This window comes from Protopterus annectens, chromosome 5.part1 (assembly GCF_019279795.1).
Source record: "Protopterus annectens isolate FY-2018-M chromosome 5.part1, PAN1.0, whole genome shotgun sequence".
Lineage (NCBI taxonomy): Eukaryota > Metazoa > Chordata > Ceratodontiformes > Protopteridae > Protopterus > Protopterus annectens.
This window is the reverse complement of record NC_056736.1, coordinates 258,646,869-258,935,226: the sequence shown is the minus strand read 5'-3', so window position 1 is coordinate 258,935,226 and position 288,358 is coordinate 258,646,869. Positions and strand designations below refer to the sequence as shown.

Genomic DNA, 288,358 nt, shown 5'->3' with positions numbered 1-288,358 from the left:
CTGGCCCCCATTGCTACACCCTTAACTTGTCTTCAAACACAAACCAGTTGTTTTTCAATCCAACTTCCATGACCAACATAATGAAGTTTAAAATTGACCCCCTTAAGGTAGTTTTCTCTAACAAAGCCTCTTGGAATAATTCCAGCCCTTCCTGATGGGGGATAGATGTAAAAAGATCCATAACATATATTGTGGAAAAACAAACCAAGTCAGAATAATAATCTGTTTTGATACTGGAAAGGAAATCCCACGAGTCTCTTAATATGTGGTCAACTTCCATCGTAGAATTTCTGACCAACCTGTCTACAAGGATCCCTAATGGATAGGTAACATTATTATGGGAAGTAACAATGAGTCTATAATTGGATGTTCAATACTCTTCAGAACCTTCGGGATTCTGAATATGGTTGGGATTGTAAGATGTTCAATACTTAAAAAATTAAAGATGTCCTCATTGACACTGCCTTGAAATAAAGAATCTTCTAATAGAAGTTGGATCTTCCTGTAAGCTATATTCAGCTCATTTTGTGACCCAACTTTGTATTTTTCCTCACAATAAGCCATATCACCCCCTTTATCCGGTTTCAGAAACGTTAATTTATTGTTAGCCCTCAGTTGGTTCTGTAACCTTGTTTCATCAGGGGTCAGGTTGTAGTACCTTCTCCTATGGGTGTGGAAACATTCAAAAATGTCCTGTGTGCAAACCTTCTCATAGATGTTAATAGTAGGATGCAGGGGAGGATTAAAGCAGCTTTTCTTTTTAAATAAAGCCACATTATTACTGGTTAATTTACATTGTACTTAAACATGACTTTAAAGTTTAACTTTCGTGTGTATAATTTTAACTCCGTTAAAGGTTTTGCTACATCCCCTCTTTTTGCAGGCACAAATTTTATGCCTTTACGCATGAGGGAAAATACATTTTTATCTACCTTTAAACTTGTCTAATTAAAAATATTAAAACCTTGGAGACTTAGTAGTTTACCACCAAAGGCATATTGCATTTTCAGTTATTGTATTTCGGTTTATCTGTTGTAACTGCCCTTCCTCCATCTGTGCCCTTGAGTTTTGTTCCTCCACTCCCTCTGTCGCCGGTGTTCTAAAAAAAACATTACCCCTATCTGCATTTTGGTTTGTATTCTGTAGTCTCTCAGACCTAAGAAGGGAAGGGTATTCATGCTCATAATCCACTTAATTGTCCTTATTTAATTCACAACTGTACTCTCTAATGTTCACATCCCTAGGGTTATTCATGTTTCTATCTCTCCCCCAGGTTTGATTGGTTGTGTTGTCTTTCTCATAAGATTTGGGGAAGGGGTATGCTACTTTATCCTTATACTCAGCTTCTTCACGAAGCAGTTTTCCTGTTTTTTAAAATTTAATTTAGCTACTTGTTCAACTTTGTCAAACATATCGCATTTTACAGAAAAAGTGGAAAAGTAAGCATCATTAATTACATTTTCATTTAGTTTATCCACTTCAGCCATCAGTTCATTAAAGTTTATTAATTTTCTTATTAATTCTGATTATAAAGTCCGTATGTTCCAAACCATGTTTGTCAAACATTTTTAAAAGTTCAGTACACTGTGATTCTCCTTTTCTTATAAAACTGTGTAAAGAATACTTTATAAGACTTACATTAATCCTGAAAACAGCATTGACATCTAGGAACAAAATCCTAGGTATAAACCAATTTGCTTTTCCTGTCTTAACTTACAGTTTTGGAATGATTGACTGGCCCCAAAACGTGTTGGATAGATTGGATAGGAAAAGAAGGATGCTTCATGCTCACCAAATGATCTATAAAAATCAGTGCATGCCAAGATTGTATATTCCCCATTCAGGAGAGGAGGGATGGGCCTCTTTGAAATTAATTACATGTAGAGATCTGCAATCATGTGACTCCACATATAACTGCTGAACTCACAAGACCCAAATGTAGTGAAAGTTTTCAAACATGAGGAGAATAAATCTGGGATGACTTCCCTACTTGAACTAGCAGAAGCATATCAGCGTCAAGCTGGAATGGAAATCAAACCACAAGTAGATAAAAATCAGGGAGCAACTGAATGTGCCAAAAAATAAAAGTGAGAATATAAGGTGAAAGACCAGATGAGAAAGCAAGAAATGTGGAAAATGCATAAATATAGTTACAAGTATAGAAAATTTCTGGAAGAACCTCATGTTTATCAGGAACGAATGTGGGAATGTTTAAGGAGAGGTGAATTCAAACCAAGAGATGAAAGGTTAATATTGATGGCACAAGATAGTGGGCTGCATACACGTTGGTTTACAAAGTCCATTGAACACGTGGGAGAAACAGACAAACGTAGGTGTTGTAAAACAGAATTGGAAACCGTTACATACCTCGTTGCATGTTGCGACGTATTAATGTCAGAAGGATTGTATACTGGAAGGCATAATAATGTGGCAAGACTGTGCTCTGGGGATTGTGCAAACATTATGGTACTGAAGTGGCTGAAAAAAACAAACTGAGCCACAAAGCATCCTAGAAAATGATGAATTCTACATCACATTGGTTTATCTATTACCAACAGTTCAAAAGATAGATGCTAGAAAACAGGATGTAGTGGTCCAAGAAAAGAAGACAAAAGTCGCATTGATCATTGAAATTGCCACACCCAGTGACTACAGTGTCTTGTATACAGGAACACACAAAGTCATAAAATATCAGGATTTTCAGGCAAAAATGAGAGCATTGTGGAAAAAAGATGTACAGATCGTTCCAATAGTAGTAGGAGCAATGGGTCTTTTAAAAAAGAATGTACAATCATATGTAGATATGCTACTAATACATGTAACTCTGGACAAATTGCATAAGTCATTACTGGGTACATTGCGGGTGTTGCGAAGAGCACTTTTGGCTGACATCAAAGATTGGAACAGTACTAATTTCACAAACTTTAATTGTGTTTGACTTAGGAATGGGGTCCATGCATGTCATGGTATTAGAAACCCAAAATTGCAATAGACACATGTTTGTCAAAAGTTAGGTCACTGTCCACATATGTTTCCAAATCCCAAACAACTGGGTCAACTCTTAGGGGCAAATTATCAGTTTAATAGTTCCCTGGGGTAGATGACTTCCCAGAGATGCAGTAATGCATTTTATGGCATTTAGTTTCAGTCCGTAATTTTGGCAGAAGTTATTTATTTGAGACGGACCTTCTTGCAGGATGGCTAAGTTATTTAAGCTAAGCACCTAGCTTGCTATCATCTACAAACTTAGTCAGCCAGAACTCTTTGGTATTATACTTTTACTTTTTAAAAGTAGATGCCAAACAGAAGAGGCCCCAGCATAAAACCCTGGGGGACTCCACTGGTGACTGGTCTTTTTATGGAAGCAACTTCCCCTATTTTGATAGTCTGCATCCTATCTGTCAACCAGTTGGCAATCCACTGGGTGACATATGGGTTTATTCCCAGTTTATTTAGCTTTTCTGCTATGCCTGAGTGGGGAATTGTCAAAAGCTTTTCCCAGGTTGAAGTATGTAGTGTGTACTGTTTTGCCTTCATCCATTGCTTTGGTGACCCTTTCAAAAAAAAAAAAAAAACTCCACCAGGTTGCGTAAGCATTGACCTAGCCTTAACAAATCCAAACTGAAACAGGTCCAGCGTTTAGAGGTTTCCTATGACCTGATTGATAAATTCCATGATAAGTCTTTCCTTGGCTTTGAATGGCTCAAAAAACTAAGCCAGTTGTTGAGTCAAGTTATTTTTTGCTCATATCCTGGCATCGTCCTTGAAGGTAGAATGCTACTCAATGCTATGCTCATACCTGCCTTTGGGACATAGTCTGAGAACTCCATCATTTCTCTCTTCCTGTAGTCCAGGGATTTTCACCTCAAGTCATTGACACCTACATGAAGTATGATAGTCATACTGGTAATTGTTGTTCAGGGACTTGAGTCCATGTGTAATCTGATGGATCCTGGTACCAAACAAGCAAGTAACTGTCACCCTTTCCTTGTACAGCTGGTAAGAGGTACATTTGTATGTCTTGCAGTGGAGTCACCTATAATAAGAATGTTTGGTTGAGTTGATGCCTGCCTTACAGGCTCAGCATCTGTGACTTTAGCCTGGAATCCTCCTCCTGCCACCAGCAACAACCAGTAAACTAATTGTATATATAAAAAAATCACCAATTTGATACTAAAATCAGTGCAAGCAGTACTAGTGCACTCAATATTGAGCAATTTTATCAAAGGTCTTCTAGCCTGGTGAGTAGTTTAAAGGGGGAGACTTTGCAACATAATACTTATGTGCTTATTGTCAGTAGCCAATAAACAGTGAGAGGGGGGGAATTATGTTGTGAAATTATCATAGGAGGCAGGCAACAACAGATACACAGGGTTTAAGAACACCACTACAACAGGTTTGATGGGAGAGGAAAACAATTAGACCCTTAGCTCTGGGATGACTGTTCTGGAACTGCCCCAATGCAAAGACAAGTCCTGAACTAGCCTGATGTACACTTGGTACACAAGAATGAAACCAGAGCATAACTACAACAGTTATACAACTTAAGCAGCAAAAATACACTAAAACTGTGTACTGGAATCGCTACTATAGGCTTAAAGACCTCAACTAAAGCAGATATAGACTGTTAGAATGAATTTAAAGTTCGATCAAGAAATATCACTCATCTGTCTTTCTCTTTCTAGTATAACTATTACAGTTCAAAAGTAATTAAAAAAAATCACAGCAAATGACAACTTTGGAATTCTCTCACCCATATCTCAGAGCTGAGAGAGTTCTGAGGTGACTGACCTGAAACCGCTCAATGTAAAGACAGGTCCTAAACTAGTTTGACACATATTTCTCAACCTCTTAATGTAAGAAATATGGACAAAACCTAAAATAATGGGAGGACAAAGGACATATTTTAAATATTATAAACTTAGAAAATTGCTAAAATTACCTGATTTGTGTGGGCATGTTTTTTTTCTAAAAGATATGAAGTTTGAAATTCAAATATATTCCATTATTTAGTGGCATCAGCCGTAAGTATTTTGCCAGAAAATGACAAATGAGGAACAGTCCACAAATATGAGGCAAAAATCTGGATAGTTGAGAGGTATGTCCTGACATACACTCAGTACACAAGAATGAAACCACGGATTAAGAACACAACAGGTCTGATGATGTCCATTTTCATCAGATTCAAGCTTTAAGTACCAGATCTGACCAGAGCTGACCTTTGCACCTTTTTGAAGCTTTTGATCCAGGGCTGTGACTGGTTCCCTACCCATAATTCCCTATGCTCCACCTTAATACTTCAGATCTGGTTTGCCACCTGAAACGTACAGAAGCATGTCCGAGAGCTTCAGATTGCGGTGAGTTTTTTTCTTATCTTTTTGGGAAAAAAAATTTGCAGTACTCCTCTTGTGTCCCAGTTTCTCTAGTCTTTTTATAGTACAGTATGATTTAAAGTTAAAAATAATCTGTTAGTGCTAAAGGTTAAAATACTTTTGGTTTCTTTGTTACTGTTAAAGGTTACAAACATTTTGGTTTCCCTTTCTATAGTTTTTTTTTTTACGTTTTTTTTCCTAACAACAACAAAAGTATAGCTGTCTGTGTATAATATATTGCCTTTGGGTAGTATTAAAATGTTTTCTTGTTCTTTTGCAGCTGTTGAGTATTTCTCCATAGCTTGTTTTCATCCTGTTGATGGTTTTATTGGATTACTGTTATGGCTGATAAGATGTGGGGATTTAAAGAGTGAATGGTCTGGGGGCACAAGATTCTCCCACAGGACCTGCAGTCCCAGTGCATATACTGCTTTTGCACTGACTAATTTGATATTGAATGCAAGGCCTGTGCCTCCTTCAGTTCCAGCGCAATCCAGACCAGGAAAAAAAGAGTTAATCCTCAAAGGTTTTCTGCCACCTCAGACAGGGTCTACCAAGACTTCTTCATCGATTGCTTTTTCTTCCACATGTAAGAAGCAAGACAAGTGCAAATCTAAAGAAAAAGAGAAGGAAAGGTTAAAAGGAAAAGATGAGAAGTAGAGTGACAAGCTAAGAAAAAGGTGCCCATATCCAACTGATTCTCTGACCAGATCCCAAAATTTTTCAGAAGGATCTGATGGTTACTCAGGCCTGATCTTCCTCAGCAGGGTCCCTTTTTACACAAGATCAGGTAAGTCCAAGACACATTCCACCACATCTTCAGTGGAGCTGTCAGCCCAGTCATCTTGGAGTCTTAACAGAAGTAGACATTGATAGAATGATGCAGGAATTTGCCGATTCAGCTTGGGGTTCTGCCAGTGCCATCCACCCTGAACGGATGGGGAACTGGCCTAACAACCCCTCCTTTATTATATCTGGTACCAGCCCATCCTTTGGGTCTGGTATCCATGTTCCAAGCTTCTTAGGTGCACTTTTGCTATAGCTGAAAGTCCATATGACTTCACTGGCAGAATCCTTGACCCTCCCTTGACTCCAATGCATTTGGATCAGGATGGGTCTCTCAGCTGAAGCATTGACACGTGGGGCTCTGAGAGGTGATTTGAATCTGACGTTTTTGGAGCAGTCTCTTCCTCTCAGGGCCTCTGCTCTCAAAAGCTTGGTTTTGAGGTTGGTCTCTCAGCTGATGCTCAACTGGGTTAAGGAAGCCTCCTCCATCTTTGGATTTTGGTTTGGCTCCTTCAGCACTGATAGAGGCTTTAGCTTTTTAGGCCTTCAAAAGGATTTTTGGGTGGACCAAAGAAAAAAGTGTGTCTTCTTGTTTGGTTCCATCCCAGCCTCCGCTAAGTACCGTTTCCCCTTCCACTCGGTCTAATCAACAGGAATAGTCAGTGCCAAGAGGCTCATAGGTCACTAACTGTGAGAGTTACCACTCTGATGTGGACCAGTCTGTTTCCCCAGGACAGGTTCATAGAAAACAGATGTGCAACTAGAAGCACTTTGTTTCCATGCCAGTCTGTCACTGAAGATACCGTCTTGGAGGATTGAAGGTTCCCCTAGATCCCCCTTAGATGACATCACCTTTAGCGATATCCTTGAATTGATGAAACAGTGAGGGAGTGGGAACACCGATGACCCTTTACCTGATGAATCTCTCTTTCTCCAAACCTTTGATGCTGACTCTTCTGCATTCTGAGTGGTGATCCCCTTATAGACGTTGTGGCTCAGTGGGCTTGGATGGATTTTGACCTGATGGAACAGATTCCAAAAAATCTAGTTTGGATTATATTTGCCCCCACCCCCCACCCCCAAGGACAACAAAGCATTGGAGCAAATGTTCATCTGTAGATGCCATGATCGTAGCATCAGCCACAAAAAAGGAACTTTCTGAAGAAAGTTCTTCTGTCCTTCCTCCTGATAGGGAATCTAGGGCTTTGAACAGTTTCAGGAAACAGGCATATGTGTCAGCACCATTTGCCCACAGACAGCTGAATTACTTGGCACATATGACATTCCCAGAGGGACCTGCCCAAAGAATTCACTAAGTCTCTCTTGGGTAGTTTACCAGTGGATGTTCAGAAAACTGTGGACTCCCAACTGTCTACCCTTCAGTCTGTGTGAAATGTTGACCATGCATCTGCTCTGTAATGCAACTGATGGAATGGCTAGGGTGGCAGGCCCGGGTATTACAATGTGCCACTATACCTGGATGTACCTTTGGGATTTTGTAGAAGACTTTGATGCATGATCCTCCTTTGATGGTTCTTTGTTTTTTGGACTTAAAGTGAAAGACGCTAACAAGAGTGAGCAGGATGATAAACCTCTCTGCCATGGGAATACATTTTTCTACCCACCAAAGAACCTTTTCTAAAAATCAGAGAGGTGACGAGAAAAAAATGAGGTTCAAGAAATCACAGGTTTATAACTGTAGATTAGAGTGTAAAGTGTGTGCACGCTATGTCTTTAAGAAGCATGCGAGGCTATTCCTGCACGTATAAATTCCAGACACTTGCAATCCCGAGTGCCATTTTGTAGAAGCAGCCAGTGAGTGAGCATGTATGGTCACAGTAGTTAGTTTGTATATAAGTTACTTAAGTCATAGTTAATAAGCCTTTACAAGTGATTTGTTTGTATAGAATAAAGCTGCTTAAACAAAACCCATGAAGACTCATTTATTAGTGTACTAACATGAAAGCGACAATAACCATGAAACTCCTGCAGACAGACTTCTCCAAGGCAGAGGAGGAGGTAATTCCAATAGATGTTGCCCCAGAGGCAGACTGCATAACCAGGGCTTCCACAGCCCCTTCCCTGAGAAGCTCTGTGGGCGCTCTTGAAAGGTTGACTGACTGCTGCACTCTGGACCCACAAGCCTAGCAAAATATCACAACAGATTCCTGAATTGTAAGGATACTAGCCAGAGGCTACTCCATTACCTTTTCTTGCCCAGAGAAGAAAAAGAGAAGTTCCTGACATGCCATCCAGTCAGTGGGAATTCACAGCAGCAGAGTTTACTAAGCCACTGGAAAAGAGTCATCCAAGAGGTCCTGTGGGACCGGTTAGAATCCAGTCTCTATTCCAGGTTCTTTTTAGTGCCCAAAAACATAGGGGGCCTCAGGACAATTTTGGACCAGAGTCCTCTCAGTTTGTAAAATGGAAATTTCCATATGGGCATGCATCAGCCCATACTGCATTTTCTGAGGAAGGATTATTGGATGTGTTCTATTGATCTCCAGGATGCCTGTTATCACACAGAGAAAGCGCTGCAATCCAGGAGGTTTCTCCATTTCTAGCTGGGAGACTGTCACTATCAATTCAGGTCACTGCCTTTCAGCCTCACCACGGTCCCCAGGGTGTTTACAAAGTTGATGTCAGTGGTAGCAGCACATCTCTGTCTGCTAGGGATCCAAGTTTTCCCATCCATAGACTATTGATTCCTCACTGTTACATCCAGGGACCTATTGCTATGACATCAGGACCTTTTGCTGCATCTGCATTATAACAGTGAATCACACCAAGAGCCATTTCATTTCAACACAGCAGGTAGAATTCATTGGATGTTATCTAAACACTTCTGTACAAATAGTCAAGTCACCAGGTTACAGGATGCTTTTTCTGCATCTAGTTGCCACTCAACATCCTTCTCCTCAAGCAAGATTACGACTTTGTCTAGTAGGTCTAATAGCCTTGACAGTCAATCTTGTACCCCTAACCAGATTCCACGTGAGAGTTCTTCAATGGACCCTTTCAGTTCAGTGGTCTGTGTGTTCACCCCTCTTTGTTCTAGGATTTGTATCAAGTAAGTATGCAAGAATCATATTAGTTGGTAGATCACTTTTCCATCAGTAACAGAAGTCCAACCATTTTGCCCGGCACAGCCACTAATCACAGCTACATCTCTTCTGTGGTGGTGGGGCATTTCAAGGAGAGTATGATCCAAGAGGATCACATCTAGAGGCCATACTTCACGTCAGTGTCTTGGAGATGAGAACAGTCCTCCTAGTAGTGCAGGCTTTTCAGGACATCCTCCCCAAGGGTGTGATTTCTGTACAGATACAACAGACTTCTGCCATGCTGTCTGTCAGCAAACAGAGGAATCTGATTTTTCCTGCCTTTGCAGAAAGGCCATGAGAGTGTGGCAATGGGCAATGTCTTCACATAATTTTCTTCTAGCAGTTCACATTCTGGGGGCATCCAGTGTTCTAACAGACAAACTGAGCAGGTTGATACTTATGCCTCATGAGTGGTACTTCAGCCACTAGGTCAAACTCTGCTGTGACCCTTTTTGTATTCCACCCAAATAAGTGCAGCAGTTACATTGCCTTAATCCCTCCACATGGAAAGTCCCTGATGGTTGCTCTGGTACACAATTGTCCCCTAGGACTTCTCTGTGCTTTCCCTCCAGTACCCTTTATAACAGTTTATTCAGAAAACCAGAAGCTGCAAGACCAGAGTAATCCTCATTGTCCCGTTTTGGCCCTGGCAGGTTTGGTTACCCTTCCTATGGCCTCATCTAGCACATCTTCCCTGGATGTTGGATCACTATCCAAATCTAAGTCACCCATCCAGAATGTCTCTTATAGGTTCATAGATGTTTACTAGGCTAAATGACCACAAGGGCCTTTTTAAGCCTAACCATGGATCCCAAATCTCTGACAAGTTCTGGTACCCTTGATAAGTGTAGGCATGGGCCTGTGAGATGAACCATTTACAGGTTACCTGTTTGCATTGGAGACATAGGTGCCAAACCAGGAATGAATTTCCGGTTTCACATCCAATTGTTCTAGTTGAACTTTAATTGGATTAGGGAGGAACTCTGCTTCACATGGATGGGGAGCCTGTTCCATAGACATATAGTAGTCTCTGGGATACATACCTCTTTCTCCAGCAGGTCCTATTTATATCACAGCAAGGATTAAATCTTTAAAGCGGGTAATTCTGGTGCGGTTTGTTTCGTGGATATGCAGGAGGTCCATCAGAGTGGGCTCTGACAATGCCCTGTATGCCAGGTATAGATCTCCTCTCAAAAGCCTGTAGGAGACGGAATAAAGGGATAAGGCCTTGAGGTGGTCTGCATAGGAAGTTTTACTTAGGACCTGCATTCTTTAAGTGAGAAACTTATGTGGACATTCCAATTGTTGGATATGTCTGGTTAGGTGCATACCAGAGGGGGCATTGTATTCAATGATGGGTCTGATGAATGCTGAATACAGTGGAACAATGTTTATATGTTGTGCAACATAGAATGAGTTCCTCACCACTGTAGACATGTGACGGTCAAAGGCTAGATTATTATGTGTGTCCCCAAGTCCATGACTACTGGGTCCACTCTAAGGGGAGTGCTGTCAGTATGACAGCTACCAGGGTTAGATGACTTCCCAAAGGATACTATTATTATTTCTTGGCATTTAGTTTAGTCCATGGCTCTAACACCAGTTTGTCTGTGTTAGCCCCTCCTGGAGAACATTTGGCTCAGTGTGAGATTCAATGACCGCTCCTAATTTGAAACCATCTGCTAATTTAGTCAGCCAGAGACCACTGACATTGGCCTTGACTTCTGATAAGTAAATGCCAAAGAGGAGCAGTCCAAGGACTCCACTTGTGACTGGCTTATTTGTAGAGGTATACTCCCCAGTTTTAACTTCCTGGGTCCTGTCTGTGAGCCAGATGGCTATCCACCAGGTGACATATGGGTTTGTACCTAACCCCTTGAGTTTGTCAACAATGCCCGAGTGGAGTATTATGTCAAATTCCTTGGCCAGGTCAGTGTACGCAGTGCAAATGATTTTGCCCTCATCCACTGCTTTGGTGACCTTCTTGAAGAAATTCACCAGGTTGAGTATAAGAATATAAGAATAAAACATATTAAGGAAAGATGGAATGCATGAAGTAAGGAAGCAGGCAGAGAAAATGAATAAATACTTTGTGTCAGTGTTTATGGAAGAGAAGGAAAAAAGCTTATTGTATGGGAGGGAATGCAAAGGGAAGAGAAGTGAATGAACAGGGTTAACAGCTGAGAAAAGGTGAAGATTAATGGATAACCAGGGTTAATAGCTGAAAAGATGGTTGAAGAAGGTGAATGAATGATCAAGGTTAGCCGCTGTGAAAAGGATGAGAAGAGCTACTGTCATTAAGGGAGGACAGTGCATAGTGACCAAATGAATTGTGCTGCAAAAATATATGTTGGGAGACTGATATAGCCTTGTGTATCTGTTCAACAGATCCTTGAAAGCAGGAGGGGCACCAAAAGGAAGGTGGAGCGCTACAGTGATAACCCACATAAGGGAAGAGCCACAACTTTTCCTTGGAGTTCCAGGCCAACTAGCATTACCTTGGTGGTGGGGGAATGCCATGAAGAAAATCCTGATGCAAATTGGCCTTACAGCTGGCAACTGATTAATACTGATAGATATAAGGTATTTCATTTGTGGGGGAAATAACCCTGAAATGATATACAAGGTGGGAGGAGCCAAACTACAAACAATGTCAGGAATAAACACTCTGGCAGATCACCAGGAGCAAAGTGAGAAGGAAGCAGCAGAATGTTGGACTGTATAACGAGGGGTAAACAATAAGGACAGTGAGGAGACGCTCAGTTTTCGCAAGGCACTTTTAAGACCATTTCTGAAATAGTATCCAGCTGTAGAAACTCTTCAGGGTGAGGGACTTTGCTGTTGGGAGAGGATACAAAAGAAAGATGTTATTATGGTCAGGTAATGGGTTTACCATGATACAGTAGACAACTTAAGACTAGACTTATTACAAGGTGGAATGAAAAGAGGTGACATGATGGGGTTGGGGTCAGAAAGAGAGGATATACATATGTGCAAACACATATATGGGTACACAGACCATTAATGGGACTTGAGAGTGAACAGAGTTGAAGCACACAAATTGAAGGGTACAGCCAACATACAGAAAACAAGTTTAATCCAGTCATGAAAAAGTACTTTTTCATTGACAGGGGGGCTGTGGAGAGATGGAGCAAAATGCTGTAATGGGTGATTTCATGTAATACCACTAACTCCTTTTCAAAGGACATTGAACAGATGGAGAAAAATGAGTAACAGATGGCATGGTACAGTTGTTTGCGTTTGCTGTGGCAGCCAGGCAGACTAAAAAGCAAACAGTCTCCTGCCAGCAGTGTTTACCATTTATATATATGAATCTGATTTGAACTCGGCATGGATAGTAGCCCTAAGTATTTAGTAAATATATTAATTCTGTGATCACACGGTATTAGTTGGAAAACTGGATGAATTGTTAAACAGATTTTGTTAAAGAATGCATGGTTATTTTTTTTTTTTTTACTGCCAAAGTTTGATGCCCCAAGGTTGAAAATACAGCTTAAATATAAAGACTGAGTTATGAGTCTGTTATTTGGAAGTGTAGTGATGACGGGTAGCATGGTAACAAGGCCATATTAATAATAAAGACATATAAAGTAATGGGTTTTGTTTACTGTTTATGCCCTTTGGCTGTTAGTGGTGAAACTTTACATACTTTCAATAGCTGGAAAAATATGGGGAGCACTAATGAGTAAACATGAGATTTAGGACATTGTGTGCTGCTGTAGCTGAATTTGCATGAAGAGTGGCCACACGATGGGTGGGAGTAATTTAGAGACGTACTTAGTTGGATCATGACTGTCAATTAAATGATATGTCCTGAATAATATGCAAATGATGGTATGACAACATGGAAACCCTAATTAAAATGAATGCAATGGATGTCTCGGGACCCTGCGGGCCAACAACAAATCTGTATCCATCACAGTTAAATAGCACAGCTAGGGGCTCATTATACTCTCATCAGGTTACAAATAATCTGGAACCAAATTCCTTTACAAATAAGACAAATAGCCAAGTTAAATAACTTTAAATTATCACTAAAGGAATACTTATCAAACAACTGGCTATGCTCATGTGCTACCCCAGGTTAAATTCTCAAATCATACATCATGATCCTGCTTGTTTACACTCATCAGTTTCACTCTAGCCACACAAAACCTCCTCTCGTTCTCTATCATATCACATCTATTTCTCTAAATCTCTCCACTCTTGCTTCACTAAACCTCCATACGTATCATCAAACACGCACAATACCATTAGAATCTATGACCTCTTCAGTCAACTAACAAACCCCTAAAAGCATAGTAGTTTCTACCTCGGCTTGTATTACTTTCTGTTCAGAACAGTCCACAATGTTACCAATTGTATAAAAATGTATTGCATAATTATGTTCCTTATTTATTGTAAATGTCAGTTTTGATGTCAGATATGAGGCAGTGGTGCTTTATTTGGGAGCTGAAAGGTTTGTGGTTTTGGGAAACGTTTGAAAGTCAAACACACTGCATTGATTCTTTGACATCCATAAGTGGAACAAATGGTCCAAACAGTGAAGGGAAGTTGTATCATTATGTACTCCAGTGCAATTTGTAGTTTTAATTCTAGTACGCATGTTGATGAGTAGATGTCTGAAGTCTAAACTATCTACCTAATACTTCATTATTAGTAGCTGGCAGTAAAAGTAGTGCAGTGGAATTTTTAAATGACTTTATTAAAAAAAAAAAAAAATTAAAAATGATATGGATACATTAATAAAAAATAAAATAAGCCATAGTAAAAATTGCCATTGTTCTTTTCATGCAATATGGATTATGTTTTACTTTTAACAATTATCATTCATTTCAACATTATATAAATTGCCCAGTGGTGGTGCTGCGGTAGCGTTATCTCACAGTAAGACGTTGCCCCATTCAATTCTCAGAGCGTTTTCTGTGTGGCGACATGTGTAAATGGGCGTTCCTTCGTTGAAGGATGTGCGTCAGGCCTGGCAAGACTGCATGTAAAAATCTACTGCCAATCATTAGCGGACCGGAGTTCCGCTGTGGCGACCCTTAACCGGGAAAAGCCCAAAGGCAACATAAATTGCCCAGTTTCTGCCTCCCTTAAACTTCACTTCTCTTTCTGTACATTATTCTGTATGAATTGGTGTTCATCATTTCCACTGTTGTAGAAGCCTTTTACTGTTTGGGTTGTTTCCTGCCTAGGAAGCAGCAGCAAGCCTGCTTCAAACATTCAGGCTGCTTCAGCATGTCCCTCTGGCTTCTGATTTGCTAGCACTAGTCAGATAACTAACAGCCAGAAGGAAGTGACTACAGAATTTTCTTGCCTCCTCACACGAAGCAACTAAGGAGCTTCTTAGGAGCAGTAGTCAGTCTACAGCTTCATTTCTGGCAGATAAATCCCTGCTGAGAAACACACAATTAATTTCCTTCTTAAGATTTGTGCATATTTTTTTTCTAATTTTTGACTAAATGTGGCATTTAATTTTTAGTTTTGAAATCCAATATTTGTTTAAATAGGTTCATAGAGTCTTACTAGGCTAATGACCTCTAGGGGCCCGTACAAACCCAGCCACTCACCCAAAGCCATTTGAGTCCAGAGTGTTATGGGGATCTAAATGAGGGAACATGTTAGCAGGGAGGTAACTCAGGATTTCTTGGGAGGGTGTTTGTTAGGATAATACTTTTCTTATTAATTGCCTCTGTCTGTATGGGACATGGAGGCCTGACCGGGGGTAAATTTCCCATGCAGTTGTCAAGGTTTCATTTGAACAGTCAGGGATGAATTCTGTTTTACATGCACGGGGAGCCTATTCCATAATGCTGATATCCTTTGGGACACATATCTGTCCAGCATGTTTTGTTTATCACAAGTGAAGTTCATATTCTTGGATGTAGTCGTTCTGGTGCTGTTTATTTTGCAGATGTTCAACAAATCCCTCAGGGTGGGTCTAACGAAGACCTGTAAGCCAGGCAAAGATCCCCTCTCAGTAGCCTGTAGGAGCCTGCATACAGAGACAGAATCGTTGGGTGATCAGTGTATGACAAATTATTCATGCCATGAGTTCTACTGGTGAAAAAACTGTGTGGGTGTTCCACCTGTTGCAAGTGTCTGGTTATATGCATACCAAAGAGGGTATTGTATTCAATGATAGGTTTGATAAGGGTTTACCAGAGTGGTACTATAATTTCCTTGGAGCTGGACATCATACTCTTACCTATAAGTTGGGTGACATAAATTATTTTCTTATCTTTATGTGGCCAGATTGCTGTCTACATATGTTCTCAGATCCCTTACAACTGCATTGAACCTTAGGGGCATTTTATTGATGGAGTAATTAGCTTGGGTTGACAGTTTCCCAAAGAGCATTATGATGCATTTTTTGGCATTGAGTTTTAGGGTATGACTTTGGCACCAGTCATTTGTCTTAAACCCACTTACAGGATGTTGGTGTCTCGGGGGGGGGGGGGAGCTATAATGTCTCCAAATTTACAGTCATCTGCAAAATTCATGAGCCGGAAGCCTTTAACATTAGCCTTGACTTCTGAGAAGTAAATGCCAAACAAGAACAGGCCCAGCACGGAGCCCTAGGGTACTCTTGCTGGTGACCGGTGCCTTGGTGGAGGTGGTCTCACTGATCCTGACTTCTTGGTTCCTGTCTGTGAGCCAGCCAACAAGTCAGTGAGTTAGTTTCCTGTCAGGAACTGCCTTAGTAACTTTAGAGGCTTATTTCTATTCTTGGGGCATTTTTTGTGTTAAAAGAATACTGGTTTAGCAACTTTTGAGTTTAGGTGTTTGTGTATTACTTATACAGTGTTAAAAGTGAGGACATTGTTTGTAGTGCTTGTATACTTTGTGGCAACTTACCTGAGCATGTTGTCACAGTGGAAGGAAAGGAACTACTGTTTAGTTAAGAATTTTATGTACTGCTTGTTTTGGTTTTGCACCTGTTTGGAGAAAGGTAAGTGTGTGTGTGTGTGTGTGTGCTGCATGTGATCACTTTGTGACAACATATCTTCTGACTGACTTTGTAACATTGCTTACTGGCAATTGGGTTTCATCCTCAGCAGAGCATGAAGACTCACGCAGTCCTCTAACACTCTGGGCTCAGTCAGTGCCACAGCTGCTGCTGGGAAATCCTGTAATGGCCATTTTTGTTCCTTGGCTCCTATACTGGTCTCTTAAGTTCCTCTGGTGGTGGTTCTGCCACCAAAAGCTAGGCGTTAAACATCTCTGGCTGTTCCAGTTTTTGATAAAGGCATGGGAGAACCATCTTCTTTGTGTGTCAGGAAGATGCTCTGGGAAATATTTCTAAGGGTAGCTAAGGAAAGAGCCCTCCTGCCCAGTCTTCTAGAGATACTTCACCTAGGAAAAAGGGACAAAATGTTAGACATCTTTCATCACTTGTAGTATATAAATGTAACATTCTTGCCTTAGCCAGGAGTTTACTTCGGGCATCTGGTCCTGGAATTCAAAACTCCTTATATGACCATTATTGTGATATAGAGAATCCTGAAGATAGTCAGAAAAATGACAGTGAGAGACATAATTCTTTATACTACAGATTCCTAAGTTCAGGACACTTAATTCATGGGGAAAGCACATATGCCCAACCTCCCTTAGAGGAGTTTTATTTTTCCTGAGTCTATTTTCAAGATGAGTGATGACTTTTGTGGGAACCAATTGGAGGTTCCCCCTGAAATGAGAAGATGCTTTGAGGTATTACAAGCAGACGTTCTAAATGTTACTACTATTCCTCCTATTTTGCTAGCCTCAGGGTAAGGCCTTAATGCTGCCTGCAATAATACTGATTCCCATCTCTTCAGTCCCTAAAAAGGCAGATAGACATTGTAGAGTTTTGCAGGCTAACGGATTTTTGTTTTCTCACATTTGGTCTGACCCTGTTGCCATTTCTGCATCAGCATAAGCTGTCAATAGACTTTTGGTGAATCCTAACCCCTGTTGAAAGGGATAAAGAAGATAAGCTGTTAGATTTGGGAAGAATTGGTATATTGCAAATAACCAGGACCCTAATAGGGATTATGTACCACTGGTTCTCAAATACTTGTTTGAGTTGCTATTCTGTGACCTGCCTTATTCCGTTATCAGGTTTCATCTTGTTCATATCTCCACCCTGTCCTCTGTTTTTAGATACAGTTCTTGAAAGGGCTTCTACATATCAAGCAACTGAGAAAGAGGGTCTCAGGGACCTTAATTTTGTGCTGGAAAAAAACTAATTACATCTCCATATGAACCTGCCCATGCGATAGATGTATGGTTCATTACTTGGAAAACTGTTACTGCTCTGACTTCTGCAAACAGAGTAGCTGAGTTGCAAGCTTTCATGATGGGTGAACCCTGTCTGTATTCCACAAGGATAAGTTTACTTTAAGAACAAATACCTCATTTATTCCTAAAGCAGTGTTCTAACCAGTACCCAAGAACCTGGGAGAAAAATTCTACATACTCTAGATTTGCATTTACAGCTAAGGTACTATCTTCACATAATTAAATCTTCCATAAAAGCTGATAAGCTGTTTATTTCTTATGATGAAACTATGAAAGGACAACCTTTCTCAAAACAAGCTATTCCTAGATGGCTGTCCTCCGCTATTGCCTTTTATTGTTTTCACAATGGCAAATCTGTTCCAGACAGTGTCAAGGCACACTTATCCTCTATGATGGCATACTGCTAAGGTGTAGCTACCTGGTCCTCTGTGTGTACATTTATAAAGCATTACAATCTGGGTTCCTTTTCCATGTCCAAAGCTAGCTTTGCAAGAACCATTCACCTAGGGCTCATGGTCCCTTATTCTTCCTCCTCCTAGGTTGGATTAGCTTTGGTAATCAACCCAAATAGCCAGTAGTTACTGCAGCAGTGGGAATGATGAACACAGTACAAATGTGTAGGAGCATAACAGTCTGTGTTCGAATTCCACACTACAGAAATAGCTGCACCCACCCACAACCCCTTTTTCTTTCCTGTACATAATTGATTTATAGAAATATAAAATGTTTTTGCATTTATATTTTATTAGAGGTTCATGACAAAATTGTTGCTTGTTTGTTCTATGGGCAAGAAAGTCCTAAAGTTCGTTGTTTCTGGCTGCTGTTTATCTGATTTGTGCTGGCCAGTCAGCAGCCAGGGGAAGATGCTGAAGGAGTCTGAGCTTTTAAAGCAGATCTGTTCTTCCTAGGCAGGAAATTCAAACAGCTAAAGACTACTGAAACAGTGTGGAATTCAAACCTCTACTGTTATGGCAAGTTCTTACACAACTCTACTTTCCCACAAATTCCATGTATTTCTGTAAATTGCTTTTTCCCTTTTCTAAAGATCCCACCTCTAGTCCTTTTATCTCATTTATAATATTCAACACTTCAATTACAACTGATTTAGATTTTGATTTCCATTTGCTCTTCATTACTGTTTTTGCAAAACAATAGCATTAAACTTAATAAGGCATTACTATGTCTAGGCAATTCAGATCCTATGTTCCAGCTCAAAACACTGATTTTCTTAGTTACAATGACTTGCTTCCCCAACATTTCTGACAGGTACTCTGAAGGGAATTTATAAAATCTTTCAACCCATTGTATTCCCTAGAAGCATGTTCCCATTTGTATCTCTTTCCCATCTCATCTCCAGCATTTGTTAATATGCCTGAGGAAGAATACTGCTTTGGAATTTTTGAAGAATGTCAACATAGATGTCTTGCTATGCAAGATCATCTGAAAAATCTTCCTAGCTCACAAGAAAGGGAAAGAGCAAGGGATGTATGTTAAAAAAATTTGCAGTGTTTTCGTTGTTCAGTGTTCCAGATTACAAAACAGCCAAAATGTCTCACAGAAGGTCTTCATAAACAAATTTACATAAGAAACAGGAAATGTCTAAGGAGTCATTTCAAAATGGTGCCAGAATGTGGTAATTCTGATGTGTTTGATAGGATGCCATCTGTTTGCTTGACCATTGCTTTGTCTAACAGCTGAAAGTGCAGGGTTGTTTGTTCAAGCATCCGTTTTATCAAAAGGATGTTTAATTCGATGTTTGCTTTGCCGAAAAAGGTAAGTTGGATTTATGGTGTGTGTGTCTGTGAGAGTTAGGGTTAGAGTAAGGGTTAGGTTGGGGGATGGATTATGTATGTGTGTAATTGTGTTTAGGGTTATGGATAGGGTAAAGCAAGGGGATAGATATGGTGTGTGTGTCCTGTAATATGTATACATGTGGTAAGTGACTGAGCTGTCTTGTGTAGTGGCAGTGTTATTGGAAAGGCTTTTTTAAGTTCAGATGCAAGTTAGGGTTAGAGGCAGGGTTTGGGGTAGCAGGCATTACTAATGTGGATTGTATAATAATGCGCAACAATGTTTTGAGTCATTCTTGCTTATCCTGCCCCCCTTTATCCTTTTATGAAACCCTCTTCCTTTCCATCTTAGTTTAATGTAACAGTCATTGAGCGGTACCTTTCCAGCTCTGCTTGGAGCACCACCATCCCTTTAGATCTAACATGTAGGATGTCCCTAACAAAAAACTGGTTTTATTCTAGGATTCTCCTCATCCTCAACCCAGTCTTTAGCCCTTCTCTTTATTGTTCACTGCCAGTGTCAGTCAATATACACAATAATCTTTTCTTCAAGGGGGCAGACTTGTATGTTGCCTGAGTGACAGCCATTTATTATGTAATCATTTGATGTGTCTCAGAGTTCACAGCTGCAGTGCTCATAACCACCTTTGCAGAAAATAAATTTATCTGCGAGTGTGAAGTCTGTTCAGCAAGGTAATTCTCCATCACAAGATGGTCAGAAGACTGCCCCAGAAATGGAGGTGCTTGATGCACACATCCTAAAGGGAAACTGTGCTAAAGCTTCTATGTGATCTCTTAAAATATTTATTCCAAATGAAAATGTTTAATTAAAAAACATATACGCTTATTTTACATAAGGTATAAGTGTAGAGCATGTCTGACTAACTCGACCATTTAAATGCTTCAGTATGTGTTGTACTACTCAGGGTACACAGTCTGGCATTGAGTATGTAAAAGTAAGTTTTCTTTTACAATGACTACACATTTTTTAAAGTAACATGGAGTTTACATATATAGAGTGAGAGAGAGTTATATGTGAGCTTATTTAGTGTTTTAGAGTGGGTGTTGCATTTAATGTGCGTCTTGTATTTGTATGTTCTTAACTGAGTAAAGGTTCTTGATGAATGTACGTCATGTTTTCAACCTCATGTCGTATACTTGTGTACATGTATAACAAATGGGACTCATATAAAGGAGCCATTGATTCCTTACTGCTGAATTGCATGCTGACTAATGTGCTTAATCTTTATGTATATAAATACTGTGGACCCTTCAAATTGATGTTCCATTATTTAACTTCTCAAAGAACCATATTAGATTACTTTTATACGTAGGAAACAAGCATACTGCCTATGATAACTGGATCAGTAGCCCCCTAACCCTGGAAAATGCTGAGATCTGTGCAGTCACAGAAACCTGGTTCAAAGCTGCGGAGAGCACCCCAGCCTTACTTGGTTACTTATCCATTCATACATTCAGACCCCAAACTGTGGGCAGTAAAGCCAAAGGAGGTGGAGTTTCAATATACATTAAAGACATACACACCTCCAGGCTTGTCAAACAGTATGATGCAGGAGACACTCCAGGTGCAGTTAACCATTGACAAGACCCCTATTCAAATCATAGCTAGCTATCTGCCCCCAAATTTGACTCAAGATGCCCAATCCACCCATTTGGACCCAAGATTCAACTTTGTACCCCTGACCCTGGGTGACATTAACTTCTCAAACATAGATTGGAAGAACTACTCATGCCAGAACACAAATGCACAGAGATTCCTTGATTTTTGTCAATGCAAATGCCTTGGAACCGCTAGTCAATACCACCGCAAGAGATTATAATACCTTGTACTTGGTATTAACCAACATGAGTAACCACTGCAGCATCCTCCCTGGTAAGATCCAACCATAAAGTGGTCACTTTCAAAGTCATCATCTCTCCTAACCCCACTCTAGCTAGGATCAGACATAAAAACTTCTCCAAAGCTGATTACGGCCTCCTGAGGGATGGTATAAACAGCTTCACAGCCCCCTCCCCCTCTGTAAGAACTAGCACTAATCATCAAAACTACACCAAAGCACTATACAAGCATTTATATAAATGCATGGAATCAGGAATACCCGACAGGACTAAATCATCCTCCATCTGCAGTAAATACTCTATAACAAAAGGAAAAAAATTGCTGTCCAAGACAAAGGAGGAGCAGGTGCCCAATTGGAAGCAATGTCTCAGCCTGAACAAGCAAATAAGAGCACTAGTGAGATCCTCCAAAGTAAACTTCATGTCTAAATTGTTCACATCTACTACAGACAATCATAAGGCCTTCTTCACATATGTCCACAACCTCAAAGGAAGCACCCAGATCTGTTCACAGCCAGTGGTCAAGGACACCACATATACAAATACTGTAGATGTAGCAAACTTGCTGGCTGACATATGTAATGAAAGTTTTACCCCTCTGTCCCACCATCAGTAAATCAGGACATCCCTTCCCCGTATATCTAGGGAACAGGTCATCACTGTGGACTCAAAGGCAGAAAATACAGCCTCCAAGGGACCAGATAACTTGGGCAGGAACTTGCAGCACCATTAGTCACCCTATTCAACCAAAGCCTGTGTACTGGCTTTGTCCCAGCTGAGTGGAGGACAGCCACTGTCATCCCTTCGATCTGGGAAGTTAGACTCATCAGCCTAACTAGCCTGATCTGCAAGACCATGGAATGGATTATCATGGATCTCATTAACAAGGACATTGGCAACCTCCAAACACTTGATCCTGCACAGTTTGTATTTATCAAGGGGAGGTCATGTCTGCTAAATTTTGTTGGCTTTTTTGAGACGGTCACCAAAGCCATGGATGAGGGGAAGACTGTGTGCACACCCCCTACCTTGACCAGGCCAAAGCCTTTGACACTGTTCCCCACTCGGGCATAATAGATAAACCCTCTGTGTTTGGAGGTTGTGATCTCTGCCTGACTTACAAAGCCATGTCTGACCCAGCTCTGTTAGAAATGCTATATCTAAAGAAATTCCAATCCCTCCACACCACACGTTGCAGAGACCTCAACCTCATTACCACAATCAACGGAACATGCTGGAGGGACAGGTTCATAACCCCAGAGACTGCCCATGCTCTGGAATAGACTTCCCAAGCGTGTCAAGCAGAGCACCTCACTGGCCCTCTTCAAGAGAAATCTTGATGAGTGGATGGGAAACAAAGTTCACCCCGGGGATCACTCCAGTGGCTCTACTTGATAGAGGCACTGGAAACTAAACTTGGGTGGCACAATGCCAGGGCATTTTTATGGGCTGTGCTTGTAAAGGCTCCAGTGCCATTAGCCTAGCACGCACCTATGAACTAGGCATCAATCCATATGTTACCAGATGGGTAGCAAACTGGCTCACTGATAGAACCCACCCGGTCAAAATAGGGGAAGTCACTCACTGATAGAACCCACCTAGTCAAAATAGGGGAATCCTCAAGCAATAGACCCGTAACAAGCAGTGTAGCCCAGGGTTTGATCTTGGGGCCTCCTATTTGGGATATATTTTTCAGAGGTGCAGGCCAAAACAAGTGGGTTATTTCTGACCAAGTTTGCAGATGACTGCAAGCTGGGTGCTGTCATCAGTTCCCCAAGTGATGTGGACATCCTCCAAGAGGGTCTCACTCAGACAAATAACTGGTGCCAGAAACATGGCCTCAAGCTGAATACCAAAAAATGCATCATCATCCCCTTTGGGGGAGAGTGACTTCCCCACAAATGATCTCACTAATAACAATGTCCTATGCACAAAATCAGTTGTGAGGGGATTTGGGCACCCAGGTTGATAGCAACCTGTCTTGACCGCCATGTTGCTTCCGTTATATGGAAACCCTTCTACATGGCCCACCTCATAAGTAAGGGTATCTCATCCAGGGACAAGGTCATATCCCTGTATTCTTCACTTATAAGGCCCATTATTGAGTACAATGCCCCTTTTGGCATGTAGCTTAGAAAACAGATGCAGCAGCTGGAGAGACCACAGAGGTTTCTAACCAGGAGAATACAGGGCCTCAGAAATCTACCATACACAGGCTAAAAGCCCTATCCCTCTACTCCATTTCATACAGACTCTGCAGAGGTGACCTCTGTCTGGCATACAAAGTGATTATGGACCCCACCTTGATGGGACTGCTGCAGATCTGCAAGTCAAGCTCCACTCGAGTAACTCGCATGCTCGGCCTCAACCTGGTCTGTGACATCAACAAGACTTATTGGCAGGACAGATTTGTGTCCCAGAGACTCCCCCCCCCCCCATCTATGGCATAGACTCCCTCTCCACATCAAGGAGAGTACCTCTTTACCCCTTTTTAAGCACAACCTGGATGGGAAACAGAAAATATACCCCTGGAATTCCATCTCTGTCCCTGCTAGACAGGGGCATTGGGTGCTGATTTCACTAAACATGGGCTAAACTTTTGGCTAGGCTTATAAGGTCCTCAGGGCCAATATCCCAGTAACCTCCTATGATAAGATGAAGGCATGTTTTCCCATTGTATTTGCATTTACAGGTAACATTGCTTACAGATGTCATTAAAATAATTTAATCTACCGTCTAATTCTATACGTAGTAAACACACCCCATAAAACTGTATAATTGCAGCAAAATTTGCAGCTTAAAAGCAAACACATACAGTACATGTCGTCTGAAATTTCTGTTTATAGGCAACATCATTGTGGGTTTTAACCAGTCTGATGTAATTGATATAAGCTATATTAAACAAATTAATACTTGTATATCAGTGGTCTTGCTTGACCTATCCAAAGTCTTCGACACAGTGTCACATGCCAGGTTATTACAATAACCATCAACAATAGGATGTTCCACCCATACCCTTACCTTGTTCAACAATTACCTAGACAATAGACAGCAATCTGTGAGTTGGCAAAATACTCTAGCTACATGACTAATAATACAGGGGTTCCCCAAGGTTCCATTCTTGGACCATTGCTGTTCAATGTATTTATAAATTCCATACAGCCTCCCTTCAGAGCTCACTCGTATAGTATGCAGATGATTCAACTATCACATCCTCTTCTAGCAAATTCCCAAATCTTCTTAAAATTACCCAAAAATCATTCACATAGAGAGACATGGCTCATTGAGGCACAGTTACTTTTGAATCCTAAAAAATCCAAATTACTAGTCTTCTCACCCAAGCCAGTACCTCAAGATTTTAAAATCTTTTCCCAAAACATGACTGAAATAGAAGTTGTGCCCTCTACAAATCTTCCAGGTGTCACCATAGATAATAAACTCTCATTTAAACAGCACTTACTAATGTAATAAAAAAAAAACTCACTTTAAATTAGGCAAACTTTACAAGCAAAAGACCTATATAGATTCTCCCACAAGAATAAAATTAGCAAACACTCTCCTAGTCCCCTCCCTCCTCTATGGCACCCCAATTTTCATAAACCTTCACACATCCCTAAGTAATAAATTGCAATCATGCTAGTACGAAATAACCTAGGTTACTAGTCACTTTCTTACTGTCATAAGTGCTGGAATTTGTACTAGTTTGTAACAAATTTGAATCAGAACCTAATAACTGTGTACATCAGTGGCCCCATTCCAATGGTACTTGTGATCATAATTGTTTGAGCAGTTTCTCGGGGTAAGCTTTATCCTTGAACATGTGAAGCAAAATTTCTACTTCGCAGTTCAAGATGCCCTTGTATTCCAAAGAGTTTGTGTGCAAAGTGCAACTATTTTGTGAAGTACGGTCAAAGTACAGCCATTTCAAAAAGTTTCTTGTGCTGGGTGTGTCTATTCGCAAAGTGACACCATTACAGAGTGTTTCTTGCACTGCAAAGAATTTAGTAAGGTACTGCCATTTTTGGGGAAGTTTCAATGTGCTGTGTACTGTTTATTTGCAAAGTGCAGTTACTTTGAAATGTTTCTTACTCTGAGCTGCTTCTGCCCAGTGTATTCACACAGTGCAGTTATTTTGAAATGTTTCTTAAGGTGATTTCTTGCAGTACAGTAATTTCAAGATTATCAGAGTGCCTGAGAGACTTATTTTGCAAATTTCAGTTATCCAGAAGCTTGTTCTGCTATTGGGCAAAGTTATAAATATATGCATAAATTTCTGACATTTGTATATATGTGGGGGGTGGGTTTGTGCGTATTTGCAAAACCCTTCACTGGTATGTGTGATTTTGAAAGCCATCACACCTTGCATTTAATCAAAATATTACAGGGAATTGGAGAATATTCGAGCAAGAGTATGATATTTTTATACAAGGAGCTTATTCTGACAAAGATCCATGCACCAGGCCATTCCTTTTGTTAGACCTAGCTGGGTCAGAGGCCATTGAAAGAGAGCCTTCATTTTTGTATGCACCAGCAGTATATGTGGGAGAAGGTGAAAGTCATCATATTGTTGTACATGCTTAATCAGGGGAAGACCCCAAGTGTTTGAATTGCAAATTCAGGGAACTGTGTAACCCCCAGACAAATATTACATTAGTAAGGCATGTGTTTTACACAAGAAACCGGGGAAAATATTGCATCTTATTTTACTGACCTGAGAAACAAAGCTAAAATGAGTCGGTTTGGTGACTTAAAAGATGAGTTGATAAAGGACAGGCTTGTGTGTGGTATTAGTGCTGCTGTGAGAAAGATTTTGCTTCTTGACAAGTGATTTAACGTTGAGTAAAGCTATTGAGATTTGTCAAAGCCATGAAGTTACAGAAAGGCACACAAATATGCTTGCAAGTGATAACAGCATTGTTTCAGTAGGCTCCAGAGCAAATGTAGTTAGCATGCAACATGTGGCAAGCAAAAGCGGGCCTAAGCACATGGCAGCTACACCCCCTGCTGGTTCTCATGGAAAACCCTTTGGTTTTCCATCAGGTTCTAAGAAAGCATGCTCAGTGCAGCTGAAGCTTGAATCAGCAAAGCCCCAAATCTAGCTTTATTGTTAACTGTCACAATTGTGGTGCTAGTCATGAGTCTAAGAGAGAAATGCTTAGCATTTGGTCAGCAATGCCACAAGTGTAAAAAAATGGAACCATTTTCAAAAGTTTTGCAAATCAAGTAAGCCTCGCACAGTATAAAGAAAGGTCACTCAAAAAAGCAAGTTGATCATATACAGAGAGCTGCAACTGTAAGAAGATGGTGTATCAGTAATTGGTGAAAATATTGATATAGCAAATTTGTTGGCAAAGAACAAAGTCTTTTGTACTGTCCATATCAATGGTAAAACCACTGAGCTGAAAGCAGATACTGTAATGTTATGTCAGCAGACACGTTTGCTAAGGTGAGAACTAATGAAAAACTCAGTGTGGCTAGTAGTGCAAAGCTTGTTGCTTATGGAGGTGAAGAAATTCAAACTGAAGGCTGAGTAGTGCTTTCATATTATTTGGAAACTGTTACAGCTTGTTATTCTATGTAGTTTGAAGACCTGTGCAATCATTATTTGGCTTCAGATTTGGTTTGAGAATGAATCTTCTTTCTTTTGCCAAATAAGTTCATCATATAAGCATATATCCTAGTTCCAATTTTCTGAAGCCATTTTCTCAAGTTGGGCAAACTTCCAGTTATGTGTTCTATGAAGTTAGACTCAGAGGTCAGTCTAGTAGTCAGACCAGCAAGAAAAGTTCCAGTAGCTATGCAGGATAAAGTTAAAGCTCAGTTGGATAAAATGATGTAGCAAGGTGTAATTTGTCCATTTACAGAACCAACTGAATGGGTGTCATCCATGGTAGCAGCCCACATGAAAGGCTCAGACGAAATCAGAATATGTATTGACCCAAGAGATTTGAACAAAGCATTAAAGGGACCCACATCATCCAATGCATACAGTCGAGGAAGTCTTAGCCCTAATGCCACTGTTTTTTCTGTCTTAGATGCAAAAAATTTATTTTGGCAAGTGATGTTTGATCACAAATCCTCACTACTGACTACTTTCAGTACCCAGTTTGGCAGATATAGATGCCTAAGGATGCTATTTGGAATAAATTCTGCAAGTGAAGTCTTCCAATGTGCAATGGAGCAAATATTTTGAAGTTATCCTTGTGCCACAATAGTAGATGATTTATTAGTTTGTGGCAATGGTGAAGCAGAGCATGACAGAAACCTTAAAGTTCTAGACAGAGCACGTGAAGTGAACTTAAAGCTTAATCTTCTGAAGTGTAAATTCAAGACTACCAGAAGTTACATATGCAGGTCATTTATTTACCAACACTGGCTTGTGACCAGATCCATCCAAGCAAGCAGCTATTCATGAGGTGTCCGCACCAGATAATGCTCAAGCTGTAAAATGTTTCCTTGGCATGGTCAACTATTTAGGCAAGTTTATATCAGACTTCAGTGAGTTGACAGCACTTTTAAGAGAGCTGACACACAAAAATGTTACATGGTCTTGGTTGGAACAGCACCACCTTAAGCAGAAAATTGTCACCCCACCTACACTAAGATACTATGATGTCAATAAACCAGTCACTCTTTCCTGTGATGCTTCAAAATTTGGTCTTGGTGCAGTTATTCTTCAAGAAGGCAGACCAGTAGCCTATGCATTTAGAACCCTTACCCAAACTGAAATGCAGTATGTTCAAATTGAGAAAGAACATTTGGCAATAGTATTTGCATGTTCAAAGCTTCATGATTATATCTGTGGTCAAGCTATTCAGATTGAAACTGATCACCAACCCCTAGTTACTATTCAAAAGAAATCTATGCATTCAACTCAAGCGAGATTACAAAGAATGATGCTCAAATTGCAAAAGTACAACGTCAAAATGGTCTATACAAAAGGCAAACTTCTTTAACTGGCTGATACCTTATCCAGATCAGCCAGGAATACAGCAGAACAGCTTGACAAAGAGAATTTTGTCTTAATGGAAGTGCGTAATTTTTCTACCACAAGACTTGATGAGCTGAGAGATCATACAAAGACTGATCCAATTTTGAAAAAGCTCAAAACACTACATTAATGTTGGATAGCTATCAAAGCAACATCATGTACCACCTGAAGTGCAAACTTATTTTCCTTACAGAGAGAGAGAGATGAGATGTTGATGGAAGATAGCATTATTTTCAAAGGTCCTAAAGTTGTTCCTGCTTCCTTACAACATGAATATGTCCAGATTTTGCATCATGGTCACCCAGGTTCCGAATCTACCAAAAGAAGAGCGAGAGAACTAGTATCTTGGCCTTCTTTAGTAAGACATTGATAAAGTACTGCCTTCTTGTTTAGTATGCAATAGTACTAAACCACATTTTCAAAGAGAACCACTTCAGCTAAGTCAAGTTCCTGAACTACCTTGGTCAACAGTAGTCACTGATATATTCAAGTGGAACAATCAGCATTACTTAGTATTGGTAGATGCTTATTCAAACTGGATTGAGATTGATTTACTACCTAATCTATCATCCACTACTAAAAACTCCTGTTGTCCACCACGGCAGTAAAACTTGATAATAAAATCAAAACTTTGATAATAAAATCAAAACTTTGATAAAAAGAATATAACATAAAACCAGCAGTCCTCAGTCTTCCGATAAGCGCTTTTGGCAAATATCCCTTCCTCAGATCTGAGGAAGGCATATTTGCCGAAAGCGCTTATCGGAAGACTGAGGACTGCTTGTTTTATGTTATATTCTTTTTATCAAAGTTTTGATTTTATCAATTTTTACTGCCGTGGTGGACAACAGGAGTTTTTAGTAGTGTTTGCCTTTTCCTTTCCTCGTTGTCCTTCACAGTGTAAAAAAGTTCCTTACCTAATCTATCATCCACTGCTGTTATTACTAAGTTGAAACATCATTTCTCAGTCCATGGTAGTCCTCACAAAGTTATTTCTGACAATGGTACTAAATTTACTAGTCAGTTGTTTCAGAAATTTGCAAGAGAATGGGGCTTTGTACATGTTACTACTAGTCCAGAATATCCACAGTCAAATGGACTAGCTGAACATACAGTACAGAGTGCAAAGCAATTACTTGAAAGTCAAAGCACAACAATACAATGTCTTTTTGAATTTACTTAATCTCAGAAACGTATACCCCTTGATGATATACTTGGCTTGCCTGCTCAGAGACTTCTATCCATGCAAACCAGAACAGCACTGCCTATTAGTTCCAGTTTATTGAGGCCTAAAGCTAAGAACAGCAGAACCATTAGAGCCCAGGTATTCAGGAAGCATTCTTTCCAGAAGTCCAGTTATGATAAATTGAGCAGATTTCTTCATCCATTGAAAGGAGGAGAGACAGTGAGGATACAAATGGCGAAAGGTTTTGACCAGATTGGTTAAGTAATGGGTATATGTACCGAGCTGAGATCCTACTTCATAGAATCTGAGTGGGTGGAGTACAGGAGGAATCACAGACATCTTCTTCCTGTACCAGAATTGATATTGCAGCATTGTTCCTGTGTTACAGACTGTATATCTGAGCAATGCAGACAATGTTCCTGTTGCAGAATGTGTCTTAACTTCTACTTCCATTCCTGATGATGATCCTGATATCGCTAAGGTTGAACATTCAGCAGAGACCGTCCCAGTTGCTAAATCTAATTCTGAATTTTATGTTGCACGATTTGGTCGTATTTCCAGTCCTAGTGTGAAATACACAATGACCTGGATATAATTATATATGTGTATCTAGTTCTGTAAAATTGCATGACAAAGAATTATTTGTATTGATTGCATGCCAACTGATGTCAATATTGCATGAAGTCTGTCTCAAGGAGGGAGGATGTAGAACAGAGTGTGTGTGCTGTAGCTTTAAGAAGCATTTCAAGGACTGAATGTGCATATAAATAGCAAGCACATGCTAGATTCAGTGCCATTTTGAGAGTGCAGCCAGAGAGTGAGCATGCATGAATGTAATAGCTAGTTTGCATATAAGTTTACCTAAGTTAGTTATTGAGCCTCAATCCTGATGTATTTTTACATAATAAAGCTGCTTGAAGAGAATCCACAAAGACTCATCTGTTATATCCTGACTAGACAAGCAACAATTTCCAAGGAAAAAAAGTAACATACTTGTGCAACCATTAAAATCAGCAGTAAAACAATTGTACAATTAATTAGATTTAATTATCTATGTAAAATTAAAAAAATAATAAAATAGTTATTCCATCATGCATTTCTTTTAGCACTGGTTTAATGCTAAAAGCTTCATTTCGCCCTAGTAGACATTGTGCCTTAAAACACAAAATCTATTTATTTTTTTCTCTTTTTCCATTAAATTCTTCATATCACCCCCTCTAATATATTCAGGTATCACATGTATAATCATAAATTCAGAAATGTGTGTACTATCTGTATTTGTCATATGTTTATACAAAGCATTATTTTCCATTTTTCTTTTAATTTCAGACGAATGACTACATTTTCTTTTCTTAAACTTTTGATTAGTTTTACCTGTATCATAGGCGATACATTTACATTTGGCCATATATACAAGTTTTTCATTTCACATGTGCCATAAGCTTGTAATGTAAAAGTAGTTCTTTTGAGAGGATGTGAAATAGATTTATCAGTGTAGATATATTTACAAAAAATGCATTTCTTGCATTTATACTGATATATCCCCATTCACTGAATCTATGATCTCTAGTTTTAATTTGTTCCTTGCAACATCACCTATTTTTTTAATGTAGATGATTTTTTTTATAACTAAATGTAGGATATTCCATAAAGATGTCATTTAATTCTGAGACTTGAGATAATGGTTTTTAATAATATTTCTAACTTCAGGTGTATTCCGATTATAAGTTAGAATGCACCTACAGCTGACTATAGCTTTATTTTTATTATTGTTTTTGCTATTATCATTCTAGCTCTTCTGTTTTTTAACATTAGTATTCTCATGTGTATAACTCTCAGAAAATATTGGTCTTAAATTAATCTGCATATCAGTTAAAATGTCTTCTTTAATATGTTCTACTGTATTGGAGTGGCATCCCCTTTCTTTAAAATCCAATGCTATTCATTCAGTTTGAACCTTCATTATATTGTTTTGTATATATAACTTGGCAATTTGTGTCATTTGATTTCTGATTATATTATCAAAAGTGAAAGGAGGGTGCATATTGTCTCTAGATAAGTACATCTTTTAATCTTTTTTCTTTACAATGTAGTCTCTTATCTGCCCCTTAACATTCTTAAAGTTATATCCAGAAAATCTGTCTGTAATATACTTTCTCCTTGAATCTTGGAAAACAAGTATTGGTCTGCAGATAAGAAATAAAATCATCAAGTTTATGCAATGGATCCTTGCATAGCAGGAACAGGTCGTCCACAAACCGTTTGTAAAAAAATGCATTTCGAAGATACCCATTTATTTCAGACAAAACATATTTACACTTCCATAAGTGTATTAGCCACTTCCATAAATACATCACATTTTGGTGTATTAGCCATGGGAGTACCCATTGCTACACCATTAATTTGTTTAAAAAATTGATGTTATGTGATCCTATCTCGCCTACATTCTGTACTGATGGGTTCGGAGCTGATCCTCGGCTCCGACTCGGCACGCTATACTATAGAGTGAAGTCTCTTATTGGCTGAGCTATTCTACATCCCAGGATGCACCACCACAGCTTCTCCAGATCTCGTTTGCCACTTGACCGCAATAGACGTGGTCTCGACTTGGCTGAGCTAAGTACTCTTTACTGACAGATTTTCTGTCAAAATTCTTCTAAATTTTCACCCAAAAAGCTGTTTTAACAGCTACTTATCGTTTTGTGTGGTTTGTGGAAAGTTTGTGTTAGTTTATTTTTAGCGTTAGGTTCCCGCTTAAGTAGGGGTTTCCTCGCGCTCTACTTCGGGCCGTGTTACAGCCTTTTTGTTGCTTAAAATTGTTTGTGTGGTATTTGTTCCTCTAACGTCAAGGTTCAGTTTTAGTTAGAGGGGCCTTGCCCTCGCACTCTTCTAGAGCTGTGTCATAGTTCAGTGTGTCTGATTTACTGGCCTGTTTAAATTAGAGGGATTTGGCATCTCTGTGTAGCTAGTTTTATTCCCTTAGTCTGGTTTGGTGTGTGCCTTTGTGGTGATGTCGAAGGAACATAGGCCTTCGGGTTTTAAAAATGTACCAAGTGTGGGTACAAGATGTCAATCACGGATGACCACTCTCTATGTGTTTATTGCCTAGGCCCTAAGCACCTTCAAGAGTCCTGCAGTGTATGCCACGCTTTTTCTTCTCGTGTCTTACAAGAGAGGAAAAACAAATTGATATTGAAGGGGCTTATCACCTCTTCTTTTGAGGAGGCTTTATCTTCTTCCCCTTCTCCTTCCAGGAAGAAGAAGTCTTCGGCTCCGACCAGTCCGTCGGAGCCGACAGCAAAAAAATCAAGGCAGGCTTCTCTGTCGGCTCCACGGACTTCGGAGCCGAGGTCGGAACGGTCTGCCTTGATGCCTCCAGCCTTGACTCCTCTGTCTTCGGAGCCGAGTGCTCGAGCATCGAGAGGCGAGTCACCTTCTCCGGGTCCATTGGTTTCAGAGCCGAGAAAGGTCGCTTGTTCAGACTCTTCTACCTCGGCGCCGAAGTCCCCGTCGGCTCCGAGGGAAATTGCTCTGCTGGTGGAATCTCCCTCGGTGCCGATACTACTTGAGACTATTCGGAGCCGGTCCCCCAGTCTTTCGGAACCGGCGGAGAAGTCAACTCGGGCCCGATCGGTCTCTTCTCGGTCTTCGAGGATGTCCGATTCGGATATAGACAGGGTGCTTCAAAGGCTGTTTCAGTCTCCAGTCTTCCAAAAGTAAGTCTCGACTCCAGCCCAGTCAGCTCTGGAGCCGATTGTCCACCCTGTTGTCTTGGTTCCTCCTCCAACAGCCTCGGCACCGTTGGAGTCGGTGCTGGTGGAGCCGGTGGAGGTTTTCGGTCGGCTCCGACCCTTACTCCAACCCCGACCTTTGGGTCGGAGTTCGGTACACGGACCTCCTTGGTCGGCCCCGGGGGTGACGCTTCGGGTCCGATGGTTTCGGTTCCGAGCCTCCCTCTCGGTGCGTCGGCTGCGGGAGTGCCGTCTACTGTTGTGGCCTCGGGGGTCGGACCTTCCCAGGACTCGGGGGGGTGGGGGGGTTTCCGGCCTTCAGGGCCATGAGGAGTGCTTTGGCCAAATCTTCCTTGGCTACCTCCACCATCTCTCCGGCACCTTCCCTTGGCATGGAGACTGGTTCCTTTGTTGTCCCCCTGTCTCAAGACAGCGGAGCCCTGGGGCCTGAGGTCACCCCCCATTGGGGGTTCCCCCCTTCCTGGAGGTCCTTTCGAAGCTTCTTTGGAGGAACCTCCCAGGAAGAGACGGTGCAAGAGGAAGCACGTCGACTCGCCTGATGAATCTCTCACCTCGGACACCGACCTCGATGATGCGGAGGGGCCCCCCAAGTCGTCCTCTGATGATGTCTCCTTTGTGGACATCTTGGAAATCCTGAAGCAATGAGGCAACTGGCAGTCCAAACCCCCTTCCGCTGAGGAGTTGGTGTTCCTCAAGGCCTTCGGGGCTCAGCCCTCCGCCCTTCTATGAGCTCCTGGATTTGATCTCTCAAAGGGCGTGGGAGCACCCGGATTCTGTGGAACCGGTGCCAGCTCGCCTGAATAAGTTTCTGTCAGCCCCCCCTGAAAAGGACTTCCTCTCTAAAGGTGTGGCCGTAGATGCCCTGGTGGTGGCATCTGCTACCCAGCAAGATGTGGCAGAGGCTTCGACATCCGTCCATCCTCCTAATAGAGTCCAGGAGCATGGATCGGTACGGGAAGCGCACCCTTACTTCAGCAGCCTTTACTTTAAGGTCTCTGAATTATCTGACGCACTTCACCAGACTTCAGAGGGATCTGGTCAAGGAACTTTCAGATACCCTCTCTGGTAACCTACCTGAGCAGTTGGCCCAGACGGTTAGCTCTCAGTTGGCTACTCTATCATCAATATCGAACTCGTCCATGAGGCTCATTTCATATGCGGCCGAGGGGCGAGTAGAGCGGCGGGTACAGGTGTTGCTCTACGGAGACAAGCCTGGCTCCACCTGTGTCATTTTGTGGAGGCCTTCAAGTCTTCCTTTGCCGACGCTCCCTTTGATGGGTCCTCCTTGTTTGGACCCAAGGTAAAGGACACCTTGACCCGCTGTGAACAAGAGGGTAAGACTTTGACTGCCATAGGGGCACGCTTTTCCACTCCTTTCCGGCCTTATCCCAAGGCTAGAAGAGGGGGGAAAATGTGGTTCCGTAAATCTCAAAAGACTTACCCCTCAGAGCAGGATGATTCCCCTTCTAGAGGCAGAGGAGGGGGAAATTTTTCAGGAAGACGCCGTCCCAGAGGTGGCAGAGGCCCCCGCAACACTGGAGACCATGAGTCCTTTCGTGGCTCCTCAACCTTCCAGCATCCCTGAAGGATTTCCCAACTGCGCCGCTCCGGAGCCAGTCGGGGTCGTTTTTCGAGGCACCTAAAGGCCTGGGAGAATATCACTCAGGACCGATGGGTGCTCCGAATCATTGCCGGAGGTTACACCATCCCTTTTTCTCAGCCCTCCCCACCATCCCGGAAAATCCCGGACCCACCACCCAGTCAATGGGATCTCGCAGCCATCAAAATCTCAAAGCTGCTTCAAAAAGGAGTCATCCAACCGGTCGCCAAAGACCAGACCGGATTAGGGACTCACTCAAGATTCTTTTTGGTGCCAAAAAAGACCGGGGACATGAGGCTCATTTTGGATCTCAGCAAACTCAACCGTTCTGTCAAGAAGTCCAAGTTCCCGATGGTCACCTTACAATCCATTCTCCCGCTGCTGGAGGAAGGTGTTTGGATGTGCTCCATAGATCTCAAGGACGCCTATGATCACATCCTGATAGATCAGGCGTCCAGGAGACACTTGCGCTTCAGCCTGGGAGACAGTCATTTCCAGTTCCGTGCACTGCCCTTTGGTCTCTCCACAGCCCCCAGGGTGTTCACCAAATGTTTGGCGGTGGTGACTGCTCACCTGAGAAGTCTAGGATTCCAGGTGTTTCCATACCTAGACAACTGGCTCCTAACTGCCACCTCCAGGCGTCTACTCTTACAAAACCTAGCAGCCACTATATCTCTAGGTAACTCCCTAGGAATCACCTTCAATTGGGAAAAGTCTGTGTTGCTGCCATCTCAGCGCATACGGTTTATCGGAGTAGAGATAGGTTCAAAGCAAATGCGGGTCTATCTTCCTACAGAGAGGATAGAAATATTACAGTCTCAAGTTCGAGCATTGCTCCTCAAACGCCAAGCCACAGCCAGGATGGTCCTACAACTGTTAGGTTCCATGTCGGCTACCGTTCTCCTAGTTCCCTTAGCAAGATTGCATATGAGGATTCTCCAGTGGCTCCTGTCAGTCCAGTGGTCTTATCAGGATCTCCCTCTGTCACCTCATTCTGATCACGGAGACGTGCAAACAGGACCTCCGTTGGTGGCTTCTTTCCTCCAACCTGGATCAGGGGCGACCCTTCGTTCCTCCACCTCCAGTGGCCACTTTGACTATGGACGCCTCCCAGATGGGGTGGGGGGGACATTACCTGGGCAGGTCAGTCCAAGGCAAGTGGCATCCCGACGAGAGTTTCCTCCACATCAACATACTGGAAATGAGGGCGGTGCTCCTATCGCTACAAGCACTACACAGTTACCTCCCCCAGGGCATGATTGCCATTCAGTCCGACAACATGTCAGTAGTCTGGTACCTGAACAAGCAGGGAGGGACCAGGTCCTACCCCCTTTGCAGAGAGGCCATGAAAGTATGGGATTGGGCGGTTGCGACCAAACGTTTTCTGGTAGCAACACACATTCCGGGGAGATCCAATGTGATAGCCGACAGACTGAGCAGAACTATTCTCTCCCCGCACGAGTGGTCTCTGAACGACAGAGTGGCAACTCAGATTTTCAGAAGATGGGGAACTCCTTGTTGCGACCTCTTTGCAACTCCTCTCAACACGAAATGTCAACAGTTCTTCTCTCTCACCCCAGTCCCAGGGGAGTTTCCCAAGGACGCCCTAGTCCAAGCTTGGCCCACCGGCCTACTGTACGCCTTTCCACCGGTTCCCCTCCTTCCCAGGGTGATCCAGAAGGTGATTCACTTGCAGAGCAAGATGATTTTAGTTGCCCCATACTGGCCTCGTCAAGTCTGGCTGCCCTTTCTCCGGAAATATGCACTGGACGGTCCATGGTTCTTGGACCAGGTTCCAGACCTCTTGATCCACTAGTCGGGACAGCTTCATCAGTCCCTTCACTCGTTGAGGTTAACAGCTTGGTTCCTCCACTTCCGACCATAGTCAGGAACCATGTTTTGGACTCGGAAGTCATACATATCTTGTCCTCTGCCCACAAGACTTCGACTAAAAAAATGTATAACAGCAAATGGAAGAGATTCACTATTTGGGCCCAACTCCGGGGATTAGATCCCATTACTGCCCCGGTGTCAGAAGTTTTGAAGTTTTTGGCTTCTTTATTCAATCAAGGTTCTTTGGTCTCTACCATCAAGCTTCAATTGGCAGCTATTTCTAATTTTCATGAAAGTATAGACCCATCTTTGATGAGCAATAAGTTGTGTAAAGCCTTCATGAAAGGTGCTGGGCTGCTACGACCTCCGATTTCTCATCCCGCTCCACCGTGGGATCTTAATTTCGTATTGGGTGCTTTGACCTCTTCCCCCTTTGAACCGGCAGCAACTTGTGACTTGAAATTTCTTTCTTGGAAGACTGCTTTTTTGGTGGCAATTACATCAGCCAGAAGAGTTTCGGAACTTCAAGCCCTATGTGTCAAACCACCGTACCTGTTTTTTCACAAGGATAGAGTATCCCTCAGGCCTAATCCATCCTTTGTTCCCAAAGTTTGTTCTAGTTTTTGTCTTCAACAGTCATTGGAACTTCCAGTTTTCTTCCCAAACTACTCAGACAGAGCGGAATACATCTTCCACTCATTGGATGTTCACAGGCAATTGCGTTTCTATTTAGATAGGATGCACCAAACACGGAAAACAGATCAGTTGTTTGTGTCCTTTTCGGACAATAAATTGGGCAAAGCCGTCACGAAGGTCACTATTGCCAAGTGGATCAGGGACTGTATCAGCCATATTTACTTCCTTTCTAATAAAGAACTTACAACCTCAGTGAAAGCTCATTCTACAAGGGCTATGGCTACTTCGACAGCCTTTCATTCTAAGCTTGCCATTAGTGACATTTGTGCTGCGGCTACCTGGTCCTCTCCTCACACATTTATTTCTCATTACAAATTGGACGTGGCATCTCTGGGGCGAGCTTCCTTCGGTTCCACAGATGTCCTTCAAGGATGCATCTGCAGTCATAACATATGGGTTGTCCTGCCTCAGGCAGCCCTTCGGTCGGCCGGATTCCAAAGTCTGGGTCTGGCCTCGGCTGATGTCGCACTTTCCCCGATGTCAGAGCTTCTGGGGTATAAAGGCATCAGCCGACGCCATTTTCCTCAGTCTTTCTTGCCGCGCGGTGCCCGAAGCAGAAGCTGTTCGCAAGTGCCGGTCGGTCAGATCCAGAGATTTCAGCTACCGAAGACTTCGAAAAAAGATAAGTACCCTGTTGGGGACTCTTTCTTGCCTCAGCCGATGTCAGACAAAGTAAATAATTGTTTAACTTGTGGGAAACAAATACCTCATAAGGATTTCCATTTTTACTGCCTTCCTTGCTTAGGCCCAGACCATGACGTATCAGCTTGTTTAGCCTGTGCCTCCTTCAACCGACGGACTCTTAGACGTCGGTCGGAGTTTGCAGAGGAATTTTTTGGAACTGCTTTTGCTTATAAAATGCCGTCGAAGACTCCGACTTCGCATATGGTCAAAAAACGCAAGGAAAAGGACCGACACTCACGGCCCGCGGTTTCGGCTGAAACCACGGCTAGGCCTACCGCGAGTGTCTCTGTTTCGGCTGAAACAGAGTCCACGGTTATTACTACTACCGAAACCATACCTCCGACCACCGAGGCCAGAGAGGCCCCGGCTGAGTTGGCTTCAGAACTCCCTACCGAAGCTAGTGCTCAAGAATTGTCCGACACCATACCTTTGGACATTTCTACCCTTGCACGTGGGGCAGCTAGGCCCCCAGCTTCTATGTCTATTATGGCCTTCTCCAGGGCTAAAGCTGCCAAACTTTCAAAAACTTTGCCTGCCAAATCTACTTCCCAGAGGCCTTCCTCTAGTTCTCAGATTCTCAGTCTTGCTGAGGACCTTATATCCTTAGAGGTTCCCAACCTCACCCAGACAGGGCCTCCCAACCTCCTCCAGACAAAAGGCCCAGGACTGATCCCTCTGAACCTCTCTCCTCAGATTACTCCATGGATGGATCTGATTTGTCAGACCATCAGGAAGGGGCCTACTCGCCTTATGAGGATTCAGATGCAGAAGATTCTATTCCTTCGGCCTCCCCACCTGAAGAATTTTCCTTTGGGGAGACTTTACACTCCATGAGGGAGCACTTTCAATGGCAGTGTCAGGATTTCTCTGATTCTAGAAAAAGATTAAGGACCTTTTTGCATTTGCCCCAGCATAGGCCCTTAGCCATACCACCTGTTCTAACTGTAATTGATGATGTGTACAATGATGTCAGTACTGCACCTGATTCTCTACCCCCGGCCCCTGCCAAACCTGACAGATATTACAGGGTCCCGGATTCTCGCTTCCACCTGTATAAAGCCCATGCTGCAGATCCAGAAACTATTTCTCAGGGCCCTAAAGGGGTTGCAGCTGCTGCTGCCAAAAATCCCCTACCCTCTGAAAGAGAGTCTAGAGCATTAGAGAGATGGGGAAAAAAGGTCTATACATCTGCTACTCTTTCTGCCAGGGCATTAAACTGTCAATTCCGTATGACACAGTACCAAGAATTTTTGTTAGATCAGCTGAATAAGAAGCTTTCTTCTCCTGAACCTTTAGACTGTAAATCCCTTTAGGATTTGGTACACAACTCTCAGCAGGTCAGTAATCATTTCTTAAAATGTGGCTATGATGCACTGGAGGCTTCATTTAGATCAGCTATGACTGGGGCAGTAATTCGTAGGCATGCCTGGCTGAAGGAGCAATCTTTGCCAGACCATGTCAAGGCTAAACTCCTCGATGCTCCAATGGAGAAACAAATTTTATTTGGCTCCCCTGCACAGGAGATTCTAAAGAAGGTGGAAGAAAAAGCAAAATCTGTACAAACAGTAAAGGAATTCCTGCAGGTCCAACCTCCGAGGTTCAGCAGAAACTGGCCTACAAAGAATTGGTCCTTTCCAGACACCTCCAGAGCACAGAGGGGCAGGAACAGACGCCCTAGAGGCAGAGGTCAATCAAAGGGTGCCTACAGGGGCTGTCAGTGGCAGTCTGCCAACCAGAGGAGTAGTGCCACAGCTACAACTACAGCCACTACCACAGGACAGACCCAATGACTTGACTCTGATTCCGCCTACCAGGGATCAACTGGAAGCTCCCTTGGGCGGAAAGCTGGCTTCATGCCAGAAAAACTGGCATTGCATTACAAAGGATACATGGACATTGCAAACAATAGACAAAGGGTACAGGTTTTAATTCCACACTTTGCCAAAAAGGGGCGGAATGCCAAACCTTCCACCAAACCAGAAGGCAGAGGCTTTAAGACAAATCAGCAATTTACTTCAGATGAAAGCTATAGAAAGGGTACCATCTATAGAACAAGGCCAAGGATTTTACTCCAGATTATTCCTGGTACCAAGAAAAGAAAACCAATGGAGGCCTATTCTCGACCTGTCCGCGCTCAACACTTATCTCATTGTGCCAAAATTCAAAATGCTGACCCTACAGCAACTTCTTCCCATGCTGGGCAAGGAGTCTTGACTAGTGATTCTAGATCTCAAGGAGGCATACCTGCACGTCCCTATTCGACCAGATTGCAGAAGACACCTCAGATTTCTTGTAGGATCAGAGCATTATCAATTCTCAGCATTGCCCTTTGGCTTATCTACTGCACCCAGAGTATTCACGAAATGCCTGGCATCAGAAATTGCACATTGCAGACTTCAGGGAATTCAAATTTATCCATACCTGGATGACTGCCTAATACAAGCAGACAACAAGAAAAAATTGTTAAAGGACTTGGCCTATGTCATACACCTGCTACAGACCTTGGGATACACAGTCAACATCCAAAAGTCAAGACTAGTGCCATCCCAAAGGATAACCTTTTTGGGTGCGGATCTGGACACAATCACTCAGATGGCTTTTCTCACAGAAGAAAAACAGAAACAACTTCCAGATTATTTCATGATTTTGACAAGACAAACTCAGCTTACTGCAAGGAAAGTCCTGCAGGCCCTGGGCTACATGACATCCTGCATAATCATGATTCCACATGCCAGGCTGCATATGAGAAAATTGCAATGGTACCTAAGGAATGTATGGTCTCAACACAGTCACAGTCTAGAAACCATGATACCAATCATTCCATGCCTTCAAAAGGAATTCCTGTGGTGGGCTCAGGCCTGCCAGTCCAAAAGAGGGTTGACTTTCAACAAACCAAAAACAAGGCAGACCATCACCACGGACGCCTCAGACCGAGGATGGGGAGCACACATGGAGGACAAATGCATCCAAGGCCTATGGCCTCAAGGGCAGCTAAGCATGCACATAAACCAAAAGGAAATGCTGGCAGTGAGGCATGCAATCGAGGCATTCAAACCATTCCTCCAGCAAGGACATCTGTTAATAAGGACAGACAACACCACCATCATGTGGTAAATAAACAAACAAGGAGGCACACATTCCTACCCTCTATGCCGGATGGCAATGAATCTGTGGAACTTATGCCTGAATCTCAATATCCAGCTGCAGGCCAAATTCGTACCAGGAAAAGAAAATTCACTAGCAGACAGCTTAAGCAGAACTACCACGGATGCACATGAATGGATGCTGCATCCAGACATCTTCAAACTCATAACAAAGAAATGGGGAATGCCAGAGATAGATCTGTTCACCTCCCCACTCAACCACCAACTGAAGAAATTCTGCTCAAGGACATTCCACCCACAAGCCTGGAGGGTGGACTCTCTCTCTTTCAGCTGGAATGCCCTAACAGTATATGCCTTTCCACCTCTCCCATTGATGTACAAGGTTCTACTGAAGATCAGGGAGGAACAGCCAAAGGTGATACTAATAGCTCCGGACTGGCCAAGACAACACTGGTATCCACTACTGAGAAGCATGTCTCAGGCGAACTCATGGCCTCTTCCCCTATGGCCTCTTCTTCTAATGCAGAACAATTTCAAGACCCTGCATCCAAACTTGAAAACATTGCAACTAACTGCCTGGAAAATTCCTTAAAACCAAACCAAACTGTTTTATCTCAGAGGGTGAAGGACATTATCCTGGAGGCTCGCAGACCTTCCACAAGGAAGACATACTCAGCTAAATGGAAGAGATTTCTCATTTGGAGCACATCAAAGGGCACAGATGTCACAGTGCCAAACCTAGCACACATCCTAGAGTACTTAGCAGAATTGTTCCACAATGGCCTGTCTTATTCTTCCATTAAGATTCATGCTTCAGCAATTTCAGCAGAATACAATATGGATCCACCTATCTTCTCTCACCCTCTGCTTAGGCAATTTTTGAGAGGGATCAAAAATGTTAAACCTCCAAGGAGACCCCCTCTACCTGCATGGGATCTCAATTTTGTGCTGGAAAAATTGACACTACCTCCTTTTGAACCAGCAGCATCAGCAGACCTACAGTTTTTATCTTGGAAAACTGCTTTTCTTCTGGCAATCACTTCAGCAAGAAGAGTATCCGAGTTACAGGCATTAATGGCAGTGCGGCCTTTTCTTATTTTCCACCAGGATAGAGTGTCACTGAGAACCAATCCTACTTTCATGCCAAAGGTGGTATCCAGGGTATCCTTGAACCAAGCTATTAATTTGCCTACTTTCTTCCCTAACCCACAGAACAAAGGAGAAAAACTTTTGCACACCTTGGATATACACAGACAACTACGCTACTATCTGGACAGAACTAAAACCAACAGAAAAACTGACCAACTTTTTGTAGCATATGCAACTGGGGTGCAAGGAAGAACAATTTCCAAACAGACAATTTCAAAATGGATAGGCAATTGCATTCGTTTTTGCTACTCCTTTCATGGGAAGACAGCTCCTGAAAATATCAGGCCTCATTCCACAAGGGCCACAGCCACCACTACAGCTTTCCTACGAGGGGTGGCTACCAAGGACATTTTAGAAGCTGCTACTTGGAGCTCCGTGCACACATTTGCCAAGCATTACAATCTACCTTTATACTCCAGATCCCAAGCAGGGTTTGCAACTGCAGTTCTGCAGGGGATCTTAACTACACCATCCTTCTCGTAGTACCTCCTCCCCCAGTTTGGCTATGGTATTCTACCCATATGTTATGACTGCAGATGCATCCTTGAAGGGCATAGTACAGTTTTGTACCTACCATAAATGTAGATGTCCGATAGGTATGCATCTGCAGTCAGGATTACCCACCCTCCTTCCCCTCTGTGGTATTCCTAGGGTGCTTACCCCTCTTTCAGCTAGCTGGGGGAATCTATTATGGTGTATTTGTTTGTTTGTATATATATATATATATATGTACATAATTTGCTACTGTTTGGAACTTTTCAGCATTTATCCAAATTTAGCCTGCCTAGAGGGCACCTGGCATCTGGGGCAAGAAACACTGAGGAAAATGGCGTCAGCTGATGCCTTTATACCCCAGAAGCTCTGACGTTGGGGAAAGTGCGACATCAGCCGAGGCCAGACCCAGACTTTGGAATCCGGCCAACCGAAGGGCTGCCTGAGGCAGGACAACCCATATGTTATGACTGCAGATGCATACCTATCGGACATCTACATTTATGGTAGGTACAAAACTGTACTTTCTCAGGAGTGTTTTCCAGTGAGCCACCCAGGAATCAGGTGCTAGGGACGCTGTCCCATCAGTACAGAATGTAGGCGAGATAGGATCACATAACATCTTTTAGTTATGTACTTACCATAACTTTAGATGTTTGGGATCCATCTCGCCTACATTCCTAATAACCCACCCTCCTTCCCCCTGCCTTGGAGATCAGAAGAGACCGGACGGTTCAAGTTTAGCCATTTAATCTTGAAACACCTGGCAATATTATATCAACAGTCTATGTGTGTGTGCATGTGTGCGGACAAACAAGATCTGGGAAAGCTGTGGTGGTGCATCCTGGGATGTAGAATAGCTCAGCCAATAAGAGACTTCGCTCTATAGTATAGCGTGCCGAGTCGGAGCCGAGGATTGGCTCCGAACCCATCAGTACAGAATGTAGGCGAGATGGATCCCAAACATGTAAAGTTATGGTAAGTACATAACTAAATGTTTTTGAACTAAACAGTCATTATTTGTTAACACAGTGTCCAATATTTAAATATCAATGTATTGTATGTTTTTGGAGCTTTTCTCCCTGGGCCTCCACTGAAAAGAGCTGTTATAAGCTCAGTTGGACTATTCCCGGTCAATAAATGTAAAATAAAATAAAAAAAAAATGTACACTAAGTTTACGTTTATATTACAAAATGATGGCTGCTATATACAAACCTTCTTTAACTTAACACCTTCATCATTTGGAATTAATGTAAAGCGAGAGTCGACATTTTGACCATGTATCAAGTAACAAAATTGTTATTTTTAGACCAGTCATAAAGCTGTTTCAAAAGGTCTGTTCTTTACAATGGTATTAGATGTATCCAATACCAATTTCAGCTGACCTTCCAAATATTTCGAGATAGATGGATTTTAAGTTTTATGGCGCAATATCCACCAGGAGTGAATGAAGCTTTTAGCATTAAACCAGTACTAAAAGAAATGAGTGGCAGAATAAAATGTTTTAAAAAAATGTTTACATTGATAATTAAATCTAATTGTATAATTGTTTTATTGCTGATTTTAATGTTTGTATAAAGATATGATTTTTTTTTCTCTTGGCAATAGTTTGCCTGAGGAAGCATTTTAATGCAAAAGCTTTTTATTTATTTTATTTTATTTACAGTTTGTTTACCGGGAAAGTTCATTGGGCTAAAAAGAGCCCATTTTCAGTAGAGGCCGAGGGAGAAAAGCTCCTTATACAGTTAAACAATTGTACAATTAGTAAATAAACAAGTTATAACATAGTTTCAAGGAAATAGCATGCAGAAAAGGTATAACATATAATAAACAGAATCTTAGGTAAAGAAAATACAATTATAGAGTAACATGGACCTATCAGAGCCTTTAAAGGCAGTATCAACAATTGCAAGTTTTTAAGTGTAATATCAAACATTTGAGGTCTATTGCAGCCTGAACTGTATTTAAGAATTATAGAGTAACAAGGTATACTGGGTTAGTAGTTTAAAGTATATAGTAAGCATGAAATATTAAGGAGTGAATAACATAAGAAAGAGACAGGTAGATAAGAATAGTTAAGATATAGTATTGGATTAAGCTGAGAGGAAGGAGAGTAGGAAAATAGCGGTAAGATAGAGGGAAGTCCGATGGGGTGAGAGCAAGAGCATTCCCAGTGAGGAGAGGTGGGAATGGAGCAAGGTCTTGAAGGCAGAGTGGTTGGTGGTGGTATAAATGTGTGGTGGAAAGGAATTCCAAAGGATTGCTAGGGAGAAGGATAATATAAATGTACCTGGAGTGCATGCAGGTTTGTGCACTTCTAGCAGATTCTAATTGTTAGACCTGAATAGTCTATCAGGCTGGTGCATTTTCAGAGTAGAGGCAAGGGAGAGGCAGTGAGCAGGTTTAAAGATGAGTTTGTGTGCATTTGATAGTTGGATATAGGAGAGCTAGACCGTTCCAGCCAGTTGAAGGTGTGGAAGGGCATCGCAGTGGTGAGAGGACGATTTGACCCATAGCAAACCTAGAGATTTTATTGTAGCAAGAGGTAAATTTTGTCTTTAGTGAGGATTGAAGATTAGTAAGGTGATGGGCACCATACAGGAGGGAGGGAATAAGGTAGGTGGTAGAGAGGATATGCTTGGTTGAGGGAGTAAGGTAACTGTGGAGATCAAGCATGCCTAGTTTTTGGTAGGTTTTCTTAATGTTAGTTTGTAGGTGAATATCAGATTTTAATTGCTCATCAGTAATGACTCCTAGAAGTTTTGCATGGGGGACAATTTTGATAGTGTTGTTTTGGCTAGTTATGTAGAAAGTGTTCTTGTCTATTTTGGTACATTTGGAAGGGGTGGACAGCATGGTTTTGGATTTAGAGGTACTGAGTGCTAGGTGGTTATTGAGCATCCAGCGCTCTGCACAAGAGGAAGGCTTTTTTGAGTTAATTCCATGAGTTTGGGGAGAGATTTGGCAGAGCAGATTATTGTGGAGTCATTAGTGTATTGGACAAGCTTAACATCAGGGATACACTGATGGAAGTTATTTATAGATATTAAATAGCAATGGACCTAATATAGAACCCTGTAGAATGCCAGTCAGAGTGTTAAGGAAGTGCGGTTTTTACACTTGACAGCTTGTTGCCCGTCAGAGAGGTAACTGGAAGACCAGTTAATAGAGGAGCTTGACAGATTGAGATGAGAGAGTATGGACAAGAGATGATTGTGTGAAACCGTGTCAAAAGACTTAGATAAGTCAAGAAGGAAAGTAGATACAATATTACCAGAGTTAAGTGCATGGTTGACCGTTTCGAGAAGGGATAGGAGAGTGGTACTTGTGCTGTGTCCGGGTCTAAATCCATGTTGTGTGGGGTTTAGCAGCTGATTGTCTAAGAGGTAGGAAAGGAGTTGTAGGTGAATACATTTTTCTTGAATTTTAGAGATGGGGACACGATGGCTATTGGTTGAAAATTAGAGATATGTGTTGTTGCCTCCTTTGTGAAGGGGAATAATAAAGGCTTTTTTCCAGAGTAGGGGTACATATGATTTTTGAATTGAACCATTTATTAGGATAGAAATGGGGAAAGCTATGCCATCAGTAGCTGGCTTAAAGTTCGATGGAAGGTCATCAAGGGGATTTAAGCTTTGTTTCAGTTTTTGTAGGAGTTTTTTATGGTGGAAATAGGAATAGGTTTGATAGTAAAAGGGGGGAGTTGAGTAGTTATGGTGCTTGAGAAGTTGCATTAGGATTGGTGGATGGGACCAAAGTTGGAATATTATATGGGAAAGATGAGGTGAGTTTGGCTATTGAGTCAATGAAGTTGAATTGACTAGCCAAGGAAAGATCAGGGGAGTTTGGATCAGGACAGGGGTTGTCTTTTTTACCAGGATAGAGGAGGGTAGAGATACTATTCCAGAACTTTTTGGGCCTAGTTCTGTGGTTGTTTTACGGTATGGAGTAGCAGGATTTGCAGTCAGCAGCAATTTGTTTTTTGATTTTTGCTATGAAGTTGCTTATATTCGGCCAGGGAGATGAGAGTTTTGTATTTCTGGTATTGTTTCCATGATTTGTCTCAGAGATGCATGAGGGTTTTCGTTTCCTTTGTTATCCAAGGGACAGTATTGCATTTAACTATTTTAGTTCTATATGGGGCAAAGCTATTTAACAGATTGATAAATGTAATATTAAAGTAAGTAACAGCATTATCCAGGAAGCAGGTTTTTAGGGCATTCCAGTTAGTGTGTTTTAGTGAGTCAGAGAAGATATGAGGGTTGAAGTTTTTTAGTGATCGAGTAGAGATGTAGTTATTACATAAATGAAGGGGGAGGGTGAGTGATGAGTGAAAGCCGGGAAATGATCATTGAGGGAGTCTGGTAAAGTACCACTATTAGAGAGAACGTGAAGTTGAGAAACTAGAATCTAGTCCAGAATGCTACCGGAGTAGTTGTCTTTAGAGGGTCTAGTAGGTGAGTTAATTAGTTGGGTGAAATTATATAAGTTTTTATTTTGGGACATTGTGGGAGATTGCATAGTAGTCCAGTTAATGTTAACATGCCTAGGATTATAAGTAAAACCAAAAAAAGTAGGCAATACACCAACCAATAAGTCAAGCAAAAATGCCAAAGACCACGGATTCAGCTCCTTCCACTACGTTACAAACCAGTTGATTCACAGATAACCCAGTTGTTTGATTAACGCTTTTATTCACCACATATAACACATGCGTTTTCGTCCTAAACCAAAGGACTTCATCAGACAAATTACAAAAAATCACTCCAACTTAAATACTTTATACTACTAATTGTTTGATTCAAAGTCCAATAAAATCATTGTTTTAAAATTCAAACAGACAAATCACATTACACATTTCATACATATTAATGTCTTCCTTTTAAAGTGCCTTGTGCTTTAATTAATGTTACCCTATTTCATTTATCAAGTCTTCTAATAATTATTTAAATATACAATAATTAATTACATATATAAATAAATAACCATTTAAAAACTTCATATTAAAATGTTTCATTAAAAATTTTTTTATTTTAAAAGAACAAAACAAAATATATTCATATGTTCATCTATTCAAGTGCATTTCTTCTCTGTTTTGTATATGTGTTTACCTCCTCTAGTGTCCATTTATTGAAATTACATTGAATTTAAATTAACTAAATATTATTAGCTCTTATTTAGAAGTGGGGAGATAGGGCGGCCACGGTGGTGCAGTGGTTAGCATTGCCGCCTCACAGCAAGAGGTTCTCCGGTTCGATCCTCGGCTGGGGTGCCTTCTGTGTGGAGTCTGCATGTCCTCCCTGTGGTCACGTGGGTTTCCTCCGGGTGCTCCGGTTTCCTCCCACATCCCAAAGACATGCTGCAGGTGGATTGGACACTCTAAATTGGCCCTAGGTGTGAGTGTGCCTTCTGTGGAAGGTTGGGCGCCGGGCTGGCAACTCGACACCGTAAAACTCCACTGCCAGTTAATGTGCGGACAAGGTGATCCACTGTGGCGACCCCTAACTGGGAAAAAGCCGAAAGAAGAAGATTTAGAAGTGGGGAGATGGTTATGAACTCATTCATTCCAGGTTTTGTACTTGCATCGAGGTTCACCTGCCACCAAAGTTCTTTACTTTCTAAAATTTCTTCCCATAGCCCACCTCTTTTGTCAGGTTTAATTTGATCTAACACAAAAAATTCATATTTAAATTCAGTACAATTCATGGAATGTTTAAAAAATGCGTTAGTGAGTTTCCCTTTTGATATATCATATACATGTTCATATATCCTTCTTTTCAAATGCCTCTCAGTCTTCCCCACATAGAAAGATTGACATTTCTGACATAGTACAAGATACATCACCCCTTTACTTTCACAATTATAATAGTCATTACTATTTAACCATCTTTTTCTACTCTCAATGTAAACTTCCTCTTTGTTAATAATATATGGACACTGAGGGCACCTACCACACTTGTATGTTCCCACTTTTTTCCTATCCCACTGTTGTTTAGTGCTTACTTTCCTTTCCAATATACTCTTCAAATTTTGGGAATTTTTGTAGACTATTTTAGGTTGCATATTTGAAACTTCATCTATATCAGTCAAAACTGAAAATCTATTCCATTCAATATTCAGAAATTCTTTCATCCTTTGATTAGAAGCATTATATTCCACTACTAAACTTATTGCGTATATTTCATGCTTGTTGTTATTTCCATTTACCCCAGAATTGGAATTTATGCTCTCAGCGTCAATTCCCTTACCCAAAATGGGTTTAAATCTGTCCTTTCTACCCCTTTCAACTTCTTCCCTGATGTTACACACAAAATTTTTGGGATATCCACATTCTAAGAACATTTTCTCCAATGTTTTACATTCTTGTTCAAAGTCCATTTCCAAACTAGTCATTCTTGACCCCCTTACATATTGCCCTTTGACAATATTTCTTTTACTATGTAGGGGTGAGCACTATTATAGTGTAAAAAGGAATTTACGTAAGTTTCTTTTCTAAACACTCTAGTTTCGAGTTCCCCATTCCTTTTGTATACTTCCACATCTAAGTATTTAAGTGCTTCACTACTAATAGAATGTGTGAATTTTAAGAAGCTCGTAGTTCGAGTAATGTACTCCATAAATTCCAAAAATCTTGTGTGTCCCCCTACCCAAAAAATTACAATGTCGTCCAGGAACCTATGGTAAATTAGCCAATATTTCTTGTAAACTGAGTTAAATATAAAGTTTTCCTCCCATTTTGACAATACAATATTGGCATAAGTGGGAGCGCATGCTGCTCCCATAGAAACACTTGATTTCTGCTGGAAAAATTCTCCTACAAAAATTACAAAATTGTGTTTTAATACTAAATCCATTAGTGCAACACTAGCTATTTTGTCCTTATGACAAGGAGTTTTATCTTCAAAAACACTTTCTTCGAACATTTCCATCCCTTCTGTGTAGGGGATGCAACTAAATAAATCAATAGTGACAAACAGCATGTCTTCTTTGTACATCTCAGGTTTCAATTTGCTCAGAAAGTCCCATGAATCTTTCAATATACTCTGATTGTTCACCCAAATATGTTTGGTTTTGGAATCTACAAATTTAGCTAAGGGTACAGTCTTAGACCCTTCAGCAGAAACTATGGGTCTTAGGGGGGGGGGGTCATACATATTTTTATGGATTTTAGGTATCCCGAATATGGTAGCTATTCTCGGTTTATTCACTTCCAAATATTTAAATGTTTTAATATTAATAACTTCCTCAACTAGTAGGTCTTGTAGCAAGTTGTCAATTTGTTTATAAGCAATATTAATCTCATTCAGGGAGGCCGCAGTATATATTTTCTCATTCCTCAAGATGGAATTCATCTTACCATCATACATTATCTTATCCATGATGACTATCCCCCCACCCTTGTCTGGTTTCATAACCCTAATAAGTGGGTTTCTACTTAATTCGTTTAACACAACTTTTTCTTCCTTACTTAAATTGTAATTACACCAGATCTTATCTCTCTTTTTCCTAACTCCGTCTACTAACACATTCTCAAAGTTCTTGAGCTGGGGTAGTAGAGGGGGGTTGTAGGTAGATTTTCTGACTAATGCCATTTCTTTCCCTTTTTCTTTTTCCAGTCCTGCCCTTGAGGCCAAAATTTCTAAATTAATTTTTCTTATAAACAACTTAATGTCAAAAATAGTTTGTGTGTAATCCCCTTTAATCATTGGAATATATTGCAATCCTTTACTTAAAAGGGAAAAGTGTGGGATAGTTAGATTTATGTCACTAAAATTGTAAATACTAAAATCATTGTGGGTATACTTGATAAGTTCTTCCCCTGTTGTAGTGTAGTTAACATTTTCCATAACCATATTAGGCTCAGGCAAGAGGGTATTAGTCTCTAGTATCTCCCTCTTCCTCTTCCCCCCCCCCTGATTTTGAAAATTTTCCCCCCTTCCTTGGTTCCGAAACTCATTGGGCCCCCCACGTTCTAATGGTGGAAACTCTTGGTTGTGTAATTCATTTTCCTCTTCAAAATCCCTCCTATTAATATACCCACCATTGTTTTTAAAAAAATAATTATTGATGTTCTTCATCTCACATTGCTGCAGTCCTTACACTTGGGTAGTCCGCTGTCCTCGGTCGGCCCGAATATCAAAGTATAAGGCTGACGTCGGTCAAGGCGCATTTGACTGACATCAGGACGTCAGGGTACAAATGCGCATGACCGACGTCATATCCTCAGTCTTTTTTGCCGCATGGTCCGATGCAGAAGCAGCGTTGCAAGTGCCGTTCGGCGTTCTGAAATTTTTCGAATTCGGAGTTTCAGACCGAGTCAAAGTTGGCTAAGTACCCGTTGGGAATATTTTAGTTTTTCTTGCCTCAGTGGTTTACCGGATGTCAGAAAAAGTGAATAACTGTATTTCTTGTGGGAAACAGATACCGCATAGAGATTATCATACTTTGTGTATTCCTTGTTTAGGGCCTGAGCACGACGTTGTTGGGTGTCGCTCTTGTGCTAGATTTAACAAGCGCACTATAAAGAGAAGGTTAGATTGTGCCAGGTTAGTCTTCGGGAAGCGGTGCAATTATAAAATGCCGTCGGATGCTCCGACGCCCACTTCTTCGAAGAAGCGCAAGGACAAAGCAGCTAAGCCTAGGCTAGAAGAACCGTCCGTACCGGACGCCGGTTCTTTAGAGGTCTCGGTGGAGCCGGTGGTTCCGCCGGAGGTTTCTTTGGAGTCCCAGGGAGAGACTTTGTTATTGCAGGATGTGGCCTCTTAGGAGGCAGGTCAGGCTGAAGGGGCTTCTCAGGTTAATGTACTCCCCTCCCTTCCTAGGGTGGTTAGGCCCTCTCCTTCTGTTTCCAAGGCTTCTCCCAGAGGCAGGCCAGGTTTAGCTTCAGTTGGTGTCACCCCTAGTTCTTCAGGAACTGTGCCCAAGAAGCATATGCTTAAAATGGCAGAAGATTTGATTACTTTGATTAGAGGTTCTATGCCCCCTCCTGATAAGAGGCCTAGGGTGGAACCTGAGCTTGGGAGTTTTGAGCAGGCTTCGGATGTTTCAGAGTCTTCGGCTGAAGACTTGCAGGAGTATTCTCCTTATTCTGATTCTGATGTGGATGATTCTACTCCTTCTGCTTCTCCTCCTGAGGATTTTTCTTTTTCAGAGACTCTTCATTCCATGAGGGAGCACTTTAAGTGGGAAGGTCAGGACTTCTCTGATTCCAGGAAAAGGCTTAGGGAATTTTTGTTTTACCCCAGCATAGGCCTTTGGCTATACCTCCTGTTCTGGATGTGGTGGAGGATGTTTTTGCAGAGGCTTCTCTTAATCCTGATTCTTTGCCTCCTGCTCCTGTTAAACCGGATAGGTATTACAGGGTGCCTGAAGCTCATAAGTATCTTTTAAGAGTCCTAGGGCAGACCCAGAAACTGTTAGTCAGGGGCCTAAAGGTGTTAAGGCTTCTGTTGTCAAAAATCCGGTTCCTCCAGATAAAGAGGCCAGGGCTTTGGATAGATGGGGAAAGAAAGTTTATACTTCTTCCACCCTAGCTATGAGGGCTTTGAATTGCCAGTTTCACATGTTGAAATACCAAAACTATCTCCTTTCACAATTGAAGTCTAAGGTAGATGCTCTGGTGGAAGGTATTGAGTGTAAAGAGTTACAAGATTTAGTACATGTTTCTGAACAGGTGGGTAAGCATTCTTTGCAATGTGGTTTTGATGCTGTACAGGCCTCGTCTAGGGTGGCTGCCACTGGGTCAGTTCTTCGCAGGCACGCCTGGCTGAGGGATCAGAATTTATCTGACCATGTTAAGACAAGGATTTTAGATGCTCCTTTACAATCTGATGTGTTGTTTGGTACTCCTGTTGAAGCAGTCTTAAAGAAAATGGAAGACGAGGCTAAGTCTATGCAGACTGTTAAAGATTTTTTGCAGGTTCAGCCTCCGAAGTTTAGTAGAAATTGGCCTACCAAGGGGTGGACGTGTCCTTCTTATGATTCCCAGTCTAGGGGTAGGTCTAGACATGGTAGGGGCAGAGCTCAGGGCTCTTTCAGGCCTAGAACAGGGAGTTCACCTGCACAGTCTTCAGGTGAGGGCAGGGGTCAGTCCTTTCGTAAACAGACCCAATGACTTACCTTTTCAGCTGCCAGAGCCTTCTCGTCTGGCAGTACCTTTGGGAGGAAGGTTGGCACTTTTCAAGGAAAATTGGAGTTTAATTACCCAAGACAGATGGGTATTGGACATCATACACCACGGTTACAGGTTTTATTTCCATACCTTGCCTCCTTTCAAAGGCATGCCAGACGTTCCTCCTCAGCAAAGAATAGAGGCTCACAAACAAATTTCTCTGTTACTTCAAATAGGGGCCATACAGCCGGTCCCTATGCTAGAAGTGGGCCTAGGATTTTATTCTCGCCTGTTCCTAGTACCAAAGAAAGGGAACACGTGGAGACCAATTTTGGATTTATCTACCCTCAACACTTATCTGGACATTCCCAAGTTCAAAATGTTGACGTTACAACAGCTTTTACCTCTGCTGGGCAAAGATCATTGGATGGTAACTTTGGATCTCAAGGAGGCTTACCTTCATGTTCCTATCAGACTGAGTTGCAGGAAGTATCTGCGTTTTCGGGCTGGGACTTCTCATTATCAGTTCTCTGCATTGCCCTTTGGCTTATCTACTGCGCCCAGAGTGTTCACGAAAGTTCTGGCTCCAGTGATAGCTTTCCTCAGGCTAAAAGGAATACAGATCTATCCTTATTTGGACGATTGCCTGATTCTGGCTCAAGGAAGGGACGAGCTTCTTCATCATTTGGAATATGTGATAGCAGTGCTAAGATGCCTGGGGTATTCTGTGAACGAAATAAAGTCCAGTCTAGTACCCTCTCAGGACATGTGCTTTCTGGGTGTAAGACTGAATACAGCAACCCAGATGGCCTTTTTGACCCCGGACAAACAAAAGAATCTTTCCCTTTACTTTCATCAATTGTCTCATCAGTCCAGGCTGACTGCAAGGACAGTCCTTCAAGCCTTTGGGGTTCATGGCATCTTGTATTCTGGTGCTTCCCAATGCCAAACTGCATATGAGGAAGTTACAATGGTATCTCAAAAATGTATGGACTCAGCACTGCCAGGATCTGGACACTGTCATTCAAATAATACCTTGCATTCAAAAGGAATTGTTGTGGTGGGCTCAGGAATGTCACCTAAACAAGGGACTCTCTGTGACCCGGCCAGAGGCGAGTCAGATTCTAACGACAGATGCCTCAGACAAAGCTTGGGGAGCTCATCTGAATGGAAAGTGGATACAAGACAAGTGGCCTGCCAGACTACAACATCTACATATCAACTTGAAGGAGATGTTAGCAGTCCAGTTTGCATTAATAGCTTTCAAGGATTTACTTCTTCCAGGGCAGGTGTTGATTCTAACAGACAACACAACTGTCATGTGGTACATCAACAAGCAAGGGGAACACATTCTTATCCTCTATGCAGGCAAGCAATGATTTTGTGGGAGACTGCTCTCAGTTTACAGCTAAATCTTCAGGCAAGGTTTCTGCCGGAGCACAGAACTCCTTAGCAGATGTGTTGAGCAGACAAATTATGGATCCCCACGAGTGGAAATTGGATCCTCATGTATTTCAGAAATTGACAGTGTCATGGGGAACTCCAGACATAGATCTGTTCGCTTCTCCACTAAACCACCAGCTGCCAAAGTTTTGCACGAAAAGGTTTCATCCCACAGCTTGGAAAGTGGATGCTCTTTCTTTCAATTGGAGCAATCTTCATGTGTATGCCTTTCCACCTCTGCCTCTCCTCCCAAAGGTACTACTAAAGGCCAGACAGGACAAGCCAAGGATGATTTTGATAGCTCCAGATTGGCCTCGACAGCATTGGTACCCATTACTGAGAAGCCTGGTACGGTAGCCTCCATGGCCTTTGCCTTCGATTCCACACCTGTTGTCTCAGGAGGACAGTCATTTGCTCAATGTCAAGCTTCACTCTCTTCACCTAACAGCCTGGCATATTCTGTTTTGAACCATAGTGGGTCTCAACTTCCACAACAAGTTTTGAATGTTATTTTGGAAGCTAGAAGGCCTAGTACAAGGAAAGTGTACGCAGATAAATGGAAGAGATTTTTATTTTGGAGTGCAGCAAAGGATTTTGATGTTTCTGAGCCTAATTTAAGTGTGGCTCTTCAATATCTTACTGAGTTACTGGACAAAGGTTTGTCCTTCTCTTCTATTAAGGTTCATGCTGCAGCAATTTCGCTCACTATGATTGTGACCCACCATTGTTTTCTCATCCTTTGTTCAAGCAATTTCTTAGAGGAGCAAATAATATAAGACCCCCACGTAGAGCTCCTACTCCTGCTTGGGATCTCAATTTTGTGTTGGAGAAACTCACTCTACAACCTTTTGAGCCTGCAGCTACTACCGAGTTGAAATATTTATCATGGAAGACTGCTTTTTGTTGGCCATTACCTCTGCAAGAAGGGTTTCTGAGTTGCAGGCCCTTATGGCGGTTGAGCCTTTCTTAATTTTCCATAAGGATAGGGTATCTTTACGTACTAATCCTTCCTTTATGCCTAAAGTGGTTTCTAGTGTGGCTTTAAACCAAACTATTCATTTGCCTACTTTTATGCGAATCCCCAAAATAAAGGGGAAAAGATTTTGCACACTTTAGATGTACACAGGCAGTTGCGATATTATTTGGACAGAACTAAAGGGTTCAGGCAGTCTCAGCAGTTATTTGTTTCTTTTGCTTTGAGTTCTCAGGGTAAGCCTGTGTCAAAACAAACTATTTCTAAGTGGATTGGGTTTTGCATTGCTTTCTGTTATTCCCATCATGGCAAGGAGATTCCAGCTGGGATTAGGCCTCATTCCACTAGGGCTACTGCCACTTCAACAGCTTTTTTGAGGGGGGTGGCAACTAAAGATATTTTGGAGGCAGCTACTTGGAGTTCAGTGCATACTTTCTCTAGGCATTATCACCTTCCACTTTATTCTAAATCTAGGGCTGGTTTTGCCACTGCTATTTTGCAGGGCATTTTGGCAGCTCCTGCTTCCTTATAGTTTTGCCATCCTCCCTTACCTCTGCTTTGGGATTCTACCCAAGTGTAAGGACTGCAGCAATGTGAGATGAAGAACATAGTACAGTTTTGTACCTACCATAAATGTAGATGTTCGAAGATCCACATTGCTGCAGTCCAATTTACTCCCTCCTTCCCCTCTGTAGTTAGAGGCGGTTGTGTGGGTTGGGTTGTCAATATGGTGTATATTGTATATATTGTACATATTTTTAGTGCTAGGGTGGTTGGTTGGTTGTTTGCTGTCTTTTGGTTTTGACCTTTCTTTTTAGGGTCTTCTGACATCTGGGGCAAGAAAAGACTGAGGATATGACGTCGGTCATGCGCATTTGTACCCTGACGTCCTGATGTCAGTCAAATGCGCCTTGACCGACGTCAGCCTTATACTTTGATATTCGGGCCGACCGAGGACAGCGGACTACCCAAGTGTAAGGACTGCAGCAATGTGGATCTTCGAACATCTACATTTATGGTAGGTACAAAACTGTACTTTTTTCCATTTCTTTTTAAAAACACTTGAATTATATCCTTGATGTAAAGGTTTGGGGTAACTAATGTTTTCGTATTCATTAATGTCCCTAATTAATTTCCCAATTTTGCGTTGTGTGATATTCTCACATTTCACATCAATATCCTTCCTAATGTTAAAATACTTGTCTCTTTCTTCCTTAATACTGAAAATTAAGTCAGCTTTAATAATCTTGTCAAGTTCATCAATTTCTTTCCCCAACTCGCTTTGCTTACTTTCATTTTCCTGTATTATAACTTTCATAATTTCCAAACCACAATTATTGAATACTTTTAATAAACTTTCACGAAAATGTGAGCCAATAGTTACATTGTTGGGGTATTTATAAACCCTCAACCCTTTAGGGACTATTTCCCTTCTCAGACACTCTCTTAAATAAGCGTTTTCAACACTATATGTCTGGAATTTCATCATACTATTATACAGTTTATCTATTTTAACTAAATACGTATTGCCATCAACGTGGCCATAATCATGTTTCTTAATATTATGATTAGCATTGTTAAACGTAAAGTCTTTTTTAAGCCATTCTTCGATATTTGTATTAACTTCATAGTTGTTTGTAACAGTACCTTTCTGTGAAACCACAGATGTGTTCGTCCTGGGTCTAGCCCCAAGATCTTGTCCCTTCTTGCTTCCGCACCATTAATTTCCTCTTCAAAAATTCTGGGCATTTCCAACGGGTTGAATTCAGTCCTGCCAGTGTCATCGAGGTCGCCAATTCCACAACGGTCACCAATAAGCTCCCTTTTTCTCTTTCCTTTAGGTATTTCTGATTCCTCCACTCCATCACTTGCCTCAGTTGCACGCTTCCTTTCATATGTAAGGTTTACGCAAAGGGGCATCAGCAAGTCTATAAGCGCTGTGAGCTGCTCAATCAGTCTCCTGGTCTGCCCAGCGTCTTCCTGGTTATCGCACTAATGCTGTTATGTTCAGGATGCTGTGGAGCGGGTCCAACGGTCAGCTTCTTCGTCGCAAACAAGTAAAACCAAAAAAAGTAGGCAATACACCAACCAATAAGTCAAGCAAAAATGCCAAAGACTACGTAGTCCAGTTAATGTTAACATGCCTAGGATTATAGTTTCGTTGTTTGTTAGATGTGAACCAGGAGAGGATATCCTCTAGAATGGAGATATTGTCACCTGGTGGGATATATAGGGCAGCTTGGCATATATTTTTGTGATTATTAACCTTTAGGAGGGCTAGAGTTAGCTTGGCAGTAGCAAATTGAGTTATAGGCTTAGGATAGGATGCCACTGATAGGGAGGATGAAAAGAGAAGAGCTACTCCTCCACCTTTCTTATGGGTTCTGTCATTTCTTATGACATTATAGTTAGGAGGTGTCATTTCAGAGTTTTTATATGGGGTTTTAACCAAGTTTCAGAGATTGAGAGAATGTCAGGGTGATTGTGGAGGAGCCAGGCGTGGAAGTTTGGTACCTTGTTGCATAAACTTTGAGCATTTAATGTAGCAAAGAGGAGAAATTTATGGGATGAGATTGGAATTAGTAAGGTGATTAGATGTGGGTCCAGGGTTGGGATGCATGTCACCAGAATGAAGGGTAGAGAGAAGTTGAAGGAGGTGGGAAAAAAGAGTTTGGAGTACTTAGTGTTAGAGTTAAGGTTGTGGAGGTAAGTAGGGTTTGAAGAGTGAGGAATGGAGACAGAGATTCTGTTTTCAGGAATACGTTTTACCACTATTAGAGAGAACGTGAAGTTGAGAAACTAGAATCTAGTCCAGAATGCTACCAGAGTAGTTGTCTTTAGAGGGTCTAGTAGGTGAGTTAATTAGTTGAGTGAAATTATATAAGTTTATATTTTGGGACGTTGTGGGAGATTGCATAGTAGTCCAGTTAATGTTAACATGCCTAGGATTATAGTTTTGTTGTTTATGTTAGATGTGAACCAGGAGAGGATATCCTCTAGAATGGAGATATTGTCACCTGGTGGGATATATAGGGCAGCTCGGCATATATGTTTGTGATTATTAACCTTTAGGAGGGCTAGAGTTAGCTTGGCAGTAGCAAATTGAGTTATAGGCTTAGGATAGGATGCCACTGATAGGGAGGATGAAAAGAGAAGAGCTACTCCTCCACCTTTCTTATGGGTTCTGTCATTTCTTATGACATTAAAGTTAGGAGGTGTCATTTCAGAGTTTTTATATGGGGTTTTAACCAAGTTTCAGAGATTGAGAGAATGTCAGGGTGATTGTGGAGGAGCCAGGCGTGGAAGTTTGGTACCTTGTTGCATAAACTTTGAGCATTTAATGTAGCAAAGAGGAGAAATTTATGGGATGAGATTGGAATTAGTAAGGTGATTAGATGTGGGTCCAGGGTTGAGATGCATGTCACCAGAATGAAGGGTAGAGAGAAGTTGAAGGAGGTGGGAGAAAAGAGTTTGGAGTACTTAGTGTTAGAGTTAAGGTTGTGGAGGTAAGTAGGGTTTGAAGAGTGAGGAATGGAGACAGAGATTCTGTTTTCAGGAATACGTTTTTGGATGAAAAGAGTGTCATTGTAACTGTACAGATGGGGAGAAATGTAGGTAGTGGGGACTATTACTTGTTTGGGGTGTGTAGAGGTTGTGTGAAAAGAGGGGGGCATGAGATATGTTAGGGAGACTGGTGAGATAGTGAAGACAGCAGAGGAAGACAGGAAGTATTGTTAAGGGTAGAGTTAGCTTAGGCCTGATTAGCATGATAGTTTGAGTGTCTAGTAATTGTGGGGAAGGGTGGAATTAATTTGTAAGGATTGACAATGGACTGCTTGGTTTGTGCTGCTGGGTAGAAGGAATACAATAGTAAGGAGAATGGGAGATGGGAAGTGGAGAGGGGAGGTTATTGATATGGGGTGAGTAAGGAAGAGGAAAATTAATTAGTGGGTGGGGACACTAGCAATTGGGTAAATATGGAGTGGGAGTGGTTATGGGGGATATAAGTGTAGATGTACTAGGGTCGGGTGGAAATTGGGTACAGGGTAAGGGAGCAGAATGAGCCTGAAGTATGAACGGAGCAGGTAGAGTCAAGGAGGAAAAAATGGGGGCATCCAGGCACTATGAGTAATACTGAGCTGATAATGAGAACAGAGGTAAGTTTATCAGGGGTGTTCTACTGTAGCCCAAATCTCTGGGAAGATCTACTTACCAACAAAATTGAAAAAAAAGACCAAAGTAGTTTGAAAGGCAGACTGAAAATGCTGGGGCTGCTAAGTAAGCTAAATTATTGAAGAGTAGGGAAAAATCTACTATCATCAAAACTGATAAGAACAAATTACTGTGAAAAGAGCACAGAGAGCATTAGGGCTGCAAAGTAAGACTGTGAATGGTATGGAGACTGCATATATATCTCCACCTAGTGGCGAAATATGAGCAATGCACACCTTCAAGAAACAGGCAAGGGAGGTAGCAAAACCGGGGTGGGAGATGGGATTGAAGACCCGTAGTAAGGCTGCTAACACTTTTGTAACCTATGCTAAGGCTTTGACTTGTGATTAAACTTTTTATTCTATTCATGGCTCCAGACTGCTTGTTTTATGTGGTTGTTTTACTATTTTGAGTGAATCTAGAATTATAACCCTATGTATTTATATGCTTTGTTTAATTATTCAGTAAAGTAGTGGGGCTAGTCAGTTAAAACCCCTTGTTAACAACTGGAATATTTTAAAGTTGAATTCTGATGTTTTCAAAATTCTTGGTGAATGGCCAAGATTCATGTACAAGACTGCCAAAAATGTAAAAAGGATTTCTGAAATGCAGAGGTTGGATGTTACTACTGAATTTGTACACATGTGGAGTAGATGTGTTTTTTGTAAGTAATGTAAATGTATGATAAATGACAGTGTTATAACTATTATGTCTAGTAGTCTGGTAAAACAGATTGTGCATTAAGAAATAAGATCTATGAATATGGGTAATGACATCCATACTTAAAACATAAACAATGCTTTATTTTAACATTCTATGCAATGTGATGACTTTCAGGCATTTCAATTTGGTATTATTGACAGAGTTGTCACTACCCCTTGGGGGTAGTGCCTGAGAGATCACATTGGAATTCAAAGAAGCAGTGTGGCAGTTGAAGTGGAATTGCCACTGTTTGGATGAAACAAAAACATTTCTGTTTTACCTATTTTTAAATTGAGGGCAGCTAAATTGAAAATTTCATATTATATTTATTTTATGTTTCATTATATATACATTTTTAATATTAAAATTAATTGTATGTATTATGTGAAGATTACTGATCCTACAGACATTGCCAACATACTGGCTGACAGGTTCAGTGCAAACTTCTCCCCACCCTCCCCGCCTAAAGAAGAGATATCTATACCAAATGATTGTAGCCCCCCAAACATCTCCAACGCTCAGGTGAGAACTGCTCTCTCCAGGGCAAAGAACACAGCATCCATGGGACCTGATGGTGTCCCCGGCTGTGTGCTCCATGAACTCAACGAGGAATTAAACCCACAGTTAGGACAGCTGTTTAATTTTAGTCTCACCTCCGGATACGTACCCAGGGAGTGGCGCACAGCGACTGTGGTCCCACTCCACAAAGGTGGTGCCTCCACCGACCCTGGAAATTACCATCCCATTAGCTTGACAAGCCTGATCTGCAAAGCCATGGAAAGGATCATAATGGATCTCATAAATAAAGACATAGGGAATTTGCAGACTTTGGATCCAACCCAGTTTGGCTTTGTCAAAGGCAGATCATGCCTTTTAAACTTGGTTGACTTTTTTGAAACAGTCACCAAGGCCATTGACGAGGGAAAGGCAGTCCATACAGCCTACCTAGACCTGGCGAAGGCTTTCGATACAATACCCCACTCGGGTATCATTGAAAAACTCATCAACTTAAATGTAAACCCATACATTACAAGATGGGTTGCAAACTGGCTGAGTGACAGAACCCACAGGGTCAGAGTTGCTGGCGCCATGTCAGACTCTTAAGCCTGTCACAAGTGGTGTCCCACAGGGCTCAGTCCTGGGCCCACTCTTGTTTGGCATCATCTTTTCTGAAGTACAAGCAAACACAGGAGGGTTATGGCTGACAAAGTTCGCAGATGACGGCAAACTGGGCGCCGTAGTTGAGAACACATCCGACACAGATATCCTTCAGAAGGGTCTCACAGAAACGGATAACTGGTGCCAGAGCCATGGCCTCAAGTTAAATGCCAAGAAATGCATAGTCATACCCTTCGGGAAAAATAAGGTTACCCCTAGCTACCATATAGGTGGCAATCCCCTGAACACAGAAGAAGTTATTAGGGACCTGGGAACCCAGGTTGACAGTAGCCTTTCATTCGACACTCATATTGCTAAAGTAGTTAGGAAGACCTTCTACATTGCCCACCTTATCATGAAGGGATTCACATCTAGATCAAGGGAAGTCATAGTCTCCCTATACTCATCAGACCAATGATCGAGTACAATGCCCCATTCGGAATGTATCTGACCCAACACTTGCAGCAGCTGGAGAGGCCACAAAAGTTCCTCACCAAAAGGATAAAGGGTCTCAAAAATCTGTCTTATGCTGCATGACTGAAAGAACTCCAGTTATATTCAGTTGCGTACCGCTTACTCAGAGGTGACCTATGCCTGACATACAAGGCCATGTCAAACCCAGATTTGATGAATATGCTTCATCTCAAAAATCTAGATCCCTCAGAGCCACAAGGGCGGGTGACTTAAACCTCGACACGGTTATTAATAGGACGTGCTGGAGGGATAGATTCATCACCCAAAGACTCCCTATGCTGTGGAACAAAATCCCGGTTTATGTGAGGCAGAGCACCTCGCTGACCTTGTTCAAGAGGAATCTTGACCAATGGATGGGAGATCGCAGATACACCCCAGGGGTTACCTCAGTGTCACTGCTCGACAGAGGCACAGCTAAATAATGGGCATAGTTTCTCCAAACTAAGGGGTGGCGTAAGCCACAAAACTATGGCTAGGCTTATAAATGCCCTCGGGCAGATAGCCTAGTATGAACCTATGAACCTATTAGTTCCTACAAGGTATGCATTTTTAAGGTGTTTTTTGTCTTTAGGATTTGATTGACTGTCAGTGATGCCATAAAGTAAGGATTTTTAAATTGGGTTGGTTGCAGTGTACGTCTGGTAGATGAAAGCAAAAATTACAAATCATATTGTCAGAATTATTCAGACTCTTCTGTGGAGTTTTTTTGTTTGAGACTTTCAGTGATTACTGACTTTTTTCACTGCTTGTGGATTTTGTTGCACTTTTCACACACTGGCATTTCTTTGGTTTCAACTGGATTACTTTATTTCTAGAATCCAACACTGTGGTAATGTTGACAACACTCCTCTTATTCTGCTCCTGGTGGTCCAGTCCAAGTATGATCAACAAGACCAGTTCCTTTTCCTCCTCTGTTGCCATCAGTTCCATGCCATGAAGATGATACCAGACATCAGGATTGCTGTCTCCCAGATGACATACTTTTCATTTGTCTGCAATGAATTTCAACTGCCAGCTTTAAACCCACTTGGCCAGCCTCTTCTAACATTTCTTGTACTCTTCCTTCCATCCTGAACTGTTACATCTTTCTCATCAGTAAAAAGGTCAAGTTGCATTCTGTCTTTTGTCAGGTTCATTTGAAGTTGAACACAAACTGAAGAGTATTGAACTTGAGACCAATCCCTCTGTATTTCACTTGAAACTTTTCTTATTTATGATAATGTCCCTGTCACAACCATTTTTCTTTTACCATTCAACCTTGCAGCAATCAAATTCCTTAATCTTGATCCTACAGACTTACCCCTCTAATCTCCTAGCAGCCCAGATAGACTACATTAACAGGTAATCTCCATCAAATTTCTTGTAACAAAGTCATAATCAGATCTGACTGACAGCACTTTATGGCCACAAGCCCATGCTGGTTGTTGTCATGAAGGGTTGTTCGCTAACATTTCCTTCAGGATTGTGTTATTGATTATACCTGCCACTTCTTTAAGGCTATCAACTTATATATCCTTGGGATTTTCCTTCTCCTCACCCTTGTAGGTAGGTACCACACTCGCACTTCAGTCATCATGCAGTTCTGCGCTGACGAATAGTGGAAACCTCTTTCAGGGTTTCTGTCATTATAGTGATTATATTATTAGTAATGTCTTTTGGCTTTTCCAGGTTAGGGTTCGTCACAGCGGAACTCTGCTCAACTAATGATTGGCAGTTGATTTTTACGGTGATGAGTTGCCAGCCCGACATCCAACCTTCAAAGAAGGCACACCTATTCACGCACGCACCTACCTGCATGTCTTTGTACATCACTCAATCATGGGGAGGACATGCAGACTCCACACAGAAGGTGCTCCAGCCGAGAATCGAAAGGGAGAACCTCTTGCTGTGAGGCAACAATGATAACCGCTGCACCACTGCAACCATATATAGTGGTTATATTATTGATGAATATAAAAGACAACCTATCTGGTAACGATGCTGCAAATGCACAGGAGGAACCAGATGAGGTACTGTTTCTTGAGTGTGCAGATGGTATGTGATAGTTGTAAACACATTACAAATGTTTGTGTAAGACAAGCAAGCAGTACCAATGATACACAGATCCTTAAGCATGGATGTACACTATGAGAGACAGAAAAAGATGAAATTTACCCCTCAACCCCTCCTGATGATATCCAGCATATGTGCTCTGGTTATTATTCCTGCTCCTAGCAAAATGTTCAATGATAAATGAGACAGGCCATCACAGTTAAACATACCAGCATGGCCATAGAATCCTTGGGAGAGTGTTTGTGCTATTAAATCGCAGTATCTGTCTGCGTCAAGAGGATCTGTCCAGTATAGGCTAATAAAGGTATACAATGTTCCTTGTATACTGCATCCTGCATAATGTGACACATCACAGACTGCCGAATACTTGGCTATGTGTAAAGTGAACCAAAAGCATGCAGCTAACAGAGCCAGCAAGGCATGGATCATGTATGCAGAGACTGCCATACAGACTACTGGCCAAGACAAACCTGGGAGTTTGACAAGTGCACAGTGATTAGGTCTTACGAGTAAATAGGAACATCAACGCAGCCTGCACTGTGTGCATAGTGTAGATTGCATGTGTTAAGGCATTGTGGAAAAAATGCCTCTACTATGTGACAGCAGCTCTGGATTTTGTTTGTGCTCTCTATTGCTATTGCTAGCACCATAAAATTGAGGTGCTCAAAAGCCCAGTCTCCCCATGAAAAGAAAGTGTAATTCCAACAGATTATGTTGGATGTAGTTGCAAGGTGGAGGTGAAAATATAGGATGAGTGTGTAGTCCAGGTTGTACTGTGAAATACAGTGGTATCATGGGACAGATGTTACACAAAAAAAGTGGTAGAATTTTCTGCCCCATTTAAGATTCCTTTATTTGGCAAGTATATGAATCATCTGGAGACCATGCACTGCAAAGTTGCAAGTTATTATCCATGGTGACATTTCAAATTATGTGTGGTTACCCATTCACATCCAAGGTTCAAACTATGTATTTGACAGAAGCTGAAAAGGAGAGAGAGTAAAGTAAAATTAATAAAATGGTTTTGATAGGCATTTAAGCACCTCTATTGCAGTGTTATTTGGTGTGCTCTTTTTATGTTACTGAAATTTGGGAGGGATAAGCCAAAGCAAAAATGTTGAAGTGCTGTGTGCTGGATGATGTGGTACTGTGTTAATATAACCAATATATTGCCTTCTCCAACATGAAATACTATGGCCTCATACATGAGTGGGGAAATTGCACATAAAATGATTCAGGGGTGAAAAATATGTAATATGTTCTAACAAGGGTGAAATAATTAAATTTTCTAAAATAATTGCCATCTAAAAGGTCATAGTCACTTTGAAAATGACTAAAGGTTTATTAGTTGTTTTACTACAATCTACAGCAGCATTAAGCTTTTGTTATTAAATAAAAGGGTTGCAGCAGAGGTGAGTGGAAGGGTGGCTCACCCCCATGTAGGTTTGAAGAATATACTATCAGTTTTGGACAAAGTAAACTGTGGTATTTTGTACCTCATACTCTCTAAATAGAACACCATGCTTGGGATCTGATAAAATAACCATTGTGTGAGAGACTGCAGTCACTCTGACTAAAAATTCCCAAAAGTGGAAGGTCTTTATTTTTGTCCCAGTAGTGACCTCAGGATTTGTTGTTCAAACAAATAATGCTATAAGGGCATGAAGTGCTCTTCCTATCATTGAATAATCCCTTTCAATCTTTTGGCAGCTTCAGATGCAATGGTTTGTGGGAGTTTTCTAGCCAAATCTTGACGATGAAAACTGTTGAATTCCTGCATATTAAGTAGGTGAAAATGTCGAATCTGATGAATGAATTCAGCAGATTCAACATTTAATTCGAATATTGAATGTGATGTCCATATAGGTGCAAAGGTAAGTTTAAGTCCTGTATTGACATTCACGCCCTGTGTGGAGTTGTTCCCCCCTGCAAACTATATATTCCAACTCCAAGATCGCACTACAGTGAGGAAAGGGATATATTTCCCAATCCACACTGTACCGCAATCTCTATTCTTAACAATGAGCACATATCAGTGAATACACAGTGGCATTCACTGATATGGACTCTCACTCAGTTAATGTTTGGAAACACGGGAATCATCCAACTGCCATTTGGCATTCCCGTGTTTGTCGAACCTTAATTCTAAATTTTGATCATAAACTATTTAGATAGTTTGCAATGAAATGACCCACAAACAGAGTCATCTTGCATGTCTGGCTGGATAACATATGTTATTTTTATATTACTAGTCAGCAAACAGTACTAGGAATATGCCTGTTTGTTGATGACCAAGTGTTTGAATGATAACACCTGGTAAAAGTTTCTGTTTATTGCAGGAGTCACTGTGGTTATTGTTTTGCCATTTCTATTTTGTGTAGCAACCTCTGAGTTGATTATATTAAGTCTAAAGGTACTTTTCTCAGTGCATTGCTCACTCCTCAGACAAACTGATGCCTCCTCAAAAAGTGAGCCAATCATTTTGCTTTTCATTTATTCACTTTGATGAAATGCCCATCAGCAAACTGATGTGGAACAAAAATATTACTTACTCTTAAGATTAGTTATAAACTGTCCATTTTATGCACTAAAACATGTACTGCTATCATATTGTCATGTGTATATGACTAGTTCTCAAAATTACATAGTCTGTCAATGAGAAAAGCACCACCATGACAGATGCTGCTGATAATTACACAAATATTCACCAAAAAGTCCTCTCAGCAGATAATCCCATGTATTTATAAACAAATAAGCATAAATCCAAGAGCCACAATCCACTAAAACATTTTAATGAGAAGTAGAGGTGGGTTAAGTGATTTCACAAATAAAACATTTGCTTCATCATAGGTAGGTACGTACTAGGCTATCGGCCCAAGAGCCTACGTAAGCCTAGCCAGCAAGGTACCATAGCTTATACCACCCAAGAAAGTTATTTTCCTGTGTCACTGTCCAGCAGAGACACTGAAGTGATCCCCAGGGTTTATTTCCTATTCACTCATCAAGATTTTTCTTGAAGAGTGCTAATGAAGAACTTTGCTTGACGTAGATGGGTAGCTTGTTCCAGAGTATAGGAAGTCTCTGGTACAGGAATCTATCCCTCCAGCATGTCCTGTTTATTGTGATGAGGTTTAGGTCCCTAGAGCGTGTAGCTTGGAGGGATTGGGATTTCTTTAGGTGTAGCATACCCAACAGCTCTGGATTTGAGATAGCTTTATATGTTAGGCAGAGATCACCTTGGAGTAGGCGATATGCTACGGAGTAAAGCTGGAGTTTTTTGAGGTGGTCAGTGTAGGGCATTTGTTTGAGGCCAGTAATCCTCTTTGTGAGGTACTTCTGTGGCCTTTCCAGCTGCTACAGATGTCAAAACTTTACATAACTAAAAAAAGCACTCCCATTAAATACAGAATCAATTTCAAACTGGCCAATCCTGTGTTAAAACCTCATCACAGATAAAATCTTACAAGTTAATCATTTAGTTATTAGATAACTAAACAATCCAAAAATAATATATGTGGATATTCAAAATACTGTCTAAAATCTTGATAATAAATACATCTACTTACATCTATCAAAAACATAACCATGTCATTAGAATAGACATGATAAAAATTATTTAAATAACATATGTACATATACCAACATGAAGCTGCGGTGGTGCAGCGGTAGCATTGTCGGCTCACAGCAAGAGTTTCTCCCATTCGATTCTTTGCTGGAGCGCCTTCTGTGTGGAGTCTGCATGTCCTCCCTGTGGTGCGTGAATGGGTGTGCGTTTGAAGGTTGGTCGTTGAGCTGGCATCTCTATACCGTAAAAATCTACTGCAATCATTAGCGGACCGGAGTTTCGCTGTGGCTACCCCTAACCGGGAAAAGCCGAAAGAAGAAGAACAACATGTACATATACAAACACATAGCAAACTTGCTCAATATAAGTATATATAAAAAAAATCACTTTTTAAACTTCCTATTCTTGAGTTTAGAAGTGATAGTATTAAACTTCCTATTCTTGAGTTTAGAAGTGATAGTAATATGGTTATTAAGACCCTTTCCTAAATATGCTCTAAATTTAATAATCCATTTAAGCTCCTCCTGTGAAGGTCTGATGAAGCAAATGTTTTATTTGTGAAAGCGCTTATGTCAAAAGATTTTAATACTCTTAACATATACTGGAAGAATCACGCAGATAAAAATAAGCAAAAAGGTTTATTTTACATGCATGGAGTCATGCTACAAAGTACATGGTATGTCAGCAGTCTAAAGTCTGTACATTTCACATGGGTTTTTATACCCTCTCCTGCATGTATACAGTGGCTGGTTACTAGACAAGGAATTTCACTCAAAGCTATAAATTCACATCCTAGAGCCTTAGATGGTCAGAGGTCAGGCACAAGATAAGCTTGTGCCTGGATCAAGGTATCATCTGTGCATTCCTCTTTGGTCAGGAAATCCTTTAAAAGAAAAACAACTTATTTTAGCTTATTTCTTTGCACGCAATGCAGTTTCACATTTTAACCCTTACTATACATGATACAAAGATTCTTACTACATTTCCCCCCTAACAACACTTTGTTTCATCAGTAATACATTTTATTCATACAGTTTTTCGCATGACTCATGTTCTGTATATTCAGAATAATAAGCTTTAGTTGCATTGGCAGACAATACATTTGATATTATCATACGGATGCAAGGAATGCAGCAACAACCCAACAGTAGGAATATAATGGCACCAACACATATAGCAATTAAGATATTCATAAGTACTGTTCCCCAATTTCCAAACCAATTTTGGAAAAAGTCAGTTAATGGATTCTGTCCTGGTTTTGTAAGTTCAGAAACTTGCTGCAGGATCTCTAGATGGCTGTTAATGTCGTGTTCATTGTCCGGTATGAATGAACAACACTCCTCCTGGATAAGAGCGCAAGTACCTCCTTTCACCGCTTGGGTGAAATCGAGCGCCACACGATTCTGCAACACTACAGTCCTCATTGCAGTTAACTCATCCGTCACCAATTCTAGCGCAGAAAAAGTTGCATTGCTCAGAATTTCTAACAGTTTTGACAGTTTTCTGAGCTCCCAAATGGATTTTACTGTCCCATATGCTGGAAGAATACCAGCCCAGGAAATAACATCATCGCCCAAGTCCATGTGTGATAGCCCTTTGCTGCTACTATGGGCCAAATCGTGGTGATAGATCCAGGATGCATCAACGTTACCTATGGGATTAACAGGTTTATTAACAGCACGTACATTTCGTATTTTACCTTGGGGAAGAGAAAATGTATGTCTTATAGCTAGTGCTAAATAACCCAAAAAGCAACTGCCTGACCAATTCCTTGGTAACCATTTGTATGCTTTTCTACCACAGATACAATAACAATCATTTACTTTAAGTGTAATATTAACTCGAACAGAGTGATTTCCTTTGTCTTGCAGCCCTTTAAACAACAGACCATACACAGATAACATTTTTTCAAAGAAACGTGTGTCTAATAAGCCCTGTACTATTAACAAGCACTTTTATAGGCTTGAAACTCATTGCACAGTGCCCATCTATTGTACAGTTATGAATTATGGTTACATTACACTGACTCCATCCAACCTTAATCTTGCCCATTCTCTGGAAGCATACAGTTCCATTCTGGCGACCCATGAGGGGTAATGCTATTTTGTCCTTTAAGGCTACCTTTGAAGTTTCAAATAGTAAATTAGTCCATGTATCATTTGCCCCCAAAGGGACTGTACCTAACATTAGACCACCATGTACAGTAGGGATAGCCGTGCATATCCAACAATTTGAAACATTAAAAGATAGAGCATATGCATACTTAATAGCTTGGTATGTATTAAAAGGCGGATGCCAGGCCGTATTCTCGTCTCTCTTTACTTGGCTAGTCTTGTTTGAAAATAAAAACGGCCAAAGCAGAAAAGTAACAATCACACTTAACAAGATTATTTTGGAATGCTTTTGTGGGAAAGGCTGCTCCCTTCCGGTATTTCTCTGCATTGCTACAATAGTCAGATATTTATACAAAACAAGATTACTACTAATCAGTGTTCCTCAGGGGAACCTAAATTTTTGTTCAGTTCAAACTGTTTCACCAGTTTACAATGTGTCAGATAGATCCACGATATTCTTTCCTTTATTCGGACTGCTGTCAAAACCTGGTATGGACCTTCCCACTTTGGCGAGGCCCAGTTTTTCCTCTTGACAATTTTAACCCAGATCCAATTTCCGGGTTCCACTTCCAGGATCCTGTTATTCTTCTGATCTGAAAAGCAATCATTCGTTAAAGAGGTGTTAGTTCTGGTCAGCAACAGTTTCCTCATGTAATCTGCTATCTCTTCACCCCCCTCACGTTCTACAGGCAAAAGATTTCGCCACTGTGGGATGTAATAAGGTCTCCCGTATAATAGTTCAAATGGTGTGACCCCTTTTGAGGTGGGAGTGGTACGCATGGACAAGAGTGCCAGAGGTAAGCAGTTCATCCAAGACTGATGTGTCTCGGCCATGAGTTTACGTAACTTGCCTTTGAGAATGCCATTATGGTGTTCAACCAACCCTGCTGACTGTGGATGGTAGGCACAGTGATGTTTTAACTCGATCTGAAAAACGGTGGCCAGCTTTTGAATAACTTGGTTTACGAAACGTGTGCCATTATCAGAATAGATGCGTGTAGGTAGCCCAAAATGAGGGATAATGTTATTCGTAAGGGCCTTGGCTACCGACAGTGCATCTGGGTGTGCTACCGGAAAAGCTTCAACCCATTTTGTAAAAGCGTCAATAATGACTAACACAAATCGCTTCTGTTGAACAGGAGTTAGTTCAATAAAATCCATACAGATTGTGTGAAATGGATATGGAGGCAGTGGAAAAGCTGCTGGGGTGATCCGCACCCCACCACCATGGTATCGTGCACAAAGCAGGCATGATAAAATCGTTTAGCATATGCTATAAAGCCCTTGGTCCAGAAAATTTGCTGGATCATTTGAACCATAGCAGCAGGGCCCAGATGAGATGGGCCATGCGTCACTAATGAGGCATACCTAAAAAGGTTTGTTGGCAAGCCATACTTATCATTTGGACCTACAAAAACTCCCTGCTTTTGAATAGCCCCATATTTAACCCATCGCTGTTTTTCCTGAACTGTACTAAGTTCCTGCATTACCTGTAAAGTTTGTAGATCAAATTTATCTGTAGGGTAAAGTTCCTTCTGTGTGGTCTCGAGTGCAAAAGTAGAGGTTAAGGCTACACTTTTTGCAGCTTTATTAGTCAGTGCATTTCCAAGTAGTACTGGATCCTTGCCATTCGTGTGCGCTGCGCACTTGCAGATGGCCAGTCCCCGTGGCAGTTGGACAGCTTGTAAGAGGCTAAGGATTAAATCCTTGTGGGTTATTTTCTTTCCTGAGGCCGTAACCATTCCCCTATTTTTCCATTGCTGTGCAAAGACATGGACCGTGGAAAAAGCATACTATCTGTGTAGATAGTAACTGCCTTATCCTTGGAGATGGTGCATGCTCTGGACAAAGCAATCAATTCGGCCACTTGCGCGGACAGGTTCCTGGGGAGGGGTCTTGCCTCTAGTACCGTAGTCTCAGTTGTGACTGCATAACCCAGTTGTGTAATGCCTGCCTCATTTTTACATGCTGACCCATCTACAAACAGGGTCCAATTTGAATTTGCCAAAGGTTGGTCCTTAAGATTTGGTCTTGGTAAGACATTAGAGGGTATCAAATCTAAACACACGTGAGGGGCACCATCGTCAGCTGTAGGTAACAGCATGGCTGGATTAAGAGTGGTGCATCGCTCAATGGTCATGTGTGGTTGTGATAGTAACGTTGTCATGCAGGATAAGTGTCTGCTAGGAGAGAGGAAGGTAACTTTATCCTGTAGTAGTATAACCGCGACAGAGTGCGGTACTCGTAAGGTAAGATCATGAAACAAAACTAGGGTTGCAGACGCTTGCACAGCCAGTGCGGCTGCGACTACTGCTTGTATGCAGTGTGGCAAAGATCGTGCCACTGTGTCCAGTTTACTAGAATAAAAAGCTAATGGTCTCAACTTATCCCCATAAGTTTGCAACAGAACCGATGTCATAAAGCCCTGCTTACAATCTACTGTCTGAACAAAGGGTTTTGTATAGTCAGGGAAGTTAAGTGTTGCAGATCCTGCTATCAATTGTTTTACCCTAGTAAATGCCTGTATTGCCTTATCCGTCCATTGCAGCGCGTCATGTGCTGCCATGGGAAGTGCGAAAATAAGTTCCAAAAGTGGACTTACTTCCTCTGCATAGTTGGGAATCCAACTACGACAGAAATTTGTTATTCCTAAAAATGACATCATTTCTTTTTTTGTGCTGGGCATTGGTGCCTGTAAAATGGCTTCTTTTCTACAGTTATCTAGTTGTCTACCAGCAATTGAAATGGTACAGCCTAGATACTGTACTTCAGTTTTACAAAATTGTAATTTAGATTTATTTACCTTATGTCCCTCTTTCGCCAAGAAATGCAATAACCGAATAGTTTCAGACTCACAGATAGCCTCCGTGGGTGCAGCCAGTAAGATGTCATCCACGTACAATAGTAGATGACAGCCATGCTCTGGTTGAAACTGTGCCAGGTTTGTCGACATTTCTTGTGAAAAGATTGTAGGACTTTCACAATATCCCTGCGGCAGTCGTGTGTATGTGTACCGCTTGCTCATGAACGTAAAAGCAAACCAAAACCTACTATCTTCCTGTAGGGGAATAGAAAAGAATGCGTTACTAATGTCAATAACAGAAAAATACTTATCCATGGGAAGGATATCATTTAACAAAACAGATGGATCTGGGACCATAGGAGCCCTTGGCACTACAGCAGCATTTACAGCCTGCAGATCCTGTACCATTCTCCATGTCCCGTCCGGTTTCCTTACTGGGAACAAGGGTGTGTTACACGGTGAATCTGTACATGGAATTAAAACCCCAGCTCTCAGTAGAGCCGTGATCACAGGAAAAATGCCTTCTTCTGCCTTTTTACTTAATGGATACTGATGCTTATGAGGTCTAAAATCGGATTTTGGAGTTATTTTAACCTGTCCTGCTGTTTTCATTAGCCCAATGTTGTGCTGTCCTAGGGACCATAAGGATTTTGGTACTGACTGTAGTTTTAATTCTTTTTGTGGGGTCAGAAAGCATAGTCAGGATGGCATGCCTCCTGTCGGTGTTAACCGATCTTCTCGAAGATGTACCGTTGGTCTGACCTGGGTTACCCAATTTAACTTCTGTACCTGAACCCCCTTACCTGCCAGCTGTTCCGGTGTCATTTTTGACCAATCGGTAACCTTTTTCCCAACTATATACCATGCCTTCTGTTTTTCCCTAGTCACAGATACATGTGGGATTGAGGCATTTTGAAAAAGCTGTTGCATGTCTCTTGTGAGACTACAAGTAACTGCGGAGTTCCCTGCCCTGTCCCAATAAAGATTTTGTAATAGGATCCTGGTCACCTTGTGTTTAAAAAATTGTTCCTCATACTTGGGATCAGGTCCCACATTTTTCCTGTAATACATTGTACAGTGTAGTTGTTTGGCAGCATCTGGTAACTGAATAGCCGTACTATATTTGCTCAAAGCTAGGTTAGTTAACTCATTGGCCACGCTTTGTGGTCCTGTTTTAATAAGATCATTACTATACCAGTAATGTAAATCCCCTTGCCCTCCCTGCAACATTTCATCCTGGATTTTCATACGCTTAGCCAAGATTCCTGATGCAGTTGGTACGTCATCTTCTTTATGGACAAAAAATGCACCTTTTTGCACTCGAGCCACCACTTTCCTTATTCAAAAATTGTTCCCTATGCCTCTTATTAGCTTCTTTTAACCATTTCTGTGCTTGAGGGAATCCCACCTTTACTGGATTTTTAATTTTGCCTCCTGCGTCCCTACGCAGACCTCTCACCAAATTTTGACATTTTGATCTATTTAAGTTACCACTAAATCCATAATTTGTCTTTCATTTTTTATGTATTTTAAGTTTTTTTTTTTTTTTCTTGGATGTAATTTAAACATATATTCCTCATCTTCAGTCCTTTTATTTAAGCAGCCCTTACTAGCACAACAACTGCTTCCTATTCCCATTTTTCTTATTTAAAAGAAAAACTGTTTCCTTTTCCTGAGATCTCTACCTGTCTTTTGTAAAATTTAAACAAAAGAAATTCCTTTATGACTAGTCCCTTTGTTCTTTTTAAAAAGAGAACAATACAAAAAGAAAGAAAAAAAAATGTTACGCTTACCTTTCTGCGGTTCTTTCGCCCCGTTCGTCACCGTCCCACGGATCGAATCTAAGAGTGACTGGCCTCTACTTATGACTTCTTTGTCAGAGGTCTTTCCGTTCAAGGGAGCCCGAGATTCGTTCTCCCCTTCCTGTACAGGTTTTTCAGTCCCTCTTATGCGATTCGTACCGTGAAGAGGTGGCCCCACGGTCTTGGGTGCCAGAAATGTCAAAAGATTTTAATACTCTTGACATATACTGGAAGAATCACGCAGATAAAAATAAGCAAAAAGGTTTATTTTACATGCATGGAGACATGCTACAAAGTACATGGTATGTCAGCAGTCTAAATTCTGTACATTTCACATGGGTTTTTATACCCTCTCCTGCACGTATACAGTGGCTGGTTACTAGACAAGGAATTTCACTCAAAGCTATAAATTCACATCCTGGAGCCTTAGATGGTCAGAGGTCAGGCACAAGATAAGCTTGTGCCTGGATCAAGGTATCATCTGTGCATTCCTCTTTGGTCAGCAAATCCTTTAAAAGAAAAACAACTTATTTTAGCTTATTACTTTGCACGCAATGCAGTTTCACATTTTAACCCTTACTATACATGATACAAAGATGTTGAACACAAAGATTCTTACTACAGCTTACCTATCTCTACTTCTCATCAAAATGTTTTACTGGATTTTGTCTCTTGAATTTATGCTTATTTGCTTATACGTACATGGGATTATCTGCTGTGAGGACTTTTTCGTGAATGTTACATAGCTTGTGGATGATCCTGAAGCTATTAGCTTGCAGTCCAAGGTATTTGCCCTAGAGGTAAATTTCCTGGCATTCATGTTTTAAAGACATAATAAGCTAGTTGTGATCAGAGACCCAAGTATAATCCTCTATATGGAAGCTTCTGCTGACCATGTAAAGTTTGCTTTAGAACTGTGCTATTTCCTCCATTTTTGTTGTTTTGTGTTGCTTTATGTAAACAATGGCTCATCTGAAGGCAGTTTATATTTTATCTGTGCAACAAAGTAGCAACTAGATTCTTCAAATACAATGTAACCGTGAAAAAAGTAAGTTAAAGGGTTATATTTGGCTGTGGTTTTCATCTAGTAGGTTCATAGGTTGTTTCTAGGTTAACAACCACTAGGGCCCTTACATGCCTAGCTGTGCACCCCAAACCATTTGGTACTGTGTATCATGGGCATCTATATGGGTGGGTGGTGCATGTTAGTAGGGAGGTGACTAAGTATTTGTGGGGGAGGGGGGTTATTAGGATAACCATTTTCTTATTGATGGTCTTTGTCCATAAGGGACATGAGGGCCAGACTGTGGGCAAATTTCCCATGATCCAGTTGTCAGTGTTTTCATTTGAAAAAAGCCAGGGATGAACTTGGTTTTACATAGATGGGGAACCTATTCCATAATGTGTAGATCCTTGAGGGCACATATTTCTATGTCCAGCATGTTCCTTTTATGTTAAAAGTGAGGTTCAGATCCCTGGATCTGTATTCTTGGTTTCTTTTGTTTTGCTCATGTGCAACAGATCCGTCAGTGCTGGGTCTGAGGAAGTTCTGTAAGTCAGGTAATGATCCCCTATCAGATGTCTGCAGAAGAGTGAATACAGAGACAGAACCTTTAGGCAGTCAGTGTAGGACAGGGTATTCATGCCCTGAATTCCGCTGGTGGGAAACCTTTGTGGGCATTCCAACTGTTGATGTTGGATACATGCTAAAGGGAGCACTGTAGTCAATGATAGGTCTGATGAGGGCCTTGGACCTGGATGCTGTACCCTTACCTGTAAGTTGGGTGACACAGAATGATTTACTGCTTTAGCTAAGAAACTGTTTGGATTAGTGTGAGGTAATTCATCATATAGCTTTTTGCTGTAGAATAGTGTCATCATAGTAACTGATTGTTAGATTTTTTTTTTTTTTTACTTGTAATAAGAGGGTAGAAATTATTTTACACTATTATTTGATAATACATTGCATGACTTTCCATATAAGATGTCAGTATGTAGATTCTGCCTGCAGTAAGCATATGCATATACTAAATGTGACCCCATTTGTATTTTCGCATTCTAAGGCCTTCCTGTGAAAATTCTTCAAGGTCCTTCACATAGACAGTGGTGATACAATCTCCATTTTGATCTTCCAATGCAGTATACAAAGTCTGGCACATAAATGGTATTTATCTAATACAGAGATGTACAGATTATTAATCAGTGCAGTGACATTGTGCATCACGGTTTGCTTTTCTTTTCCAAGTAATTTGAGAGAAATAAATGATTAGGATGGGGAATTCAGACTTGTATGTCTTACCTCCTGATCTCAAGGCCTACTGCTATGTCACCAAATAATACTACTGATCCTACTTTGCAACTTGAGCTCATATTTCTGCACACTATTATTACACGCAATCAGTGCTGCATGCATCCATTTTTTTTAACTGCACATACATGCTTGCTGCACTGCTGTAAGAGAATATCTAGTAAGAATTCAAATATTCAGTAATACTGTTGCTTTGTATTTTACAACATCCATATGGTAAAGATGACACAAGTGGTACATTAATTGTATTATCTGTTAAATGGGTAAGTGAACATTTCAGATTCCTAGATTAAGATAATGTATCCTAATGTACTGCACATGAGCATTGTTATAACTCTAATCTGCATATATGGCAAAAGTTACAACAGTGGAAAGGAAACATTTAATTTTGCAGTAATCCTATTGGAAAACTGGATTATTACAATGAGCATTCTTAACTGCACAAGCCTTTCCTTATCACATTCTGAAGAGCTTATTTATAGATCATTATATAAATCAGATGCATCATCCCTTTATTTTACCTATGTGTTGACCATACAGTCAGCACACTGGACAGAATCCCCCCCTTTTCAGTGGTTACCCAGGAGCACTGTTTGGTTAAGTGTTTTTTTTTTTTTTTTTTTTTTTTTTAACCAACATGAGCTGTGCATGAGAGCAAGCCTCTCGTAATGTGGAGCAAATGGGCAAAATGTGGAACACTTGCTAACAGCTTCATCTAGCAAGCTTACAAGGTGGTTAAAATGTGGTATTTTACACTTATGAAACGTTCTTTTGATGGATTAATATGCTTTAGTATTATTGATTATGGATATCATTCAAAAAAATTCCTAACACTGAATGAGTAACTAACCCTTTTACTGTGGAATAGTGAGGACCATTGACTTTTTAAGACTCAAAATGTGGAACATTCCTCATAATAAGATACACTTGAGAGGTAAGTATGAATGAAATTTGGAAAGGTGATTAGGGAGCCTACTATTTCTGCCTAGACAGCAAAGATTGCTATGTAGCTCACCCTCCCCTATCTCTTCCATACCAAATATTGAAAAAATCCATCATATTCTCTGGCAAAATGTTTCATGGACCCATCACTCTCACAATGAAGAAAAAGCTTCTATAATGCACTTAAAAGATTCCCCTTCCCTGTCTGCCAAATATGTCCCCTTTTGCCTTTGTTATCTTTACTATCTTTTGTTTTTTTTATGTTCACTGCTTCTGTCTGCTTAACATCCTCTGTGCCTAGATCATGCCCTCTTTGTCACTCTTATCCTCTAGACTGTGAGCATTCAGCTTTATCAACCTGTTTTCTTACTGTGGCCCCTATATTTTGCAGAATATTACTGGCACTGCATGGACAGTTTTCAGGAGGCTAGATTCTCTTTTCCTGTAGAGTTTCCAGAACTGAACACAATACTCCTTATGAAATCTTACTAGCATTGGGCATGAGGGAAATGGATCATTCTAGTGGTAATGTAGTAACCACATAAGTACATTGCTTTATTCTGGGAGTCCTAGCTGCAGGCTAATCATTTTATGCTGTTTGTAGCATATTTTAGATTAAATGTGTTTAAGACCCTCAGATGCTTTTTCTCTTTTGTTTCCAAGATAGTCCCTTCATTTTATTGAATGCATAAAATGCAGACCCTCGTCTACCATTGGTTGTTTCTTTTTATGACTATGTGAAGGGAGCCCACTTCCATCTGTGACTGCTGTTTTGTCATTGGCACACACATTTAGTTGCACTGAAGCTTCAGGGCATTGATAGACGCAAAAAATGTCAATAAGATTGGACCTCAGGACATACCTCTGAGGAACTCCACATGACAGCAGTTAATTTAATGATTTTCCTTATTTACCAATCCCTTACTTCCAAATAGCCAGTAGTTTAATCATAAGATTATTTAGTATCAATAACAAAATGCTTTGGCCACTTCAAGTAGCTTAATCTGATGTACGATAATGTGGCATAACATTTTATAAAATAATTGCATTACTCTTGTGATGTTCTTTTATCCCAGCAAGTACTGTTCACATTTTTCTGAATCAAAAAGCGTTATTGCAATCTGAAAGGTCAGATTTCAGAATAAGTTTAGCTTTCAAAGTAAAGTACTATGTCTTACATTGTGAACACTGTATTTGTAAAAGCTGGAGCTGACCTGCAGTAATATACATTTAGTAGTTCTGCTTAAGACATTAAGGTATATAATCTTGTTTATTGAATACTGGTCCAAACATCAGGACTGCAGTGTTCAGAACTTCAGTAGTTAACTAAAATGCAAGTTTTGATTTTAGTTATAATTAATGATTACCTTCTTCCTCTTCTTATATAATCTCATAAATCCTCCTTTCTTATCCTTGCATTTATTTCTATTAGCCAACACCCTCCCGTTCAACTTCTCTTATTTTTTCTCTACTACAGAATAAATGTATGTGAAAATGACAACAGATTCTTTTTTTTTTTTTTACATTGCTGATTATCTCTAATATATTGTTGCATTGGAATTATGTCTACTTTTGACACAACCAAATACTTGTGTTAAACTATACTCACTTTGTGTGTGTGTATATATATATATATATATATATATATATATATATATATATATTGTATAGTAATGATTGCTTATTTGTCAAATGTTCTCTGTTTAATAAATTATATTCTACTGTGGAGCTTTTCTCCCTGGGTGTCTGCTGGAAATGGGCCACTCAGCCCAGTCAGACTAACCCGGTCAACAAATGTAAAATAAAAAAATAATAAATAAACACACCAAATGTTTTGCAATGTATTTCAGTTTATTATAATACATAAAAAGCATGCACATAGCAAGTTTGAAAAAGAGAAACAGTGCATAGGTTTAAAACATAAATAATGTTGAGTCAGTATGAAGAGAAATATTTGACAGTAACAAGAACAATAGCCTTACAATTTATGCTTCTTAATATTTGACTGTTCTCAAATAAAGCAGAAATGATGCTTTATAAGCAAAGTAGTCAAAACTATCTAAAATTTCAACAATAAAGAAGTTACAATATGTCAAAAGGTAAGAATAAAATGTGGTGTGTACAAGCTGTTTATGCCCCAAAATGGGACCTGCCATTGTCTTGACTTCCAGACCAGATCTCATCTGAAAACACCATTGAGGCACACACACGTATTAAAAGGCAGAAAATGCCATTATGTATTATTGTTTAAAAGCAAAACGTGTTTCAAAAGTATTCATTGTCCTTATGTACAATTACTGGAATTTTGTACCTTATTCTAAGAGATTTATGATGTTCAGTTGAGTGGTCTAAATGAATGCTAGCATGTATTGATCCATTGATGTTGATCTAGCCTTATGTATATCTCTAGGACTTTTACATTCCTAGTTCCAAATTTATGTGGCATCTTTGCCCCGAATGTAATGGGAACAAATGCTTTTATAAGTCAGATATTTAATTGTACAAGTTAGGTTTCACTTAAAATGTGCTGTGCAGTTACAGCTAGAAAGATCATGTACTCATTGAATGATTCTGACTTTTAGATTGAATGCATTAAAAAAGCTGTGTTGTTATGATTTTTGAGCCTTATCCTGAAACATTTTCATTGACAATGTATATATCTCCTTAGATGCCTAGGAAAAAGGTGATAATTTTGCACATTTAAAAAATACAGTAGTACACACAACATAACCAAGGCATATAGGAAAAAAAGCATGACATAACTCTTAGCATAATTCCTGTCTCAAAATAGCAAGAATGCTCACCCCAGACATACAGAATAAATTAAAATCTTTATAGAAGCTGTTTGAAAAAAAGGTAGCAAGTTTCTTGTTTGACTTACTGAAAAGAATGTAATAGCCAAGTCAATGTAGTGCCATCTTAGATGCTGGAGAAATAATGGAATCTCCCTTTTCTAGCTTCCTGTTTCATTTAGTGAGGATGCCAGGAGCAGAGTTATCCTGTTTTTACTGTTTGAATAGAGTTGAATGACATTCATAACATTTAAACTTTTATCTGCCCCTATATGTGTTTGAAAGACTAACTTCGCTGGGGGGGGGGGGCATAGTATAGTCCACATATTGTTTGTGACAGATGAATGCTGCTGTTAACTGATGGACTGGCAGTTTTCTTAAATAACATGACTTCTACCAACTTATCATTAATGAGAGAATGGAGATATAAGGCTACAGTAGATATTGCCCAGAGTTTCTTTGAAAGCAAGAGTTATTAAAAACACACATTCTAGGTTTATCTGTTTTAGAGAACTGCTTTTTTTACTAGAATATATCTGCATTCAGCTTCTTGGGGTTTATTGTATAATTGCTTCTGAAAAATGTAACAATTTTAGTTAAGGAACCAGTTATACAGGTTGAAATAAGTGTACAGAGAGCTAACATGATGCTGATTTCAGTGCACTGTAGCTGAAACTGGTTATCTATGTAGCACATACAAAGACTAGGAGACTGAGAAAGAAAGAAAAAAAGTGAAAGAAGTCAGTCAGTCAGTCAGTCATGGATATCTTCATAGATCCAGTGGTATATACTAGGCTAACTACTACTTGGGCCTAGCCATGTAGTTAAAATGTATCCTACAATTTCTTGTACCTTAGAGATTATTTTAAGGAGTGTGTGTCAGTTAAGGCGTGGTTTAATGACTACCTCTGTCCATCAAAGACATAGGTGTCAAATCAGGGAAGAATTTCTGATTTCCCATTCACTGGTCCAGGTTGCACTTCAATACAGTCAGGGAAGTGCTCTGCTTCATACGGATAGGAAGCCTATTGTAAAGCATAAGAATTCTCTGAGAAACACACATGTCCCTCCAGCATGTCCTATTAAAGTCACAAGTTTAAATCCTTAGATCTAGTAGTTCTGGTGCTGTTCATTTTGTGGATATGCATAAGGTCTGTCAGACATGTTGGTCAAAAGCTATATTACTATTCACATGAGTCCCCAAATCTCTGAAGACTGTACCCACTTTTAGGGCTGTTTCTATCAGTGAGGTAGTTTACCTGAGTGGCTGACTTCTCAAAATGTACTATTATACATTTCCTGGCATGAGCTTTAAGCCACAGCTTTGGCACTAGTAATTTTCTGTGTTGCACCTTCCTGTAAGATGTTAGTATCTTGGGGGGGGGTTGTGATTGCTCCTAGCTGCAATCATCTGCAAACTTAATAAGCCAGAGACCCTTGACTTCCAAAAAAATAGATGCCAAAGAGCAGCAGACAGAGTGCGTAGCTCTTGGGGACTCCAATGGTGAATGGCCTCTTTGTAGAGGTGGTTTGCAATCCTAATTTCCTGGGTCCTGTCTGTGATCTAGCTGGATATCCAGCAAGTTATATAAGGGTTTATGCCTAATTCCATGACTTTGTTTACAATGCTTCAGTGAGGTATTGTATCAAATGCCTTGCTTAGGTTAAGATAGATGGCATGCACCATTTTGCCCACATCCATTGCCTTGGTGACCTGAAAGAAGTTCACCAGGTTTAGTAGGCATGATTTGCATTTGACAAAACCAAACTGGGTTGGATCCAGTGTTTGAAGGTTTGATATGTCATTGTTAATCGTTTCCATGATGATTATTTCTGTGACTTTTGCATATGGGACTAGTCAGACTAATGGATCTATAGTTCCCAGGATCCATTGATGATGCACTCTTGTGGAGAGGGATGACTGTTGCAGTCCTCCATTTGTGAGGCACAAAGCCTGAGCAAGGCTATGGCCCTAGTGGCCCTGACAGATCATATTTCAGGCTATTTAGGAGGCATTCTGGGATAGTATCAGGGCCCACTGAAGCTGTATTTTTGGCTTTATAGAGTACATCTAAGACCTGCTCCCTACTGATAGGTGGAGGAGTTATGTCAGGTGGTATTTTCTGGGGAGGAGTGGCTGGGAATGAGAGGGGGTAAAGGTGGAGCTCTATTTTTCACCCAGAAGATTTGCTGTATCTCCTGGTTCCATACCTCTCAACCTGGAATCATAAAAAATCTGGACAAAGGCCCATGAAAAATAGGTACAAATTTGTATGCTAATTAACAAAATTTACATAAAAAAATTGTTTTAATCCCACCCACTCCTACAGAATTGTGGGATACTGGCTTTTAAATGCAAACTTAAGAACCAACAAAATTATTAAACACAAAATAAACAGAACAACAATGGTGTTTCAAATTAAAGCAGCTGCAATTGAATAGAGCAAAAGCGAGAAACAGTGTACAAGTTGCCACCTTTTTGAATGCAAAAATTGGGACCGTTTTTATCATAACATAACATTTTGCAGGACAAACCCTATCCACAATCGGTGCAAAGGTCTGGAATTCACGTACTTTCAAAATAAAAACTCTCTCTTGTAGAATCATGTTTTTGCAGGATGTAATGGCCCAAACAGGGCCTGCCCTGTCCTGCTTAAAGAGGGACAGGTGGTAACTCTTCATTCCTTGAACACAAGTAGAGACTTTAGTGATCCTCCTTCTTTTATAACACTCGTATCTCAACCTCTGAGCTTTTCTAACCATAGTACAGGGTCATAAACAGGAAAACATTCTTATTATGCAAAGCAGAAGTTGTTTTATACTACATTGCATATACTATGAATGCAGGCTTCTGTCCATTATCTATCAGTACATATGCCCTTAACCAGGTCTACTCTTCAGGAAATCAATACATTTCAAAGGAGCAAAACTTAATCTGGCAGCAAAATCATAGCATAGAGCTGAGAATTTATCACAGCAGACGAGCATTTTCATGATCTATGCAGCCTGTTACCAGTATCATCTAAAACGTAAATTAAAATAATGTTACCCAGATGAAAGTGAAGGTTTGAATCTGACTACCTCCCAGTTCTGTCACTGGATGGCATTCCTCTGACCTTAGGGTCTTACAGCAACTTACGCACACAGTCTACAATGATAATCAAGTTCTAAACCCAGTTCTTGCTTTCTTTCCTCTGATCCATTTTTGGACTGACATAAAAAAACAAAAGGAAAAAAAAGCACATTTACATAACAAGATTAAGATTTGACAACTTGAGATGGAAATTCTGCCTGCCCTAAAAATTATCGAATTACTTCATAAAAGAAAAAAAAGGAAACATTACATTAGAAAACCTATTCTACTTGTTTGCATGCACACAGCAGCACGTTCAACCCCCGAAGTGGGCAGATCTAAAGATTCTTGTATGCTTCTTAATACTATTGGTTGGTGGCATGGCACCTGTATAACTTGAATGTGGGTTTTCTGCTTTCCTTGTGGGGTTGCAAACATACAATCATTTGCAGGAATAAAATAGTTACACAAGCAGGAGGAGCGGTTTGAGGAAAAAAAAGTAGAAAAGTACTACCAGTAAACACAATACAGCAGCACTGCCAAATATCAGTGAAAGGAAGAAAGCAGCCAATCTCAATACAAAATTTATTTAATTAAAACAGAAAAAAAAAACATGAAATGCTTTAACTATTTCATTATGTTTTTTGTCCTCCAGACTCGGACTTCATGAATAAATGTTGTATTGAGATTGACCGCTCCCTTCTTTTCTGTGGTATTTGGCATCAGCAGTGCCCTTGTATTGTATTTACTTGTTGCTGCAGTTTTATTGTGGTTTTTGGGGGCTGCATTCTCCCCTTTTTTGTGATAAGTACTACCAGCTAAACCAGGATTTCTGGCTGATGAAAGAAAAAGTCAAGTACTGAGAGACTGGAAGAAGTTGCAATTGGGTCTTCCAGGGGGTCATCTCACAATAAAGTGCAGCTGAAACAGTCAAAATATCTTGAAATGGAGGTTTCAATGAAGGGGTTATGACTCACAGCACCCTTTTGACAGGACTGGTACCCCACCCTATTTCTCAACATAGACTGTTGCAAAAGGATTTTCCACCCACTCACAGACTTGCTTGACTAATGAACAAACACTCCTAAAAGCAAGGAGCCCACTTCATTTGTCTTTTCTAAAACATCTTACTTTGATATTCTGAAAAACATAGGCTTTTGTATCTGGATGAAACTGAAGGTTTGAATCTGACTACCTCCCAGTTCTTTCAGTGGATGGTATTCCCCCGACTTTAGGGGCTTTTTATAAGCTGTAAGTGGCTTTCTAATTGTCTTTGATGCGAATCCGGTGCAGCTGCTTGTGGGGGTTTCTTTCAGTTTTTTTTCCCCCAATTGGTTAATAGAAGATTGGGAGGGTTTTCTATACCAGAATCCACCTTTCAGAACCCCTGGAAATTGAGAAACATTTGCATGTCAGTGGTGCAGAGGCTTCTTATCTGGTTTCTGGGGCACTGAGCTAGCAGGGACTGGTGAAGGTATTTTAACAACAGTGCTTAGTAAAGTCTCTACCAAAATGAATGATAAAGATGTATGCAAGTCAGAAATTACCAAAACCAAAACTGTGGACTTGCAAAGAGTGCCCAAATGAAGGTCGGAAACCGAGACCACTTGTATGGTAATAAGCACCCATTCACGAAACACCAAAATGCCTTTACTGTTTTTTTTTTTTTCTTAAACCAAAAGCTTGCTAATTTATTTTCTCCAGGTGGCAGATCAACGTCCAGAAACAAAGTTTCTGATACCCTGTTGAAAACAAAATCGGGATTTAAAGGGGTCAGTTGGAAATTCGTGGCACCCTATTATTTTGAGCCCAAAACAGGGAACTGCTGAGTAATTCAGTACAGTTGAGAGGTCTGCAGCTGGTTCCATGAGCTTAACTCCATTTACCAACAGTTCAGCATTCTGTTGTGTACAGCCTTTGAGATTTCTGACATGGCTAAAGAAGACATTATGTTTGTCCTTGGCCTAGGACACAATCCTTACCTCAAAATTTGCTTTGGGCTTATTTAGTCCTCTCAGTTGCCTTTTCAGTTTGATGAGAGTTTTTACCCTTTTTGGTATTATTTCCTAATTTAAGCAATTACTTTTTCATTTGTTATACAACCTGTTAAAATTTGGATTCCACCAGGGTGGTTTGTTTTTTGAGTTAGTTTCAGACTTGCATCTGGTAGGCACAGCAGCCTCTATGCAATTATTTTCATGGTTGTGCAGAACTTCTGTGAATAATTCTGCATAGGCTGGCTGTGTTGTCTGGGTTTGCTGGAGCTAGAAATTTTGGCAGGTTATCACTTAATAAAACTAATTTGCTTTGGAGTAGTTTTCTAACTGTTACAGCATTTGCTGGAGTTGCAGTATTGATTCTTATTTTGAAGGAATCTGTGATCTGATCTCAGCAGAGAGGACATGACACTAGAAGTGCACCATTCTCCCATATTTGTGACTAGCAGGTCCAATATGTTTGTACCTCTAGTAGGCATATGCACTAACTGGTCCAGGGTGTTTGTGTTTACAAAGTCTAGGAATCTCTGCACTTGCAAATTTGTGGTCATGAGGGATTCCCAGTTTATAGAAGAATAATTAAAGTCCCCCGTGAGTATGCTATTTGGTTGAATAGTGAGCGTCTCCAATAAGTCTAAGTATGAGCTGTGGGTTTCATTGGACATAGAGGGTGACATAGTTTAATAGGACATGGCCTGAAACTTTGTCTGTGGTAATTTGGACATGGAGGAACTCCAGTGCATCATTCTGTTTAACCAACCTTGAGGTATGGTTGTTATTGATGTAGACTGAGACACTTTCACTTTTAGTCCCTGTCTGTGCATTTGCTGGTCTAAATGTATGGAAGGCACTGAAGCCTTGTACTGCTTGTGTATTTTCTGTGGCTTTAAACCATGTCTCAGTAACTGCACAGATGTCTGCATTCTCCAAGGAGAGGAGAGCTTGGAGGGAGTGGAGCTTCTTGTTTAGACTCCTGGCATTCAGCAATAACACCTTTAGACTTCCTTGGGAAGATTTTGCTGTGTTGGAAGGTTTGTCAATTTGGCATTGCCTTAAAAATGTTCTGTGGGGGAAGACAGTGTTTTAGCCAATATTCGGAAGCCTTGAGGGGACAGGTTCAGGTTCTTTGGAAAATAATTTATGAATTCAAATTGAGAAGCCATCAAAGCTGTTACTGACAATGCATTTCAAGTACATGAAAAATAATTTAATTAAGCTGCAGTTTTCTAGACTATCTAAACTGACAACTTTATATGTAGATTTTAATATTTGTTCTGGTGACTTAAGTCAGTGTTTTACAGGAAAATTTTATTTGTAGTAACTTTACTGGTATGCAGCAACAAAGAATTAATACATTTGTTATTTTTCAACAGGGTGAATATTTTAGATTGTGCAAGTCTGACAGAGAAGGGGAAATATTATTGAAAGATACATTCACCAGATGCAAATTCTGTTAAAGCTGTCACTCACAATAAATGCCTTTAACAAGGTTTTAATGAAATAGCTAATGTAGCTGATAATAGGATATGTTTCACGTACAATACAGATGTCATATCAAGGACCACCTTGAAAATGGTTGTAATTTACACTGAAGGGTCAGACTGAAAAAAAACTGGTACCTTTTCATGCACTGCATTGTTCCACTTTTTTCAGGTCTGAAAGGACTATCAGATCAAAAACAGACATTTTGCTGTGAAAACATACAGCAGAGAAAATAGTTTTGTGAACAGATGTCTTGGAAAAATTTTTATATCAGGTGAAGCCCCTGTGCAAGCTTCATGTTGGCATTTTGATGTAGCATTCCTTGCTTCTTATGAAGATTACATCTCAAGGTTTCCATTGGTCAGAACAAAGATAAATAATAATTTTTCACAAAAATTATTTACATTTCTCTTTTCTTTGTTAATTTGGAATAACAAATAAGTATTTTCAAAACAGTGAGCCTGAATCCATACTTGTGTTTCAGAAGAAGCTGGAAAACCCTACTGGAACATTTTAATAGGTATGCGGTTTGTAATTCAATTATTTTGGTACAGCTAGCTAAACATGTCTAGTATAAAACCTTTTATTTGGGTTAAGCAAACTGCAAGTTTTATTTAAGAATATGTTTATAGCATGAATGCTTTACCTAACCATATTTTTTTGAGAGAGATGATCAGCATTCTTTCACATTCCAGGCACTTGAATGTATTTCACATTTATTGAGAGAATGAAGTAATTTGCCTAATGAGGTTGAATCACAGTGAAGCTATTGGTAATCTGAGTGTATTTTCACTGCAGTACCTGGGCCAAATGAAGATAATACTTTAAAGCCAGTTCTTCAATGTAGGCTACTTGATCACTAATTGTTGTATATTTGTAGAAGGCTGTGCTCATGTATTGATATGTGTGTGTGTTTCAGCATGCCCATCTCTGTTATCAGTCCTTGAATGACCCTATCACTGACACTCCAACAGAAAAAAATTACATTAAGTGCACATTCAGTTAAAAGTACAGAAAACAAAGCTAAAACAAAAATGCCTAAACCACACTGTCCAGTGATCTCTCATTAAGTCCATCCCCTTACTTTCAATCAATTATTAACAGACCAAAAATTAATTAAAAATACAGTTTGAATAAAAAGGGCCTTCACCAAAACATACTGTGTGAGTATGATGTATATACTCTTATTCTAGCAGGTGAAGCTCAAATGCATGAAAGTATATGACATATTCTTTGGTTTGTATGTAATAGATTATTTGCAATTCAGTTTTCAGTAAGCCATCTGAAATGTGGTACAGTTTAGCATTTGTTGGTGGCTTTTAAGAACACACTTCAATAGAATTGTGTCATTATCTTCTCCCCTTTCCAGGAGGTGGATACCTGGCTGCTGGTCATAGCTTGTGGATACGTAACTCTGTCCTGCATGGTCAGTCAAGGTCATTGAGAACAGCACAGGAGGCATCTTTTACTATTGCCACACCAAGTGTTTGAGAATTAAAGTTAGTATTAAAACAATGAACAAAATGAAGATAAAAAATATATAATTTCTTTCCTAAAATGAAACACAGAGCATTAGGAAGGTAAGATTAATTTCATGTGATGCTTTTCCTGTGAATAACTCCTAGCTAATGACAGAGGAAGAATACATTTACAAATTAACTTCATTGCATGTTATTCCTAAAAGAATATACAGCCTTATTAAAGAAGACTTACTTTACCCAAATTTCAGGAAGGCGTTATCCTACACAGTAGGAAATAAAAGTGTCGGCCTCATTTTCATTCTCACATTTCCCTACAGTCCTAGCAAAAATCATGCATTGCCTACGAGTTGGGGAAACCTCAGTGAAGGCTTGAAAGATGATGACTGTTGCCATTCTTAATGGATGCTTTATATGGAGACTGACTATCAAAAATGAAAACACATCCACCGGACTGAATTTGTAATATTATTTAAAACAATAGATATATGTATGTGTGTCTCTCTCTCTCTCTATATATATATATACACACACACACACAAATAAATCAGTATCTGGAATGCATTATAGGAAAGGGTACATACACAAGTGTTTAGGGTACCATTAAAGTGGGAGTGTCTTGTTAATAACAATAGTTTGCTGTCACCCTAGTGGGCTTGCTATTATTTAATAGCTGGCATGATGACTACAAAGATTTCCTTTACTTTAGTATATTAATTATTTTTATAATATGTTCACTCAAGTGGCAAATAATATTGCAGCCAGTAATAGCAGTCTCAGTCCACTGGATGCATCTGTTCTCAGCTATCACACAGCAGTACAAACCTAAGTATACATGTCTGCACTTTGAGCTACATGCCATATTAAAATTTTCAGAGATCATAGCAATCTCTTTTCACCGAAAATACCAATGGCTGGGAAAGGATCTATAAATTGCTGAATAACAGGCAATACTGTGGAAATGGGTGAGATTCAATGCATTAGCTAAAGCTGGTTTGCTGGTTAAGTCTGTTTCTGATTTATTCTTAGGATCTTCCCATTTGAGTTTTTTTTCCTGAAGAACAATACTCATGCAAATCAAAAATGTGTACTAATATCTATGTTAATAATAGGTTTATAGCTGGAAAATAAAAATAACTTGATATGGTGTTTTCTCTGAGTCAGTTATAGCTCTCCATCTTACTTTCAGTATTTTGGTATATAATTTTAAATCCATTTATTTGTAGATTTGTTTCCCTTTTCACCAGTTCATCAACACCGTTTAGTATATATACATGCATGTGCATACACGCACATACACTCGCATACACACACACACAGTTTTTGATAATTATGGCACAAGCATCAGGAATATTAGCAATGTCATATATTGAAAACGTGCAATAGGGAATCCAGTGATTTGACTGTAGATGCACAAGCATCACTCTAATGCTTGCTATCATATGAGCCCATGTATAAGCCTTTCAACTAATTTTGAAAAAGAAGAAAATTCTTCATGACTTTGTTGGATTACAAGATGCCATTGCCTCAGAGGAATTTCAACAACATAGTGGCATAAATACATCTGAACTCTCCACATTATTCAGTTTTGAAGTAGAAAATGTGATTGTTTCTCCATAGTGTCACACAAGGATTGTCAAGTAAGCAATTGTTCTTTAAATGTTGTATGCCTCAACGTAAAAATGCCCCTCTGGGGCAGATGGTGTGGGAGAAGTAGTTTCACTTGTACGACTTGCTACAGTAGGCAGGGTGTGATCTGGAAAAAGAATACAAAAGCTTGTTAAAGAGTACAACAACTTGATATGACCTAGATACATGCATCAGAAATTTCTTCACTTATTTTTGTTGCAACTTTTATTTTTTTTGAGAAAGGATCTATTTTGGCTCATAGATGTCCAAATTACTGAATGTCAGAGTATCAGAAAACCTTTTACTGAATGGTATATTGAACAAAAAAAGTCTAGATGTTTTCCAGGTTAAGACCTCTTTTGAATGTCAGCGCAATTTTTGTTTTTCTTTTTGTGGAAAGGGAACTAATTCTTATTTTTATTCTTGTCGAGGGACACACCTTCTGCCTTCTTATTTTTATATTCTAATTGTGTGGTTACGCAACCACAAGAAAAAGCTGGGTTCTTTATTTTCAAGCAAAACAAATTATTTATCCTTTTTTCAAGGTTGTGTAGTTTTGGAGTTAGAATATAGGAGTAGAATGGATGTGGAAGGCTCAGGGGGAATGGTTCCAAATGAGAAAATGTTAGTCCCTTTCTTCAGTCAGCAGTTCAAGCTGATTGGTGAATGTTTTTGGTAGCCCAGAAATCAATAAGGTGGGCTTAGCTAATCTGAATTGTATCCATATTTGCGGGATAGGGTCAAACAGTAGGGTTGTGAACAACCAGGGGTGGGCTTAGAGTCATGTAAAGATAAAACTACAAAGGCTGCATGTATGACAGCTCTGCAACTGGCTCTCACCCAAGGGACAAAGGAGGACCAATCGGTACTGAAACTTGATATTGGAAAGGGAGGAGGAAAAAATATTATGGTTGTTTAGTGAATCAATTGACATTTACTCTTTAAGTTTAATAACCAATGTAGAAATAAAATCACTTAATTCTAGTTTATTATTTGTAAAGAACATTGTCAACAACAGCAACAGCACTTAACATAAACTTTTTTTTTTACAAAACAGTTTTTTAAATATTGAATTGATGCTGAGAACAAATATACAGACTGGTGTGCTGTTCTGAGAAAACTTGCACATCCCTGGTGGCCATGTCAATTACTGCACTTAAATGGATTGACTAAGCTGAAATGCATTCCTTGTAATTTTAACTCTATGGGAGAGTGGTAGTGCACATGGACAGTAACTGGAATTGTGAGTGTATTGAACCTGTACTAGTATCCAGCAACAGAGGTACAGTTAAGGCTACATAAAAAAGTCCCCCCCATCATTAATGGGCATACCCCCTGGATTTTGTCTCCTTTCCAAGTGTCCTTGGATCTGAAGGATGAGAAATAAACAGGTGAATAGGAGCCTGATGAGCCTAAGGAGGGAATAGGATCCAAAATCTTTATTTCAGTGTGACTTCCTGGCAGTACACAAGAAGAGCAGACACACAGAGCATGAGAACATATACTACATAAGATAACTTTTCAAGACAGGAAATGATTTGATCAAATCATTTTTAACGTTATTTTATTTTTGGATCTGTTTTACAAGTAAAAAATTACCTACTCGAGTATTTTGTCACAATTTGATTGATGCACCCCCTTAGCAAGCACTATTAGCTTCATATGTGGAACATACAAGGCATGTATGCATCAGAGCAGGACTACATACCCTGATGTTGGTATCATTTGTAGCAAAACTGGTGAAGTTGCTTTGATGTTAGTACGAGCACATGATTGCTACAATTATAAGACAGAAATCTTTACATAGACACAAACACATCATGGTGTTTCAGGTTTGACTAGATAACTGGGTGCAGGAAAGACATTTGAGGGTGATAATTAGCTGACAGCATGTTCCTCTTATTTTGGGGAAATGGAAGGGGACACCTTACCAAGTGCACATAATGTTTGTGTGGCTGACACAGGGAACAGTAAGTTAAAATAGAGTGGATGAGGGTGCACACTTGTGGAAGTGTACACTTAATTAAATTTCTAGATGAAATGGGCAAGGTGAAGAGTAGGAGAGAGAATTTAGTACACAGAAAAAAACCCTCCCACCACTATATGATAGATATGAGCTCAATAATGAACACTCATCCACAGAGAGAATGTGCTGCCAGTTTGCGTGATTGGCAGTTCCAAACCCTTAGGTCTGCATGTAGTATGACAAAAGCACTTTAATGAACTGCTTTAAAAATACAAGATGGGAGTATGGTGGGCACATATAGCAAAACTTAGGGATGGACTATGGCTTGAATATCTGAAACTTCTACTTCATTGAGAGGACTGTGGACTTATGGAATAGGCTATAGGTTATAGGTTCATAGGTGATTACTAAGCTAATGACCCCAGGGGACCTTTTAAGCCTAGCCATGCTTTCCAAGGTGAGAATAAATCCCTGTACCTTGTGTCTGTGAGGTAAACACCATAACCATTATGCCAACTATCATAATGGATGGTGGACAGGAAACCCACAGAGATGTTCAGAAGAGCATGGGAGAGGTAGAATGTTAAATGCATTTAGTGGGCAAAGTAGACAGGTTTACTGCCTCCTCCTGGTATCAGGCAATGTGAGGTAATGTAAGCATTGTTTTCATAGACATTGTATTCTCATTACACATTAGAACATTTGAAAAAATATATTTTTTAAACAAAAAATGTTTTTACTGAATTATAACATCACATAGGCAATCATATATTTATATAAATGAAATAAAACTATATTGACATATTTTTAGTTGCAAACATTATGCATCACATATAATTGTTGGGTCTATATTATATCATCAAATGCTTAAAATAGTGAACGACGAATAATCAAACCCATCTAAGCGAAAGCTTACAATCTCAAAAGCGCAGAACAGCAATTTTTTTTCCAAGGGGAAAAAAATTGCTGTTCCAAAAAAAAAAAAAAAAAAAAAGAAGAAAAATTGAAATAATACATAAAGTGGGGGGCTTCACCCCCACACACCCCCTACTTAAATATACCAACTCCAAGATTGCACTACAGTGCCAAAAACGGCAAAGTAATGGAAGTGGCCAAGCAAATTCTTTCCCTGGGAAAGAATTTGCTTAAAAGCTGCTTCGCTGTTTTGCCTTTTCGTTGTTTTAAGTTTGACCCATTCGATATAATGCACCTTCAGTCATCTAATAGGAACCCTAATCTTCTATATAGTCATTAGTTGAATATTGCATAGCTCATTCAATTCGTGTCTTCTCTTAAAACTCATTCCTATTCCAAAACATTATTCTGCATGCATTATTCCCACAATCCCCTTTTTTTATGTAAGTTGCTCCTACTCTTTTTAAAGATCCCACTTTCAATTCTTTTATTTCTCTTTCTCACTACTTCTAATACTGTTGGTTTAGAATTTGATTTTCATTTTCTACTAATTGCTTTTTTTGACAGCCACTGGCATTAAACTCATCAAGGCCTTACTATGTCTAGGCAATTCAGGTCCTATATCACAGCTCAAAAAATCGTTTCCTTTGTTACACCAATTTGCTCACCCGGTTTTTCTGACAAGAGTAATCTGCAGGGAATTTTTAAAGTCTGTCAACTCATTAAACTCCGAAAAATATGTTCCCAATTACCTATTTCTTCCCCATTACACCTGTAACATTTGCAGTCTCCTTTCTAACCTCCTCTGATTGATTCCTATAGTTATCATGCAATATTTTATATGCCCTACTACTTATCCCTTCTTTAACAGCAACTTATGTTCTAGATTCAGTTCACCTCGGATCCTCCTATTCCTTTCCCTTTGCCTATACTCTGATATTAATCATTGATAGAGAAGGTGGTCTCTAGCCTGCAGTGCAAATGTATTCTTTGTCTCTTCCCATTCTATTACCTTGCCGTCTCTAATTATTTGCTTCCAAAACCTTGGTTTCTTTGCCAGGTTTCTCCAGTAAATTCCAGCCCCCTCTTGCCTATTCTCTGTACCTGTAATTGCAGCCATCCCTGTCATCAGGATCTCCTTTCTCCATTCCCGTGTTTGCTTAGTTCTTAGAATACTTTCTGCTACTTTATGAATACAATATTCTGTGTGGCTATTGTTATTCTCCTTCAGGATCTACATCCAAAATCCCAGTCTCTCCTTATTTCTTCAGCTTTTCCCTGTTTCATCATCATCCATTTCCACTTTGAATTATAGCTTTCTGCTTGTGCTATGTATAGTAACCTTAACTGTGTAGCTCTGAAATATCCATTCAAATCAGGTAATCCCAAACCACCTTGTTCTGCAGGAAGGATCAACTTATCCCACTTGATTGTTACCCCTTTCTCCTCCTAGATAAAAATACTTCAACTTTTTATTAATTACTATCCATAACTTCCCCTCTGGCTGATAAAAATATGCCTGACCTGTGTATAACTAACAGAACTAAAAACATTTTCATTGCTTGTATTTTAATATGCATAATCATAAAACAGAGCTTCCAGTTTCTAAGTTTTTGTATTGTGCTTCATGTAGTCTCTTCCAACATGTCCTTAGCTGTCATAACAAAATCCTTTTTAACCTGTGCTCCTATGTACTTAATATTGTGTCCCCATAATTATGGGTATTGTTGGACATGTTTGTGTGTGGTTACATAGTTTACAGCTATTGCCTTTGTTTCATTTTCATTAATTTTGCATCCTGTAAAAAAATGAAACTTTCTCAGAATGTTCCACAGTACTGATATGCTCTTTTTCTGGTTTTATGAGTTACAAAATTATATTGTCTGCCAATAAAACCAACTTTTATTGATTACCATGCCAATTACATTCTTGAATTTCTGAGTCCCTTATTTCCTTTGCCAATGGTTCTAAGTATAAAGCAAATAACAAAGGGGAAAGACGACACCCCAGCCTGGTTCTTCTGTTCAAACTGAACTTATCAGAGAGGAATACTCCACTTTAATTTTTGCCTCAGATCCCACGTATGTCCCCCTAATTGACCTTATTATTGTGTCAGAAAATGCAAATGCTTCCATTGACCTACTCATAAAATCCCAGCTTACTCTATTGAATGCTTTCTCTGCATCAAGACCCACCAACAACAGTGGTATTTTCTTATATTCTGCTTCCTTCTGGATCATCATTGTTCTATTAATGTTGCCAAATGTTTGCCCTACTCCATAAAACCACATTGATCCATATATATATATATATATATATATATATATATATATATATATATATATATATATATATATATATATGGTGGCAACACCTTTGCCATTCTTTTAGCCATTATAAACACTTTATAATCAAGGTTTAGAATTGAAATAGACTTATATGATGCTAGATCTGATGGGTCTTAACTTTCTTTAGTTATTACAGCCACCACAGCTTTCTACCAAGATGTTGATGCTTCTTTACCTTTTAAAATACGGTTAAACAAAACCTTCCAGATCTTTATCACTTTCTTCCCTCTTAGCTTCCAAACTTCCACAGGAATACTCTACTCCTGGAGACTTTCCTGTAAATTGGTTACATGTCATCATTTTTATCTAGCCTAACTGTTAATAATTGAGCATCATCTACTTCTAACCTTGGCATCTTCCATAAATATTTCCAGTTGTACTTTTTCTTGATTTCCACATTTTTTATGCTCTATACAGACTTCCATAAAATTTCTGAAATATTTCTAATACCGCTACAGGATGTCTGGTTATTTTCCTTGTTATAGGCTCCCTAAGCTTGACAATAACCCTTTCTTATTTTTGTTACCTGAACAGTTGTGCTAAAAGCTTTTGTGCTCTGGAGTTATTATCAAAAAACAGTTACTAAACACCAATCTTTCTAAATTCATGCATATTATCCAGGTAGTCCTTTATTTTCTCTTTAGCAGTCTGCATTGTGCCTGTTCCTGTTCTGTGAAATTCTCCTTATTCTGCAATACTTTACCTTTTGTCAGTCCATCTAAATAATTCTTGTTACTTCTTAACCATATACATCCATCCATCCTCAACCCCTTTTTCCTATTTTGCACATGAGATTGAAGTGTCAGTTCAACAATGACAATCATCTTGAGCCAAGGTTTGCACAGCTGGTTCATAGGTTCATACTAGGCTATCTGCCCTAGGGCATTTACAAGCCTAGCCAGAGTGTGTTTGGCTTTCGCCACCCATTTTAAAATGAATTTTGCTATGCCCTTTTTCGAGGTTAGTATAATGTGCCTCTGTCTAACAGTGACACAGAAGTGATACCCGGAGTAAATCTACAATCTCCCATCCACTCATCAAGATTCCTCTTGAAGAGAGTCAATGAGGGACTCTGCCTAACCTGGACTGGGATTTTATTCCAGAGTGAAGGGAGCCTCTGGGTTATGAATCTGTCCCTCCAGCATGCCCTATTTATTTCAGTGCTGAGGTTCAAGTCTCTCGAGCGCGTAGCTCGATGGGATTTGGATTTTCTGAGGTGCAGCATGTCCGTTAATTCCGGGTTGGACATGGCTTTATACGTCAGGCACAGATCGCCTCTGAGCAGGTGGTATGCCACAGAGTAGAGCTGGAGTTTCTTTAACCGGGCAGCATATGGTATCTGTTTGAGCCCTTTGATCCTCTTGGTGAGGTACTTTTGGGGTCTTTCCAGTTGCTGCAGGTGTCTGGTAAGGTACATCCCAAAAGGGGCATTGTACTCAATTATGGGCCTGATGAGGGATGAGTAAAGAGGCACGATGACATCCTCTGAGCTAGATGTGAATCCCTTCATGATTAGGTGGGCTATATAAAATGTTTTTCTAACCACTTTGGCCACGTGGTTGTCGAATGAGAGATTGCTATCAACTTGGGTCCCCAGGTCCCTAATTACTTCTTCCATACTTAATGGATTACCATCTATGTGGTAATTTGTGGGCACTTTGTTTTTGCCGAAGGGGATGACTATACACTTTTTGGCGTTTAACTTGAGGCCATGGCTCTGGCACCAGTTGTCTGTTTCTATGAGGCCCTTTTGTAGGATACTTGTGTCGGCCGGAGAGTCGATTATGGCACCCAGTTTGCAGTCATCTGCGAACTTGGTCAGCCACAGTCCTTCCGTGTTGGCCTGTACCTCCGAGAAATATATACCGAACAAGAGAGGTCCCAGGACTGAGCCTTGTGGGACGCCACTTGTAACTGGTTTGGAGTCTGACATGGCTCCAGCAATTCTAACCATGTGGGTTCTGTCCTTGAGCCAGTTTGCAACCCATCTAGTGACATAGGGGTTTATATTTAAGCTGGTGAGCTTATCTATAATGCCCGAGTGGGGTATTATATCGAAGGCTTTTGCAAGGTCCAGGTAGGCTGTGTGGACCACCTTCCCCTCGTCAATGGCCTTGGTGACTGTTTCAAAGAAATCGACCACATTTAGGAGGCAGGATCTGCCCTTAACAAAGCCGAACTGGGTAGGATCCAGTGTCTGTAGGTCCCCAATATCTTTATTTATGAGGTCCATGATGATCCTTTCCATAGCTTTGCAGACCAAGCTAGTCAGGCTTATGGGGCGATAGTTTCCAGGATCCGTTGAGGCACCACCTTTGTGGAGAGGGACCACTGTTGCTGTACGCCACTCTTTGGGTACATATCCTGTAGTAAGGCTGAGACTGAACAGTAGTTTTATGTTTGGGTTTAGTTCTTCTTGGAGTTCATGTAGGACGCAGCCCGGGACACCATCTGGTCCCATTGATGCTGTGTTTTTTGCTTTGGAGAGGGCGACTCTTATCTGAGCATCTGAGATGTCAGGGGGGCAGCACTCTGCTGGGATAGATAGATTTGCCCTTTTGGTGGGGAAGGGGGGGGGGAGTTTGCGCTGAACCTGTCAGGTAGGATGTTGGCAATGTCTGTGGGTTCAGTGTATTTTTTGTCATTTTGGACTAATTCTGAGCATATCTGGGAATTCCCACCCAGGTTCCTAACATAACTAAAGAAAGCCTTGTGATTATCCTTAGTGTCCTGTGCAATTTTTCTCTCGAAGCTGGCCTTAGACGGTTTTATGAGTGCCCATAGTTTTTTGCTAATACTGATCAGAGATGCCTTCCCTTTTTGGGATTTTGCTCTATCATGTAGTAGCTTCCTCCTTCTATTGTATAGTTTGTTTATGGCTGGGGTCCACCAGACAGGACGCCTGCCTTTGGAGGATTGGGTCTTGGTTTTGTTTGGGATTGCATGATCCATGCATTCCTGAAGGTGTTCATAGAATGCATTTATGAAGGATTCTGCGGTCTGGGCCATATTTTCCACAGGCCCGGGGGCTTTGAAGGATTCTGCCTCGGTTTTGAGGAGTGTGAAATTTGCTTTAGAGAAGTTTTTCACTGTGGCTTTCTGGGCAGGGGCTGGGGTCGTGATGTGAGTATCTAGTGAGATTAGTTTATGGTCTGATCTTACCAGTGAGGGATACACTTCTGGTCTGGAGCATAGAGTCCCCATGTTGGTGATGATCAGGTCCAGTATGTTTTCCCCTCTTGTGGGAGTGGTAACAAGTTGTTCCATAGCATTTGACTTTATAAATTCTAGGAACCTTTGGGCTAGGGTGTTGGAGCTAGAGTAATGCTCCCAGTCTATGTTTGGGTAGTTGAAGTTGCCCAATATCATGGTGTTTGGAGAGACCTTCATATTTTCCAGTGTTCTCAGGAAGGCCGAGTGGGGTTCCTGGATTTGGGAGGGTGGTCTGTAGCAGGCTATAAACTGGAAGGCAGTTTTACCCACTGTTAGTTGCACATGGATAGTCTCTGATGCTTCGTGCTGTGCCACCGACCTGGAGGCGTGGGTATCTTTGATGAATATTGATACTCCCCTTCTTTTTGTGGTTCGGTCCAAGTTTTGGGGCCGAAAAACATGGTATGAGGTATAACCTGGTAGTGCTGCGGTGCTCTCGGGAGCCTTGAACCAGGTTTCTGTTACTGCACAGATATCGATGTTCTCCATGCTAAGGAGAGTTTTGAGTGCATGCATATGGCTGTATATCTCTGCTTTTATGTCTACCATATTTTTAAACTTTACTTTCATTTTATCCCAATCCCTAGATGTATTTTCTGAAGACATTTTTGTCTTCCCTTCCCTAGTAACTGCTAAATAATTTCCACTACCCATTCCTTAAAGTCCTCTCTGTTTAATAGATAGGTGAAGTACCATTTTCTCATTTTTATTTTATTATCCTGCATTTTTATTTTAGTTATTATTGTTGCATGATCTGAAATAGTTGTTGGATGAGTATCAAAACTTTCAATTAAATGTACATTTTCCTGTGAAATGTAATTTCTGTGTCACCTAGCCCAGTTTTTGTACCTGGGAATAATCTATAAATTCTCTCTGAGCTCTTACTACTGAATTCACATCTTCCATAACAAATATTTTCACAAATTTCTTCAAAAATGTACCCTCTTTTATTATATTTTCCTTCTAGGCCATCGAGATACATCCTCACTGTTGCAAATCAAATTCCATTCCCCAACTATAAGAAACGTGCCCTGTTGAAAGCTGATTACTTCTCCCAGAATTTTCTTAAACTCCATTGTATTAGATTTTGTGGAATATAAATGCATGCCAGTGCAATCCTCCTCCCTTGCCAGTAGCCCCTTACTACTACAACTCTACCATTAATATCTCTGTTCTACCATTTATCACTATTGGAGTAACTCTAGGAATTAATATAAGTACTCCCCACTACCACTGTCCACATATTAAGCTGAATAACCATCCTGACATCCTTTCTTTATCAAATTCACATGCTCAATTATTTCTGAATGTGTCTCCTATAACATAACTATTTTAGGTCTGAATTTCTTAATATAGTTTGCTACCCTTTCTTTTTTGTATATACCTGTGAGATCATTCATGCTCAAAAATAATATGGAAAGTGCTGTCATTATAAGAAGAAGTCATTATTCCCACTTGTTATGTATAACAGCTTTTTCTTAAATGCCTAGTTTCAACTTTTGTGTTACATGCATACACTAATGTTTGGCTGATTGATATTTTATTCAGCTGCTTCTTGTCATTTCTGTTTGAACCTATGTCATATCATACAAGACATTTTGTTTTAATGAAAACTCTCATTAAAAAAAAAACATACCACCAGAATACCTCCATAACCTATTAACATAATGCAAACACACAAAACTATGTACATCTTTAAATAATTAAGTTTAGCACTCCTACTAGAAACAATTGTAACAGTGTGAACTACACTCATAGGCTTTGAGTTATAATTAATGTTGTCCCTGCTAAGATGCATAGTACAGCCTGTGCTTCAACTTACATGAAGCGCTGTCTTTTTTGTCTTATCTTTGTTCCTCTCCTAGATATAGAAAACAACTTGAATGCATTCAGAAAGCATTACCATTTAGCTATTGAAAGAAAAAAAGTATTCTGTTTTTATTGTCCTCTTATCAGCTTCTCTCTGTAGAAACATGAGATTCAGATACACATTTGCCTTCAGCTACTAATTTCTCATGTTGCACTGTGAACATTTATTTGATAAAGGAAAACTTCCTTACATTCAGTATTGTCTTATTTGCTTGCTTCCACTTAAAATTTGTTGGTAGAGCAAGCCAAGGGCCTTAAATCAGTCATTCACCTATGCAAAAATAAGAAAAAGCATATCAATTTTACTTATATCATGAGCTATAGACTTTTACAACCCATCCTTCTAGTAAATAACTCAAGATTACAGGCAATTATCTTAAGCATGCTTGTGTCCAAGCTTTCTACATTGCAGTGCCTACATTTCTTAAAAGTAAACAAGAAGAAAGAAAGAAAGAAGAAGAGAGAGAGAAAAAAGGGGGAGGATGTCACTTGTTTACTTTAACATCCCCATACACACAAAAATAACTGAAATGCTTTACTATATAACATGAAGTATATGTAATGTTTTATAAAAATACTGTTGAGCAAAAAAAAAAAAATTAGTTGGTTACCTTTTTCTTTCCTCTTCCCCTGTCCTTAATTTTCTTCCAGACATTAATAAATGAAGTAGGGTATGTGCTTACAAGTTGGACAAAGAAAGAATCCAGTATTTCCAGTTTTTCTTGTTTGGTCATATTTCACAAATGTGATTGATGTCTTGTAAAAATTCCACATTTATTCATTAATTTCTGAGTTGCTGGGTTTCTTCCTATTGTTCTCCATTTCCCAACTCTATCTGTGGTTAATTTCTAATGTAGTTCTGGTTCTTCCAGTCAACTTCTATGCTTTCCTCTGTCTCTTAAGCATGTTCCTTTGAAACACTGGAAAAGGCCTCATTGGCAAATTCTTTCTATGAGAGTAAGAAGAATGTGAAGCATGTTGTGGACAAGTAATGACTCATTTTTGTTGGACAAACTTTTTTTTAATTCCTCTTTAGCATGTTCTGTGTCAAAAAATGACTTTGACCCTCAAGGAAAAAATACTCTGAAGACAGCTGGATACGGCAGCTTGAAACTCACACCTACTTTCGACATTCCCTGATTACTGCAATAAATTTACTCCTCTTCTGCATGGTATACAGTGACTAATAATTTCCAAAAATACTGTACTGTTTCCAACTTTTAGTACCTTGTCCTTCTGCCACAGTTTTGTCAGAATCATCTCTGTTTGCTGGTAGGATTGCATCTTTATTATTAGAGATCTTGGCTGCTTTCTCATTGCCAGGTTTGGAGCATACACATGATGTGTTCTTTCAATTAATTACTCTTTCTGTGGAATATTAGTCCAGTTGCTTATTTGTGCTTTCATAAAATGAATATAGTCTAATTTCCATAAGAACATGATACTTAAAAATGGAAAAGAGGTTGAACTACAACTTTGAAAAGTGAAATAAACAAGATGGACAAATAAATTAAGCACAGTAGGAGACAAGATCAAGAAAAAAAATTGAAGACATTTTATATAAAGATACTGAGCATAATAGGAAACCATTTTATAGATACATAAGATGTGGAAGGAGTAAAGGCATACAAATTGATAAACTGTGTGTAGATTCTAAAATTTATTCTCAGATACAGCAGATTATCAATGTATTTACAAAATATTATGCAAAATGTTTGGATTCAGAAAGGGGGTGATAAGTTGTCCTGTTGACATCCAGGTAACTTCAGCTACTGAAATCAAATTATATTATACTGAAAAAGAACTATGCAAACTGAATCCAAAGAAAGCACAAGGAGGATGCGGAATTGGTAATAATGAACCAAGAACACTTCAGCAAGAACTTACAGTACCATTGTATTTATTATTCACTACGTTGTAAAAATATGGGGTGATTCCTCAAGATTGAAGACATATACTTATTAAACCTGTCTTTAAGGGAAAGGGGAGTAGGACAAACCCAGAGTCATACAGACCCTTAAGTCTGCTTTCATGTTGTGGACAAGTAATGGAAAAGGTAATATTGGATAAGTTATTGTCAGAATTGGAAAGGTCGGGATATAAAACAATGTATCAGCATGCATATGTTGAAAATAGATTTATTACTACCTGTAACATGAGGTTCTATAACAATATAATAACAGATATGAATGAAAATCGTGCTGTGATATATGACTTGTATAGATTTAACTTCAGAATTTGATAGGGTCATACACAAAATACTGATCAATAAATTAGAACAATTAGGTATCGATGTAATGGGGATATTCAGAAACAATTACCATGACATGTTAGGCAGCATAGCATGGAGAGCAGCAGCACATAGGGAGGGGACAATTCAAAGATCAATGTAGTGCAACCTCATTAATGGGAAATATCACTGTATCCAGCTCGTGCAAATGATGACATACTGACATTCAAATGAGTGTCAATAGGCTAATGAAAAGAATCTGTTATGCAAATGATGAAATCATACACAATAGAGTAATTCAAAAAGATAAACTTGGCACTGTACGCTACAGTTATCAGCTTATCAATAAAATCTTTTTTTTTTTTTTATGAAGAGGTGTATTGCTTGCACTGATATGTGAGGGCTAGTATCTGGTTAAGCTGGTTAGCCAGTATTAGTGGCCGCTGTTGGAGTCAATGTCTGCAATATTGTGCCCTATCCCTTAGTGTGTCACAGAAGAGTCCATCTGCAGTTGACATGCCATCACCTCCATGACCGGAACATAGTTGTCCAGTATGTGGAGGAGCATACTTGGTTTCAATGGACAGCAGAGGAGAGAACCCAGCAGTATGAAGGGATTTAATGACACAGCTGCTTTCACTGTGGTTCCATAGGTCATTGATTGTACTGATATTGCTATCAAGGCCTCAGTTGCTCCATCTGGTTTACCAACCAGAAGGGCTTCAACCCCAGGAACTTCCAGATAATGTGCACCGAACAGAGTATTATATGCAGTATGTCCATGTGCCAGCAAGCCAGTTCCCATGATTCTCACACCTGACATCCCTGCAACCTATGCCAGTATTTTGTATGGGTAAGTTTCTATAGGGTCATCTAGTTGGTAGGTGCACACATTGCCACCCACAGACACCATGAAGGTTCAGTCTCATGAGTGTTGGTAGCAGACCACTTATAATGGCATTTGCTGTTGTATGTTGCAGGAGATGCTGAATATAACTTGGAGCTGATCACCCCCACCCACAGCTCTCAGACTGGCAGAAATGGAGTACAACACTGCACTGATACACACACTTAACATTGTCAAATGTTTGTTTGGACTGCTGAAAATCCACTTCTGCTGTCTAAATACCTCAGATGGCACACTTATGTATGTGCCAGAGACCTGTAGTAAGATATTTGCGGTCTGTGCCATGCTGTATATGGTGCTGTGAAAACTGTTGCAGCTAAAGGAGGCTATAGCACTGGCTGATATACCTGTTGCAGCATTAGAGGAGAAGCCAGATAAAGAATCCTCTAGGAAACTAACTGCAGTGGGCCCTCTCATGAGGCAGAGGCAAAAATAATACATCTTGGCACCACCAAACAGATGGTGTTTGATGCATGACTAAGGACCATGACATCAATTCATTCAGAGATGAGATGGAGATTCCATTGGTGGAGTGTTGACTAGGTGTACCATGTGTCCCCAGAGTATCAGAACTGGAAGCAGCTTGTCCAGGAGATGGTATAACACATCAGGTATTTGTGTAGGAGAATATCACAGTGGCCTCCCTGTGGTCATCTGGCAGAATAATGGCATCCATGATGCTATGTTCAGGCATGGGTAGATGTTAGCTGAAGTAAGTCTACGGTGAATCTGGCAGTCATTGAACTGCAGGACCTTCAGTGGTTTGCCTGGTTGGGTGTGACCATCAGCCAAGAGCATGAGAGCATTTATGGCTACACAGTATGGCTAGAACAACATCAGCCACATACGTAAGAGTGTCTGTGGTGACTAGAGGAGGCTACAGTGGAGCTAGAACAGCATCAGTCACATTCAGGAAAGCATCCATGACCGTGAATGGAAGCAGCCATAGAAAGTGCAAACATTGCTGCCATTTTAGGAATGGTATGTGTTATCTGTGTTAGTATAACATGCAGTTCTGTACTGTGCAACCATCCCTTAACAGCCACTTCCCTGCAGCAGCACTGGTGCATTAATGGATGCTAAGTATGTCACTGCTACTCAGACATGTCTGCTCCAGCTCTCTATATGGGATGCCACTCTGCATGTGTTGCAGAATTTCCTGCAGTTACTGCAATGGTTGCTGGTTTTCATGCAGGACACATGGCATACTAAGCATCTTTTACAGGGTCTGATTAGTGGACATCTGTATCTGGATCACAGACCTGCACTTCCAGTGTTTGAAGCCAAGGATACTATCCAGGTCAAGGAATCTTTTGGTGTCATGACAGTGACAGACACCTGCATACCTCTCCCCAATACTATGTGCATACATCTCAGAGGCAGTGCATCCTTCTGATAATGTCTGTGGTGGTGCTGACTGTACATCAGAAGTGGGGCTGAATTAGATGGAATGACCTATGCTAAGCACAGGTGATGCTTGGAAGTCTTCATAAACATCCACAATCCCCATAGCTGTGGGTGATGGGATAGTGCCCTCCACTGTTAGCATTTATGACAGTGCCACTGTGTTTTCAGATTGTGCCAAGTGCAAGGTGCCATCAATATCAGTATCTAGAGACCCAATGACATTGTGCTGAACACCCTCCCAGTGGAACCTCTGAATGCATACAAGTAGCATTCCTGTAGTAATTCCTTTACATATTTGTGATTCCTACCTCCATGCAGCACACAGACTGCTACCTCTCAGTACTATAAATAGCATATGGGAACATATGTGTCTTGTGGTGCAGGTTGTCTGCACTGCAACCCTGATGTCTGTGTGGGGCAGATAGATTTAAGTAAACCATACAGAGGTAAGTGTCAATGTCTTACAGAAATGGCACATGTCACTATTCACCTGGGGCATCCCCTACAGATACACAGGCAGATGTACCTTGGGGTGTAGGCTGTATCTGTTGCAACCCTGATGTCCCTGGTTGAGATAAAGGCAGATCTGTTTGTCTGAGTAAACCACATAGAGGTGCTAGGCAATGTCCTACAGAAATGGCCCATGACACTACTTACCTGCGGCATCCCCTACTGAAGCTTTTGCATTCACCATCAGCCGTGCCCCTACATCCAATCCTTTGCTAGGTATGAGGGTTTTCTCACTATCACTATACAAAAATAACAGGAATTTTTCTATCTGTCTTGTTCTTCTGTTTGTTCCTCTGCTCACTCTTCTCACTTTTTTGAGTGTGCCGTCACTCCATTTCTTTCACATTTATGTAATAAAATCAGTTGCCACTTTGCTGGGTAGCCCTTGACTTTCCAGCGGTACCTGTGTAGCAACTATGAGTTACTTCAATGTTCATGTGAATGCGCATGGCATCATTAATGCTACCTACATACTGATGTCCTTGGTTCACATGGCCACTCACAGTGCAGTGTACTTAGTTGTACAGTGACAGACATGTTTTTGACTGTGAGACTTCATTATGCAGCACTACTCCTGGCATTACCATGTCACGCCAGTATTTATGCGACCTAATGCAAATCAGTTCATGTCACATTGTCTTCACTTATGCTATTTACTATAGCATGGTTGTATTGTGCTCCTTTCTGCATATTCCCAGTATGTGAACATACACTGCAACAGCCACAATAGATGGTTCTCCTGTGGGAATACAATGACTACAGCTACTGGACTATTAAAGTGGTTGTACACCAAATAATTTGATAGACTTCTACCCCTTTTATAGCAGAAGTTAGAACAGAAGGTAGGATAGTTTTAAGAACTGGGTCATTGGTTAAGATATTCCAAACTTTTTTAAGCTATTCTTCTTGCAGTGTTATTAAACAAATAATATTCCAACACAGTAAAATTTTGTCAGATTGATTTTGTTAGAATATCTTATTATGACACGTACCGGATCTGTCTAAAATTATTTCTCGTAGCCTTGAGAGTTGCATAATTTAATCTTGATGTCAACAGTTTTGTTTGTGTGTGTAAAACATCTTAGGACTGTAACATTTTGACGGTGTAACTTTTAGAAATTTTAAATCCCTGCATTGATGATAAACATTATGTGGTCAGCATTCTGGATCCTGAGTGACAGTATTTTGTATACAATATTTAAGCAATAACCCATTTCTGGGTGTGGGTAATGTTGGATTTACCCACAGTTGGTGTGGTTTGATCATCAGGGTGAAGCCATGGATAAAGCCAGCATTACCCACACACAGGACTGGACTATGCTACTATGCAATGATATTATTTAAGACAGAAATTGCTTCCCTTTCTTAAGTAATGTCTTTTGTATAATGGCACTGTAGTGTTCCTCTGTATTGTTTCCCCATTCTTTCATATTTTCTGATGTACTGTGCTTGCGTATGTGACTTGCATTCCCACGTTTGCACAGTACATCAGTGCTGTTCAACAGAAGTAACAGAGAAAAAAGAATATCCGTTGCTTTTTTTTAACTATGAAGCAAAACTGTGGATATTCTCTAAAAGGTCGGAGAGTTCAGAGTCATGATAGTTTGCCGAGACAGAGCAGAAATACAAGGAGACTAGGGTACATTTTTCTTTAGTTTTATAGAATGCACCTGATTTTTCTTGTATTTGGTCTATCCTTGGTAGCATATATCACTAGAAAAGACTGGCCACTCAATGGTACTTTAGTGTCTGGACTTTTTTCTATTGGAATATGCTCGATTTACAATGGGGACTCTGGCTGGGCTGACCAATCAACATTTATGTTTTTTAATACTAATGAGAAGTCATTGCATAATTCTACTTAAAGTGCACATCCTAACATTTTTCTAACTGCATTCAACTCTTGTGGTAGTCCCTCAGCAAATCTGTATAAGATGCAAGCTTTACTTTGCCTCTCATAAGTAAACCATTATTTTGGAGGCAGGAACTTTCACAAATGACACTATATAAAAACCAACCCGTTAAAACAATGGAATTGTTCATGATTTCTGGGACATTTTTAATAAAAGTTGGGTGACTCAAATGATATGCATATTTTTTGTAAGAATATCTTGTACTTCCCCAAAAGGGAAAACACCTGTGCAGTACAGGAAAATGTTATTTAAATGTTATAAGAAGAAATACACTCTATTTGACCATATACACAATAATATTCTAATCTTAGTCTGTGCAGGTTTAGAAAATCTAAACGCAGATTGAGGAAAGACTCAATTTGCTGTCAGTTGGCAATTTTGAAGGAATGAAGTATCCAGTTTAAAGGCATAGTTAAGTTTCTTTAGTATAATGTTTATGTAAGGTAATTTGGTTGTCTATGCAATAGTTACAGTATTACTGGCAGCTAGTGTGTTTTTCTAATATCATATTTATTATTGTATGAAAGTTTAATAAAAAAGTTATGTCAAAGGTGGCTAGACACTTCTTGCTCAGAAAACTGACCATAACACTTGAAAACATGTTGTTATTCATAGCCTTTTAGATGGACCTGTCATTTTCAGTGCATGCAGCAGTGATTATTTGTTCCAGTGTATGTCAATAGGAATACGTGTATTCAAACACAGTTTTGAATATTAGATATCTCAGACTGCAAGTCTGATTCTGTTACCATTTGACATGCTTCTTGCTCTATGTAGCCTTGTATAATACATAAATATCACCAGAAAATATTGACAGGTCATGCAAACTATACCCACCGGCAAATCTTGTCCTTAGCACTAAGTCATGATTAAGCATTAAATTCACTTGTACTGCCACACAGCTATGCTGTGAGTATATGTGTATTTACACGTTCATAGGCATTTACTAGGCTAAAGACAACAAGGGCCTTTTGAAGGCTAGACATGCATCCCAAATCTCTGATGAGTTCTCATACCTTTAATAAGTGTAGACAGGAGCTTGTGATGTGAAACATTTACAAGCAGGGGCCTCGGAGATGAAGAATTTACAGGCTGCCTGTGTCCATTAGCGGCATAGGTGACAAACCAGGGATGAATTTCCCATTCCCCATCCAGTTGTCCAAGATACACTTGAATTGGGTTAGGCAGGAACTCTGCTTCACATGGACGGGGATCGTTCCAAAGAAGGGGTAGTCTCTGGGATACATACCTGTCTCTCCAGCAGGTCCTATTTGTATCACACACAAGGTTTAAATCTTTAGAACTGGTAACTCTGGTGCTGTTTGTTTTTCAGATATATAGAAGGTCTATCAAAGTGGAGTCTCACAATGCCCTGGTTGCCAGGCATAGATTTCCTCTCCACAGCCTGTAGGAGACAGAATACAGGGATAGTGCCTTGAGGCAGTCTGCACAGGACATGTTACTTACGCCCTGTATTCTATTAGTGAGGAGTCTCTCTGGACATTCCAATTGTTGTATATGCCTGTTTAGGTACATACCAAAGGGGACATTCTACTCAATGATAGGTCTGATGAATGCTGAATACAGTGGAACAATGATGTCCTTGCACTTAGATGCCGTAACTCTGTTTATAAGTTGCACAACAGAGAATGATTTCCTCAGTTCTGCAGACACATGATCAAAGACTTGATTGCTGTCTATTTTTGTCTCTATGTCCCTTACTACTGGGTTAACTCTTAGGGGTGTGTTGCCAGTACGATAGTTACCATGGGTGGATGACTTCCCAAAGGATATGGTTATGCATTTCTTGACATTTGGTTTTAGTCCATGGCTCTGACACCAGTTATCTGTCTGTGTCAGTCATTCCTGGAGAACATTTGTGTTACTGGGGTATTCAATGACAGCTCCTAATTTGCAATCATCTGCAAATTTAGTCAGCCTGAGGCCATTGACAATGGCCTTGAGTTCAGAGAGGTAAATGCCAAAAACAAGCGGTCCCAGGACCGATCCCTGAGGAACTCCACTTGTGACTGGCCTCTTTGTAGAGGTGGACTACCCAATTCTAACTTCCTGGGTCCTGTCTGTGAGCCAGCTGGCTATCCACCGGGTGACATAAGGGTTTATACCTAACCTCTTAAGTTTATCAGCAATGCCTGAGTGGGGTATTGTGTCAAATGCTTTAGCCAGATCAAGGTAGGCAGTTTGGACCACTTTGCTCTCATCTACTGCTTTGGTGACCTTCTTAAAGAAGTCCACCAGGCTGAGTAGGCATAACCTGCCCTTGAAGAAACCAAATTGGGTTGGTTCTTTTGTCTGGATGTTTCCTATGTCATTGTTGATCATTTTCATGATAATTCTTTACATGGCTTTGCATACGAGACTAGTGAGTCTTATGGGTCTGTAGTATCCATGGTCTGTACATGGCCCACCTTTGTGAAGAGGGATGACTGTTGCTGTACTGCATTCATGAGGCATGAGGCCTGTTTGGAGGCTAGAGGTAAATAGCAATTCCAGAGGGCCTGATAGGTCATGTTTCATGTTATTTAGAAGGCATCCTAGGATATTGTCTGGGCCCATTGAGGAAGTGTTCTTGGTCTTAGAGAGAGCATTAAGGACATGTTCCCTAGAGATAGCAGGGGAAGTTATATTTGATGGTATTTCCTGAGGAACGACTGAGGGGGACAGAGGGTAAAGTTGGAGCTGAATTGCTGGACAGTAGATTTGCTATATTTTCTAGCTCAGTGTAGGTGTGGCTCCATTAACAATGAGCTATGCAATCAACTGTGTATTGCCTTTGAGGTTGCAGGTATAGCTAAAGACTACCTTGTGGTTGTCCTTGGCCTGGGAGGCCAACTTTACCTCAAATTTGGTTTTGGTAGACTTTTTTGTCCTCGGAGTTGTTTGTTTAATTTGATGAGAAAACATTTATTGTGCTTAGTGCTGCACCTCCCAGTTTTTGCCATGATTTTCCTCCTTTTGTTATATAGCCTGTTGATGTTGTGATTCCACCAGGGAGACTTGTTTTTTGAGTTAGGTCTGTACTTATTCCTGGTGGGTACAGCTGATTCTGTGCAGCTATTAACATGAACAGTTACAGCTCTATGTAGGCAGCAGTGTTTTCAGGGTTTTTGGGTGCTTGAAATTTTGTCAGGTTATCACATAATAGTAGGAAGTTAGCCTTAGAGTAGTTCCTGAATATTCCAGGCTTAGCTGGGGTTCCAAGTTTTATTTTTACTTCAAAGGAAACCATTTTGTGGTCTGACCTTACCAGAGAAGACATTACATTGGGGGTGTGCAGCACACTCCCATATTAGTGAGGATCAGATCCAGTATCGTTACACCCCTTGTTGGTGTATTAACAGTGTGGTCTAGGAGGTTTGTGTTTACAAAACCCAGGAATCTATGTGCCTGTATGTTTGGTGTTGTATCTGATTTCCAGTTAATAGTAGGGTAATTAAAGTTATCCATGAAGATGGTATAGGGTTGGATGATGAGTGTTTCCAATAAGTTTGAATACATGTTATGGTTTACATGTGTCATAGAGGGGGACCTATAGTTTGCAAGGAAGTGGTATGGGATTTTGCCTATGTGATTTGAATGTGGAGAAACTCAAGAGCATTGTCCTGTTTGACCAGCCTTGAGGAATATTTATTTTTTATGTGTCCCTGTTTGTGTAGTAGCTGGTCTAAAAGTGTGGAAGGCATTGTAACTTTGCACTTTAATTGTGCTGTCCACTGCTTTAAACAATGTCTCAGTGACTGCACAGATGTCAGCACTCTCTAGGGTGAAGAGAGCTTCTAGGGAGTGGAGTTTTTTTTTGTTTAGACTCCTAGCATTGAGCAGTAACACCTTTAGATTTTGTTGGTTTTGATTTCCTGTATTGGAAGTGCTTTCACTTTGGCACTGCCTAAAAAGGGCACTGTGGGGGAGGACAATGTTTTATCTAATATTCAAAAGCCTAGAGAGGAGAGGTGCAGACAATTGTTAAAGTCAGTCATCTTTTGTTCATATTGTGGCATCATCCTTGGAAAAAGTCAAATACTGCTCAATGCTAGGCTCGTACCAGCCTAGGACATATACTATATCAGCTACTTGATGTCTGTCTTCATATAGTCTAGGGGGTACATCTCAGGTCATTTACACCCACATGGACTATGACTGAGTCATACTGGTGCTTGTGGTCCAATGATCTGAGTGCATGCATAATGTGGTGGATCCTTGCCCCTGATAAGCAACTGACAGTGACTTTCTCCTTACTCAGCCTGGTTAGAGGGACGTCAGTGTGTCTCACAATGGAGTTTTCAGTAATCAGAATTTTGGATTGTGTGGCGGCTTACCTTATGAGCTTAGAAGCAGAGGTTCCATGAGATATATATCAGTTTGTCAGAGAATTAACTGGTTGTCAGTAAACATGAGGCAATTTGTACATTGTCGCAGGATGCCCATATTCACCAAGATGGTAAAGGAGATAGTGGGAAAGATAGTGGGAAAGTTAATATCCATGGCAACAGAACTTGTTTTTATTAGTTAGACAGTTGGAGTGAGAATATAAAGTAATCTCATGAGTATCCGGTTTGCAAATGGGAGCAATGCTTGTCACTGCAACCAAGTTGTGCTGTGTGCAACTAGGTATTGGTGAAATTTCAATGGTATTTTTACAGGAAAAATGTCGACTTAAGGTGTTTGCATCTCTAGAGACAGCACTGGCAAAAAGTTTGGGGGAAACTAATAAGTTGACCCTGATGATTTATGGATGAAGTATTTAGGCATTTTTTCTAAAGTTAGGTTAGACACCAGGAAATCAAGTAGTATTTACTGAAAAGAAAGAATTAGCTTGTCAACAATAATGAAAAAAGAGAGTTGCCTGAATGGCTACTGCCTGGCTTCTACTAGTGCTGGTCTCACTGCAGCCTCACGCTGATGGGATACAATCCTTCTTTGCTTCTTATCTCACCAGAAGCAAAACAGTATCATCAATCTCAAAATGAGAAGCAGGCCACAGGCTCTTTGGTGATCCACAGTATTTTCCCAGATGATGCAAGGGTCTGTAGGCTTGTTGTAGTCTTTTCCTGGTAGATGCCTTGAATAACAACAAGACCAATCAGGAAGGTCAAATACAGGCAGTCAGTGCCCAATCAGAGACAGTCAGGAATCAATGCACTCTGCTCTTTTTCTCACCAGGAGCAAAATATAAGCAACACATTCCAAGCTGGCACCTATGGAAAAGCTATTAGGCTGTCCAGTGATTAGCAGTCTCCTGCAAATAATGTTCCTATTCTCCTTCTGTCACCAGGAGCAAAACAGAAGGACTAATTCCAAGATGACTACTGAGAGCAGAATGTGGCCACACCAGCAACTGGTGGCCTTTGAGTAGATGTTGCAGATTTTAAAGGTAAGATTGAAAAATGTTTAATATCCTAAGAACTGCAGTGTGCACTAAGTAGTCAAATATGAAAGAGGAGTAACTTGAGCTGTAGCTATCTAAGTGGAGAACCACTAATTTTAAAAGAGCAATATAGATTGGAAGGGGTAAGTACTCTGTATTCTGGCTCAATGGAATACAGAGGGATGTCTAATAAATTTAAATAGCTGAATGTGAGGTATTTCGCAAAATGATAATCTTATGCTTACTCACAATAGCCATTGAAAGATGAGAGGAAAGGAGATATGTGGTCAAATTAAAATAAGAGGAAGGCAACTAGAAAAACATTTGAGTTTAAAACACAATGGCACCAAGTGGGACGCTTGGGAAAAGCTTAATTTCTGTGTGAATCACAAGAGACACAGCTGTGGAGTCCTCCTAGTTTAAATATGCAATTAAAAGCAGAATACAAGTAAAACACAATGTAAACAAATAAATCACAATATACAAAACAGAAGAATGCAATAAAGCAATACAAAATACAAGAAAGCAAAACAAACTAAGCCTTCCCTCGCAGCAAGTTGTGGCAGAGTCTGGGTGAGCTTTTCCAGTAAAGTCTTGAAATGTTTTATTTTACTCCTTTAACAGAAGATTTAGTTCCTAACTCCACCCTCAGTTCACAAGTAATTACCTTAACTGACCTGTTCTAATTTCTGTGTGGCTCACCAGAGGCATGGCTGTGGTCCCTTTCCTAGTTTAAATATGTAATTAAAAGAAGAATACAAGTAAAACACAGTGTAAATAAAATGAATCACAATATACAAAACAGAAGAAGGCAATGAAGCAATATGAAATACAAGAATGCAAAACAAACTAACCTTTCCCTCACATCAAGTTGTGGCAGAGCCTGGGTGAGCATTTCCATTAAAGCCTTGAAATGTTTTATTTCACCTACTAAAGAGAATATTTAGTTTCTAGCTCCTCCCCTCAATTCATATGTAATTCACCTTAATTTATCTGTTCTAATTTCTGTGTGACTCATAAGAGACACAGTTGTGATGTCTTTCCTAGTTTATGCAATTAAAAGCAGAATACAAATGAAACAGTGCAAAGAACATAAATTGCAATATACAAAACGGAAGAAGGCAATGAAGCAATACAAAGTACAAGAAAGCAAAATCAGACTAACCTTTCCCTCACAGCAAATTTTGGCAGTGCCTGGGTGAGCTTTTCCAGTAAAGCACTAAAATACTATCTATTATTGTTTATAACAAATTATTGCAATGAGTTTCTGAGTTGGAGTGAAAATAATGTTATTTTTTGCCAGTTAGGTTGATTATATGTAGCACTGAAACCCAATCAAAAAAGCAGAAAAGTATTCCTATTGCATTTATTTATTTATATACGCATCAATTACTTAAGTACCTGTGTAAGTGATATCTTCCTTCTCAGACCATTTTTAGTAAAATCTTGCCTATAGTGGCAATGGTAAATGCAATCTATATGGGGAATGTAATCTATTCTATCAGCTAACATGCTTTTAGGAAGAAACATCGTGAAAACTCACATAGGTATAGGGAGAACATGCATTCACAGACAGAGTTACCAGAGATCAGGACAGAATTCTGGACTCTGGAGTTGTGAGGGAGAATCCCTAACCACAGGACCACTTTACTGACCACTACAAATCTAAGTCAGTTTGCCACTCCTAAAATACAGTATATCAAACAGCTTTGGAAAAAAGTAAATCTCGCAAAATAGTAACCACACAATACAAATACACAAATCTAATATTAGGTTATTCCTATGCAGCTGTAAATATATGAAGCTGTAAAACTAAAAATACTAAATTGGACACTAGGAAAATGGCCAGATGTTTCTATGCTAAGAAATGTTCATTTCTTCTACTGCCTGGAACAATCAGTAAATTAAAAAAAAAACAGCTGCAATACATTAACTTTACTATTTTATTGCATTTATAATACCCATATTATCTATTCTTACAAGATTATAGGGAACCAATCAGTTGTTTGAGCACTCATTGCTGATGCCACAAAATAAATTCATTGACCACTTTCAGTGCCAATGTCTTTTTCCCTTTACACCTCTGTTGTGCAACAATATAGTTGGTATATATAAGTATGATGGTGTGGGGACCTTTACATGGAGGTACATGGGGCTAAAGAATGCTGAAATATAATTTTCACAACTGGGGAGGATATTTTATAAACACTATAAAAACAATCACTAAAGGGTACATTAATAGGAAAGAGTATTAATATAAAGCCACTAGTTTAGGAGCCAAATATTATGGTCGCAGAACTACTGTTTTAATTTATTAATGTAAAAAAAGTTAAAGATGTACCATTAATATGTGGTTGTCACATTCTATTTATAAAAAATAAACTTTCAGGATATACTCATTATTATGGACTGTGACTTTCTAACTACCTGAGTGTTACAGAAGCAAAATAATATGCTAGAGAAGGGTGTTGTATCTTAAACTGAAACATGGCTCTTCATGTCTTGCTAGTTTGAACACTGTTTCAAAAATGGTTCCTTTCTCTGAATTTCTGAATAAAGGAAGAGAAATGGCTTGTAAATATGTGCAAAAGACAAGTATATTTCAAGGAATGTCAGCCTTATAGGTGAGTATATTAAGTGGCGTAGTCCTTCCATGTGGCTTGCAGGCTCTTGTTCTCACAATTAAACAGCAGATTCTGAATAAATGTCTAGCTGCAATCTTCTGACTGTAAAGTTTTCAGTTTAGGGCCATATGTTCACTATTTATGGGAGCCCCACCCCATAGAAAACTACAGAGTTTGTCTTTCATAGCTTAGTGCCACATGAAGCCCACATAAGTTAACAAAGCAAACCAAAGAATAAAATAAATAAAATTATAAAAATGACAACAAAAAAAAAAAAAAATCACATAAGCAGTATCACATATATGAACTCATGAGAACAATGTACATCCAATAACACGCATACTTGCTGTGATAGTGCATTTATAAACCACGTAAGGTGCAGCCAAGTTTGTATGTTGGGTAATGTCTTAAATGATTGCTTGTTATCCAGAAACAATGTGTCTCTGCTGAGTACATGTGTACTGGCTACTGCCATTTTTCACAACTTGGGAGATTATCAGGGAAGGGGTATTCAGACATCCCCTTATGCCAATACTGTGTGTGATCCAGGAAGCAAAACAACACTTTAGTGCCAGGATCAGTTGTTTGTAAATAATTCTTTGCATATAGATGGCTCTGATAGCACATGACAAATTTTACAAGTACAACACTAACTGTAGAGGTAATGGGAACCTTCAGGGCAGAACAGGGTATACAGGGATGGTGGCAATGGTTGTTATGCCAGTAGTGTAGTGAAATTAGACTTGTCATTCACTTCATCTTGATCACTAAACTAGGTAGAGGAGACTGCCACTTTAGGGATGGTCACACTCAGTAATGCACATGAATCACCCAGGAGAATAAGACAAAGCACCACACTGGCTGAACCATTCATGATAGTGGGGAGAATGCATGTCTTTATTATTCATGGCGGCTTAGTGGCAAGGTCTGTGCCTTCCACCTTCAGGGTCCTGATTTTAATCCAGACCTCTGGTAACAATCTGTGTGGGGTTGTGCATGGTCTCAGTAGGTCTATGTGAGTGTGTGGGTTGCCCCTGAGTATTTTAATTTCCTATTACCTCCAAAGACATATAGGTGGAGATATATATATATATATATATATATATATATATATATATATATATATATATATATATTTATATAAAATCAAATTACACATACAGAATATTTAAAAACATCTTGAATAACAAAAAAAAATTACCAATCATTTCTTGTGTTGTCTCTGTTTCTAAATTCCTTTCTTTGCACCTGGTACATATGAAAAGAAATATATGCATTAGTCTCCAAGTTATTATCCTATCGGAATGTAAATTTTGATTCAGTGAGTTATATGTCATATATATATATGTTGTAATTTTTGTATGCAAGAAAAGTCAGTATTTCTGGAATGTACCTTAATCTGCAGTTGTGTAATCCACAGCTAGAGTCAGATTTTGGTAGTGAATAGAAGCAGTCACATGTATTACTATGAAGAATATGATCTTAGTGAACTCTGTATTGTGAGAAATAAAGCCTTTTTATTCTAATAGCAATTACTGATGTTACAAACTTGCTAAAAATGTATCACTGTCAGTGCTGAACAACTACCTGGCTATTAAGGTCATGTAGATAAGGCAATCCCAGCATCCTAGCTACTGCCTCTTTTGTGTCCTGCTGGTATCAGAATATAACACCCAGATAGATACTGCCTGGCAAGGAGTTGTAACCCACATAACAAACAGCAAGATAGCATCACAGAAAGGATAGGCAAGTAACTAAACTTTTGTGACTGTGGGAATGTGGCCATAGATTACATAGTACTGAAACATGCTTGGAAGTGAGTATAAGGGATCTGGTGCAATAACAGATGCCATGCCATTTAGCCAGGAAGGGTTAGCAAGCTAGCCTGACCACCATGGCTCATATTAGTGGAATGGGATGTTTTGTGAACATTATGTTGACCTGAGTGGGTAATGGCATCATCATATCAGGTTACTAATGCACTCCTCTGATGTCTGTCTTTTCATAGGTACAATCCATGCAGACAGACACTGTAAACATCTCCTCTGGCTACTTGAGCATCTGCTTTATTTTTTAAGTAATGAGTGCACAGACTGGTGAGGAAGTGTTAGGGCAGCCAGGGGAAAATAGAATTTATTTATAATGAAAAATATATACTGCCTTATCCTAATCATTCATAATCACTCAGTAATGATTTTTTTTAATATTGTTACACACCAGGGACACTGTGAGACACAAAGAATAATGGCCACTACCACTGGATGCTACAATATGATTACAATGGTACATGCTATCATGTAAGGGGGTTTGTAGGTAGCACTAGTCATTGCAGTTTACTGTATTCAGAATGGCTGTAGACCCCTCTCAATACAAAAACAAATGGTGCCTGCAGTGGGGGTATCACATGTATTAACTTGGCCTTTTATAGATAAACAAGTAATATACACAGACAAGAATACTGAGTTTATTTTACATCATCTGCATGAAAAGCTGGTAACAGTTAGTTGCAAACTATAGAATCTTTACCTTTAAACCTAGTTAGGATTCCTTCAGAGAACATAAAACTGTTAAATGGCCAGTGTGTATGAACAAGCTAATGTAACATATTTAAGCAATAACCGATGATGTGATGTGGTATATTGAAGATTTACCCATGGTTGTGTGGTTTAATCACGAGGGCAGATTTCAGTATACCACAACCACGGAGTCAGTTATTGCTATTATACAATGACATTATTTAAGAAAAAAATACTTTTCTTAGATAATGTCTTTGTATAATGGCACATTATTGTTCTTCTGCCGGTGGTATACTGCTTCCTTGTGTTGATGTACTGCACATGCTTATGGGACTTGCATTCCTACGCATACCCAGTACATCAATGCTTTGAAACGGAAGCAACTGAGAAAAGAAAGTCTCTGTTGCTCCGTTTTTTTTTTTTTTTTTTTTATTTATTAAAAAAAAAAAAAGGTCTTGGACACTTTATACCAACAGAAAAAAGTCCGGGCGACTGGACCTTTTTCCGTTGGTATATTGTGGGATTTACAACGGGCACGCTGGCCAATCAGTGTGCACATTTTGGAATATTTATGGGGGGTCATTGTATAATAATAATTTAATTAGCTGCATCATGTATTCTTAGAGAGTAGGCAGACCGTACTTCTTCATCTTGATTAGAGAATAAACATTCTCTGTAAGGGTGTTATGTCGGGTAAAAAAACAAGTCTGCCAATTCACAGAAGCATATTAAGATGTTATGAAGCTCAGACAGAAAAAAAGCAAACAGCTGCCATCTTTTACACTTGCTAAATGTGGCTTTGCTGTTTAGCAAGTATTAAATTAAAAAGTAAATAAAACAAAAGTAATGCATGAGCATGTTTGTGTATGTGTGTGCATATGCGCATGTGTATGTGTGTGTCACCATATGTGTATCTGTGCGTGAGACAGAGAGAGAGCGCAAGCTGACATCTTTTTTCCCTACTTTTTGCTGTCAAAAAGAGAGAAGAGACAGCGGGAGTGGGCGAGAGAGAAATCAAAGGCACTGTAGCAAAGTACCACCTTAAAATGTACAATGGAAGACATAAACTAAAGAAAGAAAAATCGAATAACATTCAAATGTATTGTTATTGTCTTAAGGAGAAATTAGTATCTTAGCTTTTTTGAGTATGTGTGAAACTGGAACATCCAGCATTTATTAGGTATTTAGTAAGTAACTAAATCACAAGTTGCGGGCACCATTATCCTTGCATCACCCTTACTATGGATAATCAGCTCTGAGATTAGACTAGTGCTACCCAACCTCTAGCCATCCTTTTATTTCAAGTGCACTGTACTTCAGCTCATTACACATTGGTATGGATATACACTTGTGGAGAACTGTTGTATTCAGAGAATATTTGTCAAAACACTGGAAATAGAAGCTTCCCTTGTCCTGGTTTTCTGTTGTACCGTAGCCTGTATTGCTTCTGTCTTACTTCCTGTCCTCCAGCTATGCAGCCATTTCCCCCCCATAGGCTGCTGTTATGTTAAGGGATAGTATACTCTACATAATTTGGTACATTTTCCTCTTTCATTTATGATGGTGGGCAGTGGCATCACAGAACTGTGCTCATTTCTGTGCACCTCAGCTAAAAGGCCGCCCCTTTCTCATCCTAGATAGAGCTGCAAGGTACAGGTAAGTCTTATAGCTTTGGCTGTAGGTTTCCTGTGCAGAGGGGTCCTGACATAGCCTCCCCTAGGCTGGGAAAAATCTTACCTGAAGTTATCTGCCCCCCCCCCCCCCGAGTCCATTCTTAAAACCTGAATCACCAGCAGTGTTGTTGAACACCCTGTCTCTGTGCTAATGGGATGGTTAGATTTTCCATGCTTTGATTATTCTGTTTGCATTCAGGAGCATTATGGGTTTAAGATATAGCATGCTTTTATTACTACATACTGACAAAATCAAGTTGTGTAGGTTCATTTGTGTTAGGGCAGCACTGGGTTAGAATAATAGCCATATCAACAACTGAAAGCTTTAAAAAGCTGGAAAGACACCCACACTCCTACCACATTTAAGTCTACTACAGAAGCTGAGCCTTAGATTTCTTAGCACTGGTGGTAATGGTGTACTTCTGCACACATGGACACTTGGGAATAAAGCTGGAAAAAAAGTATCATTGTTCTCCTGTTATGGAAAGTATTTGTACTTCTTCATTTTACAGTCACATGTAGCATTTCTCAATAAATCAAACTAAATCTCTAAAGCAGTTTATTAATACAGTTAATGCATCCTAAGCAAAGAAATAATTATACTGACATTTTAGCTTAAATAAGTTGTATTATATTACATTACTACACTGCGCATAACATAACAGTATATAATATTTAATTATATAGGAAATGACTCATCATATTATATCAACTGAATTTTTTCTGTGATTAGCTATTCTTCCCCAGTGACCTGGTGCACTTAATAGGGTCAAATCTAAGGAGATGTTTCAAAGAAACCATGCAAATATCATGCATGTTTAGCTATTGCACTTAAAATGGTAGTAGTCAAGCTTGAATGAATGATCTATCACTATCATGCCTTGAAAGGACAGGGCTGCCATTAGCTTCAAGCAGTCCCCTCACTGCATGTTTTTTTTTCAGTGACTGAAGAGGAATTAAAATATTCAGGTTTTCATTCTTTTTTCCTAAACTGACAGTGATACGACAAAACTACTACTGATATTTAGAGTGTACCACTTATATGACATTCCCTAACAGCTATGGTGATGAACTGAACATCTTGCAATTTTGCAAGATTCTAAACAGACATTTATGATCTTTTCTTATTATAGCCAAAAGCAAAATGCACATTACTTACATTTGTAATGCCTCTTAATGACTTTAATAAGAGGTACCCATCCTCCACTTCACTCAGAATCACTGCTACAGGTGTCAAGTTTCCTTGCATTCATATCTGTTCTGTTTACTTATCAGTAAATAACATCCACCAGTGACATGGCTAGCTTTGTGGTTGAGATGAGTGAAGCTCTGACAACCTAGATGACCTGAGATTGATTAGCAAACCAGGGGCTGGAGAACCCATCTAGGGAAGTGAGAAGTCAGTACTGTATCACCCATCCTTTGGAGAGGGGAGAATAGCCTGTTCCATTGTAGTGCTGAAACCTGGTGGAAGTATGTGTCATGGCAAGGGAAGAAGCCAGTAAATAGCACATACATGTGTCATTGGGGCTAGGATTATGGAATGATAGAGTCAAGCTACTGCAGAAGTGAAGAATGGCATGACTGTCTGCAGAGGAAGAAAAAGGTTTAAGGAAAAAGTCCTATAAAAGACCCTGTTACCATGGGTCATATGATGAATGTTATGTTGTAACAAATTCAAAAAGAGAAATAATGTCATTTCTAAAAAAAAGCAATAATGGTGTACAGAGGGACTGCAACATCAGTTGTAGAAAAAAAAACAGAGGTATATATTTTTATTTTGTAAAAAGGAAGTTTGGAGGACTTAGAAAACTTTATGGACTTTCTTAACCACTCTTCTGATTTTTTTGGAATTCACTCATCACTATCATAACAACTCAAAAGATTTTTTGGCTGTGACTCTTTACAAGAATGTGGATAATTCCAGATCTGAAACTAATATATATAGGAAACCAAACTTTTCTAATGCATACTTACATTTCTCTAGCCAGTATCCGATGTGGCAAAAGAAAAATTTAGTAAAAGGCCAGTTAATTAAGCTATGTAGATTGGTTTCAGATGGTGAAGTGCTTAAAGCAGAGGTTGAAAAATTGGTTAGTATGTTCCTCAAAAGGGGTTACCCTAAAGAGTTTTTGGCCAGCACCATTGATTATGTCATGAAAAACAGGGGTGTTAGATATAAGCCCCTTTTATGCAACCCTATTCATTTTGACGGTCAAGGAACTAATACTCAATATGACCATCATAATTCATCACAAGTATTTGTTTTGCAATGTAATCCAGGTATTTATTTATTACAGGACACAATTAAGAAAAATTAGTCAACTGTTTTTGGATCATTGGGACTTATGGGTAGGTTGGGCCCTGAACCCAAATTTGTTTGTAAAAACAACAAAAACTTTAAGTGTATTTTTGAAACCAACAAGCAACAAATGAATGGTCACACCAATGGTTATGGAATGAAAAAATGTGGGGCCTGCCGACAATGCAGGTATATCCTGGAGGTTAGCAGTTTTCCTGTTCAAGGTTACCCATATTTGCTTACTGTTAAAGGTAATATGATTGTAATACTAAAGGGGTTCTTTACATCAGTCTTTGTGCCACCTGTTCTGCCTTTCATATTGGCAAAATCAATGGCCCCTTACGTATGAGAATCTATCAACACCTTTATGCTATTAAGAGCAAAAATACAAGTAATGCACTTTATAAACATTCCATCAGGTGTCCTGGTTATAAGAAATGTGTGCTTGTTATTCTGGAAAAGGTGGGTGCACTAGATAGAGGGAGTGACAGGGAGACCTTAGTGGAAACAAAGGAACTGTATTGGCAAGTTCTCTTAAATGCCACTCCCCCCCTTCCCCCCAGGGCTTAATGAGTGTGTATAGATCAAACCCATTTTAAAGTTGAAAGCAGGTACTGTTTGATTTTTATTTTGAAATAATATGTACTTTTTTAGTATTTAAAGTAATTAATGCTATTTTATCATTATTAACATTTATGCATGCATATATGGTTTTAGTTTTCAGTATTCAACATGCACTAGGATTTTATGTGTTATGGAGGTAACAAAATGTTTTGTATTTTGTACTTTGGCGCAACCTTTCTCAGAAAGTGATATGTTGCACAAGATTCTGTATAACATGCTTTGCTCTTGGGTGCCACCCTCTTAAGGAAGTGATGTTTAGTTTTTTATGGTATTTTTAAGGATGTGAGGTAGAGTATTTGTTTGTCTGGTGATGTTTCTGTAGCACTGGAAATTAAAGCGCTTACATTTAGTTTATTAAAATACTGTTTTGTGGCTTTGGAGCAGTGTTTCTTCTTTTTGCAGTGTAACCTTTCTCTGTTGGGCTTGGTTACTTGACTTCTATACAAATGTAAGTTTGCCTATGTCACAAGGGTTTTACTTCATAATCTCGAAATGCTGAAATCTCAAATTTCAGCATTCCGGGACCATGAAGCTGAAAATACAGAATGCCGAAAGTGCATAAGAGCGAATTAGAATATCTCGAATCTGCACTTATGCATTTCTGGTATTTTGCTTGAAGTGTTTGGCTGGTATGGTGTCTGAAATTGAAGGTGAGTGAGTGTTTGTGTGTGTTTTTCTACAGTGTATGTGTAGGGTAAGGGTAGGGAGGTGTAAGTATGAGTGTGAGTGTTGGATTTGTTGGTGTTTGTGTATGTGTGATGTGTATTTGTATGCGAGCAAGTGTAGAATGCCATGTTGTGAGTTTTTTTTTTGTTATGTGTGATCTCAGAGTTGGTATATATAAGTAGGGGGGGTGTGGGGGTGCAGGGGAGCTTGCCCCCCCGCTTATATGTAGTGTAGGGTTGTGTGGTTTGTGTGCTCTGGGTAGAATGGTGTGTGTGTTATGTGGTGTATGGTGTATGTATGTTCGTGATTGCGTGATTCATGATTGTAGGTTTCGGGATTGTGAATGGTTTGGCTTCATAGTTTCAAAATGCTGAAATTCAAGATTTCAGCATTTTGAGATTATGAAGTGAAACTGTCACAAGTGATAATTCAGTGAAAGTGTTTAAAAAATATTATGTACATTGAGATCCAACACATGAGCTTAACCACATTTCACCAGCCATTATTTATACAAGATCATATTAATTTTAACATCTGTTAACAAAACTCTGTTCTTCTCCATATTTTGTTTCACAGTAGTGTCAGACATCTTTTATTCATTACCCTCCATATAATGTATAGAACGTCTTCATATAAGACTTAATTAGTGTTTTCGCATTCTGATAAAAAAAAAAACAAAACATTTCTAATATCTGAGGACATAGCCAGCATTTCTGGAGCTGTGCATGACCACGTGTATATTTTTGGAATGGATATCTGGTCCTTATAATATTACAGTACTAACACAGTGCAATATTTTCTTCTAGTTTTCTAAACTCCGATGTTAATTTCCCTTCCCTTTTTGGTATCTTGTTTTATAGTACTTCTCCATATTTATTTATAGCCATGTTCCCCATTGTAGCTCTTTCTCCATTCTAGATTTCTCTAAAAATTAAATCATAAAAATACTGGCCAGGTGACTCAACCATGATAACCAAATATGCTGCAAAACTAATTTCCAAAATGCTCTAAAACTAATCTCTAATATTTTATTTGTTATTACTTGTGGGCATAAATAAATTCTAGCAGTAGAGTTACCTACTTTTTGAGGAAATATGTTTTTAATTATGCTATAAGTTCACTATATATCTCATCCTTGCCAAAACTCCTATCTACTGTAGAACAGTAATTCATTCATCTGTCTCAAATTACCCCCAAGACAATTCTGTTCATAAACCAGTTATATAGTTTCTTTTCATATTTCAGTCACCTGTGTAATTACTTCTTGCCAATACTCTCATTATATAATTTACCCATTGCTCAAACCTATTGTTTTGTTTTTCATAGGTTTTAACATATAGGGCCAGATTCAGGAAGCCTCCGTGTAAGAGTTATAACTCTTACACGGAGGCTGCAGTTAAACGGTGTGATGTCAGCATGTCATGCATATGCATGAGGTGCATGAGGCATGCTGAATCACACTGTAACTCTTACACGGTCCGTGTAAGACAGTAGGGGGTGTCCGTTGGCTAAGCCCTGCAAGCGGACACGCCCCCGGAAGTCTATAATGGCTGAAAGTAAACAGCCACGAGAAAGGCCATGGAAATGTGAATAAACACACTACACAACACATGCCCCCACAGACCAGCAATGTAAAAAGTGAACAGATGTTATAAAATGAAAATGAAAACTGTTTTATTTTTTTAAACCTCGTAAATGTTTGCTACTGTGTGCGCTCGTGTGCGCGGGTGTGCTACTAGCGCAACTGCAGTTAGCAATCAGTGGAGAAGGATATAAGAACTAAATATGCAAAGTAAGCCAAGAAGTAATAGCATAGCGGTAGAGTTGTTGGCTTAAGAGCAGGCAGGCAAGGTTCGAGCCCACACAACAACCTTTTTTTTTTGTAAATAAGCACTAAAAAGGCCCCTGACAGTATTGTACAAATGTAAAAGTATTTCCTTTTGTAAAATGGAATGAAATGGAGCATATATTTCCAAGTAATACAATAATAAAAATATTTAGAAATGTACTGATAGCTAAACTGCAGTGAGACAGAGTGCCCGTAGCTGAGTAGTGTTTCACAAACTGCAAATTGCTTGCCCGTAGCTAAACACTGGTTTAACAGGCTCAAACTGTGTGCAACTAGCTGTGCTTAGTTTAACATGTGTGTTACTAGCCAATTAAGGTGTAACCCAGCGCACACCGTTTGCGCGACGTGCCCACAAGCTAACCGGCGGTGCGCATGCGTGAGCTCCGCGCAAACGAGCGCAGACCTGGTTTTAAGTGCTTAAAAGTGCCTTTGGCACTTTTGATTGACAGGTCCTGAAGTCATTACTAGACAGTCATAAAAATTAAAAATCAGTGGTCAGATTCGAACCCAGGATACCATGCACTAGAGTCAAGGTACTAAACCACTAAGCCATGACAGCAGTACTTAGAAGTGCAGAAATAGCATATATATAGGATGTAATCCAAAATGGAGCATGATAAAGCAGTTTCTGTGAAGTAGATACAATTCCAAAATGGCCAATCATAGAAATGTGCAGGAAAATCGGCATATATAAGCCCCATAGGCGGGAATACACAGCATAAACGATTGTAGAATAGACCTGCAGGTAGAATGAGTGGAGTGGGGAGGGACGTTGCTTTCGAGCACAGCGGTGGGGCGTTGAGGAGTCCAGATACATGGTCTGGCTCCTAGTTCACCATCATGAGGCCCAACTCATGCAGGGCCAGGTCTCATGGGGAGCGTACAGGGCGGAGGCATGGGACCAGTTGGCTCATGATCTCACTAGTGCTACTGGGATTCCACGCACTGGTGAGCAGGTCCGTCACCACCATGCGGACCTGAAGCGACGTAAGCAAGACCAGTTGACCCAATGGATCCAGGAGGCCCGGGATATGCCCAACGCCCCACTACTGAGTAAGTTACATTTTACTTATGTATGTAAGGAATTCAGCTAGCTGATACCATGGAGATGTGTATTCCAATATTACTTGTTTTGTATTACAGCTGCAGGTGTCCGCTCTATGAATCGACGGGCACATGACCGCAGGCTGGCGCGGCTGCGCCACCATGCAGGTTAGTAACCCCACCTAGTACTTGTAAATAAATATTATAGTGTAGCATGTAGCAGAACACTGCAGTGTATTGATTAAAAGTAATAGAATGTGCAAGCAACAAGTGAAAGTCTGCAGGTATGGCTGCAACAAGTTCATCAGTATGCAAGTGAAACTGGAAATATAAGTGATAGAAATAAATAGTGCTGTAATACAGATGTCCCACCATTAATTAAATGTAGTATAACCTGCAGTAGTCTCAAGAGTACAGCTTCAGAATCTGAGGTAATCACATGTGAGATATATCCCCTGTTGAAATGCTGAATCATGACAGAAGTGAGGCTGCTGGAAAGTGTTGGAATCACCACAGGTCTAATATGTGAACAAAGCCTAGAAGTACCAACCTGAACTGTGAAATTGCAGGATGTGTGAGAGTGACAGAAAGGGTCATGTATCAATGAATAAAGTAGTAATAACTCCTGAATATATAAGCTTCAGTGTGGTTCTACAGAACTAAATGCATGTGGGAATTAAAACTTAACATCCCAAACTGATTTCAGTGTGTCTGACTCTTGAATGTTCAGGCCAAAATCTGTATATGGTAATCACAGTCAGCAATTTGCAGATAGAATGAATGATTGTCTGACATACTAAACATCCATAGTTGTCCCCTGCCCTGTCATCAAAGTGTAGCAGGATGATGTATCTGATCAAATTCAAAATAAGTAGGATAGTGATGTATCTGTAACAGGTCTAGCATGACAGTCAATTAAAAATCATTTGGAAACTATCACCCACAAGTTAATTGTGTTTCTATTACAAATGTATATCAATGTATAATTTATGAATGTGTCATCATTTTCTTTCTCCACCCCACCCTATAATTGCAAATTAAAAAACTCACTAAATATTGGTATGTGAACATTTCATTAACCATGGACATTTGTCCTGTTTGAAAAATATATGCATGTCTGTTGTTGCATGTGCCCTGTTCATACCTGCAAACCTGATGGCCTGTTGCCATTAATCAACCCTGCATGTTGTTTGATTGTGTATTTCCGTTCAAATAATGCATGTGATATTGATATGCCCGTTGTTCAATGGTGTTAATATCTGGGTGTTTGTTTAATGGGAATACCAATGCATGCTGTTACAACTAATTTGAATGGAATAATATGCCACTAACCCAAACTAACATAACATACCCACAAACCTAGAACGCTTGGGAAGGCAGGTCCCAGCGGACCCACCTCTCCCACCTCAGCTGGCGACTGCACCTGGCACTAGTGCCCAGGCTGGACCCTCCTCCGGTGGCCCTGTGCCACCTTCGGGTGGAAGCGCTGCAGGGGATGGGGCCTGTCCCCCCTCTGCAAGCGTGGCCGGAGGAGCTCGTCCACTCACCCTCCAAGGTGTCCGGTCTGTGGTGCGAAGGGAGATCCAAGACTCTGTTCTTGGGCCCCTACGCCAGCTTGAGGCCCGGGTGGCACAGCTTACGGGCATGCCCGTTGTCCCGCCTGCACAGCCCCCAGCACAGCCCCATTCTGGGCTGTGAAGGAACAGTGGCAACTGCCTATGGGTGGGGATATCAGTTCCACTGTTGCCATCTGTGGGCTCATGTGCCCTGGATATCCCAACCTCCGTCCCCGTCAATTGTGTAACCCCCCCCCACATGTGTCATACACCGCCCCTGTATGCGTCTTGTCTGTCTTGTCTGTTAACCTACCCAACCTACCTCCCCAGCTATACCGACTACCTCACCTGACATACCACTCTCACCTGATAAAAAAAAAGGGCACTCTGTACCCACAAAAAATTACGCCCCATACATAGCTGTCCATGTTGCACACATGTCCGCTGGACATTGAAACTGTTAATTACAATTGGCTGTACAACAGGTATTAATGTTGTCCTGACACCTCTCTCAGGGGTGGAAGGTTCCAAATGTCACACCAAATTGCATACAAATGCACAGCTGTTGCTGAGAAAGACATGGGCAGCTATGGGCCTCACCTACATCCTTCCTGCAAATTCCAAGCTTGTTTCCCTACTGTTTTACCCTCTTTGTGACCCCTTTTCACCACTTTCCTGTCACCCCTTTTCTTTTCTTTCAAAGAAAATAGTGTGGTGTGCTTGTGTGCGGAGCTCACCGCCAGTGCGCATGCGTGAGCTCTGTGCAAACAAGCGCAGACCTGGTTTTAAGTGCTTAAAAGTGCCTTTGGCACTTTTGATTGACAGGTCCTATACTCAGTTTGAAAGAAAAATAAATTCCTACTGTCAGTCTCGAACCCAGGACCTTGGTAACACTAGTCTGTATGACCTACCACTAAGCCATGACTCTCATACAAGAACATAGTGCTAAAATAAATATAACATGTAATAGTAGGAATCAATATAAAGGCAATATAGGATGTGTACTACCCAAAGCATGTCAGGTAGATTTTTAATGCCTGAATTACTGGATTCCCATACTAGTTTAGTGTTCACGGAAACAGCCCTGCTAATTGTTAGCTTGTACATAATAATGTAAGGTAATGTACATATATGAAAGTATTATATGTACACATATATATATATATATATATATATATATATATATATATATATATATATTAATACATATGAAATATAGTGGTAGGTGTCAGTATTCACACACACTCACTACAGGAAACAGTGAAAATAAATGCAGCAACCAGAATCTACAACACAGCCTGACTCCTGTGAGACTTAATAACCCTTTTAACTGCGTAAAGGTGCCTTCAGCACTTTGATTGACAGGTCCTGTACTCATTTCGAAAGAAAAATAAATTCCCACAGCCAGTCTCAAACCCAGGACCTTGGTAACACTAGTCTGTATGACCTACCACTAAGCCATGACTCTCATACAAGAACATAGTGCTAAAATAAATATAACATGTAATAGTAGGAATCAATATAAAGGCAATATAGGATGTGTACTACCCAAAGCATGTCAGGTAGATTTTTAATGCCCGAATTACTGGATTCCCATACTAGTTTAGTGTTCACAGAAACAGCCCTGCTAATTGTTAGCTTGTACATAATAATGTAAGGTAATGTACATATATGAAGGTATGTATATGTACACATACATATATATATATATATATATATATATATATATATATATATATATATATATATATATACATATGAAATATAGTGGTAGGTGTCAGTATTCATACACACTCACTACAGGAAACAGTGAAGATAAATGCAGCAACCAGAATCTGCAACACAGCCTGACTCCTGTGAGACCTACTAACCCCTTTAACTGCTTAAAGGTGCCTCCAGCACTTTGATTGATAGGCCCTGTACTCAATTTGAAAGCAAAATATAAGCATACTAGTAGGCCCTACCACAAGACCATTGTAACACTAGTCTGTATGACCTACCAGTAAGCCATGACTCTCATACAGGAATATAGTGCTAAAATAAGTAGAACATGTGATAGTAGGAATGAAGATAAAGGCAATATAGGATGTGTACTACCCAAAGCATGTCAGGCAGACTTTTACTGTCCCAATTACTGGATTCCCATACTAGTTTAGTGTTAACAGAAACAGCCCTGCTAATTGTTAGCTTGTACCCAATAATGTCAGCTAATGTACATATATGAAAGTATGTATATGTACACATATATATATATATATATATATATATATATATATATATATATATATATATATATATCAATACATATGAAATATAGTTGTAGGTGTCAGTATGCATACACACTCACTACAGGGAACAGGTGAGAGAAATGCAGCAACCTGAATTTACAACACAGCATGAAGCATGAGAGACGTACTAACCTTCACACTCACAGAACACTGTCGACAGCATACCAGCATGGTCCACGCCCTTACAATCTGAAAGGGCAACGCCTATCTCACATACCCTTTTATAGCACTGTCCTGAAATCACAGTGAGACATGCAATCAGTACAGAACTGGCTGCATGCAATTAGCAAATGCTGCCTTACAATTGGTGCAGAGGCCATCACATGGACCTATGCAGATACCTACAAAAGCATCCAGTACTCACACTCCACACATGCAATACATTCATTGCACAAAACCGACAGAGAAAGAGAGAGACAGAGAGAGAAAAAAAAAGAAATAAAGACAGCCAGCAACAAAACCAGCAGCAGCAGCAGCAAACAGCAAGTAGCACCACTGACACAGCAACAGCTGACACAAACACAGGTAATGCAAAGTAGCAGGTTAATACTGTGTTTACTGTGAAACCTCCAAATGTATCATAGTTCACTATCTATAGGTATGTCCATGAGATAGGTTGTGTGTACATAGTCCTGATATATATACATATGTAATATTGCTGTACATGTCGTCCATACTTAAAACTTCCATAGCTTAGAACACAAGGCCAGTTATGCATATGATGCAGTAGTTCCCAGGGTCAGTAGAGGTTCCTCCTCATTGGTGTGGGACCACTGTGTATGTATGGCACTGTTCAGGTACATATCCTGTAGTATGGCCAGGGTTTAATATCAGTCTGTAATGTGGTGCTATGTCCTCTAGGGGTGAACGTATCACACATCCAGGGATACCATTTTGTAACAGTGATGCTGTGTGTTCTGCAATGTTGAGGGTGGCCCTCACCTGGACATGTGAGATGATAGGGAGGTTACAGTCATCTGTGATAACTAATTCCACTTGTGTAGGAGAATGGGGGGGATACCTGCACCTAAACTGTCTGCAACAATGTTGCCAATATCTGTGCATTTGGTGAATGTGAAGCATCTTACCACTGCTGACCACAGATGCCTTGCCTTCATGTGAATCTGCCCTGTGCTGCAGTAGCCTCCTGCTATTGTTATACAATGTGCCTGTATCTGTAGTCCACTGGACAGGATAAATAAGTGGTGTGCATACAGTCTGGGTTAGATATGTGTGTGCACATTACATGCACTATGTGGGATGTCTGTGGTAAGCTTTTGCAAAGGGGCCAGCAGTGTGTGTTGTGGCTTCCACTGGCCCAGTGGGCTGCATGGATAGCATCACAGTCCTAACTAGTGAATAACTGTGTAATTACATACATACATAGCAAGGTAGTGTACTGTGCTTGTGGTGTTGTTGGGATATGTATATCCAGGCTGAGTAATGTGTGTCCACATCACAGGGTTGGATGGCAACACACATACAGTATGTAGGGATGAACACCCAGAGTGTTTCAGACGTGTTGCCTGTGCAGAAATATCTGGTCATTACCTGTGCATCCCGCACAACACACACACATGCAACATATGGCAGAAGTACTATAGCAGTACACATAGGTTCATAGGTTCATACTAGGCTATTTGCCCTAGGGCATTGATAAGCCTAGTAGAATGTGTTTGTCTTTGCCACCCAATTAAAATTTATGTTGCTATGCCCTTTTCCGAGGTTAGTATACTGTGCCTCTGTCTAACAGTGACATAGAAGTGATACCTGGGGTACAACTATGATCTCCATCCACTCATCCAGATTCCTATGGAAGAGAGTCAATGAGGGACTCTGCCTAACCTGTACTGTGAGTTCATTACAGAGTGAAGGGAGCCTCTGGGTTAGGAATATGTCCCTCCAGCATGTCCTATTTATGTCAGTGCTAAGGTTCAGGTCTCCTGAGCGTGTGGCTGTATGGGAGTTTGATTTCCTGAGGTGCAGCATGTCCATTACTTCTGGGTTGGACATGGCTGTATATGGCAGGCACAGATTGCCTCTGAACAGGCAGTATGCCACTGAGTCCAGCTGGATTTTCTTTAACTGGGCAGCATATGGCATCTGTTTGAGCCCTTTGATCCTCTTGATGAGGTACTGTTGGGGTTTTCCAGTTGCTGTAGGTGTCTGGTTAGGTACATCCCAAAAGGGGCATTGTACTCAATTATAGGCCTGATGATGGATGAGTAAAGAGGCACAATGACCTCCCCTGCTGTACATGTGAATCCCTTCATGATTAGCTGGGCTATATAACATGTCTTTCAATCCACTTTGGCCACGTGGTTGACAAATGACAGATTGCTATCAAGTTTGTTCCCCAGGTCCCCAATTACTTCTTCTGTACTCAATGGCTTAACACCTATGTGGTACTTTGCCACCAATGTGGAGGTGTGGGAATCTTCGATGAATATTGATACTCCCCTCCTTTTGTTGTTTGGTCCAAGTGTTGGGGCCGACAAGAATGGTAACAGGTATAACTTGGTAGTGCTGGTGTGCTCCTGGGAAACCTGAAACAGGTTTCTGTTACTGCACAGATATCGATGTCCATAATGCTAAGTAGAGTTTTGAGTGCGTGTATCTTGAGGTCTAGACTTCTGGTGTTGAGTAGCATTACTCTTAGTTCCTCATCCTTTGTGATACGTATGGATGTGGGTTTGCCTTATGAGCCTTGCCTAATAAAGGCACTATGGGTGTAGCAAGAGCCTTTGCCAAAATCCAAAAGCCCAGGGGTGACAGGTGCAAGCTGTCCCTAGCAAAGCATCGTGGCTTGTACAGCATATCATCCCAAGCTGACAGGCATTGGCTCACCTGTGAATGACACCAGTACTTCAGTCAATTGTTGAAAGTGATCATCTTGCCTTGATATTGTGGCATCATTCTTGGTGAGGGTAAGATGCTACTCAAGGTCAGGGTCATACTGTCTTGGGCTACATGCTCAGAGAGCTCCTTTCTGTCTCATGTCATGTAGTCCAGGGAGGTATGTGTCAGGTCATTCACACCAGCATGGACAATGAGTGAGTCATACTTGTACTTGCCTTGGAGTTACTTGAGTGTTTGTGTTATGTGGCGGGTTGTAGTGCCCGACAGGCTGCACACTGTGACCCTCTCCTCGTTAAGCCTGGTGAACGTGACGTCAGTGTGCCTGATGATAGAGGCACCTATTACAAGTGTATGAGGTGTGTTGTTTACTGTTAAGGGCTGTGAGTGTTCAGCACATTGGCTTTGTGAGATATGTGTTGCACGTGTTTGTTTTTGTGGTAGTGGTTGCTTGGGTGTCTGCTTTGGAGGTCTCTGCTGCTTAGGCAGATCTTTATTCTGAGCCTCCGAGTATGTTTTTGTGTGATTATGTGTTTGTTTTGCTGTCGTGGTAGGTCTATGTGAGACTGGAATTGTAGTGAGTGTGGTTTCCTTCTCCACCTGACTGGTTATGGCAGTATTGAGTAGAGAGAGCCTAGCCTCCAGTTTGGTATATGGTTGCATCACTCACATGTGTTTGAATTTGTTGTTAGGAGGAGGGTTGTCTGTGTACATGCGGCTGTTATAACATTGCCTCTGGATTACCACACTCACCAGCTGGACTGGAGAGGAGATTGACAACTGACATTTGGACATGCTAGAATACTATTGTGAATTCGTAATAATTGAAAACAAGGTCCAGTGGGGAGTGAGGGTGTACTGATATTACTTACTACTGCTGACTGATATAATAGCTTCAGTGAGCAAGTGCCAGGTAACTTAAGTGCAATGTGTTACAATTAAGTAAATGCAAAACGACAAGCAGTCACTTGCTGTCAAGTGTAACAAGGAAATACGTACAGTAAGCAATGCAGATATCAGTAGTGATTCACAGAAGTGCTGAGAAGCTGTGTATTATGTGGAAGTAGCGTACCAGTGAAATAACAAGCTAACAAATAACAAGCATATAAACAAAGCTAGATTCAGGAGGCTTGGATGTAGTGTATGCTACAGCAAACAAGGTGTACCAATGTCAGTAAGATACAGTTCAAATATGCAGGCACTATAAACCTGAAACCAGAAGTTCCCAGCTATGAATGGCAGAGTACAGCCTATTCTCACACAAGAGTGCAGACCACAAACCTTGTTAATGTTAAATAACTGGCCTGAAGGCCAACTGCTTATACCAGAACTAATACACTTGGACACTGGGCTCTCAATCAGCAGTTCCCAACTTAGAAGGATGAATGCTATGTGTCCTGCCACCACAGTGCTTGCCACAAACCTCCCTAATGTAAAACAACTGGTCTGAAGGCCAAGTGCTTAATCCAAAAGACTTAGAATGATAGCTACACTTTAATCAAGTTACAACCAAGCAGTAATAAGTACAATTTAATACTCCCTGTATAGAATGTGTACCATATATTGCTGACATACTCTGCTGATAACCTGTTTGTGTACTTTTCCAGGGGAATATGGCTCCGAAAAGGAACCCTGCCTACTCTGCTGCAGAGGACGAAGTGATCCACCAGAGCCTGGTGCGTGACTATGACATCCTGTTTTCACGCACCACCCAGAATCAGCAGGAGAGGTCTGCACTGTGGCAAAACCTTGTCAGCAGGATAAATGATGTTGGCATGCATGATAGGACATATGAGCAGGTGAGACATCACTGCAGTGATTTGATTAGAAATGTCCGCCAGCGTGCTGCAGATATCCGCAGGCAACAGGTTGCCACAGGTGGGGGGGTGGCCACATCCCCCCTCACCAGACAGGAGGGGCTACTGCTAAGTGTTGTGGATCCAGCCCCAGAACAACAACAGCATCAGACGTGCATCATGATGGAGGTTGGATCCACACAGCAGCAAGACACCGAGCGTGCAGGTAAGATGCCATATTTATTTATTTTTTGTTATTTATTTTACATTTGTTGACCGGGCTAGTCTAGCTGGATATATGTCCATTTTCAGTAGAGGCCCGGGGAGAAAAGCTCCACACATAACATAATAAAGGCAGACAGACAAGTTGTTAATAAAGACATACAAAATAATAGAAATATAAATCAACTTGTTAATAAAATCAACATACATTTAAGTAACTCAAACAGTTTAAACTCATACATAATGTTCTGTCGGTTTCAAAGCAATTTTACCTAAAACATAAAGGTTATGCAATAAGGCAAAAGCCATATAGATAACAGTTAAAGCTCAGAAGGGTAGAGAAGTAGAAGGAGTATGAAAGATAAAATAATAGGGAAGAGGCAGGAGTCAAGAAGAGAAGAGAGGAAAAGAAGGAAGACAGTCAAGAGGAGGTGGGAGAGATGGGAGAAGTAGGTCAGAGCATAGAAGGACAGCAAGGGAAAAGAAACAGGGTAGAAGCTAGTTTTTACGCACAATGAGGGGTTAAAGGTAAAGAGAGGGTGGGGAGAGGGAAGTTAGCCTGGAGTACTACAAGAACAAAGCCAGTGGTTTTGGAAGTACAGTTTGATTTGTTGTTTGAAGAGAGGTAAGGGTGAGATTAGAGTTAACTCCTTGTATGTACATATGACTGTTCTGTACACTGTTACTTCATGCATGCATAAGGTGTGCACGTGGTATGTATCTGTCATCATGATATGTAATTGTGCATGTGTGATACTGACATTATGAGCAGCTGATGTGTATAAGGGAACTAGTGTACTACTGTACTGTATCATATGCAAAACAAATGGCACACTTGTGCCCACTGACATTACTTTCTTCATATTTCCAGGTCCCTCCCATCTAGCAACGAGGCAGGCCATACATGCTGGTGAGTGTGTTTAACATTACCTGAAAAACAATTTATAATACTAGTAAGAGTAGTGTAACTCTGTAGTATACATGCTGGTGAGTGTGTTTAATAATACCTGCAATACCCAGTTTAACACTAGTAAGAGTAGTGTAACTCAGTACTGATGTGTGTGTGTACTGTGGATGTGTGCAAGTGTGCCTGTGCCCATGTGTGCATGTGTGTGTGTGTCCATGAGTGCATGTGTCCATTTCTGAATGTGTGCATTAGTATTGAAGTGCATCACTGTCAAATATGTGTTGAGACTGTAATCTGTGTTCCCTGTTTTCCTCCCGTAGGTTCTGGTGCTGCTCTGGTGACCTGCAGCAGGGAACCTGAATCTTGTGCCCCAGGTACTGATGATGATGAAATGTCTATAATGGTGCAGGAAGGTGTGTCTGGGTCCGCCATTGGTCAGCCAATTGACAGTACACAGCTGTCAACCCCTTCAATGCGCACAGTCATCCTGCCGTTACATCCTTTGTCACCATTGTCCCTAGGTGATGGACAGTATGCATTGGGCATAGATCAGGGTAATGTGGTACCTGTGGTACATGCATCCCCACAAAGCAGCCATGAGCAGGGTCCTCCAATGGTACCACGCAGACAGTCGCCCATGGGTTCTCGTGGGGGCATCCGTGGCCGTACTGCCTCTGGCCGACGTGCCCAAGGAGGTATGTCAACCTCCACTATGTTTCGGACTGTTATGCAGGCACAGGCGCGTATGGAAAGGTACACCAGACAGGGTCTGAGGGAGCTGAGAGCATGTCGCACAGCCATGACAGACGGCATGCGTGACATTGCGAATGCTATTCGTAACTTCACAGATGTCGTTGACAGACGTTGTGGGGACATACAACAGCTGCTCCACAACCAGATGTCCATGGGCCAGGGCGATGGTGTGCGTTTGCGATGTCGACGTGGCCGTATGCCGGCAACAGCACCAGCTGGCAGTGGCCGCGGATGACAACAGGCCCACTCACGCACCTCAAGTGCCAGCACCAGCCCCAGCAATGCTGGGTCAGTGCTGTCATCAGGACGCCCCAGGAGACCACGTGCACGTGGCTCTGGACAGTCCCAACAGGGAACTGTGTCCAGTCAACACACCCCCGCTTCCGATGACAGTACCCAGTCTGGGTTAGTACCAGATACGGTCCGTAGCACCCCTGCCAGGCACAGGTACCGTGTCCGTGCCCACAGACACTGATCTGGATGACCTGACAGGTGCAGTCTGTGGCTGTCCACAAAACCCTGTACATGGCAGCCATTATGTGGGACTGTGTGCGTGCTTACACACATGCAGAAATGTAACACCTAGGGCAAACACATACACACACACACTGCACCAACACTGGTCCACCCTGTACTGCTGCCCCTCACAAACACACATACACACACATGTCAATTGGTGGTACCAGTGGCTGGCTTGGGCATACCTAACCCACACCCTGTGCATATGATGACACTGTGCCACCTCCTGCATACTACAACATCAGTGCAGGAAAAGGTAAACACGTTGCTGATGCACAGGGTGACTACATAGATGTGTATAAGTAGTAACATGTTGGTAACTGTTCACTGTTCCACTATGATTGTGTGTATATCCCAGCATTCCTGCTGCAGTAACTGTATGAATGTCCTGAATTGTTATCTGCACCCATACTACTTACCAAAGTGTACCAGCTGCACACCATCACATGCTACCATTGACTATGGGAATGTGCATCATGTGCTGTTATGTAGATTCAGCTATATGTATCTGTTCTGTCACACATGCATTTACACACACCCTGCTACCCCCACACATGCACACGCTCACCTGCCATTTCCATTATTTATTACCCTACATGAGTAGCTGTCGATACATGACAGGTACACATTTGAAAAGTGCACTATGTGGATTACTACCGATTTCCTCCTCTCTACCTGTACTCACAGGGTGCAGGCAACCTCATTAGTTTAAAAGTGTAATGTGCATCAGGTACTGTGGTACCCTGATTGCCACATCAAACATGTTTTCCATATGGAAATGCACACACAGAAACATCCCACATCCACACACTTGCCACATTCAGGCTTCAAAACACTATCTAGGTATATTCTGGTACATGTGCGTGTTACAGTAGCATGTAGCACTATACTGAGTACTGGCAGTTGTCTGTTGTCATGTTGTTTGTATAGGGTGCTGTCAACATCACTGTTTGTTAAGGGAAATGTGCACCCTGCAGTGCATAGCCCCATTTGGCAAAAGCCACATCCCACCCCCAGCATTGTGCACACACACTAACCCCACCCACACTAAAACACATACTTTCCATTTGCAAGATTCAAACCCCTACCTAACTGTGTTATGACACTAGAGACAGACACATTAGCAGAGTGTGTTATTTGCATTAGTGGGAGAAATCCTTTCTAATGCTGTACTTAGAGGGTGCTGACATCATCTGTGTTTAGGAAGAGGGATGTGCACCCTGTAGTGTGTTCTCCCAGTTGGCAAAAGGCACTTTTCCCTCACAGCATTATGCACACACACAAACCCCACTCATACTAACACACATACATTCCCTTTGCAGGATTCAAACCCCTACCTAACTATGTTATGACACTGGAGAAAGACGCATTAGCGCTATATGAATTACTGGAGAACTTTAATTCAGGTAATATAGTTATAGAGTGCTGACATCATCAGTGTTTCAAAAGGGGAATCTGCATCCTGTAGTGTACTGTCACAGTTGCTAATAGGGCATTTCCCACACACACATCGATGTGTTTGAGGTTTGCATATGTGGGGGATCCAGTACTCCAGTGTGATTAGTATATGGTTCGATTGCAACAATGAGGGATATACTTCAGGTGGTGAGCATTTTGTACTCATGTTTGTGATGATCAGGTCTAGTATATTTGCCCCTCTTGTGGGAATGTTGACTACCTGTTCCATAGCTAAAGAGTTTCTGAACTATGGGAACCCTAGAGCTTGGGTATTGTGGCTTGAGTAATGTTCACAGTCTATGTTTGGGTAGTTGACGTCACCCAGTATGATGGTGTTTGCAGAGAAATCTATACTCTCCTGTGTCGTCATGAAGGCTGTGTGGGATTCCTGAGTTTGAGAGGGTGATGTAAGAGCTCCTCTGTGTCTCTTTCCATGTGGTCCAGGGAGGTACGTCTCAGGTTGTTCACACCAGCATGGACAATGACTGCCTCATACTTGTACTTGCTGTGGAGTGACCTGAGTGCTTGTGTTATGTGGCACATTCTATCACCCGACAGGTAGCTAAATGTGACCCTCACCTTGCTCAGTCTGGAGGGCTGTGTCAGTGTGTCTGACTATGGCATCACCTATTATAGGTGTGTCACACATTGTGTTTGGCCTTATGGGCTGTGCCTGTTATGAACACTGACATTGTGAGGTCTGTGTTGCTTGAGATATGTGTTCATGTGGGATGCAGTGTGTCTGGCCATGTCATTTCTGTCCGTGGTCTGGTAAGTATCACCTTTGGTGACATAGGTATTCATATGTCAGCTGGTGAGCATTTGCAGTGTTACCTACTGATAGTGGTACAGCTTGTTTGTTGTACAATGGACTACATGCAGCCCTGCTTACAGTAGCTATGTTTGCATGCATGTTTCCTTGCAGTTACCCTGGAATACTGATCTGACCTGCCATGCAGAGTTACACAGCTTCTGTGGACTCCTAGTGACATCTGCATAGCTTACTATATGTATGTTCATGTCTCACTTGACAGAATGTCACTGTTTCTCCTGTGCACATGTACGTTGCCTGTGACACTTTGCATATGACTTACCTGGCATCTGTCCACGTGAGCAGTCATATATGCCACTGCAGGACTCTAAACCTGATGATGCACACACTCAAAACATTCCTCAGCATGGAGAACATCACTATCTGTGCAGTAACAGATACCAGATTCAGGGCTACCAACAGCACTCCAGCACTACCAAGTTATACCTCATACCATGCTTTTCAGGCCCAAAACTTGCACAAAACCACAAAAGGAGGGGTGTATTGATATTCATCCAAGATACCCACACCTCCAGGTTGGTGGCAAAGCACCAAACATCAGAGACTATCCATATGCAGGTAACAATGGGTAAAACTGCCTTCCAGGTTATAGCCTGCTACAGACCACCCTCACAAACACAAGAACCACACTTGGCCTTCCTGAAAACAGTTGGAAATATGTAGGTCTGTCCATACACCATTATATTGGGTGGGTTAAACTACCCAAACATAGACTGGGAGCATGACTGTAGCTCCAACACCCTAGCCCACAGATTACTGGAATTTATATACCAATATGCTATGGAACAACTTGTTACCACTCACACAAGAGGGAAAACATACTGAACCTGATCATCACCAACATGGGGACTCTATGCTCCAGACCAGAAGTGTATCCCTCACTGGTAAGATCAGACCATAAACTGATCTCACTGGATATTCACATCCCAAGGCCACCCCTGCACAGAAGAATACAGTCAACAACTCATGTCAAGCATGTTCACACTCCTCATAAATGATGTGGAAACCTTCAAAGCCCCCAGGCCTGTTGAAAATATGGACCAGACTGCAGATACCTGTATAAAGGCATTCTATGGACACATTCAGGAATGCATGGATCATGCAATCCCAAATGAAAGCAAGACCCAATCCTCCAAAGGCAGACGTCCTGTGTGCTGGACACCAGCCATAAACAAACTATACAATAGAAGGATGAAGCTACTACATGATACAACAAACTCCCAAAATGTGAAGGCATCACTGATGAGTATTAGAAGACAACTACAGGCACTCATAAGATTGTCTAAGGCCATCTTTGAGAGAAGATTCCACAAGACACTGAGGATAATCACAAGGCTTTCTGTAGTTATGTTAGGAACCTGGGTGGTAATACCCAGATATGCTCAGAGGTAGTCCAAGATGTCACACGAAATACCAAACACACAGACATTGCCATCATCCTAGTGGACAGGTTCACTGCTACCTTCTCCCCTCCACACCAAAAGGGCAAATATTTCTCCCAGCAGAGTGCTGCCCCCCCCTGACATCTCAGATGCTCAGGTAAGAGCTGCCCTCTCCAAAGCAATAAACACTGCATCAATGGGACCAGACAGTGTCCCAGGCTGTGTCCTACATGAACCCCAAGAAGAGCTACACCCAGACATAACACTACTGTTCAATCCCAGCCTTACTACACGATATGTGGCCAAAGAGTGGCGTACAGCAACAGTGGTCCCTCTACATTCAGGTGGTGCCTTAACGGATCCTGGACACTATTCGCCCCATACGTCTGAATAGCTTGGTCTGCAAAGCTATGGCAAGGATCATCATGAACCTCATAAATATAGATATTGGGGACCTACAGACACGTCATCATCATACACAGTTTGGCTTTGTTAATGGCAGATCCTGCCTCTCAAACCTGTTTGATTTCTTTGAAACAGTCACCAAGGCCACTGTCAAGGGGAAGGTGGTCTACACAGCCTACCTGGACCTTGCATAAGCCTTTGATACAATACCCCACTTGTGCATTCTAGGAAGCTCACCAGTGTACATATTAACCCCTATGTCACTACAGATATTGCACAGTGGCTCAAGGGCAGAACACACATGGTTAGAATTGCTGGAGCCATGTCAGCCTCAAAACCAGTTACAAGTGGTGTCCCACAAGGCTCAGCCCTGGGATCTGTCTTGTTCAGTATATATTTATCAGAGGTACAGGCCAACATGGAAGTACTGTGGCTGAGCAAGTCGCAGATGACTGCAAACCGGACGCCATAATCAACTCTCCAGCTAACACACGCATCCTCCAAAAGGGCCTCTTGGAAACACACGACTTGTGCCACAGCCATGGCCTCAAGCTGAATGCCAAAAGTGTATAGTCATCCCCTTTGTCAAAAACAAAGTGACCACAAAGTACCACATATGTGTTAATCCATTAAGTGCAGATGAAGGAATTATGGACCTTGGGGTACACAGGTTGATAGCATTCTCTCATTTGACAACAACATGGCCAAAGTGGTTAGGAAAACATTTTATATGGGCCACATCATCATGAAGGGATTCACATGTAGATCAGGGAGGACATTGTGCCTCTTTACTCATCCCTCATCATGCCCATAATTGACTACAATGCCCCTGTCGGCATGCACCTTACCAGACACCTGCAGCAACTGGAAAGACCACAAAAGTACCTCAACAAGAGGATCAAAGGGCTCAAACAGATGCCACATACTGACTGGTTAAAGAAACAGCAGCTCTACTCAGTGGCATACTGCCTCTTCATAGGCAATCTGTGCCTGACATATAAAGCCATGTCAAACCCTGACTTAATGGCCATGCTGCACCTCAGAATATCCAGATCCCATCAGGCTACACGCTGGAAAGACTTGAACCTCAGGAGTGATATACATAGGACATGCTGGAGGGACACATTCATAACTCAGAGGCTCCCTTCACTCTGGAATATTATCCCAATAGAGGTTAGGCAGAGTCACTCAGTGACTATCTTCAAGAGGGATATTAATGACTGGATGTGACATTGTAGGTTTACCCTGGGTATCACTTATGTGTCACTGTTAGACAGAGGCACAGTATACTAACCTTGGAAAAGGGCATAGCAAGATAGATTTACAATGCATGGTGAAAGCCACACACATTCTGGCTAGGTGTATAAATGCCCTAGGGCAGATAGCCTAGTATGAACCTATGGACCTATGTATCTTGTTCACCATTGGCCCTATGTGCTGTTAATCACCAATGCAATCTCAATACTATGGTAGCATGTGCAAAGGTCAGTTGTCAGTCACCTCTATGGTACAGTTGTGGAATATGTGAGTCATGTAGTAATGTCACAGCTGCCACATGTACACAGTCAACCCTATCCCCTACCCATGGATGTACAACACATGTATGAGATGGAAACACATGGCCAAACTGTGGACTAAGCACTCTGAACCCAGTACTGGCATAACCTGTCAGGTGGCATGAAATACTACAGTGACTGCAATACCAGTCTGATGTGGACCTACACTGACAGCAATACAAGCACGGAAACACACCGGGCCATTTGTGGAGCCTAAGGATAGCATCCTGCCTGAGTGGCAGACACCTCTGCAGCTGGCACACAGGCATACGTTAGGCCTGAACACAGCACGCATAACACATAGCACACAAATCCTGTGTGCCAAACAAGCACAGTCTGTACAGCTATACAACACTACTGCTGCAGTTGTGTTAGGTACTTTTATTGTCCAGTACAGTGAGGTCATGCTCACCAGGCTGGACAAGGTGAAGGTCACAGTGATATGCTCATGGGGCACTATGGTCCACCACATAACACAAGCATACAGGTCAGTCAGATGCATGGACACATATGACTCAGTCATTGTCCATGCCACTACAGCTGATGTGTGATGTCCCTCACTGGGATACATGATAGGGAACATGGAAGGGCTCACTGAGCAAGTGACACAGGCTGGTAGAACCCTGACCTTGGTTGGCATCAGACCCTCACCAGGAATGCTGACATATTACTGAATGCTAATGAATTACTGTAGCTACAACACCCTAGCTGAACGGTTCTTAGCATGCGGTCACTGCATTGCTATGGAACAACGTCTTACCACTCCCACAACAGGTGAAAACATGCAGCACCTGTTCATCAACAACATGTAGACTATATGCCCCAGACCAGGTGTGTATCCCTCACTACTAGGTTGATAGCATCTACATCTCACACTGTATATACACATCCCACATGCAGCACCTGCACAGAAGACCACAGTCATAATGTTACCCTGTGCAAATACCATGTATTCACATGTGGCAGGCATCACACATGGTAACTATTGAAGGTCACAGGTACATATGTGTATTTGGCACACACATACATCATGTGTGCATTGCCATAACTGGTTTAATCGATGTCATGCATTATTGTGAGAAACAACCCGCACACATGGGCATTCTGTGTGAGCAAAACACACGTGACATGTCTGGAATCAAAAGCCATAAATAATTGTGATATCGTTTAGAAAGGGGTATGTGCATCCTGTAGTGTGTTTTCCCAGTTGCCAAAAGGGATGTTTTTTCATACACACTTACCCCCTTCACACACACTTGCTGGATTCAAACCCCTACCTAACTATGTTATGACACTAGAGACGGACACATTAGCAGAGCACGCTATTACTGGGAGATTTCTTTTCCCCTGATATACTTATAGGGTGCTGACATCATCGGTGTTTAGAAAGGGGAATGGGCATCCTGTGGTGTGTTTTCACAGTTGCCAAAAGGGATGTTCCTTTCATACACACTTACCCCCTTCACACACACTTGCCACTTGCTGGATTCAAACCCCTACCTAACTATGTTATGACACTAGAGATGGATGCATTAGCAGAGCGCGCTATTCGGATTGCTGGGGATTTCTTTTCTCCTGATATACTTATAGGGTGCTGACATCATCAGTGTTTAGAAAGGGGAATGAGCATCCTGTGGTGTGTTTTCACAGTTGCCAAAAGGGATGTTCCTTTCATACACACTTACCCCTTCACACACACTTGCTGGATTCAAACCCCTACCTAACTATGTTATGACACTAGAGACGGACGCATTAGCAGAGCGCGCTATTCGGATTGCTGGGGGATTTCTTTTCTCCTGATATACTTATAGGGTGCTGACATCATCAGTGTTTAGAAAGGTGAATGAGCATCCTGTGGTGTGTTTTCACAGTTGCCAAAAGGGATGTTCCTTTCATACACACTTACCCCTTCACACACACTTGCTGGATTCAAACCCCTACCTAACTATGTTATGACACTAGAGACGGATGCATTAGCAGAGCGCGCTATTCGGATTGCTGGGGATTCCTTTTCTCCTGATATACTTATAGGGTGCTGACATCATCAGTGTTTAGAAAGGGGAATGAGCATCCTGTGGTGTGTTTTCACAGTTGCCAAAAGGGATGTTCCTTTCATACACACTTACCCCCTTCACACACACTTGCTGGATTCAAACCCCTACCTAACTATGTTATGACACTAGAGATGGACGCATTAGCAGAGCACGCTATTCGGATTACTGGGGATTCCTTTTCTCCTGATATACTTATAGGGTGCTGACATCATCAGTGTTTAGAAAGGGGAATGAGCATCCTGTGGTGTGTTTTCCCAGTTGCTAAGAGGAACATTTGGACTAAGTGTGTGAGCATGCCCAGTTCAGCCTTCCCATGGCATGTTGTGTGAAAGATGTCTCATTTATCAAAGTGTGTGAGCATGCCCAGTGTGAGCTTTCCATATGTTGAACTCTGCAGCCCATCACATTTGTGGATGAGTGTGACCTTCAACAAATATCTCCAGTTTATGGTTGTGTGTTCTGTGCCATGTTGTGTAGTTACTGTCCAAATGCTTTTGTGTGAACACAACAGGGATTATACTGTGCCTGCAGGTTTTGCATGGGATACTTTGCATACAATTGTCAACATCCGTTCATACTGACCTAACACTGTAGTACTGTATAGTGTAGTGGTTCAGTACTTTCACTGTGGTGGACAGTATCCTGGGCTTTAGTCCTATCACTGCTTTACATTTCCATAGTGTGCACAACAGCCTGGTTAGGGTCCAGTTGTGCACATCTGCACAAAGGCGGTGCCTCTACGGACCCTGGTAATTACCGCCCATAAGCTTAACAAGTCTAGTCTGCAAAGCTATGGAGAGGATCATAATGGAGCTCATAAACAAAGATATAGGGGACATGCAGACATTGGACCCGTCCCAGTTTGGCTTGGTCAAGGGCAGATCATGCCTTTTGAACTTGGTCGACTTCTTCAAAACAGTCACTAAGGCCATTGATGAGGGAAAGGCAGTCCATACAGCCTACCTTGACCTTGCAAAGGCTTTCGACACAATACCCCACTCGGGTATTGTAGAAAAACCTACCAACTTAAATGTAAACCCATATGTCACAAGATGGGTTGCAAACTGGCTTAAGGACAGGACCCACAGGGTTACAGTTGCTGGCACTATGTCAGACTCCAAGCCGGTCACAAGTGGTGTCCCACAGGGCTCAGTCCTTGGCCCCCTATTGTTCGTCATCTACTTCTCAGAAGTACAGGCCAACATGGGAGGACTTTGGCTGACAAAGTTTGCAGATGACTGCAAACTGGGCGCCATAGTGGACAGTGCATCAGACACGGATATCCTTCAGAAGGGACTCACGGAAACTGATAGCTGGTGCCAGAGCCATGGCCTGAAGTTAAATGCCAAAACATGTATAGTCATACCCTTCGGGAAAAGCAAGGTAACCCCAAGCTACCATATAGGTGGCAATCCTCTAAGCACAGAGGAGGTTATCATGGACCTGGGGACCCAGGTTGACAGTGGCCTTTCTTCTGACACTCACGTTGCTAAAGTAGCTAGAAAGACCTTCTACATTGCCCACCTGATCAGGAAGGGATTCACATCCAGATCTAGTGAGGTCATTGTTCCCCTGTACTCTTCACTTATCAGACCAATGATCGAGTACAATGCCCCATTCTGGATGTATCTCACCCGACATCTGCAGCAATTGGAGAGACCCCAAAAGTTCCCCACCAAAAGGATAAAGGGACTCCAACATCTGTCATATGCTGCCAGATTGAAGACACTCCAGCTCTATTCAGTCACATACCGTCTGCTCAGAGGTGACATGTGCCTGACATGCAAGGCCATGTCCAACCAGGAAGTAATGGACATGCTCCACCTCAAAATCGCCAAATCCACCAGAACCACTAGGGCAAGTGACTTAAACCTTAGCAGGGATATAAGTAGGACATGTTGGAGGGATAGATTTATCACTCAGAGACTCCCTATGCTGTGGAATACAATCCCGGTCCATGTGAGGCAGAGCACCTCGCTGGCTCTGTTCAAGAGGAATCTTGACCTGTGGATGGGAGATCATAGGTTTACCCTGGGATCGTCTCTGTGTCACTGCTGGACAGAGGCACAACAAACTAATGGGCACAGTATTGTTTCCATATAAGGGGTGGCGTACGCCACAAAACTCTGGGCTAGGCTTATAACTGCCTTAGGGCAGATAGCCTAGTATAAACCTATGAACCTATGAACCTATCTGACCATGTTGCATTATGTTCAGATATGAACTACTTACAACAGCCTCATCCAACATCAGTAGTGTATTCCACAACATAGGTGTACATTGGCAAACACTACCGATGTGCCCTAGGCCATTTCTAATGCTAGTCAGAGAGTGTGTTTGTCCTTGACACATTGTAAGTGTAGTTTGCCATGACATATGTCTTGTTTAGTATACTGTGCCTCTGTCTACCTGTGACATAACATTGATACCCAGGGTAAACCTACCATCTCCCATCCACTCATTAAGATTCCTGTTGAGGAGAATCAACGAGTGACTCTATGGATAACCTGTACTGGTAGTTTACTCATGCGTGGGGGTGGCTTCTGTGTTATGGATAATGCAGTACAGCTTGTCCTATGTATGTCAGTGCTGGGGTTCAGGTCCCTCATGTGCATAGCTCACTGCCATTCAGATTGTACAAGGTGCAGCATGTTCATTGATTCCAGCTTGGACATGGCTTTCTACATCAGGCACAGCTTGCGTCTGGGTGGCCAGCATGGCAGTGTGTGGAGTTGCACTCTGTTTAATCAGGCGACACATTACATGTGTTCAAGCTCTTTGATACTCCTGGTGAGGTACTGTTGTGGACTTTACAGTTGATGGAGGTGTCTGCTGAGGTACACCACACAGGGGCTGTTGTGGTCATTTCTAACGCTGATGAAGGATAACTGCAGAACCACAATGACCTCCCCTTATCTAGATGTCATAACCTTCATGATTAGGTTGGTATATGGATTGTTTCTGTTAACACTACAGCCACATGTTTGTCCAATGCAGGATATCTATCACCTTGTGTACCCAGGTCTGTCATTACATGTTAAGTATGTAATGGGTTAACACCTATGTGGTAATTGGTGGTCACTTACTGTATATCCACAGAGGTTGACTATACAGTTTTCTCCATTTAACATGCTGACATGGCTATGGCACGGTTGTCTGTTTCTATGTGGCCCTTTTGTGGGATGCTTGTGTCAGCTGGAGTGTCAGATATGTTAGGCGGTTTGTAGTCCTCTGCAAACATGTTCAGGCACAGTCCTTACATGTTGGCCTGTACCTATGGGGCATATATACCAGACGGGAAGGTCCCAGGACCAAGCTTTGTGGGATACCTGTTATATGTGGTTTGTAGTCTGACATGGCTGCAGCATGTCTGACCATGTCAGTTCTGTCGTTGGTCTGGTTTGCAACCCCTCTAGTGACATTGGGGTGTATATATAAGCTGGTGAGCATATCTATATTGAACACGTAGGGTATTGTATGGAAGGCTTTGCAAGGTCCAGCTACACTGTGTGGACCACATTGCCCTCATCAGTGACCTCAATTACTGTTTCAACTGAGTCACACATGTTTAGGGGCCGGGTCTGCACTTCATAAACCCACACTGGGTAGGGTCGGGTGTCAATAGATCCCCAATATCGTTATGTCTGCGGTACATGCTGATCCTTTCCATAGCTGTGCAGACCAAGCTTCTCAGGATTCTGTGGTGGTTGGTTTTAGTATCCATTCAGGCGACACCTTTCTTGAGAACAACCACTGTTGTTGTACACTGCTCTTTGGGTACATATCCTGTGGTAAGGCTGACATAATGTCAGGGAGGCAGCAGTCTGCTGGGAAAGATATTTGGCATTATGAGGGGGGGTTTGCACTGCACCTGTCAGGATGTATGTTGGCAATACGTGTGTGTGTTTGGTATGTTGTTTGTAATATTTGTGTGATCCAGAGCATATCCAGGAATTCACAACACGCTTCCTACCATCAGTTGCAGCAGCCTTGGGGTTATCCTTAGTGTCCTGTACAATTTGTATCATAATAGGTTCATAGGTTCATACTAGGCTATCCACCCTAGGGCATTTGTAAGCCTAGCCACAGTGTGTGTGGCTTTTGCCACCCTTGCTATGTGAATATTATGGCCATTTATGATTTACTTAGCTGTGCCTCTGTCTGGACATGACACAGTAAAGACCCCCAGTGTACATCTACAATTATCCATCCATTTTGCTAACTTCCTGTTGAAGAGTGTCAGTGAGGGGCTCTGCCTAACATGTAGTGGTATTCTGTTCCAGGGTGTGGAGAGACTCAGGGTTATGTATCTGTCCCTCCAGCACATCCTATTTGATTATGTGTTAAGGTTGACATCTCTGACTCACACAGCTCCGATGGCTTTGAGTTTTCTGGGGTGGAGCATGTCCATTACTTCTGTGTTGGACATGGACTTGTACAACAGACATACAATGCCTCTGTGTAGGCAGTATGTGACTGCATTCAGCTGTGGTGTCTACAGCCAGGCAGCATATGAGATATATTTGAGACCCTTTCTGACTCTTGCTGAGGTACCTTTGAGGTCTTTCTAACTGCTGCAGGTGCCAGGTAATGTACATCCCAAATGAGGCATTGTATTACAATATGGTCTGATAGGGGAACAGTATAGGGGCACAATGACCTTTGTTGACGTAGATGTGAATCCTTTCATGATACAGTGTCCAATATAGACAGTCTTCCTAGACAAATTGGCGATGTGACTGTCACATAACAGGTGACTGTCCACTTGTGTCACTAGGTCCCTGATTACTCCTTCCACACATAATGGTTTACCACCTATGTGGTAATTTGTGTGTACCTTGTTTTGTATTTGGTGGTACATTCATACTGTCCACTGTCTTCAGGACAGTGGGGTGGGGTTCCTGTGTGTGAGAGTGTGGTCTGTAGCATGCTACAGACTGTACAGCAGTCTTGCCTACAGTTAGTTGCACATGGGTGGACTGCAATGACATAAGCATTGTCAGTTAACTGGACGTATGGGTGTCTGTGCTGAATATGGATACTCACCCTCCTTTTATGTTTTGTTACAGGTTTTGTGGCCATAACACATGATATGTGGTATTACCTGGTAGTGCTGGTGTGCTGTCACGAGGCTTGCAGCAGGTTTCTATCACTGGACAGACATCAATGTTCTCCATACTGGGAGGGCCTCAGGAGCATGCATATTGAGGTTTACACATCTGGCATTGATCAGCATTACCCTTCTGTTTCTTTCCAGTTTTGTTTTCTATGGTGGTGGGTTGGTCTTTTCGGCCTTGCCTACGAAAGGATCTCTGTAGGTTGCAAAAGCCTTAGGCAATATCCAGACGCTCATGGGTAACAGGTGCAAGCCATCCCTGGGACAGCAGCATGTCTCACTATGGAGTCACCTATTACAACTGTATCAGGCATGTTGTTTCTCCTTCTGTCCTGTGACTGTTTGGCACACCAGCTTTGTGTACTATGTGTTACATGTGCTATGTCTGGAGGTTGTTTTATTGGGTGTCTGCTTTGGAGGCTTGTGTTGGTGTTGTGTGTTTGTAATTAGGGCCTCTGGGAATGTTTTTGTGTTTATGTGTTTGGTTTACAGTCGTTGTAGGTCTATGTGGGACTGGGTTTGTGGTGTATGTGGTTACCTTGTCCTCCTGACTAGTTTTGACAGTACTGATTTGGGGTGCTCAGGCTCGGTTTGGCTACCTGGTTGCGTCTATCACATACATTTGTATTTATTGGGGTGAGTTGTTGTTGTGTGTGTACTTGGGACAGGTGTCACATTGCCACTGGATTCACAGATTCTACTTGTTTTGCCTGGCCTTAGTGGATTGTATGTGTGGACACATTTTATTGCCATACTAGTGATCACTGATTACTTCACTTTTATGTTTGATCTATCATGTGGTAGCTTCCTCATTCTCTTCAATGGTTTAGTAATTGCTGGAGTCCAGCATGCCAGATGCCTGGGTGTATGGCATTGTGTCTTGTTGTTTGTGATTGCAGACTCCAAGCACTCTTGGCTGTGTTCATGGTATGCCTGTATAACATGTTCTGCAGTGTGTCCCATATTCTGGACCTGCACAGGGCTTTTCATGGATTCCACATTGGTTTGTAGGGGTGCAAGCTATGCTTTATACATGTGTTTCACTGTGGTAATCTGGCCAGGGACTGGGGTCGGGATGTGTAACTACAGTGTGATTACTCTATGGTCTGGTCTTACCAGTGAGGGATACACTTCTCATCTTGACATCCAGTACACATATTTCTGATTATCACATCCAGTATGCTTACCCCTCTTGTGGAAGTGTTACATTTTGCATGTCCATTTTGTTTGATGGATTCTGGGAAATTGTCTACACTTGTGTCAGTGCTAGTATAATACAAAGAGTATAGTGACAAACATCTCAAAAGCTGACTTCACACTTCTTCGGACTGAGATGGTATCCGTTAAGCCCACTGGGCCAGTGGAAACCACAACACACAATGGTGACTCCTTCACAGACGCTTTCACGGACATCTCCGAGAAAGCATGGACCATGCAATCACAAATAAAAACAAGACCCTCTCCACCAAGGGAAAGTGGCCTGTCTGGTGGACCCCAGCCATAAACAAACTGTATAACAGATGAAGGATACTAATGCAAGACAGAGCTACATCTCCTAAAGGGAAGGCAGCTGTGATCAGCACTAGTAAAAGCTACATTCTCTCATAAAGACATCCAAGGTCAACTTGGAGACATAAATCACCAAAGACAATGAAGATAACCACACTGCCTTCTTCAGTTATGTCAGAAACCTGGGTGGGAACCCTCAGATATGCTCAGAGTTGGTACACAACAACATATATTTCAGTGACCTGACAGATATTGGCAACATTCTGGCAGACAGGTTCAGTGCAATTTCCCCCTCCCTCACCCCCAAAAGAAGATAGTTATCACAGCTGAATGTAACCTCACTGTCATCTCGGATGTCCATGTGAGAGCCGCACTCAGCAAAGACAAGTACACAGCATCAATGGGACCTGATGGTATCCCCAGTTGCATGCTATGTGAACTCCAGAAGGAGCTAAACCCGTATATACAAATGCTATTTAACCTTAGCCTTGCTACAGGATATGTACCTGAACACTGGCGTACAGCAACAGTGGTCCCACTCCACAAAGGAGATGCCTCCACAGACCCTGGCAACTACCACCACACAAGCTTAACCAGCCTTGTCTGCAAAGCTATGGGAAGAGTCATTATGGAGCTCTTAAACAGAGACATTGGTGACCTACAGACCCTTGATCCCACCCAGTTCAGCTTTGTACAGGGCAGATCCTGCCTTTTGCACCTAGTTGACTAGTTTGAAACTGTCAGTAGGGCCATTGATGAGGGCTACGCGGTCCACACAGCCTACCTGCACTTGGCTAAGGCCTTTGACACAATACCCCACTCAGGCATCATAGACAAGCTCAACAGCTGAAATATAACACCATATGTCACAGGATAGGTTGCAAAATGGCTAAGAAACAGAACCCATAAAGTCGACATTGCAGGTGCCTTGTCAGATTCAAAGCCAGTCACAAGTGGTGTCCCACAAGGATCTGTCCTGGGACCCCTCTTATTTGGCATTTACTTTTCAGATGTGAAAGCAAACATAGGAGGGTTGTGGCTGACAAAGTTTGCAGATGACTGCAACCTAGGCACCATAGTGAATACATCAGCCGGCACACACATCCTACAGAATGCCGTCACAAAGACAGATAGCTGGTGCCGGAATCATGGCCTGAAACTGAATGCAACTGATGTGTAGTCATCCCCTTTGGGAGGAACAAAGTACCCACAAATCAATACATAGACAGCAACCCACTGAGCACAGAAAACAAATCAGACACCTGGGGACACATGTAGATAGTGACATCTCGTTTGACACCCATGTTGCCAAAGTGGTTAGAAAGACTTTCTATCTTGCCCACCTTATCATGAAGGGTTTTCCATCCAGATCAAAGGAGGTCATTGTACCACTATACTTCTCCCTTATCAGGCCCATGATTGCATACAAAGCCCCATTTGGTATGTACCTCACCCAGCACTTGCAACAGCTGGAGAGACCCCAAAAGTACCTTACCAAGAAGATCAGGGTCTACAACACATGTCATATGCTTCCAGACTAAAGGAAATCCAGCTTTATTCAGTGGCATACCGCATACTTACAGGTGACCTATGCCTGACATACAAGACCATGTCCAATCAGGATTTGGTGGACATGCTCCACTGCAAGCAATCCAAATCCACCAGAACCATGAGAGCTAAAGATTTGAACCTCAGCACATACATGTATAGGACATGCTGGAGGGACAGAGTCATAACTCAGAGGCTTCTCACACTCTAGCAGAGTATCCCAGTTCATGTTAGACAGAGTCCCTCACTGACTCTCTTCAAGAGAAATCTGGACAACTGGATGTGAGATTGTAGGTTTACCCCAGGGGTCCTCCCTGTGTCACTACTAGACAGAGGCACAGTAAAGTTATTCGATTACGTAAGGGGGTCATAATGTGTCACTACTAAGTCAGAGGCACAATATTCGTAATCTATTCTGTACACTTATTACCACTATAAGGGGTGGCAATAGCCACATCACTATGGCTAGGCTTATAAATGCACTAGGGCAGATAGCCTAGTAGTAAACTATGAAACTATGAAACTATGGTGTATGTGTAGGTATTGTCAGTCAAGCAATATAATGTGGTTTGGGGGGCTTGATATCTTCCTGTATTCCAACATTTTTGTCTATTCCTTCTAGCATGTCAAGGGATCAGTTGCTAGTGTCCTCTCCTGCTCAGCTGGTGAACCTGGGAATATTGAGGCAATGTTACAATTGCCTCATGTACACAGACAACCCTCTCCTTCTCCCACAAAACACAAATACATGCGAGAGATGCAACTATATAGCCAAACTGGAGGCTGAGCTCTCTCAACATAGGACTGGCAAGACCAGAGAGGAGGAGAAGGTAACCACACACACCACAAACCCAGTCTCACATAGCACTATCACAACTTCAAATCATACACATAAACACACAAAGACATACTCGGAGGCTCTGATCAGAAATCTACCAAAACAGCAGAGGCCACCAAAGCAGACACCCAAACAACTGCCTCCACAGGGCACAGCACATGCAACACATAGACCACAGAGTCAGTATGCCAAACAGTCACAGCCCTTAAGGCCAAACACAATGCCAGACACACTCGTCATAGGTGACTCCATAGTCAGACACACTGACATCCCGCTCACCAGATTGAGTAAGGAGAAGGTCACAGTAAGCTGCCTATCGGGCTGGAATCCACCACATAATGCAAGCACTCAGGTCACTCAACTGCAAGTACAAGTATGACTCAGTCATTGTCCATGCTGGTGTGAACGACCTGAGACGTACCTCCCTGGACTACATGAAAAGAGACATAGAGGAGCTCTCTGATTATGTAGCCCAGGCAGGTATGACCCTGACCTTGAGCAGTATCCTACCTTCACCAAGAATGATGCCACAATACAGAGACAAGATGATCAGCTGTAATAATTGGCTTAAACTATGGTGTCATTCAAAGGGGATCCAATGTCTGTCTGCCTGGGATGACATGCTGGACAAGCCACGCTGATTCGCAAGGGACGGCTTGCACCTGTCACCCCTGGGCTTCCGGATTTTGGCTAAGGCTCTTGCCACCCCATTGTGCCTTTTTTAGGCAAGGCTCAGATTCTAAACCTACCACCCTAGAACACAAAAAAGGGAAAAAACTAAGGGTAATGCTGCTCAATGCCAGAAGTCTCAACCTCAAGATGCACGCACTCGAAGCCCTTCTCAGTATGGAGAACATCGATGTCTGTGCTGTGACTGAAACCTGGTTCAAGGCTCCTGACAGCACCTCGGCACTATCAGGTGTTACCTCATATCATGCGTTCCGGCCCCAAAATCCAGACAACACCAAGAAAGGAGGGTGGGTGTCCATATTCATCAAGGACACCCTCACCTCAAGGTTGGTGGCAACGCACAATGCATCGGAGACCATCCAGGTGCAATTAACCATAGGCAAGACTGCTCTGCAGTTTGTAGCATGTTACAGGCCACCCTCTCAAACTCAGGAACCTCACACAGCTTTCCTGAAAACACTGGAGGGGATAAATGTATCTCCAAACACCATCATACTGGGTGATTTCAACTATCCAAATATAGACTGGGATCACTACTCAAGCCCCAACACTCTAGCCCAAAGGTTCCTAGAGTTCATAAACTCAAATGCCATGGAACAACTAGTCACCATCCCCACAAGAGGAGACAACATACTAGATCTCATCATCACGAACATGGGGTCACAATGTTCAACACCAGAAGTATACCCATAATTGGTGAGATCAGATCATAAACTAATCTCACTGGAAGTCCACATCCCGCCCCCACCCCAGATAAAAAAGACCACAGTGAAGAACTTCTCAAAAGCCGACTTCACACTTCTAAAGACTGGTGTGGTCTCTTTCAAGGCCCCAAGCCAGCGGAAACCATTACCCAAGCCGCTGAATCACTTACAAATGCCTTCTACCAGCACCTCCAGGACTGCATGGATCAGGCAATCCCAAACAAAACAAAGACTCTTTGTACCAAAGGCAAGCGTCCAGTCTGGTGGACCCCAGCCATAAACAAGCTCTACAACACAAGGAAGGAGCTACTACAAGATAGAGCAGAATCCGTAGAAGGGAAGACACCCCTGCTCATTATAAGTAAAAAACTGAGATCTCCCATAAAATCATCCAAGGCAAATTTTGAGAGAAAACTCGCTAAGGACTCAAAAGACAATCATAAGGCCTTTTTTAGCTATGTTAGAAACCTGGGAGGAAACTCCCAGATATGCTCAGAATTAGTTCAAAATGATGTAAAGATCACTGAACCTACAGACATTGCCAACATACTGGCTGACAGGTTCAGTGCAGATTCCCCCCCCAAAAGGAGAGATATCTATACCAGAGGATTGTAGCCCCCCAAACATCTCAAATGCTCAGGTGAGAACTGCTCTATCCAAGGCGAAAACACAGCATCCATGGGACCAGATGGTGTCCCCGGTTGTGTGCTCCACGAACTCAATGAGGAATTAAACCCGCAGTTAGGGCAGCTGTTTAATCTTAGCCTCACCTCAGGATACGTACCCAAGGAGTGGCGTACGGCAACGGTGGTCCCACTTCACAAAGGAGGTGCCTCCACCGACCCCAGAAACTACCGTCCCATCAGCTTGACAAGCCTGGTCTGCAAAGCTATGGAGAGGATCATAATGGAACTCATAAATGAAGACATAGGGGACTTGCAGACTTTGGATCCAACCCAGTTTGGCTTTGTCAAGGGCAGATCATGCCTTTTAAACTTGGTTGACTTTTTTGAAACAGTCACCAAGGCCATTGACGAGGGCAAGGCAGTCCACACAGCCTACCTTGACCTGGCAAAGGCTTTCGACACAATACCCCACTCGGGTATCATTGAAAAACTCACCAGCTTAAATGTAAACCCATATGTCACAAGATGGGTTGCAAACTGGCTAAGTGACAGAACCCACAGGGTCAGAGTTGCTGGCGCCATGTCACACTCCAAGCCTGTCACAAGTGGTGTCCCACAGGGCTCAGTCCTGGGCCCACTTTTGTTCGGCATCTACTTTTCAGAAGTACAAGCAAACACAGGAGGATTATGGCTGACAAAGTTTGCAGATGACTGCAAACTGGGAACCATAGTTGAAAACCCATCTGACACAGACATCCTTCAGAAGGGTCTCATAGAAATGGATAACTGCTGCCAGAGCCATGGCCTAAAGTTAAACGCTAAACAATGCATAGTCATACCCTTCGGGAAAAACAAGGTTACCCCTAGTTCCCATATAGGTGGCAATCCTCTAAGCACAGAAGAGGTTATCAGGGATCTGGGCACCCAGGTTGACAGTAACCTTTCGTTTGACACTCACGTTGCCAAAGTAGTTAGGAAGACCTTCTACATTGCCCACCTGATCATGCAGGGATTCACATCTAGATCAAGGGAGGTCATTGTTCCCCTGTACTCATCACTCATCAGACCAATGATTGAGTACAATGCCCCATTCGGAATGTATCTGACCCGACACCTGCAGCAATTGGAAAGGCCCCAAAAATTCCTCACCAGAAGGATAAAGGGTCTCAAAAATATGTCTTATGCTGCCCGACTGAAGGAACTCCAGCTCTATTCAGTCGCTTACCGTCTGCTCAGAGGTGACCTGTGCCTGACATACAAGGCCATGTCCAACCCGGAATTAATGAACATGCTTCACCTCAGAACCTCTAAATCCATCAGAACTACAAGGGCAAGAGACTTAAACCTCAACACGGCTATTAATAGGACGTGCTGGAGGGACAGATTCATCACCCAGAGACTCCCTATGCTGTGGAACAACATCCTGGTACATGTGAGGCTGAGCACCTCGCTGGCTTTGTTCAAGAGAAATCTTGACCAATGGATGGGAGATCGCAGGTATACCCCAGGGATAACCTCAGTGTCACTGCTTGACAGAGGCACAGCAAAATAATGGGCATATTATCCTTCAAACTGAAGGGGTGGCGGAAGCCACAAAACTCTGGGCTAGGCTTATAAATGCCCTAGGGCAGATAGCCTAGTATGAACCTATGAACCTATGAACATAGGCCTGGTGCAGTTCCTGCTATTAGGACAGTGGTCTGCAGCAAGCTATATAGTAGTAGGCAGTTTTAGCCATTGGTATTTGACCATGGCTAATCCATGTTGCTTCTTGTTGTGGTACCAACATGGGGTGTGGTTATCCATGACATTTATTGCTAGTCACCCTCGTTTTGTAGCTTGTTCCATGTTTTTGCACATGTACATCACTGTATGAGGTGTGACCTGGTAGTGTTAGGGTGCTGATGTGGGCTTTGACCCAGTTTTCTATTACAGCACTGATATCTACATTCTCTATACTGTGTGCATTTACACTGCACGCATCTTGCTGTTTATACTTCTGGCATTGGGTAGCATTACATCTAGGTTCCTATCCCTTGTGGTACCTATGAAGGTGGGTTTGTGTTTTTGTGGTTTATGATTGGTGAGGGTGGATGTTAGTCAGGGTCCTCAGGTGTGCATATGGTACATGGTGTTACATTACTTAACACATGGCATTCATGCCTCAGGTGGTGCTGCAGGGCTGCCTCTGTCGGATGCACATACTACACTCCCTGTAAATGTTTGGAAGCAGGTTGTGTCATGTTAGGCATCCCTGTTACTATATGAGTGAGTCAGAGCGGGTATCAGTCCCAGTGTTCCTACTGACCAAGTGTATGTGCTAATAGTTGCCTCTTTGCCAAGGCCAGGGCATACTGGGCACGCCTCCTTCTGCCTACTGGGGCAAGGTCAGGTTGTTCCTCCTCCGAGTCACCCTCTGCCTGTGGTGGCCTTGGCAATGGTGGGGTATGTTTGGCCCAGCCCTATGCTGGTCCTGCTGCAGCTGTTTCCGCAGGATCATATTATGTAGCATAGCACATATCATGATCATTTGGGTACATGTAGTTGGTGTGTACTGCAAGGCTCCACCAGATGTGTCCAGACACCGGAACCGTGACTTGAGCAGCCCAAACACACGCTCTATGACATTACGTGTTTGTGCGTGTGCCTCATTATGGCGTTCCTGTTCAGGTGTGTGTGCATTTCTGATGGGTGTCATCAGCCACGGCTCAAGTGCATAACCTGCATCCCCACTAGGTGTCCGTGTGGGAAGTCCCCACTGGCAAATGATTGGTACAGCTGCATCAGATGCCAGATGTGGGAATCGTGGTAGCTCCCAGGGCAGCCAGCACACACATTCATTATTATGCCCTGGGCATCACACACGACCTGGCAGTTGATGGAGGGGAATCCCTTGCGGTTAATGTAGGCTCTACCCCGCTCACCGGCTGGTGCTTTGATGCATATGTGCGTGCAGTCTATTGCACCCAGTACCTCAGGGTATCCCGCTATTTGCTGGAAGAGACGCATATTGCTGGCCAATACCTCACGGGCATTGGGGAAATATACATGATCACCGACATGTGCTGACATGGCATCCAGGAACTGGTGCAGTACCCTGGAGGCTGATGCCTGTGATATCCCCATCATATCACCAGTTGGTCTCTGGAAGGTACCTGTTGCTAGTATTCTTAGGCCAACACATACCTTGGTTTCCACTGGGATGGGTTCCCTCTGTTGGTTCTGTGTGTGAGGCGTGGCCTGCACAGCTCAACAATTTGCTGCAGAAGGTCTCTGTCCACTCTGTAGCGCTCTACTATCTCCAGCTCATGTAACCCATGGTAGGTGACCCTGGGCCTGTATACTCTTCTCCTTCTCCTCACTCTGGGTTGTCTGTCAGCATCTGCATTGTCACCACCCTCAGCAATTCGCCTATGCCTGATTATAACAGCTATGGCAGCCCCTAGCATTTCTGCTCTGAGTTCAGCTTTTTTCAGTTTTCAATTCTGATAGTTTACTTTCTTGCAGTATCTCTTGTGAGAAACACCCTGCACTGCTGTTTGCAGTGTTTTAAGTGCTGGGTTGGGCTTCTAGTCTGCCTGTGTAATTGCCTGCTTCCAATTGTTCGCACCAATTAACTTCAGCAGTCTCCTCTAGCAGCTTCCCTGTATTCTGGTTGTTTCCTTTTTCCTCTCTGTTTCCTGAGGGGGAGCAATGTGCACACCAGCTTAAGCACGCTCACAGTTACTTACACGCGCGCACACATCCTTACACGGTGTTAAACGCGCACACACATCCTTACACAGTGTGAACTTAGCTGATTCATGTTAAAACGCGCGCACACAGCCTTACACACGTGCACGCCCGTGCAAACCGTTGTAAACGGTTTGCAACACGCTCCCACATGTTGAACCTGCCTTACACGCGCGCGCATGCACGTATATCAAGAAAGTTTGAGTGTAGGGATAGTGTGCACCCTCTATTTCTTGACTTTCCTAGTGTTCTGTTGGGACACACCCCTCTCCTTGATGTCTGTCTGTCATCTGTCACGTTACACTGCCCTCCAATGTGATACACTTATTTCTATCATTCCCCCCCGTGATGTCACCTACCTCTTACTCTATTCCTCCCCCTTCTATAACTCTTACACTACTCAGAAAGTGCTCATTACCTATGTGGCAGTGTGATTCAGTATTGTAACCCTCATTTACATAGGATTGCCTAGTAATGCTTAGTTACATGTCTTACACGGAGCTTCCCCCCCTTGACAACCACTACACGGAGGCCATATTGTTTTTGGTCTGCTAGTCCCTGCATTGTCATTCCATGTAATACATTAAACCCACAATTGTGGGCTTAAAAGCTTCGGTTTTCAGTTTTAAGCAGCGCACCCCGTTTGCGCGGGTGTGCGCTGCAGTTACACATGTAAATCCCACGAAAAAAAAAAGTTATTTTTTATAGTTTTGCAACACTTTTTAATGCCAATGGCCACATATTTGGCCATTGGCATGCTAAATGAAACATATGCACCCTTTATTTGGAGCTGACATAGCTCCGTTGTCAATTTTGCAGAAATGTACTCAGTTGTCAGCTGAGTACATTTCTGCAGCTAACACGTCCGTTACACGGACTGGTTTAGGCTTCTTGGATCGCTCAAATACCTCATTTGCATATCTTTCAGCTGCAAATGAGGTATTGAGCATTTCCACGCCCAGTCCGTGTAAGAGACGTGTTAGCTGTCTCTTACACGGAGGTTTGGGCTGTTCCTGGATCGGGAGGCTTACACGGAGGCTTACACTACTCTTGAACTCCGTGTAAGCCTTCCTGAATCCTGCCCATACTCCTTCATCCTCTTCCTTTTGATACTATTACTAAATTACCCACATAAAACAGGGATTCTGGGAATTCACTTTTGACTTATAATCTATCTAAGCTGTTCTTAATAATATTGTTCATACACTCAGTATATAAAAAGAACTCAGAGGACAGCCCTGTTTGATCCATCTACTAATTTTACATTCTCCACCCAAGACACATTCACCTTAGACTTAATCACCAAAGTATGATATGTTTCTACTATCCAATATATTAATAATATTGCTTACACCTACATCTATTAATGTTTTAATTATCTCCCCACACTCAACTCTTTCAAAAGCCTTTTCTAAATTTATGTAAGAATTTCAAATGGATTTCCTCCTGTTCTACTGCTCTCATATATATTTTTCTAACACAAAACAAAATTGTGTTATATCTGTATTCCCAGCACCTCCTGCCTGTCTTTTAAAACTTTCATAATTCTTTTACAACCTCTTTGCTAATATAGTTGAATATGTAATATCCCTCCAGTTTGTCATATCATTGCTATCACCTTTATTCCACATAAACTTACTAATTCCTAAATACAAAGTTCATTTCCTTGTTTTAACTTCATTCAGCTATTCAACACCTCACAAAACTTTTCTTTCAGTATTTTTTGTGACAATCATACCCCAGCCAATTTCCTTCTAGTGTTTACTCCATATCAATATCCCTCAGTATTTTGTTCAGCTCCACTACTTTAATTTTTCCTCTGCCTCATACCCTTTTTGGCTCCCAATTCCTCCAATATATTCCACTTCTACCTTTCAGATTATGACAGTTTAGCATAATATTTTATTCTCTTAATGCCTCATCTTCCTTTTTTTTTAGTTTACCCATGTGCTTATTTTTTTCTTTTAATAACAGAGACACGTGCTCCTATTTTCTAAAAATGCCAAATGCTTGTTATCAGTACACCTCAAGCATATTCTTCATTATTCTGTTACCTAGCTGAATATCTCTTTTATACATTTAACTTGCTCTTCCCTTTGCTTAATATTATTCCATCTTTTAATCACCCAAGACTGTTCTCTTGTTTTTACCTTATATAAACTCCATCACACTAACCAACTTTTATAAAATGTCTTTTTTGTATAGTGAGCCCTCAAGTAAACCATAAACTTATCCTGAAAAAATATATCATTACTGAGATTAAACAACCATTTACCTATTTTAAACTCGTCCTTCCTTATTTTCGATAGCAAAAATTGTAATATGAAAATCCATTCTTTTTCATAGCTTCCCTACATTTGCTTGAAGTGAAATTGCTGAACATCAGTACTGTGTAAAAAAGACTAAATGCATAACACCAAACACTGTTTCCCATAGGAAATCACAGCAGTGTAATTTCTAGGTGTGCACAGGCAGTGACTCACTCATTTTGGGAGATATTTTCCTTCTTCTGATTGGTGCAAAGGTGGAGTTGGTGTATGTAAGTTTGGGCGTGACTTCTCCCCTTACAAAAAAACAAAATATTTTTTTTGTGCTGTATTTCTGGCATTTTTTCATATTTTTGGCTTGTCAGCTTTCAGGATGTCAGCATTTCATAGTAGGATCCTTTTCCACATATACAGAATCAAATTATTTAGCACTATTTCCTTTAAAAATGTACAACCTTTATCACCATTTCTAAATATTTTCACACCTTTCTTAAACTTGTATCACAGTTAAAATTATCCACATAAATTGTTCTCATTTCTGAATTTCTGAAACTTTTCAGTTATTTTTTCAGACTAGGTGGCACAGAAATATTATAAAACTTATTTTAATTCCTGTCTTGATATACTATGAGATCACACTATTTACACAGATATCCCAAATTACTATATTAACTCCTTAACTACACAAGGACATTACCTCAGAACACTCATCTTTATCAAATGAGTATAACCATTCTCCCGCATCAGTCATCTTCAATCTGTATCTTTATTTCTTTAATAATAAACATAAAGTCTTGTATATCAACCGCTTTTTTATTTACTTATGATACACCTGCCTGTCTTACTTTCCTTTTATTTTATGTCATTCACATTAACAAGTGACACATTCATCCCCACTTACCCATTTTCTTACTAGTTTTCTAACATCAATGCTTAGTTTGGTAGGTGATTTCCAGTTACACTGATAAATGGCTAGGGAACACAAAGCTGTTAGAATGTGTAGAAAAAGAAACAAGAAACTAAACTTGAAATAAAAGAGGTACAGCATGAAATGCAAATTAATACAGGAGGTTTGAAGGAGAGTACAAGGATAAGTGAATATAACAGATGAAGAGTATTACAGAATATTCTAGAATATTCTGCATTTGAGAAAGTAATTTCCTGAACAGGGTGACAATAAATCCAAAATAGAGAAAAGAGTTAGTAAAAAAAGACTAAGAACAAACTAAGAATGTGCTTATTACATATGGCATATCACATGTCGTGGCTTCTTTCCCATGCAGTGTACAAAATCTTTTCTTAAGTGTTTAGCAGAATATCTCAAATGTTTGCATATTAATCATCTTAGATGTTTCTGCCTGTATTTTAAATCAGTTCTCTCTGTTAGGGTATTATAATTGTTACTTAGATGCAAACACAATAACTACGTATGTATATATGTGTGTGTGTGTGTGTGTGTGTGTGTGTGTGTGTGTGTGTGTGTGTGTATACATACACATACATAATCAGCCTACATATTCCCATTCTGTATTTTGCATCCATATTATGAATGCATCTTAAATTTTTACATCAGCAATCATTTGACAGTGCCTAGACAATTTCATTGTAATGTTCTTCCTCACTGTCCAGCAAAATCTTTGAGTTACAATCTGAATCTTATCACTGAAATGTTTATTTTGTTCTTAAAGCATTCCAAAGTAAACAGTACAGCTTTCTCATTTTCAAAAGCAATGTCAGTGAATACTTCCTTTTACTTATAAACAATCACCCTTGTATGTGTATTCCTGTATTCCCAATCATTTAAATATGTACACAATACAAAATGTTTATCAGGTGTACCACATGGTAATGACATTTCTTAACCATTTTGGTGATTCTTCGAATTCCCACATAAAACAAACTTAGCAAAGGCTTGGGCAGCCTTCCATTCCTTCCTCTCTATCCTGGCCATCTTTATTAGATTCTTTATCATTAGAATTCTTCTGTTGCTCTCTATTTGTATTAGTATCCTTGTAGCATCTTTACTGCTCTACATCTCTCCATTACATCAGCCCAAACCTTAGCCATGCAGCTTGCAAGTCAGAAATGGTATCCAAGCATAACAGCTATGAAATACTGATGTCCTCCTTAAGATCACCACACATAATCTCCACAAGTGCTTCTTCCTTGACATTTATGTCACAGTCTCATCTCATCATTTCCAACTATAAAACTCATGTTCTAGTTCCAGCTTTGACATCATTCTGTGTAATGTCACAATCTCATCTCATCATTTCCAACTATAAAACTCATGTTCTAGTTCCAGCTTTATGACATCATTCTGTGTGAGCAATTGTTTAGTGCATACTGACAAAAAGTAGTAGGGGAATTATATTTTCTTATACAAACATTATTTCCTGTCAGCTGTTTATATTACACACACATGCATATGTAATATATATATATATATATATATATATATATATATATATATATGTGTGTGTGTGTGTGTGTGTATGTATATATGTATGTATCTCAGTCTACCAACTTACATCAAAAGATGCAAACTCTGATCAAAACATCGACCACAAAAGGTTGACAAGTTGACACACTTGTATGCATCCACCAAGCAGCAATCTCACCGCATGAAAAACATTAATAAAAAAAAAAAAAAAAGAATAAAATGTCATTTTTTTGCAGGGGGCAATCCCCCTGTACCCTCTATGTGGGGTGAGCATTTATATATATATATATGTTAACTCTGAGACCGCACAATGCCAGGGAAAGGGCATATTTTCCAAACCCAGGAACGTTGCAATCTTGCACACATTTTGATCTTCTGTGTAGTCAACCCAATTTTGCCATCTGCACAGATGTCAGCTAAACAGGGATTCAACAATATTCAGTTCCCCATATATATATATATATATATATATATATATATATATATATATATATATATATATATATATGGTTTCACTTCAGAATCTCAAATTCCTTAAAACTTGAAATTCATATGGTTGAGTTGAAATTCCGAACTGAAATTAAAAAAAAAAAAGTCAAACACATCACCCCCCACACCCCCTTACTTAAATATGCCAACTCTGAGATCGTGCTAGAGTAGGGAAAAGGGAAATCACCAGTTTCGTGCTGTATGCAGAAGCGCAGAATGGGAGATTTCTCGTTTCCTCACTATAGTGCGATCACGGAGCTGGTATATTTAAGTAGGGAAGGTGCATGGGGACTTGCCCTCCCTGCAAAAAACTTATATTCACCTAAATTAAAGTGTTTTTTTAACACTTTACAATTTCAAGTTTCTGAAAACTTGATCATATGGGGTCAACCATATGTGGTTCGAGTTTTCAGAAATTCGAAATTCTAAAGTGCTCCCATGGCTCCCATATATATATATATATATATATATATATATATATATATATATATATATATGTATACACACACACACACACACACACACACACACACACACACACACACACACACACACACACACACACACACACACACACACGTGTATAAAATTCAAACAGCATTTTCTGTTAAAAAAAGTCTGCTTTGCCTGCAGCAGTGGTGTAGTAAGATAAAACCTTGGCAGTCTGACTATATCACATGTGACACAAGTTTGACTAGCGATGTATGTCTTTGATAGTGCAAGCCAGTATGGCTGTGGTCAGCCTAGGGTGGGATGGTCGTTTCAACCTGTCTTGTGCTGCTGCTGCTATAATTACAGGGCCTTGATGCAGGGAGCTGATGCCAGGAAGACATGTGTGGCCACACAAGCTGGTAATAATATCCCTTGGCACATGTAATGGTGCAAACATGCATGGGCATAGAGGCACAGGGAGCCCTTACAGTCATGCAAGTGCTTACATCATCATCAAGGGTGAGGTTAGGCTATAAAAATTAAAAATGCTGACATTGCTGGGGATGCCACTAAGAGCACAAAGCACATTCATGACTGCTGAATGCCCCTCCTTGGACAATCAAACTTCTGATCAAGGAAAGGCTTGATGGTTGGCAGACACAGAGATGAAAGACATACAGAAATCTATTTCTGTTTCTGAGGTTCTGTTTTCAAAACCATGACAAAACACATTTACAAATAGGGCTAAAATGCAGTGATGAAAGTCACAGAAAATGGCACTTCTGGTACAGACTTTACCAAAATTTCACACAGATATAGAGATACACTGCAAAGGCCACAGTGGTAGATGTTGTAGATGTGTTAGAAACATTTAACATTTATCTCACATTACAAATTAAATAAGACGAAAGGCAGTATTACTAAATATGTTATGTGAAAAGTTATACAGGGAAAGTTATACATGAAATAAATGAACCAGATGTGTGCACACTAGCACAATGTAAGATACCAAAGTACTTCCATCTAAAGAAGAAGACACAGTTCAATATATACAAATTTAGAAATGCAGTTCAAGAAGCATGAATCATCAGAAGTATATTATACAAGGGTAATAGTGTGGAAGATATGTAATACCACTGATTACAATGCAGAATTACAAACACAAATAACACAGAAAAACACAAATAGAAACCTGCTAAATTAGGCATGTTCAGAAAAAATATCTGCTAGGGAAGCCTAAAAGCATAGAACAAAACAAAATTACAGAAGCAGGGTCATTTTGAAGTTATCTGCACATAGGTGAATGCCCAGTAAAATCTAGAACACATTCATTTTGTAAAATGCAAAATCATTTTGCTAAAGTATGCATCACCAAATATAAAACTAAACCCTGAAAAAGAGTGATTTGTAAGTATAGAAAGTTCAGAAAAGGCTATGTAAGAAATATAGATCTCTAAGGAAAAAATATGTAATTAATTTGCAGCACAGATTGTAGTGACAGTTCTGACTTGTACATCTACTTACAAAAAATAAGATAAGAGAAGGTGCTAGGGAGCTTAATGATTAAAAATGTTGGTAAATTCTGGGGCATCAGTAACACAGTGAACTATAATACCTCCAATAAACTGAGATTACACTCAGCTGTATTAAAACACACACACAAAAGATATTTGCTACAGTTCAAAGAAGGAACTTCCATTAAAATGCTCTTTGGAAAGTAGAGTAAAAAGGAACAGCAGACTGATAAATCTTCATGTGTTAATAGAAAAAAAATCTGAGCTAGCCTACAACATGCATACAAATAATGATAGTAATAAAACTAAAAATGATTTAAATTAGTGATAATTAAAGTTAGAGTTAACACTGAGCAATAACAGTGAACTTTCTGAAGCTAGGGCAAAGTATAAGATCATCAGGTCAGCCATCATGTAGATCATTCACTCACACAGATCCATAGCCATGAGCAGAGTTCTCTTCCACATGACACAGAATGCTGAAACAGAAAATATGGCACACAGGATGCAATTGAAAAGTGACAGGACCAGCACTTGGGCTCACCTTAAGTGACTCCACCATAGGCCAAAGTACCAAAACATGACAGAAGTTAACAGGGACATGTAAACTGAGTGACATCTTATACATAGCATGGAAAATATACTGTAATCTTTGAGCTTTGGTGTTAGAAATCATGCATAGTACTATGAGAGGAGGTGATTTGATGAATAGAACTGAATCCAATGAACAGAAATGGATTATATGGTTTCAGGCAGATAACCCCCCCCCCCAGCCTTAATAGTAAAGTGTCTTTAAAGCCGTTTCTCAAGGCTAAAGCTCTTAAGCACTGATTCTTAACTTTATTAATGTATGTTTTTATTTTTATTATTGTTATGGTGAACAGTGATTTTATCAACCATACATAATTATATTTCAGCAATGTGACACTTTTAGTAATATTTACTAATTTTGTATTTTATAAGCTTAGCAACAATCTGTTGTTGATATGCTACAGATGTTAGTATTATTCTTATTTATATCATTGCTATTTTAATGTGTCAATATTATACACTATGAGCAGGTTTTCCACTGTAATCCAGCATTATAGTGGTTAAGTATGTATTTAAATTATCAGCCTAGTTGATTGGCTCATTTGAATGTATAAAAGGAAGCATTTCAATGTCATTTCTCATTCTAGTCTGATGAAGTGGATGATATCCGTGAAAGCGCTTACTTGTTTTACCTTGGAATAAACTATTTTGTGACGTTCATTCAGCCATGTGGAACCAGTGTGTTTTACCTAATTTTGCTCCATTTATCACATTATTTGGTTTCCTAGTCAGTTTCAGAGGATTTCTGTTCTTTAATCTTTGAGGTAAATAGGAAAATCTGCTTAGAAGCAAGACCTGAAGTCAGTATGACTTTGATGTTAGCTTCCATCCTGACAATAGGCCATTGACTATATTTTTCACATCAGCCTTAGAAAAAACAAAATGCTCACATTTGGTATTAAATACTTGCAGAGATCCTATCCTACAATGCAATTTCTAACTCTTAACAGAAGGAATATTTGTTGCTAGAAGCTTAAATGGTAACATGCTAGATTTTATCTAGAACAGAGTGTAACATGACAATGTTTTACAAAGGGCACTAGAAAGACTGAAATAATGTGTTCCAACACTAATCCGAAACAAGAGGGAATTTATTAACAGTAGACTGGAGACCTATGGTTTTATAACCTCACAAAAAAGCATGAGCCTAAACCCCAACGTCCAAGGACTACATGACTTATGTTCTCCAGGCAAAGCTAAGTTGTAAGGAATTCACTGGCAAAGACAAACTACAGTGCACACTTTATAAGCAACTTCAGCACATTAAATGCTCCAGTGAAATATTTAACAAAAAGACTGTCCCTGGGATTCACAGAGTTTACATGTTTGCATGGTAAGCAGTAGCAGTAATTACATATTCATGCCATGCACTGTGTTTAAATGTAAATAAGTGCAGTTTTGTGGCCGGAAACTGTGTTGCTGACCAGGAAACCATGTAAACCAACACGGATGGTGAACCTGTGTACTTGTATAGAGCAAACTGGGTTAGTGGGATTGCGTGGAATGCCACATTGATTACCAGTGCTTAACATGTAGTTATGATATGGTCCAAACACAGTACAGGACAGTGTGTACAGTGCACAGTACTGTGAAATCCCATTCCAGGCATTTTGTACAAAAGTTGTGTAAATGATCTGTAAGCGTACATGGATTGCCATGTAAAATAAACAGTCAGGGGAGGTGTGTGTATTGAACAGGGACACACAGATGAATTGTAGGAATGAACACAGGGAAAGAGGACAGGAGAAACCTCCTAAGGTACAGGAGATGAGGGCATGTCTATGGAAGACAATTGTAGCAGGAACACCAATCAGATATCAGTATGGTACAGTACAGACTACACAGTGAAAATATGTATTATGTGACTGTCACAAAAAGTGACATAACAATGGAGAAGATGTCTTTGTGAGATAAGCATCCTTACATGATCAATGCAGAGGACATCTATCAGGGATGTTATATACAATTGGGGTAGAGTACTTAGTGTGAAGCTGTGCAAACCGATTTGCCTGAATATGAGTGTAATCTCAGCAGAGTTCTCCAACAAGTGGGGCACAGTTACAGTCTCATGGACAAAAGTAAAAGAAGCATGCACAGTCATGGACAATATCAGAATAATACCACCAGTAATCCCATGTCTCTGACAAAACATATATGATTCTGAGTGATCATAGCTGGTTGTGCACAAACACACTTGTACAACTATTATGGCATGTCAGCAATCTATGAGGGTAATCAAGCACACCATTGTGACACTGTAACATCTGCTAGAGGTGCTAATAGAGGCACTGCTATACCTGTATGTGACCTTATGATCAATAAAGGCTAGGTGACTGGTGTGCATGACTCAATCCATACTATCACAAATGTAACCCATGCCATCAGTGTTGTCAAACAGCTATGTGTATACTGTGTGCATCATTGGAACAAGTATCACACAAGCATCTGATGTGACACTTTGATGGGGTTTCTGCACCATCAGACAGTAATGTTTATGCAACAAAAATAATACCTAGGTATGGCCAATATGATGTGTCACAGTTCACTGTGGCAAAGGTGGTACACTTCAGTTACACATCACTGGAAGATGTGTAGGGAGGTACATGAAGAAAGGGTGCATTGCACGCAGTTATTGGTGTGATGAAGGCTGTGAACTGTGGAGGTATTATGGCCTTTGATGTGGATGTTGTTGACATACTCAGTAGTTGTGTTACATGCAAGGGAGTAATCAGCACTGTGGCCACATGCTGATGGACTACCATATACCCATGGACACAGATCACATACCACTTGGTCTGCTTATAGGGATGTCTACATTATCCTTGGGTTGTGAGTTTTTTTTCATGAGATAACAGATCCCCCATGTTTTTGTTTCATCTCATGTGTTGTCATGGCTGTGGCAGCAATCTTTGGTGTGTGTTGATCGATACTGCCTGTATTATACTAATATCAGAGTTGTAATCAGTGATTGCCCACAATCTGTAGTCCTTCAATAGCTGTTTGGACACAGGATGTGTATGTCATTTGTGACTTCTGTGACTTAAATAATGAACAGGAAAAGGCTTAGTAGACAACCTTGATGTATGGACTTTGACCTGAGACAAAGGTCACTTCACACAGCTCAACTTATTTAGATGCCACGTATGTAATCCACTGGCCTACCCACTTGGTAATATAAGTGCTTATGGCCACATCTGACAGTGTTGATTGTGTGGATTTGTGTCAAATGCCTTGGCCTGGTCAAGTTCCACAGGATGATAGTGTTGTTATCATGCATGCCCTTGATGACCTTTTTGAGGGCATTTAATAGATGTAACAGGCATGATGTAGCATTAACAACTCACACAGGTCTGTTGCACACAGCCGGGATATTACTAGTGTCCATTTAAAGAAATGTCCATACTGACATGTTGGTCTGCCTCACAGTTGAGGAGAGTCAGGATATGTCTATACATTCATGCATCAGGTGCTGTTCCCCCCCAACTCAGATGGATGAATGTTGATGTACACCCTTCTATGGGAATATAGTCCAAGTGGAGGGTGTGTTGAAATGTGTATTCAGCTGTGTCAGGAAAGTATATTTGCTGAGCCATGCTATAGGTGATCTGTGATGTTGTCACAGCCCATTAATTCTGTGTGATAGGCCTGGATAAAGGTAAGACAGTGCATACTGCCTATTTTGATCTGGCCTAGGGTTTTGACACAATCCTCCACTCAGGTATCACTAAGAAACTATCCCAGTTAAGGATTAACCCTTACACCACTAAATGGGTAACCACTTGGCTCACTGACAGAGCACATACTGTGAAAGTTGGTGAATCACACTCTACCAGTAGGGCTGTCACCATTGGCATACTCCAGGGATCTGTGCTTGGTCCTTTACTGTTCGGCATCTATTTATCCACAGATCAGGCTAAAGTATATGGCCTTTGGCTTACCAAGTTTGCTGATTCTTGCATATTGGGTGCAATCATTGAGTCCACCAAGTGGACAATGTGGATGTCATTGACATACTCAGTAGTTGAGTTACATGCAAGGGAGTGGCTAACACAGACAAATGATTGGTGACAAAGCCACATGGTCTACAAATAAACACAAAAATGTGTCTTTATTTTGGCCTTCTGCAAAGTGGAATTTTTTTTGCTAATTACAGCATTGACAACATTCCCCCTATGCTGAGACCCAGTGGTGTAAGTCCTGGGAACACAGACTATAGAATAGCCCCAGCTGCTGTGTGCTCCTGGCCTAGTGTCCTTGGATACTCTCTCCAACCTGGTTATACTTGCGCTAAGAAGCACAGTTTAACTACCTGAAGAACAAGGATTTTGTCTAAACTCCCTCCAGTCTTATCTTTGAACCACCTATTCCCTGTACTATCTCAAGTAAAGGGAGCAAGAAAGTATGTGTCTACAACATCACTGCAAGTATAGCCTTTAATTTAATATTCTATTTTTGGTGGCTCTAAGAGTGCTAGCCAGGAAAGCCAGCAGCGTCACCCCCTCACCACTCTCTAACCTATATATCTTTTTTCTTTCCCCTACACGTAAAAGTCACCTGAACTACTATTTTTTTCTCTGAATCTGTGCATAAACGCCCACTTATCCCCATTTTACAATAATATCTTTGTCCACTAGGTGGCAGTCTTGTCCTTCTGGACTTTGAAGCCTTTTCCTAGTCAGTAATACACCCTTCTATTTTATTTCTTTTTTGAGTCCTTAGGCTTGCTGTTAAAGTATAGCCCATAACATCTTGTTTACTTGGGGTGAACCTCCACACCCACCTAGAAGCCTAAGTTTCTTTCTTTACCTTCACTCCATTTTCAGGATACTTACCTACTATAGCCTGCTCCAACTGATTGTGCTCCAGCTGATTGTTCTTCTACTGCTCATCTCTCTCTGTTCTCTACCCACTCCGTTCGCCTTGTGGGCTCACTCCGCTCCCCTAACCTGCCCCCAATTTCCACCTGCCCCCAGCACTTCTGCACTTATACCCTTTAGCCACACCCATCACCCCGCCCCAGCCAACTAGTCACCTCTTCCCTTCCACACCCACTTCTTACTCCTCCCACATTCACCAACACTCTACTGTACCTCCCCTCTCAGTCTCCTCCCAAAACTTACAACTCTCTTGCCCTAGTAAACTAGGCAGCCACAACATACCTACTCTCAGTAGCCTATCTCACTATGCTCTCAAAAGCCCTATCCTTCTCTATTCATCTACTACTTCTCCTCACCATATCCTATACCTACTTCTTCACCCAGCCAACTAATTCCAGCCACACTCCATCCTTTCATACTACAAACCATCTTAGCCCACCTGTCTTATATTCACACTTCCCAATATCTCCATGCCTATACCCCATACAACATCATCTTCTCTTCTCTTATAAACTTATTACTCCTCACAAATATCCTATCCCTACAGCAACTAACTAATCCATCATAAATCTAGCAAAGCTCAACCCTGACTCTAAGCAGACAAAGTACCTCTCCAACCTAATGCTGTTCTATTATCAGGAGACATACACCCCAACCCAGGCCCATCCCCTTCAACAGATAAATTCATATTACTCACCTCCTTAAATGCCCAAAGTATAGTTAACAAAATCCCTAATCTGCATGCCTGGCTTACATATAACAAATCAGACATCTTGTCCATTTCTGAAACTTGGTTAAAACCCCATATTAAAGATTCTGAAATAATTCCACCCAACTACTCTATAATCAGAAAAGACAGAACCAACAAAAAAGGAGGTGGAGTTTCCCTTCTACACTTATCCTCCTTATCAGTTAACCCTTATAACAAACCAACTCCCCAATTCAATAATGCAGAACTACTCCTGGCATTACTTCAAGTAAATAAACATAAACACATATGTATAGCCTCCCTCTACATCCCCCCAGGCGACAATAGAGGACATCCTCTCCTGGCTTTCCAATAACATTAACAATGAAACTATACTTATGGGTGACATGAATATCAATTGGTCCGCAATACAGTCTCCCACAAACCCACTTAACATTAACCTTTACAACTTTTCTCAGCTGATCAACTCCATAACTCTGACCTCAAAAAAACTCTCCAGTGGTAGTACCCTAGACTGGATATTAGTCTCTCACCCTCATTACTTCTCAAATAGTGGCACCCTGCCTGATTCCCTTAGTGACCACTTGCCCACATTCACACACCGGCTTGCCTCACCCCTACATCTTACTCATAATTTTATTACTACTCGCTGCCAAAAAAACTTTAACCCCACTACCTTTTCCAACTCTCTAAAAGCAATCAGCTGGAACACCGTAAAAACTCTACCCCTGGAACAAGCAGTCGCCCACTTCACCTCAACTTTTTAAAACCTCTTAGCGCATCATGCCCCCATAAAAACAAAAAGAATAAAAAACAAAACTGCCCCTTGGTTAACAAAAAACACACTAGCAACTATGCACCTTAGAGATAAAGCATGGTCATCATATCAGAAACACAGGACTCCCCTAGCTCAAAATGAATACAAAACACTCAGAAACAAAGTAAAAAAGCTTATCATTTCCGATAAACAGAACTACTTCTCCATACACCAAAACAACAATAAAACAAACCCTCAAAAATTTTGGAAATGTATCTCCACCCTCCTTAATCCCAGCAAACCAGATAACCCCAGCCCGGACCCTAACGCTCCAGACATAGACTTGGCCACTCAATTCAACACCTTCTTCATTGATTCTATTTCCAAACTAACCTCATCTTTTTCATCTTCTAACCCCACCACACCCCTCACTACACTCCCATCCTCCCCTACCAATTTTTCACCCCTTACCTCTGCTTCTCCTCTTATCTCCTCTCCATCATCATCCTCAAACCCCCCCCCCCTTTCTTCACCATTCTCACTAAAATCCTATACCCACATCCACCATAAAAAACTACTTCAGAAACTAAAACCATGCTCTAATGCCCCTGATAACATTCCTTCTTACTTTCTCAGCATAGCTGCCGAAGCCATTGCCTACCCCATCAGCATTCTAATCAACTGTTCCATTCAAGAAAGCTCAGTACCCCAAATCTGGAAAAAGGCTTTTGTTGTACCATTGCATAAAGGCAGCAGCAACAACAATATCACTAATTTCTGTCCCATCGATATCCTATCTCCTATCTCTAAACTTTTAGAAAAGTGTATCCATCTACAACTCCTACCACACCTCTTAGACAATAACCTACTAACTCCAACACAACATGGTTTCAGACCCAGTCACAGTACTATGACCGCCCTTCTCTCCTTCCTGGAAGCTGTGAACAAAGCCCGGGACTCTGGCCACATTGTCTCTACTCTCCTACTTGACCTGTCTAAGGCCTTCGATACTATCTCCCGCAATCTACTACTAACTAAACTCTCCAAGCTTAACTTGTCATCCTCCTCTCTGAACTGGTTCACTAGCTACTTATCCAATAGATATCAAGAACTAAGATGGAAAAAAGCCACCTCCCCTTTCATCAACATCCCAACCGGTGTTCCTCAGGGATCTATACTGGGTCCCCTTCTTTTTAATATATTCCTAAACGATTTCCACAACTCCATCCCTTTTACAAAAATTATATTATCCAATACACAGATGATTCAACTATTATCTGTTCTGCTACCTCCATCCCCACACTTCTAAAACTTACTCAAGATGCATTCTCAACCACCGAACAATGGATGAAAAAACATCACCTTGTACTCAATGCCTCCAAAACCAAATTAATGGTATTCACCCCCCTCTAAAGCTACCTCTTTCAATCCAAGTAATTTCTCAATTACTAGTCATAACAATACACCTCTCAAACTGGTATCTGAGGCCAAATTACTTAGGGTCCAAATTGACAGTCAGCTTAAATTCAACTCCCACCTTCAATTAAATATAAAAAAACCCCACCAAAAACTTGTCATGCTCTACCGACAGAATCATTATCTTACACCCTCCACCAAATTCACCCTATCTACCACATTTCTCATCACCTCTTTACGGAGCCCCACCCCTAACTAACCTACAATCTTCACTCAAAACACAACTCTCCTCTTGCTATAACAAAATTGCCAAGTTTCCTACCACCAATAAGTCCTCCTCACATAACTGTTTGGCTCTTCACAAACTAAAATGGTTAGAACTATCCAATCACCTCACCTACGTCCAACTGACTCATGCACACAAGCTCATCTTCAATCCTTCCATCAGCCCCACCCTTTCCTCTACCTTTAAAATGCACCTCCCTGATAGAATGCTAAGATCTAACAGCCAAAACCTAATTGAATTGTATAAACCAATTTATCCCTCTGGAAAAAATCTCTTATCCTACAGTCTTGCTCGTCTCTGGAACTCTTTACCCCCATCCATTCATACTATCTCAAATCACTTCTCATTCAAACAATCCCTTCACTCACACCTAATATCCCAGTGGGAATGCTCCTGCTCCCACCCCACATTATCTTCTCCCCTATTCATACTGGGAATTTCCACTTCTCCTCCCCTATTCATAATGGGAATTTCCACTTACTCTCCTAAACTCATAGATCTTGCTCTTGCTTATATTAAGCTATTTATTCTGAAAACTTGAAAGGTACCTCTTAACTGTAACATACCCTAAGATGAAAAAGCTTCTCAGTTTTTATATTGTAAAAATTCTATAAGCTCATATATCTTTCTCTTGCTTGTATTAAGGTATTCATCCTGAATGCATGAAAGATACCTCAAGTGTAGCCTACCATAAGTTGTAAAAGCTTTTAAGTTTTCTATATTGTAAACTTTTTTATTTTCAGCTATACAAGATTGTAATATCTGTATATATTTGTTCACTAGTCTGCTGTATTTCTAAGTTTCCTACATTTTTTACTAGTACATAGTAATTCAATAATTGTAACCAAATACCTTATTGTAACATTGCTACTTGTTTTTGGAGCTTTTCTCCCCAGGACTCCATTGAAAACGGGTGCTTTTGGCCCAATGGACTATCCTGGTAAACCAACTGCAAATAAATAAATAAAATAAGTAGACAACAATTTGAACTTCAACCACCAAGTGTCTGCAGTGGTATGGAATGGCTACATTGTGTACATCATAAGTCATGCTCTCATATTCAGATCTGAGAATTATATGACAGAACTGTACTCAAACCTCATTGGAACACTAATGGAGTATAATGCTCCCTTTTGCATGTACCTCATCAGACACCTGCAGCAGTTGGAGAGACCACAGGGGTTTCTCACTAAGAAAATACAGGGCCTACAAACCATTCCATGATGTATGTGGATAGACTGAAAGCTCTGTCACTGTAATCTGTATCATATAAGATGAGGTAACTTGTGCCTGGCTCCAGGCCAGTCTCTGACCCTGCCCTGGTGGGAATAGTGCACATCTACAAATCAAATATATAGCTAATGACATCAGCAGTGTCTAATGAGGAGAAATTGGTAATAGAAGTGTCTCACATGCTGTTGTAAAAGGCTCTCTGTAAGGTCAACTAAGTGCACAAACACATAAACATGGAAACACATACCCCACTTGACTGCAGGGAGAACAGAACCCCTATCCACCTAAGTACACTAACTATACAAATCTATATTTAAGGCAATTACCACAGTTCAAGTCTGACTTGGAGAGTCTCACACAACACTTTATAGGTGGTGACATCAGCAGTGTCTGGTGAGGAGAAAATGATACTAGTTTCCCACATGGTGGTGTAAAAGGCTGTCTCTAATGTCAAGTAAGTGCACAAACACACACACACCAGCTGACTGCAGTGAGACAAAACCCCTACCTAAGTACACCGACTACAGAACTCCATATTTAAGGCAAGCACCACAGCTCAAGTCTGACTTGGAGAGTCTCAGACAACACTTTATAGGTGATGACTTCATCAGTATCTGGTGATGAAAAAGGGGAATAGCAGTGTCCCACATGTTGGTGTAAAAGGCTCACTCTAATGTCAAGCAAGTACACACACACACACACACACACACACACACACACACACACACGTTGACTGCAGTAAGAACAGGACCTCAGCTATCTAAGCACACAGACTATAGAGCCCAGTACTTTACGCAAGTGCCACGACACAAGTCTTACTTTTACAAGGCTACAGGACAACGTATATTAGATGACATCAGCAATGAATGCTGTAGAGAATATGGTGGGAAGCCTGCTTGAAATGGATGTGTATGCTCATGCAAGTATCAAAATACTGTCAGTCCATGGAATTGGAGTGCTAACTGTCAGATACACACTTATGCTTTTCTGGCAGATAGACACACAGTTGACTGCAGGGAGAACAAACCCCCTACCTAAGTACACCAACTACAGAACTCTGTATTTAAGGCAAGTGCCACAGCTCAAGTCTGACTTCGAGAGCCTCAGACAACACTTTATAGGTGATGACATCAGCAGTGTCTGGTGAGGAGAAAATGGTAATAGCAGTTTCCCACATACTGATGTAAAAGACTCTCTCTAATGTAAAGCAAGTACACACACACACACACACACACACACACACACACACACACACACACACACACACACACACACACACACACAGTTGACTGCAGTGAGAACATAATCCCAACCTATATAAGTACACAGACTACAGAGCTCAGTACTTTACGCAAGTATGCTTGTGCAAGTATACACCAGTTGACTGCAGTGAGAACAGAATCTTCTACCTAAGTACACAGACTACAGAGCTCAGTACTTTATGCAAGCACCACAGCACAAGTCTCACTTTAATAAGGTTGCAGGACAGCTTATAGTGGATGACATCAGCACTGAATGTTGGCGAAAAGATGTTGGGAGGCCTGCATGAAATGGATGTGTAGTCATGTGCAAGTGTTAAAATACTGGCAGTTCATGGGATTGGAATGGTAACTGTAGGATACACACTTACACTCTTTTGGCTAGATAAACACACACACACACACACACACACACACACACACACACACACACACACACACACACACACACACACACACACAGATACATGCACACCAGTTAACTGCAGTGAGAACAGAACCCTCTACCTATCTAAGTACACAGAGTACAGAGCTCAGTACTTTACACAAGCACCACTGCACAAATATGACTTTTACAGGGCTGCAGGACATCTTTAAGCCTGCATGAAATGGATGTGTAGGCATGTTCATCTGTGAAGATAGTTCTAGTTCTGCATGTTACCAGATTGGTGAGTGTGCAATGAGTATTATGTGATGGTTGTGTTCCAATGTGCAGGTATAGTTTAAGAGACAGCTTTACAAACTATATGCAAACAGGTGAACACATTATTACAAGTATTTGAATATCTGTATTGTATTTCTAAAAATGTGCATGGTATGTCACACAACATTTTTTTTAATTTATGTAGTATAGTTGATATATATGTCAACAAGTACTTAGGAGACCAGGGTTGCAGTGCATGGGCGGAGATAACACATTGTAAATATCTGACATATTCTTAGATAGTGCCTTCATTTTTTTGTGTTTCTACATGTCACTAAATGGACAGTAAACAGTACTAATACATGCTAATGTTTACTTTGCATAGTGTGACAGGGAGCAGCAGGTTTGTGTGTTGGATACACAGTTCTTCTGCGTTCCCTGTTTTTGCATAGTTAAGCAATGTGCAAACACAAGGCTCATTGCTAAAATTATGAGAGTTAGCATTGAGTGCATGACACACACCTGCTGTTTAGCTGATTCTGTGGCAGCAAGTGTACATGCATTGACACACTTCTTTTTAAGTGCAGATGATACTGGGTTCTAATCCAGGTTTATGTAATAGTTTTAAATAAACAGTTATAATGCAATGTGTGTTACTGTGTGCTGACATAGTGCAATGTGTTTAAGCGACATTGCTTGGAGATAACTACACCAAGAAAGAGCCATTTACCATCACTTGACATTGTTATGTAATGCCAAACTCCACTCAAACATACAGGTCAAAAAGTGAAGGGCTCAATTGCTTTTTTACTGGTACTTAAGTATGCTGTGTGTGATTCTATTTTTTGACCAGATTATAGCTGTTAAAATGAGGTAGATAGGAAAGTGGTGAAATGGGGAGCAAGCAGGAGAAAGAACAAATGGAAAGCAATACAGGAATGTGCAGGAGAGAGAGAGGTAGGAATGAACTATAGCTATCCATTGCTTTAACAGTGTAAACTGAAAATATGTGCAGAATAATACCTAAATTTTGACTGTCACCACCAGAAAGAGGGGTGACAACAATACAATCATGTTGTATAGCCAGTTGGACCAAATCAAGTGTGTCAAGAAGACATGTGTGTGAAATGTAGAGCTATGTATTGGATGATATATTTTTTGTGGTGCAGGTGCTCATTTCTTTAATTCAGTAAGAGAAGAAAGTTAGGTATGGGACGTTGGTATTTCTGGGTCAGCTAAGTTGGGTAGGTGAGGAAGCAAATGCAAACAAACAAGACAAGACACAGGGATGCTGATTAACACAAAAGGTAGGGGGACACCATGATTGGGGTGAGGGAGGGTACAACACAAGCTCATGCCAGTCAAACATGGAGACAGTGAGAATCTAGTCCTCATCCACAGGACTGTCAACACTGTCCCCTTACTCCACTGAGTGCTGGAGTGCTTGATGTCTTCTCCTCCTCCTATAGACCATGAGGTAGAGTAGCCTCTCTATCTGCTGTAGGCATACACCAGTGGTGCAGTGCACAACCCTACACACCAACCCTGGCATCTTCTGGTGGGTGAGGAAATCCTCACATCTGCCACTATTCCCAGCGGGTACCATAGCACCACTTGCCAGGGCAGTGCTATCTGAGGGTGCAGGTAGTGCAGGGGCAGCAGAGGCAGTGTTACCAGGTTGGGTCCCAGATGTGATAAGCATTAGTGCTGGAGCTGATGGAGCTGGGACAGGCTGATCCGCTGGGGGTGGCCTACCTCTCTGTGCTGTGAAGCATTTAGTGATTTGTTAAAGATGGATGACATGGAGACATTTTGATGACAAATAGAAAATAAAAAAAAGATAAAGGTTGGGGGTGAGAGAAAAAAAAGAGATAAAATTAGTATCATCATATGTGATATACACTGCAGTATCACAATTATACAACTCTTTTATCTGAACTATTATGTTTAAGTGTATGTCCTATCAACTGCAAACTATAATTATGGATTTCTCAAAGTAATCCTTGCAATGTCCATGTATTGCACATATGCTTGGTCCAAACAATAAGCTGGTTGCAAAAAAAAAAAAAAAAAAAAAGTATACTGATTACAGTTAATAGCACATCATTTATGCCACTTGTATAGAGTTACATTTATGTACTATTATGAAGGAAATGCAGTACTGTATAGTTGCCACTCATGGCATTTGAACCCACAAATTCTGACTACAGTCTTACACTTTACTTCTAAAACTGGTTTGTGCTACAGACATATGCATGCATTCTTGCTTTTACAATTAGGATATGCACGTTCACTTTGCTACTACTGTACAGAAGACAAAAAAATATATCATTAACTTTTAAAGCTACAATAATACTTCTTTTGTGCTGCATACATACCACTTGCTTCCCTCAGTCTCTCCAGATGATCAGCATGAGCCTGTTGATTCAACTCTATTTCGGCATTAGCTGCGAAAAGATAAGAAAAGAACAGAAGAGCATTATGCATACTAGTTTTGCATATATTTAGCTTTCTATGTATTAAAAATTCTCTTTATTAGCATACTTACACAACTGTGGGATGTCACAAGTTTGCAACTCAGTCAACCACTGGTTAAGCATATCCCTCTTGCACCTTTGTAGGTCACTGAAATAGTGCCTACACTGTTCTCCAGGATGTGAGATGCCAGTCACACTGGATATAGCCTTAGCCAAACTACTCCAAGCCTCAGACTTGTACTGGGAGCTAGGATAGTCCCCCGGCAGAAGCCATTAGCTGTGATGCTTTACAAGGATTCCAATAAATATCCTAGACTCCTGAACATCCCATCTCAGCATTCTAAATAGAGCATCTTCCCCTCTAACATCAGACATGTCTAATACCAAAAGTAGGACAATGGCAACTAATGATTTCCTGCCAGTTCCTGTGATCACATGAACTGGCAGTGCACAAACTCAAGCAATGATGCCAGCTGTGTTTGCTTGATGTTAACTGGAAAACAGCAGTGCCAAGCATGTTTGCATGATGCCCAACAGGATTAGTAGAATGCATCCATTTTCAATTATTGACTGTCTGTATCCTGTCTGCATGTGTTTGATGGCTGCAGGTGTTGGGGAACCTTGCTAACTGCCACACAATGCTCGGAGAAGGCCTGATATCCATCCTCCACCTGATCCAGGTGTGTCTTCCCGTGCCACTCAATGTATATTTAGAGCCATTATGGAGGCACAGGCACATTCCTATAGGTCCTCCAGAGAAATGCTTAGGGTTGTCGATGTGGCACAGGCTGACATGTGTGACTGCCTCCACAGTGTTGCCAATTCAATGGATAAGATGAATGACACATTGGAATGAGTGATGTTTGTGATGGAACATCTTCTGCGAGTGGGATGGCATCCTCATGGGTGTAGGTGAGCCACGTCATCTGGTGTTAACCGATGTGGCTATGCCTGATTATGGTCCCATAGTGGCACTACTTCCACTGCTCTGTCAATGGTTGAGGTGCCCACACCCACGTGTGGCAGGCCATAGGTTCGTGATCCTGGGCGCCCTTGTGAGAGGAGCTCATCCAGCAGACATCAGTCATGTTCAGGTAGCAGCAGTGCATCTGACAGTGGGCATGGATGTGCCAGTGCAACTCCTGGCAGAACATTTCTTGTGGTCAGGTACGGCAATGATAAACTGCCACCTGTAACATACACAGCTCACACCTGTCCGACATACCAAGATGTAGAGTTAGCACAGAGCTTGGCTGTGTTCATGCAGACACTTACACACCAATTTCATCTGGAGGACCCATACAGGCACACACACAACAGTTACATGGTTCATCCGTGAAGCTTAAAGCTCATTTTGTCTCACTGGCCATTTTGCACTTTATCCAAATGTCTGCCTACTTCTTTTTCTTACTAACACACACTTATTAACCTTTTGTGTCAGCCTAGGTTTCCTGCCCCTCCCCATAATACCCTGTGCAAGTGATGATAACTGTGCCATATCCTTGTTTTCTATATTTTGGATTCAGGGATGCATAACATTTATGTCTGATGCCCAAGGTGCATAGTTGACTTAGTGCTTGCTATATCTGTGTTTGTGATGTTTTTTTGCTAATTGTACCTTTGACATATTTTGGTCTTGGAAAGTTAGACAGTTGATAGAATCAAACATTTTTGCATCAGTATTGTTAATGATCTTGTGAGGGTTGTGGAGTCTGAAACTGAAATGTGTCTCATTACTTTCTTACTTCTCTCTGTAATGATTTTCCACTACAAAAGTATGGTTCAAAACTGAGGACATTCAGTGACCATCAGTATTTTTGAGAGGTATGACTGTGTGAATCTTTGATGCCTGAGGCCTACTACTTGATAGGGGAAACATGTAGTCACATAAGTCTCTGCTGTCACATGCTAAAGTAATTTCTGTACAAATCACCCACCTTTTATTTGCTTACATTACCAAGTAACAACATGCAAGGATATGCCATGCATTCATATTATTACACAATACACTCCAGGTTCAACACTTACCTTGTAAATCTAGCAGTTGCAACAGTTTTAGTTGAGGACTGACTCTGTCTGATGCTATCAGTACACAGACATTACATGGGTAGGTAAAAGTTGTGAGTGTTGCCTGGCTTCAATGTTACTATATGTATGTGCGTAGAATGAAGGTTTTAGCCCCCTTAAGTGGTGAGTGAGTGTGCTATGCATTACCTCTTAGCTAATGTGAGGGCATATTGAGCACGCCTGCATCTGCCTACACCCACAGTAGTTGCTGGTTCCCCTTCTGACTCCTCACCTGTGTGAGACTGTGGTGACCTTGCCATTGGTGGTGGGATGTGTACCCCTTCCCCTTTTTGATCCTGATGAACCTGCTTTCTCAGGATGATGTTGTATAGCATGGCACAGGCAGTGAATATTTCAGCACATGTATGTGGATTGTACTACAGGGCTCCCCCACATGTATCTAGGTACCAGAACCACAACTTCAGCAGCCCAAACAGACTGATATTTCTTGTTTGTGTGCCTCATTATGGTGTTCTTCAGTGGGTGTGTGTGCATTTTTGAAGGATGTCCTCAGCCACAGTTCCAGTGCATAACTTTCGTATCCCAGTAAATGACCCTGTGGGATACCCTCCCAGTGAAAATCTGATACATTTGGTAGGTTGCCAGATATGTGAGTCATGGTAACTGCCTGAGTTGCCAACACACATGTTCTAGATGTTTCCCTTGGCATTACACACGACTTGGCAGTTAATAGAGTGGAAGCCCTTTCTATTTATGAAGAGCCTTCCCTGTTCCTTGGGTGATGCCTTAATTTTTATATGTGTATAATCTATGGCACCCAGTACTTAGGGTAGTGTGCTACAGGGTAGAACCCCTGCATATTTGTGGCTCTGTTCTCAGGAGTATGGGGAAAATATATGTGGTCACTGTCATGTTGGAGCACAGCATTCAGGAATTGATGGAGGATCCTGGATTCTGATGCCTGTGACACCCCTAGCATGTCCCCTCTTGAAGGGTTCCTGTAGCTAAATTTCTATGTGCTACACATACCTTTGTCTCCACTGGTATGTGTTCCCCTTGGTTTGGCTTGGGTCTGAGTTGAGGATGACAGAGGTTGTAGAGTTCCTCTATTGTGTCTCTATCCATCCTGTAGTGCTCTAGAATTTCCGCATCATGCAGATTGTGATAAATTAAATCGGGTCTGAAAACTCCACACCTCCTTCTTGACCATGGTCTGTTAGCAGCTGCAGCTGGATAGACTTCAGGCTGTTGCACATACACATAAATTAAAGCAACAGCAGCCCCTAACATTTTTTTCTGTGTAGGCTGTTTTCCATGGCTGTAGTCCAATAGGTTTTGGAATTCATAGGGAAAACCAGTATTGTGTCTATTGAGTGGATTTATAGCTTGTTGAATAGCCATCTTGGATTGGTTGATTAGCATATAGTTCAGCTGTTTATGTCATAATTAGCATGCCACAGTGTTTACCTTGTTTGTGCAGCTGTACACATTGTGTAGACCCACCTACTGAATCCAAAGCAGTGTGCCATGCATGTACTGTGTGTGCGTCATGCAGTGATGTGCACATGGTGTAAGCAGACCATGTAGAGTTTATTGAATCTGTCCATGTGTATTTGAACAGATAGACAGCAAACCTGTCTTGATGAAATGAAATAGAATCTGATTTGAAACACAACTGTAGCATACTTCAATCCTAAATGAGACATTTCTAGTGAGAGATTGGCAGAGCTAGCCCCCTGGTGGTGTGAACCTTAGCTCCAGTTGATTGTCACTGTTCAAGTGACACCCTGACCCCATGTGCGAAAATGGGAAAAAGGGGTTGTGGATGGATGGATGGATGCAAATGCAGCAGAACTGTGCACAATACTGAGAAAAACAAAATGAATAAACAAGAATACCTGCTTATTCTGGCAGATCCTTTACAGAAGCTGAGAGGAGATAGTTTCAGATAGAAAAAGAGTGTAGTGTATTGAGAAGACAACATAGCTCCACTGAAATAAGCCTCTGTACCTCTGTATATAGTGACTACATGCATTTGTCAGTCTCTGTTTAGCATGAAAAACTAAACACAAATCTACCAGCAAGATCATAAAAAATGTTAAACATTTTGGACCTGAATCAATATTTTCACTGTGAGGGATGGAGGGAGGGGTTTATTAGTCTAGTTTGGTTTAAATCAAATTTGCAATCAGAAGATTTTTCTTAATTATTTATATAATTGAATATTTTTTTTAATTGTCAGTGTTATTTAAATGTGTGATTATTTGTGAATTTTATTCCCTTGGAAGGTTTCAAGAGCTGTGGTGCTGTGGGAATAAACCCATTCTATATGGACTTCATTGTTTTATTTTATTTTTTTCTTGTTTGTTGTTTTTATATAGATAATTTTATCTATATTTATGGTGATAAATCTGGTAAATCACTGAGGATTACCATCAATCAGTAATGCCAGACATTAAATTTTCATACTTTTTATTGTTTAGAAAATGCATGTTCATGCAAAACCTATTGTTCCATTAACTTTTTAAATGAAAAGGAGCACTAGTTCCAAATTCTATGTGACTTAGATCTTGGCCCAATATTAGTTTTACTTTATCCCTGATCCTTGAGCAAAAATGTTGAGAGTTATGGGTATCAGAAACAATAATTATAGAAGTTGTGGGGGTGTAGGGATGGAGGGATGGATTGTCCCACAAAATTCTAGTAAAATGTTATACTTGCGATCTACATAAGTGTGGTCTTGCATTTTTACTGCATTTTTTTTCTTCCAGCTTTGAATAGTTTTGTTAGCAGTTTTGATGAATGTAGTTTGTGATTTAATGTTTTGCATGATCAGAAAGGCTTTATACTTAAATTATTTCCTACACCAGGAAGAGCTAAGAAGGTAAGATGAAAAGAGAAATATCTTTGTTGATAGTGTAATGTGCCCAGTGGATGGCAAAATGTCAGTAAATCTGAGATGCACCCTGTAGAATTTCAATAAGGCCACACCTTCAGTGGTTGTTCCAAAAGAAAGGAACCTTCCAATTGTCCTTTATGGAATGCCATGGAGCATGACCATAGCTCTCAACTTCTTTGTTCAAGAATTAGAGTCAAAGCTAAACATAATGGGACAAAGGCCCAAAATTAAGGACAGTTTTTAAATGCTACTTTATTTCACTTAAAAGGTTAATAGAACAAAAGTTATTGCAGCAATATACATTTTCTGAACTATAAGAACAATGCAACTGTAATGTCTGGCATAACTGATGGATTTAAATCCTCAGTGATTTACCAGAAAAGCAAACATTTCATGAGGTACAGGGTAAAAATATAAGGGGAAAATCAGGGATGTTCTGAAAATCAGTGACAGAGATATGGGCATTACTCTGCTTTCTTAACTCTCTTAATCTTCAGATGGCTAAGAATCCTTCTCACTTTTCTGATATCATCAGTAAGTAAAGGGGAAGTGGGACTAGAGGAGGACATACTTTTGCCAACAGCTGGGTTGTCAGCTTATATCATAACTTTTTCAGCAACAGTAATGAGCTAATGAACAGTAATTAGTGAACCAAAGAGGTCCCACAAGGTAATGGAAGAATGGTGATAGAAGGCCCCTTGAAACCTCATGGAGAATGCTCTTTCAGTAAGGTAGGCACTGAATTATTCAGTATTCTTCCATTAGTAGGAGCAAGGCAGAGCATTTAAGAAGCACACGAGGTGGTTGATGGAGACTCTGACTACACCAGTAAAATTGCCTTCATCCATGCTACGAGGCCATGGTATATGGTGAAGCAAGCAGCAGCCATAGTAGAATATACTTCTGCATGAATTCATACATAATGTGGCTAGGCATCTGTAGTTTTAAGTTTATTCAGATGACTGGAGGGCAGTCTTTCCAATATTATGGTAGCAAAAATGTGGGGAGACTGGGAAGCAGTTTTTTTAAACAAGAAACATCTTTATTAAATTATCATGTGACGTAGGCAATCATACATTTATATAAATTAAAACAAACTATGTTGACATAATTTTAGTTGCAAACATTATACATCATTTATAATCTATCCAGTCATTATCAATCAAACATTACATAGCTCATTCAAATCCTGTCTTCTTTTAATCCTCAATCCTACTGTGCATGCATTGTTCCCATAATTCCCATTTTTTCTATGTAATTTGCTCCTACCCTTTTTTAAAGATCCCAGTTCCAGTTGTTTAATCTCTGTTACTATATTCACTACTTCTAGTACAGTTGGTTTAGACTTTGATTTCCATTTTCTAGTAATTTCTTTTTAGGCAGCCAGCATAAGTAGACTCAGCAAGGCCTTACTATGTCTAGGGAATTCTGATTCTCTAATACTTCAAAAAAATATTTCCTTAGTTACCCCACTTTACTCACCCAATACTGCTGACAGAGTAGTCTGCAGGGAATCTTTAAAGTCTGCCAACTCATTTCACTGCCAAAAAATATGTTTCCAATTACATCTTTCTTCCCCATCACAACTCCAACATTTGCTGTCTACCTGAGGAAAAATTCTTTGGAGTCTAATTGGGATATAAAAATACATGTGCAAACACTTCTAAGCAAAGATCCTAAATCTTCTAGACTTTGTTGCATATTGGGAGACATATGTATATCACCTCATTGTTTCTTTGTGAATTGCTTATCCAGTCTCTTTTTCCCAATCTTTTCTAACCTTCTCTGATTTTTATAGCTATCATGCAGTATTTTGTATGCTCTACTAATTATTCCCTTTTAAACATCAGCTTCTGTTCTAGATTCTACTAAAAGCACTACCACTGCTGATCTTTCATTTAGGACCCCCCTATTTCTTTCACTTTGCCTGTACTCTGATATCTCTAGCCTGCAGTCCAAATTAAATTCTTGACCACTTCCCATTCTGTTACCTTTCCCCTCTCTAATTATTTGCTCCCAATTCTTTGGTTGTTTTGCCAGTTTTCTCCAATAGATTCCAGCCCCTCTTACTTATTGTCTGTTTCCCTAATTGCAGTCTTCCCTATTGGCAGAATCTCCTTTCTCCATTCCCGTGTTGGCTTAGTTCTTAGAATACTTCCTGCGACTTTATGAATATACTATTCTGTATGGCTATTGTTATTCTCCTTAAGATCTGCATCCAAAATCCCACCCTCTCCTTGTTTCTTGAGCTTTCTCCCCTGTTTCATCATCATCCCTTTCCATTTTGAATTTTAGGTTCCTGCTTGTGCTCTGTATAGGAGCCTTAACTGTATAGCTCTGAAACACCCCTTCAAATCGGGTAATCTTAAATCGCCTTGTTCAATTGAAAGAATCAGCTTATTCCACTTGACTCTTGCCATCAACAAGTCATCTGGCTGATAAAAATATGCCTGGCCTGTTTATAAAACTTAAAGGGATATGCCTGGCCTGTTTATAAAACTAAAGGGACTAAAAACATTTTAACTGTTTGTATCTTGCTATCCATATCCATAAAACAGAGCTTCCAGTTTCTCAGTTTTTGTATTATCTTTTGTGTAGTCTCTTCACACACATCCTTAGCTGCCACACTGGAATAATTTTTAATCCATACTGCTAAATACTTCATTTTATCATGCCCCCATAAATATGAATATTGCTGAACTAATTCATGTGTGGGTATATAATTTATAACTATCACCTTTGTTTTAGTTTCATTCATTTTATATACCGAAAAGATGTGAAACTGACTCAAAATTTTCCACAACTCTGAAAAGTCCTTTTTCTGGTTTTATCAGATATAAAATAATATCATCTGCAAACAGAGTCAGCTTTTCTTGACTAAAATACCAATAAGGCCATAGAAAGAGAGCATTCATTTGTGTATGCACCAGCAGTATATGAAGGAGAAGGTGAAAACCATCATATTGTTGTACAGGCTGAATCAAGGGAAGACCCTGAGTGCTTGATGCACAAGTTCAGAGAAATGTGTAACCCCCAGACAAATATTACATCAGAGAGGCATTTGTTATACATGCGAGATCAGAAACCAGGGGAAACTTTTGCAGCTTATATAACTGATCTTTGAAACAAAGTTAAAATGTGTTGGCTTGGTGAATTAAAAGATGAACTGATAAAAGACAGGCTTGTGTGTGATATTAATAATGCTGCTGTAAGAAAGATTTTGCTTCGTGACAGTGATTTAACATTAAACAAAGCCGTAGAGATTTGTCAAATCCATGAGGTGGCAGAAAAACACACAAGTATGCTTGCGAGTGACAAGAGCGTGGTTTCAGTAAGCTCCAAAGCAAATGTAGATAGTATGCAACACGTGGCAAACAGGAGCAGGCCCAAGCACATGGCAGCCACAACCCCTGCTGGTTCACCTGGGAAACCATGTAGCTTTCCATCAACTTCTAAGAAAGGAGCAATCTCAGTGCAGTACAAACATGAATCAGCAAAACCCAAATCTAGCTTTATTGTTAACTGTTGTAATTGTGGTGCAAACCATGAGTCTAAAAGAGAGAAGTGCTTAGCATTTGGTCAGCAATGTCACAAGTGTAAAAAATGGAACCATTTCCAAAAGTTTTGCAAATTAAGTAAGCCTAACACAGTTGTAAAGAAAGGTCACACAAAGAAGCAAGTTGATCAAGTAGAAGCAGTTAGCTTTCAATGTAGATGGTGTATCAGTGCTTGGTGAAAGAGTTGATGCAGTGAATTTATTATCAAGAAGCAAAGTGTTTTGTACTGTCCTGATTAATGGGAAATCCACAGAGCTTAAAGTAGACACTGATTCAAAGTGTAATGTTATATCAGCAGGCACATTTGTTAGTGAGAACTAATGAACAACTCAATGTGGCCAGTAGTGCCAAACTTGTTGCTTATGGAGATGAAGAAATTCAAACCAAGGGCTCAGGATGCTTTCATGTTATTTGGCCAAGAACTGTTACAACTTGTTATTCTATGTAGTCCGAAGACCAGTACAGTCTTTATTGGGTCTCAAAGATAGTTTGAAAATGAATCTGCTTTATTTTGCTAAAGAGGTTCATTACATAAGTGCATTTCTTAGTTCTAATTTTTCTGAAGCCATTTTCTCAGAGTATACTGATGTTTTTGATGATAAGTTGGGCAAACTTCCAATTGTGTATTCCATGAAGTTAGACCCAGAGATCATGCCAGTAGTCCAGTGAAAAGAGTTCTGATAGTTATGCAGGATAAAGTTAAGGCTCAGTTGTATGAAATGGTGCAGCAAGGTGTGATTTGTTTAGTCACAGAACCAAGTTAATGGGTGTCATCCATGGTGGCAGCTCACAAAAAAGGCTCAGATAAAATCAGAATATGTATTAACCCAAGAGATTTGAACAAAGCATTGAAGAGACCATATCATCCAATATGAATGGTCAAAGAGGTTGCATCTGTAATACCGATTGCTACTGTTTTTTCTGTCTTGGATGCAAAGAGTTAATTTTGGCAAGTGATACTTGATTGCAAATCCTCATTTCTAACCACTTTTGGTACTTCGTTTGGCAGATACAGATTCCTAAGGATGCCATTTGGGATGAATTCTGCAAGTAAAGTCTTTCAGTGTGCAATGGAGCAAATTTTTTCGGGTTATCCTTGTGCCATAATAGTAGATGATTTATTGGTTGGAGGCAATGGTGAAGCAGAGCATGACAGAAACCTAAAGAAAGTTCTAGACAGAACACGTGAAGTAAACTTGAAGCTTGATCATCTGAAGTGGAAGCTCAGACTTCCAGAAGTTACATTTGTGTGTCATTTATTTACCAGTACTGGCTTGAGACCGGACCCAACCAAGCAAGCAGCTATTCTTGAGATGTCAGCACCAGACAATGTACAAGCTCTACAGCATTTCCTAGGCATGGTCAACTATTTAGGCAAATTTATACCAGACTTCAGTGAGTTGACAGCGCCTTTAAGAGAGCTAATGGGCAAAAATGTTGCATGGTCATGGTTAGAACAGTGACAAAATGCATTTGAAGACCTTAAATAGAAAATTGCCACCCCACCGTCATTGAGATGCTATGATGTCAACAAACCAGTCATTCTCTCCTGTGATGCTTCAAAATTTGGTCTTGGCACAGTTATACTTCAAGAAGGCAGACCAGTAGCCTGTGCATCTAGATCACTTACTCAAACTGAGATGCTGTATGCTCAAATTGAGAAGGAGCTTTTGGCAATAGAATTTGCTTGTTCCAAGTTTCACGATTATATTTATTTTCAAGCTATTCAGATTGAAACTGACCACCAACCTCTAGTTACTATTCTAAAGAAGCCTATGCATTCTGCTCCAGCAAGATTACAAAGAATGATGGCTCAGACTGCAAAAGTACAATTTCAAAATTATCTATATGAAAGGCAAATTGCTCTGTCTGGTTGATACCATATCCAGATCGCACAGAAATATGACGGAACAGCCTGATGCAGAGAATTTTGACTTTGACATGATGTCAGTGTATAATTTTTCTACCACTAGACTTGATGTGTTAAGAGATCATACAATGGCTAATCCAATTATGCAAAAGCTCAGTCACTACATTTATGTTGAATGGCTGTCAAAGCAATGTAGTGTACCTCCTGAAGTGCAAACCTGTTTTCCTTACATAGATGAATTGTTGATGGAAGATGGTATTATTTTCAAAGGCCTTAAAATTGTTGTTCCTGCTTTCTTACAGCAAGAATATATCCAGATTTTGCATCGTGGTCACCCAGGTTCTGAGTCCACTAAGAGAAGAGCGAGAGAATTAGCCACTGATATCTTCGAGTGGAACAATCAACACTACATGGTTTTGGTAGACTCTTATTCAGATTGGTTTGAGATTGAACCTAACTTCCAATGCTGTTATTACTAAGTTGAAATACCATTTCTCAGTCCATGGTAGTCTACACAAAGTTCGTTTGGATAATAGTACTCGCTTTACTAGTCAGTTGTTTCAGAAATTTGCAAGAGAATGGGACTTTGTACATGTCACTAGCAGTCCTGAATATCCTCAGTCAAATGGTTTAGCTGAATGTGCAATTCAGAGTGCAAAACAATTACTTGAGAGGTCAAAGTGTGACAATACTGATGTGTTCTTGAATTTGCTTAATCTCAGAAACATACCCCCTTGACAATATTCTTGGCTCACCTGCTCAAAGACTGCTTTCCAGGCAAACCAGAACTACACTACCCATTAATTCCAGTTTATTGAGGCCTAAAGTTAAGAACAATAAAACCATCAAGTTGTAATTGTTTAAGAAGCATAATATCCAGAAGTCCAGTTACGACAAATTAAGCAGATTACTTTGTCCACTGAGGGAAGGAGAGACGGTACGAATCCAGATGATGAAAGGTTTCGACAGAATTGGTCAGATTACAGGCATCTCTGCCAAACTAAGATCTTATCTGGTAGACTCCGAGGGTACAGAGTATAAGAGAAATCATTGACATCTTTTCCTGTACCAGAATCATCATCATCATCACCACAACATTGTTTCTGTGATGTAGACTCCAAATCTAAAAGCGAGCTAGATGTTGTTCCCATACTAGAGTGTATACCAAAGTGTGTCAAACCTCTGATTCCATTTCTGAAAATGTTCCGAACATTCCAAAGGTCGAACATTTTGTAGAGACAGTTCCAGTTGCTAAATCCAAGTCCCAGTTTTACGTCGCACCATATAGATATAGATCTACTTCAGTAGATCGAACATATTACAAGTTCGAACCAAATATGGCTGAGACCATATGTTCGAACTTGTAATAGTTTGAACACTGAAGTAAAAAAAGAAAAAAAAAATTAAACAGCTGTTGCAGGGGGGCTATGCCTCCCTGCACCCCCCACACCCTCTTACTTAAATATACCAACTCTGAGATCGCACTACATTGTGGAAAAGGGAAATCTTCCTGTTCCGCACTGTACCGCGGATCTCCATTCAGTCCGTTTGGACTTTTAAATGTTCAATGTTATGGTCTCGGCCATATTGTCTTTGAACATTTAAAAGTTTGATCGACTGAAAGGGACCCATATATATATATATATATATATATATATATATATATATATATATATATATATATATATATATATATATATATATATATATATATATATATATATGTGTGTGTGTGTGTGTGTACCTAGTCTTGTATAATGCATGACAAAGAATTACCTGCAATATATGCATGCCAAATAGACTCATAATGTTGCATGATATATTTCTCAAAGAGGAAGGATGTAGATCAGAGTGTATATGATGTGTGCTGTGTCTTTAAAAAGCATGATAAAGACTGTACGTGCACATATAAATTCTAGACGTGCAATCCCTAGTGCCATTTTGAAAGAGCAGCCAGAGAGTGAGCATGCATGATCACAGTTGTTAGTTTGTATAAAAGTTACTTAAGTTAAAGTCAGTAAACTTCTATAGTGATGTGTTATTATAAAATAAAGCTGCTTGAACAGAACCCATGCAGACTCTTCTATTATGTCCAAAGAAGGACAGTGACACTGGTGATACTTGTATTCTAACTTTGGCACATAAAATGACATTAACAGTATGCAGTGCTAATATATCTTCTTTCCTTCTTTCTTCCTTTTTCTAATTTATTTATTTATTACATGTGTCAACCAGGTAGGAGAACTGGCCTGTATCTCTGGTCCATAGACCTTTATCAACTATGATCAGACGTAGAAGGTGGGGACAACTTTCCTTACTCTTGGGTGCTCGATCTTATTGAAGTTCCATCTAGAGTTATCACTTAATGGTAATGGAGGATACATGTCACCTTGAAAAAAAGGAATCATTACTTTATCTGCTCATATTCATCTTTTAGTCCACCTGCAGTGCAGACACATAAAGTGTACCCACAGATGCCAAATATGTTTTGGTTTTACTTGTTTTTTGGTTGATGCTGCATTGCTGTTTAATTCAAGTTTTCATGTCTTTTGTTATACATTGTTTTATCTACAATGCTAGTAATATTTAACTGGTCTTACCTGATACAGGTACATGGCTCTCCATTGTGATTACCTGTTAACATTAAAGAAGATGAACTAAATAAACAAGTAGAAAGATTGATATAGAAATAAATACATAGGTACACATTGCATGTAGAAAATGTATAGCTTGTTCCATCTCACATCAAGTTTTTTTTCCCAAATGGCATGTCGTCAATATAATTACAATAAATAAATATGTGACAATATTTTTTCAGCCCACTTTAAAACCAAAACACCGCTATACGTTAGACAAACACAATGATTCCTTCGCTGTTCAAAAAGTTGTTTACCTCCTGAATTTCTTCTTTCCCTTCTGACTTTAATAATCTTATGTTTGCTCCATTTTGTAATTGAAAGACTGGTAATTGGGAGTCCCAGAATTATAAAAAAAGCAAAACTAGAGTAGAACAGTGAATGTTAATAATCATGGTTTTCCTTTGAAATTATTTTTTGCATGGGGTAAGTCACCCTACCTACCCATTCCTTCTGTTACTTACATATACCAACTCCAGGATTGCCATGCTTACAGTAAAAAGAAAACTTTAACAGACATCTGTCTGGGATAAGGCCCTAGTTTTGCACATTCGGTCACTCTATTCTGAAATTTGTAAATTGCAGAATACAAAACTGTTAACCTGATAATATCCCATTTATGGTTTATCCAAAAATATATTCCTAGGAGTTACTGAGTGGTAAGTAAAGAAATGTCTCCTGACCTGTTATTCAGGTGAGAGTGAGTGGTGGTGCTACTTTTGAGCCATATTAAGGCATAGAAAAACTGATAATACACAGAATTAGGTATTAAATCATAAAAATCATTTCACACAGGGAATTTAAATGCACTCATCTAAACAAAGATATACATAATCAGCTAAGTGAATGGAGTTAAATTAATCTTTAAGGAACCCCATAAAATGATTGACAGCTGGCTCCTACTTTAATAAAATAGGTAATGAATTCCACAGGGCAGGGTCTTGAAAACAGAAAGAGTTGCAATCAAAACGTCTCATGCAAAACTGAGACTCATAGGAGGATCCCACCTCATGTAGGGCTTGATAGATTAACAGGAGGACTTTTACTGGATTCTGTTGGCTACCAATGGCCAGTTCAGTTCATATAGCACATGAGTTATTATGTATGTGAAGCAATTTGTGTCAGGCAGCAGATAAGTAGCAGCATTCTGTAATGTCTTCAGGTGTCCAGTATGAAGTAAATGCCACAACAGTAATTAATCCACAGTAAGACTAACTCAAACAAAATATTTAATATGGCCTTAGGTAGAATGAAATAATTTATCCAGCTGATGTTCGTGAGATTAAAAAGGGATGACTTAACAATAGCTGGCATTTGACTCCTAAGTGTCACCAGACATCAAGAACATTACCCCAGCTAGACATCCAGAGCATCACCCCAGGTACACCTGTTACCCTATAAATGATAATAGGTGACAGAGCTGAATCATTGTTTAAAAATGGCAGGTATAGTCACAGACTTTTTGTCTGGTTTAAGCATTAATTGATCACTGTTCTCATTAAGGACAGTGTCCAATCTACCTTCTAAGGTTAACGGGGATGACATATGTTCCTGAAAAAAAAAAAAAACAGTTCACAGAATCTGCTGAGTCACCTGTAGAACAATGCCATGATCATGTGGATACACAGTGTGACTTCAGGCATGACAATGATAAATGCACTGCAATATACTGTGCCACTAACTTCCTGAAAGTGAGGCTGGGCAGTCATTAAAACAATGATGCACTTCAATTATGCTTCTGATATTTCTGTAACAGAGTGAAATATTTGTGTATCACTGAATCGACAACACCAGGTCCAAATGACCAAGTTCATTACCTTATTCACACACAAAAGGGTTAAAATCAAAGTACTAAGGGTTACATGCTAGGTGCTCTGCTGTTTTCAATATATGCAAGCAGCATGTAGCAGACATGAAAAAACCTACTCCTGCTTAATATGCCAATGACTCTACAATGCTGGTTGCAAATGGTACAAATGTCACACTACACATAAAACGGTAGGAAAGCTTTTCTGGGCTGCAAAAATGACAGTGAATTAGTACTTTATCCCCACTGGCACAAAATCATATTTTGTGACAGAACCACACTAATAATTCCATGGCAGTTTATTCTGTTATCAAAGTGGTGCCAAGTATGAGATACCTGAAGTGCAACTTCCGATGAATATTTCCCAGCTCATGAATGCACTATGTGGGACTCATCAGACATTAGTAAACACATAGGCCTAATCTCCAGAACAGGTGTTATTTCAATTCAGTAACAGAACTGCTGTTTTTTTTTTTACTAGAAATAATCAGATTTACCATTCACAGTTCTCAGTAGACATGATTCTGCTTAATCTTGAAGTGACTGGGTTCGTTAGTATTGCAGGACAAAATTACATATGGACGACTCTGCTTTGAAAACTAACATCCAAATTCCATCTGAGGTCTAAATAAAATATAAACTTTTATACTACTAGAAGTGAAATATGTCCTACATCTGGAAACATGTTCCAGCCCTGTTGCACCTAAAGCATGAGTGATCATGCAACTTTGGTTCAGTATATTTTGACAGTTTGCAACAAACTACTTTCTCATGTCAGGTGATCTCAAACATGCAGCACTTTAAGTGGTCTGCTGTTGGATCAGCAATGAACCTTAAACATACTGAAATGTGGGATAACTTAATTCATCCTTTGTTAATAGCTTTATCTTAAGTTGTCAGATCTTCAGATGCCATTTTCACTGATATCTGCTGTGTATACTTGAAAGATGAAAGTTATGTTTCTACTATAATGATAGATCCATGTTGTCTTCTTCCACCCAGCTGAATGGATGGGTTATTGTATCTGACATCGGTACCCTTTTCATGCTGTTGTATCCAGGGTTCTGGCTCCTTCTCCAACCTAAAATTCCCTCATGTCCCTACAATACCTCAGCTCTCATATACACGTTTGCACCTTACACATCTTCCTAAGGGCCACTAAATGGAAGCAGGAGAAACTAAGACAACATAGGAAACATCTTCAAGCTGTATATTAGACAAGGCCCTGACCAAGACCAATGTGGTCAGTTGAGACCCATGAGCTGACAATTTAAGTAAGGAGGACATAGGGAGTAAAGACTGAGCTGGACAGTAAAAGACAACATGAATCTAGCACTATATTGTAAGTACATACATTTTGTATCCAGTTTTATCATTTCTGTCCAACTCAACAGAAGGGACGGATTCCCAAGCTACTAATACTCCAGGGTGGTTTCATGGAAGGATATTCTGAAGAATAGTGGAGCTGAAGTATGTACAGGATCTAGACTGCATGCCCAGTTTATAATGAGAAACAAAAAGTGTGAACAGAAGATCAGGTAGTCGCAACACAAATATGATCTAAAGGTACATTGGCAAAATAGGCTGCAGAAGCTGCAGTCACTCTAGTTGAAAGAGCTCATGGTTTGTGAAGTAGAGGTAGACCCTTCCCTTTATATACAAATATACTACAATAGAAAGCCACTTGGAAAATTTGACTTTTGAAATACCATCTCCCAGTTTGAATCTTGAAAAGGAAATAAAAATGTATCCATTTTCCTAAAACCTTTAGTGCGGGTAAAATCACAATTGGCTTTGAACGTCCATGAAATGCAAGGTATATTCTCCTTTATTACAAATATTTTGGAAGAAAACTGGTAAGTTAATGGATTGATTAAAGGCAGCTTCCAAGGTCACTTTTGTTAGGAAATTTGAATTGGTCTGAAAATATACCATGTTCTTATGAAAGATAAAATAAGGGGGCTTTAAAGATAAAGCCTGGAACTCAGACATTCTCCTTGCTGATGCAATGGCCTCCAGGAAAATAGTTTTCCAAGACAGGAATTTCAGTTCTGTTGATTATGCTGGTTTAAAAGGAGGATGAGTTAAAGCTTGAGGCAATAATATAGTATCCCAAGGATGAACTGGATCCCTGATAGGAGTTCTGTGAAGGAATGTTCCCCACAAAAAGGCTTTAGTAAGTTTAATGGAAGCAGTAGGGTTTTGTTTCAATCCTGTGAAAGTTGGATATATATGCTAATTTTATCTTAATGGTAGAAAAGGCAGTGCCTCCCTGAAATAATCCCACCAAAAAATCCAGAATAGATGGTAATGTTGAGGAAGGATCTAAGCCCTTTGAGGATGCCCAGATAGCAAGTCTCTTCCATCTACTTCTGTAAACCTTTCTGGTGTTCAATTTTTGTGAGGAGGATAAGATGGGGATCACCGAAGAAGAAAGTCTGGCATCCCTGGCCATTATCAGAATTGGAGGAGCCATTCAATGAATATCAGGACTTTTAAGTCTCAGTGAGGCTGACTGGATGGGTGAGATAGGAGATCTGGAAGAGGGTCCAGCACCCAGGGAGGACATTTCAGATGAAGCCAAATAAAGGAGAACCAAATCTGATGGGGCCAGAAGAGGGCAATGAGAATCATTGTTGCCTTGGACTGAGTGGCTTAGTGCAGGAACATTGTTATCAGAGGAAATGGTGGAAATGCATGAAGGAGGCCCAGGGGCCAATTGTAAACAAGAGTATCTCTCGGTGACTGACCCATGTGGTTGAGCAAGACAAAGCAGGTGCTGCACTTGGTGCACAGCTGACTCCATTGACTGAAAATCATGGTTGCCACTGACTGGTTGAGGATAACATGTGAGGCAGGAGGATATACCTTTTCAATTTGTCTGCTAAAACATGGGAGCTTCCTGGAATGTGCATTGACACTAGAAAGCATTTGGAAGATATTGGCCATTGCCAAACCCTTATGGCTTCCTAATAGTGTGGGTATGAACAGGTTCCTCCTTGCTTGTTGATATACCAGACCACAGCCATGTTGTCTGTCTGGATGGAAATCACACTTTTGGGGAGGGAGTCCTGCAAGGCCTGCAATGGTAGAACTGCTCTCATCTTTAAAGCATTGATGTGAAGTCTGACCTCTGCAGGCAACCATGTGTCTTAAACTTTCTTCTCTTTGAAATGCCTCTTCCACCCCAGAAGAGAGGCATCCATGATGATAGTGGCCTACAGGGTTGGAAAAATGAATATTTGACCCCATGCCACTAGTGGGGAGATCAACCACTAGTGGATGAGACATCTGCATATTGGTGTGAGATTAGCTGGGAATTGCATGGGTTACGTCATTGACCAGTGGACAGATAAGATCACCTACAGTACCCTCATATAGAATCTTGCCCAAGAAACATGCATAAACAAAGTAGCTATTGATCCCAGTTGTCGAAGTATAAGTCTTGCTGGGGGATTTAGGACAGAGAGGATCTCAGAAGCTTGGTGACACAGGGACAGTACTCTTTAATCCAGAAGTCTGGCAATTTGATATGTTCTGTCCAGGTGGCACCATATAAATTCTATTGTCTGAGCTGGTTTCAAATGACATTTCTTTAGGTTTGCAGTGATCCCCAAGAGATAGTTTCATGGGTTCATAGGTATATACTAGGCTAGTGACCACAAGGACCTTTATAAGCCTAGCTGTAAAAGCCAACCCAAATATGTCTCTATGTATCACGGGCATTTATTAGGAGGGGGTATGTTAGGTATGAAGTTTCTAGAGGTTATATGGGGGGTATGTTAGCTTGGGCATTACTGTCTGCCTCTGTCTATCAGAGACACAGGGGGCAGACATAGAGTGAATTTCTGATTTGCCCATCCATTGGTCAAGGTTATGCTTAAATAAGATTAGAGATGGACTCTGCTTCACATGGATGGGGAACCTGTTCCAGAGTATGGGGATCCTCTGATCCTCTCATCAATATATCACAAGCAAAATTTAAATCTTTGGACCTAGTGGATTTGATGCTGTTCATTTTTCAAATGTGGAAAAGGTCCATCAGAGCTGGATCTGAGGATGCCTTGTATGCCAGGCATAGCTTGCATCACAGTAACCCATATGAGACAGAGTATAGTGACAAGGCTTTAACACGATCTGTGTAGGACAATGTGTTCATACCTTAAATTTTCCTGGTATGGAGCCTTTGTGGGTATTCCAACTGTTGCATATATCTGGTCAGGTACATTCCAAAGGGGGCATTATACTCAATGATGGGTTTGATAAAGACTGAATAAAGTGGAATATGACTTCCTTTCCTCTGGATGCCATGCCCTTTCTTATACGTTGGGCAACATAGAATTATTTTATTGCTACCTTGGCCACATGTTGGTCAAAGGCAAAGTTACTGACTACATATGTTTCCAGATCTCTGACTACTGAGTTAACACTTATAGGTGTCTTATCAATGGAATAATTAACATGGGTGGCAACTTTCCCAAAAGTCACTATAATGATTTCTTGGCACTGAGTTTTTGTCCGTGACTTTGGCACTAGTCATTTGTCTGTGCTAGACCCTCTTGTAAGATGTTTGTGTCATGGTGGGAATCTATGACAGCTATCAATTTGCAGTTATTTGCAGACTTGGTCAGCCAAAGGTCCTTGACATTAGCCTTTACTTTTGAGAAGTATATGCCAAATAGGAGTGGTCTCAGCATGGAGCCCTGAAGTACCCTAGTGGTGACTGGTCTCTTAGTGGAAGTAGTTTCTGCAATCCTGACTGCCAGTGTCCTATCTGTTATGTTTGAGTTATGTAGGGGAGTGGTTTATGCCCAATTTGGTGTGTTTATTAACTATTTTGAACACCTTAGCTAGATCCATGTAGGTGGTATGCACTGTTTCCCCTCATTCATTGCCTTGGTGACCTTCTCAAAAAAGTCAACCAGGTTTAGTAGGCATGAATTTCCCTTGACAAAGCCAAACAGGATTGAGTCCAGTGTCTAAAGGTTGCCTTTGTCTTTGTGGATCATTTCCATCATAATTCATTCCATGGCTTCTAGTGAGACTAACAGGTCTGTAGTTTCCAGGGTCAGTTGATGGCCCATCCTTGTGAAATGGGATAACAATTGCAGTCCTCCATTCTCATGGTACAAAGCCTGTTTAGAGGCTATAGTTGAAAAGTGACTCAAGTGGTCCTGACAGGTCATGTTTCCAGCTATTTAGAAGGCACCCCAGGATATTGTCAAGGCCAACTGAGGCTGTGTTTTTGACCTTAGCAAGGGTTGCCAGGACCTGCTCCTTTTTAATAGTTGGGAGGAGGTATGCTATTAGGTGTTTCATGGAGAGACGCAGGGGGAAAGTAGATAGTGAAGTCTGACCTGAATTTGTCCTTCAACAAATTCACTATGCCGCTCTGTTCAGTGAATGTGGCACTACTCACCACCAGTTTGGCACAATGATGTGTGCTGCCTTTGAGGTTTCTGACATAGCTGTAGAAGGCCTTATGGTAATCTTTAACTTGTGAAGCTATCTTGACCTCATAATTGGCCTTGTTGGACCTAATTAGTCCTCTTAGTTTACTGTTAAGTTTAACTATAGAGCTTCTATCATTATGGGAGTTGTTCTTCCTGATTTCAGCCATGACCATTTTCCTTTTGTTATATTCCCAATTAAGATTATGATTCCACCATTGTGGTTTATTTTTAGAGTTTGTTTTGGGATTACATCTAGTAGGTACAGGAGCCTCTAGACAGCCATTTACATGGTTGTACAGGGTCTCTGTGAGCAATTCCACATAGATTGCTGTGAACTTGGAGTTGGGAGGGACAGTGGATTTTGACAGGCTATCACTTAATAGGTTATAGTTGCTTTGGAATGGTTGCTAACTGTTACAGGGTTTGCTGGGGTTACCTATTTGATTTTTATTTCAAAGCAGACAGCTTTGTGGTCCAACTCACCAGTGAGGAAGTGACACTGGGGTGGGGCGTACAGCTCCCATATTGATGAGTACCAGGTCCAGTATGTTTGAACCTCTGGTGGGGGTATGCAGTATCTTGTCAAGGGTATTTGTGTTAATAAAGTCCAGGACTCATTGTGCTTGTGAGTATGAGGCAGTGTATGTTTCCCACTCTATAGAGGGGTAGTTATAGTCTCCCATGAATAGGATACTTGGTTTAATGTTGAGTGTCTCCATTAAGTGTAGGTAGGAACAATGGGATTTAAGGGACATATAGGGGGACTGATAGCTTGCTAGGACATGGTAGGATTCTTTGTTTATCTTGATTTGCACATAGATAAATCCCAGTGCATCGTCATGTTTAACCAGAGTTATGCTTGTTGTTAATACAGATTGAGACTCCTCCACCTTTTGTCCCTCTTTGTAAAGCTGATAGTCTAAATGTGTGGAAGGCACCAAAGCCTTGCACTGCTGCAGTACTTTCTCAGGAGTTAAACCATGTCTCGGTAATGGCACAGATGGCTATATTCTCCAGAGTGAAGAGAGCTTGTAGCGTGTGGAGTTTCTTGTTTAGGATCCTAACATTGAGCACTAGCACCTTTAGGTTTTTTGGGGTTTTGTTTGCTATGTCAGCAGGTTTGTCAATTTGGTATTTCCTAAAAAAAAATACTAATGGGGTCAATAAAATTTTAGCCAATATTCAGAAGCTTAGGGGAGACAGGTGCAGACCATCCTTTGCAAAGCAACAGGTTCTATTAACCATGTCAAGTCAGGCTGACCAGTATTGAATCCCCCTTGGAAGACACCAGAAACTAAGCCGATTATCAGTCAGTCATCCTTTGTTCATAATATAGCATCATCCTAGATGAAGGTCAATGCTGCTCAGTGCGAAGCACATACCTGCCTGAGCCACATATTGAGAGAGATCAAGAATGTCTGTCTTCATATAGTCCAGGGAAATATGTTTCAGGTCATTAACACCCACATGAACTATGATAGAATCATAATGGTACATGTGGTGTAGTGACTTGAGTGCTTGTGTAACTTGGCAGATCCTGGCTCCGTATAAGCAACTAACTGTTATGGTCTCCTTGTTCACTCAGGTGTGTGGGGTATCTGTGTGTTGTACAATCGAGTCCCCTATGACAAGAGTCCTGGGCAATTTGTTGCTTGTCTTATGGGCTTTAGTCTTAGGGCTCCACTGGGTGTAGGATTATGTGCGAAATTTGGTGTTGCTTTTGGTGAGTGCTTTAGAGATTGCTAAAGATAAGCATTACTGTTTATAGCCCTAGGAAGCCTTGGAAGTTTATGAAGACTGCATTTTAGTGCCTAAGCATAGGTTGGTCTATGTGTGTGAATGGACACTATGTGTGGTGGATGTAGCGTGTGTATTCTTGACATCCTTGCTTGTAAGTGAGGTTTTTGCTTCCACTGCAATTGTGTATGTGCATTTCTGTCATTCTGTGTTTGTTTTTTAAGGATTAAATTGTTGTCTGTGAACATGAGACAAGTGCCACATTGTCTCAGAATGCCAATATCTACCAAGCTGCCTATGGAAACATTTGGAAATTGCATATCCATGTTGCTCGGACCTGTATTTTGATGAGTTACTGTAGGTCATGGACTGGGTTATACTGAGGTCTTCTTGAGTGGTCTCTCGCTTTTGGAATTAGACTTGGTTAGTTGTGCTAACATTTGACTGTAGTGCTGCTTAACGTGCAAACCTGCTGCTCTAAACTTGTCTCCACACAATGGCTTTGTTTTAGCCACACAAAGTTAAAGGTTTCAGTTCTAAGGGAAGTTTTATAAATAACATTTACTTTCTGGATATTTGTGTCTGTATAAAGCACTACTAACCTCTTGATGTAATAACACCAAGAAAGATTGCTTGCAAGTGAAATACTACAACAGAACAACTTAAGCAATTATATTTCTATTTGTTCTAAGACTGTGTAGAACACTGAAGACTTAGGTAGTGTGTTATATTTGTAACACTTTTATTCAGATCAGTTAAGCTTTATGGATGATGAGTGTGTTTCCCTTTAACACATATGTATGTAATGTAAGTTGCTGGTGTTCTAATATATATATATATATATATATATATATATATATATATATATATATATATATATATAAACACTGTCTTGACATATTGGTTAATTCCATGAGTGTTTACTAAGTGATGGTTTTATACTGTGCTTATCAGTTTAGTGCCATGTTCTGATAATTTGCTCAATACAGCTGTATGCATTACTGTCATTCTCTGACAGCATACCTCCTGCTAAAACTACTTTGAGCTTCCATTCATAAACTTATTTACCATCACACTACTCTTATACTTCCCCTGTATTCTCTTGCAGAGGGTGCAGAGATAAGTATCCTCGGATGGCCTCTAGAATGCATCAGTCAGGCAACTATTCTGGAGCACTGGAGGGATTTCTTGGTGAAAGGACCTTGAAATCTTTGATTATGCGGTCTGCCTCTGCCACCAGGACAACATCCGTTAAAATTATTTCTCCCTCTGCTTAGGGGGAGGGGGTCTGTCACCAGAAGGGTCTTGGGCAAAACTCTTGGATTTATGGAACCATAGCTTCTTTCTACCCTTTTGGCTCCCAAAAAAAGTCCTTTTGAGAGGTGGAAAAAGTGTTCCCATCTTGCTGTCTTCTGGCAAGTGCATCTTTGACCTTAGGAATAAAAAGTATGGAACCATCAAAGGGAGTGTTGACAAAAGACATCTTGGAGGTCATGCCTGTGAATAGCAATGCCACTCTCGGCCTGCCATTAAATGCATTGGAGATCAGTCACATGGACATGTTAGTCATCAATTCTAGGGTAGATAGCTGCATTTCCACAGTCATCTGCATATCAGTAGGCAAATTACTTGACAATGTCTCGGAAAAATCCTTGGTCAAGTCTTTCTGAAAATGAGTCATATGGACTTGGTAATTCAGTGCAAGAAAAGCAAGCATTGGTTAAGCTTAAGTTTACTTTCTGAATCTGTCTAGTACTCTGGACTTCCTGATAGGGGGATGGACAAAGGTGCTGTCTTTAGAGAGCTCCTTTTTCATGGCTGCATTAACCACTAATGCTTTTATGGCAGGACCATTGCTTCAATACACCTATTCCTAAGGCATACCAGTATTTATTTTTTGTCAGGTTTTCTCAGAATTGGCTCCACCACATCTAGTTCCTTCCAAGCCCACTGAAAGTCAATGAGCATATCAGTGGGTGGGACTGCCCAGGTAGCAGATGAGCCAGTCCTGAAAGCCTCAAGGAATACCCACTCCTCTTGGGAGGGGGCTTCAGTGGACCAACCCCCCTCTTTGTTTTATCAGTTCAAGGATGTCTGCTAATCAGATATCTTCTAAGGAAGATCTAGTGGACCCTCCACTTTCTTGATGTCAATATCTTCAGTTATTAACTCTTCAGGGGAGTCCAGGTGTCTCATCTTGCAAGTCCATTTCCAGTGTGCTTCTCTGGTGGGAGGTACTGCAGATTGCTCAGAACCACAAGGGGAATGTGCCAGGTGAGATCCCTTGAGACTTACTGATGCTAGCTGTCCTTGTCTAACAGGAAGACTAGAAGGAGAAGCTACAGAATCCAGAGGGGATTGGGATGGCTCCAACTTTGTGTGAGACCTCTTCTCTTGAACTGGAGAGCACTGTATCAAAAGCCACAAAAGCTGAACCCAAAACCAGAGCCAAGGAAGACTCCTTATGATCTGAAAATCACAATGAAGGAATCTCCTGGGTCCTGATCTGACCTTATTCCAAAGCCTACACAGGAGATGAGTTGTCTTGGGCTGAAGCACACAAGGGTAGGGATGGCTGTGGTGAGAGAAACTGTCTGAGTCAGAGCTGACCAAGCTCTTGGCTCCAAAGTCATCCTGTGGGTATTACTTGGAGCTGTGGGCACCGGATCAGATGGATGGACCAGAATAGGAGATACTAGCAAGGGCGTTTTTGGGAACTGCCCTGGAGCCCCCAGTGGAGCAGTTTCTGGGAAGACCCCCTCTCTTGGATCTGTGTCCTAAAAAACTTTAGCATCATCCTGTCAATGGTGGATTCTGAAAGAGTTTCTCAATGATTGAAAGGACCAGAAGGAGAAAGCCATAGGGGGTTGGCCTGGAATATTAATCAGTTGACCTTTTTTGAAGAATTGGAGAATGGAGCTAAGGACCTGTTGGTTCCAGTGAAAATCTGCAAGGAAGCAAGGGTGATTGGATCTGAACTGGCTCCCAGGCAATCACTGGATTCAACTGCTTGGATGTTTTCTTTGCTGGTCTGGATGGACTTGATGGGTCTGGGGATCTCATTGTTGTTTTTTCCCTGCTGTCAGATTTCTGTTTCTGTTTTTCCTGTTCCTTTTACTTGTTCTCTCCCTCTACCTGTCTGTCTGTCTCTCTCTCTGTCACTCTCTGTCTCTCTGTCCTTCTTTTTAGAACTTTCTGACTTGTCCCCTACATTCTTGGCTGACGGGGAAGCAGAAGCTGAAGCAGAAGTAGTCAATTGTCCCACTTGGGCAGGGAGAAGTCCCTTTAGAACTAATTTGTTTCTATGATCAATAAGAGTCCTGGCCCCAAAAGAAGCAAAGGAGTTGTACTTTGTGTCAAGATGGTCTACCCACAAATAATAGATGCACAAAAGCATGTGGGTGCTTGGGTGGGGTGGGTTGGGGTGGAATCTTGTGCCCACATGCGATGCACTTCTTAAAACAAGAGACCTTGGCACTCATTGTTGAGTTCAGCAATAAAAGCACCACACTGAGGAAAGAAGTGCATCAAAAATCAGAAACACTTAATAGTAAACACTTAACACTTTATAATTAATCAAGATCAGTAGTTATCGCTGAGTCTGTTGCACACTGATCTGGCAAAGACAATGTGCAGCATAAACTGTTAGCTTATTCTCTTCTAACTAGGAATGTAATAGTATTTGACGGATTACCAGTACTAACTGTTACTGTTTAGAGCTTTCCTTACTGGCCCTCCATTGTAAATATGCTCTGCCCAGTTTAGACAAACTCAGTTAAAATTTTTAAAGTAAATAAATAGTATATTGTAGAGTTTGTGTTAAATTTGTGTATTATGTTATGTACTTACAAGGTTGAGGTTTCCTTCTCTTCAGCGCCAGTATCGATGCTGCCAAGATACAAAAACTGAAGGCAGTTGCAACACATATCAGTACAGAATCATATTTTTCTAGTTGATGTGGACCTTTAGTAAAGAAAAGATTTGAATAAATAAAATAAGGTAAACTTAAATTGATATAATTGCTATTAATATGTCGGCAGCAAATTACTAAGATAGTTTACTTGAAATAGAAACAGAATGGAGGGCACAGGTTAATAGTATCTTGTTATGATGATAAAAGTCAGCCGTTTGTTTCTCCAATAAGAATGACATTTATTACAAAGAGCTATCAATATATATATATATATGGGTCTATATTAGTTTGTCGAAAGTTAATTTCAGCGAACACCTCTTCATCGACCCATATTGAGTGAAAATCACTTCAGCAATTCACCGAATTTTCCAAGGGCAATGAAACAATTGCCCTGCAGCACAGCGGAACCCACAACTAACTAAATCAAACTCACCCAAGTGGGGGCTTCACACCCCCAACTATATGCACCAACTCTGAGATTGCACTATAGCAGAGAAAAGGGCAAAGGTGTGTAGTTGGCCAACTACTTCATTGCTCTTGGAAAATACAGCGAATCGCAGAAGTGATTTTAGCTGAATATGGGTCGATGAATAGGTGTTTGTTGAAAATAACTTTTGGTGAACTAATATATATATCTATATATATATATATATATATATATATATATATATATATATATATATATATATATATATATGGGTCTACTTCACTTTCCTGAAAGTTCATTTCACTGAAACTCATTTGACTGAGCACACTTGACTGAAAGCTCACTTCACTGAAAACTCATTTGACTGAAACTCATTTTGTTGAAAGGTATATGCCCTTTTCCCCATTGTAGTGCAATCCTGTTGTTAGTATATATATATATATATATATATATATATATATATATAATATATATATATACATATATATATATATATATATATATATATATATATATATATATATATATATATATATATAGTAAGGGGTGTGTGGGGTGCACAGCCCCCCCACATTGGGGGGTGAGGGAGGTATTGCCCCCCCTCATAGTTTGAGTATATATTGTTCTCTAAAAGGAGTTATTCATTGGAGTTGTAAGTATCCGTGTATATGGTTTAAAATGTATAACAGAGGTGGAGGGCTACACCTACCACACCCCCAACCCCCTTTCTATATATATATATATATACATTATCAATTCATGGAAAAAGTGCATTTAGTAGAACAGTGTGACTGTTCACAAAAGAAACGAAACTTGACAATTTAGTATCTGGTCAAACAGAAGGTTATTTTCTTATGAGGCATGGCCTGTAGATCACATTCTGTTACTCAGGAATAGCTGTATTTCTAAGACAATGTTATATGAAAAGGCAAACAATACCAAGTTCAGTAGTGACTTTAATGATTAGGGTGGCATGGTGATGCCTCACAGCTTTTGGTTCTCTGGCTTGATTTCCAAGTGGGATACATACTATATGGACTCTGCATACCTGGGTCCTTATGAGTTTTTGCTGTTGGGTCCTCTTTCCTCCCGGATCTTAAAGACATGGTGGTGGGTGAAGTGACAAGCTGTAAATTGCCAATAGTTGTACATAAATGTGTGGGTACATGCGCATGAGTGCATACACAAGTGTATGTGTGCGCACCTACATATTTGAGTGTGTATATGTATCTTGTGATGGACTGGTATTCTGAGCAATGTGTCTCCTTGCCTTATAGCCATTGCTTTACTGCTTGGTGGGATAATCTGTAATTCCCCACAGCCCAAACATGATTAATTGTGTACCAAAAAATTAATGAATATTCTCCTGATGGACTTTAGCAAGATAAGGTAATAATCATTTTTAGAATGCCACAGCAATATTATTTCTGTAGAAAAAAAATATGCGCAGTGGATCTTATCCTGTTTCCCTATACAGATTCACTATTTCCAAGACTAATACTCTACCCTTCCTGTACTGCATATTTCATGCACAATTGTCTTTGATGTTTCATGCTACTGGGTCATATAACTAGATGTTAGAAAAACAGATGCATTGTACTCTATTATCAAACTTCTTTCTACACTGTTTAGAGGCTTTATTTTGTTAAATTATTATTATTATTATTATAAAATAAACAACACACTGCAAAATTAACAGAACTGACATTAACTTACTCAGATTAATTACAGCAGTAATAACCTCTTGAGTTTCTGTGTTTTCCACTAAGCAGACAAGAGTTGTATTAACCTTGATGATGACTGTCAACTGACTGGTAATATTGTAAAGTTTGGTTATGGAATCTTGTATGCTTTCAGGTTCTGGACCATTTTCCAAAGTACAGTTCTCATTTTCGTTGATCCAGTGAAGAGTTGCATTAGGATATCCTCCAGTAGAAGAACATGTGACGTTTATAGCTGTTGCAGAATTGTTGAATTTCCAGAATTCAGATACAGAGATAGATGGCTTACTGTAGCTTGCTACAAAAATAAATAAATAAAACAAACAATAAATGAGAACTCTAGATGTTGTTTAAATATGTATGGAAAACTCTTTGGATGGAAGGTTTCCCAGTGACTCACACAAGCTAATACCTGAAAATATTGAAACACTTTGGGAAAATAAACCAAATATTTGGCTGCATGATGGGAGAGGTGCAAGCTAAAGGACTTCTGTATTATAGTTTATGATGATGGGTTTGGATTGGCATGCTCTAACACACTTACAAGGAAACGTTTGTGTTTATCCTACAGTACTGACTTAAACTCATTCTTCTTGCAATAGCATGGCTCACTTGATATGTGAATGCATTATTCAGGAAATGTAAGTGTGGCTCAATTTATAGTGAATAAAAGCATTAGCTACACTTGTATTAACTGGTAGTTCTGTTGTTTCTGTTTTTAAACTTAGGAATTTATACAAGTCTGACATCAGGGGCTTCTAACTTTTAAACTGCTATGATCTCAGAGAGCTGTCAGCCCATAGTCTAACATCCTTCCTCCCACATACTGTGTCCTCAACATAAGCAATGCTGATGCTAGAAGGGTGGATGGGATAGGGGCCATCTTCCATAAAGCCAGAAATTAGACATTTTTTCTAATCCACCAAAAGCCCAAGTACAACATCATGGGGCAGCATGTGAATGACTGTGCTCCTGTATGCATCTGGGTTAACATGTCATTGGAACTTGGAGTTACTTTTGGAATCTTGCAGACTATTTCTCCACATGAGGTCAAACCTGTAGCAGTTTAGTGCTGACCCTTCTCAAGAAGAGAGTATACCAAACAGACCAATGGTTACATCAGCCTACATCTCCTGCTGCCCTCCCATCCCAGGTTAGTTATTGAACCCTGGTCCTTAGCAGTATAGTGATGGCCAAAGCTGGTTCAAGTGTTTTGTTGTTGAGGCACTTTTTTGTTGCCTGTGTGAGTCACTCTATATTTAATATGTCTTACTTTCTTTTTTAAGGAAATTTGTATTAATTTAGCATATTTACAATATATACACGAAAGCAGTGGTTAGCATTGCCGCCTCACAGCAAGAGGTTCTCTGGTTCGATCCTCGGCTGGGGTGCCTTCTGTGCGGAGTCTGCATGTCCTCCCTGTGGTCGCTTGGGTTTCCTCCGGGTGCTCCGGTTTCCTCCCACATCCCAAAGACATGCTGTAGGTGGATTGGATACTCTAAATTGGCCCTAGGTGTGCATGTGAGTGTGCCTTCTGTGGAAGGTTGGGCGCCGGGCTGGCAACTCGACACCGTAAAACTCCACTGCCATTCAATGTGCGGACAAGGTGATCCGCTGTGGCGACCCCTAACCGGGAAAAGCCGAAAGAAGAAGAAGAAGAAGACAATATATAGATGAAAGGAAGAAATTCAACTTCATAGATTGTTATACAATGCTAGGAACACATTGAATCATCAAGGTGGTCTTATACAGGTAACACATTAAAAGTCTTGCTATTTCAACAGCAACATTTCAAGGGTATCCCAACAACTAAAGATCTTAGTATGATTTATAGATCTTAATCTGATCACTTCTTCTTCAGTTTTACATAGTACTGTTGTTAAATTTAAAAATGAATGTAAGAACTGAGTTTGATTTTCAATTTTTTTGTAATAACTTTTCTAGCAACTGCCAAGAGAGCCCAAACGCCAATATATATATATATATATATTTTTTTTTTTTGCTCTTTGGTTTTTACAGATACAGGAAGTGAAATATTCATTAGTATTACTTATCTAGATAAAGAACAATTATCAGACCATAACCCCTAAAAAAACAATCCATAAACACTTGTATCTAGTCAACTTTTACATCTTTACTACATCTCCAACAAACTGAAGAAGTCATTTTACTAAACTTAGAGATTTTCTAGGGTATAATAAATATTCTACGTATATATTTCCACATAAAAACTTTCCAGTATAAACTTGAAGACGTTGACTAACTGATTTAAGTAACAAAGCTTTATTCTTACTATCTATTGAGTCATTCAATCCACCACTGTCTAAAAAAATTCCAGAATTAATGAATCAAAATTATTCTATTTATAATAACTTAATAATATCTTACATAACTTGGTCAAGCTTTCTTTGTATGTCACTCTACCTTCAGTAACAGCATTCGTATATTCATATAAGCAAGCAATAATGCCCAACAGGGTGTGTGTTAATGTGTTAATGTGTAAATAACGTCCGCCCAGGGGTGTTTTGTGGCCTCTACACCCCTGGAAGGGCATTAATTACACATTAACACACACCCTGGAGGGCATTATTTCTCTTAGAGAATGGGCTCTCTGTAAAATTGTTGTGTTTCACTTATTTATTTTTCATGTACTATTTTATTATTTTTAATATATTTTTGATGTAAAATAGTTCCTCCATGTAATGTTTCATACTTGTTGAAGTACATGTTAATTGTGTTGGAGGAAGCATTTTGCATCCAAAATATAACAACTTAAAAATCCAGGTATTTACTTTATGTTTGTGGTCTCTTACTCCTAAAATGTTTGGTTTATTGCCAGTCATTGGAGACAAAAGTTAATAAATAATGACATACATTTGATTTTCAGAGTTTTATTTCCTTCAGAAAATTCATGCTAACACAAATCATTTTATTTAAGTAAGTTTGCAATTGTATAAGAGCAATAATTAAAATCTGTTCTTATTTTTGAGACTTTGTTCTGTTTTTATTTTAGGTTTTATGCAGATTTCTTCAGCAGAAGGGTCCAGAAGTACACAAACCTCTTTGCTGCTGCCAGTGGTAGATCTCACTCACTCTCTCTCAAACACTCATCTCTGCTTCAGAAAATGCATGCTAACACAAATCATTTAAAATATGTTCCTATTTTAAGCCTTTGTCCCATTTATTTTAGGCTTATCCAGATACCTTGATCTAAGAGCATACCTCTCAGCTATAAATATTTTTGTAGAATGCCCAGATTTTTTGCCTCATATTTTCGGTCTGTTCCACATAAAAATGTATTTTTGACAAAACACTGGATAGTCTAAAGCTTAAAGTCACTAAATAATGACATGCATTTGAGTTTCAGATTTCATATCCGTCAGAAAATACATGCTAAGAGAAATACTGTTCTTCTAGCAACGTTCTAAATTTATAAAGAGCAATATTTAAAAATGTGCTCCTATTTCTTAGCATTTGTCCCCTCCATTATGTCAAGCTTTATCCAGATTTCTTGTGCTAAGTGGTTGACAGGTATGTCTAAGAGGTCGATAGGTATGTAAAACTGCTGCTACTGCCAGGGATCCCTCTCACACACGCTACCAGGGGATCATTCAATCGCTTTCACACTTCACTCTCTCTATATCTCTCTCTCTCTCTCTCTCTCGCTACACACACACACACACACACATACACACACACACACACACACACACACACACACACACACACACACACACACACAGTCTCTCTCCTTTCATGCACCCATTCACTCACACACACAGAAACAAATACACATACACGCACTTTTTTCTTTCATGCGATCAATCTCTCTGCCTTATTCACATACATGCATACACTCTCACACACATGCTTTATTTTAATTTTCTTTTTCTTTTTTTTATTTTGCACTCGCTAAACAGCAATAGTGAGTGTAAAATAATGGCTCGCTCAGTCTCACTTTCAGTGATATGCACATATACACTCACACACAGACAAACACAGACACACACACACACACAATTTTTTTAGTTGCCTTCTTTGTTTTAACATTTTACACTTGGTAAACAGCAAAAGTGCTGTTTAGTGAGTATAAAATAAAGGCAGCTATTCCGTTTACTCAGTCTGAGCTCCATGACAGCTTGATATGTTGCCGTGAAGAGGCGGACTCATTTTTCACTAGGCATTACTTGTACATTAATATTCTGCTGGAGAACATTGATTCTGCAATTAGGGTGCAGATGTACAGTTTGTCCATTCTCTAATGCTCTGTTCCTGTTCACTTATATTCACAAATTCATTTAATTTCTTACTGATGGATAATATTAACTGGTTAGCAGATTCATCCAACTTACATTCTTTCATTAAAAATTGTGAGGACTTAGCATTTCCTTTTTCATAGCAGTCAGACCATAATACTAATCCATTCATTTTTAGTAAATTCATTATAGCATTGTTCTGAGTTTCCTTACATCTAGAGGTATGTGCAATAGGAAAACACAAAATTTCCATTTTGATATTAATGGAGTTTTAAAAACATATTTCTTAACTGTTTTAAGAATTGATTTCAAATATGTGTAGTATAATGATTGAAATGAATTTCCTTTGAGAAGTTGTGGGTAGCAATTAATAAAGAACTAAAAGCTTTATCTGGGAGGGGAAGGTGGCAAGAGTCAAGTGGGATAAGCTGATTCTTCCAGTAGAACAGGGCATTCTGGGATTACTCAATTTGAAGGGGCATTTCAGAGCTACACAGTTAAGATTCCTGTACCTAGCACTAGAAAACTATAATTCAGAGTGGAAAGGGATGATGATGAAACAGGGGGAAGCTCAAGAAACAAGGAGAGACTGGGATTTTGGATGCAAGCCTTTATGGACAATAACAATAATCATACAGAATATTATATCCATAATGTAGAAGAAAGTATTCTAAGAACTAAACTAACACAGGAATGGAAAAATGAGGTTCTGCCAATAGGGGCTGGAATTTATTGGAGAAAACTGTCAAAGAAACCAAGGCATTGGGAATTAATAACTAGAGGGGGAAAGATGACAGGACAGAAAGTCACCAAGATTTTATTTGGCCTGCAGGCTATAGATTGCCTATCAGGAAATGATAGCAGAGTATAGGCAAAGAGAAAGAAATAGGGGGGTTCTAAATGAAAGACCAGCATTGGTAGAGTTTTAATAGAATCTAGAACGGAAGCTGCCATTAAAAAAGTAATAATTAATAAAGCATATAAAATATTGCATGATAACTATACAACTCAATCAGGGGAGGTTAGAAAGGATTGGGAAGACAGACTGGATAAGCAATTCATAAAAAAACAATGGGAGGATATATGTATGTCTCCCAAATAGGCAACAAAATCTACACGATTTAGGATTTTTTCTGGAAATGTTTACATAGGTATTTTTATACCCCAGGTAGACTCTAGAGAATTTTTCCTCAGACAGACTGCAAATGTTGGAGATGTAGGAAAGAAAGAGGTAATTGGGAACATTTTCTGGGAGTGTGTTAAGTTGGCTGACATTAAGGATTTCCTGCGGGATGCAGTGTTGAGATTCTGGGTGGGCAGATTGGTCTGACAAGGGAGATGTTTTTTCTGAGCTATGATACAGAATCTGAATTGCCTAGACATGGTAAGACCTTGTTGTGTCTAATAATGGTGACTGCCAAAAAACAGTTACTAGAAAATGGAAATCAAAATCTAAACCAACTATACTGGAAGTAGTGAATATAGTAACAGAGATAAAACAACTGGTCTAGAACTGAGTTCTTTTTAAAAGTGTAGGAGCAAACTACACAGGAAAAAATGGGAATTGTGGTAACAATACATACAAGGGAGAGATGAGGTTTAAAAGGTGGCATGACTTAAATGAGCTATGTAATGTTTGAGTGAGAAAGATTGGGTAAATTATAAGTGATGTATAAGGTTTGCAGATGGGAGTGTGTCAGTATGGTTTGTGATGTAAAATGCTTGCAACTAGGACTGTGTCGATGTGGTTTGATTTCATTTATATAAATGTATGATTGCCTATGTAAGAAGTGATGGTTTAATAAAGATGTGTCTTGTTTAAAAAAACAGGAATTGAATAATTTATGTAATATTCTTTATGTTATATGATCTATAGCAATATATGTGAAGTATAATGTTTATTTTAATAGTTTGATTACTTTTATATGAATGTAAATTTGCCTATGTCACAAGTGACACATTCATATTGCAAAGCAGTTCAGGCATTTCTTAAGAATTGTTGCATCTGCTGTATATTATCAGTTCTCTGATTTACCCCTTGGGCTCTCAGTTGCACCAAGAGTATTCACAAAATGCTTAGCTTCCAGTCATTGCTTACTGCAGACTGCAAGGTATACACATTTTTCCATATCTGGATTGTTGTCTTATCTTTGCAGGCTCTTTTACCAGCTGTCAACAGTGTCTAGCAACTATGTAGGAACTTCTATTCAATGTAAAATTTCAGATAAATTTACAGAAGTCTTCTCATATCCTGTCACACAAGAATAGATTTCCTGGGATGCTGGTTTGACTCAACCTTGAAGAGAGCCTTTCTCCCCTCAGACAAACTAGAAATGTTCCAACCATTTTTTTTCATAATTTCTCCAGCATAAATCAATTATTACCAAGGAAATTTCACAGGATTCTGGGGTTAGATAGCAATAAAGATGGTCATGCTTCCCTTTGTCAAAACTACACATAGAGAACACAACAGTACCTCAGATCAGTCTGTACCCAGCATTTACATCCTTTATCTTTTCAGATTCCTGTTCTAAGGTTTGTAAAGAGGGATATTTATTGCTGGCTAGACCAGATTGCTTGGAATCCAGGTCTTCCATTCTGTCTTCTGACACCTCCCCCAGTACATAATCACAGATGTTTGCTGTCATGGAGCATGGCATCAAAAGGGATAAAAGTGCAAGCTCTGTGGGATCCTCGAGACAGACAGATAGATAGAAAGAAGCATATAAATGTCACGGAGATGTTGCCTGTTATCAGTGGTTTGAAGGCCTTGAATCAGCTGTGGTCCCCAGGACCTCTACTAGTATACACAAACAATACCAGAGTGATGTGGTACATAAAAAGGGGGTACCAGATCATACTCTCTTTGCATGCTGGCTATCATGGCTGGGTAGGTAGCAATTCAACTCAACTCAACCTCACTCTTCAGGCTGCATACATTCTTTCAGAGCAAAATTTTATTGCAGACAAGCTCAGCAGGACCAGAATACATCCCCACTCATGGAAACTTCATCCTGGAGTCTTCCAAGATCTGCTCTGTCTGTAGAGAACAACAAGAACAGACCTGCTCGGCTACCTTCAGAACAGACAGGTAGAGAAATTCTGCTCCAGGACATTTTGCAACAGGCTTGGAAGACAGATGTTTTTTCATTTGGATATATGGGAATGTTCCTATATACTTTTTCACCCTTTCTACAGATTACCAGTATTTTTTTAAAAATCCAGAAGCCCTCCCATATAATTGTGGTGGTGACTCCCTTCTGGTCAAGGCATCAATGATAAACCCTTCTCTTCAATCTGGTCAATTGCAATTACCACAAGCTTTCTCGCAGACTGGATTTACTCACATAAGACGGGGGAGTTTGAAACACTGCAGTCTAGAAACATTTCAACTAACTGCCTGAATGGTACAATTTTAATAACTTTTAGGCACCTTTTTTCTGAAGGAGTTCAGCAAACCTGTTACTAAAGGAGAAAGAAATCCTGCTACCAGAAAATCATACATGGGTAAGTGGAAAAAGATTTTCTAGTTGGTGCAATTCAGGCAGTGAGGATATTCAGCATGCCAGATGCCTCTGGTTCTTGATTATTTGTGTGAGTTACTCTCTGGTGGTTTGTTGTACTCTTCTATCAAGGTATATCTGTCAGCCATTTCTGCTTGTTTGCCATTAGATCTTCCCTTTCTAACAATGCACAAGTAAAACAATTTTTGAAGGGATCTTTCATGCCCACCCACCTAGGAAACAGATGGCTTTTCCTTGGAATAACAATTTTATGCTTGAAAGAGGTTAGAAAGGACTGGGAAGAGAGACTGGATAAGCAATTTGCAAAGAAACAATGGGGGAATAGAATATATGTATATCTCTGAAAAATGCAACAAAGCATAGAAGATTTAGGATCTTTGCTTGGAAGTATTTACACAGGCATTTTTTATCACCAAGTATAGACTCCAAAGAATTTTTCCTCAGGTAGACAGCAAATGTTGGAGATTTGATGAGGAAGAAAGAGGTAATCGGGAATATATTTTTTGGGAGTGCAATGAATTGGCAGACTTTAAAAATTCCCTGCAGGCTACACTATCAGAAATACTGGGTGAGCAAACTGATATAACTGAGGTATTGATTTTTTTGAACTATGATACAGAATTGTAATTGCCTAGACAAGTTAAGGCCTTGCTGAGTCTAATTATGGTGGCTGTCAAAAAAAAAAGCAATTACTAGAAAATGGAAATCAAAGTCTAAACCAACTGTACTAGAAGTAATGAGATAAAACAGCTAGAAATTGGATCTTTAGAAAAGGGTATAAGGAAATTACATAGAAAAAATAGGAATTAGAACAATACATGCAGAATAATGTTTTGGGGGTGGAATGAGGTTTAAAAGAAGGCGGGATTTGAATGAACTATGTAGTGTTTGACTGACAATGACTGAATAGGTTATAAGTGATGCAACTAAAATTATGTCATTATAATTTGTGATGTGTAATGCTTGCTCCTAAAAATATGTCAATATGGTTTATTTTCATTTATATAAATGTAGGATTGACCATGTCATAAGTGATAATTTAATAAACATGTTTCTTGTTGAAAAAAAAAACAATTTTTGCTTGAAAATCTTACTCAGTCTCAATTTGAACTAGATTATGAGGCTGAACTGTGGTTCTTAACATGGAAGATGGTGTTACTTATTGCTCTGACATCTGCAAGGCAAGTGTCTAAGTTACAAGCACTTATGGTGAGTCAGCCCTATTTCATTTTTCACAAAGGGAGAGTTTCTTTGAGAACAAATCCTACCTTTATGTCTAAAGAAATCTTGGACCTCACTTTAAGCCTGACTGTTCATCTCCCAGTCTTCTTTACTGAACCAAAGAAGAAAATAGAAAGGGTCCTTCACGCTCTGGATGTACACAGGCAGTTCAGGTACTACTTAGACAAACTTTAACCTTCTAGGAAAGCTGAAGGTAAGAGAAGAGGACAGTCATTGTCAAAGCTGATTATATCTATTTGTTTTTTCATGCTATAACTTTTTGTGATGCCACAACAAAAACACTTCCAAACAGGGTTACAACTCATTAGAGAAGAGCATTAGCTTCTGCTTTGGTTTTCTGGAAAGGGGTGGACACTTGAAATATTCTAGAAGCAGGGGCATGGTCCTCTATACATACGTTTACAAAGCATTACAAACTGGATTCATTTTGTAGATCCAGAACAGACTTAGATATACTCCATGTGCTCCTGGAATCTTACTTACTGGCATCTTCCCTTTATTCCTGTCTAAACTATGGGAGTCTATCCATATAAGTTTGGCTAGTGCAATGGCGATGCAATCATGAACATAGTACAGATGTATACGTAAACTTACCATAGCAGTAGATATTCTAATGGATCACCATTGCAGTAGCCACGCTTCCCTTATAGGTTCATAGGTTCATACTAGGCTATCTGCCCTAGGGCATTTATAAGCCTAGCCAGAGTGTGTTTGGCTTTCGCCACCCATTTTAAATTAATTTTGCTATGCCTTTTTTTGAGGTTAGTATACTGTGCCTCTGTCTAACAGTGACACAGAAGTGATAGCCGGGATAAACCTACGATCTCCCATCCACTCATCAAGATTCCTCTTGAAGAGAGTCAATGTGGGACTCTGCCTAACCTGGACTGGGATTTTATTCCAGAGTGAAGGGAGCCTCTGGGTTATGAATCTGTCCCTCCAGCATGTCCTATTTATTTCAGTGCTGAGGTTCAAGTCTCTCGAGTGCGTAGCTCGATGGGATTTGGATTTTCTGAGGTGCAGCATGTCCATTAATTCGGGTTGGAGATGGCTTCATCAGTCAGGCACAGATCGCCTCTGAGCAGGCGGTATGCCACTGAGTAGAACTGGAGTTTCTTTAACCGGGCAGCATATGGCATCTGTTTGAGCCCTTTGATCCTCTTGGTGATGCAATTTTGGGGTCTTTCCAGTTGCTGCAGGTGTCTGGTAAGGTACATCCCAAAAGGGGCATTGTACTCAATTATGGGCCTGATGAGGGATGAGTAAAGAGGTACGATGACCTCCCCTGATCTAGATGTGAATCCCTTCATGATTAGGTGGGCTATATAAAATGTTTTTCTAACCACTTTGGCCACGTGGTTGTCAAATGAGAGATTGCTATCAACTTGGGTCCCCAGGTCCCTAATGACTTCTTCTGTACTTAATGGATTACCACCTATGTGGTAATTTGTGGGCACTTTGTTTTTGCCAAATGGATGACTATACACTTTTGGCGTTTAGCTTGAGGCCATGGCTCTGGCACCAGTTGTCTGTTTCTATGAGGCCCTTTTGGAGGATGCTTGTGTCGGCTGGAGAGTTGATTATGGCGCCCAGTTTGCAGTCATCTGCGAACTTGGTCAGCCACAGTCCTTCCGTGTTGGCCTGTATCACCGAGAAATATATACCGAACAAGAGAGGTCCCAGGACTGAGCCTTGTGGGACGCCACTTGTAACTGGTTTGGAGTCTGACATGGCTCCAGCAATTCTAACCATGTGGGTTCTATCCTTGAGCCAGTTTGCAACCCATCTAGTGACATAGGGGTTTATATTTAAGCTGGTGAGCTTATCTATAATGCCCAAGTGGGGTATTGTATCGAAGGCTTTTGCGAGGTCCAGGTAGGCTGTGTGGACCACCTTCCCCTCGTCAATGGCCTTGGTGACTGTTTAAAAGAAATTGACCAGGTTTAAGAGGCAGGATCTGCCCTTAACAAAGCCAAACTGGGTAGGATCCAGTGTCTGTAGGTCCCCAATATCTTTATTTATGAGGTCCATGATGATCCTTTCCATAGCTTTGCAGACCAAGCTAGTCAGGCTTATGGGGCGATAGTTTCCAGGATCCGTTGAGGCACCACCTTTGCGGAGAGGGACCACTGTTGCTGTACGCCACTCTTTGGGTACATATCCTGTAGTAAGGCTAAGATTGAACAGTAGTTTTATGTTTGGGTTTAGCTCTTCTTGGAGTTCATGTAGGACGCAGCCCGGGACACCATCTGGTCCCATTGATGCTGTGTTTTTTGCTTTGGAGAGGGCGGCTCTTACCTGAGCATCTGAGATGTCAGGGGGGCAGCACTCTGTTGGGATAGATATTTGTCCTTTTGGTGGGGAGAGGGGGGAGAAGTTTGCACTGAATAAAAAGCCCCTTGTCCTGATATTTCTGTGCTGTGATGCCAGGGTCTGGTTATTTTCATGATTCTGTATATAGTTTTTGTTATCAGTCTCTTTGCTTCATAGCACATATACTCAGGGCTCTTGCCTCCTTCTAGACAAAAATACTCTGAAGCTTTTAGAGCTCCACCTGCCTTTTATATGGAGTGCCCCAAGTGCTCCTAGCCAGTGAAGCTCAAGAAAGGCACCCAAAGCTTTGAGAAGCTGGCTGGTGCAAAGGGGGTAAACCCATATAGCTTAGGCTACTGCACCAGTAATCCATTAGAACATCTGCAGTTATGGTAACTTTTCTTGCCCAACTGTACTTTCACTTTGCTAATGCTGGTAGAACAGGCCACTTAGACATTCTGTACTGGATTTGTGGAACAAAACTGGATTAAAATGTATAGTCGAGAAGATGGTTTGCACAGTAGGGGCAAAGGCAGTTAGCACTTTTTATTGGCTGACATTGACTGAGATTTACAGTTGCCATGTGCTGAGTGCAGAGTTTAGGCACTTACATTCAACTTATCTCTGGTGTGGTGTCTTGAGTCAATCAGGGTATTCCCTGTAACAATTCCCACTGCCTTCTCTTTTCCCCCACCCCCCTCTTTCCTCAAACAGGTTAAACTGCTACAGTTCAGTACAGGCATAATTTTCAAATCTAGGTGCTTAGGATTTCCCTCTCTCTTCCCCCCTTGGCTGACCTGGTGTGACTTAATGTAAGTTTCTTCATTGTATGGATCTTTTACTGTTTTTTGTGTAACTGAATGACCTGCTGCTAAATTCTGGTTCTGCACAGACTGCTCTATTTTTTTCAGAGGCTCTATAAGTAGCTAGTGACTTTACTGAATTTCAGTGGTAATATTTGTGTTTAAACTGAACCTGTACCTAGAGAAAGTGTATAATCAGAGCTCCTCCTTGCTGCATGTGTTTTTTAATGTTTAAATTGCACACACACATTGAAGAAGTGCTTTTATGACTTGAATAACTTGGGCTAGCTACACCTGAAGTGCTTTTGCTGGCAATTTTCCAGTTGTACAATTGTGAATAATTGATTTAGTTTTTCTGGTATATCTTTAAAATCTGGCAAGTGTTTATTTACTGCATTGCTCTCTTGCTTAGGTTTCTTAGCTATAAATCTTAGTTCATTCTGAAGTATGCTACTTTACCCTCCCACCAAACCTTTCTGAATGCATTATTATATAATAACTGCCTGTTGTTGCCTTCATGCTTACCCTAGAATCTCTGCTTTTCTGTTTTCCTAGTTGAACTCTACAGTTCCCTACAAAACGGTGTCTACAGGACTGCAATCAGTTTCTCTCAACATTTAAACAGAGTAGGTTGCACACACAAAAGCATTTGTTAAGCTTTCACTTACAGTGCTTTGTAATTAAGCAGGTCACCATATTGGTCAGCCATAGGGCTCTTTGTTTCTACTTGAGTGGTTACCTCCTTCCCCTGTAACTGAAGTAAATTGACTCTTACATTAAGAGCTGTAATACTTACCTTATAGCTTTAGGACACCTTAGGAAACCTTGTAAACTGCATTAGCCCTCGTTAAGCCCTCGCTCGGGCTCTTTTCGCTCCCCTCCCTGCCCCCAATTCCCTCCCACCCCCAGTACCTCTAAATTTATAGTACTATAGCCACTCCCCCACTTTCTAGATCCTATCTGCTTTCATCTGGGATAATTCCACCCACCCCCATTCTACTACCTACATTTTAATAGCACCTATTAGCTTTCATCTGGCATTCTCCCATCCCCCTTCCAATACCTTTACCTCACCACTCTATCTTCTGGTGTTGCATCATTAGGTAAAACAGTTCCTTAACTCACTAGCTGAATCACAGATAATGATATACTCCTCTTTACTACCCCTCTTGTTCACACCATACCTCCTTACCTTGTATGAAAGCCAGTTTCTCATGGGATTTCAGGTCCCAAAAGGCCATACTATCACCCCAGCTGTAAATCCTTCCACCTTCAACCATACTTACAGTACCAGATCCTATCCAACATCTTGTTCAGTCTATCAGCATCTCAACCCCAGGCACATTAGCTCTAGATCCAAACACTACCACAAACTAATAAATAAATTCCTGAAGTTCATCACCAAGTATAGACTCAACCTAATACTTGGTGGTGATATTTGCCCCAACCCTGGCCCGCTCACTTCAGATATACATACCCCCTCTACTTGCAATCTAAGCTACAAACCTACAATTAATAGGCCAACTAACTCTCTCCTAGTCTGTCATCTCAATATTAGAAGCATTAATAACAAGGTACATGAATTGCATGCACTTCTGGATGTCCACTCCCTTGAGATTCTCTGTTTATCTGAAACCTGGTTAAAACCTAACACTAAAGACAATGAAGTGTTACCACCTGGGTACAACATACACAGGCTGGATCGTGCTATGAGGAAGGGGGGTGGGGTTGCTGTACTCTATAAATCTGAGTTGAATGTCACCATAGATGTAATACAACCTCTTCAGATTAATAACTCAGAGATTCTTGCCACCAAATTGCAACTTAATAAAAATAAATGCATTAATATCATCTGTATGTACATTCCCCCAGGTAACAATATATCTACATTTGAAGATATCCTGCACTGGCTATCATGTCACTACCCCCAAGAAACCCTACTACTTGGAGACTTTAACATGGACTGGGGCACCTGTTCCTCAGAATCCCCAACCACCCATATTAACCTGCATGCATTTAAACAAATCATATCCACCCCTACCAGGATAGGTAAACCTAACCAAAAAGAAAGTATACTTGACAGGGTACTCATAAACAGTCACCCCCAACTGTACACCTCTGGTACCCTCCTTAATGGCCTAAGCGATCACCTTCTCACATATGTAATTAAGCACAAAACCATTAATTCCCAACAACCCTTACTCAGAAAGGTTAGAAACAATAAAAACTTTGACCTTGCCAAATTCCAACAAGAACTAAACTCATGTAATTGGTCTATTCTAAAACACCTCCCTTAGAGGAAGCAGTAGCATACTTTAACAACAAATTCCTAGAGATCCTTGATTTGCATGCACCTGTTCGTTCAAAGAGAACCAAGGCAAAAACTGCACCATGGCTTTCTATAGAGTCTAAACTCAAAATTACCCTTAGAAACAAAGCATGGGCTTTATGGCATTCTTCTAAAGACCCTCAAGATCACATTAAATACAGGCAATCCAGGAACGAAACCAAAAAATCAATTTTACAAGACAAAAAAATATAATACTGTAATTTACAGCCAATAAATCAAAATAACCCTCAGAAGTTTTGGGCAGGTTTAAATAATCTACTACATCCTGGACAAACTTCAACCCCAATCCCTGCTGCTACTATTGATAAAACTCCTGAAGATGTTTCTGATAGTTTTAACCAATTCTTTACTGAGACAATTCAAGCCCTAGCTAGCTAACTACCTCCTAGCTCCCCTGGTCCTGAAAGTAGCACCCCTAGAAACCTACTCGCGTTCAGCTTCCAACCAGTCACCACTTCACTTATCCGTACCTTGATCAAAAAATTAAAACCCACTACACTTTCTGCTGATCAACTCCCTGCCAAGTACCTACAAAAATCAGCTGATGCTATTGCTTACCCCGTCTCAATACTAATCAATCAAACCATAGTAGAAGCTAAAATTCCCACCATCTGGAAAATATCCTATGTAATCCCACTTCACAAAGGAGGCAGCTCTACTGAATTCTCCAATTATAGGCCAATAGCTATACTCTCTCCACTTGCAAAAACTATGGAAAAATGTATTCATAGACAACTCATGCACCACCTAATCCAAAATCGCCTTATGGCAGACACTCAGCATGGCTTCCGTCCTCATCACAGCACTACTTCAGCCCTCCTAGCCTTTACTAACACCATAAACCATAATCGCAACAATAATTATATATCCTCAGCACTCTTTTTGGATCTTTCCAAGGCATTCGATATGGTTGATCACCAACTTTTAATCCACACCCTGCAAACATTCTGTCTAGATACTGGAGCCCTCCAATGGTTTCAATCCTACCTGAATGGTCGACAGCAGGCTGTCCTCTGGCAGAACAAACTCTCTAACCTTCTACCTAACACCCTTGGAGTACCACAAGGCTCTATACTAGGGCCCTTGCTGTTCTCCATCTTCATTAACGACCTTTACACTGTCATCCCAAAAGTCAGCTGTATCCAATATGCTGATGACTCTACTCTGATTTGCTCAGCCACATCTCCAGTAGAGTTATGGTCAGCTACCCAGACCACCTTTAATACAATAGAAAACTGGCTTTCTGAACATCGTCTGATCCTAAATCCCAAAAAAAATAAAATGCTGTTATTTTCACCAACATGTAGGTCTACCGCTTTCACCTTTACCATAAAATCAAATGATGGCACAATAATCTCCCCTGACCCATCTACAAAACTATTAGGTGTCATCATAGACAATAATCTAAAATTTGAACTATATGTTAACCAAACTATCAAAACCATCAATAAAAAACTAGGGTCACTTTACAGAATAAAAGCCTTCCTAACCCCTCCAGCTAAAATTGCCATAGCTCGCTCTCACCTTCTTTCAACCCTTCTGCATGCATCCCCTCTACTCTCGAATTTAAACAAGACTGTCCTTAACAAACTCTCAATTTGCTACAACCACATTGCCAGGTTTGCCACTGGGCTGCCTTTTAGGACACATCATTGCATCAATCTAAATCAGCTTGGGTGGCTTGAACTACCCAGCCTAATCCAGTATAACCAACTGATTATGGCCTATAAAATCCTCTATAATCCGGACAATACTCCTGCACTTAAAAATATTATCACCCCCTATAACAATCCTAGACCGCTTCGATCCTCTAACAAACTACTAATTCAGACTAGCAAAATTAATAACACAGCCGGTTATTCTCTCTTTGCAAACTCTGTAAGTAGATCCTGGAACACTCTTCCAGCTGATATTACCTTACTTTCCACCTTAGGTCAATTTAAAACTACACTCAACAACATTTGTCACTTAACTGGCTATGTCAATGTATCAAGCCTGGCTAACTCTCTCTAGAATGTGTAAAAATCTGTTAACCAGTTTACTGTATAATTTAATTTAATCCTGACTTGTGCTCAAGATTAACTGTAACCTGTGGAACTTGTTTAACTTGCTTACTTATGTAATCTCTGTAAATAGTCTGTTTGTAATATGTAATGCTGGAATTATGTAATGCTGTATCTGCTTACCCTTGGAGCTTTTCTCCCCGGGCCTCCGCTGAAAATGGGCATGCATCCAGTCGGACTATCCCGGTCAACAAATGTAAAATAAAAAAAATAAATAAATAAAAAAATGTACACAAAGTGTGATTATTTTATTGATGTTCTGACAGTATACCTTTCACCATTCATGGCATCATTTACAAATAAGTACATTTTAATAAAGAGCAGAAGAGGTAAATAATGTTTTGAGGTAGACAATGCTAGTGTTTTTTTTTGTATTTTATTTATTTATTTATTTATTCATTTATTTTTGCTGTTATGTTGGGGAAATCAACATGATGAATGAAGGGTACTGCTTCTTTAAATTCAGTGTAGAAGACCATGGTGGGCTTCATTTCTTGATGAGTGGGCTGGCAACCCTTTGCTTAGTTCAGGGTAAGAGGAAAATAGTATGTGAAACATACTTTAGTAAATGCCTTTAAAGATAGTGGATTTTTTATTCAGATTACTGCTTAAATGTTGCATTGTACCTGAAGTATGTACTTGTTTTTCTCTAGATATTATGCAGAAATAAATGCCCAGTGAAAGACATGAGTTAGTAAGAGGTATATATTATTTTTCGTAGCCATTTTCTAAACATTTTAAAGTATATTTGCTGGATGTTATTGTTCTTTTCTCATTGTTCCAGTTAATTGCTACTTTTCAAATAAATGTGAGAAAGTACTTTCTTGACTTGTCGTCTCTCTCTCTCTCTCTCTCTCTCTCTCTCTCTCTCTCTGCAGAACATGCCTCATATTTTTCATAATGCTATTGCTTTAACTGTTTTTGGATTTAAGCATAATCTTGCTGCTAAGAATGTATACATGGGGAGCATTTTTAGAAAGCACGCAATATTCTTGACAAACTCGAATCTGTCTGATGCTAGATGTGGGACTGGGGTAGTAAGAGTGTAATTAAAGTCAGATTTGAGAAATGCTTTTTCATTGAAAGCTGAGGAATTTAGCAAGTTAATTTTAGTGAAGGTTATAGAGGAGAGAAGGAACAGTGCTGGGAATCACTGAAATAGAGACCTTTCTTAACTGGGAACTTATAGAAAGTCCGAGATCTCAGAAGGTGCTGTAACTCAGGCCATGGAGAGAATGCAGTAACAGACCAGGTGTCTCACATTTTGCTGCTGGAGTAACCCTCATTGGTTTCATTCAGTTTCCCAAAACTATGGTTGTAGCAATAGTGCTGTGTTAAGCTCTACTTAATGCGATCATGTTTTACCTTTCTGAATTGTATGGAGTAGGTTTAACGTGGCTAGATATGTATTTAAACTGAATGAGTTAAGATGGACATCTAGCTACATTCCGTGAATAATGCAAAGTTAGAACAAACAATTGTGTTAAGTAAGTTAGGTTAGGGTTAAGGGCTGGGTAGGACTTTTAGGGTTAGAGGTAGAGTTCTGCAAGGACTATGTAGTTTACAAGGAACTGGTTGTGGAAGGGATATCTAATTTACTAGGCAGGGGTATGTGGGAGTTAGTGCAATTGCCATTTTTAGCAAGTGGTACTGAGGAAATTAACCATGACCTAATAATCTGAGGGCACTTGTGCTAAAACCATTTTATACATACATGGTTAAAGACGATAAACATGTTTTATGCTACAAAAAGTTGGAAGATGAAAGCATTTGCAGAAAGTGAAGGAAAAATTATAGAAGTTAATATCTATAGAAAAAAAACACATTAAACAAGGGCAAAATAATTTTTGTACCTCTTTTTATGGTATACAAAATTCTTTCATGGAATTTGTGTTTTATGACACTTGCACATAGTAAAATGAAACTATATATGGAAAGTTTGTTTAAGTTAATGTAATTTTTAATAAACATGATCTTGCCTTTTTAAGTGAGTAATGCTGAATCTTTAATGACCACCATCTCAGGCAATGAAACCTTGGTTTAATGTCTTATTTGAAAAATGACACCTCAGGGCATTTATGCTACACTACAGGGACTGTGCTGGAATACTCATCTAGGCACCTGTTGTGAGGATAGAACTCACAGCCATCTGATCTTCCTATTATCAAAGTTAAGAGGACTACCTAATTGCTGAGAGACTGACAATAGCTAAGTCAGTTATTTAATTTTAATTTTGTTAACCATTTGGACTCATTCTGTCCAGAGGCCCTTTTCCAGGGGATCAAGTTAGACTACCAGAAAGATTTGTCTTGCTGATTGTGTAATATGAGAACTGCTAAGACTCAGAACTAGGGCTTTATTTGTACTTTAACACCATTACACTGTTCTTGGACTATGCACTGTTGCAAATGTGTTGAAAATCAAGTAGTTAAATATTTCCAATATGAATTCTAGTACCAAGAGATACTGAAAGCATTAATAAGAGTGATACACTAACAACATATGGAAACACTCATGGCTTGCAGCTGACTACCCCCACCTGATCAGTCTTGACGGTAAGCTGTGGATTTGAATGGGAGGGTGCAATTATGAATCAGAAATACACATATCTACTGTGCTTTATACATTGTGGCTATAGTTACATTTCATTTGACAACCTGTTTGACAAGAGATGGGTTCAGTTTCTGATGTCATTTCTGGGCATTATGAACTGGTGAGCCTTTTCAAATATACTTTAAACTGAAAAAGAAATAATTTGCAAAATGGACATGAGCTTAGCTCAAGCATTGATATTTAGAGAAGGTTATAACATTTGCAAGATTATGCTGGTGTTTTATTCCACTTGCTGATCTGTACTTTCTATTGAGACACCTGTACTGGGCTATATAATCCTAGTTAGTTTCTATATTTTGACAGCTGAGAATTGGGGTGGTCAGAATCAGTAACCTGTGATATATGTTTTCAGGGGCCTATATTAGATAATGGAATGTTTGAAAGTTCAACTCTCATATGGTCGACACCATATCATCGAACTTTCAAAAGTTTGAATATTAAGTGGGGGGGGGCCCACTGCATACCCCCCACTCTTTAAATATACCAATTTTGTGATCGCACTACAGCGCAGAAAAGGGAAATCTTCCCATTCCGCACTGTGTGGAGATCTCTGTTACAACGTTCGAACATTCAAAAATCTGATCATATGATGTCGACCATATGAGACTCGAAATTTTGAATGCTCAAGCATTCAATATAGACCCGTTCTTCAGTTTGAAACTGGAAAGTGCAATTTTAGTCAAATAAGAGTCAACTTAGCATCATCTCATACTGCAAGGTGGTTACTGTCTGGGAAAATATGTGTACTGTGCATTGGTGAAACTCTATGGGTCAACTGGGGTTTTTTATACTCTATAGTGTACTACCTAGTCTGACAGGATATAGGTCAGCTTTTGTGCCTTAGTATGGAAAGGGATCAAATGGAAATGCCAAAAGGAATCACAAGTGGCACAGAATGTAAATGCAAAATGGTAAGAACTGGTGTTTCCTTATTGTGATGCTTTGACCTTTGAAATTTGTTAATATTAGTTGGGTATGTGACAGGGAAAACTCAGTACGTTATTTGGGTAGGACCTCTCTTCCATGAAAAACATGACAGTTTGCCATTTTGTGCTGACTACTTTCTGACATCAGCGGTTTCTATATCTACATTTTCTTATGTTACACATGGCATGTTCCTGCACTTTATCTTTATGTAGTAGCTGGTAAGAAAAGCAACTTAAATGCATTTTGGAATGGACCACATTTAATAAGGTACCATACTGCACTTAGAAACATACAGCCCATTGCACATCTTCCATTTAACTGAGTTTGTATTCATTATCTTACTAGAATGTGATCTGGCCTGCGTACTGATGAATGTTCCTGCTGTATCTGCCTTTACTAACTTTGCTGTTAGCTTCTTCCATGTGCTTACTATTCTTTTTTGTTAAAAAGTGCATACTCAAATGCCTTCTTACTCTGTTCCAACAGGGCCTCTTTAGGCTCACCTTCTTAAGCATAGTATTTCCTGAAACGTTACACTTGTTTTGCCCATCATTTGAACTTTTGAGATATTTGATATTTTGGTTCTATCTGAAGTTAACAGACTGCAGTCCCTTATTCTTTCTGATTATGACTCTGGGGACATGCCCTCTAATATCTTCATTACATTTATTTGAATTGCTTCTGTCTACCATAACTTTTACATTGATATGTTTTCCAGAACTTGAAACAATATTCTAATAAAGCCTCACCAGGGGCTTACAAAGTGCCATCAATGAACCTGTTTCCAATGGTCATGCCGTGCCAAGTCCAGCATCCTACTTACTTTCAGAAATTATTGTATTTGTTTATTATTTAATATTGACTGAGTAGGTGGTCTGATTCAGCTGCATCATTTTCCTCTATATTCTTGGGTATACTGCAAAATACATGTTTCACATTCATGTCATGGATACCCTTTGTGTGCCATAATGTAATATGTGCACAGATGCACAGAGGTAAAATTATGTTTGCACATTGGGATATAGTGTACCAAAGCAATAGAAACAATCAGCAGTACTTAAGATAAAAATAAGTGTATGCATGTCTGTATGATTGAAGAAACACCACTGGAATAGCCATAAATAAAGGTAGACCAAAAATTAGCGTAAAGTTGCATTTATTACTCGTTTTTTCTGAAGAAGTCTCTGACGAAAAAGAGTAATGAACATAAGTTTACACTAATTTTTGGTCTACCTTTGTCTTTGGCTATTCCAGTGGTGTTTCTTCAGTTTTGGTTTTCTGGAATCGTGAACTTTCATGTCTGTATAATTATCAGTTTTCTTTGTTGTATATCAAGGAGATCCAGTCTGTGTACAATATTTTGTTTAAATGCTTCCATCATATTTATACACATCATTATTTACATTTCTAGCATTTGCACTCCGCATTTACATTATTTATATGTTGAATATGCTTGCTAATTGCTAAATGTTTTCAGTCATAGCTGATATAATTGTCATTGCTAGTTTTTGAGTAATCACTGAATATTTAGGAATTTGTGATAGCCATATCAGTTGCATACCTTTCAGCTGTGCCACTCCTATAAAATGATATGTAGCCTTGTTTTATGTTTGTTTTTTATCTGTTGGGGGAATAGTTGTCTGGATGTTGAATGAGTGAATAGATTACAAATTGATTAAAGCTTTGGAAATTGGGACGCAATGCTGATATCTACATTTACATGTGGATTTATATTTTAGATGTTGCTTAAGTGTTTTTTGACTAGTTCCAATATATGCTTGGTTCTCTTTTGGAGACAGCAGAGATCAGGCTATAGAGGTAAGCATGGAGAAGAACATGTCATCTTTCTGTTTGTTAGTTTTAGGTATTATGCAACCTATAGAGTTTTCCTTAATGGAATGGAGTGTGTAGTGCATTTTGATATGTAACTTACTTGATAGTAGAAGAGTGCATTAGGTGCTGAAGCTTGGAGATTAGTGTGGAGATGTTGATCTTCACATTCCTTGATTAACGTTAGTTTACACTTTTCACTGTAAGGCAGTGATACAGTATTTTGGTGGTAATATAATAAACCAGCAAGTTTGGTTTGTAAGAATCTCCAGTGCTGACTGTTTTGCAGTAGAGTTATTTGCAATTGATGGGAGTCCATATTCTAAATGTTGGAGAAGGACAACTTAAGCTATTGATAATTTAGCTTCTGAACAAAGAAACAATGAGACATCCTATGACATATTTCAGTAGTTATTTACCTTGTTTACACCTTTTGTATTGAGCTACATAATACAGGACAGGTCAAGATGGAGTCTATGAATATGAATTTCTATAGCGGCTCCATCAAGATGTGTCATGTAACATTCTTTGGTAATTTCTCTTTTTTATGCTGTGCTCATGGTACAATGTTTGATTCTTTCTACCTTAACTTGCCTGCTGTGTGACACTGAGCAAGTCACTTAACCAGACTGTGCTCCTGGGTCATCTCTGAAAACTGACAATTTGTCTAGTAGGCTTACCTGGTCAACAAATAGGTAAAATTAAAAACAAAATGCTAAATACCAGACATTTTGGGGTAGTAATACTCTTAGACCTTATTTCTAACCATACATTTAGTGTAGTGAGGTCACTTTTTTGATCAGCTTTTATAATTTTGGGTTATTTGAGTCTTGTCTGAGGGTAATAAAATTAACATGAATACTTCTATTTATTTGTTTACTAATCTGGTGAAGTATTCTTGCTAAGAGACCCTCTTCACTAATGACCAAGGCAAAGGGCAAAATGAACATGTATAATATAATGCAAAAATTACAAGTAACATTGTTACAATACAAACAATTAGGTTTAATATATAACAAAACATAATGTGTAAAATAACATAAATTACAAGTAAAGATATTGAAATACAAATAATGAAGTTAAATGGCTAAAGAAACAGAATGTATAAAATAACATTACAAAGTAAGTGGGTATAATACAAACAACAAATTGCATATTATAGAAAAAGATACAGATGGTACATTCAAAGTTTCATGGGGATTCAATTATACTTATGGTTCATGTTGTTGTAGGAACTGAGTTTATAAAGGCAGACACCAATGTAGACTCAAACATTGATCCCTGAGGTACTGCTGGAGTTATTATCTTCTCTAATAGCTTAAATTATATGGGAAAGAATAAAACTTTTACAGTAGTATTGTGTTAGTTTAGGTGATTTGGTTCTGGGTGGGGTTAAAATAATGCATATCCTTTCTGTGTGACAAGAAAATTCCCCTTATAATGTAAAGAATGAAGATGTGTGATTGTGGTTTATAGTCATCTGGTATGATTTTTGGGTGTAAATCAGTGCAATATTTCTTAGTTGTATTTTATCTGTAGTGAACTAGAAGTCCTTATTCTGTTTAATGACTACAACAGTTTCAATTCCCAACATGTAATCCCTCTGTAGGATTCTCCTGCCTAAGTAACTATACATGTAATTCAGTCTTTTGTAGTATATTTTATTGTTAGCTCATGCTAATTACATATGCAGTGTGAATCTTTTCTCCTCAGGTCTTTGCTGAAAAAGGATATTTGCCCAGTTGGACTTTCCTGGCAATCAAAGGCAAGGAAGTAAATAAAGAAATGTGTGCATGATTGTAACTAATTTGTTGTGAGGACTGCAACCACATCCTCTTCAGTTCAGATTTTTTGGCTTTAAAAAGATCTTCTAACTAGCTTTAAAAAGATCTTCTAACTAACCCCATCCAATATGATGGCTAACACCCTTATACCACAATGCAGATACCCAATCTCTTTGAGATTAATGTGTTTTCTCGTCTTTACAGGCTTTTTCCTTTAGAGATGATAAAAGAAAATGGACTAGCCCAACCTCACCTTTCTAAAAATTATCACTGATGGTGTATTGGAGGCAATAATGTTCCTTTTAGGGCTTCATGACTGGCCTTTGTGAACAAATGAGGATGCTTACCTCTTTATACACAGCCACCCCTTCCTAATGCTTCAACACATATCTCGTGTACCTTGATACATGTTAGTCCCTCACATGACTTCTGTCAGGCCACAGTAATGATGCAGATCCAACCCACCTCTCTCCTTCTTGGGAAAAACAGTGGTTTCCTGGCATTTGACCCCCCCCCCCCATACAGACATACAGTGATTGATTCTATTAGTTTCTGAAGTGCAACATACCTTGCAAGTATAGCCTGATATAATTTTGTGATGTTTAAAATAATACACAGGTGAAAAATGGAAATCCTGTGGCCTTTGACACTGTTTCACAGAAAGATGAAAAAACAATCAAAGGATACGAGACTGGGGTCAAAACAGTGGAGTGGAGTAAAAATGGGCTCTTAGATTGGTAATAAATAATTTTATTTTTATTTCATTTTCTTTTATTCTTTGTTAATCAGGTTAGGCCCACAAGGTTAGTAGACTCTTTTCAGGGCAGTCCCAAGGTCTTATTTATACTACTAGGGTAAATTTATCCATGGCATCAGGGATCGTCCCCTACTCTTTTCAATAAGTGCTATGGGAACTTTTACATCCACCTGAGTTACCACCAACTCAAGTAGTTGGGGCCTTGGTTTAACATCTCATCTGAAGGCTGGATGGTTATTAGAAGGAAACTGTCAAAAAATGGTAAGCTGTGCCTCCAGGTTCAGTCCTGGGACTAGTGCTGTTTTAGTGAATTTGTAATAGCTCTCATACTGCATCTGGGGAGTTAGATCAGATTATAAGGTATTGTTACAAAGACTGGTGTTATATTCGTTTATGGGAAGTGGCGGCAGATTCCAGAAAAGTCCACAGCAGCAGGCAGATTGGGCAAATCGGTGGCAGCTAGAGCGTAATAGAACTTAATGAAAACAAGTGCACAGTTCTGCAGTTTATGGAAAGATTCATTAAAAAAATTGGTGGTAGCTCTGGTGGGATAGCCTTCAGTAGAAATGAGAAAAAAAGATTTTGGGGCTAATAACAACCCCTAAGGTGAGTCATGTTAGGAAAAATGAAAGTGTGTGACAAAGGCTAATAGGATGCTGCGGGGGGTGTCAGGATGCCATTGGGTGTCATAGCATGAGTAGTGAATTCCAGAGATGATGAGGCCATCCTTCCATTGCACATGGCACTGTTAAAGCTATACCTGGCGCTCGGTGTAAACTTTTGGAAGCCATTGAGAAGAAAGGAAGTTAAGCATCTTAAGGCATGCAAAACAGAGTTATCAAACCAAAGATATGCAGGAGCTGGGATATTAACAAAGACTTTGGAAATTTCATATGAATATGTTAGAAGAGAGAGAAGAAAGGAGGATGAAGTATAATCTAGGTATATTACAGTTCCCAAAGAAGGGGACATGGGTAGTAGCTCTGCTGGAAGGGAGATACTACAAGTTAGACTTGAGAAAATCAGAAGAATTCAGTAGACCCTAGGTCTTTTCCCATTGGCATTTCTGTATGTTCTTATGCTAGTCTCCTTGTCTTACAATGTAGGCATTTTGTTAGTGAGGTGATCTTCCTTTGGTTTCACTTCATTCAGTCTGTAAATGATGTCTATATGACTTGAACTTTTTTCTTTGCATATTATTGATCAGATTGGTCCCACTTGACTTATGGCCTCCAATAGTATTTATGCAGACTATGGGGATGTTGGTTGTCCACAAAGTAAATTCCCCTACTTTTTGGGTGGAACTGAGAATATTTCTGGATGTTTACAATACCATTAGATATTATCTCCAGCAGGTATTTTGCCATTAAAGAATTTCTTTCTAAGGTACTCAATTTTAACACAGATGATCTCAGTACCACTATATACCATGATACACACAGAAAGGGAGCAAACTTATGATATTATATATTTATTTATGTATGCGTGTATGATTGTTTGTTTGTCTGTTTACAGGTGTAGTGTGCTGATTTACAGAGGACCCGTTTCATGACTACAGTCATAAACGTGCATCATAGAGCAAGCGTGGTACTCAGCATATCTGTACCTCAAAACCCTTAGTGATTCATAAAGGCTAGTAAGCAATGAAACAAGACCTTGTATGTGTCCTTAGCCCATTGTGTATACATGGTAATGCATGTATAGAGTATATATGCAAATAACCCCCCCCTCCCCCCATGGTATATGGTTCTCATTTGCAGCACCGTTAGAGAACGGGTTTGTCTAAGTGAGATAACTTATGAAAATCAGTTGAGTATAATCCTATGGTGTTGCACTTGTCAGCATGGCAGGCACCCATCTCCATTAATATGTTGCTCAGCATGCAGAGGTCATAAATATATTAATGATGTCAAATTAAAAAAAAATAACTGAGTACATTTTCTTCGTTGTGGAAGATTCCCAACAAGAAGCTGTTTTCCTTATTTTTTTTAAATTTATGATTCCTGAATAGCTGTTGACCATTAATCCTCACAATGATTTAATGGCTCATTCATTCTGCACTGGATGACAGTTGTCTCCAGTCCATGTGCTCTCATGGGCAAGAGACAGTTATGCGTCCATCAGTCATGCTGCCCTCATTTTTTTTGTATTATGCCCTATGCACTTTTCCCCTTGTGACACATGTCTGTGGTATCCAATGGATGGAGTGAATGGGCTCATGATGTAATTGTTCACACCTTTCCATGCAACTACACCAAATTCCTACCCCTGTTTCAGATAGAAAGCCTGTGTGACCCTAGTTTCCACAAGTGGTTCAACCATGGAGGTATGAACAGGCTAGTCCTCCACCTCAACCCGCTGTCTTCCCCAGAATGGACAAGCTGACTCCAACAACTCATTTTCACCTGCCTGACTCTTCCATCACCCAAGTCATTAACTGAACTCAGATCATCAGGGCCATAGTCAGGACTTTATCGTTCTATGGCACAGAGGCAGTGGAGTTCCTAATTTATTTTATTTATTTATTTATAATTTTTGACCAGGTTGTAGTGCAGGTAATCCTGTTATCAGAAACAAATCTGTACCACCCCCCAACAACAATGCCGGCAAGATCACCCAGAACCATATGTCCTCATTGCTGTATTATGGGAGTGACCCTAACTTCGCTATTATACCTACTGACTGTCCTATCTTTATGAGACACAGTCAGGCATGATGGTATTATAGTGCAACACAGCAGGGTATGTTTACTTTACTACACAGCTGTCTACTGTGTTATGCTACATTGTCATGCAACACAGCAGAGTACAGCAGCTGTTGGGCTACAGATGGGAGCAGGAATGATTTGGGCACTCGAGCACACTGTACTGCACTATGTATGATTTGGTACTAAGTGCAGTTGATCAAGAACATGGGTCAGCCATATTCCACAGTTAAGAACCACAATCCATGTCTATGAATCAAGATATTAATTGGCACTGTACAATATATAGTACACAGAATGCTTGTATGCCTCGGGCCTGAGGTTCTTAAATGTACTCTGGGATAATGCTAAGCTGTTAAATGACAAGGATCATGGCTTGATTATTTGTTATTTCAGTCAGTAAACTACTTGGAAAATATATTTTAGTAAGGAATGTTGGGTAAAATCAGCAACTTTTATCTTGTCTGAGACAGAAATGTGATATACAAGAATATTTCGTATGAATGGAACATTTTCATGAGACTGGAGGAAATAAATTAAGTGAGGAAAATGAAAAGATCATGCATTTACATGGACACTCGTATCAGGAAATTATAGTAGCATTGTACAATATGCTAGGCAACTGAGTACCTGCCATAAATATGGCAATACTGGTCATACTAGCAAAGAACAGCATGCTATTAGATGTAGGAAATGTATAATGCAGAGCCATGAAGAAATACCATTTGTAAATAAGGGAAAATATGTGGAGAAGAGAGACATAACTAGGAAGATTGTGAGTGGAAACAAGATCCTAATAAGAATGATATTATGATTAATAAGCATAGACTAGATGAAATATTGTCTGAGGTGGTAGATCAAGAGACACTAGAGGGAGGGTAAGAAAGGGGAAAAGCACATTTGTTAGCAATGGGCAGCAGTGGATTTAGGCCTTGGTGCTGGGCCACACACCCCTTTTGAAAACCCTCTTTTCTTCATGGCGTCTCTCTCAACTGCATCACTTTTAGTGGTACAGTGAATGCCAATTTTCACTCTAGTTACTATGCCAATTTTTAGTCTTAAATTTGTAGCTCAGCATAGTAGCTAGAGTGAAAATTGGTATAGTAAACTGGCTACAAACTAGAGTGAAAAGCATCATAACTTACTGTAAGCACAGGTGTCAAGAGCAATCCAGTGTAAATAACGATCACTATATTGTCAGACAGAAAGATTTTCACTTTCATATTTTTTTCATTGCATGATCACATCTTTGTTTGCACAAAGTTTGCATTTATGAATGGGATGACTTTACCACCGATCTTTCTAAATGACTGTATGAATTAAGGTCAACACTACATCAATGATGGTAATACTAAAGATGCAACTGTCAAAACACAAACACAAAAAAAATTTCTAATCTGCTACCTTGTGATTATGAAAGATCGCTCAGCAAGCAACACATCTGGCACAGAAAATACAAATCATTATTGTGAAAGATGTTGTGGATTGCAGAAACTGGTAGTTAGTGCAGGTGGAAAGGGGCAAATTATTATATTAAAGTTTTATATAATAATAGCATAACTGTTAACCTTCTATCTCCAGAATGAGGAACAACACTTCTCATAATGTGAAACACTAAAAGTTGTGAGATTTCTTGTGGGAGGTCAGAGGGAGTGTTATGTTTTTTTCCCCATGGTCTTTCCCTTGATTGTAGATGGCAAGTTATTACTATTTTTTTTAATCCTGATAATGTAGAACCAAATACTAAGGGAAGTAATAGCTTTAAGCATGTTTGTAAATGAATTAATTTGCCCTGCTATTTGTGCTTTGCTGTTGTCACAGAACCCAAAAATGTATTATAGAATGACTGGGCAATTGACTCCTGCCCCAGGCTTCTGAAGTATTTTGGGAAATAAATGTGGATTCCAGTAGAAGGGACTTGATGAGCAGCAGGCAAAAGGGACAGAATTTACCTAGAAGAAAGCAATAATTTCAGTTTATCTTGTAAGTAAGGGCACTGGCATACCATGTGGGTTAGACTGCCTTTATTTACCATTAAATTCTGTAATTAGTAGAAAATGGAAATTAGAATCTAAACCATCTATACTAGAAGTAGTGAATATAGTAACAGAGATAAAACAACTGGAATTGACATCTTTAGAAAAGGGTAGGGGCAAACTGTGTAGAAAAAAATGGGAATTGTAAAAAAATACATACAAAGGTGAAATTAGGTTTAAAAGAAGGCAGGACTTAAATGAGCTATGTAATGTTTGACAGAAAATGATTGGGTAATGTTAGATTAGGGACTTCCATTTTAAAGTCGCTATTAGACATTAGACAGGCTAAATGGTAAAATAGGCCTAGAAATTGTGCTTCACTTATGCATACATTTTAGAAAAGCAAAAAGAAAGAATAACCTTGCTGGCCAAGCATGAGAGATAACAGTTCCCAAGGGAAGGGTACAGACTGCTTTTTTCTGTTCTCTTTCTCAAGAGAAGAATCAAGAAAATGTTAGATAATGAAACAGCCAGGCACCTGCAAAACTGCAAAACTAGACAAGGCCTGAGAACCAAGGTTGGGGGAGAGGATGCAGTCTACACAGGAAAATCACTGAGCTGAAATGATATAATATGTGGTGTTCAGGATAGCAAGTCATTCAGGTCTGATGCAAGACTTGTTCAGAAGAAGTTATTATAATGGTGCTTTTAGTTATGCTGAACTGAATATATCTGTGTTTCCAGTTATGCTGATTTGAATATGCTGCTATGACATTTATACATGCTGCTATTACTATATGTTACTCACTATAATAAAATATTTTGAAGCAATTGAGATCTCTGATTTGTTACAATGGCACCTGAACAGGCCTGCTGTCTGGGGAGAGATATATAATTCTTGCAACCCAGCAGCTACTTTGGACAATCATAAGATCAGAGACAGTTGTAGTGTGTAACCCTTTCAGGTCCAGTTTCCAGTACAGGATATATTTTAGTAATTTCACAGTGACTGTCCTTCCAGTCTGTTAGTCACTACATCAGAAGTACTACGGATGTTTCAAAAGCACTCCAGAGGTTTTTCAGCTGAGAGGCCCCAGTAAAGGTACTCAACGGTGCTACACACCACCCTTTCAGTGAAGGTATCGTTCATTTCCAGACTTGGTCACACTGGTGTTTTTCCATACGGGGGCAATATATCCATAGCTCTACAGAAAATGTCTTCAGCAACTCCAGCTCTCAATTCTTCAGACAACGGCCACTACAAACAGCATACAAATCTCCTTATGTAAGCATAACTTTTGTTAACATGGATTTTATAACTAAGTCTGCTAGTAAATGTTCAGTTAGCCTAGATATCTCTACAGCTAAATCACCTGCTGTTGTATGGCCAAAAATTATGGATTGGGTTATATAACAATGTATTCAATGTGATGACAGAATTTTTTTTTCAAGCATACTGCTAACTTTTGGGTTCTTGCTAAAGCTATGCTAGGCATGCATAACTATATGTTGTATCAAAATTCCAGTACTCAGGGCACTAATGTTAGTGTTATTCAGACAGCGTTACTACCAGCGCATGCTGTGACAATTGATGATTTACATACTTTGATTAGTAAACGTAATGTTTCATGGAAAAAGGTTCACCCTGACATTACTAGATTATGATTCATTTCTGTCCATTTGGAATACAGCCATTAATACTGCAGGTGAGCAGGATAGATTGGTTCAGGATTATAAAAAAAGGCTTGCAGAAAAGGATAAATACATCACTACCCTTAGACATAGGGTTACCACCTGTCCCTCTTTGTGAGGGGCAGTCCCACTTTGGGCAGTTGTGTTCTGCAAAAAAAAAACTAAAAAATGGCAAATGTCCTGAGGTTTTAAGAAAAAATCTATTTGCTAAGTTTTCTTTAATAGTTGCATAAAAAAGTTACTTTGTGTCTGAAACACATAAATATTACATGAAATAGCATAAGCAACTCAAATGCTACAAAAATAAGCTTTTACTTTGGCAAAGAAGTGAAGTTTTGTCCTTTGCACTGGCCATGGGTATGTTTTGTCCTGTAAAATCTCACATTTCTACAAAAAATGTCCCACATTGGGCATTTGAAAAGGTGGCAACCCTACTTAGACAGGATGCAGGGAAACTTATTAATGGACTAAAGGACTTTCTTAATAAACACTTCTTAAAACCAGCTGCAAAAGGCATGAAAGATCAAGGGCAATCTTCCTTTTAGTCTGAATCTTTGGCTGCGGATGTAGTGGGTGTAACTACGGCTCAAACATTGTATCATACATCAAAACTTTTACAGCTACTTCCTAAATGGGATGACAGGAAGAAATTATTTCAGAATCTTATGGTTTTTGAAGACTTGTGCAGTAATACTGGGGTTACTTGGGGTAAGGAATTGTCAAAATGTTTTAAAGCTTTTCTTCCTAAAACTCTTAAGACTTACATTGAAGTACATGACCAGCATGACCACTCTATTGATGACCTTCATGACCAGATAAATGCAGCTTCATAGGCTTTAACACAGAAAACATGTTTTGACCCTAGGTTGCTAGATCAATTCAGAATAACCAGAACAGACAATCTTATGGAAATTGCAACATTGTTTTCGTTAGCATATGCTGTAGTGTACAATTATTCTGACAGAGAAATGAAGCAGGATGATGTACAGAAACAAGTGTTTGAAGTTTTTTGCAAAGAGTTCTGGGACTCGATACAGCTATCAAGTTGAATGTGATTGCTACAGCCAAAATATTAGAAAAAGTTTTACATTTAATGGGTAGACAGAAACAGATTTTGCAAGCATCAAATGCCAGTAATACATTTTTTTTCTGTAAAGACTGACATTGTAGCAGAGAAACAGACTTCACCAGTCACAGCAGATTAATTTTTTTTTTTAAAGCTGGGACATGTAAAAAAACAGTGTCCTAAGTACTGGACATGGAAACACAAGTGTGTGGAAGCTGCTATTAATAATCTAGTTCCAGTCATTTCCAATAAAGACAGGCAGGTTAGAAAACCTGAGGGTGGGGCAGTAAGTATAATTACTGACAAACCACCTCATTATTCACAGTATGATTTGCTGTATCCTTGTCTAGATGTTTTGAAATCTGAACCAGACACAGCACTGACAGTTCCTACAGCTCCTGCTCCCAGTGAAGTTAACACTGACTTATTGTTTTCTGAAGGAAGTATGCATAATGCACGGGTAGAGACAGGAGATACTGTTAGCTTTTCAGATACAAGGCAGCCCACTATGGTTAATAACAGGGTGAATGACATAAGTGGTGTACAAAGTTTGAGCCCAAGAGATGATCAGAAGTATGCTGTAGCTCAGGTTAATGTTGCTAGTGACATACCAGATTTTCAGAATATGTATGAAGGCTGTGATAGTTCGGCACCAAATCAGTTGGTGTATTTGACTTCATTCCAGGTTGGAAAGGATGGCAGACCATACATTTCATTACACAGTGTGCTACTTGATACAGGGACTTCAGTTTCACTTACAAACAGACCTCTGGCAGAGGACCCGAGTACAGTTCTCATGATATCAGGGTCTGAAGGGTCAAAGGTAGCTGTAGTCAGCAGCAAGCCTTTGGAGATTAGATTCTTGAATAAAGCCAATCAGCCTTGGAAAAGGATACCAGCAAAATTCTTGTTACATCCTCAGTGTGACAGTACCATTTTGTGAATAGGCATTATGTCAGAATTAGGTGTTGTATTAGATTTTAATAACAAAATATTGTGAAGAAATAAAGATGGCATGATCTGTACAGTGGTACAGACAGAAGAAATGTTTAAAAAATTGTGTGCAGTAGACTGCACAGAGCAGGGGCAGGATTTAAGATATCAATTGATGCAAGTATTTCCAGAATTATGGGTTAAAGATAAAACAGACTGCGGTCTGGTTGCCAATGCCCACTGTAAGGGCAGAGGAGCCTATAGACAGGTTACCACCTTACCAGAAACAGTGCCCCATTCCACAAGAAGCAGTAGAGGATATTCTTAAATGGATTACAGACTGGGTAAGGAAAGGTATTATAGTCAGAAAATCAAGTCCATGTAATTCACCCATGTGTCCAGTAAAGAATAAGGATGGTAGTTACAGACTGGTATTAGATTTGAGGCTAGTAAATAAGTTCACAACTCCAGCAACACATATTGTGCCTGGTACACCTGAAACTGCTGTTAAACTAGATCCACAGAGTAAATGGTTTACAGTTATTGATTTAGCAAATGGATTTTTTGCTATACCTCTAGATGAATCTTCACAGAAACGGTTCGCTTTTACTTTTGAGGATACACAGTATTTAATGACATGCCTACCAATGGGTTTTGTAAATTCTCCAGTGCTGTTGCATCAGACATTGGCACGGGTACTGAGGCCATTGAATTATGGCATTAAAGCGATACAATATAAAGATAATATCCTGATACAGATAGAAACAGAAGACAAGCATTTGCAGATGCTATGTGATGTCTTACTTGCTTTACAGAAAGCTGGGTTCAAAGTTAATGCCAGAAAAATGCAGTTAAAGCAACAGAAGGTCAACTTATTGGGGGTAACTGTACAACCCCAGGTTTGGTCCCTCTGCAGGGAAAGGGTGCAATCTATCCTGAGCATGCCCTTACCTACCACCATTCAGGATTTACAAAAGATTTTAGGAATCATGAATTATAATAGGGAATTCAAGAAGATTATGCAGTCTTGACAGACCCATTGTATAAAATGATTAATGTCAAGCTGCCCAGTACCACAATTTTGGTATGGTCAGAAGAGGGAAAGAAGGCAGTGGAGACACTGAAGAAAAAGCTGGCAGTAGTTTCTGAATTAATCATACCAGCAACAGAACATCCATTTTATTTGCAAGCAGCAGCAGGGAATGACAGCATTTCTACAGTCCTCCTACAGAGATACCCTCATACCTTACAACAGGGAATTCAGACCAGGCTAAGAGCTATTATCTTTTTCAGCAGAATGTTGACATCAGTGGAGAAGGGTTATCACCCTTGTGTAAAGGCTTTGTTAGGTATATATTGGAGAATTCAACAGTCAGAATTTATAACACAGTTCTCGCCAATAATAGTGAAAACATCACACCATACAGTCAAGATCTTATTGTATTCAGACAGACCCAGAGCTGTTAATCAAGCCACCTTATCTAAGTGGATTACAGCTTTAGAACAGAATAACATTTCAAACAAGAATGGGGAAAATATTACCTGTCTCAACAGTTGCTTTATGAAGGGACGCCTCATGTTTGTGAAGAACAGATGGACAAGGTTCCTAATTCACCTTTTTCAGACCAATTTAATGCAGAGGCTAGGTGTGTGTATGTGGATGATTCAAGATTTTATGAGGAAGACACATATTATACAGGATTTGCAGTTTACACTAATACTAAGCAACCAGAGACTCATATGATTAAACTTCTGGGTATCTGTCAGCCCAACAAGCAGAGTTGAAGTCTGTGTTATATGATATAAAGCAGTATGGGGACAGTCAGTTAAACATTATTAGTGATGGCTCCTATGTGGTAACAGTCCTTACCATATATTTGGAAATTTGGGCTAGGAGGGGATTTGTAGACAGCAAAGGTAAACCTTTACAGCATGCAGCAGTTCTGAAGGAATTAAATGACTTAGGGTAGAAAACAGAAATAAATGGAGCATCTGCAAATTAAAGGCGCATCAAGTAAAAGACAGTAATCTTCAGATTATTGGCAATTCCATAGCTGATGCAGTAGCAAAAAAAAAAAGGATTCCTCTATATCCAGTGCAGTGGGAGGAGATTAAGGTGGAAGGTGTAACAGAGGTGAGCCAAGTAAGCTCAACAACAGAGGCAGATGTGGCAAAAAATCCAAGACATGCAGGGGGATGTTGATGAAAGGGCACAATGCGAAGTTGCCAGTCCAGTCCCTGGAGTAAGGTTGTATGTGTATAAAGAAAAGCGTGTGAAGCACTCAAGGAAACCAAAAAACTCCAACCAGAGTGCAATAGCCAAAAGGAACACTCGATACTTCTTAAAAAACTTTTAATGTTACACAAAAAAATTTCACGTTAACGCGTTTAAATCCACAATACTCTCATGCGTTTTCATCCAAACAAATGGACTTCATCAGACAACCATTGATATTTCATTTACCTATTATATACTAGCATTCATTAAACTCTAACCAATTAAAATTTGAAAAAACTTTTAAATGTGCAAATCAACCTTGTCCAAGCCTCATGAATATTCATTAGTTAAAACCATTTTATGTGTATAAAACAGAACAAGGGGAACTTTTGCCATACATATCAAAATTATTGGTTAAGCAGCTAATCAAGTACAGTCATCAGCTACTGGCTCATGTAAGTTTTCACAAAATCTGACCTATCATAAAGTATAAGTTTTGGAATCCTCAGCTGAAAACAACTATGTAAAGAAATTCAGGAGGAGTATATAATATGTCTGCAGACTAATCCTACATTGAAAAACACTCAGTTGCAGAGTCCCAGTTTCAGAGGAAGCATGGTACAGTATACAGATAGATTTTGAAAGACCTCTTCCGCCAGCAAAAGGGGGTTACCGATACTTGTTGGTAGTGTTAGACACTTTTACCAAGTGGGTGGAAGCTATTCTCACTAAGGACATGACAGCAAAAACTACAGCATCTGCATTATGGAATAACATTTTCTCCCACTGGGGATGGCCCCAGATCATTGAGTCTGACAATGGTACTCAGTTCACAAGTCAGGATATGAAAGAAGTGTGTAACCTGTTAGGGATACAGCAGAGATTCCATGTTCCATATCACCCACAGTGTAACTGAATAGTAGAAAGAATGAATAGGGCCATTAAGGAGAGACTTACTAAAGTTTGTATGGAGAAGGGACCTAACTGGGCTTGGATTTGCCAGTTATTTTGTTGGGAATAAGAGCACCACCTAACGCTAAGTCAGGAATTTCACCTTTTGAGTTAATGATGGGAAGAAAAATGCCATTGAATTTTCCCTTTGTCCCATCTTTGGGTTCACAGCATTCTTTTTTACTGTGACACATCATCAGGTTTGGTTACAAAAACTTTGCAGGAGTCCATCAACAACATGAGTCTATTTCATACAGGCAGGATGTACAAGATGTTAGGAGATCCAGCTGACGTTGTACAGTTGAAACAGGACCAACAGTTCATGTTAAAGGAATTTGTGTCTGGGAGCTGTTTTGCCTCTAATGTATCAAATCAAGAGGAGTGATAAGAATCACAGAGACAGGAAATTTAAAATTGCACACATTGATCAATTAAAGCTCGTTAAAGGTATGGATGCAAATTCAAGAAAATTATACTGCTTTTTGAGCTGCAGAATATATTGTCTACTTTGGATTTTTTTTATTATAGTCTTTTGAAATGAACATCTGTCAACAGCAGTCATCCAGCCTTGCACAAGAAATGGGCGAGGGGGGGATTGGAAGGCCTAATTTTACGGGTCTATATTATATATTCGAATGCTTAAAAGTTCGAATCACTAAAGATCGAACTTTGGTGATTGAACTTTCAAATCTTTGAATATATTAAAAAAATAAAAAAAAAAACAAAACAAAACCTAAAGGGTGTAAGCAGGGAGGCTTCCCTACATGGGGGGCTGCACCTCCCACACCCCCTGCTACTTAAATATACCACCTCCAAGATCGCGCTACAGTGTAGGAAATGGGAAATTTTCCATTTCCGCACTGTAGCACACTGAAGTGCGATCTCAGAGTTGGTATATTTAAGTAGCAGGGGGGGTGTGGGGGTGCCCCCTGCTTAAACCTTTTGCTTTTCTTTTTTTTTTAAATATTGTTTTTTAATATATTCGAACATTTGAAAGTTCGATCACTAAAGTTCAATCTTTAGTGATTTGAACTTTTAAGCATTCAAACATATAATATAGACCCTAATTTTACAAGGGACACAGCAAAGGACATTGGAACTGTAGGGAGGCCTTTCCATTTCCTTGTGACGATGGCATGTAGGGCTCACATTGGTATTGTTGCTTGGCTTGATTGTGTACTTTGCAAGGTGGGGGATGCTTCATTTATCTAGTGCAACTGGATTACAAGCAGAAGAACTACACCAGAAGATGACAAGTGACTGTGAAACAGTTTATGTGCCAGAGAATGAATTGTTTACAGTTTATTGTTTTTTTTGATGTTTCTTTAGATATAGTAGAGTATCAATGGTATAAAGATATTAAGACATTGTGTGCATGGAATGTTGTAAATGTTACAGACTTTTTAGTAGACAGACAACTTGCCAGTAGAATGTATATTGATTTGTCTCAAACCTCTGAAGGTATATTTTCTTTAGGGTTGACACAAGTGTATAAGGCATATGCAGGTTTGTATTCATGCAAGGTAGTGACATTACAATATCAAGTTTTACAGGCTGAGTTTTGGGTTCAGGTTATAGCTCCAGAACATATCTCCAAAACATCAATGGGCAAAGAGGGAAGTGCGAAAATGGAAAGACTGGTATCCACCTTATAATACATTTACTAAGCTTCAGTTTACCTGTGCACATGCTTTCAATGTATCCTAATGTTGGATTTGTGTGCATGTGCCAGTGGCAGGGAAAGGTATTCCTCTAGTACCAGTTCCAGTTACTCTTCAGGAAATAGCCATCATGCCAGACAGGTTATATAATAAAAAAGGGAATAAACTGAACAGTACAATATTTGAGGAAATCAGTGTTAATAGTACCCACTATTTAACTCTGTGGTCAACAGGAAAAGGGTTCATTTGCTATAAGAGAGAGGAATCATGGTATAATGATGTACCAACTAGTGGTCATATTAATTATGATAGCATTAAGCATCATAATATCACTCTGTAGCTTGTGTATTGCCAAGATTCTAGTGGAAGGTAGTGCAAAGCCCATATGTTCAAACCAGATTACGGTAGTTGCTCATATAGACATGATGCATTTGTGAAGTGACTACAAATGTAAGTCCCTGTAGACTTTCATCAGGGACCTCAGGGGCAACTGTTAGATTAGGGTCCTCCATTTTAAAGTAGTTATTAAGCATTATGTAGGATAAATGTAAAATATGTAGTGTCAGACATTTTTGGATAGACAGTTTATTAGAAAGTAAAAATAAGCATGAAATGTGCAGAAAATACAGAAATACAGAATGTTCTTTTCTCAAGGGAAAGATACAATCTTGCCAGCTACAGAATGTTGCTTAATGGAATGTTAGATTAAGACCAGGCCTGGAAACCAAGGTTGCCAAGGCTAAGAAGGCATGTAAAGCATTGCAGGGTTTTGGTATTATTAAAATATACTTCAGATAAGTAAGGGAAGTCAGTCAGTTAGTTCATTTGACCTGACATCACAGAGAAGATTAAGCTACAATACAGACATTCGACCCTGAGTACAGAAGACAGGTTAAATAAAGACTGTTACAGTTTACATCATTCAGGACAATCAGAATAATGTGCAGAAACTTTGGATATATTTAGCAGCACTGTTATTACTAGCCAGAATTCCAGCATTTCTACAGACTGTTATTGTTTATCAGCACTGTTAATGAAGATAGTATTCAGATATTGTGAACATCTAATAAAGCCTTATTAAATGAACTACAGTGTTTGCAGAATTAGTTGTGAAACGTACACAAGACTTGGCCCATAAAGGAGAGACTGGCAACTGTTTAGCACGTGTTTGGGTAATTAACAGATAAAGACTTTTGTTTCAGTCACATTTCAGTTGTTTCTAGTTAAATCCAGTATAATACAGTCTATTCAATTCTTACAGGTAGATTATAAGTGCAATATAATGTTTGCAACTGGGAGTATGTCAATATGGTTTGTGATATAAAATGCTTGCAATTAGGATTGTGTTGGTGTGATTTGTTTTCATTTGTATAACTATATGATTGCCTATGTCATAAGTGATGGTTTAATAAAGATGTTTCCTGTTTAAAAAAAGGCAGGAATTGAATAATTTCTATAATGTCGCTTAGGTTATATGATCTATAGCAATATATGTGAAGTATAATGTTTGTAAGTGGGAACTTGTTAACACAGTTTGATTACTTTTATATAAATGTGAATTTGTCTATGTCACAAGTGATAGTTCAAGAAAGGTATTTTAAAAAAAATCTGTTTCTATTTAGAATAGTTTAAAATGTAACCTCTGTGCATTTGGGATTGAAATCATGGCACTTGTAATTGCAGGTAGATTGCTGCTTACCTACGTGCATCTGAGACATCATCTCTGTAGAAAAATTGTTTTCACAATTGTGCTTTTCGTATAAATGTCCTAAAATATTTTTTTTAAATTCAGTTTTTAGTTAGCAGTGGAAGGCTGGTATGCTGTTTCTAGCAGTCAGTCTTTAGTTTTAGACAAGTGGGCATATGTAAAGTTATATTATCCTTAAATTATGCTTTAGAAGAAAAGTACATTTGGAGTTAAAAATAACATGCTGTATTCTAAGTTAGGTGGGAGTGTGAGATTTAGAATCTTTAATTTTAGGCCTTCAGTTAATCAAATTTATTATTGCTTTTTTTTTTATTTAAAATAACGATCTTTTGAATGCTGCATGGGGAAATAAATGCTGATACATTCCATGTGCTTCATCATCTCTTTGCTTGAGTATTTGCATTTTGATAGCATTATTGCATTTTGTCTGATGAGGATTTAAGCCTGGTGGACAGTTTATGCCTCTGTTACTTTGCCAACAGGGTGTACACTGAATCCACATGGAATGAAACTTTTCCAGACAGAAAAAAAAACATTTTGATACCTTAATATCATCATCTTCTTTTGGCTGTTCCCGTTAGGGGTCGCCACAGTGGATCATCTGTTTCCATTTCTTCCTGTCCTCTGCATCTTGCTCTGCCACACCAACCACTTGCATGTCCTCTCTCACCACATCCATAAACCTTATCTTAGGCCTTCCTCTTTTCCTGTTACCTGGTAGTTTCATCCTTAGCATCTTTTTCCCAATATACTCAGCATCCCTCCTCAGCACATGTCCAAACCAATGTAATCTTGCCTCTCTGGCTTTGTCTCCAAGCCTTCCAACCTGGGCTGACCCTCTAATATACTTATTCCTAATCCTGGCCACCCTCATCACACCCAGTGCAAATCTTAGCATCTTTAACTCTGCCACATCCAGCTCAAACTCCTGCCTTTTTGTCAGTGCCACTGTCTCCAACCCATATAACATAGCTGGTCTCAATACCCACTTGTAGACCTTCCCTTTCACTCTTACTGGTACTTGTCCATCACAAATCACTCCTGACACTCTTCTCCACCCACTCCATCCTGCCTGTACTCTCTTCTTCACCTCTTTTCCACACTCGCCATTACTCTGAATTATTAATCCCAAGTATTTAAACTCATCCACCTTTGTCACCTCTATTCCTTGCATCCTCACCATTCCTCTATCCTTCCTCTCATTCACACACATATATTCTGTCTTAGTCCTGCTGACCTTCATTCCTCTTCTCTCTCTATAGTATATCTCCATCTCTCCAGGGTCTCCTCCACCTGTTCCCTACTCTCACTACAGATAACAATGTCATCTGCAAACATCATAGTCCACGGGGACTCCTGTCTGATCTTGTCTGTCAACCTGTCCATCACCATTGCAAATAAGAAAGGGCTCAGAGCTGATCCTTGATGTAATCCCACCTCTACCTTAAACGCATCCATCACTCCCACCGCAGACCTCACCGCTGTCACACTACCCTCGTACATATCCTGTATCACTCTTACATACTTCTCTGTCACTCCCGACTTCCTCATACAATACCACAACTCCTCTCCAGGCACCCTGTCATATGCTTTCTCTAAGTCCACAAAAACACAATGCAACTCCTTCTGACCTTCTCTGTACTTCTCCATCAACACTCAGATAAAACATTGCATCTGTAGTGCTCTTTCCCGGCATGAAACCGTACTGCTGATCACTAATTATCACGTCCCTTCTTAACCTAGCTTCCACTACTCTTTCCCATAACTTCATGCTGAGACTGATCAATTTAATCCCTCTGTAGTTACTACAGCTCTGCACATCACCCTTATTCTTAAAAATTGGTACCAAAACACTTTTTCTCCATTCCTCAAGTATCCTCTCACTTTTCAAGATTTCATTAAACATTCTGGTTAAAAACTCAACTGCCATTTCACCTAAACACCTCCATGCTTCCACAGGTATGTCATCTGGACCAACAGCCTTTCCATTCTTCACCCTCTTCATAGCTATCCTTACTTCCTCCTTGCTAATCCATTGTACTTCATGATTCACTATCCCCACATCATCCAACCTTCTCTCCCTCTCATTCTCTTCATTCATCAACTCCTCAAAGTACTCTTTCCATCTCCTCAACACACTCTCCTTGCTTGTATGTTTCCCTCATTATCCTTTATCACCTTTACCTGCTGCACATCCTTCCTAGCTCGGTCCCTCTGTCTAGCCAATCGGTACAGGTCCTTTTCTCCCTCCTTAGTGTCCAACCTTTCATACAACTCTTCATATGCCTTATCCTTAGCCTTCGCCACCTCTCTCTTTGCCATGCACCTCATCTCCTTATACTCCTGTCTACTTTCTTCATCTCTCTGACAATCCCACTTCTTCTTTGCCAACCTCTTTCTCTGTATACTCTCCTGTACTTCCTCATTCCACCACCATGTCTCCTTGCACCTTTCTAGCCGTCTCCCTTACTAGCTCTGCTGTAGTTACCCAGCTATTTGGTAACTCTCCACTGCCACCCAGTGCCTGTCTTAACTCATCCCTGAACTCCACCTCACAATTACCCTTTTTCAATTTCCACCATTTGATCCTTGGTGCTGCCCTCACACTCCTCCTCTTCTTGATCACCAACGTCATCCTACAAACCACCATCCTATGCTGCCTAACTACACTTTCCCCGGCCACCATTTTACAGTCTCCAATCTCCTTCAAACTGGCCCTCCTACATAAGATATAATCCACCTGTGTGCATCTTTCTCCACTCTTGTATGTCACCCTATGCTCCTCCCTCTTGTTAAAATGCGTATTCACCACAGCCATGTCCATCCTTTTTGCAAAATCCACTACCATCTGACCTTCTGCATTCCTTTGTTTAACACCATACCTACCCATCACTTCCTCATCCCTTATGTTCCCTTCACCAACATGCCCATTGAAATCTGATCCAATCACCACTCTCTCATCCTTGGATACAGTCATCACCACTTCACCCAACTCACTCCAGAATTTTTCTTTCTCATCCATCACACACCCAACTTGTGGAGCATATGCACTAACAACATTCATCATTACACCATCAATTTCCAGCTTCATAAACATCACTCTATCAGACACTCTTTTCACCTCTAATACTGTTTTTTTGTCCTAGCAGGGTCAGTTCAGAGACTTTAGGTAGACAGTGGGTGTGGGGACTATTTGTGGATGAAATGATAGGCGATGAACAGTAAGAAGACATTTTTGTGTTCTGCTGATGAAGGCTTTTTGCGTTCCATTATTTTTTTAGAAATTATATAGAATAATTGTGAATTAATCCAAATGTCTGCGTTTCTGGTTTATATTTGATACTGCAACAAAATTAATGTAGATTCTGAACTGCATTCCTACATGAAATACTACAATGGTTACACGTGTTTGCAAACATTGCATATAACACAAGCGAATTATGTACTGAAGTATTTGCTTTGTTTTTTTTTTCAAAACATGTAGTTTTTTAACTTGCAGTGTTGTTTTTAATTTATTGAACTTTTTCACAGAAATTGTTTACTTAGAAAAGTAAGTTGATAGTCAGCAAAGAGGATGAAGGTTGTGAACTGCTAACAAGTTATTTCCTGTGGTACAGAGTTTGATTCCATCAGCCTTCATTTGCATTTTATGTGACCTTGAGCAAGTTGCTTAACCAGACTTTATGGCATTTGGAAATTTGGACTAATCTCTTGAATGGTCACCTTGACTGTATGCCTAGTAACTACTTATGAACCTAAAAATTACCTGTGTTTATTATGGTACTTGCTGTGGTGATGTCTCCTTCATTGGGACTCTTTCCAAGGTTATCATAATGATTATGCAGGCTATGCCACCATGGAAGGGGACTGCAACTTGACATGGGTAACCAATCATATCATCCAGGCATGCTTTGAAACAAGTGGCACTTACTGTTTGTAAATTTGCTATGTGCTGGACAAGAGTTACCTACCGCCATTACCACAGTCATGCCACAATGAAGAACAAATGAATGTATTCAGCCCCCACTTCCAGTGTTTTACACAGCTCCCCCACCGCTGGTCTACTTTCCAGACTGCACCCCCCCCCCCTTAAAGCCCTGGATATGTCACTGCAAGGAGAGATAAGGGATATGAGAGATGATGAGACTGAGAAGAAGTCCAAGGCAGGGATAATTAATGTTGAAGAGCGATCTGTGAAAGCTTGCAGTTCTGGCTGGGTGGTAAAGCGTATACATGGCAAGGAATTTAAGGTGTTGATTCAAGTTCAGGTCTTATATCAGAAAGTATAGGATGTGGGAATGATAAGAAAGAAAGAAATATAGAAAAGAAAGACAAATGTTAAATAAGCATACATGGTTTCTTGAAAAGTGATAAAGTTTAATAAAAGTAGTATAAAAAACATGTGCACATTTAATATACTAACAGAAGTTTGACTAACTTGATATTTGTAAGGTCCATAGATGTGTACTAGGCTAATGGCCTTGGGGCCTTTACAAGTCTAGCCATAGGTTTACCCTGGCATTGTGCCACCTGACCTTAGTTCCCAGTGCCTCTGTCGAGTAGAGCCACTGGAGTTATCCCCAGGCTGAATTTTCTATAGGTTCATAGGTATAAATAATCAGCCCTGCCAAGTCTCAAACCCAGGGCACTGTACACTATAGTCAGTGCAATGTACCACTACACCATTTGAGTAAGATAAAGATGAAGGTTAGAGATCATGCAGGAGACAGAAGGAAGGATAAAAAGACTATAACTGCAAAGGGGGGGGGTAAACAAGCTTTTTAAGATTAAGGATTGGAATATGTTGTAAAGTGCTGGAACTAAAACAGGGGGAAACTAATGGGAACAGATGGGCCATTTAAGAATAGTGGTAAAATTAATAAACATATACTTCACTCAGAGAATGTGAGAACGAAGAGCTTTTAGCTTACAATTATGAATTGTAGTAATATAATATTATTTAATTATTGGGGATTTTAATATTGATATGGTAGCTAAGAAGATGAGAAACCCTATGGCAGGAGATGAGAGAACACATAACAGATGTAGAATTATCAAGGGTGGAAAGGGTAAAGGATTATTATTATTATTTTCATCCAAGATGGCATATGTTTTGTAGAGATGGCACTTCTTAAAAGGACTTTTCTCTAAGTATTAGATTGGTAGCAAAAAAGACAGTATCAGAGATTGTTAACCAATGGATGAGACTGGGTGACAGTTCTAAGGGGAGATGTATAAAAAGGATAACAAAGAATATATGGAGAGAAAAATACGAGTGCTATAAAAGGGTGTTAATAGATGAGTTATGTACTAATGTGACCAGAGAACATCCATTTCAAGCCTGCTGGGGTATTAAGGAATGGATATGTCAGTACATTCAGGATAAATCTAGGCAAAACAGAAAAAAAACAGTCTAAGAGATATAAAAAAATCAAAGTAACAGATGAAGTTTTGCACCCAGATGAAGGAGGGATCAAATCAGAAATAAGAGAAAAGATGCAAAGGCAGTGAGTGAAGTATGGAGTGAAAACTTATGCCAGCTGTTCCCTGAGATGAGAATTTAAGCAAGAATTATAAGACAGCAAATCTGTTAGAGATTAATGTAGTAAAGAGAAAGGTCTATAAAATGTTATATGTGGTTCAGAAAAAAGTGGAAGCAAGGGGAACTTGAGGTATACTGAAACTTGTGGAGAAAGATATGTTAAGTGGAAAGTAGTGCTAAAAAGGTAGAGCAAGATAGAAGGTTATGACTACCTAAATGCAATGTTTTATGCAGCTGTTTCCCAGTTATAGTAAAAATGATAAGAGTGCACACATCGTGTTTCATAATAATATGAGGAAGTACAAGAAGAATGAACCCAATAAAGAAGTACAAGGGGTTGGGGGTTGGCATACTGGTTAAGGAGTTTACCTCATGGACACAAGGCACAAAGTCTGATTCTTACCTTTGAAATGAACTTGGCTAAGCTTAAAATAGCCTACAATGGCAGATAGACTAGTACTTAAATAAGAACCTATGAATATACAATATCTTGTTATCGCTAAAGAAGAGATATGACTACCCAAAACAAGAAAAAGCAGTGGTGAATTTTATTATAATGGAGTGGGAGAGACAAAGAGGCAGAATGCTTTATTTCCATTGGAGTATGAGTGTTAGTGGTAATAAGAAAGAGATTGAAAGGGAACCAGTTGCAATTAAGTAAGGTCCTAAAGGACGATCATTGCATGATAGCATACCTCTTAACCTCTCAGTGCAAGAAATCTGGACAAAGCCACAAATAATGGAGAACAAAGACCCCAAAATAGGGACAATTTTTAAATATTGCTCTTACAAACTTAGCAAGTTGATAGAAAAACAGACTTCGCATTAGCGTGTGTTTTCTGAAGGATGTGAAGTCTGAAATTCAAATGTCTGCCTTTATTTTCTGACTTTAGCCCTCAATGATTTGCAAGAAAAACACAATTATATGAGAAACAGACCAAAAACACAAGACAAAAATTTGGACATTCTGTGAAAATCTGGATAGTTGACAGGTATGCATGACAGCATTTTCAATGAAAAATGCAGCTGAATGCTGGGGAATTCTGGAGGAATGCAAATAAATAAAAACAACTCTGCTTGATTAAAACAGTATGATAACTAAAGCAGAATAGAAAAAAAGTGTAAGAAATCTAAGTGCTTTATTATTTTCAGCTATAGCTTAAGATGTTAGTGGATTATTTTTTTTTTTTTGTAAAAACAGAATATGAGCAACTGGTAAATTTATGCCCAAAGAAAAGTGGAAATACCTCAAGAAGTCTACAGGGATGAAGTAAACAGCAGAATAACTCTTTTTTGCAACATGACTATCAAAACTTTTTCCAGATGTTACAAAAGACTGGAAATAAGTGCCGTAAGCATTAAAGTGTGATATATATATATATATATATATATATATATATATATATATATATATATATATATATATATATATATATATATACACACACACACACACACACATATATATATACATATATATATATATATATATATATATATATATATATATATATATATATATATACACATATATATATATATATATATATATATATATATATATATATCTCACACTGTGGCCACATATGTATAATTTTTATTTACAGCATTATGTATGCCATATTAATTATTCATCATATCAAGTATTGGCAAACATAAGTGCTTATTGATATCTATGAAGGCAAGTCATCATGCTTGCAGAAGAGGGAAAATGTAATGTGGAAGGGATTGATTTGGTCAGATACAGGGTCATTTCAATTCAAATGAAGCTAGTAAGCTAATGACATAACAAACCAGGATGTTGTGAAATAAATTTGTCATTTGTTATGCAGCATTGATGTAAACACAGTAAACAACTACATGCAGCACATGGACCTGATCATCAAACAGTCATTCAAGGTCTCCCAACAGAAACAAATTTAAAATACATGAGTATGCATTTTTGCAGGAAAGCACCACCTCTTGCACCCCGCACCCCTATCATTTATATACACTAACTCTTAATTGCACAGACATGAAGAAAGGGGGGATTAGCTTGTAGTCTGTAAAACTGTTTCCCCTTCTCTGTGCTTGCACAGTCTCCAAATTAGCAATCGAGTAGTGAAACAGTTCTGTTTGGTAATTATAACTTCTGATCCCTAGCAACACTTGACAACAGATGCATCTTAGAAACTGAACCCAGTGAAGTGACATTTTCTTATCTGGTCTACAACCAGGAGTCCTGTTCCCCACTGAACAGTACATCCCATTAATAATTAATATACTCAGGATAGACTTTCAGTATTAAGGCAGCATTTCTGGTAGTGACATTGCCATCCATGGGAGCTCTGTTTATACCATGGTACACTAAATTATAATTTTATGAGCCTTCTGTGAAAATGTGTACTGCAGAGAACATAATATACTATGTAGATACAACCATGCTAGTCATGCTGGAAGTAAACATTAATGCCAAAGGAGAACATCTGTTCAGCCCTGTTACTAAATCCCCCTTGAGAATAAAGTAAACCTATACTTTAAAAATCACTTACTAGTACTCTGCTAGGCTGCATGGCAGAACAGTTTTATAACAGAGCTGTGGCATACCTCTGACCCCAGCATTAGTGACTGTGCTTAACTAGCAGGCAACCAGAATGACAGCTGACTGTGAGTGACATTTGGCTGGATACCATATCATCCCAATAATCCCACTGCACGCAGTATAGGAGCTCACCCTCCACCCAGGAAATTAAAGCCTGTTCCATGTCACACAGTTCTTACAGAGGGTCATTTCCTAGTTAGTTACTGACAAGGCTTCACTTGGCCAAAGCAAGGTTATTAAGTTTCAGCCAAGTGAATGTGGTTGCTTGAATTTAGGTGGGCAACAATATCCAATCAATTTACACCATATGGCATGTTTAAAAAAAAAAAAAATCATGTCAGAGCACGAGCTATAGACATTTAATACTAAAGACATTCAATAATATCATAATGCTTATTTGTCTGCTATTAAAAGCATCCTGACTGGAGGTCTGCAGTGTAAATTTCAGAATGCTTACCTACAATGCTTAGTTTCACTGTTTTTCTGACTTCAACTTTGTCTTGATAAGAAACATAGCAGTCGTAGTTTCCTTCATCTGATATTTGCGTATGTGATAATTCCAAGGAAAAGTTAATTGCATTGACGCTGGTCCGGTTAACATATATTGGTGATATATGTTTTGTCTCTGGAATTCCATTCTTCATTGAAAATGCCACATCCTGACCCCTCTGCCAGTACGCATACTGTGATGTACTGTAGTCACATGGCAGTGTAGCTGTGCTCCCAAATTTAACATGCACTGTCATGCAGTCAGCTTCCCCTGAAACAGAAGATGAGATGAGACACTGTGTTAATCAGTCTATTTGAATAGAAACTGTGTAATATTTTAAAGGACAATTACATTCAAAGTAAAATCTTACAATATATTTCCCATCTGCAGAATGATCCCTGTATTATCATATATAAATAAAACAAGACTTAGCTGTTTCTTCTTGCATGTGGTATTTATATCCTATTGAGCCTCCTTAGTGCCTGGTATGCTAGGTTTGTATAAAATCACAAATTTGTCTTCTTTAGTAAATTGTCTTGCTGCCCATTTCACTGCAAATGTTTATCTCAAGGTCTGTACATCAAGATGTTAGTAGCCCTGCCTTCTTTTGATCCACTAAGGACATAAAACAAATATTTGCTTCATCAAACAGTATAATATCCAGTGGCGGCTGGTGACTTCAAATCAAAGGGTGGCTGCAGGAGACAGCTGAATGGGTGGGGCCAATGGGAAGGGGGTGTGGCCAACTAGAAAGGGGCAGAGCTATGCTCAAAACCAGAACAACTGGAACTTTAATTAAATATGCTGCCCTGGGTGCCAAACCGTCAATATGAGAGTCTGATCAAGACAAAGAAGAAAAAGATATTTCAATGCATTGGCTACGTGACAGCTTGCTTAAAATCTAGATGGAAACAAAAAGATTGTGAGGCATGAAAAACGAAATTACTTTTTAAATACATTACTGGAATGCCAGTCAAAATCAAGTATGAAAAAAAAAAAACAAGCAGCACTTAACTCAAACCACTTCTCCTTGCACTACAGTTCTAATTACAATTTATATTCAGCTTTATAAATAAAAGTACCAAGTAACACGCTGAAAGTAGCAATCTCTGTGATGCTCCCACTTGTAAAAATGTTTCTTATCCAAAAAAGACCTGCTGCCTGATAACAACTATCTACTTGTTTCATGGGGAAAACATGACCAAAGTAAAAAAATGAGCAGCAAACAAGAAACAAGCTCACGATAAAGTGCTTAAAGGATTACTGCACAGGTTACGGACCACACGTGATAGATTGGCATTCTGTTTAGTTTACAGGTAAAGCCTGAAAAGATGACTGCAAGTCTCCAAGAAATGTAATGAGCTTCTGAAAATACTGTAATCCTGTCCTTTATTACAAATACTGTCATATGCATTTCAATACCTAAGGCTTATACATTATCTAGTTATGTAAATATTCTCTGGATGGCAACAACAAAAAGGCTTTTTCAATGTTGGTAATTCTTTAACAGTATGCTTATTAAAGCTTACTTGCATCTTACAAAGTCAGACCAGCTTACCTGATGGTCATTAAAGCATTGCTACTTAAACACAGAGCAACAGGGAACTGCGATGGCATGCATTTTCTGAGTAATAAGAAGTATAAATCAACAGTATAAAGATATGACAGAAAACCAGAACATTTTGCAAAATCAAGGACAGATGAAAAGCCACTGTCGTACTTGTGTCTACCTTGGATGGGGGAATACTCTGCACACTTACACTGCATAACTGCTCCTTGCCTTGTCGCTTGGACACATCCAGTCTCACTACATGGGGGAGTGGGGTGCAGCAACTATGTCACAATTTGAAATGTTTCTGGCTGACTGTGATGGCTTTGACACATTTGTCATACCTCTCAACCTCAGAGCAAGAAATCCAGACAAAGCCATACACAGAAGTGGGACACAGGCCCAAAAATAAGGACATACACCAATAATGACAAAACTGCCCAATTTAGAACATTTCCATCCTAAAAGTCTACTCAAACTTCAACAATCCATCAGTATTAGTAAATATGCACAATCTCTGAAGAAAGAAATGTCATCTAAATAATTACACATTAAAGATATCCGAAACTAATGGAGAGGCTGCTGCTAGCAAACAACTTTATATTTCATTGTTTCATCTACAAGTAAAGTGCCTGCTGCCCTTGAGAAATTGCCTATGTTCCTTTAAAAAATGATAAGCTAGTAATATTGCAATAGGTAATGGTTGGCAAACTGATAACAGTTTCAAAGCTACTAGGTATCTTTGCCAAAAAGGACTGCAGCATCCACCCCCTTTACAACACAGTATCAGCAATGCATCTACATATTGTGGGAGCAGAACCCACAGCCTTCTGCATCAAAAGCAAGTATACAACCTGATGTGCTATTAACATTGCAAGCAGTCTCAGCATAAGCAGCACTAAACTTCTCTTCCCTGCTGCTGTCAGCTCCTTGTAAAATCTACTAGACACTCAGTTGTATCTCTCAACTTTGAAGCACAAGAAATCTGGAAAAAGCCAACATTTATTGGGGGGACAAAATCCCAAAAACCAGGGACATATTTTAAACATTGCTTGTGTAATCTTGGAAAGTTGCTAGAATAAAATGCTGTGTTACTACCATACATTTCACTGCCGAGCCCTAAACCCAGAACCCTGTGCATAATAGAACAACATACCACTATGCCAAATCAGCTGTTTTGGGAAAGAGAGGAAGACTGAAACTTAAATGGGTACCATTTAGTGAATTCAATTCTCACCAAAGCTGTCAACCTCTTAGCACAAAACACCTGGACAAAGCCAATAATGGGGGAATACAGCCCCCAAACATATTCAGTGAATTCAGTTCTCACCACAGCTCTCAACCTTAGCACAAAAAACCTGGACGAAGCCAATAATGGGGGAATACAGTCCCAAAAGTAGAGACAAATTTCAAATACTCATCTTATAAGCTTAGAAAATTGCTAGAATAAAAGGTTTTGTGTTACCGTGTACTTTCTGAAGAATATGAAGTCTGAAATTGTTAACCAGGAAAGTCTGACTTGGAACAAAATCCAATTTTCAGCAGAGGTTCAGGGAGAAAAACTGCAGACATATGCCTTTGTAACATGAGATGACACCAGAGCAAACCCACACAAAAACAGGCAGACTCCACCCCAGCCACGAATCAAACCAGTGAACCTGTAGCTGCAAGGCAACAATGCTACCACTGCACCATCAACTATTTAAGGAATTAAAAATTCAGAAACCACAGATTTTATGAGGAACAGAACAGAGATATAGGTTCATAGGTAGGTACTAGGCTATCTGCCCGAAGGCATTTATAAGCCTAGCCAGAATGTGTTAGCTTTCGCCACCCCCATAGATTAGTTCCCTGTGCCTCTGTCCAGCAAAGCCACTGAAGTGATCCCTGGGGTAAACTTTCTGTTATCCATCCACTTGTCAAGGTTTCTCTTGAAGAGAGATATGAGGCAGAAATCTGCAAAACTTCCACAAATGGTGGTGGGTAGGGAATTCAGGCTCTTGCTACCTGCACCCAATGTATAGGGCTCAAGCCTGAGGTACTGTCTAACCACCACCAGCAGGTATCCTGAGTTCTCTCTAGCCACCAGCATAACAAACACACACTGTCTCTCTAGCCATCAGTAGAAATCAATTGGGGCATTATACACACATACACACACACACACACACACACACACACACACACACACACACACACACACACACACACACACACACACACTTCCTAGCAATAACACATACCTGAGTAAAATCGTCTGTTTCTATCTCATCTGCTTCTAAAATAATTGTGTCAGCAGATGAATTCACAATGCTTAGTTGAGTTTATTAAGAACATTCAGCAGGGGGAAGATCAGACAAATGACATGGGGACTAGAGTGTCTAGTTGTGATAATTGTTTCTTGTGAATGCTGCCCACTTTAACTGCAAACTATTAAATCAAAGTACATTTTAGGAGAGATCATCCTCAGCTTTGTAAATAAATAACAGACTTTTAATCTGAAATCAGAACTGCACAAACAATATGCAAGTAAATCATGAAGCCACCACAGCTATTGCTCTGATCTGTATTTCTGCAAAGTCTGTTAGCAAACAGTTTAATCTGATAGCATGGTAAGGGTGTTCACACTCAAGATGCTATCAGTCTTTGATTTACAATGAAAAATAAATGATTGTATCTTTATTATGCAACGCACCTTTTTAAGTCTGCAGCATATGCAAATGTAAGTTAAAAGCAAAGGCATAACATTGATTGGCACTGTATAATGTTACATTTTGTTCTTGATTGGAAAATTCTCGTTCTGTAGAAGCCCTACAACTCAGTCAGGTCTTAACTGTAAATATACACCCCACTCAACAGGTATTGTGATGCAGACTTTCTTACTGTAAATTATGTTTCATGCTGGTTGTCTAAACACTGCATGTAACATGTCCAAAATGAATAACTGCGTGCTTTTGTAATGGAAAGCTGTGGGTTAACATCTATATTATTTTCTAGTATTGTATGATGTGATCACAATATGCAATTAACTCAAATCTCATGATTCAGGGAGAATGTATATGCTATAAAAACAGTGTTTCAGATTTCATAATGTTATATATATATATATATATATATATATATATATATATATATATATAAAACAGTGCAATTATAGGGAAATCCACATTTATTTAGCATTTAATGGAAGTGACGATATTATGACAGTTGGAAAGGCAAGATAAAAATGCAGATCAGCAGTTCTGTTTTAAAAGAAAATTTGAAGGGATATGGGTCAGAGATTGTGAAGTTTTACTATACAGATATAAAGGCAAACACACACAGACACACACACACACCTATTGAAGATTTATTTTCATTTTTTTCAACAATCTTATGAATGATGAGCAAAATAAACTGTAATCCTTACAATCAGGGACAGATGTCCGACAGTCCAACTAAGTAAATTAATTCATTTAAAAAAAAAGGGTACAGAGCCGATTCCATCAGACCAGCACCTACCTCAGTTAGTTTATGAATCTCGGTCTTCCTCTCTGCTCTCTCACTGCAGTCAGTGCAAGCCCTTAGCCACCCAAGACAAAAAAAAAATAAAAGAAGCAGTAAAGCACCACCAATGACCTCTTGATTAACACAAGTACAGTACTACTGTGCTAGTGCTACTGATTGTTTCTCGCTCTCTTTTTTGAGAAGAGAGCAAGAACCAATCAGTAGCAATCCAGCCATCCACGTCACGTATGTGCCTGTGGACGTGGCAGTCCGAACCCCCTTCTAATTACAGTGCGGTTAAACCCGCTTAGACTTCTGGGCATCGCATTGATGCTTTTTCTTTTATCTGGACTGCCTTTTACAGCAGTCAGATATTAGATGCTGCTTTAGTATGTTGTTGAAAAATAAAAAAAGATGGAACTCGACGAGCATGCGCAGTTCGAGTTCCGGCCGGGACTGAGAAAACGCAAAATAATGGAAATATTTTTAATGGCAGTTTTTTGGCAAATGAAATGAAATAAATGTATTAAATGTCAACAGAGTCAACTACACTTTCTTCTTTTTACTGGGAGGGCTGCAGTCCCACAGTCCAATAGCACGAGCCGCCCCTGATGAAATCTATTGCCATACACAAACAAGCCAAGTCTATCAGCATTATCTCTCACTCACAAATTGGAGGGGGGGGTCCAAATGGAGAGATGATGAAATCAGCAGGAAAAGAAGAGCAGCGTAGTTGGAAATGAATCCATCCTCATGTCTGGGTGAGTACCTTCATGTGGTGGACCCTCTTTTCATACCAAGATGGCACTGCTATATAGACTGTATTTTATATAGCATAGATCACAGACAGAGGTAGGCTAAAAATAAAAAGGACAGCCAGATGCACAAGTCCCAGGATAAAAAAGTGCCCCATTCTGGTATGTGCACTGGTGCCAGGACTGGAAAAAAATGACAGTGTAGAATCTTCAAGACACTGAAACACTCCTACAATGGGGGAAGGTCATGCTCAGGGAAGATGGCCCCCTGTTAAAGAGGTTGTCAACAAAAATCACAAAAAACTGACAGGCCAAAAAAGAGCTATAAAGATGATAGAGTGGACTGTTGAGGATAAAGAAGAAATTATGTATTGTTACTATTATGCAAGAATCCCAGAATTCCAGATAGAAGATATTAAAAAAAAAAAAGATTATGAGAGAAATTAGAGGAAAGAAAACTACTTGCACAAGAATAACTGTCAAAAGCTTCATGTGCAGATTTTTGTTCATTAATACAACAGAGCCATGAAAAACATTATACAGACAAAGAAACTTTGGGCCGCTTGGAAAAAGAAATGATAGAGGAATTGCAAAAATATAAGGAACAGAACCTAGAGATTTTTTTGAAAGGTATAAAAAAGAAGCATGGGCATGGGAAAGAAAGAGAGGTCTGATTTGGTGCAATATTTATACAATAGAGTACGCCAGACTAATCAATTCAAAAAAAGCAGATGCAAAGATATTTGAAGAGAAATACATGCAAAGGCACCCAGATATAGAAAATTTCACAATACAAAAAATAAGATCATAAAGAGGAACACAGAACAGAAGATTAGTAAAGTAGACGTTAAACAAATTAAGGTTAAAGTTATGGAATACCTGTGACATGAAGAAATCAGTGTAGAAAGTCTAACACAGGTTATGTCACAGCATGTTGGGACAATGAGTCCCCAAAGTAAGGAGAAGTAGGTGGAGTGAGAGACATCTGAAAAAGAAATGTGGACACGGGAAGGAAACAAGATTTAATATGGTGCAATACTTATGCAATGGAGAAAGCAAAACTAATCAATACAAAAGAAGTAGCACCAAAGATATTTGAAGAAAAATACAGACAAAGGCATCTGGATATGGAAAATTTCACAATAAAAATAAAAAAAGAAAAGAGGATTAGTAATGTAAAAGTTAAATAGAAACTGAAGTTATGGATTACCTGCAAAATAAAAGATTTGGTGTGGAAAATCCAACTCTAGTAATGTGACAGCATGATGGAACAATGAGTCCCAAAATTAAGGAGAAACAGGTGGAGCAGGAAGCATCTGATCACTTGCCAGATGAAGATCCTCTGGAGCTTTCAGTAGGAAACTAATATAAACGTTCAGTTGGAGTTGCATAGCAAGGGATGGAGCAGGACACAGTGGCAACTCTGATACAGTCAATGTTGTGAAGTAACAGGCCAGTGATTCCCCATATGAAAGAGCAATGGATAACGCAGGATGTAGGTGAAGAGAATATGTCACTGGAAGATGCCCTGGAACTTTCTTGCCCACAGAAAGCAGAGAAAATAGAATGTACCCTCAGTTTAGAAGAAAATGATCTAAGGGAAGAGTTGCTTGATTTAATAGAGATGGATAAACATATTAAGATCAATGAAAGAGATTAAAGAAAGTCAACAAAACCTAAAATGTTACATGTCTGATAAAAAAGATGAAAACATTAATCAAAACTATTAAGAGAAATTCATATAATATAGCAAAAGCAGAATATATTACTATGCAGCTAAACTAATAACAGATAAAGTCTTACCACAAAAATACAGAGCAATAAGAGAAAGGAAAGAAAGAAATCAAATGCCATTATATAAGCATGCGAGAGAGAAAACTATAAACAATTAAGACAAGAAGGGTCACTGGTATAAGAGTATAGAAGAGGGAACAGATCAAAAAAATTACTTAAAATGATAGATGTGAGAAAACAACACACAGTATCAGAACAGAGCAGGATCTATTGCAAATAATAAACAAGATATCAGCACAGACAGAAAAACTTGGAAGATATGCAGATAAATATAAAGGAAAAGTACAAAATAAGCAATGCATTGATGACTCAAAAAGTTTTATAAAGAACTGGGAAACAAAGAAAAGGAATAGAAGCACCACCCCAAAAAAGAAGAAATAGACAAATGTGGGAGAAATATCTACGAAGACCATGTGGAACATAACAAATATGCTGAATGGACAGAAAAAGTAAAAGAAACAGTAAAAAGTTCAAATGTACAGGCTATTAAATGAGATGAAATAACAGCTGGAGAAATTGAAATAAAATTAAGAAAAGCTCCTAATTGGAAAACCCCAGACCCAGGTGCAGTACCTAACTTCTGGCTAAAAGTGTTGATATTTTTAAGCAAAGATTTAGCCCTGAGTAAGAATTACTTACGTGCACATCCCTAATAGACACCATCCTGGTTAATAACAGGAAAAATTATACCCCTTCTTAAGAGTAAAACTGCAAGCTATCCTAAAAACTATAGACCAATAATTTGCCTTCTGATAATGTATAAACTGGAACAGATGACGATAGAGTTTATAGTCATTTAGAAGAATACTCATTCGTGGCAATGGAGCAAAAGGATAAAAAAGCCATATGGAACAAAATATCATTTGTTGTTAAAAAAGTCATAATTGAGAAATGTAAAAAAGGGGGGAAATCTCAGTATGTCATGTATAGATTACAAAAAAAAGCATTTGATAGCATCCCACATTTATGGATAAAGGAGTGCTTACAGATGCATAAAACGCATCTTATATTGATCAGTTACATTACAGTAACCAAGAAACAGTGGTAGGCTAGTTTGCAGCTAAGCCATGATAAAGGACAAATTGTTATACCAGGGATAAAAATTGAAAGGGGGATATTCCAGGGTGACTGTCACTGCTGCTCTTTTGTCTTGCCTTTAACACATTAAGCTGTCTGCTTAACAGATTAGATCATGGTTACAATTTGGCTTCCAGAAAACAACCAAGTGTAAAGACTTCTCATCTTCTTTTTGTGGATGATTTAAAACTGTATAGTTCATCAGATGAGGAGCTGAAAGCACAACTACAAGTGATTAAAACTTTCTCAGATGAAGTTCAGTTGTTCTTGATAAATGTGCAAAAGCAACATTTAAACCAGGAAACCTGGAGCACTAAGACAATTTCAGTCTGAGACAGGAATGTGATATAAATGAACTTGAGCAGAAGGGAATGTACTGTATAAATATTTGGAAGATGATGAAGGACTGATAATAAAACATGAATAAATGCAAGCAAAACTCAGGGAATATTTTAGAAGAGTAAAATTATTACTGAAAACAGCCCTGACATGTAGGAACAAAGTCCAAGTTATAAACCACTTTGTTCTTCCTGTTCTAATTTACAATTTTGAGGTGATAGATTGACCCCAAGAGGTACTGTTCAGCTGGACAGGAAAGCAAGAAAACTGCTTCATGCTTATCAAATGATATGTAAAAATCAGTGTATACTAAGATTATATATTCTCCAATTTGAAGTGAGGAATGGGTCTTCTTGAAATTGATTACATGTATAGATCTGCAATCATAGGACTGCATACGTATCTACTGACTTCACCAGATCCAAACATAGTGAAAATTTTAAAACATGAGGAGAACAAGTCTAAGATGACTTTCCTGCTTAGTTTAGCAGAAGTATTTCGGTGTCAAGTGGGAATGGAAAACAAACCAGAAGTAGACAAAAATCAGGCAGCAACTGACTGTGCCAAAAAAAATACAACAATGAATATAAGGAGAAAGACCAGATGAGAATGGAAGAAATGTGGAAAAGGCATACATTTAGTTACAAATACAGAAAACTCATGAAACAACCTCATGTCGGTAAGGATCTGACACAGGAATGGTGAATTTATACCACGAGATGAAATATTGGTGGCACAGGGTAGTGGACTACGTACATGTTGGTTTACAAAGTCCATTGAACATGTGGGAGAAACAGACACATGCAGGTTCCGTAAAACAGAAATGGCAACAGTACCACATCTTGTTGCTGGGTGTGATGCACTAATGGCAGGTGACCTGTATACTAAAAGTCACAATAATGTGGCAAGACTACTGCATTGGGGAATGTGCAAACATTACAACACTGAAGTAGCTGAGAAGCATTGGAAATGAGCCACAAAGCACTATAGAGAATGATAACATTTATATCACATGGGATCACCCATTATCAGCAGTTCAAAAAGGAGATGCAAGAAAACCAGATATAGTTGTCCATGAAAAAAAAAAAAAACAAAAGTAACAGTGATCACTAATTTGCTACACCCAGTGTCTTACATATAGAGAGACACAAATACCAGAATTTGTAGGCAGAAATGAGGGCAATGTGGAAGAATGATACCCAGACAGTTCCATTAGTAGTAGAAGCAATGGGATGGGTCTCATAAAAAGAATTTACAGTCTTATTTAGATATGCTACCAATCCATGTAACTCCATATGAACTGCAGAGTCAGTTCTGGGCACATTGCGGGTGCTGCGATGAGCACTTTTGGCTAACATCAAAGACTGAAACAATACAAATTTCATGAACTTTAATTAAACTTTGACTTAGGAATGGGGTCCTTTCCTGTCATGGTACTAGAAACCCAAAGGAAATGGAGAAATTAAAACGGGGTAGAGGCAGCTCAGATATAAATGACAGCAATCTTCAAATTCCCTACTGATAGACTGAGTGGGAAGAAATCTCTGCAGCTAGGAAATTCTTATTTCATTCTAATAAAGTCATCAATTTAACTACAAGTTAGAGATATGCTATAAGAAATGTCCTTGAAGAAATTTGCTTAGGAAATGGTAAAGAACACATACCTAAGTCACTAAGATTTACTTATAAGTTCTTTATTTTTTCATTGTGAGAAGTAATTCAGTGTATTTCCATTCTAAATGAAAAAAGAGTACCCTAAAGTCAAAGTAGCTGTAATAAAGAATTTGTCTTGTAGGGACAAAAGCCTTGGTCAAAACATGATCATATTACAATGGCAATCCCTCCCTCATTCAAGTCATTTTTGGGACAAAATAAATTCTAAAATTATACCAACCAGTTAAAAAATGGCATAGACATTGGTGTTGCATAGTAGAGGAAGATATGGTATATTTTTGAAGATTTATTAACATAATTGTTTCTTAAGAGAAGTGGGTACTTATTTGACATTTTCTAAGATCTCTAAAATATAGACACAATCACAGCCTTGTTCCTATGGTGTAAAGGGGCAAAGCCCTGACTGCAACCTAGATGAGCTGGGTTTGACTAGCAGCTCAGGGGCAGAAAGCTCTATGGTATGGTGGTGATGGGTGGGGTGGGAATGAGCAGCTGACACAAGCTCAGGCATCTTTGGGAAGAGAAGTAGTGTGATTAGCTGTATCAGTGACCCCCAATATGAGTATTGGTTGTTCGCTGGTAGCAGTTACTCAGCTGGTGTCTCATGTTACATATAGGCTAGCACAGCATTCCAGGATGAATATGGAAGTCTGTGAGAGATGTCTTAGGCAGTGGCTTAGCAGGAGCCATCAGCCCCCATGAGGAAGGAGTTAGATGATGAATGAAGGCTTACTGGTTCCTGATTGTCTCTTCCCTCTCATCTGAAGGGGAATGAATGGGCTGATTGGCTCTCACTCCAGCCACTCTCACTCCAGCCAGGAAAAAATGACCCCTATGACTCTCACTTTGAATGAGGAACAAATGAGTTGACTCTTACCTTATAGAGGTGGGATTGAATGGGCTAAGTGGGTGCTAGTAAAGGAAGCCTGATGGCTGGGGTTGAAGCTGAAAAAAATTGAAAGCACTGCTAAAATGGTACCATTCCACTACACAGTTAAACACACAGCTATGTTCAGTAATTTACAGGAATACCTGTGGTCCATAGGGATTTCATATGTATCTTCAACTGAATAGTCTACTCTTGTGAAATAAATGGAAATCTGTCTTAAGTTGGCATTGGTATAGTATCTTCAATAAAGTAAAACAACAGAAACAGAGAAACTGATGAAATAACATTAATAACCATTCAGATGATAAATTTGCTGTTTTTGTTAGGCTGCAGACCTTAGTCTGAAAGTATCTGAACTAGAGAGCAAGCACCTTGGGGGACTGCTGGATAAATGGCATCTCTCCTGGAAGTATTTCTTCAAGAATCCTCTTGGTTTTGGGCACCTTTACCACATCATGTAGTCTGTTAGGGATCCAGTTGATTCTCCGACTTTAGTTACCACAAGTACTGATTGTGCAGATCAAACTCATTGAGAGCCACTTTCAGTGAACATTGAGGTTGCAGTTTTCCCCACCATTGTGCAGCAGTAGAGTTGGTATATATAAGTTTTGGGAGAGTGAGTGTCACTTCCCATATGGGAGTACAGATGGGCTTGTGCTCCTGAAGAAAAACAAGTTTAGCTTTCATTGAAAGTGGTTTTCAGTGGGTTTGAGTCACAGAAATGGCACTCACAGTAACTGCCTTCTGCAAATCAGGATGATTCCATGTTATCAAATATTGGATTTCTAAATGTCTAATTTAATTGCTTGATCTAAAGATCTAGAAATTTTCCTCCAAGACACTTCCTCACACTCTGCCGATGCTGAGATCCATTTTTGCTCTCCTTGTGTGGTATTTACTTTACATTATACAACGACCCCCCCCATTAATATTCAAAAACGTGCATGCTGATTGATCAGCGTGTACATTGTAAGTCAAAGTTATAGTAATGGAAAAAGGTCCGGTCGCCCGGACTTTTTCCATTACTATAACTCTTTTTTTAACAGCAACGGAGAATGCAAGATCTCCGTTGCTTCACACTGTCTTGCTATGTTAAAGGAGTTTAACATAGCGAGACAGCTTTAGAAAAAACAACAGAGATTCTCCATTGTTTTTTTTAAAGCTGTCTCGCTATGTTAAAGTCCTTTAACATAGCGAGACAGTTTGTAAAAAGCAACGGAGATCTTGCTTTCTCCGTTGCTTTTGCCCACAGCTCTGATGTACTGTGTAGGCATACGCATGCGCAGTACATCAGAATTGCCGCAGAATACCAGACAGCTGCGGTAGGGCAGCAAGAAGGCATTATACAATGCCATTATTTAAGAAAAGTAATTATTTTTTTTCTTAAATAATGTCATTGTATAATAGCAATAACCCACTTCTGGGTGTGGGTAATGCTGGATTTACCCATGGTTGGCTTTGTTTGGCCACTCGGGCTTTGCCCTCGTGACCAAACCACACCAACCGTGGGTAAATCCAGCATTACCCACACCCAGGCTTGCATTATTGCTATATTAATCAGTTTTTGATTGACTCTTTTGAAATGCATGGGGTGATAAATTTCCAGAATCTTTGTAATAGATTGTAACCTGTACACTAGAAATGGTGTACATACAGATTACTGCTGATGGTAGTCCACAGGCTCAACATTTAAACTGCTTAAATAACGCAGTCCAAAACCGCTAAGACAAAACAAAGTGAAAGCTTTACTGCTTAGACCTCAAAATAACATTTAACAACCAAATGCAAACAAGCAAGCGTTTTGTAAACGTGGATACTTTAAGTGATAAACTCCACAGAAGTAACACACAGTTTCAAAAGAGATGTGGAATTTCATCCTTAATACTAATTCCATTGTATTTGGAGTAAACAAAGAGCAACCTTGTTACACCAGGCTCCTCAATGGATAGGCTGCAGATAAGATATCAGAGTGGATATCAAAAGTCACTTTTCACAATCAGGAGGCTGATTAATACAAAACAGCAATATATTGTGAACGTAATGCAATAATGGTACAAGACTTCTTCAAGTCACCAAGTCTGTCACCAAATTCATTAGCCCTTTAAATGCCAAGTAACTTAAAACTCTAGTCAGTTCAATAAGCAAACAACCAAACAAAGTCTAGTTGAATCCTGATCCACTGAACTGTCTCCATCATGGACCCATTATTAATTTAAACACTCAACTTCTAGCAGATTTTTTCCGATGTACAAAAGGGGATTGTCTGTACTGATGTTGTTACTAATAAGTCTAATCGGACTAACAGGCCTAAAATTTTCAAGCCCGAGTCTTTACGACTCTTATCTATCAGGATAATCAAGGCACACTTCCATTGACTAGGTACAAGGCCTATATTCAATGATAATTGGAATAGATAAGTTAAGATTTCAATAATGCTCCCACTAATGGAGAAGAGAAGTAAACTATTCATTTCATTAAACTTGAAGTTGTGTCTCTTCTTATTTTGGAGAGCACTTTCCTCACTAACTCAGAGAAATTATTTGAGGATAGACACAATCAGCCAAACTGAATTCAATTAGAGAATTATCCTTTTCCCTCACTAGTTCTCCAGAATATTTTGCAAAACAATATACCAGTTCATTTGTATCTCTGTTTTGTCTTTATATATCACTGAGATATACAGGCTCACAACTTTATTACATTACCTAAAAATATTTAAAGAGGATTTCTTACTACTCACCACATTACATCCTAGGCCCAATTCATAATCACTCTTTAGCTTTTCTAATGTTTTCAAGCATCTAATGCCATCCGCTTATAAGAGATCCTATTTAAGATGGAGATTACCTACATTTCTTCAAAAAGCTTTTTTCCTTAGATCCTTTCCTATGTTATGATTAAACTGGGGAGCACAATTTACATTTATCATACTAGGACTTATTTTACAGGAACAAACATGTCAATGGAGATATTCATTTTCTGAAAAAATTCAGTCCATATCTCTTCAATTGAAAGATCACCAAACTTATCACCCCACTTCCATTTGCCTAAGAAATTAGTTATAGATTAAAAAATCTGCTTTTTTAATGTAATCCAGGTTGAACAAGGCTTTCTTGCTAAAGTTTTTCAGCTGAATATGCATTTAAATGTACAATGGTCAGAGACACCTATAGGATCTAACTAAAACATCTATATTGCTTATATTAACTTACTGAGGAGTTATATCGAGGATGTTATTTTCCTTTGTCCTGTGTACATGTTGTACTACCCCAATTTCTGAGATGAAGGACAAAAAATTATTATTCATTCTATTACTACCCCTTATACAATTCCAGTCAATACCAAGGAAATTTAAATCCCTCAGTTAACAAAATAATTGCCAGTAACTGATCTCTACAAAACCTTTACCCATAAATCATAAATCTCTTTACTTTAGAAAGGGGGCATATAAAAAATACAATGAACATTTTCTTGCTCTTATCAGTGAGATTTATAGTGATAATTTTGCAACTCTGCTATATACTAACTGAACCCTTAAATCTTCATTTATATAAATTTAAACCCCTTCACCCCTCGTACCATTCTCATCTCGTGTTTTAGTCTTCAGCATTTTGGAATTTTGAGATTCTGAAGTAGAGTCATATATATATATATATATATATATATATATATATATATATATATATATATATATATCTTCCTTTTCTGTGTTGCTCTAAAGTATCCATTTGAATCAGGAAATCCTAAACTACTTAGACTTTTGGTTAAAGTCTTTTATGTTTGAGTAAAATGCAGTGCTATATAAATGATTCCAGTTAAAGGGTATACTAGAGGGTGTAGTTCAGAAAACTCATTAGCTTTAAAAAGACCCTGTGCATTTGACACATCAGAGGCAGATGGACTAAAATGCTATTTTATTGCAAGTCTTCCTATTTGTGTTGCTGTTTACATTTTTGTTGCTTTTGGCAAAATACCAGTCTTGTGTGATTGTCAATAAAGCACTTTTACTTTGAAACAAGCTCGGTGTGTGTTTTTCCTAGCAAATCACATTTGGTGGAATGAGTGGGCAGCACAACTTTTTTCCAGTTCCACTTGCTGCTGCCAATGACTATTTCCCTCAGCAAGTGAAGAGACTGTGTGCCAGAACCACCTGGTGTTGGGTCTGTAGAGGCTGGTATATAGGTGTTCCTGTCCTTGAGGCTCTGTGATGACTGCAATTAAACAACTTCTTCAGACGATCACTAATGCTGCTGAATGGATGGTGGTTGTAGCCATTTCCATGCCACATCCAGAAGCTACACCCCTACTGAGACCAGTCAACAGTGCCAAAGACCTGGAAAACTACCTGGTCACCTCTGAAAGGATAACTGTCCTTGAGAGCTTGGATCACACCATATGGACAAGAATTCTTGTCACATCTCATAGTTGAGCCCCTCTCTACATACATCAGCAGTCCTGACTCAGACTGTATTGATTTTGATAATGCAAAGAAAAGCTTACTAGTGAGGCCAGAAGTCACTTCAGAAACTCAGGCTATCCATCCTTCTCTAGCAGTAATAGAATCAGGGCCTAATTAGCTGAGTTAAAACATATTGTGAACTTTTAACTAGAGTCCAATGTGGTGAAGAGTAAAAAACATGATGGAAGTTCTAGTAATAGATAATTTAAAAGGGTCTTGCTGGTAACTAATTAAAAAGTTAGTGTGTCAGACAGACCCATGGGATGCTGAAAGCTTTGTGACTTTAGTAAAAAGGATTTTGTGCTATGAAACTATGTATAAGAATATGTCTAACAAAATAAGTATAAAAGTGGTAAATAAAGTTAAAGAGACCGTGTCTTCCATATATAATTTTCATGTGTGGGAAGAAAAGAGGAGAGGGCACATTGCTAAATACTGTGAAGTACAAACCAAAGCACAGATTCCCATACAGGCAACTAAGGAGGCATGGAGGATAGAAGAGGCAAAGGAATGTGACTAGACAATGACTTGGTTAGTCAAATCCACATTTTGTTACTGTTCTAAAAGATGATTAAATTTATAATTAGAGTAGATGAGCAAGAGGTAAAAGGCTTACTTGAATATTGTAATATAAATACTTTGATCAACACACAACATATTTGTAATAAAAAGGCCTGCTCACCAAACTTGATCAAGGTTGCGTGCATTCATGGGGAATAAAAATATGGTACCCAGTTACTCAGGTTGAGATACAGACCCCGCATGGAAAACCCTATACCAAACAGTTGTGGTGCCCTGCCTTAACCATGATGTAGTCATTGAGAAAGACTCCCTATGTTTTACACAAGGGGAGTAGATAACAATTAGGAGTCTTGTATAGTTCCTAACCCAGAATTTAAACCAACATAGTAATCTAGTCCACAGTGTAGAGACACCTTCATCCAGCATAGACCCATGTGATGACAGGGATCCACTTAGAGCTGTGCTAACTATATAAAGCCCTGGGCCAAACCAAAGTCTGAATAACTTTGACTAAGAAGGGAAGCTGTGCCCATGTATTCAAGAGGTGCCCAGCAAAGGTAGGTGGCACTGACCATCTAGAGAGGAGAAGAGTGGAAAAGAAGTTCCAGAATCCAAGTTAAAGCTAAAACCACAGAATGAGCTGAGGATGGAGACTAGGGAAGAAGCATGGAGGAAGCAATGAACTTCAAGGTAAGAGGCATATAAGGAAATCTCCCTAGAGCATTAGAGTGAACTGCAGTTCCTCTGGGAGGACAAGAATACAGAGATCCTTGTACTTGCTATGTCTGGACAGGAAAGACCCTTTACTTCCTGAGATGCAGAGGGTGAGGCATATCACAATCTGCTGACTTCTATATAAGTTAAGATTTAAATGGGCAAGATTGGAGGATGAGACATTAAGTATTGCTAGAGAATATAATCCAGGTTATTGGGGAGGATATTCCTTGAGGTACCACACCGACTTACCCCTACTTTGAGATGGAGAATGACCTCATTTATAGGGTAGCTAGAGAGAGAGAGAAGACTATCTGGCAGCTACCGGTACACCAGCTCTTCAGACAAATGGTCATAAGAAGTAGCACATAGTCATGAGTTGGGAGGCTATACTGTCATGGAAAAGACAAAGTTAGGGACATATATAGATTTTACTAGCCAGGTTTTATGAAAGAAATAGAAAAATTTTGTAACAAGTTTACTGAGTGTCAATGGACTGTCCATAAGCATTGCTATCAGAATGATTTGATTATCATGCCCATAATCAAAGTCCCCTTTTAAAGGATTGTGACTTATATCATGGGGCTGCTAATTAGGTCCAGATGCAGGCACTGGTATACATTCTCTTGGTGCTTTCTGTACTATGTAGATCCCTGAAGTTATTCCCCTCAGAAAAATCTAATTCCTGAAAAATTGCTAAGGAGCTGTTTTGCTGTTTTCTCAGGTGGGGACACCTAAGGAAATTCTAAAGGCTCAAACACCACTCCCAATGCCCACAGTCATGCAGCACCTGTACTAGAGGTCTGGGGTTAAGCAACTAAGGATATCAATGCATCTTTCCCAAACAGATGGGTTAGTGGGGCAGTTTAACCAAACCATAAATATTATGTTGGGAGAAGGATAGGAAGACTGGGACCGATTGTTGCCTTACTTTATTTTCTTGGTTTGAGAGGTTCCTCAACCATCTATGGGGTTTTATCCATTGAGTTGCTATATGGTAGAAGGCCCTGAGGACTTCTGGATATAGTGAAGAAAACATGGCAGGGAGAGAAGACACCTTTTAAAAAGTTGTAGGCTATTATGTAAATCCAATTGCTTCAGCAGGAAAAGGAAGGGAATGGAAAACTCTGCAGCTGGGCACTAGGGCTTCAGCTGTTGTACTTCCAGATTCAGCATTATCCATGTGTTCACCACTACAAGGCAGAGAGCCTATCTGGGGCTCACAAATATTCCAGCAAGAAAGATTAACAGTAATAATGTCCATTGTGTTTGAGCATGTGGAAAGGGCTCAAGTGAACCATTAGAGAGTTGATGACAGAAATACCCAGAATAGTGAGTTTCAGGAGGAGGATTGAGTTTTACTTCTGGTCCCTGTGAAAGGTAACAAATACCAGACAAAATGGCAAGGACCCTGTGAAGTAATCATGTGATTAAATTGTCAATTATTAACTCAGACAATAGAGAAGGCAATGTTTTAAGCAAATTTACCGTATTAATGTTTCAGTGCCTTGGAGGGAGATGCAAGTAACTTTGGTGAACACAGTTAATGAAGTTGGGGACCATGAATAAGAGAAGCAAATGCTTTCAATTTCCCCAAGTACTGGTAGACAAAAAAATCTCAAAGTTTCAAATGCAGGAGGATCAAGACTTTGTTTTAGGAAACAAAGAAATCTTTTCAGAACTACCAGGATGAACAATTCTTATCATGCATCATATAAAGACAGCCCAGAAGAACAAGTCAACTAGACATCCTACTGGGTACCAAAAGTACAAAGTTGGCTGTCAAAGAGGAGATAAATATGATACTGATGTTGTGGGTTATCAAGGAGTCAAGTAGAGGAGTCCACCAATGACTTGATAGTCTCATTGTCTTGGGAATAAAACTGGATGGTATGATCTGATTTTACAGTGATTTAAAAAAAATGTAATAGTATCTCCCAGTCTGACAGCTAATTAATACCCAGGGTAGATAAGCTCATAACGAGGTTAGGAAGGACTAGGTTCTGGACTACTTTGAACTGAAATAAGAGATATCAATAAATTCCCTTAACCAACAAGGCTAAAGAAAGGACCACATTTATTTATTTATTTATTTATTTTACATTTGTTGACCGGGCTAGTCCAGCTGGATACATATCCCTTTTCAGTAGAGGCCCGGGGAGAAAAGCTCCCAAACATTAAAATAGTTAAGCACTACAATTAGATAGAAGTATACATTATAAGAAGTAACAACCAGAATAACAACATTATTTACATACTTAAAAAGACAAAGCATGGGATTAAATAGGTCAGAAAACGAGGAAATGATTTGTTTGTAGATAGTTTGAGAGAGAGAAGAAACAGTATAGTGTTATGGCTATGGATATTAATCTGGAGTTGGACAAGGGCATAACCAGTGGGACTTGAAATATTCTCTAAGGTTATTTTTGAATGGTGTGAGTGATGTCATGAGTCTAAGGTTGTTGGGAAGGGAATTCCATTGCTTTCCAATTGAGTTAGCATAAAGAGCATCGCCGCCTTTGTTGTTAGATTTGATGGTTAGTACTTGAATACTATTTGATGACCGAAGGGAACTAAGATTGTTGTATGGGGTCAGGATTTTGGACAGTGAGGGAGTTTTGGCAGGTTGATGAATTATTTTGAAGGCTTCCGTAAGTTGATTAAATTTAAGAAGATTGGGCAGTTCTAACCAGCCGAGTTTTTTGAGGTTGTGGCAATGGTGGGTACGAAAAGGTGTACCTGTTATGAATCTGGCTATGTGGTGGTAGGTGGTAGAAAGGTTGTAGATCTCACATTTATTCAGGAAGGAAAGTACTGGGGAGGCATATAGTAACGTGGAAAGAAGATGCATTCGGGCAATGGTTAATTTTGCATGAGGAGTAAGAAAGTTCCTGATTCTGTACATTGAACCTAGTTTCTTGTTAACAGATTTAATGGTTAGGGAAATGTGGAGATCGAATTTAAGCTTGTGGTCAATAGTAACGCCTAGTAGTTTGGTGTGTAAGACAGGTTCTATGATGGTTCCATTAGAGGATTCCACAAAAAAGGAGCTATGATTAGTCGGTTGCGACATTTGGGATGAGGAAGTAGAAGACGAGGGGAAGAATAATAGTAATTTGGTTTTAGTTGGGTTGAGAATAAGTTTCAGGTTAGAGAACCATTTTTCCACTCTGGCGAAACATTGTTGGGTGGCTGCTTGAAGCTTCAGGAGAGAAGTATCAGAGCAGATCAGGGTAGAGTCGTCTGCATATTGGATGCAGGTGGCATTGGGGATGATGGCGTAGAGATCATTTATAAAAACAGAAAAAAGAAGGGGACCCAGTATGGAGCCTTGGGGGACACCTATGTTGTTAGGGAGTAGTTGAGATAAACTATTTTGCCATTGGACTGCTTGTTGCCAGCCAGAGAGGTAATCCTTAAACCAGTTTAGGCCTAAGTTGTCCAGATGAAGGGTTTTGAGGGTGCGGAGTAATAGCTGGTGGTTGACCATGTCAAAAGCTTTTGATAGATCAAGAAAGAGAGCAGAGGATATAAGTTTTTTGTTGCGGTTGCTATTTACTGAGTCGACAAAGGAGAGAAGAGCAGTGGTAGTACTATGATGGGGGCGAAAGCCATGCTGGGTACTAGACAGGAGATTATTGCTGGTAAGGTAGTGAAGAAGTTGTTTGTGAATACACCTTTCGAGAATTTTTGCTATAGGAGATAGTATAGCGATAGGCCTATAATTAGATGTTTCGGTGGAAGGGCCTCCTTTGTGTAATGGAATGATATATGAGGTTTTCCAAATGGGGGGGATGGTGGCTTCTGTTATGGATCTATTGATCAAGATTGATATAGGATAGGCAATGACATCAGAGGCTAGTTGGAGGTATTCAGCTGGGAGACGATCGGCCGCAAGAGTGGACGGTTTTAGTTTTTTTATTAGGGTGCGAATGTAGGAGGTGGATACAGTTTGAAGGGTAAAGGAGCAAGGGGATGAGCAAGGGGATGAGCCATGGGGAGTAGTTAAAGTTGTTGAGGAAGTGGATAGCTGGTTGGCTAGGGTTTGGATGGTCTCTGTAAAGAAGATGTTAAAGGCGTTGGCTATTTCGTCTGGTTTTTTACTTATGAGTTTATCGGGTGTTGGGGTAGAAGATTTACCAGGATGGAGAAGGTTGTTAAATCCGGCCCAAAACTTTTTTGGATTCGATTTATGTTTATCCTGAAGGTGACAGTAATACTGTTTTTTATCTCTAGTGATGTCAGATTTTGTGGAGTTTCTAAGTTGCTGAAATTTGATACGGTCTAGGGGAGTTTTCGTAGCTCTCCATTTATTCCAGGCTAGGTCGCGGAGTTTGATTTTTGTTTTGGTTTCTTTTGTTAGCCAGGGAGCTATACGGTCTTTGGTTCTAACAAGACGATTTGGGGCATGGGAGTTGAGAATATTTAGGAAAGTGTCATTGAAGTAGGACACACTCTCAGCTAGGGGAAGAGAAGTAAGGGAGTGCCAGCTACATGATTTTAGTTCCGCAAGGAATAATTCTAGGTTGAATTTTTTCTTGTTTCTAATAAGTTTATAAAGGGGTGGGAATGAAGAGCAGAGTTTGTGTTTAATAATATAGGTGACAAGGTGGTCGCTAAGGCTGTTTGGGAGGGTACCAGAGGTGTAATTATTAGCATCTTTATTAGTGAGAATCCAGTCAATCGTGCTCTCCTTTTGGTGTGCATTACCAAGTCTGGTAGGAGTTATGATATTTTAGGAGAAGCCATAAAGGTTGATTGGGTGGGGATTAGCCTTTGTGGAGCAGTGGGACCAGTCAATGTTGAAGTCACCTAGTATAATGGTTTCTTGGGGATAGTGCTTGGATAGCCAACTTAAAGTTTGTTCAAGGTTTTCAAGGTTTTTCCCTGGTGGGATATAGATCACTACAAGATTAATAAACTTTTGGGAGTTTAGACAAATCTTTAATGTAATGAGTTCTATATTGGAGACCTGGGGGGGGTGCAAAGTATTTCTAATTATGTTAAGTCTGTTTTTAAACATTACAGCTATTCCCCCACCCTTTTTGGCTATTCGATCATTCCTTAGGATATTATAGCCAGGAGGAAGAATCTCTTCATCCTTTGTGGCAGGTTTGAGCCATGTTTCTGAAAGACACATAATGTCTGGGGAATGTGTGGCTATCAGAGCATGTAAACTGGCTACTTTGTTGTTTATACTTCTTAGGTTGAGGTGAAGAATGAGAAGGGAGGTATTAGGAATATGGGGTAATGTAGAAGTAGTAGGGTCTTGGTATGAGGCAGGGCCTGGATTAGGGTGGATGTCCCCATGTTGAGTGATACATTGTTTTAGGTGGTCTAGGAATTTTTGAAGTTTGCATAGGATTTTGAGGTTAGGTTTATTAAAGGTTGCTCTAGGGTAGTGGAGGGTTAGGTGCATATTATTGAAGGTTGGAGCTTTTTCTGGGTGGAGAGAGGAAACTATAAGGTTAGACGGAGGGAATGTATATATGGAAGTATGGGCCTTGGGAAGAGAAATACCTGTTAACGTCTGGTGTTCATAGCGTGATAAAAGGTAAGGAGTTAGAAGAAATAGTGAAAGCAAAGGGATGATGAAATGCATGGTTTTTCCCATGATAGAGAGTAGGTGGAATTTGGTAGGGAGGGAGGATTGGGAGGGCTTATTGAATTTGGAGGGAGTAGCTAATTAATATGGAGGAGGGAGTTAGTTAATCAGAGATTGGTTGTGAATGGAGTAGAGGAGAGTGGGATGGGCTTAATCTCTGTATAAATTTAGAGGTAGTGGGGGCGGGTGGGATATGGGGGCAGGGTGGGGAGCGTAGCGAGCCCGAGCGCAGGGGGAGGGGGGAAATACCCGCCTGGAGGTTGCAGGGCCTTAAAGGCAGATTGGTATGGTATAGTTACTTGTAAGTTATTGTAACCTTCCAATTTAAAGAGCCTGAAAGGTTACAAAAGGTAACCTGACTACAGCGCTCTACTTCAGTGGGTAATACTTTGATGCAGGTAGTATTTTTACCCTGATAGTCGCAGATTTCACTTGGAGCTGATGCTGGATATTAGGGTGTGCATTCGCACAGTAGCAGGATACTACAGAGTCGACGCCAAGATCCTGGGAGCCACGCGATGTAAGCTTGGAGGGGGGGGGTGCCTAGGATGAGATAGACAAGATAATCACTGTTTAAGGCACAATAGTATTACACATTCTTGAGGTAAGGCAAAGAAAGCAATTTATAGGTGGCTACAGTAGTACAAAGTAGTGGAAGTGAGGGAAGACAATAAACAGTGCTACGAACCAGGCAAATTACACTTACTTACTAGCAGAATAAAGTGAATGAAACAGGCAAATACAGTGATGTTAGCAGTCTGGTTACAGTATTTAAAACACATATGCTAGCTACTGCCACAGGTAACGGTAGGTTGGTCAACTTGAACAAGTATAATACAGCCACTATTAAAATCTAGAGCAGTGTCTAGGCTGAGGTTAGCTCGTTGTCTCCTAAAGGTACAGGCAGTATTACGTTTGCTTAAATAGGAAGAGTTTGCTGAGTACTTCAAAATGCAAGCCAGGAATTTATATAGTTAACACATTTGTTCCTCCACTGAGGACAAGATTCAGGTTCAATTCCAGGTCAAGTGAGATCCATATGGCACATTCATTCCTGGCCTAAGATAGAGCCCAGGCATACCATTTTCTCCCAGGAGGTGAGACCCAGGTTTTAGGGAAGAATCTAGTAGTAATGTACCCTGTGACCTGATCACATCCCCATGATAACTGAGGCACTGCTGACTTCTACTCACTGAGAGAGAGCCACTATATATTCCCACACAGGAAAAGGACTCTTGCCTTCTGTTGCAGCACTGGGTCCCTGGTCAGTACTAATGACCTACAATGCCTCTGCACTCCTGTAGGGATCAGTGGTGCAGATGCCACACTACCACCCTCATCCCAGGCAGGGCAAGCCAGCAACAGCTACTAACTCCTACTCTCCCTGCTATGGTCCTTCCACTACCTGGGCATGCTAATCAAAGCCAGGTTGACTGGGTTGCAGTCAGGGCTTTATTCCCCTATGCTACATGGTATATTCTGTTTTGTATGGTTCCCTGAAAAGAAGTACTTATATAACATATTCTTAGCAGAAACTATTTCTGGGCTCAAAAAATTAATGAGATTTTCTTTTAGTAAACACACATCTATATTTGTTACACTCAGTTATTGCAAGCACATAGCTAAAGTTCCTACATTACTTACCAAGGAAGATAAAAGGCATGACAGCAATTAACAAAAATACCTTTCTGCTACCATCTTTTCTAGGTGGTCCCTAAAAAGGGAGAAGTATTAATGGGGTGGGCAATAATTGTGAGATATATAAGGGATTTTGTGTCAAAGATGTATGAAAAAGGAAAGGAAGCAGAACATTATAAAAGGAAGGATCTAACACATATATTTAAAGTTACTGCAGCAGTGATCAATATAAAGAAAATCTATATTAATGGACTAACTGGATAATGTGTTAAAAAAGGTAATGAAGATTTGGTTTTGGGGATTGATGGGTTCGGTTACAATATATATAAAAAGTGGAAGTATGGCAAGAGGTGTTTTTTCTTAAGGTATTGAATGAATGGCTAGAAGAAGGTTTTATGAATAAGGAAATATGTGAAGGTATAATTAAATTTATTTGGAAAAAGGATGATGAAGATATTAATAATTGGAGATCAATCACATTTATTAATGATGATTATAAATTGTTTATGCAGATTATAAAGTGTAGGTTTGAAAAACTATTATATGACATTATGTTACCAGGAATAAATGGAGTTAAATACAAAAATGTGAGAGATGTATTATTTGTTGTTAAAGATGTTGTAGATGATATATATATATATATATATATATATATATATATATATATATATATATATATATATATATATATATATATATATATATAAGTGCAGAAGCAAAAATGATGGAGATATTACTAAAGCTTTTGACAGAACAGAACATAATTGTTTATGGAATGTATTAAAGAATTATGGGATAAAAGAAAAGTGTTTAAGAATGATCAAGATGGCATATGAAGCAACAGAGGTGAAAATATTGGTTAATGGGATGGTTGAGTAAAAAGGAGTGTGAGATAGGGATATCTGTGAAGTAGTATTTTATTCTCTTTGCTTATGAATGCTGTAGCAGGAGATGTAAATAGAGGGTTTTTTATTTCAGTATAGAATTATAGGAATAGTTAACATATCAATTTTAGTGACATATGCAGATAATATTATTATGATAGTTAAAGATATAACAAGAGCGAGTGAATGATTGCGGAGTTTAAAATATGTATTTAGGAAAGTTGGTTTAAAATTAAGTGAAAAAAGAGTAAAGACTTAGGTGAGAATGTGGAAACTGATAGAATAAAATTAGTGAAAATGAAAACTTCTTTATTAAAAATAAGGTTTGGGAATGCAGACATTATAATTGGCTATATATACTGAAAAGTTTAAAGGAAATGGCAGGAAAATGGAAATCATTTAAAATATCCTTTAAGAAGAATGCTTAACAGTCTGCATTCCCTTTGTCTCATTTATGAGCATTTCGTTTTTTTATTTCTCTAATCATATTCCTATGCTTACTAAACATTTAGCATTCATCTTGTTTCATTTAGAAGTTTTAGCACACATAGCCATGGGTATGGATAAGTAAAAAAAGATTGTCAGTTAATGACATGACTTCCCATTCTATATGAAAGCTGCAGGGTGGTATATCTTTGAAAAATAACCGAGTGCTGATTTTTAAGCAACATGTATCAGTAGTTATTGCATGTATGTGTGTTTGTGCATGTCTATGTGGCAGCTGTAAATGACTGATATATGTGCTGGTGGATGGACAAGGACAGATAAATATGAGCTTGTGATGGTGTGGCTGTAAATGACTGATATATGTGCTGGTGAGTGGACAAAGACAGATAAGTATGATGCTGTGTAAATTTACAAAGCTTTGTTATGAGGTGATTTTGCACATTTTTTGCCTAACTGCTATGTTAAATTATTTTGGACATGAATCTCAGGGTTTGGCTTGCATGTAGGAAATTTGAATGACATATTGCTGATAAGAAAAGAGACAATGTGCTGTTTCTGAACTAAGGTTTATGTCCCAAAGAGATGAGAGAAACGTTTGGAATAGAAGGAGGAGGTTTGGAGCTGTTTTGACATGAGAAAAAAAAACATGGTAAACCACTTGACAAGTGTTATTTTTGCGACTGGTCATCGAGGGACATTGAGATATGATGGCCAGCCTAAATAATGTTTCTTTTGTGGGGACTTTTCTCATTTAATTAATGATTGTGATAAGATACAGTGTAACCAGTGTAGGGAGAAATGACTTACAGCAAGAAGGTATGTAAGTGAATGCAGGCTGTGTTAAAAAAGAAACACTTTTAGATGGACTGTCAAGAGTAAACAGTCTTCTTCTTCTTCTTCTGGCTTTTCCTGGTTAGGGGTTGCCACAGCAGATCATCTGTCCGCTCATGATTGGCAGAGGAGTTTTTACAGTGTCAAATTGCCAGCCCGGCGCCCAACCTTCCACAGAAGGCACACACTCACACCTAGGGCCAATTTAGAGTACAGTAAATAATGAAAAAGAAGGAAAAGGGATGACAGCATACATGAGGAAGGAAGCAAGATGCTAAGGGAGTGGGTGAACTAGGTGATGCAAAAACTCTAGAATAATAAAAAATATGGAGTGGAAAAGGGAGGTGATTGCATGCAGGAAGTGAGGTCAGGAGAAGGGACTGACACTAAAATATCTGATTCTGAGGATCAAGGATTATTTTTACAAAAACCCAGGAAAAAAAAATCCAGTAGGAGAAAGACTAAAAATAAGAAAATTAAAATTTAAAAGTATTTTCCTGACACTTAAAAAGAGCAAAAAGCAAAAATTTTAGAGTACTTTCAGTAAATGTGAATAGTATTATTAACACTGGAAGAAGGAAAGGGATACTGGAATAGTGTGCCAAATGTGACATGGATGTTATTCTGTTACAGGATGCAAGGTTCTTGACAAGTGAACAAAGATTACAAACAGAAAAAATTGTGGGGCAGATGTATAATACTGAAATTCAGAACTGAAAATTGGTCTGGAGTAGTTGCTTTGTGTAAATAAATGTGAAAGTACTAGATGTAATGTTGGTAAGGATGGGAAAGTTAACTGCTGTGGATGAGAGGTGGAGAGAACATGTTTCTAGATTACAGCATCATATACATATACAACTAGAAAAGAAAGAGAAAACCTGTTTCATCAAATATTACACTGTGTGGTGATTAACATTAACCTTATAATTGCAAGGGAATTTAGATGTTTAAGGGGAAGATTTAAAAAGAAAGGACAAGATATAAAAATACTGAAAGTGATAAAATGTGGTTAGCTATCTGTGTAGAAGAAAAGTCAATGGATGGATAGAACTGGGGTTACTTGGATCTGAAATGTATTACTTTATATTATTGGAAAGCTTGGCACAGAAGATGATAATCCAGTTGGAACAAGTTTCTCAGATCATTTAGTAATATAGATGGAGGGGATGGAAGAAAGGGAGAATATTAAAATAGGAAAGCAAATCAAAAGAATAAATAAGACATTCTGGGATGAAATTAGAGAGTGGGAAGCTTTGCAGTTATGGAAAGTTCATATAACCATGAATGACTTCTATAAAAACTGGTCTGAGTGGTGGATAGACTTTAAAAAAAGTATAAGTATTTTTTCTTGTTTTTCTTCAGTGGTAGGATGATGTAAGAAAAGAAGAGAAAATTAAATATGGGAAAATATATAGATATATATTACAGTTTAATGAATAATACAAGAGAGTAATACAAGAGAGTATTATGTTACTGAAAAAGAAATATGCAAAAAAAAAATCGAGAAGCAATTAAGGCATTGATGTTCAGACAAATGTTTACAAGGGAGAAAGGAGGAGGTGTCTGCATATCTGGATAAAATAGTAAAGGAGGATATTAGTATAATGAGAGAAATTAAAAAAATGTAAAAGAAGAGGTAAAAAGATAACAAGAACAAATTATAAGTATTGTAGAACATCATGTAGAAATATGTATAAGAAGTATAAGAATGGAAAATAAGACAGAATGTAGTGTAATGAAATTTCCACAATAAGTTAAGGAAGAATTTTAAAAAGAGATTACTATTATTAAATTGGATGAAGTACTTAAGAAAGTAAATGTTGATTTAGTACAGACCCAGACAGTATATTTAATAAATAAATAAAATATATACATATTTTATTCAGCTGCTCTTACTGTAACTGTCTTAGTTGCTGTTCTGTGTGCTATCTGTTCAGTCGGTCTTACTCTGCACTTATTACTGCTTGTTAGTAGCCTTCTAATTTACTGCCTTCTGCACTTGTATTTAAGTCATTTGTTAATTTAATTGCATTTATTTCAACTGTATTTGCCGTAATATTGCTACACACTCAAGTGTGCTAGCCTGCACTGCAATTTGAATTGTATTTACTACTGTTTTAGCTGCTTTTCTGTAAAAAAAAAAAATAAAATTCTAAGCTTGTTTCCTGCCTTTCCTGTAACTAGTCTAGTCCAGAAACAGACTTGTTGTATCCAGGATTGTTGGTAAGCTTCTGAGCTCCCCAAGCCCTTCTGTGTTGGAGGGAAGCCTTCTAGCTTATCAGTGGGAGTGGTAAGCACTAGGTAACCTATCTACCACAGGAGTAGTGGTTTCTGGCCCAGAAATTATAGTTTATTGGCTATTTGGGAAGCTTTTCCATCTCTTTCAACCTTCTGATTTATAAGTCTGTGTTTGCGCTTGTTTTCTGCCTTTCCTGTTACAAGTCTAGTCCAGGTACAGATTTGCTGTATTCATGACTCTTTGTAAGCTTCTGAGCCCCAAGCCTTTCCGTGTTGGAGGGAAGCCTTCTAGCTTATCAGTGGGAGTGGTAAGCATTAGGTAGCCTATCTACCACAAGAGGAGTGGTCCTTGGCCCAGAAATTGTAGCTATTGGCTGTTTGAGCAGTTTTTTTCCATCTCTTTCAACTTTCTGGTTTGAAAGCCACACTTGCGCCTGTTTCCCGCCTTTCCTATAACTAGCCTAGTCCAGATACAGGGTTGCTGTATCAAGGACTGTTGGTAGGCTTCTGAGCCCCCCAAGCCTTTCTGTGTTGGAGGAAAGCCTTCTGGTTTATCAGTGGGAGTGGTAAGCACTAGGCAGCCTGTCTTCCATGAGAGGAGTGGTTCTTGGCCCAGAAATTGTAGTTTATTGACCATTTGGACAGTTTGTCCACCTCTTTCAACTTTCTGGTTTAAAAGACCACATCTGTGCTTGTTTCCCATCTTTCCTGTAACTAACCTACTGGGAAGCATTAGAAAACCTTAAACTGATACAAGTCTTCTAGCTTAGAAGAGAGACTTTGGAGTGATTAGGTATCAGTTTTCTGTACTTTCTTGCTGTACTTAACTGTTTTCCACCTAAATGCTGATTTTCCAGTGTTTATTGTGATTCAAAAGCTTGTTTTTTTTTCACATATTGTAATTATTTGACTGCCTGCATTTTTAAAAAGTCGTTCTTTCTTTAAATAATTTGTTTAACTGTTGTAGGCTACACATTAAGTGCGATAGCCTTTTCTGATCGTTTGTAGTCATTTAAAGCCGTTTTAAGTGTATTTTTTTTACTGTTTTTGTCTTATCTTTTCAAAAAAACAAATCAAAAAATGTCTTGTTTCCCACCCTTCTAAGCTAGTATAGTCCAGTTTTCAGGCTAGTGCTGAATTCAGGGCTGTGTTACAAGTGCCTGAGTTGCCCATACCTTACTTGGATAGAAGCAAGATTCTCTGTTCACCTGTGAGAGAGGGGAGCTTTGAGCAGCCTATCTGTCCCTGGAGGAGTGGTTCCAGCCCGGATGTTAGTAGTTTATTGGCCATTTTGGGCTAATTTCTATTTCTTTCATTTCCCTGCTATAAAATCCGTGTTTGCATGGTTTTGTGCACTGGACAGTGCCGGTTAGCTAGGGTTAAATTATTCCCGCCTCCACTAAGTCTCCTCTTCAGTTTTTTCCTTGAAACTAGTCTAACTTTCAACCTAAGCACTCAAAAAGCATCCTACAGCCCAGCACTTGCTCAGACCTAATAGCAAGCGCTAATATACCTTGACACTTGATTGCCCAGCAGGGCAAGGCTCTTTATTCACCCCTCACTAACCAAGTGACTAAGTAGCTCACCCTACTATTCAGGCATGACCAAAGGGCAATTTCAGGTGTACTCTCCAGTCCAGCTGGTGAAGCTGGTATCCTGAGGCAATGTTACAACTGCCTCATGTACACAGACAACCCTCTCCTCCTACCACAAAACACTAACATATGTGAGAGATGCAATTATACAGCCAAACTGGAGGCTAAGATGTCTCCACCCAAGACTGGAACAGACAGTCAACAGGAGAAGGTTAACACTTGCACCACACCTCCAGCCACACACAGACCTACTAAACCAGCAATGGCAAAAAATACACATAAATACATAAAATCATACTCGTCGGCTCTAAATAAAAACCTGCAAAAGCATCAGAGACCTCCAAAGCAGACAACCAAACAACCTGCACCTCCCGTCACAAACCAGACAACACATAAAACACAAAATCAGTATGCCGCACAATCACAGCCCTTAAGGCGAAATAACATACCTAACACACTAGTAATAGGTGACTCTATAGTCAGGCACACTGACATCCCACTCACTAGGCTGGACAAGTAGAAGGTTACTGTTAGCTGCCTGCCGGGAGCCAGAATCCACCACATAACACAAGCACTCAGGTCATTCCAGAACAAATACAAATATGACTCTGTCATTGTTCATGTTGGTGTGAATGATCTGAGATGCACCTCCCTAAACTACATGAAAAGAGACATGGAAGAGCTCTCTGATCATGTAGCCCAGGCTGGTATGACCCTGACCCTGAGTAGCATCCTGCCCTCATCAAGAATGATACCTCACTATAAAGAAAAAAATTATCAATTTTAACAATTGGCTAAGCTTCTGGTGTCATTCAAAGGGGATCCAGTGTCTGTCAGCCTAGGACGACATGCTTGACAAGCCGCGTTGCCTCGCAAGAGATGGCTTGCACCTGTCACCCCTAGGCTTTTGAATACTGGCCAAGGCTCTTGCTGCCCCCATAGTGCCTTTTTTAGGCAAGGCTCAAAAGTCAAACCCACCTCCGTAAACAGCAAAATTAACAAAAAACTGAGGGTTGTGCTACTCAACGCCAGGAGTTTAAATCTCAAAATTCACGCACTCTAAGTACTCCTCAGTATGGAGAAAGTTGACATCTGTGCAGTAACTGAAACCTGGTTCAAGGCTCCAGAGAGCACCCCAGCACTACCGGGTTACAACTCGTACCCCACATTTCGGTCACAGAACACGGACTGAAACACAAAAGGAGGGGGACTATCCATATTCATCAGGGATACCTACACCTCCAGGTTAGTGGCGCAGCATACCTCTAAGATTATCCATGTGCAACTAACATCGGGCAAATCTGCAATGCAAAT

At 39.9% G+C, this 288,358-nt stretch overlaps 2 protein-coding genes across 2 annotated transcripts in view; one reads left to right on the top strand and one right to left on the bottom strand.

Moving 5' to 3' along the window:
- Window positions 1-62,891, top strand: part of TIMMDC1 (translocase of inner mitochondrial membrane domain containing 1) — a 304,154-nt gene extending 241,263 nt beyond the window's left edge. Inside the window, exon 8 of the mRNA XM_044072937.1 lies at window positions 62,593-62,891. Within this exon, the coding sequence (XP_043928872.1) occupies window position 62,593 (1 nt within the window). The 3' untranslated portion in view covers window positions 62,594-62,891. The remainder of the gene's footprint in view (window positions 1-62,592) is intronic.
- Window positions 62,892-89,538: 26,647 nt separating this feature from the next.
- Window positions 89,539-256,811, bottom strand: CD80 (CD80 molecule). Its single transcript, XM_044072933.1, has 6 exons — window positions 256,516-256,811; window positions 208,560-208,862; window positions 206,353-206,466; window positions 193,471-193,504; window positions 116,304-116,350; window positions 89,539-89,941 (listed from the first exon to the last, which is right to left on the bottom strand). The coding sequence occupies exons 1-6, from the start codon at window positions 256,802-256,804 to the stop codon at window positions 89,841-89,843; spliced, it is 888 nt and encodes a 295-aa protein (XP_043928868.1). The 5' UTR covers window positions 256,805-256,811; the 3' UTR covers window positions 89,539-89,840.
- Window positions 256,812-288,358: the final 31,547 nt, after the last annotated feature.

Coding starts and splice junctions, on each gene's coding strand:
- CD80 (XM_044072933.1), bottom strand. CDS start 256,804: ATGACAGTGCATGTTAAATTTGGGAGCACAGCTACACTGCCATGTGAC. Junction 206,467..208,559: donor TACTGCTGTAATTAATCTGA/GTAAGTTAATGT, acceptor TCTTTACTAAAG/GTCCACATCAACTAGAAAAA. Junction 116,351..193,470: donor GAGCCATGTACCTGTATCAG/GTAAGACCAGTT, acceptor CATATGTACCAG/GTGCAAAGAAAGGAATTTAG.